This window comes from Lissotriton helveticus, chromosome 5_1, assembly GCF_964261635.1.
Source record: "Lissotriton helveticus chromosome 5_1, aLisHel1.1, whole genome shotgun sequence".
Lineage (NCBI taxonomy): Eukaryota > Metazoa > Chordata > Amphibia > Caudata > Salamandridae > Lissotriton > Lissotriton helveticus.
Genome location: NC_136065.1, coordinates 100,310,057 through 100,598,414, shown reverse-complemented (window position 1 = coordinate 100,598,414; position 288,358 = coordinate 100,310,057). Strand labels below are relative to the sequence as shown.

Sequence of the window (288,358 nt, the reverse complement as noted above, 5' to 3'; positions counted from 1 at the left end):
CCTGCCATTCGGGCAGTTTCTTAGAATCCGCCGAAACTGCACACACAAAAAGGACTATTTGAGAGAAGCAGAGATACTGAGACTCAAGCTGACATCTAGAGGCTATCCAAATAGACTCATAAAAAAATCACTCAAACGAGCATGGCATTGTCCAAGTGAGGAACTCTTAAAAACTAAAGAGAAAAAGACTGTTGACAAAATAGTTTGTGTAACCACCTTCTGCAGTCACACAAATGAAATACGTAAACTGATCACAAAACACTGGGACATCATTAAAAGTATAGATGCTTCCATAGAACTGCCCCTCTTTGCATACAAACGAGTGAAAAATGTCAAAGACCACTTGGTTAGATCAGCCACTGACAATAAAGTATTAAAGTAAAGGCTCCAAACACCCTTACTAGTGCATGGGGTCTACCCAGCATTAAAGGACATCACAAATGCGGCAACTGCGTGTGCTCTGATTTCACCTTCAACACAACTACATTTGAGCACGATAACGTTAAACATACCCTTGAAAGCTTTTCAAACTGTAATACACGTAACGTGGTGTATTGTATCTGGTGCCCGTGCAATCTAGCTTACATAGGCCAGACTCAACAACCTATAAAAGCCAGAATCAGCCAGCATAGGAGTCGCATACGGAGGTCAGTCCCAAATGCACCCCTGGTCACTCATTACACAGAAAAACAGCACACGGCCGACCAAATAAGATGACAAGTAATAGCGATCGCTACCCTCTCGGCAAGAGGTGGAGACATTATCACTACCCTCCAACGCATAGAATGCATGTGGATAGATAGAGCTAATTCTATTGAAGTGGGCCTGAACTCGGCCGATGAATGGGGGGGATTTTTAAAGAAGCTGCACTAATCCAAAAACCGGAACTGGAATAACTCCCTTCTGTATAGAACATAATTAAGAACAAGAATGTGAGCGTGGATACGGTCCATGACCGCTGTAGCCTAAAAAATTGGCAATGGAAATGCTCACCACATGATCTTGTAAATGTTCTCTCTATTACCAGTTTAACATTTATTTTAGTTGCTTTATTGTTACATTTACATTTATAAATGTGCATGTCTGATTCACTATTATCACCATTATAGCGAATGTTCAATTTACTTCATTACTCAATCCTTTCAAAATCACGTATGCATGCATGATGTATTTGGACAAATGTAATCATGCACTACATCCTTCGCATTATTCTTGTAGATAGCCATCCTTGGCACCCCGACATATGCTGCAGGTCAGCCGCTATGACTGCGGGAGGCGTGGCACACACAGATAACACAGGCGCCGACACACCCGACACGGGTTGCTATAGCGACGTGGCACATTACCTGACGTCTCAGCATTCCTTTCATAACACTAAGGCCGGCGAGACTTGGAACAGGAATGCAGAAGTTGGCAGACCTGAGAGAGGTTGTCATAGTAACGCAGCACAGAGCAACAGATTGAGCGATGTCTCAACGCTCGTCAACGGGGCTGACAAACTACTTCTCGTGGGCTGTATACATTTATAAGGAGGACTCAAGACAGGTACAAGCTGTCATCGTACCGGGAAGAGTCTGATCCGGCACCACGCCAATACCTCATTGAAGGAGACTTGATATCCGCCAGTCTGACAGATTGCCCTTAAGGAAGTGCTCACAACGCCTCGGCCTGAATTAGGGGGCCTATTAGGATGGCGGACGGACCTGCGTACGTCCGCCACCCCAGAGGAGGAGGGACCGTCCGCATGGGCAGCGGCGGTCCCTCCGTGTCAATTAGGATGTGACCGCCACCCTGGCGGTCACAGCCTGTATTCTTAACATTGCGGCGGGTGCTGCTTGAAGCAGCACACGCCGCAATGTTAAAATGCATGTTTACCTTTGCATGCACGACGCTGCAGGCACCGCGTGGTGCCTGCCGCTTCGTGCACGCAAAGGCAGGGGGGTACCATAGGCAACCCCCATGTGCACCCCCCACCGCCCTTTCACCCATGGGGGCCTGCAACGGGCCCCCGAAGACAACACCGTATGCCTTTCCACGGTGGAAATGACGCCGTGAAAAGGCATATGACCGCAGCTATCCTAATATGGCTGGCGGTGTCTGATAGACACCACCAGCCATGTTAGTGCCTTTCCGCCGAGGTCGGAAGGCGACCGCGGCGGAATAGCGGCGGGCGGAAAATAGATCCCCCAGCCATCCTAATCTGGCGGGGGGTCTTTTTCCAGTCCGCAGCGGATAATCCGCATCCTCCGGGCCGGCGGTGGATTCCGCCGGCCCGGAGGATGCAGATTATCCGCAATCATAATCGGCCCCTAAGTGCCGACCCTTAATTTAGCATCCCCGCAATCCTCTCCTAACCCACACTCACCACTCATGTAATTTCAGATTACAAGACACAATTGCGTGTCTCCTACCGACTAGCCTGAAAGGCAGAATTCACTAAGGCTGCTCCCTCGTAATTCAGGTACCTCCTTGGACCTAGTCCACAATATAATTACCTTCTTGTTCCTCCAATACTTGCCTGCAACCTAACGCTCATGCGTTCCTGTGCAGATATCCCCAATACCGATCGTCCTGAAGAAACCCCACAGCCAACAGAGGGGTTGAAACGCTGTCGACACGAGTACAGAAAAGACCAAATATAGCTGATGTTATCAGACATTCTTGTTTCTATTGTATTCTACCAATTGGTCTCTTCCTGTACATATGGAAACCTTTTTTCACAAATTCACTGTATATATTTAATCACTGGTTCCATGATTCACTTGTGGATGCACTGCACAAAGTATACAGTCGTTTGAATTTTAAAATGATATATACTTACATACCAATGTCCTTTGTTGCGAATACAAACATTTACCAAGTTTCTACTGTGTAGAGGTCTCCTTGTTTTCCTCTTGCATTATCCCTTTCCTTTACAAATGTATTGCCATTGTGCAGTCTTTCATTATATTATCATTTATTGTGTCTACTAGAACCACTGTCTCCTCATATAATATAATTACCCTGGTTCTTTGTAAGTAGGGTTCCCCTGTATTTAAAGTGCCCCAGAGCTAAATCTGGCATCACCACCATAGAAGAAGGTACCAAGCGTTGCTGAGGCTCAATATCACTGCACAATCGCTCCACGGAGCAGACATATGATGGCTGGAGCAAGGTCTTCGACTGGCGAACGCGGTGCAATACTGTGCCGGGCCGTGAGGCTACATATTATAAGCCATACCAACTGGAGATACCATTGGAGGTAAGGTGCCTGGCGGTTGCGATGCAGGCGCAGCCTCGCATCGCAAATATTGCCTGCGGCCCTGAGTGAGGAGACGTTGATGTAATGCGGGGCCTGAGAGTCGACATAGACACCCTGCATTCATTCCCTGGGCTGCTGAGAATGGGCAGATCGAAGCGGCTGGGACACCGGCTCCAGACGAGGGCGTCTGCTGAAAAGATCAAGGGGCACCAACGAGGAGCTGCGCAGGTCTGCCCGGAGATACCAGCATAGTGCAGTGTGTTGTGGGAATGCCGCCGTACATTGAGATTAGCCGTGACCAGGCGTGCTCGGCATGGCGCCTTGCAGCCTGAAATCTGGCAGTTTTCCTGCGCTCCAAAGTAAGACCGACTAAGCACAAACCCCCCCCCCCTCTCGATGCCAGATCTATTCTAACCCCGTCCCCCGTTACCCTCCCACCAAGACCACTGCATTCTAGCTGGGACCAGAGACATCGTGAAGGGGGCTGATTTTTGAGAGCCACACAGGCCATATCTGTGGGCCCGGCGGGAGGGACCCAGGTACCTAAGGCCCTGAGAGCCCGTCCTGAGAGCCCGTTTGAACACACCGGGAAGGGATCGATATCAAGTCATAAATTAATCAGCTGCAGGTCATAGATCCTAAGGTAAAGTGGCAAATCACAACATACCTGCTGGGCTCAGCTGGCCCACGGCTGGAAATACCGCAACAGTTTCCTTCAGGACACTTGGACATATCACATGGTAACCGCAGCTGCGTATTCGAAGTGCGACCCGCTGGGGAGGCTAACAAGTCAGAGGTCCGGGCTACTTGCAACCTACAGGAGAAACAGCATACGAATATTACAAAGACTGTCACTCCAAGGCCTAGACCAAAGTAGCTACGCCGCAGAGAAAAAAGATGCTTGCAATATCACCCATGTGGCACCTCCTTTCATACGCCCTTTCCCTCCACCATGGGCAAAGACAAGTCGGGAAGTCCTTCCTTCCTTACACTACATCTGCTGGTGGCTCAGGAGGGGATGGGTTGGGAGGCCCTACCCCGGACCATGTGACTCCACTAGCACCAACCACCCAGTCGCGGGAAGCACTCAAAGCAAAGATTGGCTCCGTAGGATCCAAGGTTTAATTCCTGCGCCAAGATATCCACAAGGTGGTAGACCGCATCACAGAAGCTGAAACCAGAGTCTCACTGTTGAGAACATGGTTACGTCCCACCAAAAGAAGGTGACTAAGCTCACGGTGGTGACGCAGGAACAGGCATCTCGTGTTGAAGATGCAGAAGGCAGGGCTTAGCTAAACAATGTGCGCCGGGTCGGCTTTCCAGAGGGCTGTGAAGGCTCATCTATAAACAACTTCCTCACGAAGTGGCTCAAGTCCCTGTTGCCAGAGAATCAATCTCCGCCTGCTTTGTAGTCGAAAGAGCCCACCGGGCATTGACGAAGAAGCCCCCAACCGGCGAATGCCCGCGACCGGTGATTGCCAAGCTACTCAATTATGCAATACTCCAGTTTGCGAGAAACCACAAGGACCAATTGCTCTTCAACTCGCATCCAATCATGATATTCCCGGACTATACCAGGCTCATACAGCAAGAACGACAATCCTTTGTAGCAGCGAAACGTAGACTCAGGTAACTCAATGTTTCTTATATGCTGCTATATCCTGCCCGGATGAGAGTGATATTTAACTCAAATCCCTACTTCTTTGACTCCCCAGAGGTGGTGTTCTCCTGGGCCGATGAAACACCACATCTCAAGCAGCACTCCCCACCGCCATTGGACTCGAACTCCTCCCAGGGCTCGCACGGAGGTGGACAGAATAGAGGTAATTCAAAGAGTCGGCACAGATCCCGCTCTAATTGGCAAGTCCAGGACCAGGAGGAAGTGGCAGAATGATCACAAATTGAAATGGACGCAGGGTCTGGTTGGTCGGCCAGATGCCAATACTCTTGCTCTTAAGTTAATAATTATGGGGTCCACTACACTGGCTTAAGGCCACATACAGAATGACCACGTCCCTAGACAGTTGTAAAGCATGAGGGATTGTTTTATCTCGGAAGTCAAGTGGCAGAGTAGCAGTGGAGAGTGATAGCTATTTCTGTTGATAACTTTTCCAACAGAACAACTTACATTGACTCTAGAAACATTCCACTGTTCAAAGACACCTTTCTGTCCATGTGTGAATAGTTTCATGAGAAGGCCTACTAAGACATTTCAGGCCTAACTTTTCCGATACTAGTTTTATACAACTTGGACAAAGATCCCAGGTCTCCTCCACTCTAGCTCAACTGAGTGTCCAGCAGTGCTTTCTCCAGCACTGAGTGACCAGCAGTGCTGTCTCCCGGCACCGAGTGACTAGCAATGCTTTCTCCAGCACTGAGTGACCAATAGTGCTTTCTTCAGCACTGAGTGACCAGCAGTGCTTTCTCCAGCACTGAGTGACCAGCACTGCTTTCTCCAGCACCGCTTTCTCCAGCACTGAGTGACCAACAATGCTTTCTCCAGCACTGAGTGACCAACAGTGCTTTATCAAAAACTGAGTGACCAACAGTGCTTTCTGTGATTAAACAAAGAGAACTAGCTTAAGTTGACCAAAGTGTTGCAGTACTCTAATTAGTTCTGTCACGGGCACCTTGTTGGTGTATTCATGAAGCCCTCACCCACCAACCTAGTTGGTGGCATGCTTCATCATCAGGCCCACCCAGTGACACCTAGTATGTCCCGGGTGTGCTACGACGCCTGATTACAGCGGAGCTGGTATATTGCTGAGAGTGCAGTGAATGAGGTTGAGTGAGTTGTGATTTAAAACGGCTTGGTGATGGTCCCAGTACCCGAGGGTAAATTAAATTTTAATAACTGGGCCGTCACCAGCGGTTAAAAGTAAGGCTACAGGACGCGTGAGGGTGGCGAGTTACTGCCCCCTGCGTCCTTCAGATGGTCGACATGTTTCAGCCAGTGCCTTAGAGTATTCTGGCTTTCCTCAGGACCGTTTTTTAAAAAGGTGTAGTGAAATAAAACAGACTTAGTGTTGTGGTACAGCCTATGTGATACACTCTCTAAGGCGTTTTTCTATATGTGAGAGGGGGATTCCCTTTTCATGCATACCTGTACAAACAAACATTAAGGACAAGGACAAAACATTTATAGAGAGAGTCAGTAGTCAATTTAGACATATGGTCAACAATGCTTTGGTGGCCGGATCTATAGTGCAGGGTGAGAGGACTATAGTCGGCTAGGTGTGATGGTACTGGTGGTGCCATCAGAGTGAAAATACGCGACTAATTAGGAGCGCGGTGTGGCTAAAACACGAAAATCACACTGAAAGAAGTTGACTTAGTGTGGCAGGGCGCAAGAAAATTGTTCTGACGCTTTCGGTTACTAGCCAAGGCTTCCTGGAGGGAAGCGGTAAGGGGATGACCCTGTGGGAGAAAAAGAGATAGGCTGTAGGGGTTAGGGACCTGTGAGGAAAGAAGCGCTTACCCAGTTTGTTGTTTGGAGGCTTGTCAGGTTTGTCATACTCACAGTCTTTCTGGTCAGTGCCTGCCTTGTACCTGTTGTCCCGCCGTTGTCCTCCTGTAGAATGAGCCTGTCGACATGTGGGCTTTTTATACTATGGTTAACAAGGTAATGATGAGCACCTGTGGGAATAGTCAGGGTGGAAAGACTACCCCTTTGTGTTGTTGCTGCTCATGCTTGTGGTTTGCACACTAGTCTCTCGTGCATGCTCATTATGACAGCGCGATTGCTATGTTACTGCTCATGCTCATGATTTGCACACTAGTTTCTCGCACATGCTCAGTATGATTGCGTGATTATGTTACTGCTCATGCTCATGATTTGCACACTAGTTTCTCGCACATGCTCAGTATGATTGCGTGATTATAATGTTACTGTTCATGCAGATGATTTGTACACTAGTCTTTTGCGTATGCTCAGTATGATTACATTCTGTGTGATAAAGTAATTAAGGTACATGTAGCAACAAAAATATGCCGCCGTTGGTACGGGGCATATTGAGCATGCACGAGAGAATAGTGTGCAAACCACGAGCATGAGCAGCAACAACACAAAGGGGTAGTCTTTCCACCCTGACTATTCCCACAGGTGCTCATCATTACCTTGTTAACCATAGTATAAAAAGCCCACACGTCGACAGGCTCATTCTACCGGAGAACGACGGCGGGTCAACAGGTACAAGGCAGGCACTGACCAGAAAGACTGTGAGTATGACAAACCTGACAAGCCTCCAAACAACAAACTGGGGAAGCGCTTCTTTCCTCACAGGTCCCTAGCCCCTACTGCCTATCTCTTTTTGTCCCACAGGGTCATCCCCTTACCGCTTCCCTCCAGGAAGCCTTGGCTAATAACCCAAAGCGTAAGAACAACTTTCTTGCGCCCTGCCACACTAAGTCAACTTCTTTCAGTGTGATTTTCGTGTTTTAGCCACACCACGCTCCTCATTAGTCGCGTATTTTCACTCTGATGGCACCACCAGTACCATCACACCTAGCCGACTATAGTCCTCTCACCCAGTACTGTTTTGATCACTGGGTGCGTGTTCATGTCTTGGTCTCACTCATGGAGTGCCACACCATTTTGCACAGTCTGAGTCCTCTTGTCCTGATCTACAGCCAGATAAGGCGATTTTGCCAAAGTAGTGATGCCACCAAGATCAAAACTCTACATCACGGAGCGTGGCTTGGTAGCTTAACAAGGTGGACGTGCCCTAGAGAAGCTCTGGCCGCCCAAGCCAATATCTGCAATATATCTTGACCCCAGAGCTAAATCTTTTTATATGAGGAGACAGTGGTTCTAGTAGACCCAATAAATGATAATATAATGAAAGACTGCACAATGGCAATACATTTGTAAGGGAAAGGGATAATGCAAGAGGAAAACAGGGAGACCTCTACACAGTAGAAACTTGGTAAATGTTTGTATTCGCAACAAAGGACATTGGTATGTAAGTATATATCATTTTTAAATTCAAACGACTGTATACTTTGTGCAGTGCATCCCCAAGTGAATCATGGAACCAGTGATTAAATATATACCGTGAATTTGTGAAAAAAGGTTTCCATATGTACAGGAAGAGACCAATTGGTAGAACACAATAGCAGCAAAAATGTCTGATAACATCAGCTATATTCGGTCTTTTCTGTACTCGTGTCGACGGCCTTTCAACCCCTCTTTGGATGTGGGGTTTCATCAGGACGATCGGTATTGGGGATATCTGCACAAGAACGCATGAGCGTTTTGTTGCAGGCAAGTATTGGAGGAACGAGAAGGTAATTATATTGTGGACTAGGTCCAAGGAGGTACCTGAATTACGAGGGAGCAGCCTTAGTGAAGGTGTGGTGTCCCGTGATCGTGAAACAATTAGAAAAGCACTCACGTGAGTAACCGGCCGGGTGCTGCGTGGCGCGTGTAAGAAAAGAAACAGATTAGTGGTAAGTTACATGTATTTAAATAAAAAAATTGCTCATTGCATGTTTAGGTTCAAAAATCATTTCTTAAAAACCTCTTACCTCACAATGATGAGGTGTGGACTGCCTCCTGTGGATGGCGGATAGTAAATTCTGCCTTTAAGGCTAGTCGTAGGAGACACGCAATGGTGTCTTGTGATCTGAAATTACATCAGTGGTGAATGTGGGTTAGGAGAGGATTGCGGTGATGCTGCATTAAGGGTCGGCACTTAATTCAGGCCGAGGAGCTGTGAGTACTTACTTAAGGGCAGTCTGTCAGACTGGCGGATATCAAGTCTCCTTCAATGAGGTATTGGCGTGGTGCCGGATCAGACTCTTCCCGGTACGATGACAGCTTGTACCTGTCCCTTTCTGGATTTAAACATCACTCATCAAAATGTGTCGCTTTACACAACCCTACATAGAAAAACAACTGAAAGGAACACATTACTCTCTTACCGTAGTCAACACCCGCGAGCACTGAGGGACGGCCTGCCATTCGGGCAGTTTCTTAGAATCCGCCGAAACTGCACACACAAAAAGGACTATTTGAGAGAAGCAGAGATACTGAGACTCAAGCTGACATCTAGAGGCTATCCAAATAGACTCATAAAAAAATCACTCAAACGAGCATGGCATTGTCCAAGTGAGGAACTCTTAAAAACTAAAGAGAAAAAGACTGTTGACAAAATAGTTTGTGTAACCACCTTCTGCAGTCACACAAATGAAATACGTAAACTGATCACAAAACACTGGGACATCATTAAAAGTATAGATGCTTCCATAGAACTGCCCCTCTTTGCATACAAACGAGTGAAAAATGTCAAAGACCACTTGGTTAGATCAGCCACTGACAATAAAGTATTAAAGTAAAGGCTCCAAACACCCTTACTAGTGCATGGGGTCTACCCAGCATTAAAGGACATCACAAATGCGGCAACTGCGTGTGCTCTGATTTCACCTTCAACACAACTACATTTGAGCACGATAACGTTAAACATACCCTTGAAAGCTTTTCAAACTGTAATACACGTAACGTGGTGTATTGTATCTGGTGCCCGTGCAATCTAGCTTACATAGGCCAGACTCAACAACCTATAAAAGCCAGAATCAGCCAGCATAGGAGTCGCATACGGAGGTCAGTCCCAAATGCACCCCTGGTCACTCATTACACAGAAAAACAGCACACGGCCGACCAAATAAGATGACAAGTAATAGCGATCGCTACCCTCTCGGCAAGAGGTGGAGACATTATCACTACCCTCCAACGCATAGAATGCATGTGGATAGATAGAGCTAATTCTATTGAAGTGGGCCTGAACTCGGCCGATGAATGGGGGGGATTTTTAAAGAAGCTGCACTAATCCAAAAACCGGAACTGGAATAACTCCCTTCTGTATAGAACATAATTAAGAACAAGAATGTGAGCGTGGATACGGTCCATGACCGCTGTAGCCTAAAAAATTGGCAATGGAAATGCTCACCACATGATCTTGTAAATGTTCTCTCTATTACCAGTTTAACATTTATTTTAGTTGCTTTATTGTTACATTTACATTTATAAATGTGCATGTCTGATTCACTATTATCACCATTATAGCGAATGTTCAATTTACTTCATTACTCAATCCTTTCAAAATCACGTATGCATGCATGATGTATTTGGACAAATGTAATCATGCACTACATCCTTCGCATTATTCTTGTAGATAGCCATCCTTGGCACCCCGACATATGCTGCAGGTCAGCCGCTATGACTGCGGGAGGCGTGGCACACACAGATAACACAGGCGCCGACACACCCGACACGGGTTGCTATAGCGACGTGGCACATTACCTGACGTCTCAGCATTCCTTTCATAACACTAAGGCCGGCGAGACTTGGAACAGGAATGCAGAAGTTGGCAGACCTGAGAGAGGTTGTCATAGTAACGCAGCACAGAGCAACAGATTGAGCGATGTCTCAACGCTCGTCAACGGGGCTGACAAACTACTTCTCGTGGGCTGTATACATTTATAAGGAGGACTCAAGACAGGTACAAGCTGTCATCGTACCGGGAAGAGTCTGATCCGGCACCACGCCAATACCTCATTGAAGGAGACTTGATATCCGCCAGTCTGACAGATTGCCCTTAAGGAAGTGCTCACAACGCCTCGGCCTGAATTAGGGGGCCTATTAGGATGGCGGACGGACCTGCGTACGTCCGCCACCCCAGAGGAGGAGGGACCGTCCGCATGGGCAGCGGCGGTCCCTCCGTGTCAATTAGGATGTGACCGCCACCCTGGCGGTCACAGCCTGTATTCTTAACATTGCGGCGGGTGCTGCTTGAAGCAGCACACGCCGCAATGTTAAAATGCATGTTTACCTTTGCATGCACGACGCTGCAGGCACCGCGTGGTGCCTGCCGCTTCGTGCACGCAAAGGCAGGGGGGTACCATAGGCAACCCCCATGTGCACCCCCCACCGCCCTTTCACCCATGGGGGCCTGCAACGGGCCCCCGAAGACAACACCGTATGCCTTTCCACGGTGGAAATGACGCCGTGAAAAGGCATATGACCGCAGCTATCCTAATATGGCTGGCGGTGTCTGATAGACACCACCAGCCATGTTAGTGCCTTTCCGCCGAGGTCGGAAGGCGACCGCGGCGGAATAGCGGCGGGCGGAAAATAGATCCCCCAGCCATCCTAATCTGGCGGGGGGTCTTTTTCCAGTCCGCAGCGGATAATCCGCATCCTCCGGGCCGGCGGTGGATTCCGCCGGCCCGGAGGATGCAGATTATCCGCAATCATAATCGGCCCCTAAGTGCCGACCCTTAATTTAGCATCCCCGCAATCCTCTCCTAACCCACACTCACCACTCATGTAATTTCAGATTACAAGACACAATTGCGTGTCTCCTACCGACTAGCCTGAAAGGCAGAATTCACTAAGGCTGCTCCCTCGTAATTCAGGTACCTCCTTGGACCTAGTCCACAATATAATTACCTTCTTGTTCCTCCAATACTTGCCTGCAACCTAACGCTCATGCGTTCCTGTGCAGATATCCCCAATACCGATCGTCCTGAAGAAACCCCACAGCCAACAGAGGGGTTGAAACGCTGTCGACACGAGTACAGAAAAGACCAAATATAGCTGATGTTATCAGACATTCTTGTTTCTATTGTATTCTACCAATTGGTCTCTTCCTGTACATATGGAAACCTTTTTTCACAAATTCACTGTATATATTTAATCACTGGTTCCATGATTCACTTGTGGATGCACTGCACAAAGTATACAGTCGTTTGAATTTTAAAATGATATATACTTACATACCAATGTCCTTTGTTGCGAATACAAACATTTACCAAGTTTCTACTGTGTAGAGGTCTCCTTGTTTTCCTCTTGCATTATCCCTTTCCTTTACAAATGTATTGCCATTGTGCAGTCTTTCATTATATTATCATTTATTGTGTCTACTAGAACCACTGTCTCCTCATATAATATAATTACCCTGGTTCTTTGTAAGTAGGGTTCCCCTGTATTTAAAGTGCCCCAGAGCTAAATCTGGCATCACCACCATAGAAGAAGGTACCAAGCGTTGCTGAGGCTCAATATCACTGCACAATCGCTCCACGGAGCAGACATATGATGGCTGGAGCAAGGTCTTCGACTGGCGAACGCGGTGCAATACTGTGCCGGGCCGTGAGGCTACATATTATAAGCCATACCAACTGGAGATACCATTGGAGGTAAGGTGCCTGGCGGTTGCGATGCAGGCGCAGCCTCGCATCGCAAATATTGCCTGCGGCCCTGAGTGAGGAGACGTTGATGTAATGCGGGGCCTGAGAGTCGACATAGACACCCTGCATTCATTCCCTGGGCTGCTGAGAATGGGCAGATCGAAGCGGCTGGGACACCGGCTCCAGACGAGGGCGTCTGCTGAAAAGATCAAGGGGCACCAACGAGGAGCTGCGCAGGTCTGCCCGGAGATACCAGCATAGTGCAGTGTGTTGTGGGAATGCCGCCGTACATTGAGATTAGCCGTGACCAGGCGTGCTCGGCATGGCGCCTTGCAGCCTGAAATCTGGCAGTTTTCCTGCGCTCCAAAGTAAGACCGACTAAGCACAAACCCCCCCCCCTCTCGATGCCAGATCTATTCTAACCCCGTCCCCCGTTACCCTCCCACCAAGACCACTGCATTCTAGCTGGGACCAGAGACATCGTGAAGGGGGCTGATTTTTGAGAGCCACACAGGCCATATCTGTGGGCCCGGCGGGAGGGACCCAGGTACCTAAGGCCCTGAGAGCCCGTCCTGAGAGCCCGTTTGAACACACCGGGAAGGGATCGATATCAAGTCATAAATTAATCAGCTGCAGGTCATAGATCCTAAGGTAAAGTGGCAAATCACAACATACCTGCTGGGCTCAGCTGGCCCACGGCTGGAAATACCGCAACAGTTTCCTTCAGGACACTTGGACATATCACATGGTAACCGCAGCTGCGTATTCGAAGTGCGACCCGCTGGGGAGGCTAACAAGTCAGAGGTCCGGGCTACTTGCAACCTACAGGAGAAACAGCATACGAATATTACAAAGACTGTCACTCCAAGGCCTAGACCAAAGTAGCTACGCCGCAGAGAAAAAAGATGCTTGCAATATCACCCATGTGGCACCTCCTTTCATACGCCCTTTCCCTCCACCATGGGCAAAGACAAGTCGGGAAGTCCTTCCTTCCTTACACTACATCTGCTGGTGGCTCAGGAGGGGATGGGTTGGGAGGCCCTACCCCGGACCATGTGACTCCACTAGCACCAACCACCCAGTCGCGGGAAGCACTCAAAGCAAAGATTGGCTCCGTAGGATCCAAGGTTTAATTCCTGCGCCAAGATATCCACAAGGTGGTAGACCGCATCACAGAAGCTGAAACCAGAGTCTCACTGTTGAGAACATGGTTACGTCCCACCAAAAGAAGGTGACTAAGCTCACGGTGGTGACGCAGGAACAGGCATCTCGTGTTGAAGATGCAGAAGGCAGGGCTTAGCTAAACAATGTGCGCCGGGTCGGCTTTCCAGAGGGCTGTGAAGGCTCATCTATAAACAACTTCCTCACGAAGTGGCTCAAGTCCCTGTTGCCAGAGAATCAATCTCCGCCTGCTTTGTAGTCGAAAGAGCCCACCGGGCATTGACGAAGAAGCCCCCAACCGGCGAATGCCCGCGACCGGTGATTGCCAAGCTACTCAATTATGCAATACTCCAGTTTGCGAGAAACCACAAGGACCAATTGCTCTTCAACTCGCATCCAATCATGATATTCCCGGACTATACCAGGCTCATACAGCAAGAACGACAATCCTTTGTAGCAGCGAAACGTAGACTCAGGTAACTCAATGTTTCTTATATGCTGCTATATCCTGCCCGGATGAGAGTGATATTTAACTCAAATCCCTACTTCTTTGACTCCCCAGAGGTGGTGTTCTCCTGGGCCGATGAAACACCACATCTCAAGCAGCACTCCCCACCGCCATTGGACTCGAACTCCTCCCAGGGCTCGCACGGAGGTGGACAGAATAGAGGTAATTCAAAGAGTCGGCACAGATCCCGCTCTAATTGGCAAGTCCAGGACCAGGAGGAAGTGGCAGAATGATCACAAATTGAAATGGACGCAGGGTCTGGTTGGTCGGCCAGATGCCAATACTCTTGCTCTTAAGTTAATAATTATGGGGTCCACTACACTGGCTTAAGGCCACATACAGAATGACCACGTCCCTAGACAGTTGTAAAGCATGAGGGATTGTTTTATCTCGGAAGTCAAGTGGCAGAGTAGCAGTGGAGAGTGATAGCTATTTCTGTTGATAACTTTTCCAACAGAACAACTTACATTGACTCTAGAAACATTCCACTGTTCAAAGACACCTTTCTGTCCATGTGTGAATAGTTTCATGAGAAGGCCTACTAAGACATTTCAGGCCTAACTTTTCCGATACTAGTTTTATACAACTTGGACAAAGATCCCAGGTCTCCTCCACTCTAGCTCAACTGAGTGTCCAGCAGTGCTTTCTCCAGCACTGAGTGACCAGCAGTGCTGTCTCCCGGCACCGAGTGACTAGCAATGCTTTCTCCAGCACTGAGTGACCAATAGTGCTTTCTTCAGCACTGAGTGACCAGCAGTGCTTTCTCCAGCACTGAGTGACCAGCACTGCTTTCTCCAGCACCGCTTTCTCCAGCACTGAGTGACCAACAATGCTTTCTCCAGCACTGAGTGACCAACAGTGCTTTATCAAAAACTGAGTGACCAACAGTGCTTTCTGTGATTAAACAAAGAGAACTAGCTTAAGTTGACCAAAGTGTTGCAGTACTCTAATTAGTTCTGTCACGGGCACCTTGTTGGTGTATTCATGAAGCCCTCACCCACCAACCTAGTTGGTGGCATGCTTCATCATCAGGCCCACCCAGTGACACCTAGTATGTCCCGGGTGTGCTACGACGCCTGATTACAGCGGAGCTGGTATATTGCTGAGAGTGCAGTGAATGAGGTTGAGTGAGTTGTGATTTAAAACGGCTTGGTGATGGTCCCAGTACCCGAGGGTAAATTAAATTTTAATAACTGGGCCGTCACCAGCGGTTAAAAGTAAGGCTACAGGACGCGTGAGGGTGGCGAGTTACTGCCCCCTGCGTCCTTCAGATGGTCGACATGTTTCAGCCAGTGCCTTAGAGTATTCTGGCTTTCCTCAGGACCGTTTTTTAAAAAGGTGTAGTGAAATAAAACAGACTTAGTGTTGTGGTACAGCCTATGTGATACACTCTCTAAGGCGTTTTTCTATATGTGAGAGGGGGATTCCCTTTTCATGCATACCTGTACAAACAAACATTAAGGACAAGGACAAAACATTTATAGAGAGAGTCAGTAGTCAATTTAGACATATGGTCAACAATGCTTTGGTGGCCGGATCTATAGTGCAGGGTGAGAGGACTATAGTCGGCTAGGTGTGATGGTACTGGTGGTGCCATCAGAGTGAAAATACGCGACTAATTAGGAGCGCGGTGTGGCTAAAACACGAAAATCACACTGAAAGAAGTTGACTTAGTGTGGCAGGGCGCAAGAAAATTGTTCTGACGCTTTCGGTTACTAGCCAAGGCTTCCTGGAGGGAAGCGGTAAGGGGATGACCCTGTGGGAGAAAAAGAGATAGGCTGTAGGGGTTAGGGACCTGTGAGGAAAGAAGCGCTTACCCAGTTTGTTGTTTGGAGGCTTGTCAGGTTTGTCATACTCACAGTCTTTCTGGTCAGTGCCTGCCTTGTACCTGTTGTCCCGCCGTTGTCCTCCTGTAGAATGAGCCTGTCGACATGTGGGCTTTTTATACTATGGTTAACAAGGTAATGATGAGCACCTGTGGGAATAGTCAGGGTGGAAAGACTACCCCTTTGTGTTGTTGCTGCTCATGCTTGTGGTTTGCACACTAGTCTCTCGTGCATGCTCATTATGACAGCGCGATTGCTATGTTACTGCTCATGCTCATGATTTGCACACTAGTTTCTCGCACATGCTCAGTATGATTGCGTGATTATGTTACTGCTCATGCTCATGATTTGCACACTAGTTTCTCGCACATGCTCAGTATGATTGCGTGATTATAATGTTACTGTTCATGCAGATGATTTGTACACTAGTCTTTTGCGTATGCTCAGTATGATTACATTCTGTGTGATAAAGTAATTAAGGTACATGTAGCAACAAAAATATGCCGCCGTTGGTACGGGGCATATTGAGCATGCACGAGAGAATAGTGTGCAAACCACGAGCATGAGCAGCAACAACACAAAGGGGTAGTCTTTCCACCCTGACTATTCCCACAGGTGCTCATCATTACCTTGTTAACCATAGTATAAAAAGCCCACACGTCGACAGGCTCATTCTACCGGAGAACGACGGCGGGTCAACAGGTACAAGGCAGGCACTGACCAGAAAGACTGTGAGTATGACAAACCTGACAAGCCTCCAAACAACAAACTGGGGAAGCGCTTCTTTCCTCACAGGTCCCTAGCCCCTACTGCCTATCTCTTTTTGTCCCACAGGGTCATCCCCTTACCGCTTCCCTCCAGGAAGCCTTGGCTAATAACCCAAAGCGTAAGAACAACTTTCTTGCGCCCTGCCACACTAAGTCAACTTCTTTCAGTGTGATTTTCGTGTTTTAGCCACACCACGCTCCTCATTAGTCGCGTATTTTCACTCTGATGGCACCACCAGTACCATCACACCTAGCCGACTATAGTCCTCTCACCCAGTACTGTTTTGATCACTGGGTGCGTGTTCATGTCTTGGTCTCACTCATGGAGTGCCACACCATTTTGCACAGTCTGAGTCCTCTTGTCCTGATCTACAGCCAGATAAGGCGATTTTGCCAAAGTAGTGATGCCACCAAGATCAAAACTCTACATCACGGAGCGTGGCTTGGTAGCTTAACAAGGTGGACGTGCCCTAGAGAAGCTCTGGCCGCCCAAGCCAATATCTGCAATATATCTTGACCCCAGAGCTAAATCTTTTTATATGAGGAGACAGTGGTTCTAGTAGACCCAATAAATGATAATATAATGAAAGACTGCACAATGGCAATACATTTGTAAGGGAAAGGGATAATGCAAGAGGAAAACAGGGAGACCTCTACACAGTAGAAACTTGGTAAATGTTTGTATTCGCAACAAAGGACATTGGTATGTAAGTATATATCATTTTTAAATTCAAACGACTGTATACTTTGTGCAGTGCATCCCCAAGTGAATCATGGAACCAGTGATTAAATATATACCGTGAATTTGTGAAAAAAGGTTTCCATATGTACAGGAAGAGACCAATTGGTAGAACACAATAGCAGCAAAAATGTCTGATAACATCAGCTATATTCGGTCTTTTCTGTACTCGTGTCGACGGCCTTTCAACCCCTCTTTGGATGTGGGGTTTCATCAGGACGATCGGTATTGGGGATATCTGCACAAGAACGCATGAGCGTTTTGTTGCAGGCAAGTATTGGAGGAACGAGAAGGTAATTATATTGTGGACTAGGTCCAAGGAGGTACCTGAATTACGAGGGAGCAGCCTTAGTGAAGGTGTGGTGTCCCGTGATCGTGAAACAATTAGAAAAGCACTCACGTGAGTAACCGGCCGGGTGCTGCGTGGCGCGTGTAAGAAAAGAAACAGATTAGTGGTAAGTTACATGTATTTAAATAAAAAAATTGCTCATTGCATGTTTAGGTTCAAAAATCATTTCTTAAAAACCTCTTACCTCACAATGATGAGGTGTGGACTGCCTCCTGTGGATGGCGGATAGTAAATTCTGCCTTTAAGGCTAGTCGTAGGAGACACGCAATGGTGTCTTGTGATCTGAAATTACATCAGTGGTGAATGTGGGTTAGGAGAGGATTGCGGTGATGCTGCATTAAGGGTCGGCACTTAATTCAGGCCGAGGAGCTGTGAGTACTTACTTAAGGGCAGTCTGTCAGACTGGCGGATATCAAGTCTCCTTCAATGAGGTATTGGCGTGGTGCCGGATCAGACTCTTCCCGGTACGATGACAGCTTGTACCTGTCCCTTTCTGGATTTAAACATCGCTCATCAAAATGTGTCGCTTTACACAACCCTACATAGAAAAACAACTGAAAGGAACACATTACTCTCTTACCGTAGTCTGCACCCGCGAGCACTGAGAGACGGCCTGCCATTCGGGCAGTTTCTTAGAATCCGCCGAAACTGCACACACAAAAAGGACTATATGAGAGAAGCAGAGATACTGAGACTCAAGCTGACATCTAGAGGCTATCCAAATAGACTCATAAAAAAATCACTCAAACGAGCATGGCATTGTCCAAGTGAGGAACTCTTAAAAACTAAAGAGAAAAAGACTGTTGACAAAATAGTTTGTGTAACCACCTTCTGCAGTCACACAAATGAAATACGTAAACTGATCACAAAACACTGGGACATCATTAAAAGTATAGATGCTTCCATAGAACTGCCCCTCTTTGCATACAAACGAGTGAAAAATGTCAAAGACCACTTGGTTGGATCAGCCACTGACAATAAAGTATTAAAGTAAAGGCTCCAAACACCCTTACTAGTGCATGGGGTCTATCCAGCATTAAAGGGCATCACAAATGCGGCAACTGCGTGTGCTCTGATTTCACCTTCAACACAACTACATTTGAGCACGATAACGTTAAACATACCCTTGAAAGCTTTTCAAACTGTAATACACGTAACGTGGTGTATTGTATCTGGTGCCCGTGCAATCTAGCTTACATAGGCCAGACTCAACAACCTATAAAAGCCAGAATCAGCCAGCATAGGAGTCGCATACGGAGGTCAGTCCCAAATGCACCCCTGGTCACTCATTACATAGAAAAACAGCACACGGCCGACCAAATAAGATGACATGTAATAGCGATCGCTACCCTCTCGGCAAGAGGTGGAGACATTATCACTACCCTCCAACGCATAGAATGCATGTGGATAGATAGAGCTAATTCTATTGAAGTGGGCCTGAACTCGGCCGATGAATGGCGGGGATTTTTAAAGAAGCTGCACTAATCCAAAAACCGGAACTGGAATAACTCCCTTCTGTATAGAACATAATTAAGAACAAGAATGTGAGCGTGGATACGGTCCATGACCGCTGTAGCCTAAAAAATTGGCAATGGAAATGCTCACCACATGATCTTGTAAATGTTCTCTCTATTACCAGTTTAACATTTATTTTAGTTGCTTTGTTACATTTACATTTATAAATGTGCATGTCTGATTCACTATTATCACCAGTATAGCGAATGTTCAATTTACTTCATTACTCAATCCTTTCAAAATCACGTATGCATGCATGATGTATTTGGACAAATGTAATCATGCACTACATCCTTCCCATTATTCTTGTAGATAGCCATCCTTGGCACCCCGACATATGCTGCAGGTCAGCCGCTATGACTGCGGGAGGCGTGGCACACACAGATCACACAGGCGCCGACACACCAGACACGGGTTGCTATAGCGACGTGGCACATTACCTCACGTCTCAGCATTCCTTTCATAACACTAAGGCCGGCGAGACTTGGAACAGGAATGCAGAAGTTGGCTGACCTGAGAGAGGTTGTCATAGTAACGCAGCACAGAGCAACAGATTGAGCGATGTCTCAACGCTCGTCAACGGGGCTGACAAACTACTTCTCGTGGGCTGTATACATTTATAAGGAGGACTCAAGACAGGTACAAGCTGTCATCGTACCGGGAAGAGTCTGATCCGGCACCACGCCAATACCTCATTGAAGGAGACTTGATATCCGCCAGTCTGACAGACTGCCCTTAAGGAAGTGCTCACAACGCCTCGGCCTGAATTAGGGGGCCTATTAGGATGGCGGACGGACCTGCGTACGTCCGCCACCCCAGAGGAGGATGGACCGTCCGCATGGGCAGCGGCGGTCCCTCCGTGTCAATTAGGATGTGACCGCCACCCTGGCGGTCACATCCTGTATTCTTAACATTGCGGCGGGTGCTGCTTGAAGCAGCACACGCCGCAATGTTAAAATGTATGTTTACCTTTGCATGCACGAAGCTGCAGGCACCGCGTGGTGCCTGCCGCTACGTGCACGCAAAGGCAGTGGGGTACCATAGGCACCCCCCATGTGCACCCCCCACCGCCCTTTCACCCATGGGGGCCCGCAATGGGCCCCCGAAGACAACACCGTATGCCTTTCCACGGTGGAAATGCCGCCGTGAAAAGGCATATGACCGCCGCTATCCTAATATGGCTGGCGGTGTCTGATAGACACCGCCAGCCATGTTAGTGCTTTTCCGCCGCGGTTGGAAGGCGACCGCGGCGGAATAGCGGCGGGCAGAAAATAGATCCCCCAGCCATCCTAATCTGGCGGGGGGTCTTTTTCCAGTCCGCAGCGGATAATCCGCATCCTCCGGGCCGGCGGTGGATTCCGCCGGCCCGGAGGATGCAGATTATCCGCAATCATAATCGGCCCCTAAGTGCCGACCCTTAATTCAGCATCCCCGCAATCCTCTCCTAACCCACACTCACCACTCATGTAATTTCAGATTACAAGACACAATTGCGTGTCTCCTACCGACTAGCCTGAAAGGCAGAATTCACTAAGGCTGCTCCCTCGTAATTCAGGTACCTCCTTGGACCTAGTCCACAATATAATTACCTTCTTGTTCCTCCAATACTTGCCTGCAACCTAACGCTCATGCGTTCCTGTGCAGATATCCCCAATACCGATCGTCCTGAAGAAACCCCACAGCCAACAGAGGGGTTGAAACGCTGTCGACACAAGTACAAAAAAGACCGAATATAGCTGATGTTATCTGACATTCTTGCTTCTATTGTATTCTACCAATTGGTCTCTTCCTGTACATATGGAAACCTTTATTCACAAATTCACTGTATATATTTAATCACTGGTTCCATGATTCACTTGCGGATGCACTGCACAAAGTATACAGTCGTTTGAATTTTAAAATGATATATACTTACATACCAATGTCCTTTGTTGCGAATACAAACATTTACCAAGTTTCTACTGTGTAGAGGTCTCCTTGTTTTCCTCTTGCATTATCCCTTTCCTTTACAAATGTATTGCCATTGTGCAGTCTTTCATTATATTATCATTTATTGTGTCTACTAGAACCACTGTCTCCTCATATAATATAATTACCCTGGTTCTTTGTAAGTAGGGTTCCCCTGTATTTAATGTGCCCCAGAGCTAAATCTGGCATCACCACCATAGAAGAAGGTACCAAGCGTTGCTGAGGCTCAATATCACTGCACAATCGCTCCACGGAGCAGACATATGATGGCTGGAGCAAGGGCGTCGACTGGCGAACGCGGTGCAATACTGTGCCGGGCCGTGAGGCTACATATTAAAAGCCATACCAACTGGAGATACCATCGGAGGTAAGGTGCCTGGCGGTTGTGATGCAGGCGCAGCCTCGCATCGCAAATATTGCCTGCGGCCCTGAGTGAGGAGACGTTGATGTAATGCGGGGCCTGAGAGTCGACATAGACACTCTGCATTCATTCCCTGGGCTGCTGAGAATGGGCAGATCGAAGCGGCTGGGACACCGGCTCCGGACGAGGGCGTCTGCTGAAAAGATCAAGGGGCACCAACGAGGAGCTGTGCAGGTCTGCCCGGAGATACCAGCATAGTGCAGTGTGTTGTGGGAATGCCGCCGTACATTGAGATTAGCCGTGACCAGGCGTGCTCGGCATGGCGCCTTGCAGCCTGAAATCTGGCAGTTTTCCTGCGCTCCAAGGTAAAACCGACTAAGCACAAACCCCCCCCCCTCTCGATGCCAGATCTATTCTAACCCCGTCCCCCGTCACCCTCCCACCAAGACCACTGCATTCTAGCTGGGACCAGAGACATCGTGCAGGGGGCTGATTTTTGAGAGCCACACAGGCCATATCTGTGGGCCCGGCGGGAGGGACCCAGGTACCTAAGGCCCTGAGAGCCCGTCCTGAGAGCCCGTTTGAACACACCGGGAAGGGATCGATATCAAGTCATAAATTAATCAGCTGCAGGTCATAGATCCTAAGGTAAAGTGGCAAATCACAACATACCTGCTGGGCTCAGCTGGCCCACGGCTGGAAATACCGCAACAGTTTCCTTCAGGACACTTGGACGTATCACATGGTAACCGCAGCTGCGTATTCGAAGTGCGACCCGCTGGGGAGGCTAACAGGTCAGAGGTCCGGGCTACTTGCAACCTACAGGAGAAACAGCATACGAATATTACAAAGACTGTCACTCCAAGGCCTAGACCAAAGTACCTACGCCGAAGAGAAAAAAGATGCTTGCAATATCACCCATGTGGCACCCCCTTTCATACGCCCTTTCCCTCCACCATGGGCAAAGACAAGTCGGGAAGTCCTTCCTTCCTTACACTACATCTGCTGGTGGCTCAGGAGGGGATGGGTTGGGAGGCCCTACCCCGGACCATGTGACTCCACTAGCAGCAACCACCCAGTCGCGGGAAGCACTCAAAGCAAAGATTGGCTCCGTAGGATCCAAGGTTTAATTCCTGCGCCAAGATATCCACAAGGTGGTAGACCACATCACAGAAGCTGAAACCCGAGTCTCACTGTTGAGAACATGGTTACGTCCCACCAAAAGAAGGTGACTAAGCTCACGGTGGTGACGCAGGAACAGGCATCTCGTGTTGAAGATGCAGAAGGCAGGGCTCAGCTAAACAATGTGCGCCGGGTCGGCTTTCCAGAGGGCTGTGAATGCTCATCTATAAACAACTTCCTCACGAAGTGGCTCAAGTCCCTGTTGCCAGAGAATCAATCTCCGCCTGCTTTGTAGTCGAAAGAGCCCACCGGGCATTGACGAAGAAGCCCCCAACCGGCGAATGCCCGCGACCGGTGATTGCCAAGCTACTCAATTATGCAATACTCCAGTTTGCGAGAAACCACAAGGACCAATTGCTCTTCAACTTGCATCCAATCATGATATTCCCGGACTATACCAGGCTCATACAGCAAGAACGACAATCCTTTGTAGCAGCGAAACGTAGACTCAGGTAACTCAATGTTTCTTATATGCTGCTGTATCCTGCCCGGATGAGAGTGATATTTAACTCAAATCCCTACTTTTTTGACTCCCCAGAGGTGGTGTTCTCCTGGGCCGATGAAACACCACATCTCAAGCAGCACTCCCCACCGCCATTGGACTCGAACTCCTCCCAGGGCTCGCACGGAGGTGGACAGAATAAAGGTAATTCAAAGAGTCGGCACAGATCCCGCTCTAATTGGCAAGTCCAGGACCAGGAGGAAGTGGCAGAATGATCACAAATTGAAATGGACGCAGGGTCTGGTTGGTCGGCCAGATGCCAATACTCTTGCTCTTAAGTTAATAATTATGGGGTCCACTACACTGGCTTAAGGCCACATACAGAATGACCACGTCCCTAGACAGTTGTAAAGCTTGAGGGATTGTTTTATCTCGGAAGTCAAGTGGCAGAGTAGCAGTGGAGAGTGATAGCTATTTCTGTTGATAACTTTTCCAACAGAACAACTTACATTGACTCTAGAAACATTCCACTATTCAAAGACACCTTTCTGTCCATGTGTGAATAGTTTCATGAGAAGGCCTACTAAGACATTTCAGGCCTAACTTTTCCGATACTAGTTTTATACAACTTGGACAAAGATCCCAGGTCTCCTCCACTCTAGCTCAACTGAGTGACCAGCAGTGCTTTCTCCAGCACCGAGTGACCAGCAGTGCTTTCTCCAGCACCGCTTTCTCCAGCACTGAGTGACCAACAATGCTTTCTCCAGCACTGAGTGACCAACAGTGCTTTATCAAAAACTGAGTGACCAACAGTGCTTTCTGTGATTAAACAAAGAGAACTAGCTTAAGTTGACCAAAGTGTTGCAGTACTCTAATTAGTTCTGTCACGGGCACCTTGTTGGTGTATTCATGAAGCCCTCACCCACCAACCTAGTTGGTGGCATGCTTCATCATCGGGCCCACCTAGTGACACCTAGTATGTCCCGGGTGTGCTACGACGCCTGATTACAGCGGAGCTGGTATATTGCTGAGAGTGCAGTGAGTGAGGTTGAGTGAGTTGTGATTTAAAACGGCTTGGTGGTGGTCCCAGTACCCGAGGGTAAATTACATTTTAATAACTGGGCCGTCACCAGCGGTTAAAAATAAGGCTACAGGACGCATGGGGGTGGCGAGTTACTGCCCCCTGCGTCCTTCAGATGGTCGACATGTTTCAGCCAGTGCCTTAGAGTATTCTGGCTTTCCTCAGGACCGTTTTTTAAAAAGGTGTAGTGAAATAAAACAGACTTAGTGTTGTGGTACAGACTATGTGATACACTCTCTAAGGCGTTTTTCTATATGTGAGAGGGGGATTCCCTTTTCATGCATACCTGTACAAACAAACATTAAGGACAAGGACAAAACATTTATAGAGAGAGTCAGTAGTCAATTTAGACATATGGTCAACAATGCTTTGGTGGCCGGATCTATAGTGCAGGGTGAGAGGACTATAGTCGGCTAGGTGTGATGGTGCTGGTGGTGCCATCAGAGTGAAAATACGCGACTAATTAGGAGCGTGGTGTGGCTAAAACACGAAAATCACACTGAAAGAAGTTGACTTAGTGTGGCAGGGCGCATGAAAATTGTTCTTACGCTTTGGGTTATTAGCCAAGGCTTCCTGGAGGGAAGCGGTAAGGGGATGACCCTGTGGGAGAAAAAGAGATAGGCTGTAGGGGTAAGGGACCTGTGAGGAAAGAAGCGCTTGCCCTGTTTGTTGTTTGGAGGCTTGTCAGGTTTGTCATACTCACAGTCTTTCTGGTCAGTGCCTGCCTTGTACCTGTTGTCCCGCCGTCGTCCTCCTGTAGAATGAGCCTGTCGACGTGTGGGCTTTTTATACTATGGTTAACAAGGTAATGATGAGCACCTGTGGGAATAGTCAGGGTGGAAAGACTACCCCTTTGTGTTGTTGCTGCTCATGCTTGTGGTTTGCACACTAGTCTCTCGTGCATGCTCATTATGACAGCGCGATTGCTATGTTACTGCTCATGCTCATGATTTGCACACTAGTTTCTCGCACATGCTCAGTATGATTGCGTGATTATGTTACTGCTCATGCTCATGATTTGCACACTAGTTTCTCGCACATGCTCAGTATGATTGCGGTATTATAATGTTACTGTTCATGCAGATGATTTGTACACTAGTCTTTTGCGTATGCTCAGTATGATTACATTCTGTATGATAAAGTAATTAAGGTACATGTAGCAACCAAAATATGCCACCGTTGGTACGGGGCATATTGAGCATGCACGAGAGACTAGTGTGCAAACCACGAGCATGAGCAGCAACAACACAAAGGGGTAGACTTTCCACCCTGACTATTCCCACAGGTACTCATCATTACCTTGTTAACCATAGTATAAAAAGCCCACACGTCGACAGGCTCATTCTACCGGAGGACGACGGCGGGACAACAGGTACAAGGCAGGCACTGACCAGAAAGACTGTGAGTATGACAAACCTGACAAGCCTCCAAACAACAAACTGGGTAAGCGCTTCTTTCCTCACAGGTCCCTAACCCCTACTGCCTATCTCTTTTTCTCCCACAGGGTCATCCCCTTACCGCTTCCCTCCAGGATGCCTTGGCTAATAACCCAAAGCGTAAGAACAATTTTCTTGCGCCCTGCCACACTAAGTCAACTTCTTTCAGTGTGATTTTCGTGTTTTAGCCACACCACGCTCCTAATTAGTCGTGTATTTTCACTCTGATCGCACCACCAGTACCATCACACCTAGCCGACTATAGTCCTCTCACCCTGCACTATAGATCCGGCCACCAAAGCATTGCTGACCATATGTCTAAATTGACTACTGACTCTCTCTATACATGTTTTGTCCTTGTCCTTAATGTTTGTTTGTACAGGTATGCATGAGAAGGGACTCCCCCTCTCACATATAGAAAAACGCCTTAGTGAGTGTATCACATAGTCTGTACCACAACACTAAGTCTGTTTTATTTCACTACACCTTTTTAAAAAACGGTCCTGAGGAAAGCCAGAATACTCTAAGGCACTGGCTGAAACATGTCGACCATCTGAAGGACGCAGGGGGCAGTAACTCGCCACCCTCACGCGTCCTGTAGCCTTACTTTTAACCGCTGGTGACGGCCCAGTTATTAAAATTTAATTTACCCTCGGGTACTGGGACCACCACCAAGCTGTTTTAAATCACAACTCACTCAACCTCACTCACTGCACTCTCAGCATTAACCAGCTCCGCTGTAATCAGGCGTTGTAGCACACCCGGGACATACTAGGTGTCACTGGGTGGGCCCGATGATGAAGCATGCCACCAACTAGGTTGGTGGGTGAGGGCTTCATGAATACACCAACAAGGTGCCCGTGACAGAACTAATTAGAGTACTGCAACACTTTGGTCAACTTAAGCTAGTCCTCTTTGTTTAATCACATATAAACCCTCGGGGACTCGGACTAGCTATCTAGTCCTCTCTCTCCCTCTTGTTACACGCAACAGTGCTTTCTTCCAGCATTGAGTGACCAGCAATGCTTTCTCCAGCACTGAGTGACCAACAGTGCTTTCTTCCAGCACTGAGTGACCAGCAATGCTTTCTCCAGCACTGAGTGACCAGCAATGCTTTCTCCAGCACTGAGTGACCAGCAATGCTTTCTTCCAGCACTGAGTGACCAGCAATGCTTTCTCCAGCACTGAGTCATCAACAGTGCTTTCTTCCAGAACGGAGTGACCAGCAATGCTTTCTCCAGCACTGAGTGACCAGCAGTGCTTTCTTCAGCACTGAGTGACCAACAGTGCTTTCTTCAGCACTGAGTGACCAGCAGTACTTTCTTCAGCACTGAGCGACCAGCAGTGCTTTCTTCTAGCACTGAGCGACCAGGAGTGCTTTCTTCTAGCACTGAGCGACCAGCAGCGCTTTCTTCTAGCACTGAGTGACCAGCAATGCTTTCTTCTAGCACTGGGTGACCAGCAGTGGGCCCGGATGATTACACTTTGTTGTTGTCTTGGAAGAGTCTTTGTTTGGTAGAGGACTCCTCCCGTGGAGCATAGTGCGCATGGGCATCGACTCCATCTTCAGATTGTTTTTCGCAATTGGGAAAATTAGGAAGTTGTATGAGAACAGAAAAAGATATCCATGTATAGTGTATCTAATTAAGATATTACTGGAACAGATATAGGTAGCCGGGGAGGCGGGTGGGCGTGTGTGACTTTGCAGCCCTACATGCCAAGAACAGATGCATACTGGTAAGTAGCATTTTCCGTTCCAGGCATATGGGCTGCAGATCACACACTAGTGCATTGATTGCATAGCAGTTCTCTCCCTTAGCGGCGACCACCAGTATCTGTTGCAGTAGTTTGAAATAGTGTTTGGAGTACAGTCTGGCCCACACTAGCTTGTTGTTTTGCTTGCACATCTACGCAGTAGTGCAATGTTTAGATTCCATACAGGGGAGAGTGGTACCCTGGGATGAATTATTCTTTTGAGTCCTTCCATGAAGGCTTTAATGGCAGGTACTCTGAATTATGACAGGTGGTCTGTTTTGAAGGTAAGCTGCTATAGCAGAAAGATGTAACCTGATTGAGGAGCATGCCATACTATATCTTTGTAGATGGAGCAGGTAACATATGATGTTGTGGATGGAAACGTGTAGTGGGTTAATGTTATTTGTGCAAAACACAACAAACCTTTTCTACTTGGCCGCATAACATGCCCTAGTGGTGGGATGCCTACCTTCTTTTATAACATTCATGCAATCGTGCGGAAGATTGAGATATCCAAATTCTCAGACCGTAGGAGCCAAATCGCTAGGTTGAGCTGCATGGGGTCGGGATGCATGATCTCTCCATGGTTCTGTGTTAGTAGGTGTGGAGAGAGTTTTAACTTTTGATGTGGTACTACTGAGAGCTCCAGTAGCGTGGTGTGCCATGGTTGTCTTGCCCACATTGCTGCAAAGAGAATTAATGTGAGGGAGTGTTGTTGTAGCTTGCGCACCACTAACGGAAGGAGTGGGAGAGGTGGAAAAGGGTACGCAAATCTGTTTGACCAACTCATCCATATCGCATTGCCTTTGGATAGTGGGTGTGGATACCTGGCGGCGAAGCTTGAACATTTGGAGTTGAGGTGTGTGGCGAACAGATCTATCACTGGTTGGCCCCATTTGTGAAAGAAAGGTTGAAGAAATTGAGGATGAAGTTCCCACTCGTGTATCTGTTGTCTTTGATGACTTGACAGATCCGCAACTTGATTGTCAATTCCTGGTAAATGTTCTGCTAAGAGAAAGATTTTTTGAGGAATGGCCCACCTCCATATGCTCCGCGCCAACCGGGAGAGCTGTAAGGAGTGTGTTCCTCCCTGTTTTTGGATATAGTACAAGGCTGTTTAGTTGTCGGTGCAGACTAATACAGTCTTGCCTGATAGGTAATATTGAAATGACTTTGGAGTTTATGTGGAGTAGCTTTTGTTGTGGTGTCCATGTGCCATGTACTGTGTGCTCTGCTAAATGAGCTCCCCATCCTGTAAGGGATGCGTCTGTGTTTAGTACTACCTGTGGAACTGGCTCTAGAAACGGCCGGCCTTTGGAAAGTTTTTGGTGTTCCACCGCTGCAGAGAGTGATGTGTCCGGTCGTCCACCACCACCAGATCTGTTAATTGTTGTTGAGCCTGGTTCCACTGATTTGCTAAGCACTCTTGCAGGGGGCGCTTTTGGAGTCTTGCCTGTGGCACAATGAAGATGTAAGATGTCATCATTCCAATTAATTGCATGAACACTCGAGCTGGTAGTGAGTGTTGCGGTTGGAAAGTTTGTATAAGAGCTTGCATACTTTGTATCCTTGCTGGGATGCAAGTGCTTTGGAGGTATCTAATGTGGCACCCAGATACTATTGAGACAGGGATGGAGATGTGACTTTGTTTGATTTATTGTGAATCAGAGCTTGTGTAGCAGGTGGATGGTTTGATGCATGTGCTGCACGCACTGGTGGTATGACTTGGCTTTTATTATCCAGTCGTCGAGGTATGGGAAGACATGCATGTTGTCCCTTCGAAAGTGTGCTGCTACTACTGCAAGACATTTTGTGAAAACCTGAGGTGCTGTAGTCACACCGAAAGGGAGTACTTTGAACTGGTAATGTTGACCGTCCAGTACAAACCGAAGGTACTTTCTGTGAGCTTGGTGGATGGGAATGTGGAAGTAGGCATCCTTGAGATCTAGGGTGGCAAGGAAGTCGCCATGTTTTAACAGAGGAAGGACCTGCTGTAAAGTGACCATGTGGAACTGGTCGGATTGTATGTAAAGATTTAGGGGTCTCAAATCTAGTATAGGTCTGAGGGAGCCGTCCTTTTTGGGGTTAAGAAAATATACGGAGTAAACTCCTGTGTTTTGATGGTGTACTGGAACTGGTTCTATTGCATTTCTTTTCAGTAGAGAGGCAACTTCTTGTTTTAGGAGTGTGAAATGCTCCTGTGACATGGGACGCTGTCTGGGTGGTATTGTTGGAGGAGTAGAAGTGAGCTTCAGGCAATAACCTGACTGAACTATTTGTCTCACCCACCTGTCTGTGGTGATGGAGTTCCAGACAGGTAGGAACTGTTGTAATCTTCAACCGACAGGAGTGGAATGGTCTGGGGGGAGGGTAGGGAAGTCACTGTTTGGAAGTGGCGGCATTGCAGTTGTTGTTACCTCTGCCTCTAGTGTGGTTTCCTCTATATCCTCCTCTGTAATACCCTCTATTGGGCAAGGATTGGGTGGGTACCTTGTAAGAAGGTGTTGTCTTTTTGAACATTTTTGGAGGCACCCCTAAAAGAGGAGCAACGAAAGGACGCTCTGGGAGCTTGAGTTTGTAAACCTCCCATGGATTTTGCTGTGTCTGTGTCCTTTTTCATGTTCTCCAGTGCATTATCAACTGTATGACCAAAAAGATGTTGCTGGTCAAAAGGTTGATTAAGGATGATGGTCTGTACTTCTGGTTTGAAACCAGAGATTCACAACCAGGCATGTCTACATAACAGTACGCCTGTATTTACTGCTCATGAGTCTGTGTCAGCAGTATCTAAGGCACAACGTATTGCGGTATTAGTAATGACCCTACCCTCTTGTATTAAATAAGAAGCCCTGGTCTTATATTTGTCTGGCAAATGTTGCATAAGGGTTTCAAGCTCATCGTAGTGAGCTCGATCATACCTTGCTAATAGGGCTTGAATTTTAGCAATTCTCCAAACATTGGTTGCTTGCGAGATGGTGCGTTTGCCTGAAGCATCTAAAAGTTTGGATTCCTTATCAGGGGGTGGAGCATCTCCTGTTGTCTGTGAATTAGCTCTTTTCCTGGCATATGAGACTACTAATGAGTCTAGTGACAACTGTCTTTTGATGTATGCTGGGTCAGTTGGAGCTGCTTTATACTTTTTCTCCGGTCTGGGATTAATTACCCTGGCTCTAACGGGGTCTTTGAATACCTCTGGTGCGTGTTTTACCACTCCTTTAAACACTGGTAATATGTGTGAGGTTTTATGTGATGGCAATAGTGTGTCCATAAGGAAGTCTTCTTCTACTCAATCTGTGTGTAGACCTGCCCTATGAATGAGTTGTGTAAACCGTATATAGTGTCATCTGGAGGAGATGGCCTAGAAGGGTATGCGTCATGTGGCAGATCTGGGGCATCTGGCGCTTTATACTCTTCCCAGGGATCATCTGATGAACCAGGAATATCATATGGGTCATCTATATGTTGCTCATCCTCTATGAATAATCATCCTCATCCCCATCATCATCTGCTGGTGCAGGGCTGTGTGTGGTGGATGGTGAGTGTGGAGGGGAAATGTCTAAATCTGGTAGTTCTAGCAATGGTGAAGGTATTCTTATAGGAGAAGTTTGAGAATGTTTTTTAGGAGGAACTGGAGGTGTATTGGGAGGGTCCAGCTTCCTTTTTTCAGGCCCTGCAATGACATGTCCAGTTTTTGGATTGATAAGAAATGTCTTTTGTTTTGGATCTGGCCTGAAAAGCTCTTCTGTGGAAGCATCCGTCCTTGGCACCGACTTGTCTTGTGGTTTAGAAGGTTTAGCAGTGTCTCTTACAGTCTTTGGAGTGGATTTTGGTTTCGAAGACTTGCAGTCAGAATCTTTCTTGGTGTTGTGTCTTTTGTTCGGATCAGATGTTTACGGATCCAGAATTTTTGGTTCCGAAGCACTTCAGTTCAGTTCAAAGAACTTTATTCGGTTAAAAACAAGTAACCATAAAAGTAACAGACATAAAAGCAAATTACAACGATTACAGCTCATGATGTAAGTTCAATAAGGGGGATCAATATACAGTTATTCAAAATAAAAAGGTTTAAACCGATTCCATTACCATTTGTTTCCGTAATTTAGAGACACTTTTTAAAAAATTTAGAACCACAGTTACAGTTAAAACCGTATCCATTCTCTGGACTTCTAAAAAAGCTGGGCGACATCTGGTTAAATTCATTTCTTTTAAAAAAGGGACGATCATTTTTCTGCGAGAGGCACTATAAAACCTGCAAAAGAAAAGGATATGAATATCCGATTGATGTGAAATGTCATCACACGGGCAAGTGGGCAATATACGTATCCATGAGTTCATGCTAGGAAATGACACCAATCTAAAAAATATACAAAATCTAAAACGAGTTAAAAGAAAGCGATCATAGTTTGTCATGGGCAGGGATAGATATGGCTGTACAGACTTAATCTCACATAGAGTAAGGAGATGAAAATGTACTGTGTGTTTCAAAGTTTCAGCTCTCCTCCTCTTATCCTCAAGATGGGCCAGGCAGAGGGTTTTCAATGTACTCCTTGAGATACTGTCCATTGTAGATGGATCCAAAAAATAAGAATAGCGCCCAATCTCAGTCAGGAAGCGCTTAACGTATCCCAGCCATTTTGATCTCTCCACGTGATCCAGGCTGAGGGTGTCCTGTAGTAGGGCCCGATTCATAACACACTCATTTGTGGTCCATACCCTATGCCAGAGCAGGATAGGTTGAATTTTAATAATGTCTGTTATGTAGGGTTGAGCAAGTTCAGCGTGACAATTAAATGTGGCAACACACTGTGGTAGTGCTAGGTCGTCCCTCATAAATTTGTTTTCCACCACCTGGATTGGATCAACATTTGCATACCCCCACAAGCCTGAGCCATACATAGCCACAGATAAGCATGTTGCTTTGTATATAGTTAATATTTCTTTTATCGGCTTCCTGCCCAGTTTTCTAACAAAATTCTTTAAGGCCATGATCGTTTTCATAAATAAAAGAATTCTGGCCTTAATTGCACTTGTCCAAGAACCTGACTCATGGAATAAAATGCCCAAATAAGAAAAGGTTGGGGTGTTATCTAGTGGAACATTATTTAAAAATATCCGTTTCATCGGTTTACCAGATTTTGGACCACAGTTCATGGTAAAAGTTTTACTACAATTTACAAGCAGGTCTAGATTCAGCATGAAATTCTCAAAACTTACTACTAGTTTTTGCAGGGCCTGAGAAGTACGTGCCATAAGCACGGCATCATCCGCATACATGAGCGCAGGGATTGCCCTCCTCCCCACCCTAGGCATATCCCTGCACTCCTGCAGCAGACGATGCTCAAGCCCATTTATATAAAGAAGGAAAAGAAAAGGTGCTAAAACGCAACCTTGACGCACTCCGCGACCCACACTAAATTGTCTGGAGCACTCGCCCCCCCCTACCGTAACGAACAGAAGCTGTGGCTCCACTATATAGTTCCCTCAGGAAACAGATGATGGTGTTGTCCACTCCCAAACTTTTCATTATTGCCCACAATTTGGTGTGTGACACACAATCGAACGCTGACGAAAGGTCCACAAAGGTAAAATACAAGCGTTCCGACTTAATCCTTATATATTTGTGTTGCAATAACATTAAATTTAGGCCTTGCTCGATTGTGCCAATCCCTTTTTGAAAACCAAATTGCAAGTCGCTCATGACTTCATTTTCCTCCGCCCAGCTTTGGAGTCTTGCCAGCACTATTCGTCCCAAAATTTTTATTGAAGAATCGAGAAGGGAGATTGGCCTGTAACAGGCACAACTGTTTCTGTCCCCCTTCTTGTAAATAGGGACGATGACAGAGGTGAACCAAGAATCTTTTAAGCCTTTCGATAAAGCCGCATTAAAAAGTTGCACCAACATTGGGCCCCAGATTTCAGTGTTTACTTTGAATAGGTCCGCAGGGATCCCGTCAGGCCCAGCTGACTTTCCTCCTTTAGGAGCTCTTAGGGCAAGTAGTACCTCTTCAAGTGTTACAACCAAATTAGTGCCTGGTTGTAAAATCAAGCTGATCTGAGGATCTCCACTACGGTTATCATCCTGAGCCTTGTAAAGGTTGGAGAAATGATCCACCCAACTATCCTCATTTATTGCGATCTCAATTCGTGCCGTATGGGTTTCGTAGGGGAAAGGGGTGTTAATTACTTTCCAAAATGCGGCGGAATTTTTAGTTTTTGAAGCCTCGCAGAGTGAATCTATTACCTCCTTGTTTAGCACAGTTTTCCTTGCGTTAAGGGCCTGGTTATATGCTGACCTACAAGCTCTTATTTCACCTGTATCCCTGGGGCTTCTGTGTACTGCATGTTTTAGATTTTTCAGCGCCCTGGTACATGCGTTGTCGAACCAACTCTTGGATCCCTTACCTCTACGTTTTGATTCCACCCTTAAGCAACTTTTTATATTTTTAGCTATAATACCAAAGTGCTCAATTATTTGATCACTACTAGAATTATCTCCCAAACAGGTCATAAAGCTAGTAGAGCACACCTCCCAAAGTTCCTTGAAGAATGTTGCGGGGATTACTTTGCTCCAATGAAGTGAGTACCCATTTTGTCTCCCGAGAACCACATCAACCGCTGCTTCAACGGAAGGCGCGGCCGCGGATGGGTCTGGAAACAAATCTGCTACCCTAAGGCATTGGGGGAGATGGTCGCTTATAGGCAATGGGATATTTGTAACCCCCACAACTCTATGAGCCAGATTACTAGAGGAGATAATAAAGTCAATGGTTGACACCAGACCTCTACCAAGAAAGGTCGGGACAAATGGTGTGGGTTTTAGCGCTGTTTCATTAGCAAACCCTAGGTCAAACATGAATAGTAATTTGTTCAACAAATCCCCCATCAAGGTGTGATCAAAGTGAGTCAGATGCATATCTCTCTCTGTCATTAGGCCACATAGGCCCTGACTCTCTTTGGTACAGAGTGAACAGTTAAAATCACCCCCCCATAAAATTACAAGTTCTCTATCATTTTTATCCACCTCTGACTGAACTTCCTCCCTGAGCTGCTTCATCGCAATCACAATTTCTTCCCTCGGGACATTATTATAGAAATTAATAATGATCACCTTTGCTCCTTTAAAATCTCTTAAAATTAAGAGCTGAAAGTAATTAGAATTTAAGTGGCACTGAACCTGTTTGATTTTAAGATGATTTGAAACAAACGTAGTCAAACCACCCTTTGCCCTTCCAAAATGGCCTCCAACTGCTGGGGTAAAGAAGGTTCTGTAACCATTTACATGGATTGGGTCCTGGATCCATGTTTCTTGCAGGGCCACTATATCCTGGCCGCTTATTACGGACTCCCAGGCCGGGTTAATAATTTTTTGCCTCAACCCAGCTACGTTCCAGAAAAGCAGTGCACAAAAGTCACTCTTCACCTGAAGCGAGCCAATTCCTGTCTTTTCTCTACTCCCATTATTATCACCTACGATAGATTGCATCTGCTCCAGAAGATCACTGTCACAAGGTGTCAGCCTATCGAGAGTGGGGGTTTTGTTTAATATGGGAGTTTCATGAGGTGACTCAATGGGGGCCTCTATGCTATTAGAGAGAACCCCACCAGTAGTAGGGACTTGAGAAACTTGGAGCGAAGAATTTTTCCCGGCCACAGTTTCTATGGGGATCTGGGCTTGCTGTCAATCTACCCCATCCAGACCAGAAAAGATCTGGAAGCGGTTTTGGATCGGTAAGTTATACATTTGAGGAAACAGTCCTCCATTATTCCAAGATCTACCTTGAGGGAGGTTGGGTCCCAAGTATGGTGGATAATGATTATTGAGAGGGGGGTATTGATAGACCTGATACTCATTTCTAAGATAAAAGTCCTCCGGCCTCTGAGTGTAAAGAGAGGGGCCTAGACCACTTGCGTAACCAGAACTACCCAGCGCTGGCAGTACTCCCCCAGGCCCGACTCTATCCCATGATCTTACATTTCCAAGCCCCCGGCTTTGATGGACTGGCTTCTTAATAAGCTGCCTGTCCCTACCCCAGTTGTTAAAACTTTTTGGTGGTGCATAGGGATAGAAATAGGAAAGAAGATGTGTAGAGCTGGAATCACTGCTTCTAGCATCAAACCAATCCCCAATATGCCTCACAGCCCTATGATCCTTAAAATTGATGATTATAACATCACCATTTCTATCTTTTGGCCTGGCTCCCACCCAGTCGGCACGCCTTAGACTTATAATTTCACCATTTATTGATGCAGGTAACGGTCTATTATCACGAAGCCAAAAAACAACCTTGTTCCGTAATGCTCCATGATCTTCCCATTTTCCTGCAGGCAATTCTGGGACCCCTGCCATTACAATAACATAGGGGGCAGAATAAGGGGTTAGATCTATAACACGACTAGTTTTATCGGGGGCAATGGCCAAAACATTCCCTTTACTTGTGTTGGTTGTTAATAAGTCCTTTCTTCCAACTTGATTTTGGATTCCCCCTGGTTTAGGTGTTTGCTCCTTAGATACAGGAGCCACCAGTTGAGGAATGGCCATTTGTGGGGTTGGAGTTATTAACTTAATCGCAGGGCTAGCCGATCTTACCCCCTCTTGCACAGATTTCTGTTTTTGTGCAGGTACCGGTGTTGTTAATGCTGGTAATTTAGGTACTAGTCTTGGAGGGGGAGCTGTTACTGTGGATTTTACAGGTGGGTTGGCTTTTGGTAGAGAGTTCATCTTAGGTCTTTCTAGCCCCTTTACCAAGTCATGTAAGAGGAGGGAATTCTGTTCGACCTTCTTCTCTATTTGATCTAGATGTGCACACATCATAATAGTCTTATCTAGGAGTGGTTGCGTCACACCCCTGATAAGTTCTACAATTTTGGCCATCATGGCCGCCTCACATGCTAGGGTTTGGCCAATTTCTGATTGGGGAGAGTAAACAACCCCTTTCCTAATTTTATGTGCTCGATTTCCCAATGGCTCACCCCCCCTTTTTTTGCTATTTCTCATAATAGGGGGGATGTAAGAGACTTGGGTGATGGCTCAATAGGGAGTTTTGGAGAGCCCGATAGCCTAACACTATCATTCCCAGTAAGTAAGTCCAATACGGATGAACTAGCAGGGGTACTAGACAAGAGATTCTTGCTTATCATGGTGGGATCATCAGAAATACTTTCAATATTGTCAATATTATCTGTAACCCCAGAATGTGATAAATTAATAAGAAGCAAAGAATCTCTAGGGCGTTTGGGCGAGCTGACAACCTCTATTTCTCCTAATGTAACTAGTCTCGTTTCTGAAGATAGTGATAAAGATCCAAACTCACTCCCCCCCCCTCCTTGTGTAATATTATTGCTGATTTTCCTTTGCTTCCCCCTGCGTCTCACTCGGGCTTTCTTAAATCTTCTAGGGGGTTCCTTTGCTGCAGGCTCGTATATATCAGAAGAGCCTATACCTGACCCCATGAAGGCTTGGACGTTAGGGTCCCCGTCATGCTGACCCGCGTGGACCATGGCAACTACGGTAGTTACTTTGCCTGCAGGGACTGGGGGCTCCTCTGGGAAAGGTGTATCTAAAGCAATAAAGGGAAGTTCCGGTGTAATCGTAGGAGAATGCTCCAACCCCAGAGAGGCCCTTCTGTTGCTATTAATTTGCGCAACCTTTTTAATTAAGAAGTTGTTCATAGTTACCAGTTTAGAGGGCATACTAAAGGATCAATCTAGGTTCACAAAGGGAACTAAAGTAAAATATGAGCAGTAGTTTATAACTCACACGTTTGTTATAGTGATATATGACGAGGCTTAGTGATGGAAAGGGGGTATGGCCCCGGCCCGGCTCCTCGGTCCCCGGAGGGCCACAGAGGGCCCGCCCTTTGCCCGGGCTTAGCCCCGGGCTGCGACCCGCGCGCGTCCCGCGATGCGCGTTAATGGAGTCCCTAAAGTACTTGCTTGGTGAAAGGGGGCGGGGCACTGGGAGGGGGCGCGGCTCACGCGGGAAGAGGACCAGCTGATGGTGTTGATTGCTGGTCCTCGCAGTCCCGGGGCCGCGCCTCTCACCTCCGCTGCGGCCTCGCCGGTCGGCTCCTCTGCACGCTGGGCTCCTGGGGAACAAAAAGGCAAGTTGGCTACTCCTGTAGCAGCAATAAGGGACAACGTTTTGCAGGACCTCTATGCGAGCGGCTCCCGCGAAGCGGGGGCCGCGAGAGGTTAAGAGCGCTTAGATGGGGGCGGGGCACTGGGAGGGGGCGCGGCTCACGCGGGAAGAGGACCAGCTGATGGTGTTGATTGCTGGTCCTCGCAGTCCCGGGGCCGCGCCTCTCACCTCCGCTGCGGCCTCGCCGGTCGGCTCCTCTGCACGCTGGGCTCCTGGGGAACAAAAAGGCAAGTTGGCTACTCCTGTAGCAGCAATCAGGGACAAAGTTTTGCAGGACCTCTATGCGAGCGGCACCCGAAGCACTTTTGGGGTGGACAACTTTAGGTGCCAAAGTGTGTTTCGGTGTCGAAGTGGACTTTAGGTCGACCTTTTCCAGTACCGGATTTGGCTTTGGTTCGATATTTCTCGGTACTGAGCTGTTTTTTGGCTCGACTGATTTCAGTACCAAGGGTTGCTTCGCTGCCGGAGTTAGTTTTGGCTTAAGCACTTTGTTTGTCGGGACCGAGAGGCAGACTTGAGCTGGAGCCGCCTAGATGCTTTTTGGTATTCTTCATTGCCGAGCCTGAAGGTGGGCATCAGATGTTTTTGGTCGGTGTGCACCCAGATCCGGAGGTAGGGGTGGAACCGAAGCCTGTCCCAGTATGGGGGTGTGAACAGGGTCGACGCTTGTGCTCATGACCGGTTGACCAGCTGGTAGAAGATAGTCATCGTCTGATTGTCCTTCGGCTCCGGAAGCTGAATCGTCTGCTTCGGAGACAACGCGTCCTTCTGTTCTTCGGACTCTAGATCGATTGGAGCTTCATCTATGATGGGATCTGGTGTCGATGATGAAGACTACGCCATGACTCTTCGAGCTCAATGGTCTCTGATAGTCTTCTTGGACCGGAACGAAGGACAGGCCTAGCAATCTCGGCTCTCGTGCTCTGGGGACAAGCACAGATTGTACACCTCATGTAGATCAGTGTGGGGAAATTTGTGTCCACACTGAGGGCACTTCTTGAAGGGTGTTCTTTCCATGAGCCAAAGGCCCAGTGGCGCAGTTGGGCCCAACGTCCCCGACGAGCGCCGGAATCGAGAAGCGCAAAGTTGTTCGACGCAAGTTACAGGGAAATCACGATCTAAGATGATACCGACGGTATGATGAAAGACTGGAAGTCGAAAGGAAATTGGTAACGGGACCGAACAATAAGCACATCTGAGCCCAATGGTGGAAAAAACAATCCGAAGATGGAGTCAATGCCAATGCGCACTATGCTCCACGGGAGGAGTCATCTACCAAACAAAGACTCTTCCAAGACAACAACAAAGTGTAATCATCCGGGCCCACCACCAGATGGCGATCTATGCACTAGTGTGTGATCTGCAACCCATATGCCTCAAACAAGTACTTCCGTTTATTCCATTTGAGCTAAGGAAAACATTGGTCATAACGTTAATTGCATTTAGGCTGGACTACTGTAATGCCCTATTTACTAGTGCGAGCAAGCGCAGCATACACAAACTTCAGATGAATCAAAACGCTGCAGCAAGAGTCCTGTTTGGGCTCTCTCGCTATGATTCGGTTTCCAGGGCTCTCACGGAGCTACACTAGTTGCCCATCAACAAACTCATTAAATTCAAAGCATTATGCATAGCGTTTACAGCTAGACATGACCTTGGTCCGTGGTAACTGTCGCAATTTTTCAAATCATAAACTCCAGCCAGACCGCTCAGATCGTCAGATAGTGGTAATTTGATTATCCCTAAGGCACACAAAATAAAATAGGGAGGAAAAAGCTTTGCCTACACCACCACCAAACTCTGGAATTCCCTTCCTGTATCCCTAAAAAATTTATCCAATTTGCTTAAATTCAGTAAGGGTTTAAAAACCTGGCTATACTAGGGCACCTCTAATGTAATAGCTCAGCCTCATTAAGCGCCTAGACACCTCTGGGCATATGCAGCGCTATACGAATTCTTAATTTAATTTCATTCTAGCAGTGAAGGACCAACAGTTCTTTCTTCTAGCACTAAGTGACCAGTAGTACATTCTTCAGCACCGAGTGACCAGCAGTGCTTTTTTTCCAGCACCGAGTGACCAGCAGTGCTTGTTTCTAGCCCTGGGTGACCAGCAGTACTATCTTCAGCACAGAGTGCCCAGAAGTGCTTTCTTAATCACTGGGTGACCAGCAGTGCTTTCTTCCAGCACTGAGTGACTAGCAGTGCTTTCTCTCAGCACTGAGTGATCAGCAGTGCTTTCTTCAGTACTGAGTGACCAGTGGTGATTTCTTTTAGCACTGAGTGACCAACAGTGATTTCTTCAAGCACTAGTGACCAGCTGTACTCTCTACAGCACTGAGTGACCAGCAGTGCTTTCAGCACTTAGTGACCAACAGTGATTTCTTCAAGCACTGAGTGACCAGCTGTACTCTCTTCTGCACTGAGTGACCAGCAGTGCTTCCTTACAGCACTGAGTGACCAGCAGTGCTTCCTTTCAGCACTGTCTGACCAGAAGTTCTTTCTTCCAGCACTGAGTGACCAGTTATATACAAAAGTTTAGTAAGTGAGAGGACGGCTGCTAAGAGCACCTGTATGTATGTATGTATGCAGAATTTATATAGTGCAACTGTCACCCCAAGGGTATCCTGGCACTGCAACTTAGCCTATAGTTTCGGCAGGCAATGAGCCAGATTATCAGTGAGGACACTGTTCTCAATCCTTGGGGAAAAGCCAGGTTTTTAGGCTCTTACTGAAACTTAACAGGGAGGTCGCCTGTCTAATACTCAGACAAAGGTTGTTCCAAAGGCGTGCAGCTGCTACGCCGAAGGCCCTACCTCCTGTCCTGGATTTCTTAAATTTGGCCGTAGTTACCAAAAAGGCACTAGACGAACGGAGATGTCTTGCTGGCTTATACCATGTAAATCTCTCCTGCATAGGGATCGGGCCCGTTCCGTGTACTGCTTTAAACACCATACACAGTGATTTAAAACAGATCCTCTCCCTAACGGGGAGCCAATGTAGATCTCCCAAAGCCCGGCTGGTGGAAGATCTACTTTGCCTGTTTAGTGCCAGCTTTGGCGCTATGTACTGGACCCTCTGCAATCCCTGCAAAATATATTGGGGAGCTCCCAGATACAGGGAATTGCAGTGGTCCAGTCTACATAGGATTATACTCCTGACTACCAGGGGTCTAGTCTCCTCAGGCATCAATGGAAGTATCTGTTGCAGTGCCTTCAACAAGGCAAAGCAGACACTGACCGTTTTATTGGCCCGTGATGCCATTTGAAGGTCATCATCGACCAGAATGCCCAAATTGCGCACGGTCTTAACTGGAACTAGGGGGTCTTCACTTGGAGTAAGTTTAAACTCTAGCGGCAGATGCTGTAACCTTTTGCCACTGAAGCAGTACACCACCTCCGTCTTCCCTCTATTAAACTGTAAAGAATTTTCTTTAAGCCAGCTTGCAGTTTGACACATGCATTCCTGAAAGATCTCCATGGTCACTGCCTGCTCTCCCTCCAAAGAAAACACCAGTTGAGTGTCGTCAGCATAGTTTACCAGGTCAAACTCAAATGAATTTATGATGGGGATCAGCGGGCGTAGATATATATTGAAGAGAATGGAGCTTATTGCAGAGCCCTGTGGCACCCAATGTCGTACCGAGGACTTGGCGGAGGTAAACGGGGTCATAGTTACCACCTGCTGTCTCTCTGACAAGTATGATTGCAACCGCTTCAGGGCTCGGCCTTTCACCCCCATTCGCTCCAACCTGCCCAGCAGCACCTCATGGCTCACAGTGTCGAATGGGGCCGACATGTCTGGTAGCACTAGAACCGATGAGTTGCCACTATCGGCACGCATTTGCAGATTGTCCAATATGGTGGCTGGGGCTTTTTCCATCCCATGACCTGGGTGGAAGCCAAACTGGTCCCTGTCCAATAGATCATTCTCTTCATGGAAACCTGATAGTGACTTGCTGACCACTTTTTCCAGTATTTTTACAGGGTATGTCAGAAGGGATTTAGGCCTAAAGTTTGCTGGGTTAGTAGAGTCTAAAGAGGGTTTCTTGAGTAAGGGGGGGGGGGGGTACCACTGCCTGCTTCCAGGCCTCTGGTACCACCCCATCATCTAGTGTTTGACAGCAGATTTGGTGCATCCAAGGAAGTAGTTCTTGCCCACATTCCTTCCAGATCTTATGAGGAATGGGATCTAAAGGAGATCCAGATGAATCACTTTGAGCACAACTGTAAAACAGCTCCTTAGTGAGAGGTGGAAAGTGCTCCAGAGTTGCTTCTGTCCGGGGTTCCTCAGTCATTATCTGGGGTCGTTCCTCCCGACCACTGACCATGCCCGGATCAAAACCTTTAACAATTTTAGCTCTCTTTTCTTCAAAGTGGGCAGCGATCTCATCGCATAGTTGCTGTGAGGCGACTACTTTATTACCCATGCAGGCAGGGCCAGAGAGATCCCTTATGATGTTAAAAATAGCTTTTGTGCTGTTAGGTGCTTGAAGAATGGTTTTAGCAAAAAAAGTGCTTTGGTCTTGGCAATGGCCTTTTTATATCGAGTCTGTGCTACTTTTAGCACTTTCTTGTCTCCTAAGTAGCACCTTTGCCACCTCCTCTCAACCGGTCTACATGCAATGCGCAAAAGTTTCAACTCCTCATTGTACAATGGGGCAGATGGCTTCCTTTTATTCTCCATCTGTTTAATGGGGGCACATATATTCAACGTATTAATGAAATGTTTACAATAAGATTGATAATTCTTATCCACCGAGTCGTCAGGAGTAAAGAAATGTTCATTCAAGAATATGGGGCCTTGCCTATTTATTTTTTTTTTTTTTTAACTAATCTCGTCCAAGCTCTACCCCTACGATAAATCACTGGGCAGCTATTGTCGTATGCTGCTTCAGGCAGAGCCATTCTAAACTGAATGAGTGAATGATCAGTTCAGCTTTGAGGCAGTACACTGATCAACTCCGTGTCCACCTGATTTGCGAATATTAAATCTAGCACATGCCCTCCTAGGTGAGTGGGATGGCGTACTAACTGACTTAAGCCGAGATTTTCACAGGTTTGCCTAAGATCTCTCAAATGATTTTCTAGTGTCCCGTTATCTCACAGGTTAAAACCTCCTAGGAGCAGCATTCTGGAATGTGTTAGAGTCAGGGTAGTAATGGTATCGGCCAGTTCTAGATACTGTGTATCTTGGTCCGGCGGTCTATAACAGACCATTCCAGTTAGAAGCCTTCCCCTTCTTGTAATGAGAAGCCTAGTAGCTCGATCCGTGCAACCTCTTCGACCTGAAATGGAGCAAAATTCAATCTTTCTTTAAACAGGACCCCACCACCCCCTCCTCTTCCAGAGGACCTAGGCTTATTAAACAGCTTATAACCAACTGGACAGGCAAGGCCTAGCTCTACCAGGGAGTCATTGTTAGACCACATCTCCGTAAGAAACAATACATCCAGATCCAAATCTAACATATTGGACACCTCCTCGAAATGTTTAATCAGGGACCTGCAGTTTAACAATCCACACTGTAGTGCATCACATCCCCGTGACTGAACTACTTGAATTCCCCCCTCCACAGTCCTCTCACCAATACTAACCAGTTCATCCTTGGAGTAGGTAAGTCGGCCGACACGAACAGCATGGCTGGCGCTAGGTGCGGACGAGGTGCGGACGGGGCGCGGACAAGCGCAGACAAGCTTGCCTCTGGCACGCCATTGGCATGCCCATTGCGCGCGCTTGCGGAAGAGGTGTGGCGCCGCGGCTAGGGCGACTGACTCCGGAATCTGGGGATCACGGTTCGATCCCCGGCACCGGCAGCAGATTAGCCCAACACCATGTGACTCTGGGCAATAGCTTGCATAATCTTCCCGATGGCCCCCAGCGCCTAGAGACCCTTACGGGTGATTTTGCGCTTTACAAATGTGGATTATTATTATTATTATTACAAATGTGGATTATTGCATTGCCCCTCCTGAAATAGGCCGGCAGATGCAGTCGTCCGATCACTAGAGCGCTAACCAAAATGACGCTTCCTACAATGGCACTAGGAGAAAAACAGTTCCCTACCTCCTGCAAAACAGCGGGATGAAGTGGCGATTTTTAAAATGCGGGTATGCTTCTGCTAACAATTAAAAAGTATTTCAAAATTTTAAATGCGGCGAGCCCCCCCCTGTCCCTGACCCTGCAGCCAGTGGTAGTACAGGCATCCCACAAGGCTTACTTTTAAAAAGAAAGGCCAGCAAAAACAATAAGTGCAAGGCAAGCACTGTCACCTCTAAGTAGTTTTAGTTCTAGTCGCACACTCTTGCATTGCCCCTCCTGAAATAGGCCAGGAGATGCAGTTGTCCGAGCACTAGAGCGCTAACTAACATGGCGCTTCCTACAATGGCACTAGGAGAAAAACTGTTCCCTACCTCCCGCAAAACAGCGGGATGAAGTGGCGATTTTGAAAATGCGGGTATGCATCTGCTAACAAGTATTATATTTTTATTTCCAACAATTAAAAAGTATTTCCAAATTTAAAATGCGGCGAGCCCCCCCTGTCCATGACCCTGCAGCCAGCGGCAGTACAGGCGTCCCACAGGCTTGCTTTTAAAAAGAAAGGCCAATTGGAGAGAAGGAACACGTGTATACACTAGAGTGCCATAGGAGTAAAAGAGGAACAACAGATGCTGCCTTGTGTCCCCACCTGACCACCTAGTGCTTTGAGAAAACATAGCATTAATGGCAAATTAAACTTTGTTGTTTACCATGAAATTACAATATGTGCATGAAGACTGTGTGTCTTGTTTGCTGCTCTCTGGCACGAGGGCTAGAGAATCGCGTATGGGGCTGAACACCACCGGCAGAGCCCTGAACAGTAGATTACCACCATGAGACCCCCACAGAAGAATGCAGAGAGCAATGAGACCCCCACACATGAGTGCAGACAGCCAAGGGACCCCCACAGATGAGTGAATGCAGACAGCTGTGGCAGCCTCACAAATGAGTGCAGACATCCATGAGACCCCCACAGATGAGAGCAAACAACCATGAGACCTCCACATATGAGTGCAGATAGCCATGAGACACCCACAGATGAGTGAATGCAGATAGCCCTGGCAGCCCCACAGATGAGTGTAGCCAGTTATGGGACCCCTACAGAGAAGTGCAGACAACCATGAGACCCCCACAGATGAATGCAGACAGCAATGAGAACCCCACTGATAAATGTAGACAGCAGTGAGACCCCCACAGAAGAGTGAAGACAGCAATGACAATGAGACCCCCATAGAAGAGTGCAGACAGCCATGAGACGCCCACAGACGAATGCAGACAACCATGAGACCCCCACAGATGAGTGCAGACAGCCATGAGACCCCACAGATGAGTGCCAACAGCTATGAGACTACCACAGATGATTGCAGACACCAATGAGACCCCCACAAATGACTGCAGACAGTCATGAGTTCCCACAGATGAGTGCAGAGGCATGAGACCCCACAGATGAGTGCAGACAGGCAGCCATGAGACCCCCACAGATGAGTGCAGAGTGCAGACAGGCAGCCATGAGACCCCCATTGATGAGTGCAGACAACCATGAGACCCCACACAGAGGAGTGCAGACAGCTATGAGACCACAACAGATGAGTGCAGACAGCCATGAGACCAGGGCCGGACTGGCCATAGCGGGCACCGGGCAATTCCCCGGTGCGCCGCATGGGTGGGGTCTGGTTTTGGGCACCTGGGGGCTGGTTTTGGGCACCTGGGGGCCGTTTTTGCAAAACTGTCCCTGTACCAAAATCGGCCGAAAACTGGCCCCGGCCAAGAGCTCGGCGGCACCTCCAACCCCCCGGGGAGGGGGGGGATCATCCGAGCACTTTGCCGGGGCCGGTTGTGGTTCCCAGTCCGGCCCTGCATGAGACCTCTGCAGATGAGTGCAGACAGCTATGAGACCTCAACAGAAGAATAGAGACAGCCATGTGACCCCGACAGACGACTGCAGACAACCATTCTTTGGAAGCATGATATTGTGATAGATCAAGGCCCCCACGGGTGACATTGACTCCGTTCATTCCATAATCAGGTGCTGCTTGTAGCCGTTTCCTTTTGGTGGAGGACATTGGGATTATTCACTCTTCCCGCACGGAGCCTTATACCGGGGAGGACCGGCTAACTTCTTCATTCACCGCCGTCTTTGCAAGGGGCCGGGACTGCGAGACCCAGAATCCACTGCGCCTATCAACTCAGCGCACCTGGTGTCTCTTCCCACCCCCTGCTACACTTATATCACCACGCCCACCACCGCGACCGCGGGACGCGGGCGGGCGCCGGGCCAAGGGCGGGCCCGTTGTAGCCCGGGAGAGACCGGACCGGGCCACCCCTCTGGCCTGCCATTATTGGAAAATCATACTTAGCGTCCGAGCGCTTCATCTTGCCGGAGATCCAGACTCGCCAGGACTAAGGCAAAATGTCAACAAGGGAGACAAGGAGCAAAGCCACGGCTTCGACCATCATGGCTACAGGTACTTTGGACAGTTTTCTTATCAGAGCTAATACTGCAGTAAATAATGAACTGTCGGCCCTAGAAAGACAGTTAGCAGATGGTATTGAAAGCACTAGTAACCCCACAGGATTAACTGTAAATACCACATCCCCGGAGATACTGGATGTTTCTCATCTCTCCCGTTTGGATAGTATTGACCAAACAATTGAGTCTGTTCTACAACAGCTAAGGTCTTCCTCAAATTCCCAACGTGACTCTCACCAGTCTGCACTTCAAGTCGCTCCACTCTTAACATCTGACCCAGTCCCGATTCGAAGTGAGGGGAGTGAACTAAATTTATCTCATGTACAGGGACTTCGAGAAGGTGCTATTCCCAAAAAAAAAAGAAATAGACAATCCAAGGCAGTAAAAAGGGCGAAATCGGACTATGGCTCCAGCACGGTTATTAACATCCTTGAAATAATGGAACCCTCTTCTCTCATGACTGTTAACGATACTGTGACTTTAATACAGCCTTTCCAATTGACGGTCTAAGGGGAGGCTGCTCCATTAACCTTCGGTGAGGGGCCCTGTGGTGGGGGGGACCAGTCTACATCACTTATTACCAATGTCTTGAAGAAACTCCTAGAACCTCTTTTTGCGCGACTTGATTGTATTGACACTAGACTGCAAGCAATTGAAAATGTCACTAGGGGTATGAAGGAACAAGTAATAACCTTGGGTAGTAGCCTTGGTGCAACAATAATGAATGTGGGGAGTTCTTCTCACTCTAACCCAGGTACTGCCTCAGTCACAAGAATTACTACACCACCTACGACAATAAGTGTACCTATAGTTAGCCCACCAAACCTCGCCCCCCTACCCCTCCCAAGGCGGGTCCCGCCAGTGCCCTTAGTGCGGAAATCAAAGTTACCTGCGACAACAATCCCATCGAGACTAGAAAAAACGCAAACTAGGATTGGCGACCGTCCAGCCCAGAAAAACCCCACCCTAAATCGGTCACATATAGTTAACCTCCCTCCAGGGGCGGCAGATCATACTGTAATCCTGGCCGGCGTTCCGGAACTTTCTAGCTCTGTACCAGAACCCTTTGATTCTCTAAGAAACAAGGTGATTAGCTGGCTAAATATCCATAGGCCTCTGCCACCAAACATGAGAGGTGAAATATTAATGGTTAGGCGGGTCCCTTGGGTTGGACATACAAGAAAGGAGATTAAGGGAGATTGTATTTTGGTAACTTTTAGGGATTCCCAGATTGCTCCTCACATCAGCAACTGGCTGGGCAGTTTGGGAAATACCACTATCCAACTGCTACCATTGTCCTTTTTCTATCCGCCTAGAAACCATAGTTTGCATTCCAGGGTGAATGATGGTTGGACAAGGGTGGGATTTGCCATTGATGGTACTAGGTATAGGCCCATACGGCAGGACACGCCATTGCAAAGTAATTATTTGCATCCCAATAGGTATAGTTGCCTTGAAGAGGTGGATTGACTGCACCGAGATGAATGCAAGGGAGGAAGTGATCGGGTGGTGCTTCCTACAGCTGTACTAGAGACAGCTGTGGATATCGCCGATACTGAAAACTCTCCAGGTGTCCTCTTGTCCAATGGTCAGCTGAGTACTGGTACTTTAGAATCCCCCACACACTCTCCTGAAACCGCTCCCGACTCCCATGTATTAAAAATTCTTTCCTGGAATATAGCGGGTCTATGTAATAAATTGGCATGCCCTGACTGGGGGTCATACATTGACTCAAATGACATCTGCCTATTTCAGGAAACATGGGCACGGGAGGAACAACATCGTTTAGGATCTGCTTCACTTTCAGTTGCTGCCAAATGGGCGGGAAAAGGTCGCCCGTCTGGGGGGCTAACAATTTGGGTGGCAACCCACTTGGGCTGCAGTGTTAAACTATGGACACAGCCACAGATGATGTCCAGTGTGTAATCTTAGAGTGGCCTAATGGGTTCAGATTGGCAGTGGTTAATATCTATTCAAGACCTGTGAGTGCTTCATCTGTGTCTGTAACCATTGAAGAACTATCCTCTGTTCTAACTAACATTCCTGAGGGTGTTATGTTTGTCGTGGGAGGTGATTTTAACTCCCAATTCGAACCACTGGACGGTCTGCTAGATGCCATAAATCAGGAGGAGGATGATGCTTGGGAAATTCCTCAAGTATCCGGTCCCCCGGCAAGAGCTTGGACTCCCCTAGCTGTACAAATCACTTCCCTGACGTTGACCCATTCGATTAGGGCGTGTAATGGGCGTATAAAATCTGAAAACCCACCTGCCTTTACTTTCCACCAGTCAGGGAAGAGTGCACACCTCGATTATATCTTTGTGGAGTGCAGGGTCTGGAATAGAATCCTAGTCTTTAGGGTCATACAGAGGGGGGAGAGTGGCCATAACCCACTAATCCTAGACTTCAAAATCCCAGGTCGTGATAGGGGCACTCTATTGCCCCAACCTGATATTCCTAACACGTCCACCCTTTCAAGTAATAGACGTAGGGTAAAATGGGATAAGTTGGCCAAAAATCTTAACGGGCTAGCCAAATTGTGTACTAAGGTAATCCCTGTACTGGAGGATGTTGCTGTACTTATAGAAGAGCATCCTGTGAATTCCTTTTATGAGAAACTGGGAAAATTACATACTGCATTAATAAGCACCATTAAAGAAATTTTAAATCCCATAGGTCTGAGTAATGGTGGGCTCCATGGGAACCCATCCTGGTACAATAGGACATGTAGACAGGCGAAAGCTGAGCTGCTATAGGCTTTAAAGCAGAACAATAGGGACCTTATAAAAGCCAGGAGACAAGTATACAGGAACCTTATACGCCATGCTAAGGTTGAATGGGAGAACGAGAAATGGGTAAACTTAATATCAGCGCTTGCGGTTAAAGATGCACGGAAGTTCTGGCTAATTGTGAGCACTGGCTCTCTTGAGCCAGATCAGGCAGTAATTCCTAATATTGCTGCTGAAGTATGGGAACAACATTTTGCCGAACTGTACAAGGAAGATATTCATGGCACAAATGCCCCCATGCCTGATACAGCAACCACTTCAGCCTTCTCTCCGCTGGAGCTCAGGTTCACCCTAGCGGAGGTCCGTGCGGCCATAGTTAAGCTCCCTGTAGGAAAAGCCCCAGGGTTGGATAAGGCCAGGGGGGACCTTTACAAACAGGAACCCGAGATATGGGCCCCCTATCTCCAAACATTTTTTAATGCAGTCTTCGGGGGAATGGCACCTCCAAATACTTGGCTGGGAGCCGAGTTGGTCCCAATTTTCAAAAAGGGGTCACCTCTCCTCCCAGCCAACTATAGGCCAATCAGCCTAATAGATGTATCCCAGAAACTTTTTTCAAGGCTAATTTTGGATCGCCTTTTAGACTGGGTTGAGGACTCAGAAATTCTAAGTGATTATCAGACAGGCTTCAGAAGGAATGTATCCACCACTGACCAGATTTTTAGATTAAACATGCTCTTCTGGAAAACGGTCAAAGTCCAGGGCGGTTCGCTTTACACCATTTTCGCTGACCTCCGTGCGGCCTTTGATTTGGTCCCACGGGGGAAACTTTGGAGCGTATTGAGGGATTTAGGTACTCCAACCCCCTCTTAAATATTTTAATTCGCCTCCATTCCCATAATTTCGCGAGGGTCTGGTGTGGGAGACACGGCAATTTGTCATCTAGTTTCTCCGTTGGCAGGGGGGTAAGGCAGGGGGGTAAGGCAGGGTTGCGTTTTGGCACCAACCCTGTTTTGCCTCTATGTCAACGGAGTAATCACCCACCTGAATACGGTCCCTAAAAGAGATGCCCCAAGGCTCGCTGGTTTAGGGATCTCTGCGATTATGTTCGCAGATGATACCCTGTTGCTGGCAATGGGCATACAGTGAGTCTTGGATGCTTTCGTCTCATTTTGCTATGATCGGGGATTAGAAATAAATACATCCAAAACGAAATTCATGATTTTTAATCCACCGAAAACATCCCGCCCTAATCCTGCTATAGGTGGTGTTCGTTTGGAGAGAGTCCAAACGTTTGAATATCTGGGACTAACTCTAAACAAGGATATGACTTCGGTACAACATCAGATTAGAACCCAATTAAAACTCTCGCAAAAAGCAGGAGGGATTCTTAAACTTCTGAAGCAAATTGTCTCTAAACCTATCTCTCCCCCCCCTTGAAATCTACAAAATGCAGGCACGGGGAGCGGTGATCTACGGTGGCGAACTTTGGGGTTACAGCTGCCACCCTGAAATCACTACTATAGAAAACAGGTTTCTTAGGCAGTTGGTATCCCTGCCTGCTAGCACGCCCCTACTTCCCCTTAGGATGGACTTGGGACTCAGACCACTCAAAGAAGAATTGGGACTTAAACCTCTTACTTTTTGGAGACGTCTCTGGGTAACACCTGAACTTGCCAGCTACAGGCGCGAGCTTGCAGAACTCCTAAAAGCCCCAAATGTATGGAATTTCCCTTGGTTTAAAAACATTAGGCAGGCATTCGACAGGCTAGGTTGCCCTTTATTATGGTCCAACCCTGAAGGAGCGTGCAGAGGTTTATCCCGGCGGGAATTGGTTAGCCTATATCATGATAAAAATATGTTTGCTTGTCTAATCAATGCCCAAACTGGGACAATGACGAGATCATTCCTGGGTCATAAGGATCATTACAAACTGGAGTCTGCTTTTGATATCATCAGCCCTAATGGTCATAGGAAGCTGTACCTCCAATGGAGATATGACTCCCTACCGATAAGAGCTTTGACCTCATGCTGGCATCCTAATGCCCCTAGAAATTGTCCTGCGTGTAGTGCTGAAGTAGAGTCTGAGTTACTCATGGTTTTCTTTTGCCCTTCCTATAAGATTCCTAGGAAGAAGTGGATTATTCCCACCTGCAAAAATCTGGGCAGTAGGCAGTGTTTCCACTCCTACCGAATATTAAAAACTGATCTGTCGCCAATAATTGTTTTTGCGGTCACGAAATTCCTGGCTGCCATGTGGAACACTAGAAGAAAATATTTGGAAAAATGAGAAGCAATGCAGTTATTTAATCTGCCTAGCTGTCCTGGGGTTTGTGATGACCTGAGGCGTTTTTCGGGGGATTGGCCTATGACTTGTTGTACGTTAATGTTTTTATCTAGAATGATTTTAATGTCATTGGAACTTATGCTCCTTTTTAACAATTGTATTGATTTATGATGTATTTTATTGTGCATTCTTTAATGACATTCTCTGTGTCGAAATAAAGAAAGAAGAATGAATGTGCCATAATCAGGACATGGAGGCTTGTGTAAACAAGGGTGCCAGACCTGCCCAACCACCTACCGTAACAAACATCTCTCCTGCCGAATGGGAGGCCCACATTGTAGCACTTTACGTAGAGCCCAATAGAAACAACTGACCTAGCCATCACAGCGCTAGCCATATTAACTCCTACATCGGACCAGAGCCCACCATCAAGATCACACCAACACAAGTCGCACTCATTATACGAAAAAAATGCACCCCAGAGGGGCGCCAGGCCCAAATGGCATACCAACAAAGGTGTACAAAGAATCTACTCACAAGTGGGCCACAATCTTGGCCACCCTATTTGAGGCAAGCAGCATGGGTGGGCCTAATCCGGACTCCTGGCGAGGCTCTCTCCTCGTGCCATTCATATAAAAGGCCCAGGCCAGTCCTGATAACTACCGGATGATTGCCCTCCTCGATGTTGAAGGGCAGGCCTATGCAAGTGCTCTACTTCAAGAACTGACTACCTGGGTGGAAGACCGTAAATTAATACCCTTTACTCAAACTGGCTTCCAAAAGGGCTGCCACACTGAAGACAATTTGATCTGTCTAGCCCTCATGATTGAGGGCACGCTCGCTACAAAAGGAAAATCCTTGGTTCACCGATCTCCAAAAAGCTTTTCATTGCGTTGTTCGTCCCAGACTCTGGCAAAAAAATAATTAAATGGGGCATCCCGCAATCCCTACTGAATGCTCTCATCGACCTGTACACTGACACCTGGGTAAAAATAAGAGTCTCCTCTGGATGGTCAACAACCAATAAAATCATGACCAACAGAGGCTTAAAGCAGGGATGCATACTGGCCCCTCTACTCTTTAGTTTGTACCTAGCAGACCTGCCCAAGTGGCTAGCTCTCCCTCTAGCATTTCTGCCCAGAATCGCATATATTAAAATGCAGACAATACGATTCTCCTCAAACAAACCCAGACGGGCCTCCAAAGACTTCAATTCCTTGGAATTGTACTGCAAAACAAACGTTTTAGAGATTAACGCCACCAAAACCAAGGTGATGATAGTCTCGAGACAATGAGCAAGAAAGCGCTCCTGGTATATTGAAAGGAAATCAATAGAGGTAGTTGCCGCATACAAGTCACTGGGAGTCTGGATAGATAACAGAGGATGACCGGCGCCCCACATTGCTGTAATGCAAGGAGAGGCTCGCTGCCTGGAGGGGGCCTTTTTAAGAACCACAAAAGCCCTCTATTCTCCAGATTTCTCGCTGTTAATCAGAGTTATAGGTGCCAAACTTTTACAGACCTTAGCCTTTGGCGCCATAACCTACAAAGATAAAATGTTCACCTGGATAGACAGAGCGCAATAAGCCTGTTTTCGCAGTGTTCCATCTACCCAACTCGACCTCTCAAGCCCAAATCCGTATGGAGTTTAGCTTGTCATCCCAACACTGGATTATGAAAGCAAGATGTATTGCCTACTGCTCAAAAACTAAAAAGGTCTGTGATCTTGCACTAAAGAGTTGTATCTGGTCCATGCTAAACAACCCTAGACCTCCTGGGGTCCATTTTTAACATACTGCTTGGACGCACTAGAAGCTCATGGGCTAGTTCGCTGTCCACAGGGGTGGTCGCAAAAGTACTGACCAAACGAGCGAAGATCTTGTCAGCAGAACATGATGCACGTGCGGTGAAAAATCTCTCTCATGGTAGCTGGGCGTAAAAACTCCATGATCATGAAACTCTACCACACTGTCAACCCCTATGAAACCATCAGTGAAACATCACCTAATGAGATTCCGTTTTGGCCTAATCCCCTGATGGCGTACAAGTATGGCCAGAGTTATAAGGTAGATATGCCCTCTCAATGCTGTTTTTGCGACAACGGGTAAGAAAATGTATTCACGTCTTGTGCATTTGCAAGATCTTACTTCCCTTGCGAACCTTTTGGTTGCGTCCAATTTGGCGGATCCTCAATGTGGAGACATGTCAAGAGGCCCTAGAGGAGTGTATGAAGGGTGATTCAGCTCAGATGGCCTCTCGTTTTGTAAAAAACAAATCTGAGATTAAATCTTTTTTATCAGTAGACGACCGCCATGAATTCAGCCATGCCAGTCATGAACTTTTTTAATATAAACTCCTTTTTTAATATAGAATGGAAATTTCTTTTAAGCTTTTTTGTATGAATTGCAATGATTTTAATTAATTATGCAATAAAACATGGATCTATCACCTAGATGCGGAATTTCTGTCCAGAGGTGAAAGTACAGCTTCTCTTACTACAAATCAATAAAAACAGATACTATTAACATTGAAAATTCCATTAAAATAATTAAAGATAATTACAATTTTAGTCTGGGACAGGGTCGACACACCTGCAAAGGAGAACGCTCGTCAGGCTCCTCTGCGTGGGCCTGTATTGCATTGGCATATGTCTCCCCATGCAGAGTTGGATTTCCCTGCAATTCGCAGCCAGTCAGTCATGGCGCAATTCAAGGCACATGAAGGGAGTAAAGAAATGCTACTGAAATTACAGATGAGTCTGGGGAAGATTCCAGTGACGGTAACCGATTGTGGACCTGGATGGCATGAAGAGCAAGGTGTAACTCGTGAGGTGCAGGTAAATTACAATCACAATTGCCCAACATGAAGAAGTCACATTTGAGGGGCACCTACAAGCGCCCTTGGCAACAAAACAGAGGGGTGTAGAAGGAATGAATCCAAGACAAACATCGGGAAAAGTGCATAGTTGTAAGATCTGCTCTTGGAATGCCAACGCGCTAAGCTCAAAGCTAGAAGAAGATGAATTCATAGAGTTCATTACACAACACAACATACTTCTTTTTCAGGAAACCTGGCAGACAAAAAACACGACACTCGTGGGTTATGAAGAACATTTTATTCCAGCTCAAAAGGAGGCACAGCATGGTAGGGCAAAAGGAGGGCTATCGACCTTTATATCCACTGACTTCCTTTAGAGAGATATTGATATAGACTTAGACTCCACATGTATGCAATGCATTGAAGTCAATAGGTCACTTTCCATGGGCCTATTAATTCTGATATATATGCATCCAGCTGGAAAACAAAAGGGGCAAAGAATTAAGCAACTAATATCAGCAATTACAATGCTGAAAAGCACCTACCCAAGTGACAACATGATAATAACAGGTGACTTCAGTATGAACCTCATCCAAGGACAGGAGGGAAACTTAGCAAGCTTTATACAGCCAATCAAAGCAGACATGATACCACGGGGAAGAAATGCACAACAACATTGGAAGACCTCTTTCTGCACACGTTAAGGGGCAGGAGCCCCTTGGACAGACGAGCAGCTTTTACGAGGGTCACCAGGAATACAGGCTCAACAATAGACTTTATGTTAGCAGACCCCGATCTGTTTCCCCACATAACAGATTTCCACATCCTGGAACGGGTTGAAAGCGATCATTACCCCCAGATCTTCACATTATCTATCACCCCAAAAGAGTCAGAGCAGGCGAATTCTCTAACATTGAACACTCAACTCTTCAACTTACAATGATTAAACTGGAACGAAAAAAACATCACCAATTTAATGGGGACATGCCGCTCATTGCTATCACCGCCAGTAGAAGTTCAAGACACAGAAAAGGCTAGGGAGTCCTTCGTAGACAACATCAACAAAAGATACCAAATCAAGTACAGATGCCACAAAACAACAAGAAAGGGAGGAGGCATGTGGTATATGACAAAAATATGGGCAATAAAAACATGGATTAACACTCACCTAAGGTCAGTTTCGAACAAAGGACCACCAACTGTCACAACAGACTCTCATAACAAAAGAAAATTTTTAAAAGGAGCTAAAACGTGAAATCATGGTGGCCAAGCAAATATATAAGGAAAACCTTTAGACCATCATACTCCATGCTAGTAAGCTGAGAAATTCTAAACAGTTTTGGGCAAAAATAAATCTAAAAGGCAAACATCGGCAGTTTAACTCAGATATGACAGATAAAACCTGGAGTGGCCACATACAACACCACACTGGACCTGTGCACAGATAGTATAACTGACATCACAACAGAGCTTAAACCGACTTTCAGTTGGAGAACAATACCAGAAGCCGGGAGTCCTAGCAAGCAAAACGGATCACCTGCCACCCTCAGTCTGCCTCAGTTTAAGCCTCAGCCGTGGATCCAAAAAAGCCATCCCAAATTAAACCACAACTTACAAACAGAGAAACCTATAAAGAAAGAAGTGATCCAGCGCTCCGAATGAAAAACTGTCTCACCAACGCTACCCAACACCACAATACTCACCATTAATCATGAATCATTAACACAGGCCCATAAACCAACTAGACAATTTTTGAGCGACTGAATCATGTGACCTAATTAATCAGAACTATTCACAAACTATTTACATGTTTATATACAACTGCAGTTTATCATTTCTTACCATGGTTTTTAAACATATATAATTTTAATTAAGTCACTAAGGCGAATGGATCAACTGATGGCAACTAGACCATGAATAAACAAGACCAGCTTGTCTTTTCAAATCTAATTTTTATAATCTTTATTCTTCAAAGAAAGAGCATTTTCAATAGTAAATCTTTATTTTATTTGCAAAAAGTAAATCAGCATTTTTAATAGGAATGATCAATTAGACTGACATTTAAAAAGCATAATCAGAAAACATGAATATTAGTTAATAACAGTTTCCATTTCCTAAATCTATTTCCCTTTCAATTCTCACTTCACTTAGAAAGGAAAAATCAATTAAGTCTGCTGTCCTTACGTGAGCAAGAAGTCCGACAGCATGTCACGTCAATCAGTACCCAGAAAGTGAGGAGCACCCTCCTGCCCATGAGGTCAGGTTTTATACCTTTCTAACTTGCTAATCTTTCTACAATTGTATACTTTCTGAGAATTCCGATCTTCTAATTGGCTGTCTTATGTCAGTCCACATTAGCTCATCTCCGTTTCTTTACCAAATTCAGGCTTTTTCATAAGCCCTATTGTCCTTTGCTTTCGCGTCATTTGGCTTCCTCAAAAGTGTTACTTTTTCTTTCGAGATACAGTCCACGACTTCCTAACCTTGGCAATGTCGCCTACTATCCTGTCCTTGAGCCTTTTTCACCAAGAGAACGTTCAGCACAGTTAATAGATTGTATTTTCTGTCAAAATCAACAACGTGGTAAAGGTTTCCAATTCCGTGCAAATACAAGGCTCCACTCTGGACAAGTTTCACGACCACAGCCATTTCTTTGCAGGCCTTTAGCCTCTCTCGGAAAATATTATTTAAACAAACACAAGACATCAATTAATTAAAGAATTGAGATGTTACCCACCCCCTTTGCTAATTAAAAACCCGTTAATTTATGTTACCTAGCTTAGCACACAAAGCAGCATTTATATCTACCTTCTTCTTTTGGACCGCAAGGATTCTCCACGAGCTTTTGTCACAGAAAAGACATGACATAAGCACATAAATAAGCACATGCCATTAGTTAAACAGCCGCATTTAATACTGACAAAGACTTGACTGTCGTATTATGTACATTTAGCACTTTTTAGTCATGCTATTGATTGTGTTCTCTATTTTTGATAGAGAACCAGACTATCATTGAACATTTGGACTAAGGAAGTAAAGATAGTTTCTTTGAAATCATGGCCGACATATCACTTTGAGCCGGGTGGAACAGAACCCCTATGTTATAGCGTGCTCATTCATATTGAAGGTAATCAGATAACTATAGTCGCAATAGTTAGACTATGTTTCCGATGTTTGGACATGCATTAACATATCATTACAATGACGGATTGCGTTCCCATCTGTGTCTTTAGTTTTAAGAACACATCCGAGAGAAGCAACAAAGCAGGCACTAAAGGTTCTCTGAAACTAAAGTCTGTACCAATCGCTGAAATCGCCTATAAACAGAACCCCACGCTACCGCTTTACCGACAAAAAACTAAGGTAACTGAATATCGGTAGCTGTAACAATGAGTTTACTTTACTTCTTGGCTCCATATCAGTATGCTAACTTGAATATTATATTATATTTTTTTGTGCTGTCTCCCAGTTTTATGACAATATACCAATATATCGAAAAGAGGAGACATTAACGATGCTCCAAGATAAACACAAGGTATTATTTTCTTGCCGTGAAAGTTCTACTATACTGCAGGCATTAATGACCCTACAACTTTATTACAGACATGCTATAATTAAAAATAGTTACCGATTGTTCAAACTAGAGAGTTTATATGCATCTTGCATTGGAAGTTTCGATTTAACAGGGCAATAATATAGTTTATCAGCACCATTTGTGTTACCACGAACCATTGTCGAATAGAATGTGAATGATAATCACCTCCCAGCCGTGTTTTGCCCCATTAAGTTGAGGTTGCAAATAAATCCTGAAAAGTTTTTCTTTTTCTGCAGAATACAAATAGAATCTCGGGTTCTTCCCCTAAGAGTCAACAATGGAGGAACTATAATAGAAGTGTTATCTTGAGATTAATTAATCGCATGAGGCATTTTATAAGTAAGTGATGATGTCTAAACAAGAGTCACCCTTTGATTAATTGGTTGTGCTCTATTTAGGATAGTGATAAAATGAATTACAAATACTAAATTTTATACCCCCTTTTTCTTTTTTTTATCTTTGGTCTTTTTCTATCCCCTTTTTTCTGATCTTCATTTTTGCTAAGGAAATGTTATTTCACTTTATCAACCAACTATTCTTTGTGTATTGAACAAAATGTTGATAATCTAAGTTAGCCTGACTGTCTTTGAAATAACCATGAATTATAATGAATTGTTAAAAAAAATAAAAAAAGATGAAAATTATAAAAGTACAAGCTTTGTTACACCCTAGACTGAATGTAGAATGAATACATGTATGATGAAAATATTGAGTACACAATATACAAGTTACAAGGAACCATAATGAGAGAGAGATATTTTTAAATAACTGGTTATAAAAGCGACTTGATAAATAGACATGAATCGTGAATTACAGTCAGAAATGAGGAAACTAAATATTTACTGCAATGACCTAGCAGGTTACTTTATTCAATATTAAGATATAAACAACATATCATGTGATTACTCATAATAGAGAAAAGTTTAGAAGCTGTTATGGCCTAATAATATAGAAGTCAAACTGACCCTGTCTTTCATGTATAGTAATAGATATAAAATTGACGTCTTCATATATCTGTATAAAGCAATAATCGCTTTCAAACATAGTTATCAAGTGACTGACTTATTTCTCGCTTTTTTACAGATTTGTGTGTATTTCTTTGTTCTGTAAGTATTTGTGTCGTATATGTAGGATGGTCACCTGATGATTTAACAACATATTGCCTACATCTGTAAACACATCGACCAAAATTACGTTATGTAATTGTTTTTTGTGCTCTCTGTCTGTTTATGTAAAATTTATATGTTTTGAAAATTTTATGATATAAGAAAGAAAAATGTAATGATAAAACAATTTTCTAAAAATATCAAAAATAAATTATATTTCAAACTCAAACAGTACCTATCATGTGCTCTATTTTGGATGTCATTTATTATTATATAAAAACGATATGTTGATTATTTCAGGGCAGTAGATATCCTATTGTTTGCTAATTATGTCCTTTACTTACCTGTTTGATTAGTCCCTACCATTAGCAAACTCAACAATACGTAGGGGTCCCCTGTTTACAAAATATCATAAATAAGTACATGCCATTAGTTAAACAGCCGGATTTAATACTGACAAAGACAATAGACAAGGTTAGTTTATTATTCTCTTCGCATTTGCAAAATATAGCACATATGTTAGTCCCACGTGTATTTCAATAGATGCATTTTAAAACTAAGTTGATTAATAATTTCACCACATGCTCGTTAGTTCAGTTATACTTATTATGGAAGTTTAACTTTGCAAGTTTGAACAAAATATTTTCCATCACCTTGCTCCATCAACTCCCTCATCTGGTGATTTAAAAATCACCAAACACCCAAAATTTTTAGAAACATTTTCAACCCTTGAACATGTTTTGGACTTTCTTAATATTAGTTTTTCTAAACTTTTGACTCAGCTGTTTGTCTGCAACTCTCATATTGGGTTCTATGAAACTCTTCTAATTCTATTTCTTTTTCCTGTTCCTTTCTGAGTTTGTAAATTATTTTCTTTTCCCTTACATATTTCTTTCTCCTGTGTATCATGCAACTAATTTTTAACAAAAGTATCACTATGACTATGACTATTAAAGGATAACGTATTTTGCCTATGATTGATCTACCAATCTCTTGAAACCAGTTTCTGATTGTTGCAAATCTTTTGCTCAAACGTTCTGAAAAATCTTCTTCTTCTAAAGGTTCAATTTCAGCATGTAATTCTGTTATATTCTTGATATACAACTCTATATTCTGACTCTTGTCTGGAATATATGTACAGCAATGCTGGACATGTAAAATTCCACAAACTCCTCCTTCTTTTGCAAGCAGAATGTCTAATGCAAGACGGTTCTGCTTTACCAGCGTTCTCATGGCAATAAGTTCTGTATTTACTAATTGAAAACCACTAGCAGTATCAGTTGACAACCTATCAACAATTGTAGACATTTTTCTAATTTTGTTTGCATTCAGGGTTATTCCTACCATAGGTATTAATGCACCAAATATATCACCCAATATTTCTGAAAAGTTTTCCCTTCTGAATCTACTCAGATGATTGCTGATTTCAAATGAGCCTTTTGCATTTCTATCTACATGAAAAAAAATTGGAAAAACTAAACCAATATAGCAAGTCCCATACCAGTGGTCTGGGAGACTGAAATAAGCTATGTTCCCACACACAAAATAAATTCCAGGAAAAATTGGATCTTTGCCTCCTTTAAATCCCCATCCCCCTAAGATACGATAAGTATCTTCACATTGACTAGCACCAACAAAGTAATTATCAAATAACATATTATCTCTTCTTATACAAAGCTTTCCACTAACAGGTTTATCTATGTGAATCGCAACATTCTCATTTCTACCATTGAGCTTTTCATCCTCAATCTGCCAAAACTTAGATTTTGTTTGTTTCAACATTTCATTTCGCTTGTAAATTGCCCTTCTCTCTTCGATCATGTTTAAGAAAGATTTTTCCTCCGTTCTCAATTTACAAGTTAAATTATTTCTAAAAGCATACTCATAAGTAAGTTCATTAGTGACTATGAAAAATTCCCTCATCTGTTTAGCATGTTTCAATTTATTCAGGCTGTTATCAACTTTTAAATTTGCAAAAATTTCATCAAAGTTAGAGTAGTAATACTCTAAACGACATGTTTGATAAAACAAACTAGCTATTACACTACAAGTGATACCATAAGTAAGAGGAAGCATATTGTAGGTAACGCTTTCTGAAACAGAAGTAGGTAATTTCACACAAATGTAGCAATCTTTCACATCCATCACCTTAACATATTCAGATAAAAGTCTTGAAAAGGTATTACTAGAAAAATCTCCTACAGATCTATCTTGGTGAATCACTGGTTTATGCTCAAATATTTTACTAGTCTTACCCACTGAATCATGGTTATCTTGTTTAACCACAACTTTACTAGTCATGTTAGTTTTGTACATTTCTTTATCAATTCCAAAAGGAAAAATGACAGTTAAAATTAACCATACCAAAATTATTAGGACTACACATATTGAAGACAATTTGCAACATCTTCTAAGTATCGAACATCTCGAATTGGTATTAGTAGAAGGCATCTTTACTTTGAAACAAGAGCCTTTAAAAAAAATTTAAATGTAAAAATTACTAAATATACACACCCCTCTTTTTAATTTTAATTTTTCTAAAGAAAACTCTACTTTCTAACAGTTTTTCTTCGACCTTATGTCTTACATCAATGTGTTTAATCCAGCTAACACAATTTCTTCGACCTTGTGTCACCTAACACAGTTTCTTCAACCTTGTGTCAGAGCAAAATCAATCATTATCACTTGTATCATCTAAATCTTCTTGGCTACTACTATTCACTTCCACTACTGGTGGGATAATTATATAAGTCCACTCAGGTGACTTATACTTTTGGTTTGGCCTTATCACTCTTTTTGCTCTACTGCTAATCACTTCTATTTTCTTTCCTGCTTGAGTTTTCTTATCAAAGTCTCCACTCCTTTGACTTGAGCCCTCATTAACCTGTTCTTTTGCTATTTTGAATTTTAGGCCCTCATTTTCATCTGGCCAATTATCTCCTTTTCTTGATAATTTCTTCTTTGGTTCAGTCAGATTACACTCTACTCTCCAAGCTCTTTTCCTTGAACTTTTCACTCTGGATTCATCATCCCTTTCATCTGATTCGCTTTCTGTGATATCAGCTCTAGATTCAGGTATTTCTTTACTCGGCAGTTTCAATCTGTTAGGAACATCATCCTTATAGCTGGTACTTAGAATTTCGTCTTCTTCTTCAATTACTTCCAGACCACCAGTTTCAGAATTTTCGTTCCCTCTTCCAGAGCTTCCAATCTGCTTTTCAATACTCTCCTGATCTTGAATCACTTCTTGTTCAGACTCCTTTTCTGCTTCTTGATTTAACAGATCATCATTTTCAGAGTCTTGTATCAAAATCTCTTCATTTTCTTCATTCAATGCCTCATTCGCATTTGAATTTTCCAGATGTCGACCTTCTTGTCGATCTTCAGGATCTGGATTTCTTTCAGGTTCCTGTTCAGAATCTGAATCATCTGTAGTATCACCTTCGTGAGGATTTTCAGGAGCTGGGACACGAATGGTGTGACTAGCATGAATCCATCTCTTCAATCCTCTACACTTTACTGCATTTGTTGTGACAAGTATTACCTGTCTTGCCTTCTGCCACCTGGGTACTAAGCAATTTCTTCTTCGGTGTACTTTTGTTCTCACCCAGTCTCCTGGTAATAGATCATGAGCCTGTTCTTTCTCTTTGGTTATCACTTCAGTTCCCACCTGATGGAACATAGAAGTCACCACGTCAGATAGATTATTGCAGTATTCCATTATGACGCTATCATTAATGCTCAATAGTTTATCAACTGGAACAAATGCTTGTCTCACGACTCTACCCACGAGGATTTTGTGGGGGCTCAAACCTGTTTTTCTATCTGGAGTACTTCTCAAGGACATTAAAACAAGTGGAAGTGCATCAGTCCACTTCATTCCTGTAGCTAAACACATTTTAGCTATTCTATTTTTTATTGTGCCATTCACTTGCTCAACAACACCTGATGCTTCTGGTCTGTAAGCACAATGCAGCTTTTGTTTTATGTTCAGTGCTTCACAAATCAATTTTAATAATCTGTTTTCAAAATGTGTTCCACGATCAGTCTCGACCGTCACTGGAAATCCATACCTTGGTATGATTTCTCTCAAAAGCACCTTTGCCACAGTAACTGAATCATTGTGACGTGTTGGGAACACTTCCACCCATCTTGAAAACAGACAGATTATCACCAAGACATATTTTAGCTTGTTAAGGGGTGGCATGTCAATGAAATCCATCTGTAATCTAGTAAAAGGACCACCCTACCGTCCTATGGTTCCCATGCTCACAACTGTTTTTCTGTTAGGATTGATCTGCTGGCAGACTAAGCACCTCTGACAAAAAGCAATTATTCTAAATTTTGGATTGGACCATGTCTGTCTAAACAACCTGATCATTGAATCTCTACCTAAATGTCCTGGACCATGATACATTCGAGCCATGTCAGCAATCATGCTATCTGGCATTACTGGTCTGTCATCTTTGTAAACCCAAATCTCATCTTCTTCTCTCTGTCTGCAACCTGCTCTCAACCATGTGTCTTTTTCCTCATCATCTGCCTCATCTTGTAAATCTTTTACTCCTTGCCATGTCTCAACTACAGATGTTAGCATAAGTGAGTTCAAAACATGTTCATTGTCTCTTTCCCGATTAATAGACATATTATTCTTTGCACCAAATTTTGCAATTGTGTCAGCATATGCATTTCCTTTAGTCATGTAATCGTCTCCCTTCCTGTGAGCTGTGCACTTTACAACAGCAATTTTCTCTGGAAGCTGAATTCGATCTATTAACCTCTTGATTAATTTTGCGTTTCTGATTGGAGTTCCCGCAGAAGTTAAATAACCTCTTTGAGACCAGAGCTGGCCATAGTCATGGACGACGCCATATCCATACTGACTATCAGTCATTATGGTAACTTTTTGTTCTCTTCCTCTTTCACATGCACGAATCAAAGCAATCAATTCTTCTACTTGAGCTGAACGAATTCCTTTGAGACAAGAGGCTTCAAATACATCTGCAACTGTGCTTAGAGTATGCTGCATTCAGAACACCTTCATCTGTTCTTAAGCATGAACCATCAACAAATAGGACATAATCTGATTCAGCTAATGGGACATCTTTAATATCCTGCCTAGGTTTTGTGCAATATTCCATTACATCTAAGCATTCATGATCAATATCATTTTCATTTCTGATTTCTGTTACAGTACCATCAGGCAATAATGTGGAAGGATTTAAATTCACACATCTTGCAATCGATACATTGTCTGATCCAAGAATAACCTTTTCATATTTTGTTATCCTATTATTTGTCAAATGCTGTGTTTTGCTTCTAGTGAGAAGAATTTCAACTGAATGTGGTACATGTCCCTTTACAGGGAATCCCATAATTATTCCTTCACTTTGTTCCAAACTTACACTTGTTGCAGCCACTGCTTTTAAGCAACCTGGTAATGCTTTTGCAACAGGATCAAGAACAGCTGAGAAATATGCTATTGGCTTTCTCAGTCTTCCATGTCTTTGAATTAAAACTGATAATGCACATCCTTCCCTTTCACTGCAATATAGCTCAAATTCCTTTTCGTAGTCTGACATTCCTAATGCTGGAGCTTCCCACAAACTTTTCTTTAACTGTTCAAAAGCTTCTAACTCAGTTTCTGTTAGGGTAATCGTGTCTTTTATGTCTGCTTTTGTCAGTCTCTGCAAAGGCTTTGCAATTACTGAGAATCCACGAATCCATTGGCGACAATAACCTACCATCCCTAGAAACATCCTGACCTGTTTTTGTGTCTTTGGAGGTTTTATTGCCTGAATCATTTTTATTCTCTCAGTTGTCACTAGTCTGATTCCTTTTGCAATTCTGTGACCAAGATATTTTACTTCTTGTCTGCAAAACTGTAATTTTGCAGGAGACACTTTATGTCCCTCATCTGCCAAATGATTCAAAAGAGTAATGGTATCTGTTAAACAATTATCTCTTGTTTTTGCAGCCACAAGGAGATCATCAATATGCTGCACTAATGTTGATTTTCCAGGTAAATCTAGATCTTCCAAGGATTTCTTTAGCAACTGATTAAAAATGGATGGACTTTCAGTATACCCTTGAGGGATGCGACACCATGCTAATATGTGCTCTTTGAACCGGAACGCAAACATTTGTTGGCTCTCTGGATGCAATGGAACAGTAAAAAAATGCGTTACATAAGTCTATAACTGTAGAACATTCTGCATCATGCGGAATCTGATATAAAATTACTGCTGGGTTTGTACAACAGGGCAACATGGAACAACTATTTGATTAACCTTTCTCAGGTCTTGAACAATTCTGAAAGTTCTGTTTGGCTTTTTGATTCCCATAATCGGTGAATTACATGGACTGCTCTCAATTTCTTATAGAACACCTTGTTTTATGAATTTGTCAATTACAGGTGTGACACCTTCAATAACTTCTGCTTTCATTTTATACTGAGGAATGTTTGGATAATCTGCTCCTTGTTTTACTGATATTTTAACTGGGTCTACATTTTTCATCAAACCCATTTCATCTCCAGTGAAATCCCAAATGTTAGCATTGACTGTCTCTTTTAATTCTTCAGGTAGATTACTTGTATCAAATACAGGGAATAATTTATTTTCTTCTGCTTCAACCATTAACATTGTTAGCTTGTAAAGCCCATCTTCCTCTTGAGTTTGGAGCTCAATACCATCCGGTGAGCAATATATTTTACAGTTCATCTTGCAAAGGATGGCCCTTCCTAACAAGTTTACAGGACTGCGGTCACAAACTACAAATCTATGCTTGTCCCTAAATTTACCAATTTCAATTTTAACTGGTTCTGTTAAATCTGTTTTAATTTGTTGGTTAGCTACACCTACTACTTGGATAGTGTCCCCAGAGAGAGGTAGGTTTTCTATTTCCACTGATCTAACAGTAGAACGGGTAGCACCTGTATCCACTAGAAAAGTGATTTCTACATCATTCACTTTACCATTTACAAATGGACCAGACTGATCTACCTCAAGAGTGGCTCCAAGCACACACTCTTCCTCCTCTCTCAGGCACCGTCATAAGTAATCCTCAGAATCACTCCCTCCATTTTCTTTCAACCAATACTGTTGAGAAACATTTGACACATTCACTCTTGGTGATCTGTTTACCTGTTCACCTCCGCAGAATCCTGTTTCTGTACTGTATCTCTGCACATTTACACAGTTTGGAAGTGGCGGTTGTGGTATTTGACTTTGCTGATTCACTACCTGTCGCTGTAGCGGTTGCTGCTGATTTATCTCATTCTGCATCTGTGGATTTAATGATGCATTTTTAAAATTTCTGGGCGGATTCTTACATTCGCGCTTCCAGTGTCCAATTTCGCTGCAATTAAAACATGGGAGTTTCTGCTTTAACTCTTCAATATTCCCCATCAATCTTGGCTTATTATATTTACCTTTAAAGTTTCCCTGATTCCGATTAATGTTTTTATTTTCTAGTGTTGCTATTTGTTGTTCAGCCACTTTCACCTGTGCCCACATAGCTTTTTCTTTTAGCTTCTTTTGCTTAGCATCTAATTCATCACTACAGTATTTTGCTTTTCTCAAAATATCATCTACTGTATGCGATTGCCAGCCAACTATTCCAGATCTTATCCTTTCACCAATTTCAGGTCTTAAGCCTTAAACAAATCTGTATATGAAATGGCTCATATCCTTTTAACTCAATTTTTCATAACCATTGTATTGTTTAAATACTAACAATAATCTTTCATAAAATGAATGTACTGATTCTTTAGGCTCTTGGTTTGTTCTATCTATTTTAACCCAATCGACTTCTTTTGGGGGAATCTTGTTTTTCAACCACACAATTACTTTTTCATACAGATTCATAACATCTGCTGAAGGAGCACCTGTTACCTTATCTCGAGCGGGTTCTTCTTTAGGCCAATCTATAGAAATTTTACATTCTGTCCATAGATCTGATGGGACAACTATGTCAAAGAATCCATCGAGATCAACCCACAGAACTTTTGAAACCTTAACAAATCTGTCTACTTGTCGATACCATTCTACAGGTTTTTCTCTCAGCCGAGGGAAATCATTTGTGAACAGTAAAATGTCTTGTCTTGTCCATGGGACATGCACATACCCTCCTCCCGGTATTTCTCTCATTGGAAACTCATTTGCTACTTCTCCTCTTTCTCCTCTGTCTTCCTCTTTTCTTTGTCCATTTTACTCTCCATTTACTTAATTCACCCAGTCTTTTTAGAAACACAATTAAATCTTTTATATGAATAATTCTTCCTGTGGTATTCATGTTTTCAATGTCTTTTTCAGAAAAATCCACCCTATAATGTTTCTATAAATTTTTCTGTCTACTCAAATCTACTTCTAATTCAGCAGCCATTTCCTCCAATTGATCATACTTAGTTTTTGTTTTCCATTGAATACTTTTACAAATAAATAATAATTCATCATCCGGATATAGCTTCAAACTGTCAGTTCCAATTGTACCAATAATTAATTCTTCCAAGTCTGCTTTCAACTTTGCAACATCAAGTAATTTAAATTCTGGGGTTTGTGGGGTATTTGTTAAATCTATTTTATTTATGCTCTTTTCTGGAGTTCCAGAATCAGGTTCTGAACCAGATGGAGTTTTACATGACAAACTTTGATTAAAGGTTAAATCGGGCATCATTGTTTTCTCTCGGTGAATTTCTGATAAATCGGAGTAAAAATTTTCAGCCACTTTTTGAATTTCCGCATTTAATGGAACAGTCAAAGCTGAATGTCTAACTTCACTTTGATCAAATACAGGAAGAACAGGTCCAATCGTTACTGGTAAGGTTACTGCTTCCATGCTTTTAGTTAACTGCTGTATTAATTCATCTTGTGATCGGAAATATTCTGAAGTATTTGGTATTTCCTCACATCTTTCTGTTCTCGATACATTTCTCGGGGTTTCATTTCTCTGTACTGGGGTTTCAGCATCATTTCTATTTTCTCCTGATATGCTGGAATTAGATCTTGTTTCTACTCTTTCAGGTGTTTTTTCATTATTCAGATTTGACCTAGGGGATGTCGCATCAATAATTTCTTTTGGAAGAGCACTTGGGAAAATTCTTGGTGTAACTGGGATTCTTGGGGAAGACCATGAACAAACTGGTTGTTTTATGAATCGTTTTGGCCACTATAGGAGTGGCAGGGTATGCTCAGACATGAGTCCCTTGCTCACTGCACCATCAGGATTCAAGCAAGCCGGGCCGAAGACGGCTGTAATGCCAGAAACCGGTCCCCGGAAGCTTGTTTCCTTTCCAGTAAAGAATTGGCTTGGTAGTTTGGTCTGCCCTGTTCCCATGATGCACTGGGCCAGGGACAGACTAATTTGCATATAGCCGGGTTCTGAGGTGGGATGGTGCAGTGAGCTAAAAAACGGTGATGGGTCAAGCCCTGATCTTTTGACTGGGTATGAGTGTTCTGTTTAATTCAGATGCTCTGTCCATCACCACCCCCCTTTTATGAATGGTTGGTAAGGTGGCGGTTTCGGTTTTGTAATATAAATCTCTTCTAAAACCGGATCTTCTAATTCACTTTCTTCATTATTATTTTTCTTTTGAGCACTCTTTTAACCTGGCACCTCAGTAATCATCATTCTTGCTGGGTATAAACCATCACACATGTCTGCACGTCTCCATCGACGCATTCTATCCTCATGCGTTTCCCTATTAATATCCAGTTTAGTACCTCTTATTACACCTCTGCTTTCTCGTTCTAATTCAAACATTTTATACTCACATTCAGCTAAAGCCTCAAATTGAGTAGGTCTAGGCTTTGGTACAAGAGTCATCATCTTTTCTCTTAAGTTTTTCAAAACCTGAATGTTAAATGATCTGTCTTCCGGCCATGCTAATACACCATCATTTTTGGTATATTCCATCCAATTCTCCATCCAAAGACAAGTATGATAACCATATTCACCTAACATATAAGCTTCAGGTGTTTTGTACTTATGAAGTAACCTTCCACCTCGCGTTTCAATTTTCTTGTCAGGTTTAATTTTATTTTTCAATTTCTGAAACCATGAAAGCTTCTTTTTCTCTTTCATGTAATAATAATCCATGTTTAAAAACAATTCCGCTTACTTCGGAATAGATCGTAACTACTTCACAACAAGAAAGTTGTTATTCCGGAACACTAATCAATCCGTGTGCGAAACTCACCAACAAGCCAATCAGGTAAAGCTTCGTCACTATTTTGCTCAACCAATAGAATTACTGCTTTTCAGGAAGAGCCAATCAGCTGTAAGCCTGTCTAGTCACATGAGCCAATCAGTGCGCGAATACTGTGACGTATGTTAGCCAATCACAGCGCGACACTAATTACGTATACTGCCGCTGCAGCTTCTCTGTTCCTCGCTCCGCTCTGACACTTGCTTTACAAAATATTTTCACAGTGCCATTTTTTACAAATCTTTTCAATGGAATTCAGTTAGTAACTCCACAAAAATAAACCATTTGTCTGTCTCACTAAAATAAAGTGATAGCTTTTACAGTCATTCAAGTATTCTTTTGCGTGAAATAGACGACGCTATTCTCACAGAATAGTTAGATTCGTTGATAAAGTAAGACTACTCTACCCCTCTAACAAGTAATAACGAACTCGTTTCTCTCTGAATGCACATATAGTGACAATTTAAAGTTTGACTCGATCGTAATTACAAAATCATTTACACGCATCTAAACGGAAAAAAATCCCTAACCATACATACATGAATCTAAGTAGGACTTTAACCCACCATAGAAAACCTCACTCGCCAGTAAGATAGACGACGCTTCCTTACCCTTCACTCAAGCTTGGATTAATTCTACTACTCTTTTCACAGTGAGCTTTAGAACAGGACACCTGTCCCTATACTCGAAAGCTAAGATTTCATAGACAATCCTCACTATACATTCTACCTTGTACACCTAAAATCCCTAACTTGTGCTGTACGTCCACAACACTAGTGATATATAATACCACTATTTTGAAACAGAACAAATGCACTGTGCAACTTCACCTGTTACACTACACTTTTGCCGGCAAACCAGGAATTTTCACACTACTGGAAAAAACCTTTCGACAACTACATATAACAACCAAACAAACTTAACATGTTTTAGTCATGAATCCTATGTAATTACCATGCAGCATGTCAGTTACCATAGTAACCGTAACTCTGCTACCAAGTTATTGATCCAGCGCTCCGAATGAAAAACTGTCTCACCAACACTACCCAACACCACAATACTCACCATTAATCATGAATCATTAACACAGGCCCATAAACCAACGAGACAATTTTTGAGCGACTGAATCATATGACCTAATTAATCAGAACTATTCACAAACTATTTACATGTTTATATACAACTGCAGTTTATCATTTCTTACCATGGTTTTTAAACATATATCATTTTAATTAAGTCACTAAGGCAAATGGATCAACTGATGGCAACTAGACCATGAATAAACAAGACCAGCTTTTCTTTTCAAATCTAATATTTATTATCTTTATACTTCAAAGAAAGAGCATTTTCAATAGTAAATCTTTATTTTATTTGCAAAAAGGAAATCAGCATTTTTAATAGGAATGATCAATTAGACTGACATTTAAAAAGCATAATCAGAAAACATGAATATTAGTTAATAACAGTTTCCATTTCCTAAATCTATTTCCCTGTCAATTCTCACGTCACCTAGAAAGGAAAAATCAATTAAGTCTGCTGTCCTTACGTGAGCAAGAAGTCCGATAGCATGTCACGTCAATCAGGACCCGGAAAGTGAGGAGCACCCTCCTGCCCATGAGGTCAGGTTTTATACCTTTCTAACTTGCTAATCTTTCTACAATTGTATACTTTCTGAGAATTCCGATCTTCTAATTGGCTGTCTTATGTCAGTCCACATTAGATCATCTCCGTTTCTTTACCAAATCCAGGCTTTTTCATAAGCCCTATTGTCCTTTGCTTTCGCGTCATTTGGCTTCCTCAAAAGTGTTACTTTTTCTTTCAAGATACAGTCCACGACTTCCTAACCTTGGCAATGTCGCCTAGTATCCTGTCCTTGAGCCTTTTTCTCCAAGAGCACGTTCAGCACAGTTAATAGATTGTATTTTCGGTCAAAATCAACAACGTGGTAAAGGTTTCCACTTCGTGCAAATACAAGGCTCCACTCTGGACAAATTTCACGACCACAGCCATTTCTTTGCAGGCCTTTAGCCTCTCTCGGAAACTATTATTTAAACAAACACAAGACATCAATTAATTAAAGAATTGAGACCCATTCTGATACCCACCCCCTTTGCTAATTAAAAACCCGTTAATTTATGTTACCTAGCTTAGCACACAAAGCAGCATTTATATCTACCTTCTTCTTTTGGACCGCAAGGATTCTCCACGAGCTTTTGTCACAGAAAAGACATGACATAAGCACATAAATAGGCACATGCCATTAGTTAAACAGCCGCATTTAATACTGACAAAGACAATAGACAAGATTAGTTTATTATTCTCTTCGCATTTGCAACATATAGCACATATGTTAGTCCCACGTGTATTTCAATAGATGCATTTTAAAACTAAGTTGATTAATAATTTCACCACATGCTCGTTAGTTCAGTTATACTTATTATGGAAGTTTAACTTTGCAAGTTTGAACAAAATATTGTCCATCACCTTGCTCCATCAGAAGCGAGCTGGCTATTCTGGAGCAAATAGATGAAATACTAGATAACTCCAAAGCAGGTTTTGACCACAATAAACCACTTGAGATCAGACGGGGCTCCCGGACCAAACGGCCTACAGAACGCTTTGTTAAGGCAAATCCCATGTTTTGGTCCAGCTTCTTATCTCCCTTGTTTTGCAACAGCTGAAGGACCGGGAATATCCCTGATTCCTGGAGGGGTAGCATCCTTTAACCAATTCACAAATCAGGGACAAGCTCAGACCCAAACAATTATAGGTTAATAGCCCTAATAGACGTTGAGGCCAAGATCTATGCATCCAACCTACTGGTAGACCTGGGTCAAGAGCAAAACCTTATTCCAAAGACACAAACAGGATTCAGGGCTCACATGGGCACCCTAAAAAATTCATCAGCACTAACTCTTCTGGCTTTTGACAACTCTAACATCCTCTATACATGCTTTCTAGATCTTAAAGGAGCTTTTGATAAGGTGCCAAGTGCCAAACTATGTGCCAAAATTAAAGCTTGGGGTGCCCCCTAACCTATTGGGAGCAATCATTAACTTGTATTCGCATACCTGTGTACAAATTAAAAAAAGGGACGGTCAGCGCCTAACAAAGAAATTTCCAACAATAAATGGGTAACAGCAAGGATGTGTGTTGGCTCCAAGCCTATTCAAATCTATACTGCCGACCTAGAGAGCAACCTACGTATAATCCACGGTGACACACTGAAATTGGGAAAAACATCTATAGCGAGCGCAATATGCGGACCATATCGTGCTTCTTTCTCAAACTCCACTTGGCTTACAACGGCTGATTTCACAACTCGTGCTGTATATCCCAAATGCTCATTTAACAATAAACTTCAAAAAATCCAATGTCCTATGCTTCTCCAGCACTCGTAAAAAACAATCAAAATTTGTTTGGAGGATAAATTCCTGTACTCTAAAACAGGTGGATGAATATAAATACTTGGGTGTTCTACTAGATCGCCATTCAACTACAAACATCATTTAGACCTTGGTAAAGCTAAACCCAAATAACTACAATCGCCTTCAAAACCATACAGAAAAAAAACGAAGTGGAAGCTCAACCAGTCACCTACTAAAGGTGGTAGCAGCAAAATGTCTGCCCTCTATTACATATGGCTCGGAAACGAACACCAAGGATTCTAAAATGCTAAATCTCGCCCAATCAAGATAGTTAAAAAAACTGTTCTTAATTCCGCGTCATATTTCCCAAGTGCAAATACACCTGGAATACGGATTAACAAACCAGATACAGGCCAGAGAAGGTGTCTTGGCCAAATATTACTGGCGAATGAGGGTTGCTGAAGACAACACGCTAGCCCATCACTGTTTGGAGGAGGTCGAAAAACAGGTTAGGCAGACCAATTCCATATGTAAGACTCTTAGGCAAGCGCTTCTATCGCTAAATCTGGAGGAAACTTGGCCTTCACCAATGTCATACCTCGCTTTTAAACAAATTACTAACAAATCCATTAAACAAACATTGTTGCAAACAGATAAAGCATTAGTGGCTGGCAAAAGTCATGCCTGGATTGTGATGCCAACGTACAAACAACTGAAACAACAATCCTATTTACAAGAATGCTTCAGAGATCACTGTAAGAGGAAACTAAGTTTACTGAGAATGAGGTGGTTCCGATCAAAGACCTCACCCCAAAATGGTTACGTACTTGGCCATCTCTGGATTGTCGATACTGTGACAAGGGAGACGAGTCGCTATTACACCTATTATGTATCTGCCAGGCCTTACACAATTTAAGGAAGATCCCCCTGAGGCCAATTTTAAGGGAAACACAAGTCAGGACCTGCAGAGCGGCTGTGATAAAATGCCTCATGGGGTCTTCGATCCAACTTTCCTGCAAAACGACTAAATTCCTGACATTTGCAGCTCAAGAGCTCGAAAAAAAGGCTGCAGCAAAACAGGAACATGGACATTTTGCAGCCGGACCCAGATGTTTCTTGATGCTCCTTGCAGCCTCCTCTCCCTTTTATTCTAAGTCACTTTAAGCACTTTATTTGTGACAGGGGGGACAGACACACTTAATGAAGCACAAGTTCAAACGCGTGCTGCATCCTTGTTATAACAGTCGTTGGTTGGCCCCAATCTTCTAATGTGAGGGCCATCCTTCCCCTTTTTAAAAATGTTTTCTGGTTTTTACTTAGCATGTACACCTGCGTAATGCTGTCCTGCACACGTGGGCATGTCTCGCCTTTTTAAAGTGCTTTTCCTGTTTTTACTCATGTATATTTGTGCAATGCTGCCCAGCACGTGGGAGGCTTGTTTTACTCTACATGTTGTTGTGTACCACATGGTGGTATGTTCCACCAATTTATGATTTTAACAAATCAAATAAAATAATTTCTTCTTTTTCCGAAGTGAAAGAGTACGTTGTTCCAGGAATAGCAGTGAGGGGTTGTAAGGCAGAACAAGCCATGCTTTAGCACCCATGCCATTACTCCGCAGCCTTTACAACAAATGCGTCTTTGCCACACATTCCTTTACCATGCATTTCATTACAGCGGCATACTTAGGGAAAATTCTGGACTTTGGAGCGGTATAATTTACTATTACAACTCCAGTCTGCGCAACAGTAGGGAAAGCGTTGGACTTTACAGTCCAACACCGCTTTCCCTAAGGCATGTCATTTTAACAATATGCGTGGTGTGTGGTAAAGATACATTCATTGTAACGGCTGCATTGTAACTGCAGCGTGTGGTTTGGCAATCAGGGTGAAGGCTGTTTACGGCAGTGAGTTAGGAGAAGGAGCATCCTCCACTGTTGCTTTGGCGGATGCAGGAGGTGTGTGAGAGGGAGAGAGATGGGAGCACAGGTGTCTGGAGGGTGGTGGAAGTTCATGCAGTGGCTGATGTACATTGGTCCTTGGATGTGAAGGTCATTGTGGGTGTGGATCAGCATCTTGAATTAGCATCCCTTCTGAATGGGGAGCCAGTGGAGCTTCTTGACTTTGGGGGGGGGGGGGGGGCAGGGGGGGGGGGCGCGGGAGTGTGGGCCCGTTTGGGGAGATCAAGGATGAGTAATCATTTTGTTTGTTTACCATCTGCCTAGACTTGAACTTTCAGGGGTACACACATGACGCTGTAATGCTATTTAAGTGTCTTAGATAACTAGATAATTTATGGTGTTTTTCTCTGCCAGCATCACAGACTGGAGGAGGGCTGTCATTAACCTACATGGATTTTCAGCTTTGGCTTGACATTTCGGTCTGCTATTACATCTATTTTCCGAATGACTGTACCACAGGCAATTTTGGCTTTGTGTAAACTTTTCAGTTTGCCAACAAATATTTTGCGAAAAGGTGTTTACAATTGGAACCATGAAGACTATCTAATCCTGTGTAATTTTTTCTTCTGGCTACATTGTGTTGATTTTCATTTTCGTACCCTTGATAACCAATGATTTGTAATCAATATAAACAAAAATCAGATTTTTTGAACATACACACCCATGTTTCGCTTATCTGTTCTCTAACTTTTATATCCTTACTCAAATGATCGATTCATTGATTAATTAACAGACTTTCATAGAGCTTACCTGAATGTAATTTTGTAAGCGTCAAAAATATATATTTGAACAAATTCCTTGTAGACACACTTTACCTGCTCACTTGATTGCCCAAGCCTCCAAGGGTCTATTGGGTTTCCCATTTTCTGAGATAGTGTTATGAGAAAGCCAGTAGGACTGACCTACTTATTGTAGAAAGCATCAGTTAAAGACAATAGGCTTTTAAGGATGGATTGTTATTACATTGTGCTCAAGCCTGTAGGCAAGTACTTGTTAAATGTAATTCAGAGGTTACTGTAGTAGGCAAGGGCTTGTGTAAGTGATTTACATGGACAAACGGTGGCGATAGAAGACATGCACTTTAAGAATAATCCTTATCAGGTTCTCTTTGGAGCTTAGGATGTCATTTTATGACTGTACGTCCGATGGTTGCCTGGTGGGAAAGCTTCTGCTCTGAAGGAGGCCTCAGTTGGTTATGGTGATAATTCATTGATAACAGCGATTGGCCTGATTGGTTCACTAGGTAAAAAAAAATTGCCCACCACAGGTATTATCTGTGTATTATGAAAAGTTAAGATTAATGCAGTAGGCCCGACATACTGATTGTACAAAGCATACATTGAATTCAAAAGGCATTTAAGAGTGGATTGCCATTTCTCTGTATTAAAGCTACAGACAGGTATTTTGACAATCAATATGTCAGATTAACTTTACAGGGATGATTTTGCTGCTGGTTACTGCCTCTGACAAACGCTAGGGAGAGAAGATTTGCACTGTAACAATTCTTGCTATAATCTCTTCTTAGATGTCTGACAGGATCTTACAATAAAAAGTCATTAAATAATACATCCATTTATATAAATATATATCCATATGGATACATTAGATCAGCTCTGTTCTGCCGCTGGGCTGTCTGTCATTTAGACTCTGCTTCCATCCATGACAGTGTACTGCATGGGGTAATGGATTGGCAGGTTTCTGTCATTGGCTCTTTTGCCCTGTGACTGATGGTATTTTTTTAATCATGTGTACACATCCGCCTGGAAATGAGTGCCCGTCAGTATCAGGGCTGGTTTCAGTCCTTTAGTTTAGAATTTTCTCCTTTTATGGTTTAACCTTCACTTCTTTGCTTCCTCTCTTTTCATTTCATTGTTTAAGAGGACATTACAGCTCTTCGGGCAGTGCTAACAAGTTGCTTGTTTGCCGCTCATTTTATCTGCAGCGCGCCGCATTCCACGCGGCCACCTTCTCGAAACCAGTTCATTACGGAATGATACCGACTACACTAGATCATTATTTTAACATTCCAATGTGGCCAATGTATCGGTTCTAAATATGACAGCCACGCATAAACTTTAAAACAAGGAAATACTATTTACAATACCTTTGCAAGATGGACACCCGCTGCTATGTTTAGTTTTGCTATTACAAAGATAAGCCACCGTATATAGAAGGCAGTGTTTTCTTTTTTCTACTTGTATTCTTTTAATTTATCTTGTGTATGTTCTTGAGTTTGTGTGTCTTTTTTGTGGTTGTGTAATAGGGTGAATGGAAGGATGAGTCTGTGGATTGATGGATGGATGCTTGAGTGCCAAGAATTGCAGCAGAGTGCATGTATGGTGAATTATTGGGTCTACAGGCATCAGTGACCCATTGCCAGTGCTAATGCTTGCTTAATAAGTCCTTTCACCTTTCTTCTATTCTCCACTTCCTGTGACTTAATTTGGGCTAAGATGCCTCTGCCTGAACTTTGGACTTAATACTTGTATTCATTCAATCACCTCCCTGGTGACAACTTGAGATCTTTTAACAAGTGAATGAGTAATTACATTTATAACGTACACAGTACTACTAGTTCGTCGCTGAGTGATATGGACAGCGCAGTCAAGAGGATTTATGAGCATCACTGAGGATGGGGATGCTGAGAAAGACACAGTGATGATGCAATCAGACTGAGTCTAGGGCCCAGAGTGCCAGGGCTTCCTTTGTCTTCATGTCTTACCTGAATCCTTGCTGTGCTCAGGCCAATCATCACTGCTAGGACTATATCTCTGTGGTAATCAGTATTCTCCTTAGGAAAGCAAAGTGCATTGTGGGACATCTAGTATTCTTTTTTAGGTTTTGCTATTGTCAAAAAATCCTACCATGCAAAGTCCTGGTGAGTAATATGCAGATATGACGTTGGCTGAAGGTGTCACATGACTCGGGTGCACCTATCAGCTGTGAACTTTGCATGCTGGGATTGAAGTTTAACAAAGTCTCAGAATGAGCCTCATTGTTGCCTAAACAGTCAGAGGCGCCTGATGGTGGAGCCCTTGACATGGAGATGCTTGGCAGCTCTGAAAAGGTGACAGTCTGTGCTCAAGGATTATTCTGGCTGTGGTGATTCTGTTGCTTCCATAAACATCGCTGTCTTCATCCGCGGGCACACAGCCCTGCCGCTTGTGGATGAAGATAGTGATGACATGTGTACATTGGATGGTAATTCTTGTACGTCATGTACAGAGGATTAAGATAGGGTTATAAGATGCCTCATGCATAATAAATAGGATTAGTTTCAGAGAAACTAACCGACATTTGCCACACGCGTAACTGTGCAAAAGGTCAGCACTGGAAATGTTATTATGGAAAAGGCAGGACTGTGGAGGCAAGAAGCCACTTTTCTACATGGGCCTAACAGGGAATAGAACAAAAGCAGCGCTAGGATCACATTCAATCAGTTTAAATGTGATGCTGTGTCTCTACCTTCTTTTACAAAGAATGCAATGACTTCTCACTTGTAATGAGGAGGACGTGCAGCATCAAGCACTTTGCGCTCTTGTAATATAGAGATAGCGGTTTTTGGTGCCCCTCCCCCCATGACTGCCTTCTCTAAAGACTGCCTTACTGCCACCTTCCAACACAGCCACTCCTCTCTACACAGCCCCGGTCTCACACGCATTGCTCTTATTTTATAGCGCTCCTCATGCCAACCCTAGGGTGTCCGAGCACTTTACATCACACACACTTCATAGAGACAATCAATCTTATGTGTGTAAATCAGTCTATAGGAAATGTTACACAAACCAATGAGGATTACCGTCCTGTGATCTGCATGTACACGTTCTTTGCAGCCGGCATATTAACCCTCTGCGCTACTTTATGAGGAGTCAAAACTGTGACAAGACAAAACTTCCATCTCTCCAGCAGGAACATTAATCACCTGCCTTTATCTTGGCATTCTTATTGTTGCCTGAAACCTGCTGAGCACAAGGAAACCGCAGGTGCATTTAAAATAAAAAGTTATTTCAGAACACAGCCTCTCCCAAGTCAGCACAGGTGCGGCTGCACCAGTTGCACAGTCCTGAAGCTGCCCTGAATCTGGGTTGCATACAGGGTTCATTTGACAACTGTCTTGTCTCTTAGTTCACCAATAATAGCACTGTCGCAGAAGCGGGGGCTGGAATGGTTTCTAAGGTACTGTATACAAACAATCACTTTTAATAAGTACTTCTCAGTGCAGCGCAATAATGTGACCTATTAATGTAAAAGCTCTGCATGTCAAAGAAATACACATTTTTTGAATTCTGCAGAGACTTTATCATATCTTTCATAACATTTGGTGTGTGATTCACATGGCAAGTTTTTTCTGGGCTTGTAAAAAAAATTGTATAAAGAAGAGATATGCAGGGGTCAGTTTCACATGAGGCTTCTGATTGTCATGGCAACATGTTGGAGCATCATTGTTACAGAAGATGACACATACAGGTATTGGTGATAGGTATTTATTAGGAGCAAGAACTGCCCGCTTACAACTAAATGCAATACAATACTCCTTCTGCTATGCAACCTGCACAGTGATTCCCAACCACACACTTACTTCTACCTAATACCATAGCAGAGCAGAGGAATGAGAGTGTTAATGTTCCCCAATGACTCAAAAAATCAAGTTATTATATGTAATCCAGTTATTCTATGTAATCCAGTTACCATATAACATATACTAAGGTGTGCGAGTCACCATGGATGCGCACTAGCCGTATGCTGGAATCTAAATAGGGCACTGAAATTATGCAGTCATAAGGTGTGCGAATCACTGTGACGCGCACTTTAGCATATGTCTCTCAGCCCCATGGTGTGCGAATCACCAACAAAGTGCACACACTTTTCAAAACGTGCTGGTTGTAGTTCACAAAGTGCGAATCAGTGACGATGCACATTCCTTTACTGGCGATTCAGCTACCGACGCGGCCTCCTCAGCTCCTGGCCTTCCCAAGATCCTGATGCAATAATGGACCGTGCGTGCGCACGCAGCACGTGCATCATTGACTCGCCCGCAGACTGCACTACGGAGGCAGCAGTTCAGCGCCACGTGCACCCAGCACGAGCATGCACCCTTTAGCTGCACAAGCCTTCACACAGGACTTGCACTCCTTCAATGATGCAGACTGAACTTTTCCTGCGTCTAGCCGCCCTGCTACACCACGCCAAGGACGTTCACAATACTGCTTGCTCCCATCGCTCAATGCTGCAGGCATCCAGGGCGTCCAGAATGGGAATGAAATTACAGGCTCCGGGTCGTCGCCAGTTTGTAGAAGGGGACACAAGCAGGTATTGGGGTGATAGGCATTTATTAGGAGCAGTTGCATGGAGTCCTCACACAAACGAACAACCTTCCAACTGTTGCTGCCACACCCCATTCCATTCTAGAACAGGAGACCTCATGTTACCAAGATGCTGGTAACTAAAATACCACAATTGTGAAGAAGATTCTTTGGCATGTTGGAGTTTAAACTGGGGATCATCCGGTGAGGGGAGGGCTCTTCACATCGGGTGGGCTGACATCTATACATGAATAAATCTACATGAAAGAAACCTTTTCTAGACACTTGAATTACTACCCCCTCCTAAGAGACTTATCCCCAAAGGGAGCATTTTATTATTGAAAAGCATCTCTGCTTGTGCTCCTGGTCACATTTTATCACTGCAGGGAAGGGGGGGGGCAGGGCACAAGGATGAGGGGCTGCAGCACTCACACCAGCCTCAGATCCGCTCCTGTCCAGAGATAAAAGTACGGGAAGAGCCTCTGTGTGAAGGGGGCCTGCAGGAAGGAGTAGAGAAGCTCCATGGAGTCAGCATTGTACAGGGACAGCTGCCCCCCCTCGTAGTCCAGATACACCCCCAGCTTATGGGGCTTCTCACGTGGGGACAGAGAGGTCTCTCGAGAGGCGAGAGCCTTGTAGTGACCATTATACACATGCACAGCCCAGACTCCCCCCTCAGGTGACAGTGTGAAGCGTCCCTTCATGTTCACAGACTCTGCTGCGACCCCCACATGCCACCCTGCCCCCTCCTGCAGCAGCTGCACCTCCCAGTAATGTCTGCCGGAGGTGAACCCCTCGCTCCCCAGCACACAGGGGAAGCGGGTGAATCTCTTGGGGGTGTCCGGCAGGGTCTGTGCTGTGAACGTCCCTCTCACTCGTCTCCCCCCCTCAGACAGGAGGAGCTGTGGATGAGCTGTGTCAGGATCCAGAGTCACCGTCACTGCAGAGAAGAGATTCATAATTAGAGTTTTAATGACACAAAGAAAGGCAGTAATTACTGCTTCGGTTTTACAAACGATTAATTTACACCACATCTGGAAGGAGCACGCGGCGCTAGAGTGCAAGGCACTAGACTGATCACTACACTAAAGCACGCAGCACTAGACAGCTCACTACACTAAAGCGCACAGCACTAGACAGCTCACTACACTAAAGCGCACAGCACTAGACTGCTCACTACACTAAAGCACGCAGCACTAGACTGCTCACTACTCTAAAGCACGCATTTATCTAAAGCGCACCCTACACCAAACACCACACTGTACTATATAGACAGGACATTCTCCTATATACTACACTGCACCATGCAGTGTGCAACACTACACAACACAGTGCTAGACTGTACTACACAAACACTACAGCTGATCGGGCACTGTACTATGCAGTACACTGCATCAGATGGCACAGAGAAGCAGATACTAGAACGTATACTGTGCCAATAAGTACACTGCATTAGAAGGTACGGGGTGACCAGGTTAGATGATAAAGAGTGACAGGGCAGGATGATAAGGAGTGATAGTTACTAGAAGGTAGACAGTACGAGTCAGTACACAGCATTAGATGGTACAGAGTGACAGACTTACTATAAGGTATGCAGTACTAGTAAATACACTACCTCCAATGGTACAGAGTGACAGAGCTACTCCAAGGCATGCTGTAATAGTAAGTTCACTGCATTAGATAGTACAGGGTGACAGACCTACTCCAAGTGTAGGAAAGTGCCTCTTTCGGATATAGTTAGCCCCCCCTTTTGGCCTGGAAAATGATGCAATTTCAACTGGAAGTGCACATGGTCCCTGCTAACCAGGTCCCCCGTGCCAATCTCCTTCCCTAAACTGTACCTTTAGTTTCGACAATTGGCACCCCTTTAGCTCACATACAAGTTGTTGTAAAAACGTACCTGTGGTATCAAGGGCTTTGTGGTTACAGAGGGTCCCTAAGGGGTGCAACACGAATTGTGCCATCCTATGGGACCCCTCACCAAGCACACAAGCGTATCTTGGTGCAGACAAAACTGAGGAGTCAACATGGCACACATCCTTGTGTGCCATGCCCATAGACACTGCATGTCATATACGTGAGACCCCCCTCCTCTAGCTGGCCTTAGCCCTGAGGCAGGGTGCACTATATCTCTGAGGGCATATCAGCATGAGCAGGTATGTCCCTGCAATATCCTTGTTGATTCCTGGATCTTGTACGTTACCAGGGAAGCTATAGTAAGTACATGGGCTGAGGACTCTTCCTTACAAGTTCCCCAGCTCCAAGATGGATTCGCTGAAATATGTGATGTTTAGTACCAAACATCTCAGCATAATAAACCTGCAACGATTCCAGTCAGATTCATTAAAGAGTGGACACAGAGGACCTCTTTGAAGGGCCCCCTGTAACCTCCCAATCCTTAGTGTGGTCACCGACTGGCCTGAGCCAGTCTTTTATCACCAGTACAGATTCAAAGAGCTACTAGAAAGAATTCAGTATTAGTTTGGATACACTGCATTAGATGGTAGAGAGACAGAGCTACTCCAAGGTATACCGTACTAGTCAGTACACTGCAGTAGATGGTAAGGGGTGACAGAGCTAATAAAATGTATAGAGTACTAGTCAGTACACTCCTAATATATGGTACAGATTGACAGAGCTATTAGAATGTATCCTGTAATAGTCAGTACACTTTATCAGATTGTACGGAGTCACAGAGCTACTCCAAGGTAGACAGTACTAGTCCGTATACAGCATTCGCTGGTACAAACTAACAGCAACACTATTAGATATACAGAAACTAATCTGTACACTCCATTAGATGGTACATAGTGACAGAGCTATGCAAAGGCGCACTGTACTAGCCAGTAACTAAGTGGTTCTTTATTTGTTCAATTAGTTAAAATCGTTAAAATGTGTTTCATTTTCATGAATTGGGTAAGAAAAATGAAAAAAAGGATAAAATTAAGATTTTAAGTTTGTACCCAATGTGTGTGTTCTAGCTGGGATATCTGGGTTCGCTAAAATCTATGCAATCATAAAAGCAGCAGTCCAGGCTGAATCTAAAGTGCTAGTGCATAGGGAAACTAACCGCATCTATGGACGTAATTTTCCCATACCTTGAGTGGCCCCTTTAACCCAGTAGATTAATGCATTAATTGTGAGTAAAAACAGCGTTTGTGCGGTGTGCCTGCGCCTGCTCCTTATCCAGTTCAAGAACTTTCATCGGGTATATTTCACCAGAGTTCGAGTGTGATAGGCGGGGTTGGTGGCCTCCCCTGAGTGTCGTAGGTGCGTGCAGGAAGAGGGATCTCCAATGCACACAGTTTGGCATTGTTCTGCCCTGGCATGATTTTGGAGAGGGTTTATGGCTTGCCTCTAGGAGGAATTGGGCTGGGACCTTCCCCGCTCCCGAAGCTGGTAATCTTACACATTATAGAAGGGGGGGGAGGTAACATCTACAAACGTCATCTTATGTTACTGGGGTTTACTTTAGCCAAAAGAGACATTGCAAAGTCATGGAAAGCACCGGCGGCGCCCTCTCTGACTGCATGGAAGAATGGCCTAGATTTGTGAATGGGTTTCGAGATCCTCATTTTCACATCTAGGGGGTGCCCGTAAAAACAATATAAAATTTGGAAGAGATGGGCGGACTATCGAGGTCTACAGTTCAAGCCAGTCTCTGTGGCCGGGCTACCTGACTTTGCTTGATTTCCCCCTTTTTTTATTTTTCTTGTGGGAGCAAGATACAACTATGTATAAAAATGTGCTGCATTTCTTGGTGTGGGTGCTTCTTCTATCAATGTGCTGCTCTAGGGAAGATTTTAGTGTGACGGGGGGGTAGTTATGTTCTTTTTTTTGTTGCTTCTTTGCATTGCTTTCCATTTCTCCTTGATGAAGTTTCTGTAAAAGTCCTAATGATGTCAATGTATTATTCAGAAGTGTCTGGGGTACAGAGCTCTGCCTTATATGGGTTATTTAACAAATAAAAGTATATATATATATATTTTTTTTAAAACCGCGTTTGCGGGTATTTTCGGTACAGGATGCGTGAGTTGGCGAGTTTGACGTGCACTGTTGGTCTTCTAGTCTTGGTCGATTGGGTTTCCTTCTTTGCTGTGCAGGCCATTAAATCGTTGTAGCTCTCACTTGGCGGCCAGCTAGTTGCTGCTGGTGGTTTTAGTAGTATTTGTAAGAGCGACCCAAATTAGTTAGTGAATTTCCCTAGTCTGGCCACCGTTTGTGCTGTGTTGTCGGAGAAACACAGGTCTGAGATTTCTATGCAGTGTCTAAGGCCAGGAGTCCTACAAATTGGGATTACCAAGCGATGTCGCTCAATAGCCATTTTTGGACAACAGCACAGTAGGTGAAGCCAGGATAGGCATTGGAAGCTACATAGACGACAAGCGATTGAGTTATCCCACCGGGACAAGGATGGGTTGAGGTCCACGATTGGTAGCACAAGAAGTCTCCTGTATGACATTCTCTTCCGAGCTTGAACTGTCAAGGCTTGATCAAAATAAGGCTGAGGTTTTCCCAGGATATACGAAGTATCCAGTTTAGAGAAATTGGGTTGGCGGCGTAAACTTTCCAGGTCCCTTTCAAATGAAATTTTCTTAACCTGTGCATTCACTGACTTTTTCCAGGCTGTGACCGGGATGTCCTGGTTTTGCAGATTTTGAACTAATATTTCAAGTAGATTTGTGGCCGCTGCCAACTGGGCAGGACATGGGGAGCCTGCCTCTTCGAATATTGTTTTGAGCTTTCAATGAGGGTTCTGAGGCATGCGAAGTGCTGATGTAATATTTTATTGTGTCCCCTAAACATGAGACCTGGACAAGTGAGTCCCAGCTCCAGTCTTACTCTAGCTCTCCTGGCCTGTCGGGGGAGCATTAGAACCTTATTGTAAGCGGAAATATGGAAATAGGTGAGGAACCTGTTGAGTGTGCCGGGAAATGCTAGATGACCACAGTTAAGGGAGGGGACGAGTTTGGCTCTTAAGACTTTCAGGTTGGATTCTGCAGTTGGACTATGTAACAGCTGGTTTAGATGTTTTAAGCTGTAAATGATGCCGGCCCCCTTGCTTCTTAGATGCATTAGATGGGCCACTGGTTTTGCCCAGCCTGATGTCAAGATAGTTGTTAACTTGTGCATGTTTTAATTTGCTGATCACCTAGGCGCCATTGGGCAGTTTTCTTTCAGGGTACTTCCCAAAGATGACTATCTTGGTCTTCTCCTGGTTCACCATGAGATTATTCTTTTGATTGTACCTGTGGAGTGCATTAAGGGTTTTCTGTAGGCCGATCTGCATATGGTCCATTATTGAGATGTCATCAGCATACTGGCGAATTTAGACCTGCACTTTCCCTAACTTTGGTGTTAGTAGACATGCACCTTCCAGGGCTTTGCCCAGGTCTGCTGTATAAAGATTTAAAAGTAGGGGGGGAAGAGGGGCAGCCTTGTTTCAGACCATTGTTGGTTAGCACCTTTGCTGTTGCGGTAGATCGGCTGGTCTTTATGTGGACCCATGTTCCCTGATGTAGTGCTGTTATTGCTTTTAGTAACTGTCGGGAGATTCTACAGGAGTCTAGGTTTTCCCACAGTTTTCCCTCGATCCACCTGGTCAAATGCTGCGCTGCACTCCACAAAACAGCGAAAGAGAGGTGGTTGCGTCAGCTGTCTAGCTCGATGTGCCCGGTAACCCAGTGCTAAGATGTTATCGGTGGTAGAACCTTCGGGCCTAAATCCTGACTGAAAGAGGGAATGAATATGCTACTTACCAGTATGCATCTGTTCTTGGCATGTAGGGCTGCTAACATTCATATCTATTGCATAGATCGCCGCCTAGTGTTGGGTCCGGATGATTGCACATTGTTGTCCTGGAAGAGTTTTCGAAGTATCACGAGATAGGTGGCTCCTCCCCTGGACTACAGTGCGCATGGGCATGGACTCCATCCCCAGATTGTTTTTAGCCATTGTGGCAAAGATGGAGCGCGATAGTGTAAATGATGTCCATGCTAGTGATGAAATGCAAGAAGTAATCTGCAGCTGCTACAGGCGCCGGGGAGGAGGGTGGGCGATATGAATGTTAGCAGCCCTACATGCCAAGAACAGATGCATACTGGTAAGTAGCATATTCAGTTCGAGGCATGTGGGCTGCTAAATTCATATCTATTGCATAGAATACATAGCAGTCCCCTCATTAACGGCGGCCGCCCGTGCCAGCTGCAGAAGTCTGAAAAAGAGTTTTGAGAACAGCCTGTCCTACAGCTGCCTGCTGTTTGGAGTGCACATCTACACAGTAATGTTTGGTAAATGTATGTGGTGTAGTCCACGTGGCTGCTCTACAAATGTCTTCCAAAGGAATGTTACCTAGGAATGCCATGGAGGCCCCCACTTTGCGTGTGGAGTGCGCCCTGGGGGGGACGGTTAAGGTGCGTTTAGCCTTCTGATAACAAATCTGAATGCATTTAACGATCCACCTGGCTATTCCAGCTTTGGAAATAGGGTTGCCTTTGTGCTGTGCGGAGAAGGCAACGAAAAGTTGCTGTGTCTTTCTAAAGGGTTGTGTTCTGTCAATATAGTACATTAATGCCCTTTTAACGTCTAGCGTGTGGAGCATTCTTTCTGCTACTGTTTCTGGATTTGGAAAGAATGCGGGCAGTTCAATTGTTTGATTGACATGAAACTGTGACACCACCTTTGGAAGGAACTTAGGGTTAGTGCGGAGCACTACCCTGTTTGAATGCACTTGTATAAATGGCTCTTGTATTGTGAGCGCTTGTAGCTCACTAACACGTCTCAGAGACGTGATAGCAACGAGGAAAGCCACTTTCCAAGTCAAGAACTGAACCTCACATGAATGTAGAGGCTCAAAAGGCGGGCCCATCAACCTAGTGAGGACCACGTTGAGATTCCATACTGGAGCGGGTGGGGTCCTGGGAGGAATGACCCGCTTCAGCCCTTCAAGAAATGCTTTAATGGCAGGCACCCTGAAAACAGAGAGATGCTGCCTGTTTTGAAGATAAGCCGCTATGGCGGATAAGTGTATCCGAATGGAAGCGTACGCTAGATTGCATTTGTAAAGATGTAACAAATAGCAGATGATGTTAGGAATGGACGCATCTAGCGGGTTAATGTTATGTTCCGTACAATAAATGACAAACCGCTTCCATTTAGCTGCATAGCAAGCTCTGGTGGTGGGCTTCCGTGCCTCCTTAATGATGTCCATGCATTCCGGAGGAAGGTTAAGGTAGCCAAACTCTAAGACTTCAGGAGCCAGATCGCCAGATTGAGCTGTTGCGGATCTGGGTGCTGAATGTCGCCATGGTTCTGCGTCAAGAGCCTGGGCGTGAGGTGCAGCCTTTGATGCGGTACCACGGAGATTTCGAGAAACGTGGTGTACCATGGTTGGCGTGCCCACGTTGGAGCAACCAGGATGAGCGTCATCGAGTGTTGCTTTAGCTTTCTTGCCACCAGCGGTATTAGAGGTGCTGGGGGAAAAGCGTACGCAAATCTGCCTGACCAGTTCATCCATATCGCATTTCCCTGCGACTGTGGGTGAGGGAACCTGGCGGCAAAGCTGTGGCATTTTGCGTTTTCCCTTGTGGCAAACAGGTCTATCTCTGGATGAACCCACTGCTGGAAGTACGGGTGGAGTACTGATGGATGTATCTCCCACTCGTGCATCTGATGGCTGTACCTGCTGAGCAGATCTGCCATCTGATTGTCCGTGCCCGGGAGGTGTTCCGCCATGAGGAAGATGTTCCTCTGAATGGCCCACTTCCACATGCTCTGAGCCAGGTGAGACAGCTGTGGAGAGTGCGTACCTCCATGCTTCTGGATGTAATACATCGCCGCCATGTTGTCCGTCCGGATTAGCACGACTTTGTTGCACAGATGGATCTTGAAGGATTTGAGTGCCATGAAGATTGCCATCAATTCTAGATAGTTGATGTGCATCCTCTTCTGCTGTGTCGTCCATAGTCCCTGCACAGTGTAGTGGAGCACATGAGCTCCCCACCCCTGTAGAGATGCGTCCGTCGTTAGGATAATCTGTGGCACAGGCTCCTGGTACGGTCGGCCCTTGCAAAGGTTGCGTGGATTCCACCAATGCAGAGAGTTGTATGCCCGACTGGTGACCAACACTAGGTCTTTTAACTGTCCCTGAGCCTGAGTCCACTGATGCGCCAAACATTCTTGGAGCGGACGCATATGCAACCGGGCGTGCGGGACTATGAAGATGCAGGAGGCCATCATGCCTATCAACTGCATGAACACTCTCGCAGGGAGTGAGTGTTGCGGTCTGAACCTCCGGATGAGCGACTGGATGTTGTCGATCCTCACCGGGTTCGGCTGAGCCGTAGCTGTCAGAGTATTGATTGTCGCGCCCAGGTACTGCCGCACATGGGCTGGCTGCAGGTGCGACTTTGGATAGTTTAGCGAAAACCCCAGACTGTGAAGAAGGTGAATGGTGTGGGACATGTCCGCTGCGCACCGCTGAGCCGACTTGGCCTGAACGAGCCAGTCGTCTAGGTAAGGGTAGACATGTATGTTCTGTCTCCTGAGGTGCGCTGCCACGGTTGCCAGGCACTTTGTGAACACTCTGGGGGCAGTGGTCACTCCGAAGGGCAGGACCTTGAACTGGTAATGCCTGTTTTGTATGGTGAACCTGAGGTACTTTCTGTGGGATGGGTGGAGTGGTATGTGAAAGTAAGCATCTTTGAGATCCAAAGTTGCGAGGAAATCTCCCTGATTTAACAATGGAAGAACCTGCTGTAGTGTTAACATGTGGAAGTGTTCTGAGAGTATGTACAGGTTGAGAGGGCGTAGGTCCAGAATGGGTCTGAGTGAGCCGTCCTTTTTTGGGATTAAGAAGTACAGGGAATAAACCCCTGTGCCTTCTTCCTCCACTGGCACGAGCTCTATTGCGCCTTTCTGCAGCATCACCAGAACCTCTTGCTGCAATAAGTGCAAGTGCTCTGCTGACATAGGACGTTGTCTTGGGGGTATGTTGGGCAGAGTGGACGTTAACTCCAAACAATAGCCGAACTGGATAAGTTTCCTTACCCACCTGTCTGTGGTGATGGACTTCCAGACTGGCAGGAACTGATGGAGTCTCCCCCCCGACAGGTGTTGGATGGTCGGGGGGCAGTGACAGGGAGTCACTGTTTGTTGGCAGCAGAGGAACGGGAATTATTGTTGCCTCTGCCTCTGGCGCTGTTTCCTCTGTAACCACCTCTATTCTGTTTTGGGTACGAGGCCTGGGCGCCTCCTCTGTTGAAATGCGACTGCTGTGCCAAGTGTCCTCTGGCAACACCAAGTGCACTTGAGCGACGAAAAGTGTTCCCTCTGTATTGCTGAGACTGAAGTGCCCCCATGGACTTAGCCGTCTCAGTATCTTTCTTGATTTTTTCGAGGGTGGTATCAACCTCAGGGCCAAACAGTCTGTCTGGATTGATGGGCTGGTTGAGGATAGTTGTTTGTATCTCTGGCTTGAACCCTGAGATGCGGAGCCATGCCTGACGCCTCAGCATAACACTAGTGTTGATCGCTCTTGCCGCTGTATCTGCAACGTCTAGCGCACATTTAATCGCAGCGTTAGAAATGAGCTTGCCCTCTTGCATCAGCATTTCAGCTCCTTCTTTAAACTGGTCTGGAAGGTGTTGTAAGAGCTGCTCTAAGGTGTCATAGTGCGCCCTATCATACCTGGCTAATAGGGCTTGTGTATTAGAAATGCGCCATATGTTGGCTGCCTGCGCAGCCACCCTTTTGCCCCCTGCCTCTAGCACTTTAGACTCTGTGTCCGGGGGAGGAGCTTCATCCGTTGTCTGTGAATTCGCCCTTTTGCGGGCATTGGAGACTACCAAAGAGTCTAGAGGCAACTGTCCCCGAATATAAGTAGGGTCACCAGGTGCCGGCCTGTATTTCTTTTCAATACGTGGGTTCACCACTCTGGCTCTGGTGGGTTCCTTGAAAATGTCCGTGGCATGCTTGAGAACCCCTTTAAGCATTGGCAGCGTCTTCACCGTTTTTTCTGATGCAGAGAACGTATCAAACAAAAAGTCAACTTCCACTGGGTCGGCATGCATCTCTACTTTGTGGTTGGAAGCCGCCCTTTCAATTAAGGCATTAAATGCCGCAGAGTCTTCAGTTGGAGAAGTTTTAACACCATACAGATGTGGGTCACTGACCACCTGTTGGTCCCCCTGATCACCAGAGTGTATCCATGAGTCTTGCTGCTCATCAGTGTCAGCATTGTCAGGGAAGTTATACTGTTCATCTTGGTCACCCTCATCTCCATTGGAGCCAGTGGGTGAAGGTGTAGGACTCCTCCCAGGCCTTTGAGGAATGGGTTCAACAAGGTCTGGCGTGTCTGGCGCAGGCCTTTTCTTTTTTAGAGGTATGACATAGGATTCCACAGGCTGTGATGTAATTGTCCTTTTGTAGAGCGTTAATCTACCCGTGTCGGCGTCGATAAATTGCTCCGATTGTTCTTCAGGCAAGGGTGGTCGACCAAAACCTCCAGTTAGCTGAGCCACTGAGTCCTCGGTCACCGTACGAGGTGCAAAAGCCTTCGGCGCCACCTTCGGCGGTAGAGTGTAGAGGATCGGCATTGAAGTCTTCTGCAGTGGTACGCTCGGCTTCGGTACCGAGGGTGTTTGCTGCTCCGACGCCTTGTCTTTTAACCGTTTCAGGGAGTCCGTGACTTGCCTTGTAAACGATGCGGACGGCTTCGTCGATCCGACCGAGGAAGAACCATGCGTCGACGATTTGTTTTTGGGTGGCGGAGGCGCGGATGCACCTTCGACAGCTGTGCTCCGGGCCCCTGTCCCAGCCTTAGTCGTCGACGTCGCTGACTTCTGAACAGCAGATTTGCTTGTCGGCGTCGGGGGTCCAGACTTCGGCTCGGTGCCCCCCGGCGACTTCGTTTCGACTGTCCGTGTGCCTGTCGGCAGTCTTAGCTGAAGGTGTCTCAACAGTCTTTTTCGACTTCGACTCAACCACCTTAGACGACACCGGCTCGACGATCTTCTTCGAGCTGGTCTCCTTGGTCCCTTTCGGTACCTTAGCTTGTTCGACAGCCTTCTTCGGCTTCGAGGCCCCCGAAGACGACGGTGTCGATGCAGTCCCAGACGTCTTCGGTGTTGATGGGTTGTCGGCCATCTTTGTATTTTTCGATTCCGAAGGTTTCGGTTTCGATTTGTGTAATGGAGGCTCCGCTGGCGTGTCCGTAGCCGGGCCAGGAGGCGGGGCCGAGGACTGAGGAGTAGGGTCGTGGGTAAGGCCGCGTGGCGATCCCGTGACCTGAGCCTTAGTTATTGTACGTACGGGGCATAGCTCTTCCTCTGAGCTATCTTCCGCGGCCCCATAAACTTCTTCGTCGTCCCCTACCTCCTCGACGTTTTCGTCTAGGTCCAGGCCCTCGACGGGGCCTCCGTAGTTCGCTTCGACCTCCGCCGATGAAGGCGAGATTTGCAGGTGAAGCTCTTGCTCGGCTGCTTCGGGGTCGTCAAAGATGTCGACAGGCGCTGGTGCCGATCGCTGGGCCTCGAGGCGCGCCACGCGCCGAATCTTGAGCGTCTTCTTCGACCTGAATTTGGAACAGGCCATACAGTTGTCCTCGTTGTGGTCCGGCGACAGGCACTTGTTGCATACAGGATGCACGTCGATGTGTGGGTATTTTGAACCGCACATGGGGCAGTACTTGAACGGGCTTCGTTCCATCGTAGCGTCGTCCGTGTCTTGCTGCGTCGAGAAGGCCTCGATAACCGTCGAGAAGGCCTCGATAACCGAAGAGTCACCCGACTCCACAGATATCCGACTCGAAGAGTTGGAGTACACACGAGACTGAACGCGAACAATACCGACGAAGTAAAGAAGGCCTTTTGACCTTAAGGAAATTGTTTTATCGATTCCGAACAGGAGACGTCGAAATCACATCCGAACCCAATGGCGGAAAAAAATAATCTGGGGATGGAGTCCATGCCCATGCGCACTGTAGTCCAGGGGAGGAGCCACTTATCTCGTGATACTTCGAAAACTCTTCCAGGACAACAATGTGCAATCATCCGGACCCAACACTAGGCGGCGATCTATGCAATAGATATGAATTTAGCAGCCCACATTCCTCGAACAGGATGTTATCATTTGCCCAGGCTGCTAGTTCTTTCAGTAGTATTCTTGCATAAGCTTTCGCTTCTAGGTCTGATAATCCGAATTTGGCGCTCAGCTGACGGATCTGATCACGCAAACCGCTCTGGATAGCGACTTCAGAATAATTCTTGGCGACCTCAACATAAGATGGAATGGAACTAAAAACCTGCTCATCCAATCTCTCACCTCCCTTCTACATGACTATGATTTAACCCAGCACTGCACAGAGGAAACCCACCATAGAGGAGCAATCCTTGATGCAATCATCGCGGATAAAAAGACAATCTCGATCGACCACATCATCCCGGTGGACTGATCGGACCATCATGCCATTCTCTTCCATATCAATCATTCGGTTCTGTCCCTCCCACCTACTCAAAACTCCTCCAAGTGGGTCAGAAACTTTGAGAATCCCTCCTGATAAGCTAGAAGAGGGAATTAGCTCACTCCTCTCGAACTCGACGGAACTCCTCTCCACCACGGAACTCACCTCGCTGTACCACGCCAACCTGGAGCTCGTCCTAGATCAGCTGGCACCGCGGAAACTAAAAAAAACAAGAAGCCTCCCCTCCAGATCCTGGTTCTCCACAGAAATCAATGAAGAAAGAAGACACCTACGATTCATGGAAAGATCCTGGAGGACCAACCCCACCTCCCTCAACCGGGACCAACTCAAGGCAGCTCGTAAAATCTACTACAACCATATCAAGAATAAAAAGTCGTCCTTCTTCTGCTCCGCTCTAGACAATGCTAAAAACTGCCCAAAAGAACTCTTCAACATCATCAGGAACCAAACCTCCATTCCTGTGATAGACAACAGGGTGGCATCCAAATCTCAATGTGACGACTTTGCCATCTTTTTCAACGAAAAAACTGCCAAAATCGATCGCTCACTCTGCGCTATGCCCTCCGCCATTCCCTCCGCAACTACCCTCATCAGGCCAGCAACCTCAGCCATTCGCTGGTCCTCCTTCCGGCTTATCCAGGTTGAAGTGATAAGCAAGCTCATAGCCACCACCAATCCCTCATCCCACTCCCTTGATCAGCTTCCCTCGAGAGTAACAAAAGACCTGAAGCTCACTCTAGCCCCAACTTGGGCCAAGATCATCAACAGCTCTTTGAGCGAGGGCTCCATCCCTGACCGCCTTAAAATAGGTCAAGTCACACCACTCCTAAAAAAAACGGCCTGGACCACAAGGACATGAACAACTTCAGACCAGTTTCGAACCTTCCACTCTTATCGAAAATTCTGGAAAAATGCGTGCTGTCTCAGCTTTCCCAGCACCTAGAAATCACGAATCTTCTCGACCCACACCAATCAGGGTTTAGAAAAGGCTGCAGTACAGAAACCGCAATCCTAAATGTCCTGGACGATCTTCACATGTCGCTCGACTCCAACCAATGTAGCCTTCTCATCCTTTTAGACCTTTCGGCGGCATTTGACACTGTGGATCATGCCCTGTTACTCAATGTCCTCCAGGAGAGAGCAGGTCTGGAAAAGACGGTCCTAAAATGGTTCTCCTCCTTTCTCAACAACCGCACTCAAAGAATCAAAATTAAAAGCTGCGAATCAGACCCCCCTCCCCATCACTAGAGGTGTGCCCCAAGGATCAGTACTCTCACCTCAACTTTTCAACATCTACATACAGCCCCTCACGTCAATTCTAATGAACTCCAACATCCCCTTCCACCTCTACGCGGACGACACACAACTCTACCTGGAAACCACTTCGATCGCAGACATCCACAGACTGAACTGCACACTCATTGAAGTTCAACATTGGCTCTCATCCAACAACCTCAAACTCAATGAAGGAAAAACCGAAGTGCTCCTCATCTCGAACAAAGATAAAAAAAAACAAATACTAGAATGGCTCAAAGCCCTAAACGCCCTGAATGTTCCTCTTGTTCCTACAAACTCCGTAAAATCCCTAGGGATCACCCTTGACCCTAAACTGGACATGAAAGAACACATCTCTAAAACTGCCAAAAGTGCTTTCCTGAACCTGAAACTTCTCTACAAACTGAAACCCTTCCTCCCCTCGAAAGACCTGAAACAGGCCACTCAGGCTCTGGTACTCTCCAGAATTGACTATGGCATCGCTACTCTGACTGAGTCAGCCAAATCACACCTGGGTCCTCTGACCTCTACCCTCCACGCCGCAGCAAGAATGGTCACGGGAACTAGGAAATACGAGCACATCTCCCCGGCTCTTAAAGATCTGAAGTGGCTCCCTATTGCCCAACGAGCCAGTTTCCGCACAGCCTGCCTCACTCACAAAGCCCTGCATACAGGCAAACCAGAATATCTGGCCAACAAGCTCAAAAAGGCCGGTCAGTCTAGGAACCTCAGAAGCTCCAACACGCTCCTACTCATTCCTCTGAAATCCCAGAAACACAAAACATCCAGCAAATCCTTTGCTGGAAATGCTCCCAAGATATGGAACGCCATCCGCCAAATATCAGAAAGACCACCTCCTTCCCGAAATTCAAGATGTTACTCAAAGCCCTCTTCCTTGAGCACTCTGGATAGTATTCTGATCTCCACGTTTGACTTTTAAAGCCCATTTTCTCTGCGGCCCAAGAGCCGGATGACTTGCTTTTGACTCTACCCTGTTTTTGCGCTCCTGTTACTATTGTAAAGTCTTTCTCTTCACCCATGTGCTCCCTACACTGTTCTCCGTCCTCACTGCCTTTCTGATGCCTATTTGTACGTGTTGTGAAGCGCTCTGATACCCTCGGGTCCAGCTAGCGCTATACAAAACTTTAATAAATAAATAAATAAATAAAGCAATGAGGCGATAGTTTCCCAATTTCGGGCAGTCTACTTTTTTATGAATTGGGAATAGGATGGAAACTTTCCATGACAATGGAATTCTTGAGGTGGCGTAGGCGTGCTTGAAGAACGGTGTAAGCTGTCCCAACCAGATCATGTAAGGTTTTGAACACGGACCCCTGTTAGGTCCTGGAGCTCCATCGGTCCTCATTTTTTTGTATTTAATCAGTTACCTCTGCAAAGTTAGGTGTTTTGGAGACCTGGCGTGATACTGAAGAAGATTATTGTGGGTTGGTGTATGTTCTGATGGCTAAAGTATAGCGGTTTTGTGTATTTGACCCACTCATCGGCTGCCACTCCAATCTCTTTTGTTTGACCGGTGTTGCTGTATTGATTGATGTATTTCCAAAGTTGAATATGTCCCCTTTCTTTGAGGAGAGAAGATTTTCAGCCATTCTGCCTGGATCTCCTTGGATTTTGTCTGCCAAACTTTCTTTCTGTGCTCTGCACGGAGAGCTAAGATTGTGTGTTTGCAAGTTTTCCTTCCCTTTTTTCATTGCCTTCATGGCATTTGAAAGGCTACGTTTGATTAGGTATAATTCCCTTGGTTTGATATGTAGGTAAGTGGGTGGCCTGCATCTGGATGATCCAGATCCCCCTCATAGGGCTTGTTTTAGGTCCACTAGGAGTGCTTCCCAATGCCCTGGGAGGGGGACTGAACACATATTTGTTGAGTTAAACTCTTTGGATGTAATTCACTCCGTGAGTGTTGGGCCGAGCTTTGTAGACCCTTTTGTTCTACTCAGTACTTTGTGACTCTCTTCCCCGGTTGGAGCCCCTAGAATTTGCAGTTGTGGGGCGACTTTCCCTTCTAATTGGAGGCCCTCAGCGGTCTGTGGTCAATCTCATCCCTGTTGTCCACTTCAAAATAGTTGAGGAAAGATGCCAAGCAATCTGAAATTAAGATGCAATCAATTGTGCATTTGCCCCGTTTTTTTGAAGGTATTTAATTGCTGAGTTGGTACTGAGGAGTTTAAGACCAGCTGCGTTCCAGGTTATGATTGATAGTTGTGAGTTGAGTTCTGGTGCTGATCCAGTTGCAGTCGGCCTTTGTGATTTTAATGTTGCCGTTGTGAGAGCAGGCCTTCAGAGTTCACGGTCCAAGCATTTGCGTCGGCTCACAGGAAGAAACTGTCCTATGATCAAGTGTGCTTGTTATCCTGTATCCATTGTAGGGTGTTCGCTTTGATGTCAAATTGTTCCCTTGATGGCTGCCGGCTGTCCCCCTTAGAACTGAGTAAACTACAGTCGTTGGCAGGAGTACTTTTAACACGCAAGGATATGTCTCTAGTGCGGTGTCTATGCCGCATTTTGCCATGAGATGTCTCTTCTGGTGTTAGCCCTTCTCAGATATTGCGGTACAGTCCGATCGAGGTGGATTCCCCATGAGTATAGCCAGGTAGGGGCAGGAAGCCCGGGCCAAGGTCGTGCCAGTCTGCTCCCACATGAGACCAGAGGAGGCTGGGCTGGGCCTACCCTCTTGGTTCCCTCTACTTCCACCTTTGGGACCTCACCATGACAAGTCTGGTCATCCTTCAGCTCTGGTGGCAGTGGTAGAGAAGCAGGTAGGGAGGCAGCACTCCTTGTAATTGTTGGTATTATTAGTGGTAAATATCTATCTGAGGCCGGTTAGAGGGCCGAGGTGCTCGGGTGTTCATGGCCATTGTGTTTTGGACATGAGGGTCTGCGAGGCTAACAGCCTGTGCACGCAAGTAGAGCCTGAGACTGCTTATATTTGTGCTAAAACATGCTAAGGCATACTGGTCAGAGTTCGCAATGGGAAAACGCAAGGTGACCATGGATCTTGGGAGAGCCACGCTCGGCACAATAGTGACTATGGACTCTTTTCTCCAGCGGGCCGCAGGAATGCTTGACAAGGCGATTGAGCCGGCGATCCGGCGTTTCACCAGGTCCCCTGTGAATGGGGGGGGTGGGTGGGCTGTGAATAGTCCTTTTCCTCCCTTCAGATCTACTGCAGGGCATGCACTGCATTGGTAGTGCATAGGAAACACTGGCACTGCATTGGTACTACAGGTCATGCACTGACTGTCATTTTATCATCAAACCGAATGTACTGTGACCAGATGGCTTTTTAGAAAAATATACTTTAAAACTCATAATTACACCCCATTTGTTAATTTTTCTTAGTGAATGCACCCACTCCAACCTTGAGACTCTACTTTAAAAGATTACCAGTCATCACTGGCTGCAGGAACCTCTGCAAGCGACCCCTCCCCTAAAGTGTTGGCTACTAACAGCCAATGACAGAAGGCACTGCCAGTGCTCTCCATTGAATGTCAGCCCAGCACTGGGGAGCCACTGATGGTGGAAGTAGGTGACAGCAGTGGAAATCTTTGGGCACGATATATATAGGTAGATACAAAAATAATCTACTGGCGCACGTCAGTAGGGAATTATAGTTAGGATACAGTTTCCATAGGAAAAGTGTTTTTCATATGCCTATACCTTTGGCATTGTTTGGTGAATCCTAACGAAATCTTCAAAACTAACATGTCTTTCACTTCAGCTGCTGTTTTGACAGTTTCCGGGGGATCCGTCAAGTGAAGCTGAGAAATAGGGTGGGTCCCAAAATGTGTTTTCCCCATGTTAATTTCCATAGGAACTGTAGGCACAGCTACAGCCCGAACTGCTGCACGGAATTATAACAAATTTGGCAGAAATGTAGCTATTGGTTAGAAAGCGACCTGTTTGTAACTTGGTGTAAATCCGTTCAGTAGTTGCATTTATTTAAAGATTTTTTCAATTGTACATATAGAGAGGGACGCGTCTCTGACGTGGGTGGAGCTAAGCAATCCCAAGCAGCAGGAGGAGTGCTTCAATTGGCAGGCCGCAAGCTGCGGAAAAATGTTGCCGCCACCATTTCATGAAGTGGAGTCGGTCCAGGGAAATGTTTTAAATGTTTGATAGCACAGAAGGGTTCAGGGTTGGAGTACCTTGACCCCATGGGTGCTTTGTAGGGGAGCCTTAGACCTCCCTTATAAGTTTTAGAAAGTCTAGATTTGTTTTTTCCCCACGTATGTGGAGTTGCGACCCATAACAGTATTCAGCGTGTCCGTCGATGTAACGTTACGATGAAGGCGTAAACCCCGCATGAACAAATAAAAACAAATAATTAGGACCCAAAATAAAAAAAAATAAAAATATATATATATATATATATATATATATATATATATATATATATATACACACACACACACACACACACACACACACACACACACACACACACAGATTCAAAGTCTCAGTCATACATTATTTGTATGCACTCACAGACTCACACAGAGCCAATCCCAGACTTATACACCCACTCACAGACCAACTTAGAGAATCACACATCCACTCAAAGAACCACTGAGACAGTCACTAACCCACACAGTGACCCACTCAGACATTCGTGCACCCATTCAAAGACAAACTCAATCACTCACACACAGACCCAGTAAGACTCATGCATTCATTCATACAGCCACTCAGACTCATGCACCCACTCGCAGTCCCACTCAGAGTTTCACACACTCACTCAAAGACCCACTCAGACTCATGCACTCATTGACACACCTACTCAGAGACCCCTGCATTCACTCATAGACCCATCTACTCAGTCTCATGCACTTACTCACAGACCAACTCAGACACTCACACATCTAGTCACAAAGTCACTCACAGATGCGTGCACCCACGCGTGCACCCATTCACACACACACACCCACTCACTCACAGAGCCAGGGTCACCCACCCATTCAGAGATCCACTCAGAGACTGAAGTATCCACTCCTACATCCACTGAAACATTCAAGCATTCACTCACAGACCCACTCAGAGACTCATGAACCCACTCACAGACCCACTAAGACTCATGTACCCACTTACAAATCTACCCCGAGACCGACACTCCCAGACCCATTCAGACTCATGCACCCACTGACAGACCCACTGAGAAACTCATGCACCCACTCAGAGACCTATTCACCCACTCCCAGACACATTTAAGAAGTGATGAACCACTCACAGACCCATTCATACAGTGTTGCACCAAGGCAGAGACACACTCAGAAACACCCTCAAAGACTCCTGCACTCACCGACAGACCTGTCCAAAGACTCATACACCTATACACTCACCCACTCAGATACAGATGCACCTACTTACATACCCACTCAGACACTTATGTACCCAGTCAGAGACCCACGTAGAGACTCACAAGCCCAGTGACAGACCCTCAGACAGAGTCACCCACACACAGACCCACTGACATGCAGCATGCAGGTGGGTCAACTGATGTAGTGTGTGTGTGTGGATGGCAGGAAATGGCCACGCCCAGATGCATTGATGCTGCACTTACCCGAAAATGATTTGTTGCAGTCCACGGGAATCAATTTAAATAATAGAAATTGATTTAGAGACGGTGAAGGAGTCATGGAAAAAGACAACGATAATGTAGACATAGTCATTGCCCAAGAGTGTGTGGAGGGGGGCAATAAAACTGGAAGCCATCAACAAGGTATAGCAGGAGATGAACAGAGCGGTGTCTGGATTTTGTAAGGTGCAGGGCGAAGCAGTAGTGAGGAATGTGGGCATGGTTTAGGAGTACCCACAGTTATTTATACATGTTAGCGTACATTCACCTTTGCTGGGAAATACACTTTAGTTAAAGCGTGTGACAGAGGTGCAGAGAAGGTGTTGGATGTGCAGGCCAGACAACCAATAGGTTGGGGGTGGGCACAAGTAGCATCTCAGGGTTCTTTCTGATGGCGGGCTAAGGATGAGGCTGCACTGCCTTTAAGCTAGGTTTGCAAAATAGAAATACCATATACATGCATACATATAATCATATTAGTAGGTGTGGCAATAAGACAAATGTGTGCCCAGCTTGCTCCTAAATAAAGTGACTTCATGACAACAATCAGGTATCCAGAGTTACTTTTCTCCCCCCATAGGGAACATCTCAGAATACTGCAGTAATTGTGTAACATGAAATTACCAGTCTCTACAGGATCAATATTTCTAAGAGCAAAATTACTGCAGTAGAATTTCTTAAGATCCAAGGAGAGAAGCAAGAATCAAACAGGAAACTGGTCAGTAGACCTATCAATTGTGGAGATGTTCAATGTTGAGAAAAAACCATCATAAGACTTGCAATCCCAAAACGTGTTTTAAAACTTCTGGAAAAGTTAGAAAGTAGAGCTACAAACCAAGCAATTGGACTGTGATTTGAAAACTAGTGCATATTCTCATTAAAAAAATACATATAATTTATTTTGCTTGTACGATTTTGAGTTGAACTGATTAATAGTTGGTCTCGAGCTGTGTGCATGGTTAGATGTGTTGCTCTATTGGCATGTGTGAGCAGTATATCAAGCATATAACTATAACAAACCATGTCACTTTCATCAAATAGTATCAAATATCCATAATAAACCCAAATGTATTTACCTTTATAAATCTTGACTATCGCTGGGCATTGAGGCTTCACATCATTACACCTGAAACGCACATAAATCATGTTAGTCTAACAAAAAAAACACTGTTTACAAGATAACATAAGGAACCCCACTTACACCCAGTTATTAGAAATATAATGCTGTAATCATAGGCAGTCCTATGGACCAGAGCACAGCGTGTGTTACTATTAAACACAACAATTAAAGCACCAGCGATATATGGGAACCCAGTTACAACCTGCTGGGCAGTGACTGGGTGAGGATAACAGGTGCAAAACCAACTAAAAAGTGCAAGACACCATAAACCAGGGCCACGCTGCTTACAATGATGAAGGGCCATAGATTGGTAGCCAATACAGCCTGTCAATGGGTAAAAAGACCATTCAACAACCCTCGATTTAAACTGGTCCAAGGTCATTATTGCCACATGACCGCCTGACTCCACTTAAAATAAACGAAGAGGATACAGGGAGTTCTCTACAATACCCAAGAAGCCATGAAACAGCTGGATTTATGAGTATGAGGTGGTACTGTCCTTCAGAACAAATATACTAGTCTGAGTTAGAGAGAAGGTTGCCTCAGTGCAAATGAAAGGAAAGATGAAAAGAAAGTGCACTCCATTGGGGAATATACTAGTAGTACTTTAAAATGTCTAATTGTGTGTCTTGTTATTAATCTCTAGTTTCCGGCGCCTGGGAATCTCTAAAGCCTTGCTCCTTGGAGTCCCTGGAGTTTTTCCAAAGTCAAGCCCCTTGGAATCCCTCAAGTCCTACACCTTGGAACCTCTGTGGTACTGGACCTTGGAATTTATGTAGTCCTGCACCTGGGAATCTGAATCTGAAGCTTGGAATCTGTGTTTTCCTGCACTTTTGAGTCTCTGAATGCCTGCTGTAACACAGAATATCTGAAGTTCTGCACCTGGAATCCATGAGGTGGTGCTTACTGAAATATCTGCCTTCCTCGGTTCGGATTTCTCTGCAGAGTAATAATTATTTTTTTCTGGTTCTCTCATTACAAGTTTTGTACTTTGCCTTCGATCCATCTGACTTTCTCAATGCTTTGTCCAATACCTCAATCCAGTAATTCCTTGACTTTCTTTCTTGTTTGCAAGCATTCTCACATTAAGCAACAAACTGCTCCCGGACACTGTCCTATGAAGTAATACTGAGTAGGTGCCCCCTCTGCTGTAACCTAAAACTGCTTCCAGATGACTCTCAAACGACATGCAGCTATCCACTAATGGATCTGTTCTTGGCATGTAGAGCTGCAGATTTGTATACTTTTGCATAGATCTCCATCTGGTGTTGGGCTCGGATGTTTGCAGTTTGTTTTTGTCTTGGAAGGAGTCTTTGTAGTCACGACGTAGGTGGCTCCTTCCTAGGACGATAGCGTGCATGGGCATCGGCTCCACCCTTAGATTGTTTTTGCCATGAAGGGTTACGATGGAGTAGTAAGAAGTAGAAAGATGTCCATGTGAATGTACCTAAATAAGAGAGTACTGGAACAGATAGAAGTATCTGGGGAGGCGGGTGGGCGTATACAAATCTGTAGCTCTACATGCCAAGAACAGATGCATACTGGTAAGTAGCATTTTCCGTTCGAGGCATGTGGACTGCAGATTGTATACTTTTGCATAGACTATACAGCAGTTACCTCCTTACTGGTGGCTACCTGTATCCACTATCTTGTTGTTTTGCCTGCACATCTACACAATAGTGTTTTGTGAAGGTGTGGTGCAGCCCAAGTTGCTGCTTTGGAGATGTCATCTAGGGGAATGTTCCCTAAGAATGCCACCATAGAAGCCCCTAGTTGCATGTGTAATGAGCTCTAGGGGAAATGGTTAGCGTGTGTTTGGCTTTGATATATCATATTTGGATGCATTGAACAATTCACCTTGCAATTCCTGCCTTTGAGATGGGATTGCCTTAATGAGGTGGGGAGAAAGCCACAAAGAGTTGTTTGGTCTTTCTAAAGGATCTTTTTCTTTCAATGTAGTAGAGGATCACTCTTTTAATGTCTAACGTGTGAATTGCTTGTTCTGCCACGGAGTCTGGTTGAGGGAAAAATACTGGGAGTTCAACAGACTGGTTGAGATGGAAGGCAGATAGGACTTTGGGTAAAAATGTAGGGTTAGTCCTACGAACCACTTTGTTATGATGGATTTGTAAAAATGGTTCTTGTATGGTTAATGCCTGGAGTTCACCAATTCTCCTGAGAGATGTGATAGCGACCAAAAAGGCTACCTTCCAAGTGAGGAACTGTAGTTCACGTTTGTGGAGAGGTTCAAAAGGGGGACCCATGAGTCTGGTAAGGACGACGTTTAGGTTCCACACTGGAGAGGACGGGACTCTGGGTGGAATTATTCCTTCCATAAAAGCTTTGATAGCGGGTACTCTAAACAAAGACAAATGTCTGTTTTGTGGATAGGCTGCTATGGCAGCTAGATGTAGCCTAATAGGTGTATATGCTAGGTTACATTGTTGTAGATGCAAAAGATAGCAGATAATGTTCTGAATAGTGGCATCTAGTGGATTGACTGTTTGTGCAATAAATGACAAATCGTTTCCATTTTGCTGCATAGCATGCTCTGGTGGTAGGGTGTCTAGCCTCTTTAATGATGTTGATACAGTCTGGCGGAAGATTTCGGTTGCCAAACTGTTAGATTTGGGGGTCTCTAGTTGGCAGAGGTAGGTACCTTTGACCAAATTGGGACCCTTACTTCTAGTCAGGGTAAGGGGGTACACTCCTAAAATAACTCCTGCTCACCCCCTTGGTAGCTTGGCACGAGCAGACAGGCTTATCTCCGAGGCAGTGTGTAAAGCATTTGTGAACACATACAGTAATTCTATCAATACGGAGCTGTAGAGGGAATACAGAAACCAGGTCGCCCTCCTCTCAATTAATCAATAAACACACCAGACCTGTTCCTTAAGGCTTATCAAATAACAAAATGTGGAGGTAGAATTATTTCCTTATTTATCTACATTGAACAATCCTTATTCTTTATAAGGTAGTGTCACACCACTTTCTTTGCCTTCCGAGGTGCCATTTTGCTTTTTTCACAATTTATTAAAAACACATTTATGTGTGTGCTTTTGGGTATATATACCAGGGTTACCCGTCTTTCAAGAATTGATGGGGTATGACTGTCATTTGACAGAAGACACTTTTATATAAAAAGAAGGCAAAGAAAGTGGTGTGACACTACCTTAAAAAGAATAAGGAGTGTTCAATGTAGATAAATAAGGAAATAATTCTACCTCCACATTTTGATATTTGATAAGCCTTAAGGAACAGGTCCGGTGTGTTTATTTAACACATACAGTAACCCAGTGACAACACTACAGATGGACACCACACAAGTTGTAGTATAAAAATAAGTATTTTTATATAGACTTAACACAAGACCACAAACGACAAAAATCCACAATACTGCATTTTAAAAATGGTAGAATTAGCGTAGTTCTCTCAAGAAGTAAAATGCGACAATTCAGGAGTTCAATGTACCTTTGGATGTGTAACGCTATACAACAAAAGTGTTGCAGGGAATGACCTTCCGTTCCACCTGAGAAATGGCACAGACCTCCTGACGTTTAGGAAGAGTCTTAAGACCTGTCTTTTTAACCTGTAACAGCAGTTCACCGTCTATTTACTTTGGAATAATAACCAGCGCCAGGACACCTCCGGGTAATCGTTGCGCTATATAAGTTCCCATAACATAACCTTGTGTACACCTGGGAGGTGTTCTGCAAGGAGATGGAAAATGCTATTTACCAGTATGCATCTGTTCTTGGCATGTAGAGCTGCAGATCCACACACTATGCACAAATCGCCATCTGGTGTTGGGACCAGATGTTTGCACTTGTTTTTGTCTTGGAAAAGTCTTTGGAAGTCACAAGATAGGTGACTCCTCCTTTGGATGATAGTGCGCATGGGCATGGGCTCCATCTTCATAATGTTTTTCGCCAGCAGGGAAATGATGGAGTTTTGTGAGAAACCGAAAAGATGCCCATGTATGCTGTATCTAAATAAGATAATACTGGAACAGATAACGGTAGCCGGGGAGGTGGGTGGGCGTGTGTGGATCTGCAGCTCTACATGCCAAGAACAGATGCATACTGGTAGATGCATACTGGTAAGTAGCATTTTACGTTCGAGGCATATGAGCTGCAGATCACACACTATGCATAGATTGTATAGCAGTACCCGTCCTTGGCGGCGATCACCAGTATCTGTTGCAGTGGTTTGAAATAGTGTTTTGAGTACAGCTTGGCCTATAGTCGCTTGTTGTCTTGTTTGCACATCTATACAAAAGTGCATTGTGAATGTGTGTGGTGTAGACCATGTAGCTGCTTTGCAGATGTCATCTAAGGGAATGTTCCCTAGAAATGCCATTGAAGCCCCTATCTTGCGGGTAGAGTGGGCCTTAGGAGGAATAGATAATGTACGTTTTGCTTTGTGATAGCAAATTTGTATGCATTTACCAATCCACCTTGCAATTCCAGATTTTGATATGGGGTTGCCTTTATGTGGTGGTGAGGACACGAAAAGTTGTTTGGTTTTGTGAAAAGGTTTTGTTCTTTCAACGTAATAAAGGAGTTCTCTTTTTATGTCTAGAGTATGAAGAGCTCTTTTTGCGACTGTTTGTGGTTGCGAGAAGAACACTGGCAACTCCACAGACTGATTGAGATGAAAGGGAAAAATAACCTTAGGGAGGAATTTTGGATTGGTTTTGAGAACCAATGTTATGATGGAGTTGTAAAAATGGTTCTTGAATAGTGAGTGTTTGTAGCTCACAGACTCTTCTAAGGGAAGTAATGGCCACAGGAAAGTGACTTTCCATGTAAGAAATTGTAATTCACATTTATGCAGAGGTTCGAATGGAGGGCCCATTAGTCTTGTGAGAACAATGTTCAAATTCCACACCGGTGAGGGTGGTACCGTGGGAGGAATTATTCTTTTGAGACCTTCCATAAATGCTTTGATGGTAGGTACTCTGAATAGTGATAAGGGCTACCTATTCTGCAAGTAGGCTGCTATGGCAGCGAGGTGTAATTTAATAGATGTGTATGCTAGATTAGACCTTTGAAGATGTAGTAGATAACATGGGGTGCCGCAGCGTGGAGGTTTTTGAGTGATCTTTTGTTTCGTGAGGAAAGGTCTAAGCTTGCCAAACATTTTTGCTAAAAGCGGGCTCTGGTAGAGTGACGTGGGGCCCATACCGTGATCCTGCATTTGTAGAGAGACGCTGGAACATCGAGGCAGACTCCAAGTCCCAGGAACCTTTCCCTGACAACACCTGGGCGGGGAGCAAGCCACGCCCATACGGTTCCTCCCATATAACTCTTATTATCCTCGCGTCGCGGAAACGCGCGGGAGCGTCCCGGGAGAAGCCTGGGACAAGGGCGGAGGCCGTCCGAGGACGGAGAAGGACGGGACGGGCCACCCCCCTTGGCTGAGCATTAGGTGTGTATTTGTATTGACATCGTGGCTAAAAGCATTAGTATCTCGTATGGTCTGTCCTGTATGGTTGTATCTTCCATCGAAAACATGGGCAAACACACCAATGCACACTCGTTCTAGATCGAGACAGAAAACATAAATTTCGTCACCACTTCCCAGCCTGACAGCAATAGATAGGATGTTGCAGAAAACAATAGGGGTTGTTGTGACAGCAATCGAGAACACAGAGACGTCTCTCACTCCCACCAAATATGTGCCTGGCCACACAACAAATAAATACATCTTTAACTTCAGCATACGACTCCATGCTTATGGACTCGTACGCAGACTTTCCAGGGATAGATAGAGGTTGTGATACCGGGTTACAACAAAACCCCACCATTGAGCATTCACTTCCAGCTACTAGACTGTCATTAACACCAAATTTACAACCACTACAATTAAATGAGGATTCCCCCACTCATAATTAATGATTCGGATAATGTGGAGAGGCCGGATCCCTACCCTAACACTAACACTGATACTGAATCCACAAACAAAGGGGATAATGAAAGTTCCTCACAAAGAACAAGAGGTCGCAAACCTAAATGTAGGCAAGTATGCAGTAGAGATAAATAACCTAAAATTGGAGCTAGGGGGAAAAATAAAGGCAATCGAAAAAGAATGGCTCCTACCTCATCTAGACAAAAGGGTTTTATGAGTGAAGATCAACCAATAGAAATTAATACCCAACAAAATGAAGAGAGGAGTACAGCCCAACTCGATATAATATCTTTAAATACTGAGGGTTTTATGAGTCATTTGGAGCAACTAATGAAATACCTTATTTTACCCCTATTGGAAAGAATAAAAGTCCTCACCGACAAAGTAGGCAACCTAGAAAATATGGTTATAGTTAACTTAGATGTATTGAAACAACTTGATTTCCATGGTAAAAATGCTGTTACATCTAATCCAAGCCCGGTCTTAAATACAGCCAGCGGTGCTTTAAAGGCACCCGATAAACCAGCTGCACCAGAGGCAAAGGGCGTTAACTGCCCGGTGCAGCATATTTCGCCCCAAGGGAACAGAGCACAGGCTTTTAAAAACACTGAACGAAAGGGGTTCAAGAGGGAGCCTGGAAATGCATTGACAGGTAGTGAGCGGACCAGGGGCACCACTGACAGATTTAAAAAAGTATAGAAGTAATACTGGGAAGATCAACTACCCACGCATTGACCTTCCACCTCAGTCCCTGCCTTATACCGTGGTCATAACTGGGGTGCCAGAGCTGAATACTGAAAAAGGGGAATCCCACTCTGAACTAAAGAACAAGGTAGTCTTTTGGCTTAATGCCAACAGGCCACTACCAGGGCATGTACAGGCGGAAATTATACATGTTCGTAGGGTAGGCTGGATAGGGCATAGACAAAAAAGTCTCCCCGGGGATTGTATAATCATATATTTTAGAGACAGACGTGCAGTAAGATTTATTTGTGGTTGGAACAATCAGAAAAGGAATGGAGGGATCCAAACTATGGATCTGACCTACTTCTATCCAACTATGATCCCCACAACGAACGCATTTAACTTACGGCAGCAATGGGAATCAAGGGCACAAAACAAAGATGAGTATAATATATCAACATCCAATCAATACCATATACTGCAGGGCTTAGAGGATATTGATTTACTTGCTAGAGATATAAGGGTTTTTGATTTCCCAATGAGTAAGACACCCTGCGGACAAAGGTTAGTCAGTGAGAAGCATGGCATGGACACGACCAATGCTAAGGGCGAGTTTGGTATAGTGGCTTATGAGAGTAAAGAACAGGGACCGAAGAACAAAAGCTCTTCACATGATAAACCACTTATTAGGTTCACTGTGGAACCTATTCGCAATACAAGTGTGCTGGATAAACAACTAAATAAGGAATCATGGTCCTTTTTGAGCTGGAACATCGCAGGGCTAAGATCCAAATTGGATAATGAGAACTGGGCAAACCTTGTAAATAAATATGATGTTGTCAGCTTTCAAGAAACTTGGACCATGGTCCCCGACCACTTAAATGGTTTTAGAACCTACTGTACGCCAGCTATCAGCTCTGCTCGCGGTAGGGCTAAAGGAGGATTATGCATCTACGTTTCTAATATGTTGGCATGCACTAAATTTATTTATTATTTATTTATTAAAAACATTTATAAAGCGCGAACGAAGGCCCTAGGGCATCTCGGCGCTGAGGTCTCTGCAGTGTTTAACCAGCAAGGGGAACTAAAGTTTTTATTGATTAAAAAGCCAGGTCTTAAGTTGTTTACGAAAAGACCATAGAGAGGTACTCGTTTTAATTGCGTGTGGAAGAGTATTCCAGAGTTTCGGTGCAGCTACAAGGAATCTTCTGTCACCCCACGCGACCGATTTGGTGCGTGGTACCAGTAGTTCATGTGAGCTGGATGAACGTAACGTTCTAGCGGGACGGTAGGGAATGAGGTTTTGAATAAAGAAAGCAGGTCCGACATTATGTAAAGCTTTATATACTAAGCAGAGGGACTTGAATTCGATCCTCTTTCTCACCGGCAACCAGTGCAGCTGTCTTATAGTTGCTGACACTGATTGGTATTTTGGAATGCGCCCAAGTAGCCTGGCGGCAGCATTCTGAATGATTTGCATTTTTTGTAGCACCTTCTCTTGAGCACCCAGAAACAAAGCGTTGCAATAGTCTAAAGTAGACAAAACCAGGGAACTAACCAAGGTTTTTCCGGCGTTCTCAGGTAAGAAAGGCAGGATTTTTTTTATGAGCCGTAATTTGTGAAAGGCTGAGGAGGAGATCTGATTTGCATGAGGTAGGAAATTCAGGCGGTTATCAAACACAACCCCCAAGTTCCTCACTTTGCCAATCGGATCTGGGGGCTGACCCATAGATGAAGGCCACCAGAGGGAGGGCCATTCCGGAGATAAGTTGCCGAAAATGACAACTTCCGATTTGTCGGAATTCAATTTCAGGCAATTGGAGGCCATGCAGCTCCCAATTGCCAACATGCCTTGATTAAAATTGCTGGCAATCTTAGGCCCATCATTCTTGACGGCGAGGACCAGCTGGGTGTCATCTGCGTAGGAAGTAAGACTCATCCCATGTGCCTTGATGACTTTGGCAAGGTCCGACACATAAATGTTAAATAGTGTCGGACTCAGGGATGAGCCTTGAGGAACTCCGCATGGCAGTGACAAGGGAGATGATTTGAAAGGTCCGATAGTAACAACCTGGGATCTGTTTGCAAGAAATGAGGCCAGAAGTTCCTTGGCATTACCTAGGATGCCCATGCTTTCGACACGATCGACCAGAGTGACATGGTCGACCGTGTCGAAGGCTGCCGATAAGTCCAGCAGAATAAGAAGAACTATCGTTACTTACCTGTAAACAGGTGGTTCTCCAGTATTGGTGTCTTTCATAGATTCACATGCTTGAATATTCCCCGTCGTCGAAGTGGGAGTCCCACGGTACATAAAAATAGCAATATTGCTAATATAACATAAATGATAATATCATAGAATAATAAAAATAGAGATAATACACTGTAAAACCTCTAAATGGTAACTTCCATAGGAAGACATTACAAGAGAAAAAACTCATTTGTAACATATCAGTGTCATTATGTTGGTCCAAACTGCAGCCAATCAGGCTCAAGCACCCTCTAGAACCTTCTCCTCAGAAGCTCAAGCCCTCAGATTTTCGTAGCACTAGTAATAATAGCGTATGAGGAGAAGAGAGCCTCTGAGGGGAGGAAGGGTGGGTCGCATGTGAATCTATGAAAGACACCAATACTGGAGAACCACCTGTTTACAGGTAAGTAACGATAGTTCTTCTCCAGTATTAGGGGTGTCTTTCATAGATTCACATGCTTGAATAGAATAGATAGCAGTAACTCCTTAGCACTGGGATTGCAAGCATCTTCACAAGAAGTAAACACATAGCTTAAAAGCATATAGCAATCACAGAAGAAAAAGGAGGAGGGAACAGAGGCTCACCTTATTTAAAGAGATGGCGAAGCACTGCTTGCCCCACTGCGGTATCCGCCTCATTGATGGAATCCAAACAGTAATGTCTGGTAAAGGTGTGCCTATTCGACCACGTTGCCGCCCGGCAAATCTGGTGTAGAGGCACTCCGGCAAACAAGGCGGTGGAAGACGCCATCGCTCTCGTCGAATGTGCCTTCACAGGACACTGTAAAGGCTTGCCAGCTTGTTGGTGACAGTAGGATATGGCTGCTGAGAGCCATCTTGCAAGTGTTTGTTTTGTCACTGAATGTCCCCTTCGCATTCTTCCATATGCTACAAAAAGTTGATCTGATTTGCGGAAAGGGGCAGTTCTTGAAATGTAAAACTTTAGACAACGGCTGATGTCTAAGGAATGAAGGCGTTGTTCTGCCGGTGACTGTGGATTCGGGAAGAAAGTCTTCAAGAAGACAGGCTCGTTCAGATGGAAATCTGTAGGCACTTTTGGCAAAAAAGAGGGATTGGTACGAAGAGATACTCCATCGGTTTTGAATTGCAAATAAGGAGGCTTGATTGTGAAAGCATGAAGATCGCTCACACGGCGAGAAGATGTTAGGGCCAAAAGCAAAACGACCTTCCAGGTAAGAAATTTGTTGTCTGCTCTGTGGATTGGCTCAAAAGGAGGCTTCATGAGCTGTGACAATACCACGTTGAGCTGCCATGCCGGAGGCGGGCGTCTGATAGGAGGAAACTTCCTGAAGAGACCTTTAAAGAATTGTCGGATAATTCTGGATGAGCAGAGAGAGGTTGAGCCATCATGCCTGAAACGTGAAATAGCTGCCAGAAAGACCCTCAAGGTGGCATGAGAGAGGCCAGACTGAGCAAGGCTTAGAAAGAAAGGCAACAGCTGTTCCGGGGCAGAAGTGAGTGGATGGACATTTGCTTCTGCGCACCAATGGCAAAACCGTTTCCACTTTAGTTTGTACGTTTGAACAGTTGAGGAAGCTCTAGCAGAAGCTAGAATCTCTCTGCATTCTTGGGGCATCTCTAAGTTCGCGAATTCGAGGTATTCAGGTTCCATGCCCATAACTGAAGAGTGGTCGGGTCTGGATGGCAGACTTGGCCCTCGTCCATGGACAGAAGGTCTGGACGTGGATGTAGACGAATGGGTGTGCATTGGGACAACAGAAGAAGTTCTGAGAACCAAGCCTGTCTGGGCCAACGAGGTGCGATCAGTATCAAGTGGCAGGGTTGCCTGCGCATCTTCCACAACGTCCTCGGCACCAATGGTATGGGAGGAAATGCATAGGCGAACAGGCCGCTCCAGTCCATGAGAAGGGCGTTGCCGCTGGACCCCGGATGAGGATGCCAGCTCGCAAAGGCGGGGCACTTCCGATTCAGTGGAGTGGCAAAAAGGTCCATCAGGGGACGACCCCATCGGCGGAACACCATGTCCAGAGTTTCTTGATGAAGCTCCCACTCGTGGGTCGATGATGTGGACCTGCTCAACGAATCCGCTAGTATGTTTGAAACCCCCGGCAGATGGACCGCCGTCAGGGAGATTCGATGGCGAAGAGCCCAGTTCCAGATCTTCTGAGCTAGCCGAGACAAGGGCTGAGATCTTGTGCCGCCCTGTTTGTTCATGTAGTGCATGCTGGTTGTGTTGTCCGTTTGAACCAGCACGGACTCTCCTTGCACTACTGGCAGAAAAGATCTGAGAGCAAGGAAGATCGCCAGCAGCTCCAATCTGTTGATATGCCATGTTCGTTGTGACGGAGTCCACTTTCCTTTGATTGAAAGGTCTAGGAGATGAGCTCCCCAACCCTCCATGGATGCATCTGTGGTCAGTGTTAGATCCGGAGGAAGGGCCAGAAAGGAAACTCCTTCGTTTAGGTTGGATGGTTCTCTCCACCAAAGGAGACTGTCTTTCATGCGAGACGAGACTCTCACTAGATCGTTGAAGGATCCTGACACTTGGCGCCATTGCAGGTCTAGTTCCTCCTGAATAGGGCGAGTGCGGAGCCTGCAGTTCGGGAGTAGAGCGATGCAGGACGACGCCATCCCCAGAAAGGACTTCAACATGCGCACAGAAACTGACTGTTTTGAACGGATGAGGGTGACCAGACGTACTATTTTCACCTGTCGTTCTTGGGAAACGAAGGCTTTTGATAATTCCGTGTCGAGAATAGCACCCAGGAAGTTCCTCCTTTGTGATGGTGTTAAGTGTGACTTGTCCACGTTGATGGTCAACCCCAGTGACTCGAAAGTCCGCAGGCAGAGACTTGTGTCGTGAGCCAGCTGAAGAGGAGACGGAGATTTCAGGAGGCAATCGTCCAGATAAGGAAAAATCTGCACTCCTTGAAGACGTAGATAAGCCATGACTGGGGCCAGGACCTTCGTGAAAACACGAGGCGCCGAACGCAGGCCGAAAGGCAGCACCTTGAATTGGTAATGGACAGTGCCCACCTTGAACCTCAGAAATTGGCGATGTTGTTGCAGAATCGGCACATGAAAATAGGCGTCTTGCAGATCTATCGTGGACAGAAAATCTCCGCTGCAGAGAAGCCGCAAGACTTCTGACAATGTGAGCATGCGGAAAGACTGCTGTTTCAGAAAGAAATTGAGCGCCCTCAAATCCAGTATAGGCCGCCACTCTCCCGTCTTCTTGGCAATGAGGAAAAAACGTGAGTAGAAACCTGTCCCTTGTTGTGATATAGGAACCACTTCGACTGCACCTTTTAGTATGAGAAGACGAACTTGATGTTGCAATTCTAGAAAATGGGGAGGTGGCGGGCCTGATGGCGGAGAATGAGGAGGAATCTCTGTGAACTCCAAGGCATGACCCTTGCGAACAATGTCCAATACCCATTGGTCCGATGTTATCAGAGACCATTGGGAATAAAACTGCGAGATTCTCCCTCCAACTCCTTGTGTGACATGAGAGTCACTGGCGTTTGTTGTTGGCACCCCTATAAGTAGGTTTACCTTTATAGGGTCTTGACTGATTTTGGCGAGTAGACTGCTGGGAGGAGTAACGTTGATTGCCTTGGTTGAATTGGCGGTACTGAGTGTGTCCTCCTCGAAAAGTTGTGGAAGACGAACCTCTTCCACGGGCGCCACGAAAGGGCTGCTTCTTAAATTGTAAAGAGACTAGTGATTTTGCTGTATCGGTGTCCTTTTTAATTGACTCAAGCGCCTCGTCAATGTGAGCGCCAAAAAGAGATTCACCGTCATAGGGCATGTCGAGTATCTTCGACTGGACTTCTTGCCGGAAAGAAGTGGATTTAAGCCAGCCCTGGCGGTGGAGAGCCGCAGCACTGGCGAGGATGCGAAATCCCGTACTCGCCACATCAATGGCACAGTCAATCATTTCCTCTGACGCCCTCATGCCATCCTGGAGAACTTGCTGGGCTTCCGCTCTGGACGCTTCTGGAATTAGTGAAACGAATGCGGAAATGTCAGACCACATTTGCCTGTCGAAACGACCTAGAATGGCCAATGCATTTCCAGCGCGTACAGACGTAGAGGACATGGTGGAAAATGTCTTCCCAATGGCGTCCAAACGTCGACCCTCTCTATCAGGTGGAGTAGTGAGAGGAGTCGCCGGATTACGGGATCGTCGCTGTGCCGCCTGTGTGACAACCGAGTCTGGTTTGGGATGCGACAGCAAACAAGCAGGTGAACCTGCAGGAGCCTTGTACTTCCTTTCCAGGCGAGGGACTTGTGCCGGCAAGGAGTTAGGAGAATGCATAATCCTCATCCCTTCTTTCCATACAAATTCTATGATTGGTATGGTGTGAATTTGTTTGTATGGTTTGTTTTTGAAATCGTAGAGAAAGCAATCTTCTTGCCGCTGTTCTCTCGGCAATTTAAAGCGGTCCGCCGCTTTATTCATCAGCACATGGAAGCTTGCTGTGTCAATGGAAGGCGAATCACCTGCCTCTGGCTGTTGCGGAGAAGGTGTCTGTATCCGATAGTCGTCGTAATCCACCATATCTGGATCCTGCTCATCGTCAGTATCCTGGTGTAATTCTCCTTCTTCACTGTCCGACTCATCCACCCCGTGCGCACCAGGTTGCGGAATAAGAGGGGGGTGAGGGCGGGGAAGCTCTGGCAAAGCAGGCTGCTCCAAAGACTGCGGATGGGTGGCAGGGCCGGAGTCCTCCGCAGGAGCGTGGCTTGGAGTACCCTGAGGGGTAGGCGGAAACCTTCGGTTGTAGTCATCCAGCATATGCTGGAGGTTTGAAAACAAAGAAACTGGGAAAGATGCCATAGGAAACTGGACAAATTGGTCATCCGGTTGGACCACTTCCTCCACCTCCTCCTGGTCAGAACTGGAGTTTTGACATTTTATGATTAACTCCGATGGACTGTGAGCTTCATCGTCATCATCGTCCCCCATAGATCCAGTCTCGTGATCAGTTGCCATCAAAGGTGAGGGTAATTGGAGATCAGGAGGTGGCAACTGCAGAGAAGAATCCCTGCCAGAGGTCAAGGAAGGCAGTGGTACCAGAGGCATGGTGGCAAAAGAACCCAATCCTGACGAGGATCCTGAACATGCCGCTGAGGAAATCGCCATCGTCGACGAGGTAGGGCCCACTGAGGGATTCGTCGTCGACGGTATCGTCGTCGACGGAACGTGCGTCGACGGAGTCTTCTTTGCTGGGATCTGAGGAGACGGCAGCCTCGTCGACGGTGTCTTCGTCGACGGTATCTTCGTCGACGATACTTTCGTCGACGGCATCGTCGTCGACGGTACCTTCGTAGACGGTACCTTCGTCGATGGAACCGGTGTCGCCTTCTTCGACGACGACGCCGTCGTCGTGGAGCTGGTCGACGGAGCACTCGACGTCGACGGGGCTCTCGTCGTCGGAACCATCGTTGCCTTCTTCGTCGACGATGCCGACGTCGACGAGGTGGTCGACGGAGAGGCTGACGTCGACGGGACCTTCGTCGACGATGAATCCTTCGACGTCGAAGAGGTTTTCTTCGTCGACGACGAGACAATAGGGATCGTCGACGGGATCGTAGGAGCTCTCGTCGACGTTGAGGACGTCGACATCACCGTCGTCGACGACGAGGAAGCAGACGTCGTCGTCACAGAGGTAGTCGACGAAGACAGCAAAGCCAATCTTGTGGACGGAACGGTCGTCGACGAGCCCGTCGACGACCTGGGAGTCAAGACTGTCAGAATACTGATAGAGCCTGGACAAGACGCCTGAGAGCCAGGTCTCGTGGGCGTTGACACAGAAGGCATAGAACTTGAAGATTGTGCCACAGGCAAAGCCAGCTTTTTCTTTTTCTGAAGAAAAGGAGAAAGCAAGTCTTGAACACTCCCACGCTTGGAAGGGACAGTGGAACAGCCTGACTGAAGACTTACTGCGTCTGACAGAACATCTTCTTTATCTTGGAGGCGCTTCAACCATATAAGAAGACGACCTTCCCTGTCTCCGAGAGTCTTAGAAGGAAGAGCTCTACAGAATTTACATTCATCCACCTTGTGGTCAGGGTACAGGCAGTAAATACACTTTTGGTGGGGGTCCTTCTCAAACAATCTTAGTTTCCCACATGAAGAGCAAGCTCGAAACAAAGACTTCTTACTTGACATTCTGGAAAAAATAAGTTGAAGAGACAAACTCTGAAGAAAACTGAGCAGAGCTCAGGGAGACTCCCTTCACACGACGTGCGGTAGAAAATCTGAGGGCTTGAGCTTCTGAGGAGAAGGTTCTAGAGGGTGCTTGAGCCTGATTGGCTGCAGTTTGGACCAACATAATGACACTGATATGTTACAAATGAGTTTTTTCTCTTGTAATGTCTTCCTATGGAAGTTACCATTTAGAGGTTTTACAGTGTATTATCTCTATTTTTATTATTCTATGATATTATTATTTATGTTATATTAGCAATATTGCAATTTTTATGTACCGTGGGACTCCCACTTCGACGACGGGGAATATTCAAGCATGTGAATCTATGAAAGACACCCCTAATACTGGAGAACTGCTGTTCCTCCTGCATCCCGGATGGATCTAATGTCGTCCGCCGCCTTAACCAAGGCAGTCTCCGTTCCGTGGAATTGGCGGAAGCCGAACTGTGATTCATCCAGTAGCTTATGTTCCTCGATAAAGGATGATAGTTGAAGATTCATGATTTTTTCAACTACTTTAGCCAGGAGTGGAAGACTAGCGATTGGACGGTAGCTTTTAAGTTCATCCTTATCGAGGTTGGGTTTTTTAAGGAGAGGTTTTATGAGGGTCTTTTTTAAAAACTTTGGGTAAATGCCCGTGCGGAACATAGAGTTGCAGATAGCAGTCATGGATGGAAGAACCGTTTCAATAATTGGGCGTAGGACTTTCAAAGGACATGGGTCTGTAGCAGAGCCGGATTTAATAGACGATAGGATGTTCCGTACCTGAGGGTAGTGTGCTTCTGTGAACTGCAGGAAGGTGGGGCCTTGATGGGAAGTGGGAGGATTCGGCAAGTTGGTTGCATTGTTTGCGAAGGCCCGATAGATGTCCTCGACTTTACTAAAAAAAAAGTTCGATAGGTCGTCGCAAAGAGATTGGGAGGGGGGAGGGGTCAAGTCGGTGGAAAAACCAGCTAGCTGTTTGGTGGTTTCGTATAACAATTTATTAGAATTTTTTGCTGATTCTATTCTTTCACAATAGTATTTTTTCTTTGCCTCACCGATTAAAGTTTTGTATTTAGCCACTGCATCTTTGTACTTGGATTTGGCTTCGTCTGTATAATCTTTCCACCAATGCCTCTCTCTGTTCCTACACTCTGTTGCTTAAGGGTACGTAGCTCCTCTGAGTACCATCGGGCCGACGGGGCGGATCTATTGCGGGACCGTTGTTTGATCTGAACCAGTTCTGTGGCCGCGGAACTTACCCAGTCGTAAAATTGGGAGATAGCAATATTGGGATCAGTGGATAGCAGCGGGGTGGAATCGGTAAGAGTTGTCTCCAGCCTAGAAGTATCTATATCGTCCCATGCCAGGTAGGGTTGGCGGGGGTTGGGGCATGATTTGCCAACAAGAGAATCCTGCACTGACAAAGATGCCAGAATAAGATGGTGATCAGACCAGGTAAGGGGAAGTATTTGAGTGACTTGCAGGCCCGCTGCATTAGTGAAGATGCCATCCAAGGTATGGCCTCCTTCATGTGTGGGGGAATTAACCAGGGAGTGAAGACCAAAAGTGGTCATGTCTGCTAGGAAAATAGCAGTGTCGGGATTATCTGGTATGTCAAAATGAAAGTTAAAATCACCCAAAATCGTGAGAGAATTATCAAGGGCGGATGCTTCCAATGTGGATCTAAGATCCGAAATGAAATTATTCCTGGGCCCCGGAGGGCGATATAGGAGGATCCCTTTAAATGTGTAGGATGGGGACAGTTTAATGGCGAATTCTAGAGCTTCACACGAAGATCGAGTGATGGTTTTAGTCCTAACAGAGAAGGGATCACGTGCAATAATCGCAATGCCGCCACCTTTTTTCTTGAGTTGTCTATCCAATCTGTATATAGCGAACCCGCTTGGTACAGCGATCACTAGATCAGGGTCGGACGCATCGTCCATCCAAGTTTCAGTCATGAAAAGTAGATCTATTTTGTGATCATTGATCAGCTCGTGGATGTCCTGACGATGTTTACCTAATGAACGGACATTGGTAAGTGCGACAGTATAAGATGTCATAGAATTGTGCTTATTACAGGGGGGCGGTTTATGGATAGAGGGTATAAAGGCTTTGCAGCCCAAGCATTGTGCAACCGGGCTAGTGAGCAAGGAATAAGGGTTTGATATGATACAAGCCTGAACGGTTGGGGGACGTAGCTGCCGAAGCTGGGAGGCGGAATAAAAGCCTCCTGGTGGCAAAGAATAGGAGCCAGGGGGGGTGGCCCTAGGCCCGGTGCGGACGGGCGCAGACGGGCTTGCCTTTGGCGCGCCGCCGGCGCGCCCGCTGCGCGGTCGGGCGAGTCTGTTGTTTATATCCATGATTAGTGGGGGCGGGAGGAGGGTGGGAGGGGCGCAGAGCTATCCGGCCAGCTTCCCTGTCCAAAATGGCGCCTAAAGTTGTGCTGAGGGGTTCCCAGCGCCTCGTAATAGCGGCGTGGTGGGAGTCCGTGTAAATGAGCCTCGGCGATGTAATCTCGACTCGAGGTAGGGGCGGGTATTAAAAGCGCACTAGTAAAATATTATACACAATTTTAAAAACACGATTATTACATCAATCACATTCAGAATATGAGGAAAGTGCAAGGGAGCGCAAAGAACCTCCGGCTTTCCGCCTCAGAGGGAAAACAACAACAGAATCTCGGGAGAATGAGAGGCCTCGCCCTTAAGTGGAAATGGTTTGTAACAATATGTATTATCAAGTTATAAGGTTTACAATTGATCTTGTTTTTTCTTTAGTTTTGGTGAATTTTTATAATAATGTCCCGGATGAGGACATAGATAATGTTTTTAAATCCATGGGAGGTAACATTAAATCCATAATGGAAGAAAATAATAGAGAAGTCTGTGTCATATGGGCAGGGGACTTTCACTGTCCTCTATGTGTAAGAGCAGAGAGAGGAACTTGCGGAGTAATGTTGGATAAGGATACTAGTTTTAGCCACTTCGAGCACACTAAAGGTGGGGAATATTTAAATGAAGTCATTTTTGGGTGTGACATGGGTTTTGCAAATAGGTTGATTGGCCCGAGATGCCATTTCTCCCCACGTTTAATGGTAATGGGGCAAATGCAACGATTGATTACATAATTATGACTGCCAGACATGGGGACATGATTCAGAAATTTAACACACTTGGTAACTCACTGAGTGACCACTTTCCCCTTAGCCTAGTCTTAAAAGGTAGAGTGAAGGCAACACATGGAAAAACCACATCTAGAATACGAGTAGACAACATTTCCATGGTTAGGAAAAACGGCTACTCCTTAAAGTGTCAACAACAATTGTAACCTAGACCACCGGCACGTTTTTCTCATCTATTTTTTAGGAATATTAACCTTCTTGTAATCAATTACAACAGCCTCCCCTCTTTTAATGATTGTGGGGTAGGGGTTATATCGCTATAGTGCCAAACTTAAAAAAGCCCATCCCTTGGAAATATACAGCTGTGTGACCAACACCAACAGTGAAAAAAGTGTGAGAGCGAGATGGCACCTCACGGGCGCACCACCAACGGGGAACCTGGCAGGTACTCACCAGGATAGCCCTGTTCTCATAATTGGTGCCATCAAGCTCAAAGAAAAGGTGGAAGTGTCCAAGTGAAAGCAAAGTGTTTGCAAAGAAAGAGTGCAGTGGAACAACTAACAGGACAAACAATTAATGTCACATAAAAATGCACACCAACACAAATACACACATTTTATTCTTATTTATTGTGCTGATTGCATAGATAAAAAATTGTGAATATGCCTGCTATTTATACAGCCATATTTTACTTGCCGACATGTTTCATTGCCATAGAGTTCATCAGGCAATTTCTTCCGTCGGTCGAGGTAAAGACGGAAGACATCTATCTACCGTGAAAATTACGGAGGTGATGTCTGACAACTCACAGAAGGAGTTAGTCAATACAACCTTGTAGTGCCTCTCAGCTGGTAGGAGAGACTGTGGCTTGGAGAGGCTGTGTTTCCTTGATGTCCAAAGCAGTGGCAAAAAACTATATGCCCTGAAGAAATTGCCTGATGAACTCTATGGCAATGAAACATGTCGGCAAGTAGAATATGGCTGTATAAATAGCAGGCATATTCACTATTTTTTATCTATGCAATCAGCACAATACATAAGAATAAAATTTGTGTTATTTGTGTTGGTGTGCATTTTTATGTGACATTAATTGTTTGTCCTGTTCGTTGTTCCACTGCACTCTTTCTTTGCAAATACTTTGCTTTCACTTGGACACTTCCACCTTTTCTTTGAGCTTGATGGGACCAATGATGAGAGCAGGGCTATCCTGTTGAGTACCTGCCAGGTTCCCCGTTGGTGGTGCACCTGTGAGGTGCCATCTCGCTCTCACACTTTTTTCACTGTTGGTGTTGGTCACACAGCTGTATATTTCCAAGGGATGGGCTTTTTTAAGTTTGGCATTATAGCGATATAACCCCTACCCCACAATCATTAAAAGAGGGGAGGCTGTTGTAATTGATTACAATAAGGTTAATATTCCTAAAAAATAGATGAGAAAACGTGCCGGTGGTCTCGGTTACAATTGTTGTTGAGACTTGATGAGTGGAGGGCAACCTAGGTCCCATAAAACCCTCTTTGCTCCTTATTGTTGTTGGTACTCCTTAAAGTGGACAAAAATCGTTCCGGATGATTTTTTGCAAAAACTAATAAAGAGTATTGCTCCTCAAATCTATTCCTGCACAGATATAAATACCCCCGACCCTGATATCATTAAAAATGTCTTAACAATCATTGTACAAATTAAGAAAGTGTTATGGGTTGAAACTAAAGGTGGTAAAACAGTTCAAAAGGGGTGGTTTGATACGGCCTGCACTAAGGCCTATTTGCAACTGAAATGTGCCTTACATGCTGCAGTTAAGGATAGTTCCCTAATCCGAGACTGCAGAAATACCTATAAGCAGACGCTAATAAAGGAGACAAGATATTTAAAAAAAGGAAGCATGGGACTCTCTATGCGAAGCATCATTAAGCAGAGACTCCTCACCTTTCTGGAAAGTTGTCAATGCCCCGTTTCTGCAACATAACACCGCAGCAAAAACTGAAATAGCGATCCCTGAGAAGGAGTGGGTGAAACATTTTTCACATTTATATTCTGCTGAGATGCAAGGGGAAGACAGTTTAATAGCGACAGATCCAGTTGCAGAGCACCGATCAATAATAGAAATGAAGAAAGTGACAGTGGTAGCCCACGAACAGATTGTAATTTTAAGAAAAATGCAGCCATATATCAGACTGCAAATGAGTGACCATGAAAGGTTTTTATTAACTCGTTTCAGATTAAATTTGTTGTTTAGGTTGCTCAGTTTTCCTGTATTGAATGATTGGTCTAAAAACTTGTCTATGTGCCCCTGTGATAACTTGTCCGAACAATCGGATGTGCATATTCCTTTCTTCTGCAAATTTTATACCATGACACGACGTAGATGGGCTGTTCCACTATTGAAAATTAGTCGCTGCACCCTGCCTTTTTAGCTGTACAGAAATTGGATAACATTTTAACTATTGTATTTATTTCTTCATTTTAAAAAAATGTTTACAAATCACGTAAATCAATTGTATCCTGAACTGAGTTGAACAGACCTTTAGTGCATTGGATGAATTAATTATATTTTATAATTGTGTTTTTATTTGTACTTTTATGGTTATTTTGTCTTAATAACCAAATAAAGGATTTTTGATTTGATTTAGTAGATAACATATGATGTGTTGAATAGACACATCTAGTGGATTGATGTTGTTGTTGTTACAATATATCACAAATCTTTTCCACTTGCCTGCATAGCAGGCTCTAGAGGTGGGGCGTCTAGCCTCTCTGATAACGTTTATACAGTCAGGGGGAAGGTTAAGGTAACCAAACTCTAAGACTTCAGGAGCCAGATCGCTAGATTGAGCTGTGCTGGGTGCAGGTGTCTGATCTCTCCATGGTTCTGTGTTAAGAGGCGTGGGGAGAAGTGTAGTTTTTGGTGCGGGACTACTGATAGTTCCAGCAATGTTGTGTACCATGGTTGTCTTGCCCATGTTTGAGCATTTAGGATAAGTGTCAGTGAGTGTCGCTGCAGTTTGCGCACCACCAGTGGATTGAGTGGGAGAGGCGGAAAAGCGTACGCTTATCTGCCTGACCAATTCATCCATATCGCATTGCCTTTGGACAGTGGGTGTGGATATCTGGCGGCGAAGCTTGGGCATTTGGCGTTTTCATGTGTGGCGAAGAGATCTATCTCCGATTGTCCCCACATGTGGAAAAATGGTTGAAGAACTTGCGGATGAAGTTCCCACTCGTGAATCTGTTGCGTTTGACGACTTAACAGATCAATCAATCAACATTTGTAGAGCGCACTAAATACCCGTGAGGGTCTCAAGGCGCTGGGTGGGTTACTGATCGAACAGCCAGGTCTAGAGTAACCTCCTGAAGGTCAGCAGGTCTTCGGTCTGTCGTAGGTTCAGTGGGAGGGTGTTCCAGGTCTTGGCGGCGAGGTGGGAGAAGGACCTCCTGCTGGTGGTTTTCTTTTGGAAGCGCGGGATGGTGGTGGTTTTCTTTTGGAAGCGCGGGATGGTGGCGAGAGCGAGGTCAGCGGAGCAGAGCTGGCGGTTGGCGGTGTAGAAGGAAAGTAGTTTGTTGAGGTAGGTTGGGCCGGTCTTGTGGAGTGCCTTGTGTGCGTGGAAGAGGAGCTTGAAGGATATCCTCTTGTTGACGGGTAGCCAGTGCTGGTTTCTCTGGGGGGGTGATGTGGCTGTGGCACGTCGAGGATCAGTCGTGCCGAGGCATTTTGAATGCGTTGTAGTTGTTTGATGAGCTTGGTCGGGGCTCCTGCGTAGGGGGTGTTTCCGTAGTCCAGTCTGCTACTGACAAGGGCCTGGGTGACTGTTCTTCTTGTTTCTGTCGGGATCCACCTGTAGATTTTGCAGAGCAAGCGGAGGGTGATGAAACAGGAGGAGGAGATGGGGTTGACTTGCTTGGTCATGGAGAGCGTTGAGTAGAGGATGATTCCTAGGTTGCGTGCGTGGTCGGTGGGTCCCAGGCTGAGGGGTTGGAGCAGAGGATGAGGACTTCCGTTTTGTCCGTGTTCAGTTTTAGTCGGCTGGTCTTCATCCAGTCGGCAACGGCCTTCATTCCTTTGTGGAGGTTGGCTTTGGCGGTGATGGGGTCCTTGGTGAGGGAGAGAATCAGTTGAGTGTCGTCAGCAGATTATGTTGATGTCGTGCTGTCGGGAGACATGTGCGAGCGGGGCATGTAAATGTTGAACAGTTTCGGGCTGAGGGAGGAGCCCTGGGGTACGCTGCAGATGATCTCGAAAGCTTCGGATCGGAAAAGGGGAGGCGGACGCTCTGGGTTCTGCCGGAGAGGAAGGAGGTGGTCCATTCCAGGGCTGTGTCTGATCCCTGCGGCGTAGTGTGCGGTTGCAGACTGTGTTGAAAGTGGCGGAGAGGTCCAGGAGGATGACGGCTGCGTTCTCACCGTTGTCCAGCAGTATCCTGATGTCGTCGGTGGAAGCGATGAGGTCAGTCTCGGTGCTGTGGTTGCTGCGGAATCCTGACTGGGAAGGGTCCAGGATTCGGTTTTCTTCGAGGTATCGGGTTAGCTGTCTGTTGACGATCTTCTCGATGACCTTGACCGGGAACGGGAGCAGAGAGATGGACCAGAAGATTTTGAGGCCTTTAGGGTCAGCTGTGGGTTTTTTGAGTAGGGCGTTGATCTCGGCGTGTTTCCAGCTTTCTGGGAAGGTTGCAGTCTCGAGGGAGAGATTGAGGACATTGGCCAGGTGGGTGCGATGGAGCTGCTGGCTTTGTTGAAGATGTGGTGCGGAAATAGATCTGATGGGGAGCCGGAGTGAATTGTGCTCATGGTCTTGATGGTGTCATCGATGCTCACGCTGGTCCAGGCTAGCAGGGGGTCGTGGTCAATGGTGTGCGGTGAGTCTGTTGTGTTGCTGTCTGTTGGGGCTGTCTGGGTGTTGAAGCGGTTGTGGATGTCTGCTATCTTGCGGGGGAAGAAAGTGGCGAGGGAGTCGCACAGGGCTTGCGATGGCAAGATGTCGTTGGAGCTGGGGTTGGAGAGTTCCTTCACGATGTTAAAGAGCTCCTTGCTATTGTATGCGTTGTTGTCGAGGCGGTCCTTGAAGGAGGTCCTCTTGGCCGTCCTGATGAGGTGGTGGTGGTGGTGGATCTGTTGGGTGCGGTGGTGTATGGTGGGTTTCCGGAAGGAGAAGTGGATGCAGCAGTGGTCGGTCCAGAGGAGTTCGGTGGTGTGGCTGAAGGCGACGTGGGGGCTTGCGGAGAAGATGGGGTCGAGCGTGTGGCCTGCGGAGTGGGTGGGCGTTGCGACGAGTTGTCTCAGTCCGAGGTTGGCGATGTTATCGATCAGGGTTGTCGAGTTGCTGTCGTTCTGCAGGTGAAAGATCAGGTCTCCGAGGAGGAAGTAGTCGGTGGAGGTCAGGGCGTGCGTGCTGATGAAGTCTGCTATGGAGTCGCTGAACGGGGGTCGGGTCCGGGGGGTCTGTAGACGAGGGTGCCTCTGCTATGTTGTTCTGGACTCTTGGAACGTGTTGGGCTAGGAGAAAAATGTTCTGGGGAATAGCTCATCTCCATATGCTTTGTGCTAGTTGGGAGAGCTGTAGGGAGTGTGTACCGCCTTGTTTCTGTATGTAGTACATTGCGGTCATGTTGTCAGTGCGGACTAGGACAGTTTTGCCTGATATTTGTTTATGGAATTACTTTAATGCTAGAAATATAGCTAGTATCTCCAGGTGATTGATGTGTAGTAACCTTTATTGAGGCGTCCACTTGCCCTGTATGGTGTGATGTAATAGATGAGCTTCCCACCCAGAGAACGATGCGTCCGCTGTTTGTTCATCGAGCCCGTTCCACAGATTGTACTGTCGCCCCATGGAAAGTTTTGGGTGTTCCACCATTGCAGAGAACGATGTGTGCGGCCGTCCACCAACACCAGATCTGTAAGATGACCTTGAGCCTGGTTCCGCTGACGCGCTACACATTCCTGTGGAGGACGCATCTGGAGTCTTGCGTGAGGTACTATAAATATGCATATGCAAGAGGCCATCCTCCCTATTAACTGCATGAATACTGGAGTTGGAAGAGAGTGTTGCAGTTGAAATTTTGTTACGAGGGTTTGCATGCTTGCTATCCTGTGAGGACTGGGATATGCAAGTGCTTTTGAAGTGTTGATTGTGGCACCCAGGTACTGTTGTGTGTGGGAAGGTTGTAGGTGAGACTTTTCAAGGTTTATGGAAAACCCCAAGTCGTGTAGTAGTTGGATTGTAGCGTAATTGTGATGTACACACTGGCTGTACGAGTTGGCTTTTAGGAGCCAGTCGTATAGGTATGGGAAGACGTGAATTTGCTGTCTTCTTAGGTGAGCTGTAACCTCCGCCAGACATTTGGTGAACACTCTGGGCGCTGTGGTGACTCCGAATGGGAGTACCTTGAATTGGTAATGCTGACCATCCACTACAAACCGGAGATATTTCCTGTGAGAGGTGTGAATGGAAATAGGGAAGTAGGCGTCCTTGAGATCTAAAGTGGGAAGGACGTCGCCTTGTGAGAGAAGAGGAAGGACGTGTATGTATAGATTTAGGGGACTGAGGTCTAGGATAGGTCTTAGAGATCCGTCCTTTTTTTTTTAGGATAAGGAAATACAGGGAGTAAACCCGTGTGTTTTGCTGATGAAGGGGGACTGGTTCTATTGCATGTTTAGGAGGGAGATTACCTTCTGTTTTAGTAGTGATAAATGTTTTAGTGACATTGGGCGCTGCCTGGGTGGTATGTTTGGGGGGGGTTAGAGTTGAGTTCTAGACCATGGGTACTCACAAACTTTCTCTTGGGGCCAAATTTACTGTGTGGTTTGTGTCCGAGGGCCGCACCGGTGGGGGCGGGGTCAGTTGGGGTGGGGGCGGGCCTAGAGTAACAAAAGAAACTGTGACTATGAGGTTGAACACAGTTTCCTGCAGCTGACGTCTTCATCCACTGAGACACAAGACCTGCATAGACACATCTCTCTCTTGGTCTCCCTCCATCCCTCCATCCATCCATCCGTCCATCCGTCTCTCCGACTCCCTCTCTCCGACTCCCTCTCTCTCTCTCTCTCTCTCTCTCTCTCTCTCTCTCTCCCTCCCTCCCTCTCTCTCTCCCTCCCTCTCTCTCTCCCTCCCTCTCTCTCTCTCTCTCTCTCTCTCCCTCCCTCCCTCGGTCTCTCTCGCTCTCCCTTGGTCTGTCTCTCCCTCTCTCCCTCCCTCTCTCTCTGTCTCCCTCCCTCTCTCTCTCTGTCTCCCTCCCTCTCTCTGTCTCCCTCCCTCGATCTCTCTCTCTCTCCCTCCCTCCATCCCTCTCCCTCGGTCTCACTCACTTTGCCTCACTCTCCCTCTCTCTGACTGTCTCACTCCCTCCCTCTCCCTCCCTCCCTCCCCCTCCCTCTCCTTCCCTCTCCTTTCCTTACCCTCCCTCTCCTCCCCTCCCCTCTCTCCCTCACTCCCCTACCCTCACCCTCACTCCCTACCCTCACCCTCCCCTCACCCTCACTCCCCTACCCTCACTCCCCTACAGTCACCCTCCTACCCTCACCCTCCTACCCTCACTCCCCTCACCCTCACCCTCACTCCCCTACCCTCACCCTCCCTCTCGCTCACTCCCCAACCCTCACCCTCACTCCCCTACCCTCACCCTCACTCCCCTACCCTCACCCTCACTCCCCTACCCTCACTCCCCTACCCTCACCCTCACTCCCCTACCCTCACCCTTCCTCCTCTGTCCCCCACCCCCTTCCCTTTCTCCCTCCCCTATCCCCTTCCCTTTCCCCCTTCCCTCACTCCCCCTCCCTCACTCCCCCTCCCTCACTCCCCCTCCCTCACTCCCCCTCCCTCACTCCCCCTCCCTCACTCCCCTTCCCTCACCCTCACTCCCCTACCCTCACCCTCCCTCACTCCCCTACCCTCACCCTCCCTCACTCCCCTACCCTCACCCTCACTCCCCTACCCTCACCCTCACTCCCCTACCCTCACCCTCACTCCCCTACCCTCACCCTCACTCCCCTACCCTCACCCTCACTCCCCTACCCTCACCCTCACTCCCCTACCCTCACCCTCACTCCCCTTCCCTCACCCTCACTCCCCTTCCCTCACCCTCACCCCCCTTCCCTCACCCTCACCCCCCTACCCCCACTCCCCTTCCCTCACCCTCACTCCCCTTCCCTCACTCCCCTTCCCTCACTCCCCTTCCCTCACCCTCACTCCCCTTCCCTCACTCCCTCACTGCCGCTTTCCTCCCCGCCTCCCTCACTCCCTTCATCCCTCACTTCCGCTTCCCTCACTTCCGCTTCCCTCACTTCCGCTTCCCTCACTCCCCCCTTCCCTCACTCCCCCCTTCCCTCACTCCCCCCTTCCCTCACTCCCCCCTTCCCTCACTTCTGCCTCCCTCCCTCTGCCTCCCTCACTCCCTTCCCTCACTCACTCACTCCCCTTCCCTCACTTCTGCCTCCCTCCCTCTGCCGCCCTCCCTCTGCCTCCCTCCCTCTGCCTCCCTCACTCCCTTCCCTCACTCCCTTTCCCTCACTCCCGCTTCCCTCCTCGCCTCCCTCACTTCCCTTCCTCCCTCACTTCTGCTTCCCTCACTCCCTCACTCCCGTTCCCTCACTCCCCTTCCCTCACTCCCTCACTTCTGCCTCCATCCCTCTGCCTCCCTCACTCCCTTCCCTCACTCCCTCCCCTGCCCTCACTCCCTCCCTCTGCCTCCCTCACTCCCCTTCCCTCACTCCCTCACTTCCGCGTCCCTCCCCCGCCTCCTTCACTTCGCCCTCCTCCTTCACTTCACCCTCCTCCCTCTGTCGCCCTCCTCCCTCTGTCGCCCTCCTCCCTCTGTCTCCCTCCTTCGGTCTGTCTCCCTCCTTCTGTCTGTCTCCCTCCTTCTGTCTGTCTCCCTCCTTCTGTCTGTCTCCCTCCTTCTGTCTGTCTCCCTCCTTCTGTCTGTCTCCCTCCTTCTGTCTGTCTCCCTCCTTCTGTCTGTCTCCCTCCTCCTTCTGTCTCCCTCCTTCTGTCTGTCTCCCTCCTCCTTCTGTCTGTCTCCCTCCTCCTTCTGTCTGTCTCCCTCCTCCTTCTGTCTGTCTCCCTCCTCCTTCTGTCTGTCTCCCTTTCTCGGTCTCCATTTCTTGGTCGCACTCTCCCTCCCTTCTCTCCCTTTCCCTCCCTCCCTCTTCCTCCCATTCCCTCCCTCTTCCTCTGTCTCCCTCCCTCCTTGGATGAGGTTATATCAAGTCTGCTCACCCTGGCACCGACAATTAAATCTTTTACCCATTGTCGCGTTATTGCATTCTGGTGAGGGCATGAACTACTGTTAATTGCCTGCCTGAAGTTACCCTAAACTGAAGGCCCCTAATGAGGGGAAGGGCAATTCGCACCACGTAGCACCAGCCAAGCTGTGCTCAGTTAAGCTATGCGCACCTGTTATTTTGACCTCACCCTCATCAGAGAACAATCTTGTCCACTGACCCGATTTTGTGCATCATGCCTCAGCTTCAACCACACATGGAAAATATGCCAAAGTAGTTAATAGAAGATTTCAAAGCTTGGATTAGCTGAATCCAATTCCAAAAATTCTTTATTTCGGCCACATGGGCCATAAAAGATGCAGTAAAATACAATACATATATTTAAAACACAGTACATATAAAAGATTCTCCTGGACCTGCAAGGGGTAAGGGATACAAATGATACGAGATCAAGATGACATTTTCTTCCTTATTATCCAGGCTGCCATTAAAAATTTTGAGACAGCAAAGACAATATGGCCCTGAGTGTTGGTTTTCATGACCCTGTAGGCCTGTGGGTATTTCCTGAAGCCCAGGTTCCGACACAAAGGGGCTATCCAACGCCTCCTCGGGCTCTGGTAAGCGTAGCAACCAAACATTATGTGCAAATCATCTTCATCATGGGCTTTACAACATGGGCAGAGTTTGTCACCCCCTGTGGACCATTTATGAGTGAATACTTTGGTGGGGAGTGTACCAAACCTCCATTGCAGGAACAATTTCCTCGCCAAAAGAGGAAAAATAAAATCCATAAAAGGTTCAAACACATAAGAATTTTTGGATTCCAAAAAACGTCCCGTCAAGGTGCCACTATTATGAGCATTATCCATGTCAGCGAGGTTTTTGTTCTTGTACAGCTGGGCAAGAGTTTTACGCGAAATCCTTTGACAGCCCTGAGCTGGGTCATCCCATAAGTCTGGCAAATTCAGGCTAAACAGTTCCGACTTGATAAAAGCCAGCCAGGGAATTTTGCAGTTGGCATTCAACCTCATTACATGAATAAGGTCCTGTCTATAATGATACAGTTCCTCGGTGGTCCATATCCGATGCCAAAACTTCACGGGTTTCGACAAAAGGTCCTCAGCAATAGAGGGAAGGCCCAAGTCTAATCTTAAGGGGAGGAGTGACGAACCTTGCGGGAGAGCAAGTAGGCGTCTCAGAAAACTATTTTCCACACCTGCCATAGCCTTCCCTGCTTTATGTCCCCACAACTCACTGCCATACATGGCTGCAGCCTTCGCTTGGGACCTGTATGTTTCCAGGGCCGAGCTTACAGGCTTAAAGGTGGATTTGTTAGCCACCTTCAAGAGTGCGCCCGATAGCTGGGAAAGTTTCAGCCTAGATCTCGCTACCTGGCAGTACCATGATAAATTTTCTTGGAGTGTTACCCCCAAATATATAAAGGTCGAGACCCTCTCAAGACTAGTCTCCCCCAGTTTAGGATTGGGTCTAGTTTTGGTAGGGGGGTTGAAGATCATGAACTTAGTTTTTTCCGTGTTCACCTCCAACCCATGTTGGCGACAGAAAAGGCCAAAACCATTCACAATCCTCTGAATCCCCATGGGGGATTTGGAAAGCAGGAGGGTATCGTCAGCAAACATTATTGCCGGTACCCTCCTGCCTGCCAAAAGCGGGGCATCATTGTCCTTAACAGCGTCAAGATGTTGAATGACGCTGTTGATGTAAAGACAGAACAGGGTCGGGGCCAGGACACAGCCCTGTCTGACGCCTCGGCGGACCGGGAATTTGCCCGAGAGCTTACCATCCCTCCCACACCTTACTTGTGCATAGTTGTTCTCATGCAACCTGATGATGATGCTAAGAAGGTGGGGGGGTACTCCTAGCTTTTGCAGAACCTCCCATAGTTTCCCTCTGGGGACTAGGTCAAAGGCTGACCTCAGGTCCACGAAGAACATTTACAGTCGTCCTCCCTCTAACGTTACCGTCTTCCAATATAGGAGAAGGAGGCGGAAGATTTGGTCCATGGTCGACGTGTTCTTCCTGAAGCCAGCCTGGAGGGGGCTCATGATGTCATTGTCCTCCACCCAGTCTAGGAGATGGTTAAGGATAAGGCGCGCAAAGAGCTTTTGGGGTACATCTATTAGGCTAATAGGCCTGTAATTGGCGGGGAGCAGAGTAGATCCCTTCTTGTGGATTGGGACAATCTCTGCCCCCAGCCAGGACCCGGGGATCGCCATACCTCCTAGAATGGCATTGAAAAGGATGAGAAGGTATGGACCCCAGATATCCGGGTGATGCCTGAAAAGATCCCCGGGTAACCTATCCAGACCTGGCGCCTTCCCCAACGATAGATGTTCCAGGGCCGCCTCCACTTCCCCCAGGGACAGTTCCATGCCAAAGACCTGGGAGTCCAGGGGCGGTAACAGGGCTGTATCAGGGCATGAATTAATGTCTTGGTAAAGTACCCCAAAGTGGGCCTCCCAAACCATGGGGGCAATGTTGGGTTCAATTGCTTTTTTGAGTTCCCCTATCCCATTATTTACAAGAGCCCAAAATTTCCGGGAGTCCCTAACTTTTAGGGCATCATGAAGGTCCTGCCAGTGGTTCCAGTCCCACTCGGTCCTGGCGATCGCCATCACTGATTTATAATGCTTCCTAAGGTTACGTACCTTGGCCTTATTTGACCGCTCTTTTATTGCAGCAATGAGCTCAGATTTTGCTGCCCTACAAGAGGAGGTATACCAGGTGGGAACATGGGTCTTTTTGTTTTGGATTGGCACCTCCGGGTGAAATACCTCAGCCAAATCCCTCACTAAGTCCTGATGTATATTACCCAGTTTCTCATGGTATTCTTGGGTTCTTGGTTCATTCAGAAGTGCATCCACCTCCATAAACCTTGGGAGTGCCAACTCATATAGCTTAATAATGGCCTCCTCTGAACTCACTAGCTTTCCCCACTTAACCCGGCGCCTATTTGTTGTGAGGAGCAGTTCCCCCGTGGCTTCCCCTCGACTTACTAAGGATGTGCCCGGTGAAGGCAGAGGGCACTGGATGTTTAAACAAAGGGCATTATGGTCACTATCTGACCTATTTATTACCCTAAAGTCGAGGACTTTTGGCCAGAGTGTAATGTCCAGCATGATATAGTCTAGCCTCGACTCATGGCCCCTTCTATTGAAAGTACACACTGAGGGGGTATCGGAAGGAGTACGACCATTACAGGCCCTCAGTGCGTAGTTCAGGGTAAGGGACATGAGTTGTGTTGCTAGGGGGGACCAGGCTTTGGGGTGAGGGGAAGACGAGGGTGGAACCCCCCAGTAGTCATCCTCGGCCGTAAGGGCACCATCCAGTAGGCCTTCCAGGGGTTCAAAGTGGCAGTTGAAGTCTCCTCCAAGCACCACCTTGAAATCTCCCGGAAGTTGACCCAAGAAGGAGAACAGATCGTTTAGGGTCGGTGATTCATTTGGCGTGGCAACTGGTCGCGAGTAGACATTGACAATAGCCCACGGTGGTTTGCCAGGCCAAGTGAGCCGAACGCACTGAATGTCCTGCGAGAACGTATGTACCTGTTCCGCCTGGCACCCAGTGTGACTCGCAATCCAGATTGCCAAGCCACCTGATGGCCTCCCCCTCCCACTCCATTTGGCAGGAATTTCGAATATTTCAAACCCTCTCCTAGTTTGGGTGCCCCTCGCCCATGTTTCTTGAAAGAGGAGGATGTCACTGCCACCTACTAGGTGATCCCACTCCGGTGTGCCTTCCTTATTTGCAATTCCTGCCACGTTCCAGGAGAGAATTCTCAACCCCGGCTCTAGTGGTAGAATACCTTGGCCACCAGTAGGAGGTTGCGGAATGACTATGGATGGGTAAGAGTCTGGCGAAACAATATCGCAAACCGCGATGGCGGGTAGCCCAACCGTCTCCGCCATCCCAGGTTGCAAGATATGGTCAGACCCGGTGTTAGGTGGAGGTCCCTGTAGACCCAGACTATCATCCGTGATATCCGTTCGATCTTTAGCGGTCTCCTGCAGACCGTATTCAGTTACAGGGGCTGTACTCAATTCCACCTGACTTTGCACCTCAACCACCATCTTCCGAGAATCAAGAGAAGTCTCCCCGGTTTGTGGTCAGTCGACCTGATCCAGACAGGAAAATCTATTATGATGTATAAAATTGGCCTGGGCAGGAGGTGTGTAATGCCTTGGTCTATAACGTGAACCATCTACAGCAAAGCCTACTCTGGTCCACCCCTTCTCCCTCCCTACCACCGTGTTGCTAACCATTGGATAGAAGTGTGAAAGGGGTACTAGATCAATGTTAGACTTGTCAGGCCTTACAAGCCAATTGCAGATGTAGTTGGCGACGTGTGGGCTTTTGAAACTTATAATGATACAATCCCCTACCCTATTCTTTGGAGTAGGGCCAATCCATGGGATCCTCCTAACCATCAAAACCTCGCCTTTCAGGTTTGGGGGCAACGGCCTATTAATACTAAGCCAGCTTATAACCTTATTGCGTAGAGAGTCTTGGGGCTCCCTTAAATCACCAGTTAACACAGGTACTCCCACCATAATTGCCGTATATGGAACAGCTTCTGGGGGCAGATTAACCACCCTGCGTCTAACAGGCGGGGGAGTGATACCACCAGTGGGGCCATTGGTGGAACTCACTACCCCCCCCAATTGTGGCGCAGGAGGTGGCTTAGATCTCCTGGGGGCCGGGACAGGGGGCCTAGACGCTAAAGGTAGCAAAGGGCGCGTCTGGGAAGCAGACGCACCATTTGTGCTCAGCGGTACCCTATTAGAGACCTGGGACGATGCAGAAGTCACTGGTCTATTCCCAGATGGATCCCGGGAAGCTACAGGAACATTTGAAGCTGACCCAGGGCTTTCCCTTATGTGGCTGACTTCCAAGGCCTGGAGTCTACTCTCTATGGCGTCCAATTTAGCTGAGATGGGGATTAACAGATTCTTAATAATGGCTGTGAATGAATTGATTATTGTGTCAGTATTATTGGAAATTGCCCCACCAAAGATAAATGGGCCCGAGGGCAATGGTAGGGACGCAGGAACTGGAGAGCCCATGTGATCCGAACTAGACCCTGATAAGATGAGCTCAGGGGAGACCGAAATGTCTGTACTATCATCATGGGTTAATTCAGCTATATCCACTTTGGCCCTTTTTGCCTTCTTGGTTTCCCTAGACCTTTTCCTTTTTGGAGGATGTTCTACTCCGCTGCCTGCAGGCTCTGTAAGCAGGACAGCCTGACCCGCTTCATGCGAGTCTAATCCCATATTATCCGGCATGGCAGAATGGTCAGGACTCCCAGATGGCCGGGAAGAGTTCCTATCCCTCTGCGTTAGAGGAGTTCTTAACTGCTGAAGGACCGACTCGATAGTCTGATCGATACTGTCCAATAGTGACATATGGGTGGCGTCCAAAGGAATGGGTGTACTAGCGTCCGTTGAAAAAGTTTCCCCATGGTCCAGAAACACACTTTCGGGACCCAGCTCGAGGGGGGTTTCTGTGACTGAGTGGCATTTGCTAGTTTGAGTACTCGCCTTTGGGAAAAACTTTGAGAGTACTCAAACCTTGTTGGGCAGACTTACTCCGTGTAGATCTAGTCGCCATTTTGGAGTGAGTGGAAAGGGGCTGCAGAGCGGGAAGCGTCAGAGGGGTAGCCCGGTCCGGTCTCTGCCGGCCTCTAACGGCCTAGAACGGCCCGCTCTTTGCCCGGTCTTCGCCCCGGGGATCGCCCAGCGCGCGTCCCGCGATACGCGAACCCAAGTGCTCCTAAGTATAGCAGGGGGCGTGGCACTGGGAGGGGGCGCGGCGCGGCGGGAAGAGGAACCAGCTAGCGGTGTTGTAAGGAATGCTGGTCCTCGCAGTCCCGCTCGCCGCGCCTCTCACCTCCACTGCGGCCGGGTTCAGCAAAGAAAATGCCCCCAAATAGCGCGTTGGCTCCCAGCTACACCAGTAGCGAGCTTGGCTTCACAAGGGACAGAGTTTGTATCTCGAGCGGCCCAGTCGAGCGGCCCAGCCTAGCTGAATCAATATCGGAAATCTTTTCTCTGTGCTGATTTCAATACAAACATTGGAACAATCAATGATTCACTGAAGACAATGAAGTAGTAAAGGGTCAATAAGTATTTTTATTGGCCATCTGCGCCAACATTCAAATTATTGCCTTTCTGTTTCTCTGTCTTTAATTTAGAGCATTCTGCCCTGTCATCTCACCCAGCCTGTGTGTGTCTGGGCTGAGACAGCTTCAGGGAACACACACAGCCGCACCCGTCAACTTCACGGGTCTTTAAAAGAACATTTGCATGTTAATGGGGCTTTGTAGTATTTCACCTCTTCGTAGGCCCCTGCAGCTCCACTCGGACTATGGAAATGAATCACCCGGCCCCCACAGAGCAGCAGTCTCTCGGAGTCGCGCTCCGGTTGCAGACACTCTTTAGAAATGTTTCTATAAAACACGGGTACTGCAAGGTCCGCGGGCTGCCAGGGAAGGCTTGCCGGGCCGCTAGCGGCCCGCGGGCCGTACTAGGAGTACCCGTGTTCTAGACAGAAACCTGTTTGAACAATTTGCCTCTCCCACCTGTCTGTGGTGATGTTGTTCCAGACAGGAAGGAACTGTAGCAATCTTCCCCGACCGGAGTGGAATGGTCCAAGGGGAGGGAAGTCATTGGGTAGGAGTGGAGGCAGAGTGGGTGTTGTTGGTCTTGCCTCTACCTTTGTTATTGCCTCTAACCTCCTCTTTGATAACCTATGGTAAATGTGGTCTGGGTGGGAGTCTTGTAAGAGGTGGAGGGGTTGTCAGAGGAGTAGCAACGACGAAAAGAACATCTGGGAGCTTGCGATTGCAAGGCTCCCATTGATTTAGCCGTGTCTGTGTCTTTTTTCAGCTTCAGAGATTAATCCACTGTAGGTCCGAATAAGTATTTTTCGTCAAATGGCTGGAAGTTTGTACTTCAGGTTTAAAACCTGAAATGCGTAGTCAAGCATGTCTATACAGAAGGACACTTGCGTTGATAGCTCTGGAGGTGGTGTCTGCTACGTCTAGAGCGCAACAGATGGAGGTGTTAGTAATAAGCTTACCCTCCTGTATGAGGTCATTGGCCTTGGTTTTATATTTATCCGGAAGGTGTTGCAATAGTCTCTAGCTCATCGTAGTGTGCTCTATCATACCTAGCTAACAGAGCTTGAGTGTTGGCAATACGCCATATGTTAGCTGCTTGTGACGCTGTGCGTTTACCAGAAGCGACCAAGAGAGTTTGGACTCTTTGTCGGGAAGTGGAGCGTCCCAGATGTTTGCGAGTTAGCACTTTTTCAGGCGTTGGAGTCTACTAAGGAGTCCAACGGTATGTGGCCCTTAATGTCTGCTGGGTCGGCTTTATATTTCTTCTCTATCCTGGGGTTAATAACCCTAGCCCTAACTGGATCTTTAAACAATTCCGCTGCATGTTTAATTACTCCTTTGAGCATAGGTAGAATGGAGGTGTACTTTGGTGAAATATCAAAAGTGTCCATTAAAAAATCCTCTTCCACAGAGTATGTGTGTAAGTCAACCCCGTGGTATTGTTCAGCTCTGAACGAACTGGTTGAAACCCATAGTATCCTCTGGAAAGGAAGGTCTAGAGGGGTAGATGTCGTCTTGTGGTACGTTAGGTACATCTGGTGTGTTGTAATCGTCCCAGGGGTCTGGGGTAGAAGGTGGATTAGGATGCCCTAGTGGCTCATCATCTGCACCCTTCCCTGTGTCAGAGGTGTCATCATCGTTCACTGGTGGAGGAGATGGTGTAGGAGAGTGGTGTGGTGGAGAAGGAGGTGGAGTAGGAGGTGGGGGAGAAGGAGGAGGTGGAGAAGGGATCCTGAGAGAAGATGTAGCAATGTCTCTCTTTTTGGGTGGTTGAGCTGGTATAGGCGTGTCCAGTGGTCTCTTTTTAGAACTGAGAGTCAGCTGACCAGTCTTTGTGTCTTTTAGAAGAGTTTTTTGGGTGGGATCTGGTTTGAAAAGCTTTTCTGCTGGAAGTTGGTCTTTCAGTGCCGATTTTTTCGGTTCCGAATGCTTGTGCGACACAGACTCTGGAGCGGTTTTGTGCGCTTTATGCTTGGAACCGTGATGTTTTACAGTCTCTGCAGGAGTCTGCGGAACTGGTTATTTTTTCGGCTCTGAGGTCGTTATCGGCTCCGGAGGTTGAGAGTCTGTAGTCTTGGGTAGCGTTTTTTTGCTCAGTTCCGATGTTTTTTCAGAGTCGAGGGATTGGTGTTGATAGGCTTTGGTGCAGAGTGCGGAGCAGAGGCAGTAGTCGGCACGGAGGAAGACAATGGCTTATTTTTGGGTGTCGGGGCTTCGGCACCAACGGCAGGCTGACTGGAGCTTGAGTGGCCTGAAGGCTTAGTTGTTGACTTCTTTGCCGGGCCCGGAGGCGGGCCGTGAGAAGTACTGTCTTGGTGTTGGTGTGCACCTGGGCCCGAAGGTGAAGTTGTGACCAAAGCCCTTTTCGGTGCTGGGGGAGGGGGTCGGCGTCAGTACTTACGACCCGCTGCCCAGGAGTGATATCTTCGACGTCGGAGTCATCAGCTTCGTAGGCGCGGACGAGGCCTTCTTCGTACCGCTCCTGTTCCAGTACATCGACACCCTGCTGGAAGATGTCGTCGGGAATGGATGGCGACAAGCGAGGAATGCTTCTCGAGCTCGACGATCTTGAATAGTCTGCTTGGAGCGGAAGGAGGCACAAGCTGGACAGTCTCTGGCCTTTGTGCTCCGGTGAAAGGCAGAGGTTACACACCTCATGAAGATCTGTGTGTGGGAACTTCGACCCACATTGAGGACACTTTTTAAATGGAGTCCTTTCCATGAGCCAGACGTAATGGCCTAGGTAGGCCCAAAGGTCTTCGTCGATGACCTGAATCGAGGACTTTGAACTTGGAGAGATATGCGTCGAGTAGGGATCACGATCGAAACAATCGATAACAGCACCGAACTGGAGCGCGATAAACACATCCGAGCCCGATGGCAGAAAAAAACAATGTGAAGATGGAGCCGATGCCTATGCGCACTATCATCCAAAGGAGGAGTCACCTATCTCGTGACTTCCAAAGACTTTTCCAAGACAAAAACAAAGTGCAAACATCCGGGCCCAATACCAGATGGCAATCTATGCATCGTGTGTGATCTGCAGCTCATATGCCTCTAACATATATTTTGCGGAATGGCCCATCTCCAAATGCTCTGAGCTAGGTGTGAAAGCTGCAGCAAGTGTATTCCCCCTTGTTTCTGTATGTAGTACATTGCTGTCATGTTGTCTGCGCGGACCAGGACAGCTTTGCCTAGGAGATGGTGTTGGCTCCCCAGCCGGTGAGCGATGCGTCTGCTGTTAGCATGGTCTGTGGAACCAGGTCGAGGAACGGCAGCCCTTTGGAAATACTTTGTGTGTTCCACCACTGCAGAAAGCGATGAGTGCGATCGTCCACCAACACCAGATCTGTCAGCTTTCCTTGAGACTGGTTAAACTGACGTGCCAAACATTCCTGTAAGGGATGCATTTCGAGTCTTGTATAAGGTACTAGGAGAATGCATGAGGTCATCATCCCGATTAACTTCATGAACACTCGCGCTGGCAGTGAGTGTTCAGGCTGAAATTTTTGGATTAGAGCCTGTATGGTGCTTATCCTGACTGGATTGGCGAGGTTTACTGTGAATCCCAAACTGTGAAGCAGCTGAATTGTCTTGTGTGTGTTGCACGCAAATGCTGTGTGATTTGGCTTTTATGAGCCAGTTGTCTCCTTAAGTGGGCTGCAACTACTGCGAGGCACTTGGTGAAAACACTGGGTGCTGTAGTGACCTAGAATGGGAGTACTTTAAATTGGTAGTGTTGACCATCTACCACAAACCTGAGATATTTCCTGTGAGCTGGGTGAATAGGAATATGGAAGTAGGCTCCTTTGAATCCAGCTTGGAGAGAAAGTCACCCTGTTGAAGTAGTGGAAGTACCTGTTGAAGAGTGACCATGTGGAAGTGGTCTGACTGAACGTAGATGTTTAGTGGCCTGAGGTCCAGTATGGGCCTGGGAGAGCCGTCCTTTTTTGGTATTAGGAAGTAGAGGGAATAAACCCCTGTGCCTTGATGGGGCTAGGGGACTGGTTCTATTGCATGTTTTTGTAATAGAGAGAACACCTCCTGTTTGAGAAGTGTTAGATGTTCTAAGGACATTGGGCGCTGTCTGGGAGGGATGTTTGGGGGGGGGGTAGAAGTGAGTTCCAGGCAATAACCATACGGTCATGACTTCCTCCCCCTCGTCATGCCACCGCTGTATAGCGCGACGGTGTCGGATTGGACTACGAATCCCAGAAAGCCTAGCGCGGCGGAATTGCGCAACACCCGATTCGCGGGTTGCATAACCACTTAAGGACCGCCTATATAGGCGGAAAGGGAATGGACGCCGTGTCGGATATTCAGACACCAACGCCGACGTATCTTGTGGCTGAGCGCTCCGTGACCCGTGTCAGGTGGGACCGCCGTGGACCTTCGTGAACGGAGGTAGGAAGAGCTCCGCTCTTTGTCCAGTGTCTCTGTTCGTATCCCTGCCGGTGTTTGCTGCGCGCACCCAACCTCGGACTCAGACGAGTCAGCGAGGCTCGGCTCAGGACCCTGCATAGCGGCTGGTAGGAGCGGCTGCTCCCAGCCCGGACCAAAGGTCAAAGACTCGAAAAACGGAGGTTGGTGTGAGCCGCTGCTCCCAGCCCCCGTTCTTGAGACAATACAGGCTGAGCGTAGAGACGCACTCCAGGAGGAGTTTGCGGCGTCTCCGCTATTCTAGTGATATAGGGGTAGGTTAGATCGAGCGGCTGCTCTCGACCACCCCTCTCCTTGTGAGTACTTGTTGAGCACCATAGACGCACACCGGGAGGTGCAGTAGCATCACAGTCCCCTAGAGGCTGAGCAGCGAGTACCGCTGTTAGGGATACCGGTAGAGCGGCTGCTCCCCGTATTGCCTAAGGAAGGACCGGTAGAGACCCCGGCTGGGCGACTCCCACCTTCCCCACACCTGCTGCCTTCGGCCAGAGAGGAAAGACCCCTCACAGCTATCGGACGGCATTGTCGGCCGCCATTAGCACAGTGCCCTCCGTTGGCGTGCAACGGGACCGTTGTAGTTGCGGAGGACGGTACTACCCGACAGAGCTGGGATAGGGGTAACGTATAGATCTGGGGACCACCGAAGTACTCACTGTGTGGTTACTTTTCTTTATCCTATAATTCCCTGTTCCCTAACATTAAATCCTTAAACACTCATATCTTGGTACTGTGTTCTGTGGGTGTCTGTCCCCGATCCCGGGAACGCCAGGAACACATACTGGATAATTTGTCTTACCCACTTGTCTGTTGTGATGGAATTCCAGACAGCTAAGAACCGTGAAAGACGTCCACAGAAAGGAGTGGTATGATCGGGTGGGAAGTGGTGGGAAGTCACTGTTTAGTGGTAGGGGAGGTGCGGTTGTTGTTGCAGCGACTTTTTCCTTTATTATTGTTGCCTCTTTATCCTCCGTGAAAATATCCCTTAGGGGCTGTTTGTGTGGGGCTCTTGTAGGAGGAAGAGGGCTGTTCTGAGCCCATTGTTTTTGAGCCGGCTCTGTAGAAAGAGCGGTGAAAAGAACCTCTCGGGAAAGGGAACTATAAGACCCCATAGACTTAGCAGTGTTGGTGTCTTTCTTCATCTTTTCTAGGGATGTGTCAACTGTGGGCCCGAAAAGATGTTACAGTTTGAACTTCTTGCTTGAATCCAGAAATCCGGAGCTAGGTGTGTCTCCGCAACAAGACACAAGTATTAATTGCACGAGATGCTGTATTATCCCTATCTAACGCACATTTTATTGATGTGTTGATAATCAACTTGCCCTCTTGAATAAGATAGTTGGCCTTTTGTTTGTACTGGTCAGGGAGGTGTTCCATGAGCTTTTCAAGCTCGTCCTAGAGAGCTCGGTCGTACCTGGCCTATAAGGCTTTGGCTTTGGCGATTCGCCAATGGTTTGCAGTCTGTGACGTGATACGTTTTCCTGATGTGTCAATTAATTTGGATTCCTTATCAAGAGTGGGAGTGTCGCCTGTACCCTGCGAGTTTGCCCGCTTGCGTGCCTCAGTCACCACAAGGGAATCCAGGGGGTTCTGACCTTTACTATAAATTGGTGTCATTAGGAGCTGCCTTGTATTTTTTATCCATCCTTGGGTTGAGAACCCTGGCTCTGACTGGGCCTTTAAACACTTCCGTGTTAACAAGCCTTTTAATATTGGCAGGGTGTATGCTGTTTTTTGCGAGGGTGCAAAGAAATACTCCTCTAAGGGGTCGGAGTGTAAGGGGACCTCATGGTATTGGGCAGCTCTGGTGATAAGTTGCGCAAACCCAGTGTTTTAATCTGGCAGGGTGGGCTTAGATGGATAGATATTCGGGTCATTATTTAGGTTGGGCCTGTATTGTAGTCCTCCCAAGGGTCTATGTTACGTGGGATGGTATGTGAGTTAACATTATCATCCCCCTGTGGATCTGTATCCCCACCCTGGTCATCATCAGTGTCTGATGTCTGAGGTGAAAGTATAGGCTGTGGGGAGGGTGGAGGGGAAATCAATAGGTTTGGATTAACTGGAGAAGGAGGTGGGGAAGTGTTAGTACCCAGGTCCTGCTTCTTGGGAGGTATTGGAGGCTCCTCTGAGGTGTCCAGTTTAATCTTTTTTGGAGGTTTGGCGACTACTTTGCCCGTGGATGGATCAATGAACAGAGATTTCTGTTTTGGGTCAGAAAATTCCAGTCTAGGCTTTGTGGGCAAAATTTCTTTGTTCGGTGCCGAAGATTTCGGGTCCGAGCTTTCTTTGTAGTGAGTCTGTGATGATTTCCGTAGGGTCTTAGGCTCTTTAGGGCTTTTCTGTTGCGAAGCTTTTTTCGGCTCCGACGACTTTTCGGAGTCTGAAGACTTTTTCGGCTCCGAAGATTTCTTCGGCTCCGAGTCTTATCTTTGGTGAGTTTCGATGCCGACAGCTTATACGTCGAGGCGGTCTTTGGCACCGAGGAAGGATCTTTCCTTTGTGGCATCTGTGCTGGGGAGGACTTCCCGGTGCCGGAATGGGAGTGACTCGAGCCTGAGTCGGAAGGCTTTTGTTTTGGCTTCATAGCCAGGCCCGGAGGCAGAACGTCATAAGTATGCTGTCAGTGTCGACCTGAGCCGGACAGCGAGGGTGTTACCGGGGCCTTTGGTTTGTTTTTGGGTAGAGGGGTTTCGGTACTCATGGACCGCTGAGCCGAGGTGACTGTCTCCTCTTCGGCTTCGGAGATGGAGAAGTCTTCTTCATCGCCTGATTCTTCCGGCTGGATTGCGGGATCTGTTCCGAAGACGTCTGGAATCGAGCTGGTTCCGCAAGACATTTTGTGTCATCGAGCCCGACGATCACAGATGTTTTTCTTTCGACCTGAATGATGCACAGGCCTTGCAATGCTTATCTTCGTGCTCCGGGGAGAGGCAGAGATTGCACACCTCATGCAAGTCTGTGTGTGGAACTTAGCACTACACCTGGGGCATTTCTTGAAAGGAGTCCTTTCCATTGTCTGCAGAAATGGTCGGCGCGGAGAGGCCCAAAGGCCTGCGTCGAAGATGGGCAAGAAGTTTGTTGTGAAGATGTGCGTCGGGAAGGAGTAACGCAATAGAGTCAATACCGTCAAGTGGAGAGATTGCGCGTCGAAGGGGGATTCGAAACAGATATCGACTCGGAGCGCAGCAATGTACATCCGAACCCGATGGCGGAGGACAAAGAATCCAAGGATGGAGCCGATACCCATGCGCACCATCGTCCTAGGGAGAAGTCACCTACCTCGTGACTACAAAGATTTCTTCCAAGACAAAAACAAACTGCAAACATCCGAGCCCAAAACCGAATGGCGATCTATGCAAAAGTATACAATCTGCAGCTCACATGCCTCAAACAAGGGAGTATCTTATTCTCTTCTCTGTATCTCGCTCTCTCAAACTTACTCTTGATATCTCTTTACATCTTTCATTGTCTCACTTGCTGCATCTTCTCCCTCTCTTGATCACTCGGTCTCCCTTTTTCCTTCCATCCCTCACTCTCATCTTTTACCCGGTCTCTCTCTTTCTCTCTCTTGTTCCCTCCAAATCACCCTCCCTATTTCCTGCTCCCTTTACTTCTGCTCACCCTTTCCTTCTCTCTTTTTCCCCTCACTCTGTCTCTCCCTAAATTCTCTTCCCTCTCTTTGGCCATGTACTTTACCTATACCTCTCTCCACTTCTCTCACTCACCTTTAACCCCCTGCTCTATCTACCCCCGTTTGTCTCTACTCCACACATCCACCCTCTTATTCTTCCACTCAGCTCTCCCTTCCTCTCATTCTCTCTGTCCCTTTGTGTCTACTTCTGTTTCTCTCCACTCTCACTTTTTGTATTCCTCTCAATCACAGTCCCTCCGTCTCCTTATGGCTAAGTCCCTCCCTTTCTGTCTGTATTCTGGTACTTCCATCACCCTCTCTCTCACTCTCAGTCTCTCTCTCCTTTCGTAGTATTAGACTGGTTTAAAATGACCGCCGTAGGTCATCTTTATTTTCACATGTTTGGTCAACATTTGGTTAAGAATCGACCACCAAACTCGATACTTTATATTGTTTTTAATAATCAGGGTAAAATGAGTTCTCAAATCTATTCCCAAAACAAGTGCAATTAATTTGTTTGGTCTGTCGCCACCTTGGATTATTTTGTTAAGTGATCCGGCATAACCGTTAAGGCTTTGAGGAGATAGCATTCTTACCTTTACAACAGAAGACATCATTGAGAAGTATCATGTCTAATGAAACTCTATTAATATTAACTTAATCAGAAACAACTTGCCAGAAACAACTTGCCTAGGAGCTTTTGAATGTTGTGGAAGTTCTTGCTTGCAGACTAGCCCATGCCTGGCTGTGCTCGCTCTCATGTTAGATTTTCATTTAGTTTCCTTTGTTTTATTTAGTTTTTATGCCTGTTCACATATTATCCTTTCTGTACAGCAAAGGGTTCGAGGGTTCTATCCCTGTCGCCTTTGGGCTCAAGATCGCCTTCTGTGTGGATAAGCAGCTACAGTCTAAAAACTGGATCATTTATACATTGAAGCGGGAAGCTGACCTGGAGTTAATTGTGTGATCAGGTACATGTCACCGTACTCTGTCTGCAGTGTGATTACTTTCTGATCTAGGAGTCTGCGCCATGACCATTCATCAGACATCCGTGGCTGTGACACTCACCCCATGTGCGGATCTTTAGCTCTCCACCCTATCTCTTCTTTCGCCTTTTGAGAATATCCTTGGAAACAGTTTTTAATAGATATTTTGAGCTATTAGTTAGGAGAAGCTTAAGATTGGCATCGAAGACCAGCTGTGCACGCCCCTAAACCTGACAGAAAACGTGGATGCAAGTGAGTTTTTTCCTGACTCAAGGATGCTTTTCAGGGGACCTCGAGATTTCTGAGATCTCAATTAAGTTTTATGAGGATCTGAAGATGTCTTAAAACAAAATGAGCAGTTTGAAAGAACTTGTGAATATATTGTGGATTTTGAAACCAAGGAGAATAGTGTCAGTATAGTTTGGACTTGTCAAAGTACTAGACATAAGTTTATGGGGGCCACAGGTGGGTTGTATATATTACAGTATAAGATCCTTTGACATATTTCTTTTACAGGATGGGGACTTGTGTGAACTCAGCAGTTGCCTTTACACACTGCAGCAGCAAGACCTGCTCCTTACACACCGAGAGGAGGATAGTAAACCAGCCTTACCTGCTCAGGGTGCTTCTGACATCCTGCAAAACAGAGAAACAAACACAGTGAAATCAGATTCCACAAAACGATATAATTATTTTTTTTTTATAAACAACTTTATCGTTTTACAAAGTACAAGCACCAACTGCACAACCATGAAGAGCACCAAAACTGACATAGTACAATGAAAAAGACATAAGTAACGCTTATCCAGTAGCAAGCCCTGGCGGTAGATACAAACGCCTCGTATACAGAGGTTGTCACCCCCATGGCTCCCAGCCACTTGCCCCCAACCCTCCGGTATTTCTTCGGACACCCTCGTGCCTCGTACATAACTTTTTCTTGTGCCACACACCAATCCATCCCCTTTTGTCACCTCCCCAAACCTGGCGGTGTGGGAAGTTTCCAGGAGGCGGCAACAACCATGGCCGTGTTGTAGAATTGCTTCCCATTCCTGGTCCCATTGAGTCCGTCCGTGATCCCGAGAAGAGAATGACGTGGATCATTGGGAACCTCCCACCCTAGGACCTCAGATAATTCACTCTCGATCTCTCCCCAGAACTGAGTCAGACGGGGGCACACCCACACCATGTGATAGAAATCGGCCGGTTCTTGACCGCATCTCGTACATGCGGCAGATTGGTCAAACCGGCCCGATGTAGGCGCTGCAGGGTTAGGTAAGCCATGTGTATGTAGTATAATTGGATCAGGCGGAGCTTAGCGGACGTGTTGACCAACTTATGCGACATGAGGGCGTCACGCCAATCTTCTTCGTCCAGAGGACCCCACCCACACCTCCCATTGGCCCCTGAGTCGGTCGAGTGAGGTTGGGGTGTTGTTAACCAGCTTCTTGTAGATGCGAGATATGCCCCCCTTCCCCAAGTTGCCCAGCATGGCCTGAGCCTCGGGGGACTGTATTCAGGGATCCTGGTGCCGTCATGTATGTGTACGTGAAGGGCATGTCGTACTTGTAAGTATTTATAAAATTGCGATGGGTGCAAGGAGTATCTGGGCTGGGAGGTCTTTAAAGGAGCGCATGTGGCCACTCGCCCACATGTAGCCAAGTTGAGAGATCCCAATAAGATCCATGTTCTGAACCCCTGCAGTCCACTGACCACCCCGAGCCACGCCCCGTGCCATCTGTGGAGATCCTCCTTAGCTTTCTTTACGAGCGGGGTAACATTAAGGGACCAACCCAATTCCGGGAGGAGAGCTACCCAGATCCCAAGATACTTAAAGGACTGACGCCGAAGCGGTATCATGGACTGCCAGTCGTAACATTCTCTGTATAGGTGGAGCGGAACCAAGACCGACTTGTTAGGGTTAATTTGAAGGCCGGAAGCCTATCCAAAGGAACTCAGGATCTGGAGACAACAGGGACCTGACTGGGCGGGATCCGTTAGGAAGAGCAAGAAATCGTCTGCGTAAAGAGCGATCTTGTCCACTTCCGAATTGGGCCATTCCCATCCCCGCACAAGGCTCGCGGACCGGATCAAAGTCGCTAGGGGCTCCATCGCCAAGGCGAAGAGAAGGGGCGAGAGGGGGCATCCCTGTCTCGTCCCCCTTTGAATTGGGAAGGCGTCAGAAAGAGCCCCATTAACCAAGACTCGCACTTGAGGCCAGGTGTAGAGAACACCAACTAGCCAACAGAAATGGGGGCTGAAGCCCATTGCCACCAGTACCTCACCCAAGTACATTCAGTCCACGGAATCAAACGCCTTCTCAAAGTCTATCAGAAGGAGCGCCAAGTAAGGGGAAAGCACCTGGCAGTGAGCCAGGGCCAGGTGAAGCCGCCGGAGACAGTGTCTGGTGCCTTGCTGGGGCATGAAACCACACTGGTCCGGGTGGATCAATGTGGTAAGATGAGGCTTCAGCCATTGAGCGAGAATTGCTGCAAAGAGCTTAACGTCCATGTTAATAAGAGAGATGGGACGATAGTCTGCACAGTGAGGAGATGGTGGTTGTGACTTCGAGAGGACCACATTGGTAGCCATATCAGTCTCGGGCGGAAAGGACCCTTTCTCCAAGGCCTCAGCATTCCGCTCTGCCAAGCGAGGCACGAGGGCATCGCTGTATGCTGCGTAATATTCCTGGGAAAGGCCGTCTGGGCCAGGAGTCTTGCCGAGGAGGTGTGGGCGATAACCTCATTGATCTCATCGTGTGAGATTGGACGGTCAAGGTCGGCCAGAGCAGTAGGGTCCAGTTGAGGGAGGTGGGCACCCGCCGATCACAGCAGCCCGTGGAGAGACCGCGTCGGCGTCTGCTCGGCATAGAGCAGACGGTAGAAGGTGGCAAATGTGCCTGCCATAGCCACCGGGGATCTTTGTGTCGACCCCTCTTGGTCCAGTATCTCTGGAATAATAAGGTTCATTCTGGGATAGGTGGCGAGCCTATGCAGAATTGTGCCGTTCTTGTCCTCCCAACCATAGACTCTGGCCACAGCCAACCTGACAAGAGTTTGGCGGCCTTCAGGGAGAGATGCTTGATTTCATTCCGAATATGCATGAGGCGCCGATCACGATCAACATCGTCGCCCGCGGAGGGAGAGTGCTCGAGACGTAGAGCCTGCGCCCCCAAGGAGGTGATCTGTGATAGCTGGGCCCGCCATTGCTGTTGGACGTGGCCTTTGGCAAACCCACGAATGGTGGCCTTACCTGCCTCCCACAGGGTACCCGAAGAGGGAACCGACCCCACATTAGCGTCAAAGTAATTCTGCAGCTCCTGTCCCACCGCTTTTTTGAAGCCTTTGTCTTGAAGAAACCAGGCGTTCAGCAGCCACATTGGGCGTGAGTAGGGGGGAGTATGCAGACGTCTTGAGTGGAGGAGCAGTCTGTGGACGGAAGAAAAACGGCATCTATACGCACCTGCGTGTGGTGAGCGGCAGAGGTGTGTCTGAATTAAGTTTGTGGGTGCCAGATTCGCCAAGCATCACAAAGGCCAAGGGATGCAGCCCAGCTCGTCAACTGTTTCGCTTGCGTCAGTCTAGAGGGGGATGGAGGGCCTGTCGCGTCGAGGAGCTGGGTAGAGACCGCGTTAAAGTCACCCTCAATAACGGTGAATCCCATAGGGAGGGCAGGCAACAGGGCAGTGGACTGTGTTAAGATCATGGCGAGCATCGAGAGGGGCGAGTACAAGGACAGCAGGTTAAGAGGAGTACCCCCATGTGTATCGCAAACGATTACGAACGTGCCTTGTGTGTCATGAATAACTTGTGTAAGCACAAAGGGAAGGGTGCGTTTCAGTAGTACAGCAACACCACAATCTATCATAGCCATAGCGCGCAAGAAAGGGGCAGTGGTTACCGAGCAGGTGCGTCTCTTGAAGCAGGAGTATGTCTACATTGAGGCTTTATGCGTAGCGCAGTACAGCTGTTAGTTTGTGGCGGTCTAAAAGGCCATGAACGTTCCAGGATAAGATATGAAGGGCAGCCTTTGGAGTTGGAGCGTCAATCTGGGGGAAGGAAGCCACTATTGCAGCCCATCGGACCCTGAAGAGTCGACGGCAGATGCGGGGCCCGGTGTAAGCATGACAGCACGCTGGTGGGAAGAACCATGTGTATTGGCGCCCCAGAAGGGCGGGCTGAGTGTCGTGTGTGTGTGGTGGTGCAACAAAACCATAATGAACCGTAGTAAACCTCGGGAGCAAACAACCTCAGCCCCCGTCAACAAAGAAAGCCCCCCCAGTCCCAGACCCACCACCCTCCCCTGCCCCCACCCTATACCTCGAGAACAGAAGCATCTGTTGACCCCCCATTGGACTGAACCAAACTAAAACGCTTGGGTTGGTTGCGCGGAGTACCCCTACAGAAGAAAGGATATGCATGCATCGGCGTTGAACAGTGTGAGTGCACAAGTGGACATACCCATAGTCATATGCCCCCCCGCCCCCGGCGAGGCACTCTCCCCCCGATGATGAACATACATCAGAGTCTGACTACATTATCTTTAAAGGGTGGGGGTGCGGGAGAGATCTGAGTCTTCCTGGGCCAATGGTAGGGACGAGCCCGCCAAGTTCTCAACAGAGCAGTGCCTGTGGAGCGGCGGGGACTCCGAGTAGTTGGAATAGTCATGGGGATCTGGGGCTGCCGCACTCAAGGACCTGGGCGCTGTTGCCTGTAGTTGGCCCCCTTTGCGCAACCATGTACGGTGCTGGAGCCGGCGTCCCGGCAACCTCTGCCCCCTAGGCTGTGACTCCGTATGATCCGGGGACGTATCACGCCGCTGGCGGAGGGGGCGCTCCTCCGTTAGCCATGTCCAAGCCGCCTGGGGCGATTCAAAGAACTGTGTCTTGTTTTGAAAAATGACCCAAAGGCGTGCTGGGAATTGGAGCTGGTATTGTAGTCCCAGGGAGCGGAGCTTCTTCTTTACTTCAGTGTAGGAGCGCCAGAGGTCCTGGACCTCTCTGGTGTAGTCCGGGAGTTCTGAAACTTGAGTGGACCAGCCGCCCGTAAGATGGCGTCACAGTCCTTGAAGTTGAGAACTTTCAGGATAATGGGACGGGGCGCGGCACCGGGAGGAGGTCTGGGCGCCAGGGATCTGTGGGCCCTCTCCACCACAAACCACGTTGACAGGGCATCACCAGGCATCCATGACCGGAACCAGTCTTCAACGAAGGTGGCGGCTTGGCCTGCCTCCACCCCCTCAGGGAACCCCACCAGGCGGAGGTTGTTGCTACGGGCCCGGTTTTCCGTGTCTTCGGCGTGCCTGTGGAGGTCCTTGGTGAGAGTGCTGAGATGAGCCTGCTGTTCTTTGAGTTGTGTAACGTCGCCCTCGGCCGTGGATATACAGGATTCGGCTTCTGATATCCGCGCGGTGGCGTTGCGAAGATCTTGCCTGAGGAGAGACACGTCTATCTTAATTCCTCCAATCTTCCCCTCCACAGATGCCTGGGAGGCCCTGATAGCCTGGAGGATAGTGTTGTGGTCGTTAACCCAAGGGGGCGGGGGGGGGGGGGAGGGGAGGCGCCCCCCACATCCCACCCGGGGGTCTCCTGCTCGGAGGTAGTGAACCGGTCAATCTTGGTTTGCGTGGAGGCCGGTGTGGGCTTGGAGCACCGGTCTTTCCCCATGGCAGGTGGTAGCTCCTGGCATCACTGCAGCAGTAGGGAGCCCGGGGGGGACGGGAGGCCGGTGTGGGACCCACAGAGGCGAAGGCCACCCCCAAGCCAGACAGGAGCCGCCCAGTCTGAACAGCCGATCAGCCTCAGGGGCCCAGCAGGAGGAGATCAATCCTCTGGGACCTGCGTGCCGGGAACGCCCTCCGCCACCCGAGACGATGGTCGACGCTGTCCGGTGGGGTCAGGCCTCCCCTGCTTCTCCAATTGCTGTCAGTACCCCAGGGAACTAGATTCGCCAAAGCAAGGACGGGTGGGCACAGCAAAAGTCCCCAAGACGAAATGCATAGGATTGAGGGGGGGGTGGGGGCACAACCCAACAGCGCAGCCAGTCCTCTCCCCAGAGAGAGAGCGAGTGGGGGCGCAGCAAGAGGCGGGAGAGAGGGTGGGGCCACCCGCACCGCTGCCCGAATTGACAGCCGTACCCCCCCATTCACCACAATTTATTTTATTTTATTTATGCGATTTTATATAGCGCAAACTTTACCCGAAGGTGTCAGAGCGCTTTACATAAGGACCAGTTGAAAAACATTAGGATTATGCGTTACATAAAGGATACAAACAGAAAAAAAAATTGAAAATGTACAAGATGTAAAGTCACACAAGGAGATACAAATGGATATACTCTAAGAGTCACATAGGAATGGTAGAGAGCACAACGGTCTACTGCATATACTAGTGATTAGAGTTATCTCTATATACAGAAAAGCAGAGTTCCATAAGTGGGGTCCGAGGGGGGATGCAGTCACAGCACAAAGGGAGGGTGGGAGGGATGCAAGGGTATGGAGAAAAGGCAAAGCAGAAAAGGGAAGAAACATTTGAGGATCATCAACGGGGAAAAGGGTTAAAGGACGAGGGAATGGATGGAGGGTCAGAGTCCATAGAAAAGTGTCCGAAATCAGCAGCAAAATGGCGGCCAGGACAAAACAAAAAGTAAAGAAGTCCAGGAGAGAAGGTGGTGGTGTGGTACGGCTGCCCGTCACCCACCAGCAGTACAAAAGGGGGTGGTGATGGACGGAGCATCTGAATCAATCAAACACTCACACCCAGTCAAAAGATCTGGGTTGAATCCATCACCGTTCTTTAGCCCACTCTGCCACCCCAGTTCAGAAATGGCTATATGCAAATCAGTCTGACCCTGTGCCTCATGGGAACAGTCCAGCCCGAACTGCCAAGCCATGTCTTCCCTGGACCGGAAACAAGCTTCCGAGGACCGGTTTCTGGCATTCCAGCCGTCTTCAGCCCGGCTTGCTTGAATCCAGTGGCAAAGTGAGCAAGGGACTCACGTCTGAGCATACCCTGCCACACTTATGGCGGCCAAAAGCAGTACAAAAGGGGGTGGTGATGGACGGAGCATCTGAATCAATCAAACACTCACCCCAAGTCAAAAGATCTGGGTTGAATCCATCACCGTTCTTTAGCCCACTCTGCCACCCCAGTTCAGACATGGCTATATGCAAATCAGTCTGACCCTGTGCCTCATGGGAACAGTCCAGCCCGAACTGCCAAACCATGTCTTCCCTGGACCGGAAACAAGCTTCCGAGGACCAGTTTCTGGCATTCCAGCAGTCTTTAGCCCGGCTTGCTTGAATCCAGTGGCAAAGTGAGCAAGGGACTCATGTCTGAGCATACCCTGCCACACTTATAGCGGCCAAAAGCGGTACACCAGCAGCATGTTGCCCAGGTGGGAGATGAGAAGAAAGACCACAGGCGCCATGGCATGGTGGGTTGTTGTCGTCGGGTGGGCACCTCACATTAAGGCACTGCAAATGTCAGGCAGATCATGGTAGCAGTGTGACATCAGTGTGGTAGTCTCCTCGCTGACACCACGTTTGTCACGGATCTCGTGGCGCTCCTCGCCACTCTCGCCTCGCAATCTCGCTGGCTGGTTCCTCAACCGCCACCATTGTTGAGTCAGGCTGGCCGGTACAAACCTGGGGCTTGTTGGGGCATGGTGTGACGCTGGGGTGTAGGCGAGGGGGAGAAGCAGAGCACTCCGCACAAGTCACCGCCAAGGATCCTTGAAGAGGGCTTACCCCCGCAGGCATGAGACACAGATGGAGCTTGCGGCGTCGCTTATAGCGACGCCGCCGCGCCGCCATATCGTGGCTACAGATGTAGCTTTTGTTATCGGAGAGGCAGTTAGCGCTGGGGCCAGATGGTCAAGTAGAGGCGCCGATCGGTAGTTGCGGGTCACACCGGCCGCCATTTTAAGGTCAGGCAGGCGTGGGAAGGCAGATTGTGACGGGGGCCGCCCCCAGTGTCTTGCCGCTACAGAGGCCCCCAAGATTATCCTCAACTAGAGGCAGCCACTGCGTCCCTTAAATTTCGCCCGTTAAGCGTACATCCCACTGAGGGTTGAAGTCATCGGCGCTCACGTCAGGGCTCCGCCCGCCATTTTGTCCGCTGCCGTCCTCTCCTCGCAGGAGAGGACGGCATCCAAGTCCGCCAGGCCGTGGAGCGCGGGTCGCGCGCCGATTCAGAGCCGCAGGAGCGGCCCACTCCGCAAGTGTCACAGCGCTCCCGGCCCACACCAGTTTCGACGCTCAGCGGAACCACAATCTTGCTGACAGAGGGGCCACGGCCACAAATACAGGCAGGCCGCGGCCGAAGGTCCCGCTCGCAAAGGGGAGCCACAGCCGTGGGGGCAGGTAGGCCGCAGCCGGCAGCCCCGCTGATGACGATGGCCGCGACAACAGGTAGGCCGTGGCCGACCGCAGCAGAACGCGACACCCAGGAGGCCGTAGGCACCCCGAGCCGGCACCAAAACACCAAGGGGTGAGCACCATCGGTAGAAGAACAGACTGCGGTCAGGTAGGGCTGCGGATGGGCGCCTATGGTCGTGGGATTGTGGTAAATAAATAAATAATACCTCTCTTTTTGACTAGATATATATCATAACAGATAGCTCAATAAATAAGAGTCAAGATTCGAGGTAGTAGGAGTTTTGCAGGTTTAATACAGCATAAGGACAGGAACAGGTCAACCTGCATAGGAATAGGATGGCAGGGCCCAGCAGCTGCTGGGGCTGGATCTGGGATGAGCGCGCTGACTTTTAATAACAATACATGAGCATATATACATAACGCAAACACATAGCATTACATTGCAGTAGGCGTAGCAGTGGGTGGAGCAGTAGGTGTGACGCGTAGCAGTCGCGAAAGATAAGGGTAAAAAGAGGTGTAACAGGGCGTATACATAGACATGTGATGCAAACGTAACAGAATATGTCATGAATGGGGCGGAAACCATGGAGGGGGCTACCTAAGGAGCCGGGACCTCTAACCTGATGGTGCGCGCAAACTAGCAATGACGTATCACTAGGAGAAGCTGGGGGCTATGAACTCTGTGCTAGGAGCAGAGACTGAAGTCTGGAGGGTCAGGGCGACATGTACCTAAACAGTATCTAGTATCTGATGTTTAGAGAACATGTTGATATAAACTAGAAGTTAGGAGGGGAAAGGCTAACTTGATTCTAAGACTGGACCATGCATTATTCTACATGTAGTACGAGATGAAGAATACTAAATGACCATTAAATGCAGTATTTCTCTAACGTGGAGACGTGAAGGCTAGACAATGACGGAAACTATTGATGCAGTTCAGTAGCTTAGGAATGCAGAGAAGGAGGACTGAACTGATAACTGGACTCATAACATACTCTTGGCAGACTCAGAGGCAGAGCCAGCTGAACCGGGCACTGCGAGGCAGGAAGTAAGTGAAAGGTCGAGGATACAGGTGGGGGCTGTATCGCTCCTCAGCGAGGCTTCAGGAGACAGGAGCTGAATCTGGTGTCCGGGCCCTTTTGAGGCCTAAAAACGGGGACTTTATAATGGAATAACGTGCACACTGAGAAACGTGGCAACGTAGCTTTACATAGGCCTGATATTCGTAGTATTCACGAGGACTGGAAACTGGCATACTAGAGGTGGACACAACTGTAATTGCGTCATTAATCAGACATGGGGAATGCATATGCATATTTAATCATGCACACATAACATATGATGGATGACACGTAGGGACACAGAACATGGCAAAATTTACTTTTCCACAGGATCCAAGGCGGATGACGGAGTGGCCTGGAGCACTCTTAGAGTGCGACCTCCATCTTGACGCCTTCGGCCACGCCCCAAACAATATTAAATTTTAGGAGTTCAATGCGTTCGAAAATCTAAGCTTCTTTGAACACTTCTGATTATCTCTAGTTAGAAAGCATTGGGGCGGGCGCTGCCCCCACTTCCTCCTACAAAGACTGATATTCTGTCAACACAGGTTGTGATATCCTGAACGGAAATCGCATGACAGCACAATACACAGTGATATCCTGAATGGGGTCACATGGCACAGCAGACACGGTGATATTCTGAATGGGAAGCATGACATGGCACATTATGATATTCTGAAGGGGCTCACATAACACTGTTTGATTCTGAACAAGGTCTCCCGACTCAGCAGTCCGTGATGCTATGAATCAGTTCATATTACACAGTCTGATATTCTGAAACTGTCACATGACTGCAATACTCTGAGTCGTAATATATGAACCAGGACAGTCTGATATTCTGATTGAAGTCACCTGATCGAAACATCTGTAATATTTTGAAATGGGTCTCATAACACTGCATTGTTTGTTATATTCTAGTTCTGTCACATGACTCAGCACATGGTGACTTTCACATAATATTACAAATTATAAATAACCTCCTCCCATAAATGTGCCATTTTACAAGACCTCATTGGTGATAACACAAAAACTAAGAGCGCAGCTCCAGGAGTTATTTAAGAAGGGTCTCTACCCCTGAAAACCGTAAGGTTTGACTTTTTCACCACTGGTATTGGGACCTCTCCTGTGATGTAAGGGTTCCAAAAGAAGTCTCACCCACTGTAATCACTGTTACAATGGAATTATGAGCTGCTAACTATAGAGCTGCTTTTTTTATATATGGCCAGCCACACTTGAGTAGTTGGAGTAAGGGTCTGAGTTGGTTGCAGAAGACCTGGATAAAGACTGTGTGCACTATGCGTTTTGCATGTCTGGGTGAGGGTGGAACGTGTCTGTTGTGCTTTAACCTAAGAGGACAGAATTTTGTGTCTTCGGAGTGTCAATGCAACCCAAGATGGAAGACGGAGAGAATCTGCCAAACAAGGAGGTAAGTTATGGGTACATTAAAGTCCTTTGAAGCTGGTCAGGCGCCTCTGAAAGGAAGGAGGGAGAAAGGTGCCACTTAGAAGTGCTGGGACAGTTTAGGACCCCTTCCTGCTTCATTCTTCTCCAGACGAGCTGCTGTGGACAGGTTTGTGCAGCAGCTGAGTTGTAAGGCCTCCTTCTTTTGTGCCTTTGTCTCAGATTCCATCAAAGCACATCCACCTCCACTCCCACTTACTGCCACATTTGAGCAAACAAAACTTTGGCCGGACCTTCTGGGCAAATAAATACATTATCAGGACATGACTGAAACTCGCTCCAGAGATGGATCTCTGGAGCCCACATCTATGTCTGCACAGTTTGGTTAAATATTGTCTGGAAACCCAGATAAGAGTGCCAGGAATTTCTTCAACCATTGTTAGGACCATAGAGAAATGGTGCGCATTACTTCAGCTCCAGAGCCAGGACGCCTGATGCGGACATCCTGGGTAGGGCCCCTACAAGCAGAGCTGTACACTGCCCAGAGAAAGCAGGAACTACCTGCTGGACATAGGGGGTCCGTGGACTGCACACCCACAGAAACCTGCTTGTGAAGCCAATCACCAGCAGAGCTGCCTGGTGACTAAGGAGCTGTGCAAGGCACTTTAAATGTAAAATGTAAATTGATACATGTATAGCGCACTACTCACCCGCAAGGGTCTCAAGGCGCTTGTACGAATACCGCTGTGGAACCCATCAGGCTTTCCCTGTGAGGCGTCCACTCCTGGGCACCCCCAAGGTGGAGGCCAGGCATCCTTAGCGTTGTGGGGGCCGTTGTGGAGATTAAGCAAGCTATTGCCCAGAGTTACAGAGTGGGACTCCATGATTGGAATAGGCACCGAGGCGAGAATTATCAGGTCCGTGGAATTTTGAGCCCAAGACCCGCCGAGGCGGGGAATTGAACCCCGGTCCCGGGCTAGACCTCTGCATCAGGGTCTGCCGCTCTAACCATTGAGCCACACTTCTCCACTTTGGGACCAACCCGGAGGGAGCTGCTGCATCTACCGTGAGGGTAGAGTCTAACTCAGTAAGCAGACTGGGTACGAGAGCAGTGCTCTGCAAGAGGTACAAGGAGAGTGGGTACGAGAGGAGTGCCCTGCATGAGGAGGTACAAGCAGATGGAGTACAAGAGGAGTGCTATGCAAGAGGAGTGCTATGCAAGAGGAGGTACAAGCAGATGGGGTACGAGAGGAGTGCTCTGCAAGAGGAGGTACAAGGAGATGGGGTACGAGAGGAGTGCTCTAGATGAGGAGGTACAAGCAGATGGGGTACAAGAGCAGTGCTCTGCAAGAGGAGGTACAAGCAGATGGGGTACAATAGGAGTGCTCTGCAAGAGGAGGTACAAGCAGAAGGGGTACGAGAGGAGTGCCCTGCATGAGGAGGTAAGAGGAGATGGGGTACGAGAGGAGTACCCTTCATGAGGAGGTACAAGCAGATGTGGTATGAGAAGGGTGGCGGGCATGAGGAGGTAAAAGAAAAGTGCTCTGCACGAGGAGGTACAAGCAGAAGGGGTACGAGAAGAGTGCTCTGCATGAGGAGGTACAAGCAGAAGGGGTACGAGAAGAGTGCCCTGCATGAGGAGGTACAAGCAGAAGGGGTACGAGAAGAGTGCCCTGCTTGAGGAGGTACAAGCAGAAGGGTTTACGAGAAGAGTGCCCGGAAGGAGGAGGTACAAGCAGAAGGGGTAGGAGAAGAGCACCCTGCATAAGGCAGTACGAGCAGAAGGCGCATTAGGAGAGAATTTAGTTTCTTGCTAAATTTCCTGACAGAGATCAGAACTCCTGCAACAGTCACTTAGAGCAGAGGCAAAGCGGCAGCCGAATGCTCGAAACCGGCCATGTCAGGGAGAGGTTCCTTCAAAAGCGTATCCAAGAAGGGAAAAGACAGATGCCCAGGAGGAGCAGGTATTTGTGTAAAACCATCCTTGTGGGTCTAACGTTTGTTAAGGCACTGCGGGAAGGTGACCCATGTGTGGAGGGTCAAAAAGGGTTTCCAGACAACCCTATAAGCAAAGAGAGAGTTGCTCAGGGAACATGACTACCATAGCAAGTTATCTTGCATCGGGCTACAGTTTTGGTGTATGGTGTACGAGCATGTACCCCTGCCGTGAGTGTCCAACTGCATGTGGAACTGGTATCCTAGCATTCTGTGTGCAGAGGATCCTAGGCCTTTCCACGACAAAGTGAGGTTAGTCACAAGAGGTGGTGGCCCCGTTCTGAGATTTGTGAACCATTAGGCTTCAAAATACATTTTTTCTATGTCTGAGTAGAGTACAGTCCACTGACCCCACTCATTTAAAGTTCGGCTTTAGTGTGAAACCCAGCATACATTGTGGATGGACAAAGCTTCCTCCGGCAGTGGACAGTGGAGGGGCATTGACTATATTTCTGTGGCTGGAGGGTGGAGATCCAGATTCTAACACAAAGGAGGATGGAGACTGGGCTACCTTTACAAATTGAATGAGGTTCTTGTTAGGAAACAGCAGCTGATTCATTCTTCCCGAGCACTCCCGTTCCGCAGATTGCAGGGGTGAATGGAGGGAAAGCAGTTTCTGTTAATCAACATGTGGAAGTTTCAAGGCAGGCCTGCCCGCGGTCCAACTGCGGGTGAAACTGGTATCCTGGCATTCTGTGTGCACCAAAGCCTAGGCCTTTCCATGACAATCATAGGTTAGTTATAGAAAGAGGCGGTGGTACCGTTCTGGGATTTCTGAATCATTCGGCTTCAAAAGTAACTTTTTCTATGCCAGAAGATTACAGTCACTTGGCCCCACTCACTGGGGGGGGCTGAAGGAGGGGATGGGGGTGGAGGCAAAGGGGGCCGAGTGTACACATGTATATGTATGTTTGTCCAGTGGACAAACTTTAAGTCTTCTGAACCTCAATACTTGGACCAGTGGGATCCAATCTGGATGGTCCCTGGTTTAGCACGGCAAAAGGTGGAGGATGGATAAATCTTCCTCAGGCAGTGGACAGTGGTAGTGGATTGACTACGTTTCTGTGGCTGGAGGGTGGAGACCCAGATACTAACATGAAGGAGGATGTAGACTGGGCTACCTGTAAAAAATTCAACAAAGTTCTCGTTAGCAAACAGTGGCCGATTAATTCGTCCTGTGTTGGGTTGGGCCAGCAGTTTCGGTTAATCAACATGAGGAAGTTTCAAGACAGGGTTTGCCCTTTTGTATGTCGACTGCTACCTTAGGAAGGCTGATGACAGCCAAGTGTAGTGATCCACCCTTCATTGCGTCTTTGTTTTGGATACAATGGCTTGGAACCAGCATCATTGCTACATTCTGTGAGATAATCACCTTGCACACAAGCTGTGTCTGCCAAATATCCAGAAAATGAAATTCGAAAGGGAACCACTGGACGTAAAATGATACTTACCCAGTATGCAGCTGTTCTTGGCATATAGAGCTGTAGAGTCATATGCTCGGCATAGTCTGCCATCTAGTGATGGGTCCGGATGTTTGCACTTTTTTCCGAAGAAGTCTTTCCAGTTACGAGGTAGGTGACTCCTCCTTTCGGTGTTAGTGCGCATGGGCATCGACTCCATTGTTAGATTGTTTTCCCACAGAGGGTGATAATGGTGTTAGTAAAAGTAGTAAAAGGAGAGGTCCATGAATGCATGCATCTAAGTAAGATGTTACTGCAACAGGTATAGGTACCCGGGGAGGCGGGTGGGCGCATATGACTACAGCGCTATATGCCAAGAACAGATGCATACTGGGTAAGTAGCATTTTCCCTTCAAGACAATGAGCTGTAGCTCATATGCTGTGCATTGATTATATAGCATTTATCTCCCAAAGCGGTGGCTAACCTGTATCTATTGCAGTGGTTTTAAATACCGTACGTAAAACTGCCTGGCCAACTCTAGCTTGTTGTCTTGCTAACACATCTTCACAATAGTGTTTCGTGTATGTGTGAGGTGTAGACCATGTTGCAGCTCGGCATATGTCACCTATGAGTATATTTCCTCAGAATGCAATAGAAGCCCCCAGTTTGCGTGTAGAGTGTGCTCTAGGGGAACTGTTAACGTTAGTTTTGCTTTTGCATTGCATATTTGAATGCACTTGATTATCTACTTTACAATACCTGATTTTGAGATGGGATTGCCATTGTGTGGTGGAGCAAAAGCGACAAAAAGTCAATTTGTGTTACTGAAAGGTTTTGTCCTTTCTATGTAATAAAGCAATGCTCTCTTCACATCTAATGTGTTTAGGGCACGTTCTGTCACTGAATCTGGTTGAGGGAAAAACACAGGTAACTCAACAGATTGATTGATATGAAAAGAAGAAATTACTTAAGGAAGGAATTTAGGATTAGTCCGAAGAACCACTTTATTTTGGTGCTATGATAACAGGCACTCTAAAAAGAGATCGATGTGGTCTATTCTGGAGGTATGCAGCTATTGCAGCCAGATGCAAACGTATGGATGTGTATGCTAAATTGGAGCATTGTAGATGTAACAAATAACATATAATGCGGGTTGATGTCATTATTACAGTATATCCACTTTACTGCATAGCAAGCTCTTGTGGTAGGACGTCTAGCCTCTTTGATACTATACCAAGCAGTCTGGCGGTAGATTAAGATAGCCAAACTCTAAGACTTCAGGAGCCAGATTGCCAGATTGAGTTGACTGGGGTCTGGATGTCTTATGTTTCCATGGCTTTGTGTGAGGAGACTGGGTGTAAGATGTAGTTTTTAGTGAGGAACTACTGAGAGTTTCAATAGGGTTGTGAACCAAGGTTGACATGCCCCTGTGGGAGCAACTAAGATTAGAGTCAGGGACACTTGTTTGAGTTTCTGAATCACTAGTGGAATGAGTGGAGAGGCGGAAAAGCATAAGCAAATATCCCTGACCAATTCATCCATACTGCATTGCCTTTGGATAATGGGTGTGGATACCTGGATGCAAAGTTTGGCCATTTTGCATTTAGATGTGTGGCGAACAAGTCTATGTGTGGGAATCCCCATATTTGGAAGAATGGGAGTAGAACATGAGGGTGTATTCCCCATTCGTGGATTTGCTGTGTCTGACGAGCAAATCTGCCATCAGATTGTTTACTCCTGGATGGTGTTCTGCTAGGAGATATATTTGGTGATGTATGGCCCATTTCCAGATGGTCTCTGCTAGCTGTGACAGCTGGAGAGGGTGTGTCCCTCCCTGTTTTTGTATGTGGTACATGGCTGTCATGTTTGTACGAATTAGGACAGTCTTGCGTACTAGCTGAACTTTAAAGGCTTTCAGTGCCAGAAAAATCACTAGCAGCTCTAGATAATTTATATGAAGCTGTTTCTGCTGCAAGCTCCATATGCCTTGAATTGTGTGAGTTTGGAGATGCGCTCCCCAACCTGTCAGTGATGTGTCTGCTGTCAGTACTATCTGTGGAACCAGGTCGCTGAAGGGCCGAACTTTTAAAAGGTTTTGTGTGTTCCACCACTGCAGCGAGCGATGGGTGCGGCCGTCTACCAACACCAGATCTGATAACTGACTGTGATCTTAGTTCCACTGACGTGCTAAGCATTCCTGAAGGGGACGCATTTGAAGTCTTGCATAGGGGAACTATAAAAATGGCAGGCTCCATCATTCCCAGTAATTGCATGAACACTCGAGCTGGTAAGGAGTGTTGAGGCTGAAACTGAGACATCAGGGTTTGTATATTCCCGACTCTGGCTGGAGTTTGGTATGCTAAAGCTTTTTGTGTGTTTGTAGTAGCTCCTAGATATACTTGAGACGATGGCTGGAGATCGGATTTGGACAGATTTACGGTGAATTCTAGCTCGTGGAGCAATTGCACGGGTTTTTGTGTGTGGCGTAGATAGCTTTTGTGCAAGCTGGCCTTTATGAACCAGTCATCGAAGTATGGAAAGACATGAATATGTTGCCTTCTTAGATGGGCTGCGACTACTGCCAAGCATTTTGTGAAAACCCTGAGTGCAGTTGTTACTCCGAATTGATGCTCATATGCCTTGAGCAGACAGTTACATAACCTTTAACACTGAAACAACGTCCTCTGCCTGGAGTATTCAAAAGACACCCAAACCACCCCACTTTGTTCAAATCTCAAGTTCTTCTTGGGGAGTTCTTCTCAGGAGTGCTCCGCAGAGTACTGAAAAAGCTGCTCTGTGACCAGATCTATTGTCTGAATAACAGCCTTTCTCCCAGACAGAAGGAGACATCGCCTGCTGGAGAAGAGGAGGGTCTGTCTAGTACCTAGAAACCGGTCTGTACGCTCAGAAAGGAAATTAGAGTGCCCGGCCCTGCAGGAGGAGGGATTGTTCAGGAGGAGAAGCCAAGTGTGTTTTCTGGGGTGAGGAACACTCAATAGAAAATAAACAGCAAACCATCGCGACTCCATCTTTTCCCCCGGGGTGACCTGCTGTGGTGGGGGGTTAGCTCCCGCTCGGTGAAGCGGAGGAGCAGGCAGCACGTTTGGGGCGCCCCACCACCCGGTTGCTCGCTCTCCGCCCGCTCGGGCCTCCCTCCTCCCGGGGGCACAAATGTGAGTCCTCGCCGTATTGGGTGCAGGGAGCTCGTCAGGGAATATCAGCACCCAGGGCTTCAGGCGGCCATACGCGGCGGTGCCCGCAGTTGAGCTTGGCCCGCGTGGGCTGGCACAAGGGTGGGCTGCAGGGTCGTGTAGGCGCATGTAGTGTAAAGTTTAACCGGAGGTCCGAGTTTAAATCATGGTGGCAGATGCAGCAGGAGCCTAGAGTCAACGCCCGCAGTACCTGGTGGCACTGTGCCCCCACTGTTTAGAGATGGTTGGGGACACTTTCTGTGTGGTCTCCGGTCACAGCAGGTCAGTCACCACCCCCCCACACGCCAGCCTGTTTTTCGATGGGAGCCCGCGCGTGTTGATTGTAGTTCCCCGTGCAAAGGGAGCTGCTCATGGGATATTAGTGGCATTATGTGGGGGAGGCCTTGCACGGTCTCGGTTCGGGCCTCCTAGTGCACTCGCTGCATGGGGCAGGCCGGGCGGCTGTGCAGCTGTGCAGTGTGCCGCTGCAAGGAGGAGATTACACCGGGTTTGGGAGGCCGCAGGCCTGCCTCACACTGGGGCCTAGGGGATTCTCGTTGGCCTAGGGATGGAGAAGCACATTGACAGAAGGGCCCCGGGGCTAGAATGATGTGCGCTATCCTGATCGACTGCCGGCAGCAGGGGGAAGGGCCTAGTGTGGGCAATGATTGACAAGGGTAATTGTTCTTTATTCAAAAATCCTGCCAGCCCGCCAGGCAATATTGCCAACGGGAAAGTGCAGTTATGGCCTCACATCTTGCCTGGACCGGGTCTCGCGCAGGACAGTGAGGTCCCGGAGTTCACTAAACGTGTTGCAGTAGTAAGCAAAGGGTGAACCCCTCATCTATGGAACTAAGAGTACAAGAGTTTATCGTGTGGGCCAGACATAGTGGGAAAACCCACCTGTGGATCCTGGGTCACCTGTCGGCCATCAGCCACCACGCCAGGTTAAGAGGACAGGCCGACCACATGAAATCCTTTTTGATCAGGGCGGCACACAAAGGGTGGGCTAGGAGCGAGCCGCGGGCCCCGGATAATACGTCCCCTATTGGCTTCTCCATCGTGCAGGGGATGCTGGACTGCCTACCCAAGGGCACCGCACCGTGTTTGAAGCATCCCTATTTTCAGCAACTTTTGCCCTGGCCTTCTTTGGGGCCTTTAGGATTGGTGAACTGTGGCTAGGTCCAAGACGGACACTTCTCGGGCAGCACTGGACATAAAGGATGCTACAATATTCAGGACTTGCCTCAGGATTGTGGTGAGGCGGTAGAAAACGGACCAGGCAGGGGAAGGGAGAGTGGTCCTGTTACAGAGGCTGGGCGAGGCAGTGGATGGCCCAGTGGTCGTGGTCTCCGCCAATTTAGCACTTCGCCCTGGGGTTGAAGGGTACCTCCTTATGCATGAGGACAGGTTTCCGGTCACGAAGTTCCAAGTAGGCCACATCATGCAGTCTTGTTTACAACTGTCAGGCCACACAAGGGTGGGCAAGAGGTTCTGTCGCCATTCCTTCAGGATCTTGCCGGCCACCACTGCCTTTCTTGCAGGTTTGCCGGCCGAGCGCATCAAGCAGGTGGGGCGCTGGGACTCTCAATGCTTCAAGAGATACATAAGGCCTTGATCACGGGCAAGGGTATGGAGGATTACAATGGGGTACCACAGGGGGCCCCTGAGGCCAGTGGATTTGCAGTGTTTTGATGTGCAATGTAGTGAAGTAGAGTGTGTCGAATATTAATAAAACTTTGCAAACACAACATCTTTTTATTTGCCAGGAACCAAGGTCTGGGTGATTGGCGATTCGGGCATCGCTAGAGTGTCACGGTGGGCTGCGAGCAGGAAGTGGCGACATGGCTTTTCCGGCACTGAGATAACGTGGCTAGGTTACCCAGGGATGTGTTGGAAAGGTTTGATGAGGAAGCTGCAGCAGAGACTCGGGGTGGGGGGGGTATCGCTCCATCACACATTCTGGTAATACACTTGGGTGGGAATTACCTGACTTCACTGGGGACGAAGGTACTGCTGCAAAAGATGAGGGACACCATGTGTCATTTGAGCAACGAGTTGGTGTCAAGTGAACTGTGGTGGTCTAAAATAACACTGCGCCTAGTTTGGCAAGGACCACGGTCAGGGGAGGCCATGGAGATATCTCGCAGGAGGGTGAACAGAGACATGCGTAAATTCACAGAGCAAAGGGGATTTGGCTTTATCAGACATGGCTACTGCACGCCAAGTCAACGTGATGCTTGGATGTTGATGGGTTGCACCTTTCAAGGGTGTGCATGGACATATTCTTGCTGGACCTGGGGGAGGCTCTGGAAGCAGCAGGATGTAAGAAGGAATGCGGCCTTGGTGGGGGGCCCTGGTGTGACAGTGGCCACACCCAGAGCTGTGGAGAAGTTACAGGGCGATCCAGAGGCTGGAAGGTACAGAAGGGTACTCTATGCAGGAGCACAACAAGGGGGCAAAGCCAAGTGGCCCCAGGGATGTCCTCGAGTTGGCCCCTGGAAGAGCCACGGCGCTCCGTTAGTCCTGTGGCCGGTTGTGGGCCTGCGCAACCGGGGGCTGCCTGGAACGGTCCGCTCCTTTGGGGGCTTGAGTAAGGGCGGTCCACCACTGGGAGGGGTGGCCCCTCCTAAAATTGGTAACCACCAATTGGCGACGGCTACAGTGGCATTTGGCTCATCAGGCGGGCAGCCGAAATAGGGGCTGGCCTGCCCTTGGATCGCCCGTAAGATAACCCACCATGTTGACATATTTGTTATGCAAACAAACCTGCAGCAATTTCCTCCAGAAACAAGGGGTCGTGTGATTTATTTATGTATTTTGCTGTATGGGAATTGGGAGTGTTGCCATAATTGGAACTATGTGCCCTGAGCTGCACTGTTCTGCAGGCCCCACCTCGGCGAGGTGAATCACTCTCATTCACACCCAGCACATTCTGCCCCCGTCACCCTCCACCCCCCCAGCTTGGGCTCTGCTCTCCCTGTCTCTCAGACACACCAGGGGTGGACGGGGGGCAAGGGGAGGAGCTTCAGGTAGAAGAAACCTAATTGTTAAATTTTCAGCCTGGGCTGCGCTGGAAGGCAGGGCTCAGTGACACACAGGTACACATAGTGCTTAACACAGTGCTTCACAGTGAGTAGTACTCCTCTCACAGCCTCAACGGAGTTCCACCGTGACATACACGCAATACGAGAGGGACATTCACCGGCCTGACAATCCCTCGTGACTATGCCTCTATCTGGTGAGGCGTGATTGGAGGTTGTGACCAGCTCAGCCCAGCCTAAGGTCCAACGCGTGAGTCCGGAACCAATGTATACGCTAATCACTTGCTGTTAAACAGCGCAAGAGAGCAGCATGAGGATTGGCTCAGTCAGGCGCTGCCCCCGCTCCTTAGGAAACCTGAAGGCTGTACCTGTAACCTCCCGGGCTCCTACATTGCACAGGTAGGCGAGAGTTCAAGTGGGCATGTCGGATGGTCAGAGTACTGCACCCGTTCAACCTGACATGCGCACTGCAGGCCGGCAGCTGAACCAGTCTGTCAAAAGCTCTCCGCCGACATCTGCGGGTCAGGCTGTAAAGGCAAACTTTACAGAGCAATGCCGCAAGCACTGCGGCAAAACATAAAATAAAAATCAACGCTCTGAACTGCTGTGATAGGAATCATTTATTGCGGGGCCCGGGGATATCAAAATAGAAAGCGGGGCAATGGCCCCACACCCCAGTAAAGGAACTGCTGCTGGACTAAAGTACTTTTTTTTCCTAAACATATTAACTGGGTTGAACAATAAGTTAGTGTGTCTGTATGTTGATCCACACTACCTCCCTGAGAAGCCTTGGAGTGCTCGCTCTCGTCACCCTCAAGAGAAGGTGCGGAAAGGGTGGACTTGGTCCAGTTTGCAGAATAACAGAAAGGTTCCAAGGACAACGGCAGCAAATGACCTCAACCACTACAGTTGTGGCCCAGTCGCCCCAGTCTGCCTCTAAGCCTACACACAGGGTATGATACCGGGGAAAGACTTTTGGCCACCGATTTATGCCTGCCTGCAAATCTCATTGGTCTCTTAGGCAGAGACCTAATGTTAATGACAAAGCACGTTGGCTTAGATTAAATGATTGTCACATTCTTGTCAAGGACAATAGTCCTTTCTTGTACTTAGTGAATATCCTGGACATGCCTGCAGGCATATTATGAATCCAACACTAGCACACAAGGAAATCTCAGCAGCACTAGTGAGTATATTATGAATCCATCATTAGCACACAATGGCAGTCTCAGCAGTTCAAGTTCAAGTTCGGGCATTTGTATAGCGCACTACTCACCCAGAGGGTCTCAAGGCGCTTGAGGAAGGGGTTCATTATTTGTCGAATAGCCACGTTTTAAGTTCTTTTCTGAAGGAGATGTGGTTTTGAGTAAGGCGGAGGTGAGTGGGGAGTGAGTTCCAGGTCTTGGCAGCAAGGAAGGAGAATGATCTGCCACCCATGGTGGATTTTCGGATGCGCGGGACTGCGGCGAGGGCTTGATTGGACGATCTTAGTTGGCGGGTGGGTTTGTAGAAGGACAGTCGAGTGTTGAGGCATTCGGGTCCTAGATTGTAGAGGGCTTTGTGTGCGTGGGTGAGGAGGCGGAAAGTAATTCTTTTGTTGACGGGAAGCCAGTGGAGGTCTTTTAAGTGTCCGGTGATGTGGTCTTGGCGAGGGATGTCTAATATGAGTCTCGCTGATGCGTTTTGGATGCGTTGAAGTTTTTTCTGTAGTTTTGTTGTGATTCCGGCGTAGAGGGTGTTTCCATAATCCAGACGACTCGTGACTAGTGCGTGGGTGACAGTCTTTCTTGTCTCGAGGGGGATCCAGCGAAAGATCTTTTTGAGAATGCGAAGTACGTTGAAGCAGGAGGATGAAACTGCGTTGACTTGTCTGGACATCGAGAGAGAAGAGTCTAGGATGAAGCCAAGGTTGCGTGCATGGTCTGTGGGAGTGGGTGCTGTGCCCAAAGCGGAGGGCCACCAAGAGTTGTCCCAGGCGGAGGGGGAAGATCCTAGGATGAGCACCTCGGTTTTGTCTGAGTTGAGTTTTAGGCGGCTATGTTTCATCCATTTGGCTACTTCTTTCATGCCTTCGTGAAGATTGGTTTTGGCGGTGTTGGGGTCTTTGGTGAGGGAAAGGATTAACTGGGTGTCGTCGGCGTAAGAGATGATGTTGAGGTTGTGTTGACGCGCGATGGAGGCGAGAGGACTCATGTAAACGTTGAAGAGGGTGGGACTGAGTGAAGATCCTTGTGGTAAGCCACAGATGACTTCAGTGGCCTCTGAGTTGAATGGGGGAAGACGAACTCTGAGTTCTCCCAGCGAGGAATGAGATGATCCAGTCCAAGGCTTTTCCTTGTATGCCGATGTTGCTGAGGCGTTGTATAAGGGTGCTGTGGCAGACTGTGTCGAAAGCGGCGGAGAGGTCGAGTAGAATGAGGGCCACAGTTTGTCCTTTGTCTAGTAGTGTTCGGATGTCGTAAGTCGCAGCGATGAGGGCGGTTTCGGTGCTGTGTTTGGCTCGAAACCCGGATTGAGATGGATCGAGGGAGTTGTTGGATTCAAGGAAGGCGGCGAGTTGGCTATTGACGGCTTTCTCAATGACTTTGGCCGGGAATGGGAGGAGGGATATGGGTCAGTAGTTTTTAAGTTCCGAGGGGTCTGCTGTGGGTTTCTTCAGAAGGGCGCTGAGTTCGGCGTGTTTCCAGCTATCTGGAAAGGTGGCAGAGTTGAACGAGCAGTTGATGACGTCACGGAGATGGGGTGCGATGATGGAGTCAGCTTTGTTGAAGATGTAGTGGGGCAGGGGTCGGTTGGCGAGCCAGAGTGGATTGAGTTCATTAGGCGGGAGGTGTCTTCAGTGGTGATTGGGTTCCAGTTGCTAAGGTTGTTAGTAGACGGAGTGGGAACAGAGGGGGATGGGGGGGCTGGGGGCATTCACGAAGCTGTTGTGGATGTCGGCAATTTTGTTGTAGAAGAAGGAGGATAGCGCATCACAGAGGTCTTGGGAGGGAGTGATGTCGTTAGATGCTGCGGTGGGGTGGTGAATTCTTTGACGATGTTGAAGAGTTCCTTGCTGTTGTGAGAGTTGTTGTCGAGTCGATCCTTGAATGCTGATTTCTTTGCGGATCGAATCAGTTGATGGTGTTTGCAGGTGGCAGCCTTGAGGGTGGCCATGTTGTCGGGGGTTGGGTTTTTTCTCCATGTTTTCTCCAGGGTGCGGCATAGCTTCTTGGATTTTTTAAGGTCATCGTTGAACCAGGGAGCCTTTTTGCTGGCTGATTTGATCTGGTGCTTTTTCAGGGGTGCTAGTTCGTCAGCACTGTGGGTGATCCATAGCTTGAGATTGGTGGCCGCTTGGTTTGGGTCCAGTGAGAGGGTGGGAGGGTTTTGGTTTAGCGATGTGAGGAGTTGGTCGGAGGTGATTTTGTTCCAGTTTCTCCGAGGAATGGGTTGTGGGCGGATGTGGTTCAGGGTGGTTTTGTAGCTGAAGTGAACACAGCTGTGGTCCGTCCAGTGGAGAGCTGTGATGCGGTCGAAGGAGATATGCTTGCTGGAAGTGAAGATAGGGTTGAGTGTGTGTCCGGCTGCATGGGTGGGGGTATCAACAAGTTGTTTGAGTCCGAGGTTGGCCAGGTTGTCCAGAAGGGTGGTGGTGTTGCTGTCATGTTTGTTTTCAAGGTGGTAGTTGAGGTCTCCTAAAAGAATGTAGTTCTCGGAGGCGAGGGCATGTGGGCTGACGAAGTCCGTGATGTCATCGCTGATTTGAGTGCGGGTACCAGGAGGCCTGTAGATGAGGGTGCCTCTAAGTGTGGTCCTGGGGTCGGTGTGGATCTGGAAGTGGAGATGTTTGGCGGTTGCAAGATTATCGTCGGAGCTGGTCGTGATTTTGATGGTGTTTCTGTGGATGATGGCGATGCCTCCTCCTGTTTGATTGATGCGGTCTTTTCGGATAATCTTGTAAGCGTCCGGTATGGCTATGGCGATGTCGGGTGCTGATGATGTGTTCATCCATGTTTCTGTGAGGAAGGCGATGTCCGGTGACGCAGTGTCGAGTAGGTCCCAGAGTTCAATTGCGTGTCTGTGGACCGCCCGGGTGTTAAGCAGGATGCACTTCAGGTGGTTAGAGACGGAGCTGTGTGTGGAGGGAGTGGGTTTGGTGAGGGTCCTGAAGCAGTTGAGCTTGCAGGAGAGGCAGGCGAATGGGCCGTGAGTACGTCCTGGGGTGGCTTCGTAGCATTGTGGTGCGCGTCCGGGGTTGAGGGCGAGGAGAGTTGCGGCATCATATGTGACTCTAGTGGGTTGGGAACGGCGGGGACCAGGGGGACAGGCGCTGGGCGCGGTCCAGGCGCGGACGGGCGCAGACGGGCTTACCTTTGGCGCACCTTCGGCGCGACCGATGCGCGTGGACGCTGCGCGTTGATTCATCTGGCATAAATGGATAGTGGAGGGGCGGAGCGTGGGAGGGTCAGCTGGGAGGCGGGATCGGGGAGGGGACACGGGCAAAAGTAAATACACACTAAAATGGCCGCCCGGTAATAAATCGAAACTGGGGCACAGCCGGAGTTCGAGATAATGTAAGGTTGCTACAAAGTATCCCAAAACGCTTCGCATGCAATTATATCAGCCGCTATGCAATTCGTAGATATACTAGAAATATAATACAGGCAAAACAATACCAAGCACTTGCTGGTATATTACGACTCCATTATTAGCACACATAGGGCAGTCTCAGCAGCACAGAATATTATGAATCCATCACTAGAACACATAGGGAGGTCTCAGCAGCACTGGTCAGTATATTATGAATCCATCATTAGAAAGGAGAGCTACTGTTGAACTAACCTGAACTAACCTGTATATTTATATGGGTTACTGACATGCATGAATGCATCACAATACGTTGAACTGACTTTTATATTGGGATGAGTTCCTGGTGTGCATGTAACACCATAGGCCAAACGTACCTTTATACTGGCATATGTGCAATACCGTAGCCTGAACTGACCTTTATATTGGGATGGGCCACTGACATGCATGCATCACCGCAGGCTAAACTGACCTTTATACTGGGATCGGTTATTGACACGCATGCATCACCGCAGGCTGAACTGACCTTTATACCGGGATGGGTCACTGACATGCATGTAACACTGCAGGAAGAACCAACCTGTATATTGGGATGGGTGAGTGGCATCTCTGTGACACTGTAAGCAGAATACACCAGGATATTGTGAAAGTGCCATTAGCCTGAAGGAGTCCTGTAGGCAAAACCAACCTGCAAGGATGCGCCAAACTGAACTTGGAGATAAAACTTCCACTTTTGGCCAGGAGTGGCATTTGTGTATTATTATTAAAGCAATTACAACTAAGCTGGAAGTTATGGTCTACAAATCTGCTACTAAAATCTTTGCTTTTTATGGGTGTTAATGTTTTGGTCCTGCATCCAGACACAAACTTTATCTTAAATTCAGATTCAAAATTAAAGATATAAAAGAGGCTGCGAGGTCCCTTCGGAACATCCAGGCGGCTGGGCCAGGTGGCCTTCTGGGAAAGCGGTGCAAGGAACTCCCAGTGCGTTTGGTCCATTACCTGTAAATGTCATGAAAGGTCAGAACAACAGGTCAGGAGCCATCACCATAGAATGACACAAGAAGGCCTCTTCTGTAAGAAGCAAAAACCTCTTGAATTATAGGTCTTTCTGCCCCATTTTGTCCTGTAAATCTTTTTAATGAAACAACATTTTACATTTTTATCTGCATGGGTGGTGGCTTGAGCCCCAAACTTGGACCCGAGGCAACATGGATTCATTGTGTGGGAAGGGCTGCACAAACACTTATCTATCATTTTCCTAGAAACAGAAATGGCATCTGAAAATGTGTTTAGGGTAAACTTGTTAAGTGAAATAGCTTTCTGTACAAACATTGACAGGCCATGGTCATGATCAACAAATTCAATTTAGATTCTTTCAGAATTGGCGATGGAACCAGACAGGGATGCTCCCCATCATCGCCACCTAAAACCCCTTGCATGGAGCTATTTCTCAGGAAGCTACTTGGCTGTGAACTAATCAACCTATCTGAGGAGATCATCACTGTTAAGGTGACAATGCATGACCATGATAAGGGGGTTTATATCAGGACTCATGCTACGCAATATTGGTGAGGAATTTGGTTACAGTTAAGGGTATTAAGAAAATCCAGTTATAAATTAAATTTGTCTTGCTATGGGCAGCAATTTAGGGAAATTAGTTTCACACATTCAGTGATATAACAGAGGGCAACTCGTAGTCATGGGTAGTCAATGCCCTTCACTTAAGGCCATATGTAGGCTACCATGATCTTGCGGTTTCATTAATTTTGTGGTCCCACATGGCAAATATTAGGTCTTTGTGCAAATGTATACACACCTTTTAGTTACTTGCCCATTTTTGTGCCCACTTTGTTTTTTATGCAGCAATATCTGCCTTAATCTGGGGGCAGAAAACTCCAGTGAGCTTACCGTTACCCATTCTAAACGCCCAATTATGTGGCTCACTGTTCACCCTAACAAGAGGTTTGTGTAAGTGAAAATATAGGACCACCTTCATTAGGAGAAATTTAAGCGCTGAAGAGCAGAAATGTTTTAAAACTTCTGAAACAAGGGAGAAAGGTGGTTTCCCTCCCAGTCTCTCAGATTTTGCTTCTCGTAATGTTATCTATTTTTATCTTGTTTTATCACATTTTGCTCCTTGGTCTCCATATGTAAAAATAACTAGTCTTTATATTGAGATGGGTGTGTTAAAAGTCACTGGAATCTCCCGTCATCAACTAGGTTAATGCTTCACCAACACCAAAGCTCTCCACTAGACAGGAACATAAGCCGGCAATGATCCACCCAACGGGCGTTAGGCACCTAAGGCTCGGTGTTCCAAAGTCAGGGAGGAACCACTGGAATAGAGCGGGGGGTTGGGGGGAGGTTACGGCTCTGTCCAAGGGTGAAATAACCCATTAAACATGGAAAGTGAATGTAACAATGGGTTATAGAAACGTATGTGATACTGTAGGAAGTCACATTAAATTCCCCAGTCTGTATATTGTATTCGGCTCACAAACAAAAGGGGGCAGTGTAAATAACCCTCCATCTGTATGTTTTGGGCGGCTGTCATAGTGCATGGGGTCCCTGTGCATTGAACCCGTCAGGAAATCGTATATTACATTCACGCATTTAACCCTGCATGCAAAGTATGAATATATCTACTCATCCTTGAATTCATCAAACTATATCTCACCTTCAGGAGTTCCCACACTGGCTCCTCACACTTCTTTTCGATCTCTGTTATCAGGGCATTGAGAGAGGTGATTTGATTGGAGAGTCTAGTGATATTTGCATTTTCCACCATGGTGATTTTCTTCTCCATCTCCTCCAGTCTTCTGTGTAGTGTTTGCTCATTTTCTTTCAGCAGCTGCCGCAGTTTCTCATACTGAGATTCCATTTTCTGCTTCTCAGTTCTTAACTTCTCCTGTCGGGAGCAAAGAAATGCTGGTTAGATATTAAGAAGCTTCATACAGGCCCTGCCATCCTTAGGTTGGGAGTGTTGAGGGGGAGGGTCAGGTTCTTTCAAACGTCAGAACACTAACATGCTTTTCCTCATTTCTGAACGGCAGTCTCTCCAAGTACCTTCACTTCTACCATCTTACATCCTTCTCACACTCTTTCCCTCTCCCCACAGACACCTCACGGACCTCAGAGAGGTCAGAATTTTTAAAGCTGCAGAGAAGCTCGATCCATGGAGAGGGCGCAAGGAAGAGAACCCACCTCAGGCAGAGACAGTCGAAGACCAGGGCCGGACTGGAACAGAAACCGGCCCTGGCAAACTGCTCAGCCGCTCCCCCCTCCCCCGGTGAGGGGGAGGGCAGTGCTGCAGAGCAGTTTGCGAAGGCCGGTTTCGGCCGATTTTGTGCAGGGGCCAATATTAATGTAAATGTAAATGTTTGTATTTTATATAGCGCACTTCTACCCGGAGGCCTCGTAGCGCTGTATTCATACCGCTGCGGAACCCATCCTGGCTTTCCTGTGAAATGTCCACTCCTGGGCACCCCCAAGGCTGAAGCCAGGCATCCACAGCGCTGCTGGGGCCGTTGTGGAGATTAAGCAAGCTATTGCCCAGAGTCACAGAGTGGGACCCATGATTAGACTAGGCACCGAGGCGAGAATTATCAGGTCCGGGGAAATTGAGCCCAAGACCCGCCGAGGCGGGAATCGAACCCTGGTCCCGGGCCAGACCTCTGCATCAGGGTCTGCCGCTCTAACCATTGAGCCACACTTCTCCACCCTTGGTAACAAAAACGGCCGCCCACAGGCCAAAAACCGGCCCCCACCCTAGCAGCCCACCGGGGACATGCCCGGCGCCTGCTATGGCCAGTCCGGCCCTGTCAAAGACCCAGAGACAGGCTGAGCAGAGAGACTGGCTGAAGACAAGCGTGACTGACACGTGAACATGTAAATGAGGTGGAGCCCGGAACATTCAGCACTTGGGATGGAGACAGGTGATTTGAGAATGTGAAGAATAACCCCATGTTGCCGGGACACTGAATATGCAGAAGACATTGTGGCATTAACCTACTATGTCCCTCATTTAGAGGGATGAGGTGGGTAATTTCACACTCAAAATTATACCAGTATCAAGTATTCCGATGTGCATTTGAGAATTACCAGATGTATCAAAGTTACCGCACCAGTTTCTGTAGGTATATCACAATTTCCTATAGATGATGGGCGAGGAGGTAGGTTAGACATCTCATCCTATCCTAGGATAGGAGGATGTGAGTTTTCAGGTGAGGTGCATTCACCTCAGCAGGAATAGGAGGGTTTCAGCACTGGAGAGAGGTAGGTCTCTCTGGTGTCACCATGAAATACTGTAGAGTAAGATATGTCTCCAGTCCTGGTAGAGGCTTATGTCCTCTATGTGTCACTAGCAAATTGTGCTCCTCTGATGTGTCAGTATTATATAGGGATTGTCCTCTTGAGCTGTGTCACTATTATACAGGAAGAGGGTGGTGCTCCTATGATGTGTCAGTAGTATACAGGTAAAGGGATGTGCTCCTGTGCTCTGTCTAGTATGCTGGTAGAGGGTTTGTATGATAAGGCCCTTTTTGTACGGTCACCCTCACACTTTTTCCTCGAATGCTGATGGTTTGGACTCCCGACAGTCCACTGGAACCTGCTAACCAGGCCCCAGTGCCAGTGTTCTCTCTCTAAAACATGATGCATGTGAATTGGTAACCCCGATTAGCAAGAACTTTAACCCCCTTATAAGTCCTTGATAAGTGGTACCCCAAGTACACTGGACATGGGAATTAAAGGGATCACCAGGGCTTGAAGCACTGATTGTGCTACCCAGAGTGGCCCAAGTAAACAGATGACAGGAGTCTTGGCATTGCAGACTGCATGAGCAGAGTCAACTTCTCCACCTTGACTTTGCCCTCATCGTGAGTGGCAAGGTCACACCACTATTTTTAATATATGCCAGTCACCCCTAACGTAGGCCACCTAAGCCCAGGAGGAAGAGTGCATTATATTAAAGGTGTGAATATGTAAGTGCAAGCTTATATGTCCCTAAAGTAGCCTCCTTCCATTAGGAGCTACTATAAGATTTAGGATAACATGGGCTGGCACTTGGGCATTCCAAGGACGTCAGCTCCATTATAGTCCCACTGAAAAGCGTCATGTTTGGTATCAAACAACTTGTCTCATCAAACCCGACTTTTTCCTAATGTAGGATTTAATGTAACATGCACTCTGGTGGCTACCTTAGAGGTTGCCCTCCTGGTTGCTCCATCCTCTCCTGTGCCCTGGCTGACAGACTACGTTTACTACTACCGAAGACAGGAAACTGACCCCCTGCCAAGAGGTGTGAATGTTCCCAAGAGTCAGAAACGAAGACCTGCCTGGGCGGGAGGTGTCACCCCCCAAACCTAGTGCCCAGACATGTGCCTGCCGCTACCTAACATCAGAACTGCCCCAGGAAGAACCTCCATCAACGTTGCTGTGAAAGCACTGATCCGACCTGTAAGACCACAACTGTCACAGATGAGCTGTGCAGGCCTCCTGAACTGATTATCACCAGCAGTCCTTGGCCTGAGTAAAGCTGCCGCTACAGCTCCACACAACTGGAGCTGCTACCAAACAGGTCAGTCGAGCCTGTGTGCCAATGCCATCAAAGCCATAACCCCATCAAAGAGGCAGGGACAAATCTACAATCTGATCAATTTGTCCCCTTAAACTCGTTGAGGCAAAAGCGATTGAACTGATCTACACATGATCCGGTTCGGTGAGCTAGAGCAAACTGCACCTGTGCTTGAATAAGGCCCATGCCTATGTGGCATCCCGTGGACCGTAGACATTAAAACTCAGAGAGGGAAGAGGGCACCAGAGGGCGTGTATTGCCTTATTGGAGATTGTACAATGCCACTATGTAATTGTGGCTTTATTGAACTGTTTGATATTTCGTGTTTCTGTGAACTCAAAGGTTTTTCTTTCAAACTAAAATCTAGCAATGGGCCAGACATAAAATTATCGTGCCTGTTGGTCGACTGTTGAGTTCTGAGTACTTGCCCCGCACTCTATCTTTATGAGAAGCTTTTGACTGCTCGATCTCACTATCCTGAGAGTCCATTTCAGAAAGAGAAGTCTCTCGCCCACCCTCCAAAGCCATAAGGACAGCCCCCTGGACACAAGAAGCAAATAGCCTCAACCGCCATGATTGGGGATCACTAACCTGTTCACCGCCCCTCCCCCCAATGCGGTCTGACTGTGCAAAAGGAGTGCAGAGCTGTGATCTGGTGCAGTGCTTTGCAGCAATAAATGGGCACTCAGGTGAGAATACAATCAGGCAGCATAGCGACAAGTGAGGTACTAACTACTACAGAACGAAGAGTGTACTTTAGGAAAAGCACTTCACAAAAATTGTGGAAGAGCTTAGCAAATACCATGAGATGTGTATGACAATGACACCTTATTTAACTTTAATCACCACAGACACACCTGATGAACTCTTGGGGTAATTCCCCCACGGCGCGGGGTGGGGTCGCGGTGCTGCTGTGCTTGTGACGAGCCCAGCTCGTTATGAGTCACAGTAGAGCTCTGCTCAGGACGAACTGGGCTCGTCACGACTCCGCCCACTGATTAATTCTCCCGCACAGGCGAGGAATCAATCGCCCGTGGGCGGACCGTGGCAGTTATGACGAGCCCAGCTCGTCATGAGCACAGCTCTAATTGACTCATGACAAGCTGGGCTCGTCATGAGCATGGATGGGGTTAAATATCACAACCGTGGAGTCTGAGTGGTGATAAATGTGCGCTATTGCCGGTCCATTTCAGGATAGTCCTTTCTTCCAGTTTGAGGCAGAGCAATGTGTCTTAGTTCTCTTGGGGTGCTATGTTTGGCTATGAGCCATCTTGAAACAGCAGTTTAATGAAGGCATAAAATAGGACACATGGAACTGTGGCCTATATATATATATAATATAATACAGTTTCAGAAAAACCTTGGAACAAGGATTGAGCTGAACAGATAAGTCTGAGGTCAGTGACCAAAGCAGAGTTGTGCCCATGTTTTCAGAGTTAGAAAGGCCTAAGCCCTGAAGAAGGGAAATGTCTTAGCCACAAAACATGTAAAAACTTAAAAGGCATTTGATTTAAAACGAATGAACTATTTGTAGGTAAGATTCACTATAGAAATGCCTTTACTTTGAAACAGAAGATTCCGTGGAACTTGTGCACTCTACAAGGTAAAATATTTCCATGACCTGTCAGTTTCTCAGTACCCACAGGTTTGTCGGAAGTGGTGGCGTTGGATATACCATTCATATGACTAGGTCAAGGGTCACCAGCTCCACACCCTAGAAAGAAACTCATCAACACAATGTTGGAGATTCCGTGATCAATTTAGTATCTAGATCAGTGGCTCTTAACATATGGACTTCTGTGTACCCCCCAATTAACCATTACTGTACAGATGCACACACACACACACACACACACACGTATAGATGCTTGTACAAAATTGCAGATTGAGGTCTCCAGAAGTACACAATACTTCACATGCACACCTAGATGCAAATCAATAACCTCAGAGATTTACAACTCCAGACCCATGCAAACACAAACGTACAGAGGCGCGCACACACACAGATGCACTCATGTATTTGTACACTTACAAATAACACCAGACCTTGTGACATGCAAACTTACCAGACATTCACATATGGAAGTACAAACTCGCAGCCAAAAAATTCAGACTAAAGCATATACATCCTCCAAACACACATGCACACAAAAGTGCACAAGCATTGGCAGCTTATGTGGCTCAAAAAACATACATACACACACAAACTCCCCATGCCCACGAAAATACACAACTATAGAGATACACAGGCATGCATGCACTCCCACAGACTACTCCAGAACCATCCATACGTAAAACGCATACTTTACCACGTAAGTATGAACATGTACACACAGACTGGTATATACTCGCTGCCAGATAATGCCACACATGTACATACATATACTAATGTACACTATTTAAGTCTGTAAGTATTATGTTCTAGTGAGCATAGTAATTTTTATTTGTGTTTATTAAGACACACCCTTGGCTGACGATTTCAGCCCCAGTGTCCAACAGCAGTGGCTCTGTTTACCTAGTGTGTAACACGACCCGGTCTGTAGGGGGTCTCATCGACGTTTGTGTGTCTTGAACTTTAAGAGGTGCACAGAAGTACATGGACAAATACAGACATGTATATCCAGAGCATTCACTGCAGCCACTCACCCTCAGGGTTCTACATTGTTCCTCATCCTTGACTTTAGACTCCAGAATATATTCTTCCTCTTTCTTCAGAAGACGCAGCCACTCTTGAAGTTTTACCTGCAGGGGTGAGAGTGCAAGGGGTGAGAGAGTGCAAGGACCCAGGACCACCTCGCCTTCAGGAAGCAGCTCAAGACCTGGCTATTCGAGCAGTAGCGGACCCCCCCCCCCCCCCTCCCCTAGCGCCTTGAGACCCCCCGGGTGAGTAGTGCGCTATACAAATGCTTTGTTTGATTGATTGATTGATAGATAGATCGGTAGAGTGTGGTCTAACTTACGAAACAAAATCATTACAGTACCAAACATACCTGTCCAGACTGTAAGTACCAGCGCCACAAATCCAGACTAAGTACCAGCCCCACATAGCAAGGCTGTACTCACCAGCCACACATACAGACTGTATACATCAGTTGTACATATCCAGACTGTAAGTACCAGCCCTTAGTATGACAGTCAAGGACACAGACCAGGGGTGTCATCTAGTTGGACCTTTTCTGATCTGGAAGGACTAGGCCAGAATTCCTGCTCCAGGTAAACTAGCTTCATCACTGGAACTTACTCCTACTTGATAAAGACCTTAGTCTTTAACCCATAATAACATTAAGACGTGCACTACTTTAAACAATTTTCAAAGCACTAAGTAAAAGTATCTATCACTATAGGCTTGGCAGTGGTCAGCCCAATATAAACTGGGAAACACTCACTTTGCCATATGACGAAGGGGTTTAGCAGCATCAGACTCGGAGCTGTAATACTACTGTGCACAGGCACAGCATAAGCACTTCTGGATACACCCCCTGCCATATATGGCCCACTTAGCAATTAAGTGAGACATAGCATATCAATACCCTTGAGTGCCCTGACTGGGAGGGCGCCTCAATTGGGCCGGAATGAATTGAACTCAGTCAAGAATGCACGACTGGGGGAGGAGCTACGCTACGAATCAAGATGGCCGCGTAAGCTCCCGGCTCCGCCGACCTCCACCAGCAACTCGATTATCCTGTCTTTAATCCTGACCTTACACCTGATTTCCTGGTTTATGAAGGTCTACTGCGTCCAAGGGTGCAATCCCGAGATTTCTACCTCATCGGCTGACGAAGATACGCCGTGTTTCCATTCTCGGCCTAACATCGTGTGGAAGCCGGGGCCTCGATTTCTAGACTACCCGAGTCAGAGTTGAACAACATCGGCCGTGAGACCTGGACTGAGCCCGGTCTCCCGAAGAGTGCCTGAATTGTTGACTTTTTGTGACGATCCTTTCGACGATCTACACCCGGGACACACTATCGTGCCACGCCGGCTGCTGTGGTGGGGGCCCGGTGCCCGGAGACCTTGCTGCCCCCTCGGGGTCGACGGGCTGGGGTCCTCTCCGACGGCCAAGGTGTGTTCTGTAAGACGAGGAGCGCCCATTATTTGTTATCAGATTTGCGTGGCCTGCGACTCCGGAGCAGCCGGCCTCCGGGGTTCAAGTCCGGCTCTGTCGCCTATTGAGAGGGGATGGAGCGGACGGAGGGCACGCCATCGCTACAGGCCGTTGTGGCCGCCATTGGGGCGCTCCATTCGCACACAGTCGCTGTGTTCCGGACACTGATGGTGAAAGTGGACAGTATCCTGAAACCTGAGGACGACACCTCGTTTAGTTTCCAGCTAGAGATGGTACCAGCGGTGCATTGCATATCAGAGGTCGAGGTCCCCGTGCATAACCTGGAATTCATGAACCTTGACGGTCCCCTATTACCGGCAAGCCAGCCCGTGCTTCTCGCTAGCGTCTTTTGCCTGACCCTGCTGCCGCCTAACACATCTGCAGACGGTCTACCATGTGGCTACGAGTTCCTTGGTGATGGTTTTGGGTACTCGCTGTTTGTCAGGCTTTAACAAAAGGATACACGAAGAACTGCACGGGAACTGAGATGCTAGCTTCCCAATCCCACCATAAGCAACGACCCAGAGCTTACATTAAATAAGTCTCCAAACCATTACTCCTGGGGGAAGGGGAAAAATGGATAAAAGAAAAAATAAACAAACAAGAAGAGATCCTCTTGAATGGCTCCGCCGACAGTCCGACCTGCAGACCTTCTCTGACTTGAAACCTGTGGGGAAATTACAACAACCTTAACTATATACCTATTGCCTTCTCTATACCCTGTTCTATAACTTCCTTAACTCCTACCTACCATTAGCTGTCAAGAGTTTTGCCCTCTCTTCTATTAGGTAAGGTTCAGTAAACTTCTGTATTTCTTTTCAGTTTGCTTCCTTCCTGCAAATTACAAGACACAATATTATTTTATCTTTTCTCATCCTAGTCCTAACCTTAATCTTCTCTCCTTATACTCTTTCTACTCACTTCCTATTTACTTTCCTGGTCTGCAATTCTGGTGTCTCGCTCTCTCAGTCTTCTTATGCTTTTCCCAGCAACCTTTGTGGGCTAAATCTCAGATCTCCAATACTGTATTCTCCTATATTTCACTAAAGTCCTCTACCACATATTATTTCAATTTTCAGCATATGCAGTCGAGCTGTGATATCTCCACTTGAATTACGTAAGTATTCCTTTGATTCAATTGATACTTTTATCGAGTTTCAACAGGTAAGATAAATGTCACTTAACTCCGTTCTGTTTACTTTCCTCACAGAACCAAGTCTGACTAGATTCAGCTGACGTCGGGAAACTGCTGTCTGACTCTTTTCCTCTCAGCTGACTGAAACCATCGACTCCTCTCCTCAGAACCGGAATTCACAGTTGATTTTCTACTCCGGTCAGAACTCACGGAAGGCTTCTTTCCTCGAAAAGCCGCTGCGTAACTAAGATTACCAAAACACGTGCCTTAGTAATGCGCGAGACTCAGGAAACAGAAACTGTTAACTAAACTATTTTCTCTGCTCCGTTAAACTTCTAAACACATTTCTCGCTCCGAAACTCTAATGCGCTTCCGCTTGGGGCAACGCCGCTGGTGAAGTGCGCAGTTCTGAATAATCACGCGCATCACCTGGCCTCGGCTTCTAAGGATCTTAAAAGCTAGACTGCTGACCGTGGTTTAAGCCAGCGGCCATCTTGAGGTTCCGATTTCTCACCTTTTCGGACCAAGTCAGTGTCTTTATCTTCAACCTAGCCAGGCGATGTTGTGCCTGAGAGATTATCGCAATTTGCGGATCATGGGTTCTGACAGTACCCCCCAACAATGTAGATTCTCTCTCCCTTGGTTTAGTGGGGAAGCGTCGATGAAATGAACTTACTAGTCTAGGAGCATGTACATTCTCTGCTTGTTCCCAAGATCGCTCCTCCGGACCGTATCCCTTCCAATCAATGAGATAGAACAATGTTCCTTTCACACTTTTGGAATCCAGAATTTCCTTAACCTCATACTCAGTTCCTGTTTCTAGATGGATGGGTCTTGGTGGTAGAGTTTTCCGCAAATCGATTGGGGCCTTCTTCAATAATGAGACATGGAAAACTGGGTGAATCTTTAGTTTGGGCGGTAAGATCAATCTATAGGATACCCGATTTATCTGTTCCTCTACTGGGTAAGGACCAATAAAACGAGGCCGAAACTTTCGGTTCCCTTTCAACCTCAAATTCTTGGTGCTTAACCACACGTGATCTCCCTTCTCTAGTTTTGGACCCTCTCGTCTCTTCCGATCAGCATAGTCTTTATATTTTTCTTTTGCTTTCTGTAGACTATCTATGGCCTCCTGATGAATCTGCTCTAAATGGGATGTCATATCCTGAACTGCTGGAACTAACAAATCTACCTGTCTAAGAGTTGAATTTGGGTTCCTTCCATAATTCATATAGAAGGAGAAATCTGTAGACACATTTTTAGCATTATTGTGGGCGAACTCTGCTGCCCACAAGTAATCTACCCAGTCCCCTTCCTGCTTCAGAAGAAACAGTCGTGGTACTGCTCTAATTCTTGATTCACTCTTTCCGTTTGACCATCGTTCTCGGGATGATAGCTAGTGGAGTATCTTACTTCAGTTCCTAAACTCAACATAAATGATTTCCAAAAATGAGAAATGAACTGGGTACCTCTGTCTGTGACTATAATTTTAGGGATGCCATGTATCTTTACTATGTTTGTGCAAAAATGTGAAGCTAGCTGCTTAGCTGATGGAATTCCCTTCAGGGCTGTGATATGTGTCATTTTTGAAAAAGAATCTACCACTACCAAGATAGTATCGTAGCCCTTGCTAAGTGGTAACTCAGTGATAAGGTCCATAGTAACTGTGTGCCAAGGGTAGGGTGGTGTAGGCAAAGGTTGTAGTAAACCTTTTGGGGCTTGCCGTTCAGATTTCCCCTGCGCACAAATCTCACAGGTCTTAACATAGTTCTCAATATCCTTGTTCATCTCTGGCCACCAGTAATGTCGCCTTATTAACTCCTTGGTCTTTGCTTCTCCCTTATGCCCTGCCAATCTTGCATCAGGATTTTCTTGCATGACCTGTAATTGCAGTTCCTTGGTAGGGATATACAAACTTTCCTGAAAATAAGGGAGTTGGCTAACAATTTTTCTTCCTTCTTTTTCTCTTGCCCAAGCTTCCATTTCTTCTGGTGTCATTGTCTCTGAAATACTGGTTTCCAGACCTATAGAAGTTGTTGTACCAATGATTTTCTCTCTAGGGATGATGGATTGATTTTCCGAGGGCATTTTTTGATTCTCCGTGCTAATTCTGGACAAGGCGTCCGCCTTTCCGTTCGGAGCTCCGGGCCGGAAGGTAATTACAAAGTCATAGTCGGCGAAATACAACGACCACCTTAACTGCCGGGGAGTCAAGGTCCGAGCAGTCTTTAAAAATTTCAAATTTCGGTGGTCTGTAAAGACGGTCACTTGATGTTGGGCTCCCATGAGATAGTGTCTCCACTCCTTAAAAGCGTCTTTTATCGCTAACAATTCCTTTTCCGTGATGGTGTAGTTGTACTCTGCCGGAGATAATTTCCTTGACCTGTAGGCCACCGGGTGCAATTGTCCAGTCACCTTATCACGCTGAGATAGGATTCCACCTACAGCTTGGTCTGAGGCGTCGGTTTCCACATAAAAGGGTTCAGTTGGATCTGCATGTTGAAGAACCGGAGCTGTAGTGAAATCTTGCTTCAACGCAGTAAAAGCCTCCTCTGCTTCTTGGTTCCAATTGAATTGAGTACCCTTCCTCAGAAGTTTGGTAAGTGGCAATATCTTGTGAGAAAATTATTTGATAAACCTGCGGTAGAAGTTTGCGAATCCTATGAAGCTTTGGACCTCTTTTACACTCTTTGGCGACTTCCAATTTACCACTGCTTCGATCTTCCGCTGATCCATGAGGATTCCGGTTGGCGAAATGATGAAACCCAAGAATTCTACTTGAGTCACGTTAAAAGCGCATTTCTCCAGCTTTACAAACAATCTGTTTTCTTTTAACCTTCTCAAGACACCCTTGACCTGTTCCGTGTGGTTTTTCTCGTCTGCAGAATAAATTAAAATGTCGTCAATGTAGACAATGACACATTGGTCTATGAAGTCTTTCAGCACATCATTAATGAAATGTTGAAATGCCGCTGGGGCATTACATAACCCATAGGGCATAACTTGGTATTCGAACAGTCCAAAACGGGTTCGAAAGGCCGTCTTCCACTCGTCACCCTCTCTCATCCTGACCAAGTGGTAAGCTCCCCTCAAATCGAGCTTCGTATATATGCGAGCACCTTTTACCTGATCAAGCAATACCGATATCAGGGGTAACGGATACCGGTTCTTCTTTGTGATCTTATTAATGGATCTATAGTCTATACAGGTTCTCCGGTCTCCCTCCTTCTTCGGCACAAAGAATAAGGGCGATGAAACCGGAGATTGAGAAGGTCTAATAAATCCATTAGCTAGGTATTTGTCCAGGTATTCTTTGAGATGACGATGTTCTTTCTCAGTCAACGCATACAACCGACTACAAGGTAGATTGGATCCGGGTTCGATTTCTATCTTGCAGTCATAGTCTCTGTGTGGGGGCAATTGTTCGGCTTCCATTTCGTTGAACACCTCATGGAACTCTACATACTCTTTTGGGACTTCTTGAGCGTTAATTACACATATTGAATTTTCCAACTGACATAGGGAATGAGATGGACTGGCCTTAACCTCCAATTCTCCTTCCGTTTGACCAAAACAGTTATCCAAACAGTATTTCGAATCCATCTTAATCGTTCGATTGCTCCAATTTATCGTAGGATTGTGCTCGGTGAGCCAGGGGAGACCTAAAATCAATTCAAACTGGGGAGCATCTATCAAGTTGAACTGAATCCTTTCATCGTGTCCACAATCTAAAACTAGATGGATTATTTCCGTGTGACTAATTATGGGACCGGATGACAGGTTCGTTCCATCCACAGCTCGGACTGGTTCACTCTTGCTTTTCATTATTGCCTGGATTCCTACTTTACGTGCAAACCTCAAATCGCAAAAGTTCCCTGTTGCGCCAGAGTCTATCATCACCGACACCCTTGGTAAGGTTTCATTCCTGAACTTCACTTCCATTGATAGAATTAGATGAGGAGCTGCTGATTGAAGGGTATTGGCCACTCGATGTTCATCTGGAGTCTTTTCTAGAATCGCACCCACCTGTTCGACCCCTCTAACAGGCAGTGCAGCTAGTTTTCCTTCGGCTTATAATAATTTTTTGGCTTCTTTGGACAGTTCCTGACAAAATGGCCCCCTCCTCCGCAGTATATACACAGATTACCTGACCTTCTCCTTTCCTTCTCATTTTTGGACAGAGGTCCTCGGATTGTTCCAATCTGCATTGGTTCTACTCCTGGGGGAACTTTGTTATTTCGACTAGTCTCAGATCGGGCCCGATCAAACCTTGGAACTGTCGATCGGTATTCCCTTCTTCTTTCACCTTTTCTTTCCCCTTGTCGGAAGTCTAGTTCTAATACAAGATCTATCAACGCAGATATCTCGGTAGGTCTATTGGGAATTCCTGCCAGGGCGTCTTTTAATTCGTCTTTTAAGCCGCAATAGAACATTGCTGTTCGCTTGCTCTCAGGCCAGTTCGTCTCTACTACCAGCTTGTTGAACTGGGCAATGTAACCAACCAGATCTCGATTTCCTTGCTTTAAATCAAGCAGTTCGTTGTCAACTACTTGTGAAATTCTTCTTCTGTCGAATATTCTCAAAAACTCTTCCTTGAATTCCTCATAATTTCTTAGTATCGAGTCATTTCTGGTGATGAGTGGCAAAGACCAGGCTGCTGCATCCCCGCTCAAATATGACAAGGCGAATGAGACCTTGGATTGTGCGTCAGGGAAAATTGAAGGGCGACACATGTAATGTAGGGAACACTGAGTTATAAAAACCTGCGCCTTTTGTGGGTCCCCACTAAATCGCTCTGGAGTTGCCAAGGGTATAACGGGGGACAAAGAATGGATCACCTGAGTGGTCATCTTACTTGTACTATCTGACAAGGGGTTCTGGGTTTCCTGTCCTGAGCTAAAGGGCTGCCTAAGTCTGTGTGCAAGTTCAGCTGTCTCTTTTCTTGAACTCACAACTTCCAATCTTAAGTTTTGATTTTCCTCTCTGACTGCACTCAACTCCTTCTGTATTGTACCTAAGATCACTCCTAAACTCTGTAGGTCTATTCCTTCTGCCATCTCAGTTCAGGTGCAAGGTGCAACTTGGGCACTTCACTCTGTCAGGCTTTAACAAAAGGATACACGAAGAACTGCACGGGAACTGAGATGCTAGCTTCCCAATACCACCATAAGCAACGACCCAGAGCTTACATTAAATAAGTCTCCAAACCATTACTCCTGGGGGAAGGGGAAAAATGGATAAAAGAAAAAATAAACAAACAAGAAGAGATCCTCTTGAATGGCTCCGCCGTCAGTCCGACCTGCAGACCTTCTCTGACTTGAAACCTGTGGGGAAATTACAACAACCTTAACTATATACCTATTGCCTTCTCTATACCCTGTTCTATAACTTCCTTAACTCCTACCTACCATTAGCTGTCAAGAGTTTTGCCCTCTCTTCTATTAGGTAAGGTTCAGTAAACTTCTGTATTTCTTTTCAGTTGGCTTCCTTCCTGCAAATTACAAGACACAATATTATTTTATCTTTTCTCATCCTAGTCCTAACCTTAATCTTCTCTCCTTATACTCTTTCTACTCACTTCCTATTTACTTTCCTGGTCTGTAATTCTGGTGTCTCGCTCTCAGTCTTCTTATGCTTTTCCCAGCAACCTTTGTGGGCTAAATCTCAGATCTCCAATACTGTATTCTCCTATATTTCACTAAAGTCCTCTACCACATATTATTTCAATTTTCAGCATATGCAGTCGAGCTGTGATATCTCCACTTGAATTACTTAAGTATTCCTTTGATTCAATTGATACTTTTATCGAGTTTCAACAGGTAAGATAAATGTCACTTATCTCCGTTCTGTTTACTTTCCTCACAGAACCAAGTCTGACTAGATTCAGCTGACGTCGGGAAACAGCTGACCGAAACCATCGACTCCTCTCCTCAGAACCGGAATTCACAGTTGATTTTCTACTCCGGTCAGAACTCACGGAAGGCTTCTTTCCTCGAAAAGCCGCTGCGTAACTAAGATTACCAAAACACGCGCCTTAGTAATGCGCGAGACTCAGGAAACAGAAACTGTTAACTAAACTATTTTCTCTGCTCCGTTAAACTTCTAAACACATTTCTCGCTCCGAAACTCTAATGCGCTTCCGCTTGGGGCAACGCCGCTGGTGAAGTGCGCAGTTCTGAATAATCACGCGCATCACCTGGCCTCGGCTTCTAAGGATCTTAAAAGCTAGACTGCTGACCGTGGTTTAAGCCAGCGGCCATCTTGAGGTTCCGATTTCTCACCTTTTCGGACCAAGTCAGTGTCTTTATCTTCAACCTAGCCAGGCGATGTTGTGCCTGAGAGATTATCGCAATTTGCGGATCATGGGTTCTGACACTGTTCTTAGACGCCTTCCCTCGTTCGAGCCGTGAACTTTTATCCTGTCTTCGATCCTCCTCTGCTGAAAATAGTTTTTATGGACGCTTTGCCTTTTCCATCAAAATGGCGGCTCGAGTGGCAAAGACTCTTCTGACGGACCGTACTGGCCAGGGCTGAACTTTATCGCTGGGATCCGATATAATAGCTTTTCGCAATGCCGGGGTTGTGCCTATATTGTGATGGGAATTGGGTGGTTGTTGTTTATCCTCCCCTGACTGGTTTGTCTACTTGGTGAATATTGATTTTACCATGTCTCCGGGTGGTCGCTGTTGGCGGGGGATATGGGAGACCGGGAGTGTGTTTGCTTTCTCCTCCTCCGCTTTCTCTTTTTCCTTCCTTTAGGGTAGTTCTTGGGCGACAGGCACGCTGCTAGTGGAGTTAGGCCGTAGCCATTGCAGGGGTGCAGGGTGGGGGGTTAGGGGTTGGGTTTTTTATTTTGCCTTTCTTTTGTTCTATGGCCCCTTTTGTCTTTTCTTTTCCTTCTACGAGAGATGGGCTGTTTATCTTTCACAAATCCTTTATTGTCCGCGTGTCTTCGCTGGCTTAATTATCCTGTAACATTGTGGACGAGGTCGCGCGGGTGGGATTGATTCATAGATTGCTTATTTCCTTTTTCCGTTATGTATACCCGTGATGGGCCTTACTTCCTACAGTGATTATTGTTTATATATTTCCCCCGCCTAGCCCATATTCTTTATTTCACTGCGAAACACCTGATGTTTGTATTGCCTACTCTGGTCTTACTGTTAAAATAAAAAAAAAAAAAAAAAGAATGCACAACTGGCCGATCGGTGCTTGTCACGATGAGGAGGAGCAGCAAGATGGCAGACTGACGCCACCAGGGAACACAGGCAGTCTGACCGGTCCTCGCAAACTCCTCGCACTCGCTAAGGATATTGATCAGAATGTTGCACTGACGAGGTGAAAACTCCGCCGCATGGAAGCAGAGCATAAAAGTTTTGAAAACTAATTAAAACAAATGGAACAATACAGCTGAGTACCTGGATACATAGTGGACATCTTTACATTGGCTTTCTCGTCTCCTGACTGGGAGGAGATCAGCAATTGTTTGGGAATCATTGGCTTGTGATACCAGTGCTAGAATTGCAATGGCTCCACCGAGGGTATCAGTGAGATTGACTCGCGCATGCAGGCAACCACCTCTTCTGCAGTGTTTAACCGGACTAACTCCCGCTGCCACTGAGGAGGATAATGCCGCTGAAGAAACATCAGAGGCAGCGGCGCCACCGAGATCCCGTGGGGACAATGCCTCGAAAGTCTGTAAGCCTATACTTCGACTATTACAATCAGGGAGAGCAGCCGAGCTCCTGGCAACAAACAGCTCTACTGAGAACGCCAGTAGTAATGAAATTGCTGGCATTTTATCGGAGGCTATCCCTGGGCAAGAAATTTGCATGGCTAAAACTTCTACTGTGCTAGAAAATGGCGCAACTGCCTCAGAGCACACGCTAGAGTCCGGTGTTCAACAATCAAAGGTTGCTGGCTGCCCTGAAAGCGATCTAGTGTTGTCAGATAATACGATTGCACAGATAGCAGTGAATGAGAAACACAGAGCAGAGCTAGTGAATTGGGCAAGAAAAATGTACAGGGAGGGCTGTACGCTTGCAGTATTGCTAACACGGTTAACACTGTTAACAATGTCAATATGCCCAGCAATGAGGGCTCAGCTACAGAGGACTCAGCGTATGAGCAGGTGATCGGGTTGGCTGATCGTAACCTTATACTTCAATCTCACCTCTTAATTTGGCACTCTCCTTCCCCCCCCCCCCTCGCCCCGAACGATCGTTTTGATAAAGAAACGGGCTAGGAGTCACAATCCTCTCCATATTTATCGACGGATGAAAGTGAGATACCCTGAGAACTGTCATAGTGTGCTACAAACGCCTTCACCTCCCTCTAATAAAACCAAGGTAAAAAAGAACATGGAAACAACGTCTAAAAACACCTAAGACTGTTCCTAAAAAGGGAAATACAAAAACAACATATCTCAAAGGCAATAAGAAAACGCCAATTAGGTCTGATCAACAATATACAGCTACTTTACGAAATAAAGATGTATTAACGAACACCTCCCTACGTCGCTGGGTTCAAACGAAAGGTGGGGTCAAGTCAATAATTTCTCGTCTATTGGGGGACAGTCCAACAGAGACAGTCCAGAGCAAAGAAATTGTGTCGGAAGACTTGGATAAAGGTATTTCTACTGTGTCTGCTGTGTCTGGAATGACGGGAATCTCTGGACCTGTTCTCTCAGGACCAGCCATCTAATTCTGACTCAATAAACTCATCAATTGAGCAGTTATCTGATCACGTAGAACCATTACTTGCTTTGAATCTAAAAGATCAAAGGCAAGAAGTTCAGGAGCACTATGCCCAGCTTAGAACTGACAATCATGGCATTCTACAGGCATTGCCGGCAGTGACACTCAAGGTTGGCACACTTGTTAGTGATATTGCAGAACTTCAGCCGCGGGTGGTGGATACTGAGGAGGCTACAGCACAGACGGTGGATTTGACTCAATCCCATGATACTTCTATTACAGCACTACAACTTAAGGTCGAGGGCTTAGAGAACCACCAACGTCGGTGTTGGACCCGGCCTTGCGGCGTGTTTCGCCCCTGCTCCTCCTCACCCTGTTTAGCGTAGCCCTGCACCCTGAGTTCCCTGCGCAGCACCCTGTCAGTGTAGCCTGCACCACGAGCCCTGGTCGTCCTGCTCCACGTACGGCCAGACCCCGTAACCGACGACCAGCCCCCCTTATCCCGTCCCACTCCCGGCTCCGAGCTCCTAACCTTGCATGCCCCACAAGGCCTGGCAGCAATTTTCCCTTCCCGAGATCCCTGACTCCCTGGGCCTAGCGTGACCCCAGCCCCAGCGAAACCCAGACTCCAAAGGCGCGCCAGTCCCGGCTGGGGGGTAAGCGCTCCCCGAGTGAGATAAGCCAGGGAGTTTCGATGGCACCTCCGGCCTCCCCTGAGAAACTGGTCTCTTTCACACCTTTGGCCTCCCCTGGTGGGCCAGTTTCGATTGCACCTCTGGCCTCCCCGAGTGCTGGCTCCAGGCCTGCTGGGCATCTGGGAATTCCCGGACGCATCTTCCAAAGAGATCAAAGAGCAACCCGCCGGACCTCGCCAACGACCCGCCCCCAAGGCATGAGACCTCCGCCTGCGAGGGTCCGGACATCAAAGGGCCCATGGACTATATCAAGGGCCGCCCCACAACTAGCGGGCAGTTGTATCTTGGACTTGAAGCCCTGCTGATCTGATCGGGGCTGACCCTGAAAAGAACTCAACCTTGCATCGCTGAGCCCTGCTGACGCTGTCGCGGCTCCTTCTTCGCAACAAGGAACTGAACCACCTGAGCCCTTCAGACGCTGTCGCGGCTCGAGCTGAACCCATAACCATCGGAGCCCTGCTGACGCTGTCGCGGCTCGTCCTCTCTAAGACCTCGGAGCCCTGCTGACGCGGGCGCGGCCCAAGCTGAACTTGTAACCATCGGAGCCCTGCTGACGCTGTTGCGGCTCGTCCTCTCTAAGACCTCGGAGCGGCTCGAGCTTGAACTTGTGCCCACCTGAGCCCTGCTGACGCTGTCGCGGCTCCTCACGAACTTCTCCGGATCGAGCCCTGCTGACCTCGACGCGGCTCGGAGTACTCTGGTCCGGCTGGACCAGCGAGACCACCATCACGACCCGAGCCGACTCGACGTGAGTGAAGCAACCAGTACGACCATCATCTCCCGTATCCCCCGAGGATTGAGAGCTGTGCGTAGGGTACGCCTTGTACTGTGTGGTTCTGAAAATTCGGAATTCATATAATCGTTCTGAACTCGACAATTAAAACTTCATCGAAGTTTCACGAATTTGGTATCAAAAGACCGAGAATGACGAGCACAACATGTACATGTATTTTCAGCACATTTAGGTAACGAGTTCGCCTCGAAATCGTCATTTGCGTTCTGAACCCTTGGCTTCCATTTATGTGTTGCCCTTTACATAGGCCTTAATCCAGCTAAATTGTATTCCACAAGGACACATACTCCTTAACTGACTTTTCTTTGACCTATACAAGTTAGAACCATTGCCCCAGGCCGAACTCGTTAAGTCAGTTCCCCGCCCAGTGGCCGAACAAGATATCATCAGGGCTCAACAAGCCATAAAACCATTCCAGCGCGCAAACCTGCCCTATCTCGCTCACATCTTTCTCTGCTCCTTTGCTTCACTTACTTTATGATGGGGAGGTGCCCGTTTTTATTGGGGGTCCAGCGATATCTGATGAAATGTTGGGCCTTGCGAATGATTTGTTATGGGCAAGCACGACGTGAAATATGTACATGTCATCATGACTCTGCTTTTCTTTTGTAACCAAAACCTGTAAATGATAAATTGCAAATTCGAAGAATGTTTGCCTAAAGCCGAATATTCTGTATAAAGAGAGAAGCCTGACTTTGTAAATTGCGGCAGTCTCCTGAGAACATACTTCCTGTGTGTTGTACTTCTAGGACACTTGTTACCTTGGTTGCAACCAATAAAGCGATCTTTGAATTCACCTAGAAGACTCTGAGTTTCTGTAGGTCTGAATCAGGAAGGACTCGAGGTCTCCGGGTGTGTCCCCTGGCACCGCTGGGTTACCGGTTCTTATGAGAACCCAGTACCTCAGTTGGCGCCCAACGTGGGGCGATTCCAGTGGTACCAGTCAGCCAGAAGATCGTGAGGAGCTTCGTGTGAAAATTCCGGAGGACGGCCAACCACTTCATCGACCCCTGCATGTCGACGTGGTCCGAAGGTCTTTGTTGCGAGGTTCCCCGCTTCCCGACGGCTACTAGGACTGCTGCCCTGGCTATCGCCCTGATTTGGACCCTTGAAGTTTGGTATAGCGAAACACTAAGACGAGTCTTCTGGTGACGTCAACGATATTTCAGTTAAGTATAAGTGGAGCGTCTCCCAGTCTTTAGTTGGTCTTAGTTTTTGGGTATCCTTTGGGATAGTTTTGTTGGTACTTGCAAGCACTAAAACCGAAGGACTTGTGTATTCACGAGAAATATCGTAATCGATAATCCTTTCGAAGTTTGGAACTAGACTAGAGAGCGAAGATGCCTAGTCTTAGACTTGGAGATTTGTTTTGTCTTGGTGGTAATAATAGGGACTCCCGATTGGAGGACTCCTGTCCGGTTCCTCCAGTTAGAACTCCGACTTACGAGCTATATGTGAAGCATGGGGTAGGCCCCATCACTTACAACAAAGTATGGATTAAATACACCAGAAAAGATGGTGTTCTAAAATGGCCCCAATACGGTAGCTTTGATACCGAAATCTTAGACAACCTTGAAGTAAAACTGTTTAAAAAGAAAGCCCGGCCGGCGATGTTTGACTCTTTCCGCCTATGGCGTAAAGAAGCCAAACAAAAGGAAATCAAATTAGCTAAGAAAATAAGAGAGAAGGGGGACTTTCAGTAATGCAAGCTGCTATGCAGTTTAAAGACAATGAAGAAGAGCAGATGAACGAGCAGTTGCACAGGCAACGGAAAATGGCAGTAGATAAATGCTATCCAGTTTTTCCGTCTCTTCAGCAAGAGGCAGCAAAAGAGCGAGAAAAAGACCCATTGATGTCACATTTGCTAAATTCACCACCCCCCTATGCGCAGAATGCCACGGCACCCCCGCAACCTTTAGTTGCCCAAACTCCACCTCCTGCTCCTCCACAGCACCCACCAGCTGTTCTTCAGCTGGCTCCTACTCCTTTGGTGCAGCCTCCTCCAGGCCCACCGACCACCTCTGTTTCACCTGTATTTTCTACAATTTTACCTACTGTACTTTTCACGTCTCCTAATGCTCCCTCTACAATCTTGCCTAGTGCCCCCTCTATTTCCGCTGATACCTCGTCTGCTATCTTTGCTCCTGCCTTATCTCACCCCGTTTTTCCATCCGTTCTTCCTTCAGTTTCACCTTCCATTCGGCAGAAAATGGCCAGCACTGTTACTAACCTTCTTTTACCTCTTTTCGGGTCGCCTACTACGACCCCTAACACGGGAGGAAGACAGTTGCGAAGTCAACTGCCTGATTATCAAGAGAGAGATTCACTGAATAGTTTAGCACGGAAATGGGTCATGGACACTGTAAAATATGATGTACAGTCTGTCATGGAAGTCTTCCACCAATGGGAAGCAGCTACACAGAGATATGTTTTCGAACAGATGTGTGTTTTCCTTTGCGAGGATTTAGAAGACAATGATCAGGATTGCCTCCCACAAGAGATGCGTCGTGTGCGGTTTAAGTTTGGACAGGGTATGATTGTAGGTCCAGATGTGGAGAAAGCAGTTGAACTATTGTTATCATATCGGAGTAAGGGGAGCAGTTCTGAGTCACAATCTGAGCCTAGTACATCTAGTAGGAAAAAGGCGCGACAATACCCTATGAGAGAAGTTCCCCCACAATGGAGAGAGGGCGACACAACTGTCAACCCCCCTATTCTGCCACACTTTCAGCGTGTATGGGTACATGTCCCATGGAAGCGAGCTGAAGTTTTAGCACTCAAACAAACATTACCTGATCCGCGTAAAAATCCTGCAGGGTACTATAAAGAGTTGTCGCAAACTGCTGGGTCATGTATAATGAATTTAGCCGAAATAGATATGCTATTTGGGAATGTTGTTCCACAGCCTTTATGGGGTAAAATTCGTCATATAGATCATGACCAGGAATTAGGTGACTCATGGGCTAATATCACTGCTGCAGATGCCCGACAAGTTGGTGGTGCCAAACCTGAGCCTTTGATAGCAGAGCTCCCTGGTAAAATAGTAGAGTACATGAAAACGATAATGCCTGCAATACGCGTAAATTGGGATAAGTTGTCTGCATGCAAGCAGAAGAAAGAAGAAACAGTCTCGGATTTCTTCACCAGATTTGAAGAAACATTCGTTGACCACAGCGGTCAAGATATGACCACAGAAGGTGGTCAGAGATTGTTTGTCGATAAATTCGTGCACAATCAGCTTCCAGAATTGTGTAAAAAATTAAAAGATTCGGAAAGTTCTTGGGCAGTCTCATCTTCAGCCCAGATATTGGCTACTGCACAATATTACGAGAATAGAGACAAGGATGAGAAAGATAGAGTAGAAAAGAAAACTAGAGAACTAAAAACGAAGGTTTTGCTACAGCAAGCATACCCGCCACGTGGTGGTGGTAATCAGAATAATAACGGCCAGAATAACTATCAGAGTAACTTTCAGCACCCTCAACAGTATCAAAGGAACTCACAAAGGGTCGAGTATATTCAGCCACGTGTCACTGTGGGCCCCAATCAGTGTTTATATTGCAAAGAAGAAGGTCATTTTAAGAATAATTGTCCAATTCTGTTACAGCGTGCAAATGGTGGTTCAAACACAAGAGGTCGAGGCGTTCAACAAACCTTTAGAGGTAGAGGACGTGGAAACGTTCCCCAAAACGCAAGTCCACTTCCACCGCAAAATTCTATGAATAGGTTTGATCAGCAGAACAACACATCTGACAGAACAGCTCAATACTATGTTGATGATTACTATACAGAAAGTGAGAATTGGGAAACTAATGATTGCTAGGACAGCCATAGACAAAGAGAGGGAGTTGTTTCAGTTCCAGTAGATCAGAGTGGACCATACGTTGAGGTGATTACATCAGGTGTGCCAAAACCTTTTCTTTTGGATACTGGTGCTATGAAGAGTTCTATTAAGCACTCCAAACTCCCTGGCGCACCTTTGTCTGGCGAAATGAACGTTTCCGTAGGTTTTTCTGGCGCCCCAGTTAGAAATCCAATTTCTGACTCTTTGTCTCTTTCTGTTGGTCCCCGCGATTTCGAAGCACCCCTCTTTCTGACAACAGGTTGTGGTGAAAATTTGCTAGGATTGGATTTGTTAAAAAGATTGTATGCGACTTTGTACTGTTCTCCTTCAGGAGTACAACTTACTTTAGGTAAGAAAGTAGTTTCTCCCATGTATTTGTCGAGAGATGCACTTCCAGCAGAATTGTCACTTCTCCCAGATATTCTTTGGGCCACTGGTCCTAATGATGTAGGTCTTTTAGAGATTCCACCATATGTTGTAACATTGAAAGCCAACGTGAAAATGCCACGAATTCCCCAATACCGAATTTCTAGTAAAGGTGAAAAAGCGTTGCTAGCGATCGTTTATGAATTGATTGAAAAGGATGTGATTGAAGAAACGAGGCAACGTTTGCAATAGTCCGGTTTTGCCTGTTTTGAAACGAAATGACCCTTCTCAGCCACCCGTGTACAGATTCGTGATTGATCTTAGGGAAGTAAATAAGATAGTTGTGCCACAATTCCCAGTTGTCCCCGACATTACCACATTATTGACTATGATTCCAGCTTCTGCTTCGTGGTTCTCGGTGATTGACCTGAAGAATGCTTTCTTCAGCATCCCAATTGCTGAGGAGAGCAGGGATATTTTTTCCTTCAGTTTAGGAGGTCGTAGCTTCCGCTTTAAACGCGCTCCTCAGGGCTACTGTGAAAGTCCATCCATATACAGTCAAGCTCTGAAAACCCAGCTTGATACGATTGTTTTGCCTACAGGTGCTACTCTTGTACAGTATGTGGACGATTTGCTCATTGCTGCAGACACTGAGAAAATTTGTAAAAAGGCCACGCTGGTATTATTGCGTCATCTGTGTGCTTTACATCACAAGGTGTCACTTTCCAAGCTCCAATAGTTCTGACAAGAAGTGACCTACTTAGGTCACCTCTTATCGAAGGAGGGAAGGAAACTGACCCCAGAGAGAACTCAGGCAATAGCGAAGTTGAATGTGCCAAGAACACAGAGAGAAGTGCGTGCTTTCTTGGGAATTACATCATACTGTAGACAGTGGATTCCTAATTTTTCGTTATTGGCCAAACCCCTGGTGGCATTAACGTGTAAAAATACACCCAATCCCATTCCTTGGTCTGAAGAGTGTCAGAAAAGTTCTCTTGAATTACGCACAGCATTATGTTCGGCTCCTGTGTTGGGTACCCCCGACTACAGTAAGCCTTTCACATTGTATGTCCACGAGAAGGAGGGCTGTGCATTGTCTGTGTTGACTCAGTCATTTGGAGGGAGACAGCGGCCATGCGCCTATTTTTCGTCGACTTTGGATCTGGTAGCTAAAGCATTGCCAAGTTGTTTAAGGGCCACAGCAGCAGCAGCTGTTTCCATTCGACAGTCTGCTGGTCTAGTAATGGATAATATACTAATCGTGATGGTCCCGCATGCAGTGGACACCTTGTTAAATAAGACCAAGACACAGCACTTAACTAGTGCTCGACTGTCCAGTTACGAATTGACACTGCTAGCGAGCCATGTGCACATAAAAAGGTGCAGTACCTTAAATCTAGCCACATTGTTACCAATTGCAGAGGAATCAGATGCTTTAGAACAGCACGATTGTTTTCTCACAACAGAGGAAGAAACAAAAGGGAGAATAGATTTACTTGACACTCCTCTTGCTGAATGTGATGGTACATTATGGGTGGATGGTTCATGCTTCAAGCTCCCAAATGGCAACGTGACTGCAGCATATGCTGTCACGACTTTGCACACAGTTGTTGAAACTGCACGAATACCACATGGTTCAGCTCAAGCTGCAGAATTAATTGCGCTCACGAGAGCATGTGTGTTGTCTAAAGGAATGAAAGTGACTGTCTATACCGACAGCCAGTATGCATTTGGAGTGGCTCATAGTTTTGGACGATTGTGGAGAGAACGTGGATTCCTGACTTCGCATGGAGCTAAGATTCATCATGGTCAGTTGGTGAATGAGCTTCTTGAATCACTGACCTTACCCCTGCAAATGGCGATTGTGAAATGTAGTGCTCACAAGAAGGTGACCGATGATGTTGGTCGTGGAAATGCATTTGCGGATGAAATCGCGAAGGAAACGGCAAAGAATGTGATGAGCCGAATGTATGTTGTAGGTCCTGCAAGATGGGCTGGTGATGTTGGATTGTGCGAAGACACGATGGAAAGTGTGAAATACATCCAAGCTGAGGCTACAGAGAAAGAGTTGAGCGTGTGGAAAGAAAGTACGGGTAGAATGGATGCAAATGGTTGTTGGGTTGAATTGTCTGAGCATCGGAGATGGTTGTTACCCGATGCATACGTGCTTGCAGTGGTTACAATGGCTCATGGAATGGCTCATATCAGCGTGAAAGGGATTTGCGAGTTGTTGGCTTCAGTATGGAAGAATTCAGGGATTCCCAAGTGTGCAGAGAATGTTGTCAAGAATTGCATGGTATGTTTGAAACACAATCCTGGTAGGGGAACCCCAACTCCAGCTGGTCACTTTGCACCTCCTACGTATCCGTTCGAGGTTTTGCAGCTAGATTTCATCCACATGGAAAGGTGCAACAATTTAAAATACGTGCTAGTTGTTGTTTGTGCCTTCTCAAAATGGGTAGAAGCATATCCCCTAAAAGACAATACTGCCTTGTCCACAGCGAAAGCCCTTGGGAAAGAGTACTTCCCTAGATTTGGAATGCCTAGAATGGTCTGGTCTGATAATGGAAGTGAATTTGTGGGTCGTGTGATGAAAAGAGTGTGTGAAGGGCTAGGCATTAGGCAGAAGTTTCACGCTGCAAATCACCCCCAATCAGCTGGATTAGTAGAATGTTACAATGGCACTTTAAAACTTAAATTGGCCAAAATCCAAGCGAGCACAGGTCTTAAATGGCCTGACGCTCTACCCTTAGCACTCCTATCCACCAGAATGACTGTGCATTCGCGAGTGAAACTCAGCCCTTATGAAATTTTCTTTGGCCGGCCAGCCAATATATGGGGAGTGCCTAGACTCAGAAAATTCAGTGAGCTGGAACACCCTGTTTTGCTCGATTATTTGTATGAATTGACGGCTAAATTGCGTGTTTTGCATCAACAGGTTCACAACACCCTGCCTCCGGTCTCTGAGACTCCCGGTCACTCCATTGACCCCGGTTCCTGGGTTCTCGTTAAAAACTTTCAAAGAACAAACAACGACCAGCCCAGGTGGACTGGGCCTCACCTCGTCCTTCTATCCACAAGATCTGCAGTTCGGGTGGAGGGGAAGGCCAACTGGGTCCACGGGATCCATTGTAAGAAAGTAACATTTCTTCCGCCCCATGACCAATGGGTCCAGAAGGGTGTCACTGATCCAGAACCTAACATATTGTCACATACCGCCCCTTTTAAAGATTTGCACGTAAAAAGAACTGACTCTGAACCAGAAAATGAGAACATTTCGCACAAGGCTGTGCCACCGTCCAAGCTATTGAACTTTGCAGAATCCGACCTGTTGTTTCCGGACCAGACAATACCTGGGAAGCAACGGTCCAACCTGAGACCGAGAAAAACTGACTAATAAAAGTGATTCCTTTTTGCAATTTGAGACCAAAAACCTATGGACTATTTTTGAAAAGCGCAGCTCTCCCATCTAAGAAACTTGCTCATTTTTGTTTTTCGAACCGCCATCCGGGTTCCGCTGCTAGGGCCGCGGTTGCCCAAAAAGTCTTTTGGGTGCAGCTAACGACGTTAGGTCGGTAGTTCTGGTTGGTCTAAGGGAGTTGCCCTGGATTGACAGAAGCATCCTTTAGCAGAATCAACCTACCACCGCGGGCAGCACTCTAGAGAGGATGGAGTTTCCCGATGTGGAGAGACCTGCCAAACGAACGAATGTTAAGAACCAAATGTGCACCATAATGACAAAGAAAAGTTTTATAATATTGTGCATTTGTGTTGTTGAGTATGATGACATTTTTAATAAGTTACGCTTTATTCTCTTTTCGTGTAACATTTGCACCCACTGCATCACCTCCCCCTACTGTTCCCTCATTCTTTTCACCCCCTTCCCGACCATGAGTCCAATAGACGGTTAGAGTTCATTAATAACTCCTTTGTTCAGCTTTTACACCAACACCAACTGGTAATGAACACAACTAACTGTTGGGTTTGTGGCCTCATGCCTCACACGACGGATAAAGGTATTCCCTATTTGGTCCTGCCATTTAGTCACAATGGTTCTATGGGCATACAGGACCATGTTCATATATGCGCGAGAAGTCCAACCCCTACGTTCTGTAAAAGACAACCTCTAGACTAGCGCCCTAGTAAAAGGTATAGTCGACATGATCAAGGAAGTAATTTCTTATGAAGATACTTCGGATGATGAGATACTGGCATATGTAGGTTGGAACATGACCGGATATGGAGCTACCTTAAGTGAGAAACAGCAAGCAAAAAGGTCTTCTACGATCTGGATCGTACCCCATCAGGGTAGCCTGTGTATGCAAGGTATTGGCCAGAATCCCGGAGCACAGTTAGGGAAAAGTGTCTGTACAAAAACGTATGTTTTTGGGTCTCAGACTTCCCCTGCATTTTTAGCAGCTAAGGGTACCTATTTCATCTGCCATGATAGAGCCTATACATGGTTGCCCCCTGACTTCTCGGGCTCATGTTTTGTTTCATTCCTGTTGCCTCCCACCTACACAGCAGCGGCAGACTACCACCGGACAAGGATAGTTAGAGGTGTTTTGAGTAAAGAAGACACTGCAAGTCAAGAATTTGGGGACTTTGCAAAGGGTTTTCTGCCGTTCTGGGGATCTATGGCTAACAGTAGGAACACAAGGCAATTGACAAGGGTAGTTGAGTCCACCGTGACCGAAACTGCTGGTGCCCTTAGTAACCTGACTGCTGAGCTCCAGTCGGATCGACTTATGACCCTTCAGAACCGGGTCGCTTTAGATGTTGTACTCGCAGACCGAGGTGGGGTATGCAGATTGATCCAATCTAGCTGCTGCATTTTCATCCCAGATAACGCTCCAACGGTGTACCAGGCCATCTCCAAACTACATAAGATTTCCGAATCTATTCATGTGGATAAAGGAGATTGGTCGTTAATGTGATGGTTCTGGGAACTGATATCTGCCTGGGGATGGAAAATTCTAATGGTCATTGGGATGGTCTTAGCCATTCTTTTCCTGTTCTGTCTGTGCATACAGTGCGCTCCTGCAATATGTGGCCTCTGTGCTACATCATGTGTGAGGAAGCCTGTGTCAAGAGATGAACTAAGTACTAGAATGATGTTACAGCAACATCTCAATGACTTCAGGAATATAGATCTGGACTCAGACTAACATGAGGATAGATTAATTGCCTATGTAAGGGCAAAAGGAGGGTTTGTGGTTCTGAAAATTCGGAATTCATATAATCGTTCTGAACTCGACAATTAAAACTTCATCGAAGTTTTACGAATTTGGTATCAAAAGACCGAGAATGACGAGCACAACATGTACATGTATTTTCAGCACATTTGGGTAACGATTTCGCCTCGAAATCGTCATTTGCGTTCTGAACCCTTGGCTTCCATTTATGTGTTGCCCTTTACATAGGCCTTAATCCAGCTGAATTGTATTCCACAAGGACACATACTCCTTAACTGACTTTTCTTTGACCTATACAAGTTAGAACCATTGCCCCAGGCCGAACTCGTTAGGTCAGTTCCCCGCCCAGTGGCCGAACAAGATATCATCAGGGCTCAACAAGCCATAAAACCATTCCAGCGCGCACACCTGCCCTATCTCGCTCACATCTTTCTCTGCTCCTTTGCTTCACTTACTTTATGATGGGGAGGTACCCGTTTTTATTGGGGGTCCAGCGATATCTGATGAAATGTTGGGCCTTGCGAATGATTTGTTATGGGCAAGCACGACGTGAAATATGTACATGTCATCATGACTCTGCTTTTCTTTTGTAACCAAAACCTGTAAATGATATATTGCAAATTCGAAGAATGTTTGCCTAAAGCCGAATATTCTGTATAAAGAGAGAAGCCTGACTTTGTAAATTGCGGCAGTCTCCTGAGAACATACTTCCTGTGTGTTGTACTTCTAGGACACTTGTTACCTTGGTTGCAACCAATAAAGCGATCTTTGACTTCACCTAGAAGACTCTGAGTTTCTGTAGGTCTGAATCAGGAAGAACTCGAGGTCTCCGGGTGTGTCCCCTGGCACCGCTGGTTTACCGGTTCTTTACCGGTTCTTATGAGAACCCAGTACCTCAACTGGCCCAAAGGCTAAAGACTGTCCCGCTTCCCTCCTTCCGAATCCTCAAAGACTTTGTGATCCCTCGATCATTTGTACATAAGAGTGCTACTTCCTTTTTACTGTTTATAAAGAACTTGTTACTGAAAACCTACGGTGTGGTGTCCGTTCGTAAGTGTGGTGTGAGCTCAGTGTGTACGATCCTAGACTCGAAGTCCACCCCGGTGAGGACCTCACGATAAGACTCGGCAAGATCTGTGGGAGAGGTGGATCCTGGCGTGGTCGGATGAGCACACCCTGGCCCTCTGAGATCGCCCCTTCTAACATTGGTGGCAGCGGTGGGATAAGAACCTACGTCTAGGGATCGTACAGTACTGACACACTACCCGAACGAAGAACAACCATGAGCCTCACGAACGACGAGACCACCTTCCAGATGGAGCTTCTGGGAGACTATTCGCACCGAGAGCTCAAGCAATTCTGCAAAGATCGTCATGTCCCGACAACGGGACTAAGCACCAAAGAAGACTTTCAACAAGCCCTGAGAGCCTGGGTGGAGGCCGGAACACAACCTCCAGCGCCGACGGACGTCGGTGGAGAGGGAGCACCCCTGACCGAAACCCATGCCCCAGAGCATGAGAGAGCAGAGTCCCCGACGCGGAGTCCCTGCACGGAGAGAGGTCTGTCACCAGAGGAGATGACAGACCGAGAACGCAACCGAAACCACGAGCTAGAACTAGCGCGTCTAAAGATAGACGGAGAACTCAAGCTGGCTGAGAAGAAGCTAGCCATCGAGCAGTTGCGGCTGCAAGGAGAACTGGAGGAGAAGAAACTCCAGAGAGAGCACGAAGGGAAAAGACTCCAGCTGGAGCACGAACGCGGCCTGAAGGAGTTCGAACTGAAGGCCCGGAGTGAAGACAACAGAACATCAGGGACCCGAGAGGCCGCTCCCCCGGTAGAACCCAAGGTCCACAACCCCAAGGATGTGGTCAAAGAATATTATAAAAACAATTATATCCAGCAATGGTTCAAGGCCTACGAAGTCGCCATGGCCTCCCACCGAGTTCCGCGGACGGATTGGGGAGCCGGGCTGTGGGGGCGATTCCTGAGCGAGGGGAGAGACACCCTGCTCGATCTACCGTCCTCCGAACAGACCTCCTACAGCCACATGAAGGAGGCCCTCCTCACAAGGTACGGGCTCACCCCGGAAATGTACCGACAAAGGTTTAGAGACTGCAAGAAGATCCCCGGCACCACGTGGGTAGAATATGTGAACTTCTACAGCCGGGCCCTGGATGGGTGGATCAAGGGCAGCAAAGTATCCACCTTCGAGGGGCTCATCGACCTCATTGCTTATGAACATTTGTCCCTGAATTGCTTTGTGGAACTCCGACAGCACCTCCTGGACAGCAAGTTGGCCGACCCCTGGAAACTGGCCGTCGAGGCCGATCGCTGGGTGAGCACCAGAGTCCCCCTAGAGCCCGGGGTAGACTCTGGCCGAAATGAACAGGGATCTTCCCGCCAGAGGCAAGGGGGGAGTCAGAGTAGACAGAGGGGATCCCAGGTAGGGTCCCCGCGCAGTCCCCCCAGAAACCAGCCCGGCACCTCACTTCTCACAGCGCGTGCAGGGTTCCCCCCAGCCAAGCCAGGGCCCCGAGTCAGCCAAGCCTGCTTCCATTGCCAGCAACCAGGGCACTATGCCAATGACCCCCGATGCCCACTGTTCAAGAAACCCGCCGCTGCGGGGCCCCCAGCGCGCCAGATAGCCTCTGTAGCCCTAGAAGAAGAAGGGGAAGAGGAGTTCGAGGGGGCTGACCCCGCCGCAATGATGTTAGTCTCCCTGGGTGATAGGGAAATGGTACCCGGAGCCCCCTTGCCAGACAACACGGAGAAGTACAGACAACAGCTGACCGTCAATGGCCACTGCATAGGGGGCGCTTCGAGACACCGGGGCCAGTATCACCGCAGTAAAATGTCACTTGGTCACCGAAGCCCAGATGGTTCCCCACATTTCCTGCAGGGTGATCGCAGCGGACAACTCCGTCCGCACCTGCCGGATCGCTCAGGTCCCGTTTGAGTGGGGGGGCGTCTCCGGAGAGTTGAGAGTAGCGGTCCGCACCGACATGCCCGTGGACTGCCTGCTCGGTAACGATCTAGAGAGTTCCCCATGGAAGCGGGTCGAACGAAGGACCCACCTGGAGATGGTGGGCCTGCCCGAATGGGCCTGTGTGAGCACCCGGTCCATAACCGCCCAGGTGGCCACCTCCGAGAGGGCGAACCCGGAGAACGCACAACCAGCCCCCGAGGACCCCGAGGTCCCAGAGTCTTCTGGAACCCCCGAGCGATCCCCCGGAGAGAGCGCTCCCCCCGACGCAGGTCCCCTCGGCCCTGACGTCGAACAAACCCCGAACCTAGACAACCTTCCTGAGCTGGCCCAGTGGCGCCAGGAAGGAGGACCGTCCCGAGAAGAGTTTTGCCTCGAACAGACCTCCTGTCCGTCCTTGGTTGGGCCGCTCCTACTTTGTGTATTGGGAAAACGGCCTCCTCTACAGCGAACAAAAGACTGCTGAGCTAGGGTCAGCCCGGGTGCTGGTGGTACCCCTACGCTTCCGCGGCTTTCTCCTGAACCTGGCCCATGATGTACCCTTGGCGGGACACTTAGGACAAGACAAGACGTATCACCGCCTAGTTACACACTTCTACTGGCCGGGCATGTGCTCCGATGTAGAGGCCCACTTTAAGTCCTGCCCCACGTGTCAGTCCAGCGGAAAGAGCGGAGGAAAGCGCAAGGCCCCCCTCCAGCCCTTCCCCGTGGTCAGTACCCCCTTTGAGCGGGTGGGAATAGATATCGTGGGGCCTCTCGACCCGCGGACCTCCTTGGGTCACCGATTTATCCTCGTCTTGGTGGACCATGCCACCCGCTACCCCGAAGCCATTCCCCTCCAAACGGTGACGGCCCCCGTAGTGGGGCGGGCCCTCATGGGGATCTTCTCTCGGGTGGGATTCCCCCGAGAAGTCGTAAGCGACCGAGGGACCAACTTCATCTCAAAATACATGAAGTCCCTCTGGCAACAATGTGGGGTGACGTACAAATTCACCACCCCATACCACCCCCAAGGTAACGGTCTGGTGGAGCGATTCAACCGGACCCTCAAGGGAATGAACATGGGTCTCGAAGAGCCCCTGAGGCGTAAGTGGGACGTCCTCCTTCCCTGTCTCCTCTTCGCGCACCGCGAAGTGCCCCAGAAATCCTTGGGGTTCAGCCCCTTCGAGCTGCTATACGGGCACCCCGTCAGGGGGCCCCTTAGCCTGGTCAAGGAAGGATGAGAGACTGCGGCCCCAGAGCCCCCTCCGGATGTGTTTCGATACATCCTGGTCCTCAGGAACCAGACTCGGAAGTTCCGAGAACTGGCCGAAGCCAACCTCGAGGCCAGTCAAGAAGAAATGAAACGGTGGTATGACTAGAATGCCACTCTGGTCGAGTTTCAGCCCGCACAGCAGATCTGGGTGATGGCCCCCGTAGAACCCTGTGCCCTGCAAGACAAGTGGACAGGGCTCTTCAAAGTGGTGGAGCACAAGAGCCCGGTGACCTATCTCATCGATGTGCAGTCCCCCAGGAACCCCTTGAGGGTCCTCCATGTGAACCGCCTCAAACCCCACTTCGCCCAGTCCGAGTTGAGCTTGCTCCTCGCCACGGACGATGGAGAGGAAGAGGAAATGGAGCCTCTCCCCGATCTCCTGTGCGCCAAAGACCAAGATGGCTCCGTAGAGGGAGTGAGTCTCTCCTCCCCCCTATCTCCCGAGCAGCGCGAGGACTGTCGCCAGTTACTGGAAAAATTCTCGGACCTTTTCTCCCTCACCCCCGGCGTCACCAGCTGGTGCGTCCAGACGTGGACACTGGGGACAGTCCACCGGTACGGCACAGAGCCTACCACGTCCCCGACTGAGTCCGGGCCTGCATCAAGGCCGAGGTATCAAAGATGCTAGCTCTAGGAGTGGTCGAAGCCTCTGACAGCCCATGGGCTAGCCCCGTGGTCCTGGTTCCGAAGGCAGCCGCCCCCGGGGCTATACCCGGGCGGAGGTTCTGCGTTGACTACCGCGGGCTCAACGCAGTCACCCGAACCGATGCGCATCCCATCCCCCGAGCAGACAAACTTATTGATCGCCTAGGGGCTGCCCGCTTCCTTATCACGTTCGACCTGACCAGCGGATACTGGCAGATCGCCCTCACCGAAGGGGCTAGGGAGAGATCCGCTTTTTCCACCCCAGATGGTCACTACCATTTGCGGGTGATGCCCTTCGGGATGAAAAACGCCCCCACCACCTTCCAGAGACTGGTTAACCAGGTACTGGCTGTGTTGGAAGAGTTCAGCGCTGCGTATCTGGACGATATCGCAGTTTACCGTTCACACTGGCCCGAGCACCTCCAGCACCTCTGGGCGGTGCTGACGGCCCAGAGGAGGGACGGCCTCACCATTAAAGCGAGCAAGTGCCAGATTGGACAAGGGTCCGTAATCTACCTCGGGCACCAGGTCGGCAGCGGCCTCGTAGCCCCCCTACAGCCCAAGAACGATGCGATCGTGGCCTGGGATGCCCCCACGACCCAGACGGAAGTGCGGGCGTTCCTAGGGCTCACGGGATATTACCGAAGGTTCATAAAAGGGTATGGCAGCATCGTAGTCCCCCTCACGGAGTTAACCTCCAAAAGCCAGCCGAAGAAAGTCAGCTGGACCCCCGCCTGCCAAGAGGCGTTCGAAACCTTGAAAGACGCCATGTGTACTGCCCCAGTCCTACAGGCCCCCGACTACTCCCGAGAGTTTGTAGTCCAGACGGACGCGTCCGAGCATGGCATCGGAGCAGTTCTGTCCCAGGTGAACGAGAGCGGCCTAGACAAACCAGTGGCATTCATTAGCCGGAGGCTACTCCCTCGAGAACAAAGATGGAGCACCATCGAGCGGGAGGCCTTCGCGGTGGTTTGGGCCCTGATGAAGCTGAGGCCCTACCTGTTCGGTACTCACTTCCGGGTCCAGACCGACCACCGACCCCTCCGGTGGCTAATGCAGATGAGGGGAGAACCCCAAATTGTTGCGCTGGTCCATCTCCCTCCAGGGGATGGACTTCACTGTTGAGCACCGGCCTGGTGTTGACCACGCCAACGCAGACGGCCTGTCCCGATTCTTCCGCCTCAGACAAGAGAACCCCCAAGAGGATGGGTAGTTCTCCCCGCCTTCAGCGGGGGGGAGACGCGTGTTGGACCCGGCCTCGTGGCGTGGTTCGCCCCTGCTCCTCCTCACCCTGTTTAGCGTAGCCCTGCACCCCGAGTTCCCTGCACAGCACCCTGTCAGTGTAGCCTGCACCATGAGCCCTGGTCGTCCTGCTCCCCGTACGCCCAGACCCCGTAACCGACGACCAGCCCCGCTTATCCCGTCCCACTCCCGGCTCCGAGCGCCTAACCTTGCATGCCCCACAAGGCCCGGCAGCCATTTTCCCTTCCCGAGATCCCTGACTCCCTGGGCCTAGCGTGACCCCGGCCCCAGCGAAACCCAGACTCCAAAGGCGCGCCAGTCCCGGCTGGGGGGTAAGCGCTCTCCGAGTGAGATAAGCCAGGGAGTTTCGATGGCACCTCCGGCCTCCCCTGAGAAACTGGTCTCTGTCACACCTTTGGCCTCCCCCGGTGGGCCAGTTTCGATTGCACCTCTGGCCTCCCAGAGTGCTGGCTCCAGGCCTGCTGGGCGTCTGGGAATTCCCGGACACATCTTCCAAAGAGATCAAAGAGCAACCCGCCGGACCTCGCCAACGACCCGCCCCCAAGGCATGAGACCTCCGCCTGCGAGGGTCCGGACATCAAAGGGCCCATGGACTATATCAAGGGCCGCCCCACAACTAGCGGGCAGTTGTATCTTGGACCTGAAGCCCTGCTGATCTGATCGCGGCTGACCCTGAGAAGAACTCAACCTTGCATCGCTGAGCCCTGCTGACGCTGTCGCGGCTCCTTCTTCGCAACAAGGAACTGAACCACCTGAGCCCTGCTGACGCTGTCGCGGCTCGAGCTGAACCCGTAACCATCGGAGCCCTGCTGACGCTGTCGCGGCTCGAGCTTGAACTTGTGCCCACCTGAGCCCTGCTGACGCCGTTGCGGCTCCTCACGAACTTCTCCGGATCGAGCCCTACTGACCTCGTCGCGGCTCGAGGAGTACTCTGGTCCGGCTGGACCAGCGAGACCACCATCACGACCCGAGCCGACTCGACGTGAGTGAAGCAACCAGTACGACCATCATCTCCCGTATCCCCCGGCTCGAGGATTGAGAGCTGTGCGTAGGGTACGCCTCGTACTGGCCCAAAGGCTAAAGACTGTCTCGCTTCCCTCTTTCCGAATCCTCAAAGACTTTGTGATCCCTCGATCATTTGTACATAAGAGTGCTAATTCCTTTTTACTGTTTATAAAGAACTTGTTACTGAAAACCTACGGTGTGGTGTCCGTTCGTAAGTGTGGTGTGAGCTCAGTGTGTACGATCCTAGACTCGAAGACCTCACGATAAGACTCGGCAAGATCTGTGGGAGAGGTGGGTCCTGGGGTGGTCGGGTGAGCACAACCTGGCCCTCTGAGATCGCCCCTTCTAACAGACGGCATAAACTCAGACTGTTTGGTGTTCCATAGGGGAAGGAAGGGGCAGATCCTCTGCGTTTGTGGTACTTTTTTTAAGAAAGCCTTCCCGGATTTAGGCGACTGGGGTTGGGATTGTCAGATCCAAAGGGCGCACAGACTCCCTCTAGGGCAGCAAAAACAGGGATCCCGCTTTCAAAGGCCAATGCGAATATATTTCGTCAACTTTTTGTTGCGACAGATTGTATATTAAAAAGCCCGCCCGAGCTCCCATATAACAACTGCTCTATTAGTTTTTTTGTACTATGAGATCTCTGTAAAGTATCAATGGATAGGCAGTGGCAAATGCGACAATTAATTGAACCCATAAAATCTCTGGATGCACAAGTGTTTCTACAGGAACCAGCACGTTTGAAAGTTCTGAGAACTTATTTTTTTCAATCGTTAATGATGCAAAAGCGGCTATCAGTAGATGGCAAACTGAGAAGGGGGGAGAGGCTGAAATATACTTTTATTCTGTTGAGTCTCATTGCTCTCCTTCCTACTTGTGTATTCACTTTTTCTAGTTTTCATAAGTTGTGGGTGCGGGTTTCTGTTTGAGGGCTGTTCCGGTTGACCGGTCTTCCTTTAGCTGCTACAGTAGCAGCTCTTCAAAGGGTTGATTCCTCCTTCACGATACGGGGTGGGTTGGGGCGGGTGGTTTGGGAGGGGGCAATTGGAAAATAAAATCAACAAGATTAGAATATGTAGCTATAACCTTGTCTTTAATAAAAAGAGAATAAGTATTAAGAGGATAAAACTATTTGTAATATTTGTAATAAATGGCAATAGCGCATATGAGGCGAATAAGAAAATTGGGTAATGGATCAGATTAAATGTATAGCTCGGAATGTCACTGGTCTCAACAGCAAACTCAAAAGGCAGCTGGTACGGGAAGAGCTAAAAATGTATAGCCCTCAGTTCGTTCTGTTAAAAGAAACATCTTTCTTACAAGGATCGTAATCTTTTGTCACACCTGGACTATGAAACAATTGCTTGCACGTCTCAGTCATGTTCTATCAGAGGAGTGGCAATATTAAAACAGACTTGCCGAAGCCCAGAGCAGAGCAGACCCCGCTGGCGCAGCCCCGCCTTCCTGACGCGCTGAGAACGAGATGCTGCTTTCTCCTGCCGAGAAATCCAGCTCCGGCGCTTCCGAGCAGCCCTCGCAGGCAGCTTGGAATATCGAGACCAGAGACGAGAGATACCATCCCTCATTCATCCTAGATTCAAGGTACGGAACTGAATAACCCCTCGCAGAGAATTCTTGAGTCAGTCACTTGGCAAAACAAACTTAACTTAAACTGCTACTTTCTATTCCCGCCCACGTATTAGGCTTAGGTCAGGTACACCGGGGTAGGCGTAGTTAGAAACACCAGTTGAGTACGATTAGTCAAATGTATATGTGTATGTATCTATTTTATCCATTTTAAACCACCTTATGGCTTAGAAACCATATAAATGTTTTTACAGTATTATTTTATACTTCTGCTTTTATTGTATGCACTTTACTTAACCATAAGTATTGCGATAATATCGATCCATTTCTCTTGTATGAGAAAAGAGACTGATCAATACCACTTACTACCTTAATATCGCCTTGTATTGGCCTTACTTCGCCTAGAAATCTGAGCCCAATTCCAGACCCTAATGATATTCTGGGTAAGTCTAGGCCAGAGGAGTCGGGCCTGGTACTTACTCCCCGAGCCAATGGTACGGATCATCCATTGAGGGTGGCATCCTGGAACATTGCAGGGCTACGGGGACGCCTGGACAATGTCGATTGGACCAACTTTATTGACCTATATGACATCATTATTCTCCAGGAAACGTGGGCAACAGTCCCCTTATACAGGGTGGGTTATCTTAATTTCTCAAAACCCGCCACCCCGAGTCTTAAGGGTAGGGTCTCAGGTGGCTTAACCATCTGGATTAAAAATAATCTGGGCTTTCATGGCAAGGAAATACTGGTAGAGAGTGTGGATCTTTTGTGCATTATCCTGAGTAAAGCCAATGCCACCGATCTTTTTTTGGTTGATGTCTATGCTCGTGGCTGCCAGGGTGGGAGAAAGCAAACCGTCTTGAATGACCTTGATCGAGTACTGAAGAATTTCACAGCCGACCAGATTGTTATCGTAGCGGGCGATATGAATACATCCTTTGAGCCCATACTTACCTTGGCAGAGGACGTGGGAGCGGAGGAGGATACAGCATGGAACATTCCCCCGCTAACCATCTCTAGGGGAGTTAGGGGTACTGAGGCAGCTTTACATTGGCTGGGTTTTTGTTTAGAATGGGGCTTTCGGGCTGTTAACGGGCGTACACGCTCCGACAGATTAGGGACAAATACCTTTGACAATGGTCTAAGCTCCAGCCGCATTGACTACATACTGATTAAGATTGAATGTTGGTCTATTGTGCGAGATATGGTGGTAGAGCCCCGACCAGAGAGCGATCATAATCCTCTTTCACTCGAGATTTTGGTTTCCGGCCTGGGCGCCCCAGTTAGGGGAACTAACTGCTTGACGTCAGATGTAGTTTTGTGCGACAATAGACGTCGTGTAAAATGGTCCAGGGTCCTAGCTGATCTAGCGCTTATCGCCAAGATTGAGGAGAAGGTTCGGAGCGTGAGGAGTAGGATGCCACCACTATCCCCCTCTGGTGTCGCTGATTCAATAATCACCAATCTCCACGAGGAGTGTTTTTCGAGTCTTAAAAACCTCCTTACCAAGCCCTCAAAGCCTGTCACCACTAAGGTGTACAAAAAATGGTACAACAAGAGCTGCAGAGATGCTCACAGCAGCTTAGTAGCTGCAGTTAAGGCCAGGAATCTTGTTGCCATCAGGGTTGCTAGGCAGTGTTACAAACATACTCTCTGGGCGGCCAAGCGGGATTGGGATGACTCCTATTGGCTCGCCCTCCTTAGAGCCTGTGAGTCCTCCAATCTAACTGAATTTTGGCTGATCGTCAGGAGGGGAAGGGCTTCAGTTGCCCAAACACCCGACAATCACTGGACCAAACAATAGCTACCCTGCTACCGAGTTCCCTCCCACTAATAGAAGATAGACTTACCTTTCTGGAAACTGACACTATACAAGCTCTTGAGTCAGTCCAGTCGGGTAAAGCTCCTGGCCTAGATGCTATCCCTGCGGACCTCTTCAAGCTTAATCCTGCCTTATGGGTTCCTTATATCACGCTATTGGCAAACAATATACCTGCGGGGGCAGAAATTCCGAAATCTTGGAAAGGTGCGGAAATCCTGCCTGTATATAAGAAGGGTGACCGCTCCGTCCCAAACAATTATCGGCCAATTAGTCTGATCGATGCGATCCAGAAAATTGTGTCTAGGATGATTTTAGTAAAAATCCAGGGCTGGATCGATACTAATAACATACTTTCCCCCATGCAGGCAGGGTTTAGGTTTGGCACCAGTACTATTGACCAGGTTCTCCGGTTTTCACTACTGTTTTGGAAGGTGGTCTTTTTGGGCGGCGGCGTAATATACGCCGCGTTTGTCGACCTTAAGTCGGCTTTTGATTTAGTCCCAAGGAAGAAGCTATGGGAAGTTCTTAGATTAATGGGCCTTCCTTTAGAGCTTTTGAACCTTGTCCAGCGCTTACATGAGGATAATTTCGCTCAGGTAAGATGGGGTAGTCAGGGGCAGGTGACCAAATGCTTCCCTGTACAGCGTGGGGTGCGTCAAGGCTGTGTCCTGGCCCCCACTTTGTTTCTTTTGTTTATTAATCAGGTGGCCCAATATTTTAATAATACACAGTCCGATGCACCTATGCTGGGTGGTCGTAAATATCCTATGCTTATTTTCGCAGATGATACCCTCCTCCTTTCAAAAACAAGAGGTGGGCTCCAGGTTGCCCTGAATAGATTTTCTGAGTTTTGTAAAACAAACGACTTACAAATAAATGTTGAAAAGACCAAATTTATGGTTTTTTGTAAGAAAACCCCTCCGATTTGCTCTGTGTCTCTAAATGGGGTTCCACTTGAGCAGGTCAAGGTCATGACATATCTTGGTGTGACTCTTGATCACCATCTCGACTGGAACTCCCAATTGGAGACGTCTAAACTGAAGTTTAATAGGTTGGGTGGTTGTTTGGTTCTTGAGCAAAAGAACTCCTTTACAAAACGTATTACTCCAGCCCTTAAGATCTATGAGGCTAAGGTCCTTTCTGCAACCCTATATGGAGCCGAAGTCTGGGGCCATAAAGATCTCTCATGCTTGGCTGTGGCACAAAATAGGTTCCTACGGAAGCTGGTAGGTCTCCCGCAGTCTGCACCTATAAAACCTTTGTTACTCGATCTAGGTTGTAGACCAATTAATGAATTGGCCCAGTATCGCCTTGTGGCATTCTGGCGTCGCCTTTGGTCCACTCCAGAGCTTAGTCTCTTTGCCCGGGAACTAGACGAGGTAAAATCACTATGGGGTGCACAAAAAATACCCTGGTTTAGGGAAGTTAGAAACATCCTACATATGATGGGCCTTCCAGAGCTTTGGTCAAACCCAGGGGGGACTATTTTTCCATCAAAACCTGAGTTTAAGGCGCTCTTCTGGGCATGGAAAAAAACTATTTTGGTAACCCAATCTCTGGATACTAATTTAACAGGATTATTTTTACAGCACAAGGTTACTCCCTCTCTTGAGCAGTATTGGGACTTGATATCCAAGGTGTTAGATCGTAAACTTTATCATCAGTTCCGTACCGGCACCTTGCCTGTCAATTCCTTTACTGCTAAATGGGATGTGAAGACAGGAAGCAAATGCCCCTGGTGTCCTGACCAGGAAGAAAGTATTGGTCATCTTTTCTTTGGTTGTCCTGTCTATCGAGCACCTAGAAACAAATGGCTAAAACCCATATGTGCATCCCTGAATTGTAGTGGTTATCGTGAGGCACTCACAAAATTACAAGTTGTAAGATCTGAAACAGTGGTGGTTTGTGTTGCTAAATTTCTGGGATGGTCCTGGCTGATTCGAACCAAGAGCCTGAGTACACCTGTGCACTGATCGTCCTATTTAGATGTATTTTATGTATACCTGTTTGTGTACTGTGCTTTTAGTCCTAGGGACATCCAGTGGATTTTTATACTGTATATGGTTGTATATTGTCTTTTATGAATTCTTATTATTCGAAATAAAGACTAATTGACTGACTGACTGATCAATAAATAACATCTTTTATTGAACACGCCCGTCGCTTCCTTTTCTCTACAATCTGGTGAGACTAAGAATGCACATACTGACTGAGTAAAATAAGTTGTCTTTTGTTTTCACACGACTCTAGAGATACACTCTTGATTAGGGGAGAGCAAAGTTGTCATGTTCTATGGTTGTCAGAAACTAAATCCCTTCTTGTCTATCCAGGGAGGTTCAACTCCTCCTTGCCTATTCGAGAAAGTTTCTAGTGAACTCTGAGCTAGCTGGCAAACCCAAAACTTTAAGTCTAATATCGACAGTAGTAGACCTAGTTAACGTCTGGTCTAGGCCTATACTATTAAAAGGTATTATTCCAATGCGCAGAGCCTATTGGGATAATAGGAACTACACTACAGTTGCAAACGGCCAAGTTCCACTATTGCAGCCCTAGTTTTACACATTCTATGGGTGGCCCGGTGTCTAGTTGTGTCAATGCTGTAATCCATAATACAATTAATATCACCCCTTATCACCCTTTCTCCCTCCCAATTTAACAATTCCATATTTAATACATCAAAAATTGATGGGTCGTCCACATTAGAACCCTATAAAGCAGATAGGATATATTTTTTACCCCGCATTTCCACCTGGGCAATTGCTCATCTACCAGCCTGACCTGTCAAGGTTCTCTGTATTACACATGAAAAACCTGTCTGGCTGCTCCGATCTCGTCACCACCGCGTGTGTTTGCTTAAGGCAATACCGGTAATATTTATACCTGTAAGGTGCCGAGATTGACGTAAGGATGGACATAGATACGTCAATAAGGATGTCATACGGCTTGGTCGTTAGCACATTCTTTTGCTGAAGTTCTCGATGAAATCAAAACAATGGCCGCAGGGTTTTTCCCAGGTTGTCATAGGTTTGATTTGTTTTGAGAACTCCGTATGCCTTATCAGGGGCTGGAGGAATATCGCTTGTCTAATTAGATGGCAAGCGTTATGACCTAATCAGATAACACGTTCCTGTGCCGTAGTGTGGCTTAATCAGATAACGGTTTCTGCATCATGGGATGGCTGCTAGTTAACTTGTTAACCAGAACAGGGTCAGGAATAGGGGGATCGATACAGAACCTATAAGAATACATCACACCCAATCCACGCTAACTATGGCCATGTTTACGAATCTAGGCATAGTAAAACATACTGTAGAGTATCGTGTATACCTTACCACCCCAAAATACATATAATACATTTCGAATAATGTAATATACGGAAATAATATTCACATGTACTATATGCACTCAAGCTGTAGAATAATGCTAAAGTAATCACGCATATGTATACATTATTTCTAAATGGTATATGAGAATTTACACATGAAATGACTCTTAATACAGAAGAAAAAAGGTTCGAGACCATTTCATCACAGAATAAAAATAATTGTGAACATACCAGCGGGCAGCTAATGTCTATAAAGTTTCTAAAAATAGAAAATTTTAGTTCTCTAAGAATAGTTTTTACTTTAAGCAGAAGATAAGTGTCCCGAAAAATCGTAAAAATATTTTGGGGCTGCTGAAAAAAAAAAAAATATATAAAAATAAAAATAAAAATTTTTTAAAAATCGCTGTCCGTGAACTGGAGGGAAAATTGTTCATGTCATTTTATCATTAAAGTTGAAGGCCAAATTCAGGGTGTTTGTAACGCCGTGTTCTAGCTTGCTCAAAAGTCTCTATTTCTGCTCTGGTGAGAACATCATATCATTTAGACTGTCGAAAAAGCGGTCAACAGCTTCCTGGGAGAGTTCCACTAACTCGGAAAAAGGTGTAACCATGCATTCGTGCGCATGATTGTCTCCATTGACGTTTTGATTAGTATTGCTGACAGAAGGTCGTACCTGATCGATGCTGCTTTCATCTTGAACTCCACTACCCCTTAATCGTAGTGGTGAAGTTTCCACGAATGCCGTCATCAGGATTGGCAGCCGTTGAGGGCAGCACAAAGCATGAGCCTTTATCGGACCCAACAATGTTTCTGCATCCATAGGCGCATCCGATTGTAGCGTCAGACAGGTGTCCAACACGCATTCTTCTCCGCACAGCAAGCACCTTAATACAGGTAAAACACATCGATGCCACATTGGTCGAAATGAAAGAAACCAAGTCATGTTCAGGTCTCTAAGCCGGGATAGTCCCAGGATTTTTGATATCCGGTCCCGGTATCCAATGGCTCGGATTGTTTCTTCCCTTGTCGCAGGTGTTTTGTCTGCGACATGGTTTGCCATAACGAAATATTAGGACCAAGAATAGGATTCCTGCAATTAGTCCCAAAATGAGGGGAAGTCCGCCAAAAATCGAATGGACGAAGTCTGGAAAAATACCCAGTATGGCTTTGAATGGTGTTAATGCCATTGAAAATACTGTCTTAAATACTTTTGAGACTCCACTGGTATCAGAAATATTTAAGATTTCATTCAGGATTTCCGCGAAATGTATGGGGGAATTAGTTGATAACAATGAGTGAATCTCTGCAGTCGTCCTTGCGACTAGGAGATCATACGTTTCTTTTGATGACGTGAGTCTGGTCGGCGTCTGAAGAAGCACTGTTTTCATTCTGCTTAAAGTATCTATTCGAATAGAAGTAATTTTTAAGTTAGGCCATGCCCTTGCCTCCCTGTCTGGAAAGGAGCTGGGGAACAATGAGTGTCCACAGCACATGACCTTCGCAGTCGTAGTTACGAGATAAGGAGTCCCGGGCATAAGACTACAACATCTGCGATCCACAATTAGAATGTAACTCCCGTTATAGAGTCTTTTAAGGAATGGTTCTATCTCTGTTGCAGGTGCGCCTAGCTGGTGACATGAAAGGTTATTTGAGTTCCCTTCACAGGCTCCATGCAAACTAATTCCATTACACAGAAGTGTACCGCTTAGTGACATCGCACAATTATTGCCACTAAGAAACACTTTCTGTCCTTTATTACTGACACATGTATGTGAATAGGGCAAGTTCCATGTTGTCTTAATGTACCCTTTTCCCAATTTTTCGTACATGCCAGCCTGTATATATTTTTGGCAGTATTGAAACCTGAAGGTTGATATTGGAATATTAATTATCCCATGTATTATCCATTCACTGACAGGTCGTTCTGACATTGTCACTGGTAATCTCTCGAGTTTCTCAATGCTCAGGATTGTATAATCAGCACCCTTTTGTGCCATACTGATTTGTTTATCAGTAAGGTTAAAGATATTGAATAGTGACGTTGTGTTGATTAAACGCCAAGGCACATAGCCTGAACGCAGATTTTGTAACGTCCAGCCAAGCTGTACAATAGAACGCAATTGAGACTGACCGTGTTGTAACAACAGTAAGTCTTGCGATATTATGTCGATTGCTGAAGACACAATGCTGTCCAAAGAAAAAATTCTGGAGGACAGAGTCATTAACCCATTGTCCACTACAGAAAGTGATTTTTCCGAATTAATACGGTCAATTTCCCGTATACTTTCTGCTGTCTCAATTTGAGTCACCTTCCAGGCCTCGTTGTAAGCTGCATATACAGAGGCTGCTATGAAGCGTTTTTGACGCTGTTTGCGCGGTCCCATAATGAAATCACGCAAGTCAGCACCATCAGTAAGTAAAGTTAGGTGTTGCTTAATTTCTGTCAGTGTGGAAGTTTGTAGCCATTGAAGGCATAATTTGCCCACACTGTAGGTGGTTATTATCCCTGGGTGTTGTCTTTGGGAATATCTAGGGTCTGGCCTGGTCAATTTGAACCCCTGTTTTTTGTTCAGGAATCTGTCTTGACAGTTATTAGTATCTGTGGGCCAGATCAACCACTGTTTCCAATCAGGATGTGTTCTGTTTTGGTTTAATATATAGTTTACGTCTATCTCTTAATCTGTAGAGCTATTGCTGTCCATTGTTGGCTTTGGAATAGACGGTTTATTTAAGTCTTTGATTTTGGCTAAGCCAAGACAGGTGGTTTGTTGAACAGTGTCATTTAAAAATATAATTTGCTCTGGGATCATGCAGTCTCTAAACAATGATTCTATACCTTGTACTTGCCATTCTTTTGTACCCCAAACACTTTTAACTTCAACATTTTTGTCCCAATAATCAAAACCAAAAGTATTCATTTGTTCAAAAAATGAGTCTGAATATATCAATTTCGTGTTTGTTAGCATGGTCTTTGTCCCTGTCGTATTTGACAATTTGAAATAAAATGTTTCAGCATTACTTGTGTTAAACCCTGAAAAGTATGAATATTTGTCGTAAAAGGTTCTTGAGCTTCCTTTTGGAGAGTTGCACAATGTTCCCATTGATTATAATTTAAAACATTTCTAGGTTGTGCAGATTTATGTAGAAAATGGTTACCATAGTGGTTGTAACAGTACATACTATCATAATTAGTCGAACCCTGCAAATAATCATGTTTGGTAAATTTAGCAGACATCACTAAGTCAGACATCATATTATTTATACTTTCAAAGTCCCAATCATCAGCAAATGAGCTTGTTATTACAAAGTCACTCAACGAGATCTTAATTTGGTGTGGATATTTCAGGATCTCAACCGGACCATACATTTCATAGTCAGTATTGTCCCATGCTACCCCACCCGGTATAGGATTGGCTGTGAAGTTGACTGAAGAAAGTTCTCTTTTCTCGACGTGTGAAGATGTGTGTGGCTTGAGGATCAAGTTGATTTTCTGACTTGCTGTGTCCATTTTAGCATATTTTCCCTCAATGAAGCGTCCCAAAGTTAGTACCATGATGAGCCAAAGTATGAGGATAAATGCACCAAAGCCCACCCAAAATTCAATCCATGGAGAAATCAGATATGTTTCTTTCAGCTGTTTCAAAAGTTCTTTAGCTTCATCTTTAAAGGTTTTTGTTGATGGCTGTGTTTTTGATTCACTTAGGTCTTCAGAGGAATCATCGAATTTTATGAAGTAGCCGGATGCAGTTCTGTCAATTGTTCCAATTGCTTCAGGATTACTGTTTCTTGCATATTCGTTTGTTACTTCATTGTAGGTTGGTGTGTCTCTACTAAATGTTTTTATTTGGGTTTTCAGAGGTTTAAGTTCCAATGCATTGTTGCATAGTCCTTGTTGTTCTTCTGTAGGCGTTTCGAATGTGATTAGCCTCTTAGTTTGGACCACTGTATTGGTAGCAAATCTTGGTGTTCTACTACTTATCGGGAGTCCAATTGGCCTACTGTTTGTTATCGGCCACATGTTTGTGGTTTTACCAGGTCGATGGATACAACTCGGTTCTCCTTTTTACCAGCAAGCGGCGGTAGTACAACTGATCTTGTCCCGTTAATAGACAAGACAGGAACTGCTTTTCTGTAAGAAGGCCCAAATTCCTTCTTTACCGCGATCTTTTCTCTGACTAGATTCCCGACTTTTGGAATCCAGACAGGTCTTGCTGGGACAGGTGGTGGTTCTTCAGTGGTTGTTGGCTGCGGTTTCAACTTTATGTTGCTCAGGTCTTTTCTTGTTTTGTTTAAGTCCTGCAAAATAGCCAAACGATCTTTGATATCAAAGCTTTTTTCCTTTACCACTGAAGTCTGACTGTCAAGATCTAAGACTAACATCCTAGTTCCAAACAATAATTCGTACGGACTGAATCCCTTCAGAGAATTTCTTCGCAGGTTATTTAGACTACGTTGGACACTTATTAGATGTTTGACCCACCCAGCTCCCGAACCTAATACCTTTGCTGTTATAGATTGCTTTATGTCAATTTTTTTTTCTTTCTACAATTCCGTTCCCCTCAGGGTGAAATGGACAAGAGTACCGCAATGCAATGCCCATGCTGGTCATGGCCTCCTTATAAGCTCGAGAGCTAAAAGCAGGACCCTGGTCAGAATGCAGCATGCCAATTGCGTATGTGCCGATAAAGACCCGCAAATCTTTTATAACAGTTCTGGCGTCAGCCGAGCGCTGGGGCCACATCCATATGAATCTCGTGCATGAATCCACTGCGACCAGGATATATTTTTAGTTACCATCCCTTTGTAAGGGACCACAGTGGTCCAGATAGACACAGGCTAATGGTTTATCTGAGATTAGAAGGGGCGTCTGCGCTGGTCGTCTCACCGTTGATACTTTCATTCTTTGACATATTTCACATTCTAAAACATAGTTCCTTGTTTGTCTTCTCATTTGTGGCCACCAGTATCTCTGTTTTAACAATGATACTGTGGCTGAGACGCCAGCATGTACAGAAGCGAGCCCTTCGTGTGCCGCTATTATTAGTCCTAACGTATGTTCCATGTTTGGAATTGCCCTATCCCCCACTCCAGGGATTCGAGCAAAAGGAACATTGTTTGCATCAGTTATGTATGAGTATTTTACTGGAAAGCCTTTCGGGAGTGTTTCTATCGAATCCTTTTCTGTAGCGCTGACAGCCTGTAATATTTCGCTGTCTATTTTTGTTTTTGACCGTGTGATGGCAGCTACGGAAGCCGTTTGCACAGCTGCCTTCGCGGCCTCATCAGCCAATGAATTCCCTGCAACGTGAACGCCATCACGTTGATGACTCAGTGTATGTATCACGTGAGTCTTTGGTAGTTCTTTCTGTAAAAGAACTACTTGTTCCCAGAGCATTTTATGCTTGATTGTGCCTCCTTTTGCATCCTTAAAACCATTCTGAAGCCAGATCTGCAAGTATTCGTTGTAAGACTGAACGCAATAATACAAATCGCACACTATGAGTGTGGGGAATTCTCGATCGGTATTTTCAAGCGCCATCTTGAATGCTATCAGTTCAGCTCGCTGAGCTGTACAGTCTCCCAGAGATTGTGTTTTGGTGATAGCTGGTTTAAATTTTCCTTCGTGCCAGCGACCTTTAACAATCGCGCACGCAGCACTGTAAGCTTGTTTACCCCCCACTGCGGGTTGTGCTGATCCGTCTGTATATATTATACAGCCGTATTGATCTAGAGGCAGAATTTCGGTCGGCGGAGGACATTCGAATTTGTATTGGAGAAATTCTTGTGTTTTTAAATTGGGATCAAATTCGTATACCACGTCTGTTGCAGCAAGAGAATTAACCCACTGTATCCACCTTGGATGTAGTGCTTTAGCATTCGGAATGCTTGCCTTTGTTACCGCCTCCAAGGCTGGTATCGGTGTCACGATTATTATTCGTTTACCTTGTGCCAGGGCTCGTTCTTTTGCTATAGCTGTCTGTGTTGCAGTAAGAATTTTTTCCGTTGGGCTAAATTTCATTTCAGCTTTAGTGTATAAGTGTGATTTGAATGCAATTGGTACCTTTTCTCCCTCGTTAGAGGTCAGGTATGTGAATCCGCATCTTCCTGGGATGACTCGAATCACAAGATTGCATGTGTTATCACGTGTTTCTAATTTTGTTTTAATTAACATGTCTGTTTGTAAGGATCTCAAAATTTCTGTGTGTGTTTGAGTCCAATTGGTTCTTTTAAAATCTGGTTTTATTAGATCATAAAGGGGTTTGACCCTTTCTGCGTAATTTGCAATGTATGTTCTTGCGAAATTTAGGAAGCCTAGAATTGACTGTAGGTTTTTTAGTGTTCTAGGTGCTTGGAGTACGGCACATTTCTCTAGGAAATTGTCAGCCAGGCTTTTGCCTTCACTTGATAATTCATATCCTAAGAACAGGACTGTTAGATGGGCAATTCTAGATTTTTTAAAGTTGAATTTGTAACCCTCTGCTGCGAACCCAAGTATTATGGTGTTCACTCTCTTCAAGTGAGTATCCAAGTCATCATCTGTTAGGTATATGTCGTCGACATAAGATAATGCTTCGTCATCATATGTTTGTAGTAACTCTGTTACTCTCGCTGAGAATAATCCTGGGCTGTTCTTGAACCCTTGGGGTAACCGACAGAATTGTTTTTGAGCGCCATTTATTGAGAACGCAGACAAATATCTGCTCTCTGGTGCGATATTTTGACAAAAGAATCCATTAGAGATGTCTAATGTTGTTTTGTATTTTTTGCGCACTATGTTATTCATTAGCGCTGCACTATGCGAGTTTTGCACTGCAAAAGTTTTGCAACATGAGTTAAGGTGTCTGTAATCCAAAACTAGACGATATGAATTGTCTGGTTTGGAGACAGGAAACAAAGGGTTGTTCATTTGTGAGGTGCAAGTTTCAATCACCCCTTGGTATTCTAGTTGATCTAGGATTTCTTTTACCTGTTTTTTAGCTTCTTGCTTAATTGGGTACTGTCTTTGTGCAGTAGGTTGTGATTTTAACTGGATTTTGTGAGGAGGAGAGTCCTCATCCCATCCCACGTGATTTTTATATAAAGCAGGAGCTTGAGCTACTGCCCACTTTCTAGCAAGTGTGTATTTTTTATGAATTGGGATATGATTTGAGAAGGCAGGCATAATTATTTCTTCGCCATGAGGGCAGTCCCTGACAAACTCTGGTGGCCAGTCTTTTTCAGCTAGAAGGATGTCATAGCCCTTGGAGAGATTATCCCAAAATAGTCCCCTTATTCTTCTAGTCTTATCCCCTTCTATACGTAAAGTTATTTCATATATTTTGTGAGGTTTGCCAACTCTGGTGTCTGCAGTTTCCACTTGAAGGTATTCATTCGTGTCCACTGTCTCCAGATGATTCATAAGGACTTTGCGAGCTATGCTCACTTCTGCTGCGCTGTCTAGCATTGTCTGAGCCCATTCTCCGTTTTTCAGTTGTGTCCTCAGTATTCTCGGCATTGTTAACTACTTTAATACTGGCTACCTTCTTTTTTGGAAATTGTAATTTCTTATTTGGATGAGCAGGTTCCTTGTCTTTGGACTTGACGTGCCCTTCACTGGGGTCCGATCGTCCTCTTCTTTCCGATTTCTGCGAGGAAGTCTGAAAAGATTGAGAGGGACGTGTATCAAAATCTTGATATCTATCCGGTTTCTTTATATGATCCCTATTTCTAAGGTTGTATTTTTTCACAGAGGGCTCACTTTGGGGAGACGTAGGTCCTTGGTCCGGAGATCTTTCTCTCCGCCGAGGAGACCTTACTCTGGACTGGAATTTCTTTTCTTTTGGATAGGATTGTTTGTTTCCATCCCAGTTCTTCTTTTGACTGTTTAGATTATTTTTAATAAATATTTTTTCAGGACTTTCAATCAGTTGGGGTTTTACTGGTATTCCACCTAAACTATCTCTACCTAGTTCCTCATAGGATTTTTCTATAATTCTGGCAATTTCAGCTGGTTGGTCTGCTATATCTGTTTCTTTTAACCTTTGGCGGATCGCCACGTTTGCTGTTTCTCCCTTTATATTGGCTAGTAATATAGCCGAGACCTGCTTGAAGTCTTTCAGTAATTTCATACCAAGAGTTAAAGCGGGTTCTGGACCGTATTCGTCTTGAATTTGTTTTAGCACATCTGGTATTACCGAGATGGATGGAACACCATACGTTTTTGTGTAAATGGAAGCAAAGACTGTACCCCAAGTGTCACAGTCCTCCACGTGTGGTGCGATTCCTATTGGAAGACAGATAGTCAGAATCCTGTGTTTATCCACAGGAGTGGTGTCTGGAAACACCGCCTCTATTTGGGTGATTTTTTGTGCTAACCAGAATGGTATTTGTTCCCTTTTAGCTGGTACTTTACCTAGGCAGGACTGTATGTTCTGTGGTGTAATTTTATTTGTGTTCCCCTGATGAGGGGTCAGCTGTGGAATTTTAATTGCTGGTTGGATTGTTGAAGTCCGCATTACATATTGGACTAATTGTCTATGTACTTTTATTAATTGTTTTAGTTGTATTAGAAGATCTGCTGCAGACATTCTTTCGATGTCTGGATGTGGTGTGTATCCGGCTAGGACCGGCCACGTTGCTCCTGGTCTACCTAATGGACCGAGCCTGGTGATGCGATTGTTGTGTTTTAGGGCGCCATTAAACAAGAGCAGGTGCTCTTGAAATTTAAGTGGTACTTCCACCTCCTCGAAAGGAGTGTATTCTTCAGGAGGTTCCTCTGTTTTGTAATGGTGGAAGTGCTTGGTTACAGCGTTTGCTGCTGAAAAGTTTATCCATGAATAGAATACCTCTGTCTGCCGATATTCGTGTGCCTCTATCACGAATATGACTGTGCCACCTCTAGGTGTCAGTCCATTTTCTATAAGTTTTAAAGTTATAGATTTTCTTATGTTGACCGGGATGAGTATTAAATCCGGGTCTGCTTCTTGCATAGTATTATCAGCTGCTACGAGTTCAGCTGCTACTCTAGCTATCTCTCTTTCTTCTTCAGTGTCTGACATTCTACTGTCAGGAAGGTTATTTTGTTTGTTTGCAGATCAGGTTTCTTTGGAAACAAAGATTAGATGCACAATATTTTGGAACAGTGTATCCTTCAACGTTGACTAAACCAAGAACCATACATAGGAGTTTCCTCCTGCGAGGTTTGGCGGATATGACCTTTCACCCACTCCAGACGTCTTTGGAGTATTATGGGTAAAAAGGGGTCTGAGTGAAAAAGCACGACTGAGTTACTCTAATGTCTTGCGTTAGTTTTATCGCCTTTCCAAACGTTTGGGCGCCATGTAGTGTAGTTCCTATTATCCCAATAGGCTCTGCGCATTGGAATAATACCTTCAATAGTATAGGCCTAGACCAGACGTTAACTAGGTCTACTACTGTCGATATTAGACTTAAAGTTTTGGGTTTGCCAGCTAGCTCAGAGTTCACTAGAAACTTTCTCGAATAGGCAAGGAGGAGTTGAACCTCCCTGGATAGACAAGAAGGGATTTAGTTTCTGACAACCATAGAACATGACAACTTTGCTCTCCCCTAATCAAGAGTGTATCTCTAGAGTCGTGTGAAAACAAAAGACAACTTATTTTACTCAGTTAGTACGTGCATTCTTAGTCTCACCAGATTGTAGAGAAAAGGAAGAGACGGGCGTGTTCAATAAAAGATGTTATTTATTGATCAGTCTCTTTTCTCATACAAGAGAAATGGATCGATATTATCGCAATACTTATGGTTAAGTAAAGTGCATACAATAAAAGCAGAAGTATAAAATAATACTGTAAAAACATTTATATGGTTTCTAAGCCATAAGGTGGTTTAAAATGGATAAAATAGATATACACATATACATTTGACTAATCGTACTCAACTGGTGTTTCTAACTACGCCTACCCCGGTGTACCTGACCTAAGCCTAATACGTGGGCGGGAATAGAAAGAAGCAGTTTAAGTTAAGTTTGTTTTGCCAAGTGACTGACTCAAGAATTCTCTGCGAGGGGTTATTCAGTTCCGTACCTTGAATCTAGGATGAATGAGGGATGGTATCTCTCGTCTCTGGTCTCGATATTCCAAGCTGCCTGCGAGGGCTGCTCGGAAGCGCCGGAGCTGGATTTCTCGGCAGGAGAAAGCAGCGTCTCGTTCTCAGCGCGTCAGGAAGGCGGGGCTGCGCCAGCGAGGTCTGCTCTGCTCTGGGCTTCGGCAAGTCTGGCTGCTCCGATCTCGTCACCACCGCGTGTGTTTGCTTAAGGCAATACCGGTAATATTTATACCTGTAAGGTGCCGAGATTGACGTAAGGATGGACATAGATACGTCAATAAGGATGTCATACTACTTGGTCGTTAGCACATTCTTTTGCTGAAGTTCTCGATGAAATCAAAACAATGGCCGCAGGGTTTTTCCCAGGTTGTCATAGGTTTGATTTGTTTTGAGAACTCCGTATGGCTTATCAGGGGCTGGAGGAATATCGCTTGTCTAATTAGATGGCAAGCGTTATGACCTAATCAGATAACACGTTCCTGTGCCGTAGTGTGGCTTAATCAGATAACGGTTTCTGCATCATGGGATGGCTGCTAGTTAACTTGTTAACCAGAACAGGGTCAGGAATAGGGGGGATCGATACAGAACCTATAAGAATACATCACACAACTAATCAAGGATGTATGGAGATATTTGTATCCAAATACTCCAGGATACACGTATCATTCCTCACCACATCGCTTGTACTTAAGAATTGATATGGCATAGGTGTCAGAAGGAATACTTTTGACATCAGATTTAGCAAAATGCCCACGCATTACATCAGACCTTAACCCCTTAATGTTAACTTTCCAAATCTTACCAGGAGACAAAACACATAGACCTTTTACTTTCCCAAGATTGAAAACTTGCGATCAGATAAAACGTATATAGATACTGTTAGGAAACAATTAGAAACATTTTTTCATGAAAATATAGGGTCAGCTTCTCCAGCGATAGTCTGGGATACCAGGAAAGCAGTTATCCCAGGAACTACGCAACAATATATATTACTATATAACAAAAAAAGGCAAGCTACAACCCAAGAAGATATCCTAGCTATAAGAAGGGTTGAAATAGAACATATGGAGGCAGTCCTGTCTGGAACGCATTATCAGTATAAACTGTTATTTAATCTGATAGACCTCAGAGTGGCTTTCAAAAAAGTATTTAGAGAAAGAATAGCAGTTAGTTACAAGTATCGCCTCTCACAATATGAATTTGGTGAGCAAATAGGGAGAGTTCTTGCTTATAAAGTAGCTGACGATCGGGTTACAACTTATATAAAAGGGAGTAAAAGTAGCAAATGGTATACTGCATACAGAACTGAAAGATTTTAAAACAATTTTCAATCTATCATCAAGAACTATACACCTCTGATATAATGACAAAAGAGGAAGCTATACAGCAAAACTTATGGCATATACGCTTGTCCAAACTAAATGAGGAGGTCAATAGTGCAATAGGAAAGGACATTAACAGAGAAGAGATATGTCTAGCAAGATCTACGCTCCCTTCGGGTAAGGCGACGGGGAAAGATTCTTTACCTCTGGAATTTTATAAAATATTTAAAGATCTGTTAATAGAACCATTCAGATTGGTTATACAATATATCGAAACCAGTGGTACAGTACCCGACTCCTGGAACATACCGTGAATAGTGTTCTTTCTTCAAAAAAAAAAACACCAAAAAAACACCCTGATGAGTGCAGCTCATATAGGCCAATTTCACTTATCAATGCAGATGCAAAATCTTTGCAAAAATACTCCCAACCCGTTTGGCTCCAGTTATGTCAGATTTGGTATCTGTCCACCAACATGGTTTCATTCAAGGTAGAGATACCACTGCCCACATTAATACTGCCATCTGCGCTTTTGATCGTGTGGAAAAAACAAATATTCCCCTTCGTATGGTACTTTTAGACGCAGAAAAAGCGTTCAACAGGGTAAATTGGGATTTCTTATGGGCTATACTAAAAAACATATGGGTCAAGGGCATTTACAAACGGTGGATACAGGCCCTATACGACAAACCACAACCTAAAATAATGTATTTAGGGTCACAATCAACTGCTTTTCCAATTTTTCGAGGCACACGACAAGGCTGTCCACTTTCTCCCCTTTTATTTGCCCTTTATATCAAACCATTTATTTATGCACTGCAATCCAATCCAATCTACAAATTAGACCACTGTTATATGGTGCAGCCTCGCTTAAAGTCATCGCCTATGCTGACGATATAGCGTTTTTTACGACTGAGCCAGCTAGAGAGATGAAATTAAATCGAGGATGAAGCAGCTGGGTTTGGTGCTATATCAGGGTATAAACTTAATACCAATAAAACTCAAATAATCCTTAATCTTAAACCTAGGGAATTTATATATGGTGTCTGCTCTGTTGCTACATACCTAGGGTTCAAACTATCTTCACGGATTGACTTGATATTTGCTTTGAATTATGAACTTTTAATTAAAGATACAGCTATACTGTTGAAAACAATGGCATAAACTATCTATTGGCATCATCGGTCGCTCAAATATTATCAAAATGAAAATATTACCGAAAATTTTGTATCTCTTTCGATTAATCCTTTTGCGGGTGCCCAATATTTTTTTTAAAAGATCAGAGGGTTCTTTTAGTAGTTTTATCTGGGGTTACAAAAAAGCACAGCGATGCTGCTCCCTTTCAAACAGGGTGGAATAGATTTTCCAGACTTTAAAATGTACTTTTGGTCTGCAGTTGCTGGTCGCTTTCATAGTCTTTTAAATCCCTTATGCACTACTTTCTTCTATCAACTTATGCTGGCAGAGAATAGTACTATGTAGCTATATAGAATCAATGATCCGAATTATTTTAAACAGGTTAAATTTAAGACCTTGCAAGATACTACCTTTATATGGAAGGCTATCCTATCTAGATGAGACTTATCATGTTATCACAATAGACTCCCTTTATGGGGTAATCCAATGTTCCCAGAGACTTTTCAAGATATTACTAGTAAACGCTGGCTAACTATGGCATTACATCTCTTGGCGATCTGAATGACTATAATGGTTTTGCGTCCTTTGAGAATTTACAACTATTGTTTAAACTACCAGGACATATGTTTTTCAAATATTTACAAATCAGGGACTACTTCTTGAAACATCTAATATTGACAAAAATAACTAAATCAGAGATCTGGGATAATTTAGATCAGGAAAAATTCAAGCCTCTTATAAGTCATATGTATAAATGCTTTACTAGCTATAGAAAAGGGGATGGTAATAAATTAGCTGAACGGTGGAGTAAGATACTGGGAGTAGGGGTTACGGTAAACAATATAGAACAAAGCTTAAGTGTAATTAAGAACTCTGTACACTCTACCATTATACGATTACAACTATTTTGTACTATCTGCCTTCTCTCTTACAGAGAGAATTGCTAAGTGGGCTCTTCTGGGCTCTTTTAGCACTCGAGTAAAATAGTCCAATTGTGACCTCTTTGCAGCGGATATCACACACATGTTTGTATCTTGTCCTAAACTAGATAGTTACTGGCAGCAGGTGGGCCAAATATGTTTTCAGAAGATGGGGCTAGATCCTTCTTTTACGATCAGGGAAATTATGATTGGTCCTGAAAATACGAATCATAGACAGGCCCGTTTACTTTCGATACTGCTTGTAATAGCTAGGTTGGTATTCGCTCGAGTATGGATCAGTCAGAACTCTCCACTTATAAGTGATTGGTGGATGTTGGTTAGGGAAACATATGAGATGGAATATGCACTGCCAAATGTAAGGGGTGTTCAATCTATGACCAAACTAAATGCTATATGGGGGCTTATATTTTAATTTATAATATATATATGAACTAAGATTTATTGTAACTGAGATAAAAGTTGAACTTGATTTTAGTTCTATGTACATATATGTGTTCTAATGTTTTTTTGTATGAGTGCACGACTGGCCTAGGAGGGCCTCAGAAGACGCTCAGACTACCCTGAGCAATACGCCCTGGAAAAGTCTCTGACCCACCACCCTCTTTACTCACTCACAGCCACCAGGCAGACCCTCAAGAAAAAGAGTGTGGGGGAAACTAAGATAGGAGACTATTCCATGCTGGTGCTTTTATAGACTAGGACACCATCTGTGGACGGACAAAACCTACTCTTGTGGATAGATTCCCCTACATACGTGTGCACTATTTGTAAAGCAACTACTCATCATTCTGCAGGAACCATGAGCTTGTAAAACACTCTTGTTTCTCTTAATGCACAACCCAAATCTCACTTGACCAGGAACTTATACACTACACAGGATTGTCCCAACCGTTAAAGCTAAATGGTTAACAGCCCTAGACCACACATTTACGGAGTAATAATGGCTCTGTTGCTGCAAACAAATGGGCATATTAGCTTCATAAGGCGGACTAAGACTCCTTCTTCAAAGTTTTGAATGAAGCCTACAGCACCACCCTTAAACAAGCCAAACATAGTGCAGCAGCTACAACCAACTGTGTGCGCTGCTCTGCACCAAATGCAGATTCCCTCCACCTTACCTGGCACTGTTCCTAAATTGCAGCATACTGGGTGCAGATATTTGAGCGTTTATTTGCAATGACAAAGATACAAGTATCCCTAATCCCTAAAATAGCCCTTTCAGGACACAACAGGTGATGATTACCTGCAACAATCAGATTTGGCCCGCTAGCCCTACTTCTGGCGAAGACTGGCACTATCAAACGCACTGTAATGACGTCAGACGCCGAGCGAATGGTGAAGAAATAGGAAGAAATAAACTGCCCGAGCTACGAGGAAAGAAACGAACATTCAGAAGAGAGCCTGCAACAACTTTAAATAGTTGAAAAGCACACTAAACCTCTCCATATAAAGAAGAAGTAATCAGCCCGAACATAAACGACTGGTTAGAAATCCTGCTTAACCTGGAAAACAAGAGACCATCACATCTAAAGAATAACTTCCCTCCCTTTACAATCAACGAAAAACTGTCCTATGCAACATACACTACGCCCTGATGAAGACCATCTATTAAACAAGAGGTCCACAACTACTAAGGTCAAAAAGCATTGGCATTCATAATAGAGGATTAGAGTACACTATACTAGGATGATAAGATCCATAGTAATTTATAGGAGCCGGACTGTATGAGCTCTCCAGTATATTGCCTTAAATAATAGACTCTGAACTCCAATAGGACCAATTAATAAGAAGTGCTAAGAAAAAAATAACGCTACTCTAGCAAACGAGTAGGACTTGATTTTGAGTATATAAAATGTATATATAAATGTGTTTTGTAAATGTTTTGATTTAGTATTTATGAGTTCAAAGGATTAATTTGTTTTCACATTTTGTAATTAGTATTAGATGTATATATCATGTGCTACAATGGATGTATGAGAATTCGAGGAATCACTGTATAGATTGTGAGTACAGCTAACCTTTTCAAAAAAGTGAACAAAAAAATTGAAAAAAAACAATAAGATTTACAAAGTCAATTAAAAGGACTTCTGATTTAAAAATAACGCCGTTTGATCTATGGTGTCGGAGGTAAAACTTTTGATATAACCAATATGATAGCCTTAAAAGCTCCTTAGTCTTTGAAATTCCCAGATGGCCATCATGCGCTAAAGAAACAAGTTCTTCTCTAAGGACAGATGGGGGAATGAGCCTTATGCCCCTGACCAATAGACCATCTTGATCTGACAATTGTTCCCTGACATGCCAAAATGTATCTACTTCATCATCTTTGGTTTTAGCATTCCATCCTTTTTTTATACACTCTTGTACCTTTAACAAAACTTCATCTTCAACCGCAGCCTTTAACAACCTTTCTTTATCAAAGACTCCCCATTCAACTATGCATACCATTTCTCGATCCTGTTCATATTCTTCATCAGTACAAGTACCATCATCTACAACTAACCGAGACAAAGCATCTGCCACCTTGTTTTCTAAACCCGGTATATACTTTACCTCAAAATCATAATCCTGCAGCGCCACCACCCATTTTGTGATCCTGCTGGAAACAGCATCAATTCCTTTTTTCTTAAAAATTTCACACAAGGGTTTGTGATCAAAAAATTATTTTTCACAGTTTTTAGGTCTCGCCTGTCGATGCGCATGCGCATCGAGCTTGCGAGCCTATTGCGGCTTAAACAACTTTTAACTAAGCAGCAAGGAATCGTGGCGATTCCTTGCAGTGCCCGTGACTTTTAAGCTCAATGCGCATGTGCATTGAGCTTAAAAGCGCGTGCACAGCCGCAATCACCGTCAGCCGCATTCCTCCGACATCTTTTGAAGTGAAGCTTAGCTTCACTTCAAAGGCCCGGCTTCTTAACACCCACATGCCGCTCTCCCCGCTCCGCCCCCTCCCCTGCCCGCCTTGTGCATTTCTCCTACACCCCCTCCCCACAGCAATGCCCTCCGTCTGTTGTACAATCCACATGCCGCTCTCCCCGCTCCGCCCCCTCCCCTGAGTCATCCTGCCTGCCCAGACTTCTCCTCCCCCCTAATTACATCCCGCTTCATCAGAACAGACTTCTAACTTCTTTGGCAAACGGCCATTCTACCTCTCTTAACCGTAGTTGCATGATCCATAAATGAGAAATTTGTACCCAACAATAAAACAAACTTACTGCAAAAGGAGTCCCCATACCAATGCGCATGCATCACAGACCACAGTAGGCGTCATGGCTCGTTTGCGTCTAGGTCCACAAACTATTCTAAGACATCGAGTCTAATGGAAAATAAGAATGCAAACCTCCTTTAGTAATTCATATATAGCAGTAATATGTTTACTTTCCACTCTTCCGGGATATTGCGTGGTTCTAGCATCTAGTGCAACGTAATGTACTCGAAGCCTACTTGTATGGTCTCTGAGCTCTCATATACAATGAATACATGTATATATTTAGAAAGAAGTAAACGAGCTTGGTTTGTCAGGAGACCTGGGAACGCTGGCTCCTCCGGATCAGCAGAAAGCTGCCTGGTCTCACATTACAAACAGCTCAGGCCTGGAGCCGCACTCGCTGGAGGAAGCGTTGCCATGGAAACCCACAGCAATCTGTAATGCGGCGAGCCTGTACTCAAGGCATTTACATCTGCAACTCCTCAATGGCAAAATCTTCCAATTTCATGCCTTTCACAAAAATATCAAAACACGCCGTTTGTAGCGATCAAAACACGCATAACGGCGTCTATGTATGAACGCGTATACACAGCGGGTCCTCGGCGCAATTCGTAAACCCGGCAGCAGATGATTTCAATTTTTAAGAAAAGTCATTTTTCTCTCGCAAGAACCTAAATCACAGCGCGTTTTCAGGCACCAGCAGCCTTGGCCGTACTACCGGTCTGAATATTACACCTCAAGTGCTGCTCGTAACCAACAAAGTCCATCAAGGACAGCGCATGCGCTGAGTGGACTGTCAAGGACGAATCAAAAGTGACCCCCCTTACAAGAGCAGCTGGAGGACGTCTCAATTAAGATTTGATTTAATGAAAATCGACCACCACATTCGATTGTTTTGCCACGGTTTTCATTGTTTTAAAGTTAACCATATACAATGGCTGAGCCCACCATCAATGGAAATGCACTTTAAAACATAGCATAATGGTATAAAGTCTTTCCTTCTTCACTACAGAACGCCCTTAGCTCAGCAGACAGCAATTACTACCACACACACACACCTAGAGCCACACACACACACACACCCACCCAGAGACACAAACGCCCACCCAGAGGCCCCCCCACACACCCAGAGCCCCACACACACCCACCCAGAGCCCCACACACACTCACCCACGCAACGCCACGCCACTCACACACGCAACGCCACTCACCCACGCAACGCCACTCACCCACGCAACGCCACTCACCCACGCAACGCCACTCAAACACGCTCAAGCACTGGCGTTGCCAATAGGTCTCGCATTAGGAAAGTTGGAGCTATTACAATTGCAAATAACAATGCCTTTTATTTTTCTTTTCATTTAAAAAACATAAAGGGCTTTGTCATTTACAAAACCAATAGCTCCAACTTTCCTACTGCGAGACCTATTGGCAACGCCAGTGCTTGTTATTCCATACAAACTCTTGTCCTTTATGTAACAATTCTCTCATGGAAACACAGAGAGGCAAAATAGTTTTACAATTTTACTATAGAATTCAGCCATTCCTAAACAAAACAACAATTCTTCTTTGTTATTTGAAGAAGGCATTTTTTTGTATTGCAGTGACTAAGTTTTCCTTTGGCAAAACTCCATCTTCTCCGATCGTATGACCCATATAATCTATTGAGCTTCTCTTCAACTTGCATTTCACCATCTTGACAGTAAGCTCATATTCATCCAACCTACTTAAGACACCCAACACTCTCAAATCATGTTTCTTGTAATTCAAGCCAAACACCAAGATATCATCTTGGTATACTCTCACGCCGGGAAGCCCTTTTAAAACCATCTCTAAGGCCCTCTGAAAAACTGAGGCCGCCGAGACCAACACAAATGGCAGTCTGAGGGAGCAAAAAGTGCCTTAAGGGGTAACAAAAGCCGTTAAGTTTCTAGAACTTTCATCCAACCTGATCTGGTGGTATGCAGACTTTAGGTTAATAGTGCTGAATACTTAACCCCTTTTAACAACATTAACAAGTCTGCAATCTTGGGTAATGGATATTTATCTATTACAACATTTTTGTTTAACTCCCTAAGGTCCACACATAGACGAAGCGAGCCGTCAGATTTTTTTCGCTGCAACAACTGGCGCAAGCCATTGGGTCGTCTCTACTTCTTCAATGATTCCATCCTTTTTTAAGCGCTCCAGATCAGCCTGTACTTGTACCCTAACAGCAATAGGAATACCTCGTACCATACAACACACAGGTATAGCATTATTTGCTAAGCGGATGTGATGAACATAATTTTTTAGACACCCTAACGTTTCACCAAATACATTGAGAAACCTTTCTTTTAATATTAGGGTGAAATGATTCTCAGGCTTGAGTGTTGCTATCAATGGCAGCTGCAGATTTAGAAATAAAGTTTTCTTGGAGTAGAATGGGAGAAGCATTTGCATCTAAAATCACACCAAGATCTCTCTGGTGGAACCAACTTAATATACTATCACCTTTTTGTGAAATATACATTTTAGCACTGGTTAGCCTGTTCTTGTAATCAATTAGACCCCAGAAATAGCCAAATAACTTAATAGGCTCACCCCCAAACACAAAAGATCTAATATTAGAGGAATAAACCTTTGCTTTCTCTGTGAGAAAATGTAAAACGCTTTAACAGAGTGCTGAAAGAGACAATTGAGATGGCAAAATCAGCAGGCCTGGATTGGCGCACAGAAGTCTTAAACAAGCATTTACAATGCAATGGTCTCTGCTTTATTAAAGTTAGAGCTATTGGCATTGCAAATGGCATTTTTTTCATTTTTTGTGGCATGCGATGCAACCATGCATCGTTGTAACAACTTGCATTGTAAACGCATGCATTGTAAAGGTTTCTTCCCGCTGCTTCCATGGTTTTTGTACTGCATTCACATTAATTTGATTAACATTTTTGTATTTTTCCATGCTGCTATGTCCTTTCCATTAAAGGACCAAGAAACGGATGGTGCAATGTTTTAGTTAGTCTAAGGGCATACTGGGAATTAATGTGAAATGTGCACTCTCTTCGGTTTAATGCTGCTTTAAAGGAGATGATTGACCTGGACATAGCTGGATTAAGTCAAGAATAATTAGACAAATGTGTTTAACATGTCAATGCTTACTGTTGCACTTTACTATGCTATGTCGTTTTATGTATTAATGCTACAAGAAAAATGTGTAATGTTTTCTTGATCACTTGAAAGTATCTTCTCAATGGAAAAAAATTCAACATTTAAAAAAAAAAAACCTTAACACTTTTGTGTCAGCTCCCTTCAAATCACTGGCTTGCTTGGCATGAGGCATTGCCAATTACGCCTTGAATCAGCACCGTTTAGTCTCACGGTCATGCTACAGAAGAGCATGGTTGGAATGCATGAAGGAATATTTTACATCTACATCCCTGATTAAAAGTTCAAGGTTAAATTCCAATCCTTTGGCAAACAGGAGTTTGCAGAGGAATCCGAATTACCAGTTGTGTGATAATTAGCACAGTTTCACAGTTTTCCCCCCAATAAACTCCGGCAGCTCAAACCTGTTAAATATAGCAGAGAAAAGGCCAAAACATGTAGGGCACGATTCCCAAAGGTAAAGTGAGACGAAAGTCTAACTTTACGACTTTCGGTATTCACGAAGGGCATTGGCTACTCGTAAATGCCCTTTGTGAAAACTTAAAGTTGAACTTTACGCCTTTCGGTGTTCACAAAGGGCATTTACGAGTAGTAAATGCCCTTTCTGAATACCGAAGTCGTAAAGTTACACTTTCGTCTCGCTTTACTTTGGTGAATCGGGCACGTAGAGTTTGGTGTGTTGCCTTCTGCTTCTGTGTACTGTGCTTCGTTTCAGTGTTGAAAAGTTAGCTTTACCATATCTGGTAAATACGTCACACCAACATGCCAGGTGTGGTATATACCCCACTCTATTCCATACAACTTAAAAATCTGCGCCTAAAAGTACATTCAGTCATCACACCTTTTGTCACATTCAGTTCTTTATCTCATACATCTAACGTATACAAAATGCAACCCCCTGTGCTATTTTTTACTGCAAGACGCATTGCTTCACTTTCAAGCAAAACAAAGGAGTTGCTATGGATGCTAAAGAGTTGTTGATCTAATGGTTGGCGTCCCTTGCAACCACATTCAGACCCTGGGCTCTTGGTGAGCTGCAGCGCGCTCAGCAGCAATCCTGCTAGTGCTGCTGGACTGCTGGTGCTCAAATAAAAATGTATTGCTTTCAGCAGTTTTTCTAAAGCCAATAAGTGTGGCCTGTAATTGGAAATGCAAGCCAGTTCTATTCGCTATACCATTGCAGATTGTTTGAGGGGTGTTTATTGACAACTCATCTGTGATGTGTGTGGTTGGCACTGCACCTGCGGTGTGTGTGGCTTGTAAGTCACCCGTGGTTTGTGCTTTGTTGGGTTTGCCAGGTCGTTCCATGTAGATAGGCCACGCTTCCCTCCCTGTAATATGTGATAAATCAGTGAATTCTGGGAGTTATAGTGTCGATGTCCTCCCACACTCGATTAACTGACATGCCTGGTTAGTGAGGTATTCCAACCGGACGACCAGCCTGTGAAATGCGCCGCCTTACCCCTGGCACCAGCGCTATCTGGCATAGCCAGACACACCTGTGGTGTGTGGGCGGTGGCAGCGTGCCTGGGCGCAGAGGGCCCCAAGATAACAGTATCACGTGGGCACAGCACGCGAGTCTGTGAGATTTATGAATGACGTCAGGCGCTGGTGGTGTAACCTTTGTTCACTTCCTTGAGGTGCCGGGGCCCACTTCCTTGTAAATAGAAAATCGAGAATGGGCACCTGGAAATGCTCAAGTGTGAAGAGGCATCTGCTGGCCCTGCAGAGGGGCGGGGCTAACAGGTGGGGGAGGGTTGGTGTTGAAAGGAGGAGCATTCCAGGCGTAGAATTTCAGTTCTGCTTAGGGAACACTCCTCGAAATCTCAGCGGGTCTTGGGGTTCAGGAAGGTAACTCCCAAAATGGCTTCATCAAATGTCCCCCGAAGTCTTCTCACCGCATATGAGCAGGTAATATACCTCCGTGGGTTTAGGCACTTGCTTCAGCGTTGTGTGCATCCTGAAGATCAGTGCCCGTGATGGTGTCCTCATTTCATCCTTATGACGTCGATGAAAGGAGGAGCATATCTTTAGTTAAGAGTAGCATCAGCCTGCCAGTGTGAGCAGTACACCCATTCCAGATGTCTTTTGCCGGGGCCGATACTTGTGGCGACAGTACTAGCAAGACACAGATTCTACATAGCGGGGTGGCGCTGGACAGATCGGGAGCGCCGTTAGGAGCTATTATTGGTCTCACATTTTAACATTTTATCGAAAGTCCACCCCTGTCCCACTGAACCGGGAGTGAGAACAATTCATTATAATGCTGTAATATTTATATGTTGTTTGATGCCGCTGTTAAAGGGAGTATCATTGCTTACTTTTAATATAGCGCTTACTGTGGCGGTCTATGGCTTCAAAGCAGCAGCCATAATAGCCGATGCAATAACACCATCCAGACACTACTAGCAGGATGATTTCATCTTCAAGGCGCTAAGTGCTGCACGGATTTTTCACTTCTGGAATCTGACTCTACTGGGCTCCAAGAGTTCCTGTAGCAGTGCGTTTATCAACAGAATTTGCAGAAGGCGCACTTTGTGTCTCCCGTGCCCTCGGGACAGTCATTGGGCTGGTGAATACTCTATTAATATTGCACGTATGTCAGGCGGGTCACATGACGTATCTGATGACAAACAGCACCCGGCGCTCTTTTCACAGAGTTCACAAACCGAAGTGCACTGTCAGTTTAAAATAAACTTTAAAAACAAGAGCCCACTCCCTGGTGAATTGGTGCAGTTTTATGTTTTTAATGATGTGTCGCTTCACGTCTTTGTTAAGCACGGATGCCAGGGCCAGAATCACGCAGTGTATTCCAAATCTAGTTATTCACTGTTATGACGTGGCAACAGTGATAAACAAAGTGACATGATTGCTCCAGAGAGCAGAACGTAGGGCGAGGAGAAAGAGAGGGCACAGAGGAGGGTACGGGAGGGTGGAAAAGGTCAGATTTGTTTTTTACATTTTGATCAGGGCGGAGAGGCCATGTTATGTATGGCTCACCCTATTATTCCTCTGTCCCGGAGGATCAGTTAAAAACAAGGGCCGGTGACTTTGAGGGGCCATACATTACATAAAAAAGAACAAATAAATCGCAGAAAGGGCATGGCGAAAAGACTACGAGGAAAATAAAAACGTATTATATCGAGAGAAGGTAAGGATATATCATATGGAAATTCAGCAAGCCCAGAACTTCTTCTATGAGACAAAGCTCATCAAACGTGCTGTGAATTCTCCAAGAGAGATGTTCAGAATTACAGACTCAGGGGAGGGCGTCCGGAAGGGGTGGAAGTTCACTGATCTCCCTGGCTCGTGGGTTCCGGGCCCCTTCGCCTGGCCTGCCGCTCACAGCTGCTCGTCGGTGGGCGGGGGGATGCAGAGTCCTCTGAACCAGTAAGGGGGCTCTTCACACTCCACAGGGAGGTGACGTCTCTGGAGCAAGAGTCGTTTCTCCCCTCTACCCCTGGGGTGAGGGCCCGCCTCTGTCACCACCATCAGGACAATGTCCCCTTATCCTCCCCTTGGAGAGGGGCTGATTGTAAACGCCCACACCCAGGCCATTGTTGGCAGAATGTCTGACTCCGCCTCACATTCAGGCGCCTCAACACAACAACAAGGCGCTGCTCTGCTCTTTATTTGTTTAGTCGCGGTTTTATAATATTATATAAATAATATAATAAAGTGTAGCCTCTGACCTTGCCAAGAGAAAGACATTGGAAAGTTTACGTTAAATATACGATAGTTTTAAAATAAAAAAGTCGTCGTGCTCTGTAATGTGTATCACTTTACAATACTATCTTCTGGCTGGAGTGAGGCCCCCGCCCCCCCCCTTGCTCTCTGGAAGTCTTTAGGTGTAAGATGGCTCTGTGCTCTCCCGGTGCTGGCGACTCACCTCCACACGTCCCTGCTCTGGCCTGGAGCACGAGAGCAGAGCAGACAGCGTAGGCACACTAAACCACACACAGCTCGAAGCCTGAGCGCCTAGAAGAGGATCCGCTCCCTGCGTGCGCTACACGAAAGGTGTACTCTGGTGTGTGCCCTTCATGCGGGGCTGAGTAGTGCACCCATGGCTAATGAATGAAATGAAAAAGAATTTCTAAAGCGCATGGCTGCCCTTGAGCGTCCCAGCGCTACGTGTACACACAGACAGACCTCCTCTGAACCGCATCCAGAGATGTTAGTCATTCTGGGGGAAAAGGAACGTTTTCAGGGATTTTCGGAATCTGGTCAAGCTAGGTTCTTTCCTCATTGATGTTGGGAGGGAATTCCATAGCTGACCCGCGTTTATTGAAAAGCGGCGACCTCCGGTCCTTGCTCTTTTTGCTCTCGGGATAGCTACCAGGTTTTCCTCGCCAGAGCGGAGCGTTCGTGATGATTTGTAAGGGCGGATCAGATCTCTGAGGATCGGAGGGCCTGTGCCTTGGAGGACTCTGAACACTGTACAGAGCGCTTTGAATTTCACTCTCGCTCTTATGGGCAGCCAATGGAGCGCTTTCAAGGCTGGTTTCGCTGACGTTCTTCTGGATGTATTCGTCAGCAGTCTTGCAGCTGCATTCTGTGCCCTCTGGAGCACGTTCAGGGTGTATTCCGGTGCAGCCAAGAAAAGGGCGTTGTTATAATCAAGTCTTGACAAAATAAGGCCCTGTACCAGCAGTTTCCTGGAGTCTAGTGGGAGTAAGGGCATAACTTTCCGTATTGAGCGGAGCAGCCCATAGCAGCACCCTGCAGTTTTTTTCGCCTGAGTGTGCATCGACAGCTCCGGTTCAAGCCAGACGCCGAGACTTTTTATGGATCCCTTCGGGGTCGGAGGATCTCCTAAACAAGCCGGCCACATACATTTGGGGAGGGAGGTGCAGAGATTTCCCAGCAACATCACCTCGGTTTTGGAGGCATTAAGCTGGAGTCTTGAGTCGGCCATCCATGCCATGATGTTGGTAAGGCAGGCGGCAAACTTCTCACCATGGCTTTCTGCGAGCGAGAGCGAAACAATCAATTGGGTGTCGTCCACGTACGTTGCGAGTTTCACTCCAAAGGGTGCGACCTCCCCCTCCTGTGGGGCCATGTAGACGTTAAAAAGCGTAGGGCTCAATGATGAGCCCTGCGGGACACCACACTGAAGGGGGGTGGGCACTGATCTATTGTTGCCCTCGCACACTTGATATGTTCGATCACTCAAGAATGACGTTAGCCAGGTGAGCGCCAGGCCTCCTACTCCCAGCTCCTCCAACCGGTGGATCAAGATCTTGTGATCCACCGTGTCAAATGCCGTGCTCAGATCCAGGAGGACCAGGGCAGCTGATCCTCCTGAATCTAAGATGCACCTACCCTCTTCTACCATGGTGATCAGCGCCGAGTCAGTACCCTGACCGGGCCGAAAGCCAGTCTGGGTGTGCCGTAACAACTCGTTGGATTCCAAAAAGGACGCGAGTTGCTGGTTAACCCATTTCTCAGCAATCTTTCCCATCCCTGGCAGTAGGGAGATTGGCCGAAAGTTGGACAACTCAGCGGGGTCAAGCCCCGCTTTTTTTAGCAGGGCTTTTACTATAGCCTGCTTCCAGCTGGGGGGGGACCTTGGCGGCGGCAAAGGAAGCGTTGAGAAGATCTACTGCCGGTCCCGCTATGACATCCATAAACTGCTTTAGGATGTACATAGGCATGGGATCCGTCGGAGAGCCACTTTTTTGCGCGGCCAGCTCTTTACAGAAAGCTTCCCTGGTGATCGGGGCAAACTTGTCCAGCACGGCTCTGTCAGTGGCCAGACAGCTCTCCCCTGAGGACGGGCTCTGACGGGGCAAGGGGAGGCCGGCTATGATGTTTTGAATTTTCTGGTTAAAGTACTGGGCCAGAAGGTTACAGCGGTCCGTACTCCCCTCTAAGGGTTCTGGAGATACTGGAACTTTGAGCAGCTCTTTGAGAATTTTATAGGTTTCCCTTGAAGAATTGGCTGATGATTTTATCCTATTTTCAAGGTAGGCCGCTTTGGTGGCATTGCGTGCCACTTTATAAGTTCTCATGGCTGCCCTGTACTCTTCTTTGGAGTTTCCTGCCCAGTTTTTCCGCCAGTCCCGTTCTTTCTTTTTACAAATTTTTCTCAGAAGAGCCAGCTCTGGGGTGAACCATAAGGATTTGGGCCCCCCCGTCTTCCTGTTGGCTATTTTCAGGGGGAGTACCGCATCTAAGGCTGTTCTGAGCCATTCGCAGAAAGCCTTGTCTGCCTCTATAGGATCCCTATTAGGCACTGGGATGGTATGTGTCAGCTTGCGTGTAAGATCGCTGACCGGGAGTTTCGACCATTCCCTTACTGGTACTTGTGCTGTGGCTGCCGGGGGAGGTGGGGGAGCTGTAACAAAACCCAGTTGAAAGGGGATCAGGAAATGACCGGTCCAAGGGAGAGGCAGGGACGGTGACATGGAAAGAAGGGGAAGATTAGAAAACACCGTATCCAATAGATGGCCCTTAACGTGGGTGGGCTCCTGATTATGGAGGGTGATATTCCCCAACCTAAGTTCGGATCTTAGGTCGTTTGCAGCTTTATCCTCCGCTGAGTTGAAATGTAGGTTGAAATCTCCAAGCAGGAGAAAATTGGGTGCCGACGCTATTAGCATTTGGGCCTCTTTAAGCAGAGAGTTCGCAAACTGCTTGATGTTGCCCGGAGGCCGGTAAATCAGCAGCCCCGACAGTGAGTCGTTGGGGGACAGTTGAATCTTAAAGCTACAACTTTCCGCATCCAGGATAGACCCTTCAGCGGCCCTACATATCAAAGTGTCTCTATATATAATGGCCAGCCCGCCCCCTCTGCCTCGCGGTCTGTGCTGGCAGAAGATACAAAATCCGGGGGGGAAGAGCGTTCGCCATGTCGAAATCCGAACTGTCAGATGTCCACGTTTCTGACAAAAATAACACATCAAGCTTGTGATCCAGAATCAGATGGTGGATGTGTAAGGAGTTCCTAGGTAAAGATCTACAGTTCAGGAGGGCGAATCGAAGTAGCTCCCTAGGGGGGGGCGCATTCTGGGCCTCTTTACTTTCCGTAGTACATAGATCTCAGACTTTGAAAAGCACATCCATCCTCAAACCCCTCGGACAGAGGCAGGAGGCTTTGGGGCAGAGAGACAAAAGTTGTTCTTGCGAGTATGTGAGAGGCCCTCGCTTTACTTTGAGCAGCATGTCTGGCCCTAGGTCCGTACGGGTCCAGACGGGCTTGCCTCTAACGCGCCATCGGCGCGCCCGCTGCGCCCGCCGCGCGGACGAGTAAGTGCGGCCATTTATGAAGCTCGAGGTCCTGTGTTCGCCCTCGCACTAGAGCGCAAAATGCCCTCTTTCCAATCCAAGATGGCGGGACCTTCCGATTTAGACTTTGGTTACCAGAGGTCATTCAGAGCCCAGAAACGGCTCAAAAATGCCCCCAACAGCTAATATGAACAGGCGCTATGACAGGGAGTGAATTAAAAAGTAAAACTATTTTTTCTAACCAACTTCGAAAATAACTTTTTTTAAAAGCAATTTCGGCTCTGTGATGCCGTGTAGTGCCCGGCTAAGCTCCCTGTGAGTGTCAGGGGAGCCGCCTTTGTGTACAGGCTGCGCGCGAGGCTCCTGCCTTAATTTATAGCACGAGGGCCTGTGTTCGCCCTCGCACTAGAGCGCAAAATGCCCTCTTCCCAATCCAAGATGGCGGGACCTTCCGGTTTAGACTTTGGTTACCAGAGGTCATTCAGAGCCCAGAAACGGCTCAAAAGACAGAAAAGAACGAGAGCGGCTGAATACAGGCCCCCCAGAGAAGCGCTGTATAGCATTTAGTCTCCCCAATCCCCCTACACTCGCACGCGCAGCAGCAGCTTAATACACCTCTCCGAAGGCCAGTGTCTTCGTAGAGACCTAACCTAACACCACCTCTGCTTCACTGGAACTCTTCACCACATCGGCACTTATGACTGCCACAGGCTCAGGACTCGGCTACTTCTTGCAGCAGCGGTCGGAGGGAAATGGCCTAACAAAAGCACCACCATTTCCGCGATTCGGGGGCGTGTTTTTGAGCAGTTGAGTGACGGATGACGTCACTGATTAAAAAATGCAAATAAAAACACGCCCCCGAATCGCGTCAAGGCGGGCCTGAACTGAGTGACGCTCCTCTCCTCCAATGGCTGGCCAGCATTTACGAGGCCAGCCAATGGAGAAGAGGGGCGTGTTCAAGCCCCCATACTAGACAACATAAAGTCTCGGACTCCGCCCACTCCGTGGGACGCTAGTCCGAGACCTAAAAAGTGAAAGTCTATAGGTTATCTCCACATGCTGTCACAAAATGAACCCCTTTTGAATTGTTATGGGGAAGGTGTGCCAACTCTTTGGTGACATCCAGTTAGGTTAATGACTTACAGCCAGACCGCTTTGGAGAAAGTGAAAAATGTGACTGGAGGTTAGCCGAATCTAAAAGAATGGATGCAAGAAAAAAACAATTATGTCAGAAAAAGTGTAAGGAAAACAGTTGTGAAAGTTGGTGACTGGGTTGTAATTAAAATGCTTGTAAAAGTAAATCTAATAGAGCATTTTTGAAACCTATTCGAATCATCAAGATTTTCAACAATGCCATCAAAACTGCTGATCAGCGCCGATCATCGCATTTGACATTTGAACAGGATGGTGGTAGTTAGGGAGGATTTCGTTTATGGATCTAAAAGAACATCTGAAAATACGGATAAGGATTCTCTAACTTATAAAAACAACTGGTTCGTACTAATGATACTCCAACTGCTTTACGCAAGTCATCAAGGATTGTTTCTTCTCCAACTTATTTAAGAGACTATGGGCCAGATGTAGGTGGCCAATTACCGGTCGGTAACGGCCGAATTCGGCCGTTACCGACCGGTAATTGGATTTTCAGATGTAGGGCCCTTAAATTTTACAGAATCGGTAAATTTACCGATTCTGTAAAATACCGAATCGGTAATCTTACCGATTCGGTTAATCTCAGATGTAGGTGGGACTCTTCAGAGTCCCAAAGGCCCTACAAATTCGGTATTTTACCACACAATCCTATTGTGTGGTAAAATACCGAATTCAGGTGTGCATGCACATGTGTGCATGCACACCTAGCCAGAGGGTGTCAAAGTGACACCCCCTGCGCCCTTCCAAAATTCGGTATTTACCGATTCTGTATATACAGAATCGGTATTTCCCATTGATTCCTATGGGCTTCAAAGCCCATAGGAATCAATGGGAAATACAGATTCTGTATTTACAGAATCGGTAAATACCGAATGTTACAGATTCGGTATTTCCACATCTGGAAATACCTACATCTCCCCCCTTCATATTTACCACTTCTTAAATACCGAATTGGTAAAATTCGGTATTTAAGAAGTGGTAAATAAGAATTACCTACATCGGGCCCTATGTTAAGTAGTATTTTCTTTTGTACATACATTTGTTATTTATTCATCCTATTTCAATTATTTGATAGAGAATGTTTTTCTCTGACAAGGATGTAGCTTCAGTTGGAGCCAGGATGTTAAACTGAAGATAGGCTATTGCTGGATGGGATCCTTATTTCTGGAATAAACCTTAATCTACATTTATATTTATGTGTGGATTGGATTCTTACACTTAACCTTGGCCCATTTGCACGCAGAAATCGCTCGTAGTCTCTTAACCGATTTTTTACTCATTTTAAATCATTTTTACTCACTGTTGGAAGTCTGTAGTATTGCATTGGATGAATTTGTTGTGTTAACTTGCTCAGAGGGCCTGAAACTTCCTGGTTTCCCGGTCGACACCTAGAGACGCCATTTTGGTCAGTGCGACCTCTAGTTGTCAGAGGGACATCCCCATAAATATGCGCGCTGAGCAGACGTGCCGCTGGCATGCCAAAGGTGCACCCAAGGCAAGCGCGTCCGTGCCCGTCAGCCTCCCAGATGCGTTCATCGCCCGCCACGCTGCCCGTTTCCTTCCCCATCCTGAGACATTACGAACCTACAGCCGCAATGAACGGCTTCTGCTCCGTCTGTGCCCCTGGTTTCTTTTTACCAGATGGGAGGTCTCTGCTCACCCCTCCACTATATGCCCTACGGACTGGGCTTAGGCCTTGATGGTCCCTCCCAGCCTGATTCCAATCGGAGCCTCAGTAAGAAGGGGCCCTGGATTCACGCAGCTATGATTAATACCCGCTCAATTAGGAGATATTATAAGGATATCTTTGATCTTCTCTCCAATAAGCCGGTGGATCTTTTCTTTATTACCGAAACCCGGCTAAATGAGTCTTCTAATCCTACAGGTGCAATGGCCATACCGGAGGGATATAGGATCTCTTGTCTGGACTGCAAAACGGGCAGAGGGGGAGGTGTTCTGGTCATCTATAACTGGCATCCCCCCACACTCCTCGTTGGGGGGAACTTATAAGCCCCCCTGGATGTCGGCAATCAATCAATACACTTGTAAAGCGCGCTACATACCCGTGAGGGTCTCAAGGCGCTGGGGGGGGGGGGGTCTCTGCTACTGATCGAAGAACCAGGTCTTGAGCAGTCTTCTGAAGGCCAGTAGGTCTTGAGTCTGCCGTAGGTTGGTGGGGAGGGTGTTCCAGGTCTTGGCGGCGTGGTGGGAGAAGGATCTGCCGCCGCTGGTCATTCTTCGGATGCGGGGGACTGTGGTGAGGGAGAGGCCTGTGGAGCGGAGCTGGCGGGTGGGGGTGTAGAAGGTGAGTCGTCTGTTGAGGTATGCTGGGCCGGTGTTGTGGAGAGCCTTATGTGCGTGGGTGAGGAGCTTGAAGTTTATCCTCTTGTTGTTGGGGAGCCAGCGCAGGTCTCTCAGGTTGCGTGAGATATGGCTGTGGCGGGGGATACCAAGGATAAGCCGCGCCGAGGCGTTCTGAAGGCGTTGCAGTCGTCTCAGGAGTTTGGCCAAAGTTTCTGTGCAGAGGGCGTTTCCACAGACCAACCTGCTGGTGACGAGGGCCTGGGTGACTATTCTTTTTATTTCGGTGGGGATCCACTTGAGGATCCTGTGGAGCATTCGGAGGGTGTTGAAGCAGGATGCGAAGACGGCGGTGACCTACTTAGTCATGGAGAGGGTGGAGTCATGGGTGACCCCTAGGTTGCTTGCGTGGTCGATGGGTGTCGGGCTGTTACTAGTTTTGTCGGCCACCAGGAGTCGTCCCAGGCTGAGGGGGCAGAGCCGAGGATGAGGACCTCCGTCTTGTCCGAGTTCAGCTTCAGTCGGCTGTTCCTCATCCATACGGCGACGTCCGTCATTCCTTTGTGAAGGATGGTTTTGGCGGTGTAGGGTCTTTGGTGAAGGAGAGGATCAGCTGGGTGTCGTCGGCATAGGAGATGATGTTGAGGTCATGCTGTCGAGCTACGCGGGCGAGAGGTGCCATGTAGATGTTGAACAGTGTCGGGCTGAGGGACGAGCCCTGGGGTACGCCGCAGATGATCTCGGTGGCTTCGGAGTGGAAGTGTGGGGGGGGGGGGGGGGGGTCTGAGTTCTGCCGGAGAGGAAGGATGGGGTCCAGTCTAGGGCCTTCTCTTGGATTCCAGTGACGTGTAGGTGTGTTCATAGTGTGCGGTGGCAGACTGTGTCGAGGTCGGCTGACAGGTTGAGGGCAGCTGTTTCTCTGTTGTCAAGCAGGGTCCTGATGTCATCGGTTGTGGCAATGAGGGGGGTTTCGGTGCTGTGGTTGCTGCGGAACCCGGACTGGGACGGGTTCAGGATGCGGTTTTCCTTGCGGTAGTGGGTCAGTTGTTTGTTGACGATTTTCACTGGGACCTTCGCCGGGAATGGGAGCAGGGAGATGGGTCGGAAGTTCTTGAGGTCCTTGGGTTCCACCTTGGGTTTCTTGAATAAGGCGTTGATCTCGGCGTGCTTCCAGCTGTCCGCGAAGGTTGCTGTCTCCAAGGAGATGTTGATTACTTTCCGGAGATGGGGTACGATGGCTGTGCAGGCTTAGTTGAAGATGTGGTTAGGGCATGGGTCCAACGGAGATCCGATTGGATGGTATTCATGACGTAGCTGGTGTCCTCGTCATTGATCCTGGTCCAGGAGAGTAGGTGGTTGGTGCAGGTGGTGGTCATGGGGGGTGGTAGTTGTCGGGGTGGTTGTGGCGTTGAAGCTGTCGTGAATGTCAGTGATCTTGCGGTGGAAGAAGGTGGCCAGCGAGCCGCACAGATCTTGCGAGGGCAGGATGTCGTTGGCGTTAAGAGCTGGGGTTGGAGAGTTCCATCACGATGTTGAAAAGCTCTTTGCTGTTGTGTGCGTGGTTCCATCACGATGTTGAAAAGCTCTTTGCTGTTGTGTGCGTGGTTATCTAGGCGGTCTTTGAATGAGGCCCTCTTGGCGGCTCTGATGAGTTGATGATGTCTGCGGGTGGCATTCTTGTGAATTTCGTAGCTGTCCGGTGTTCGTTCGCGGAGCCAGTTCTTCTCCAGTTTTTGGCATGTCTGTTTGGAGGCCTGGAGGTCTTCAGTAAACTAGGTGTCTTTCTTGCTGGTGTGGCTGTTGGAGGGTGTCTTGAGTGGGTAAAGGGTGTGTCACGGGGCTGTTGGACAGGAACCGGACCTTAATGCCTCTTTGTTTCCGCCCCGTGGACAGGATTCCTGCGGCCCCTTTAACCTGGCCTGGACAGTCCCGGAGGAGGACTCGAGGGACGTGACGTCACCGGTTTGTGCCCAATCAGGAAGCGGGGCAGAGGTGAAAGCCTGCCTACAGGAAGAGGAAGGCGCGAAAGCCGGGCGGAGGTCGAGCGAGGAGACGCCGAGCAGTGAGGAGGCGAACCTGCACCACGAAGGGGAAGCCGAAGACGGACAGCCCAGCCGAGAAGGAACGCCAGGAGGCCAACGGTTCCACGAGCCGCCCCGCCGCACTTCTGGAGAAGTGTGGCTAACCAAGGTACGGGGCCGGCTAAAGGGGCTGTTTCTTTCACGGGCGGATACGGGGTAGGGGAGGACTGAGGGAGGTCACGGGCTGATTTCTGTGCTTGCACCTTCACTTCCCGAGTGCACCTTGTTTTCAAACCAACAGTTGCCTGCTAAAAAGCTACACCCGGTGCTGGTTCCTGGTGATACCCTCACTCCCCTCTCACAATACAGAGTCTTCCAGAACTGACAGTAATCGTGGGCATTTCTTACTCTTTATTTTCATGTCGGAATAACTCCTGCCGTGCCACTGGAGCCTCCGCACCTATACAGAGGACTTCACCCTCTGCTGAAAGACTACGTCCTGATATGAAGAACTATTGTTTATTGTCCTGAACAAAGGAGTGTACAAAGGAGTGTATTTACTTTGGAACGAAATAGCTATCCATTAAAACGCTTGTTGAACTCCCTAATATCAGTCTGCTGCGTCCTTCCTAAGCCATTCCGTACCTGCATATACGACAGGGTGTTGGCGCAGTTGTCAATCCATTGTCTGAGGTTGCGGGCGGCGGTGTCGGCGGGTGGGCTCTGGGCGAGGGTGGTGGTTAGCTGGCCTTTGGTGACTTTGCTCCAGCAGCGTCGAGGGATCTGTTGGGAGCGGTGGTGGTCGGTCCAGTGGGGTTTGGTGGTGTGGTTGAAGGAGACGTGGGGGCTTGCGGTGAAGATGGGGTCGAGCGTGTGGCCAGCGGCGTAGGTGGGTGTTGTCACGAGCTGTCTGAGTCAGAGGGTGGTGAGGTTGTCGATCAGAGTGGCAGAGTTGGTGTTGTTCTCGAGGTGGAAGTTCAGGTCCCGAGGAGGATGTATTCCGTGGAGGCGAGGGCGCGTGTCCTGATGAAGTCTGAGATGGAGTCGCTGAACTGTGGTCGGGGTCCTGGGGGTCTGTAGATGAGGGTTCCTCTGAGGGTGGTGTTGGGGTCGGTGTGGATCTGGAAGTGCAGGTGTTCGGCGGTGCTGTGGGTGTTGTCTGTGTTGGTCGAGACTCTGAGGGTATTCCTGTGGATGATGGCGATTCCTCCTACTACACCGTTGGTGCAGCCCTTGCGGGTGATCTTGTAGCCATCTGGGATGGCTATGGCGATGTCGGGAGCTGAGGCAGGGTTCAGCTAGGTCTTCGTCAGGAAGGCGACGTCTGGGAAGGTTGAGTCGAGGAGGTCCCAGAGTTCAACGGCGTGTTCTGGAGGAGGCTATTGTCCCCCGTGCACTACAATATTCCAACTATCTCCTGCTTGGGGATCTTAACATTCAGCTAGACCTGGCTGGTGCCGGGTACACTAGGGATTTTTGGGATCTATTGAACCTTGCACGGCTCACTCAATGGGTTAAGCTACCTACCCATCAAGGTGGTCATTTTCTGGACCCCATTTACTCCAACTATCCCATCTCGGTTGAATATCCTTTGCCGGTGCCTTCATCCGACCATTTCCTGTCTTACTTCTCTTGGTTGTCGGATCTCAATATTTTACCTAATCAGCCGGTTTCTAAAATTGACCCCCTAATTTTTAGCTGTGTTCTGGCAGAGTCAAGACCTGCTTGCTCTAATGACGTAGAGGGAGAGCTTGCCAGCTTCTCCAGGTGGATCACACAAGCAGTGTTTCTCCTTTCCCCCACGCCCCTTCATAGGCGTTCAAGGGACTCTCCCTCTAAACCTTGGTTTACACCGGAACCTAAAGGACTGAAGCAGCAATGCAAAAAATTAGAGTGCTATTGGCGGAAGGACTTCTGTCCTTTGGTGAAGCGGACTCTTAGGATAGCCCAGAAAGTTTATTGCACCACGATCGCCTGTGCCAAAAGTCTTTAGTTTACGGCTCATATTGATCTTGCCAGAAATAACTACAAGGAGATTTTCTCCATTGTTCAGAGCTTTCGGCCCCCAAAAGTTGAATCGTCTACACTGCTTTCCTCAAACGCATGGTGTGCCCTGCCAGGATCCCACCTTTAGTGGATCCGGCTGTTCCATCTCCTTCTTTGGTGGCCTTTGCCTCTATCAATTTGGAGGACTCACTCAGGGTCCTCAAGGCACTGAGATCAGGCTCTCCTTCTGACCCTTGTGCTGCCCGACTTCTGGCTTCGGTCGCTGATACAATTAACCCAGAAGTTAACAGGCTCATCAATCTGTCCCTTCAAGAAGCCCTTGCCCCGGCAGTGTGAAAACAGGCTAAGATCCTACCCCTTCTAAAAAAGCTGTCGTTAGACCCATTGATCCCGGCGAGCTACCGTGCCATCTCCCTCTTACCTAGCATGGCCAAAGTCTGCGAAAAAGTAGTCAATAAACAATTTACTGACCTTATCGAATGCTCTGGATTACTTCACCCAGCCCAATCTGGATTTGGAACCTCCTACAGCATCGAATTAGCTGTTGTGGAAATCTCGGAGGTCATTCGGGAGTGTCTGGATGCTGGCAGAAGGGCAGCTTTGATCTTGCTGGACCTTTCGGCAGCATTCAATACCGTTCCCCACTACCTGTTGCTCGCTCAACTTACGGACATGGAAATAACGGGCACTTCCTGGTGCTGGCTGGAATCATTTTTTTAGAGGGTCGTTCACAGCAGATATGGTCCTCCCCACTCACTTAATCAGCGCAGAGGGTGGCCACTGTGGTGCCTCAGGGGTCCTCTCTGAGTCCCTTCTTTTTAACATTTATGTGACTCCTCTAATTCAGCTTGCGGAGAACTTTGGTGCCAAAATCACTGCTTATGCTGATGACACGCAGCTCCTGTTTACTTGGAAAAAAGCTGAGTGCTCTACTTCATCTGCTAAAAACTGTCTGTCAGCTGTCTTCCATTGGCTCTCCTCTGCACAACTCAAATGCAATGAGGACAAATCAGAAATCCTCCTCTACGGCAGCTTCCAGCCTCAGTTTAAGGAAGCACTTTGGCTGGTTGGCTATCCTTTGCCGGCCTCAACAGGGCAACCCGCCAAGAATCTTGGTGTCTGGTTTGAAGAGAATTTGTCTTTCTCTACCCAGATTAAGAAACTTGCTGGGTGCTGTTTTGGGGTCCTTAAATCCCTCAGGAAATGTCTTCCGCTTCTCCCTTGGGATGCAAAGGAAACGGTCACTCGAGCTTTGATACTTTCACGTATGGATTATGGCAATGCCCTGTATGTTGGCCTACTAGACTACCTGCTTAATAGACTACAGGTAGTCCAGAATGAGGCAGCAAGGCTTCTTCTCAACAACCCTATTAGAAGCAGTGTAAGGCAACATCTGCGCACTTTCCATTTGTTGCCTGTGGCCGAACGAGTTAAGTTCAAAGCCCTAGTCTTGGCACATCGTGCTCTGCTGGATTTCAGCCCAATCTATTTAAGGAAGCGCTTTATGTTCTACACGCCAGCTAGACAGCTTCGTTCAGCCTCCCAGCTTCTAGCACACATTCCTCAATTTCGTTTGCAGAGGTTAGGTTGCAGCTTTCTTGCTTTTAGGGCTGTGTCTGCATGGAATCTGCTCCCATTTGCTCTGCTCAGCATCCAGGACCCCAATCTTTTAAAAAAAAGATTGAAAACATTCCTTTTCACTTAATTTTTTTCTTTCACTCCTTAAGGTTCGCACCGGGACACTCCTTGGAGTATCCTTGCGCGTTATAAGCTTGAATAACATAACATACACCACCAACAAATTTCTGTCAGTTCATTCTGTGTTTTTATCATAACCTCATACTCGACTGATGCTAATCAATGCACACTGTGCAGTTACACACGCTTCAGACATCACTGGTGTCTTCACCCAACACAACCTAATTTCACTCTCCATCACTGAAACATGGTTCACTCCCTTGTCCAAAGACCACACACTAGAAGCATTCTATCAGCATCTCCTCATATCTGCTGCTAGACTCCTACAGACCTCGACTGGACCAACCACCTTGCCAACCCCTTCACCATCAAATATTCGATACCATCACCATCAAATATTCTACACCTCAGCATCAAATACAACTGAAAATAACCTTCATGTCATCAAAGACAACTACCTGAAAAAAAAAAACACTTCAGCCCACCAAAGATGTCAACTAATGTACAAAAAGCCAAACCGCACAAAGACTGAATTCTTCCTGTACGCCAACAGCTCAAAACAATCCCGTTGCAGAGTTGGCTCTCCAACTTAAAAATGTCAGGCTTTACCCCTACCCTCGACACATAGCTCTCATTCAAGGTACACTTTGAAAAGACCAAGGAAGCTAGGCTTCAACTCGCGATTGAATAACGTGAAGGTTTTTTTCATGATAAATGAATTCCAAACAACCATATAAGTCCTCTCAGATGGAGGCAGAGGCAAGGCTTTGTTCTTGTTCAACGATCTCCCTAGTATCACCCAATCACCTATTAAAGGTAGCATACACGAAGTGGCACAGCTCATCAAGGTCTGAAAGAAATTTGATCAAATCATCTCCAAATTAAAAGACCTACACTGGCTCCTACTTCTAGTCCAAATTCATCCTTAAGACCAACTGCATCAGTTGTAAAGCGCTCAACAAGAGGACACCACCTTACCTGTCAAACAAACTAACCAAATATAGAGAACAATGTCAGACCAGGAAGACAGATCACCAGACTGGAGACAAAGCACATATGAATAAAAAACCCAGGAGGCCAGCCTTCTCTATTCATGGTCCCATAATCTGGCACCACATCCCTATCGATATAACATCAGCTAAAACTCTCCACATTTTTTCTGAATTGCAAAAGACACAGATCAAGGATTACTACCCCTGACTTGACAGCCCACCCATGACCTTCCACCAACAATTGTATCTTCCCTGGGGCAAGGCGGGAGGACAAAACCAGAGTAGAACAAGCCATTAGAGACTATATCACAGATAATGAATCGCCAGACATAGACCCCAAAACACTGTGGGATGCACTAAAGGCGACAATTAGAGGGACGCTAATAGAAATCAAAGCAAGACGGGACAGGGAAGCTAGATCAACTGGAAAGAGACATCATGCAATTAGAAAAAAAACACATCGGCGATACTAGTTACACAAACACCCTAAAAGAACTCACCAGGAAAAAGTACAAACAGAATTCTGAGCGAACGGGCTGGCCTGTGGATAAAAAAATACAAACAAATTAACCTATGCGAGGCAAACAAGGCAGGGAAAATCCTAGCATCATACCTTAGCACAAACATAGGCAGCACTCCATCTCTTCAATCACAGACGCAAAAAACATCACACATACCCAACATAAGGACATCCTGCGCACATTCAAGGACTTTTACCAAGACCTATACAAAAGAGATGAAAAGCTGGACCAGAAGGGCTGCAAGGTCTACTTGGACAGACTGAACCTACCCAAGATATCGAAAGAGGAGGCACAGACACTAGGGCAGGACATAAAAGCTAACAAGATCGCATTGGCAATCAAGTCACTGAAGGAAACAAAGCCCCAGGGCCAGATGGCTACACGGCCGCCTTCTACAAGACGTTCCAAGACCAGTTACTCCCAATCATGAAAAGATTATTTAACCACTGCGAGAACATGGGGGAAGTCACCAAATCCATGACAGAGACGAACATAATAGTCCTACCGAAGGAAGGCAAAGACCCTCTGCAACCAAAAAACTACCGGCCCATCTCACTTATAAACTTTGACTGCAAGATCTATGCCAAAATCCTTGCTACAAGGCTTAACACCCTGCTCCCTCAGCTGATTAAGAACACACAAGTGGGCTTCATGAAAACACGGATGTCACATGACAACACCAGACTCCTCTGCCATGTTATAGAACACTTCTCCAAAACTGACATACCGGCGGTAGCAATCACGCTGGATGCAGAGAAAGCCTTTGACAGAGTGTCCTGGCAATTTCTAGAACAGAGCATGCGAGCGTACAACCTTGGAGATAACTACATAAGGAAGGTTATGGATCTATACAAATCCCCCAAGGCACAGATGGCCCTCAATGGGTCGACATCAACCCAACTCAATCTCCAACGGGGAACAAGACCAGGCTGCCCACGTTCCCCTGCGCTGTTCCTACTTGCACTCAAACCCCTTATCAGGGACATCTTGTACAATAGTAATATGAAGGGTGTAACCATCAATAACACGACAGCCAAACTTGCAGCTTATGCAGATGACATACTAATAATAACAGAGGAACCAGAAACCTCCATCACAGCACTGTTAGACACCATAGAAGCGTACTCTAACCATTTCGGGTACAAGTTAAACAGGGACAAATCGTAGTGCATGCCTCTCAAAGTACACACATCCAGCGAGGTAATAGGCACCGCAGGGTTAACCTGGCAAAATAGGTCAGTGAAATACCTAGGGATCCAGTTTGGACCTGAAGTCCACACTCGAAAACAACGAGAAAATAACCAGAGGTAAGATCAAAGGACTCTTAGAATCATGGTCGCCAAAATTCATCACTTGGTGGGGTAGAATAAACACCATAAAAATGATGATCACACCAGTAGTAAACTATCTGGCAGGAATGCTTCCCTCACACTCTCGGACGATATCCATCGCATGGTAGACCAAATGATAAACAAATTCATATGGCGAGACAAGAAGCCTAGAATTAGCCTCCCAAAACTAAGACTAGAAAAGAGACTTGGAGGACTAAACGTGACTGATTTCAGGCCATTCCAGACGGCCTTCATAGTCAGACAGTGATTGTACTGGATAATACCAAACCAGAAATACACGCCAACATGGCTAGCCATCGAGAAGGTCATCCTAAACAATACAGAACCGATGACACTCCTTACCGCTAATAAACAGGCTCAAAAGAATAACACAATACTTAGAAACACTAGAATGGCACTCCTCAGGGTAGACCAGAGGCTTGAACAGAGCATCAAATATTTGAATTGGGGAGCCCTCTGGGCAAACCCCAAAGTACAATACAGGGGGAAGAACCTGTAGATAAACTCATGGCAGAGGTTAGGGTTCTCATTCCCGGCACATTTAGAAGAAGAGGGTAAGCCTCTCACGTTCAACAACCTCAAAGCACGACACAACCTCCCAGACATTGAACTATACAACTACCTCATAATCAAAACAGCCCTAACAAAATCAAAAATAACAAAACACAAACCCTCAATCATTCAATATATAGAGAACCTAAACGAAGTGGGCCACCATGTGTCCCACCTATACAAACTCCTCTGTCCTGGCTCCTCAATATTCAATATCAAGTTTTGGAGTGTGTTTCAAAGTCTTCGTTGGATTCGGTGCTTGGGAAGATGCAAGGTGAGGCTCCTGTGTGTGGTGATGGTGCCACGGTATATCTGGATCCCCTTGCTTTGTTGTGTTTCAGATTCTTTGTTGTAGCCTGTGCTTGGGAACATGCGACAACTACACTGAAGCCTTCTCCCTTAAACTGGATATAGGCTAAACCCCTGTGCATATCTAGTGCTTCCCTTTTAACTAAAAGGAGCTCTGCACACCACTAAAGAGAAGGCAAAGGCCAGAGATGCGAATCTCGGCTGTCTCACTTCTACAGGTAAGCACTAGATCCCAGGACAGAAGAATAAACATTGTCCTGCTGCTAAAGGACCCATGAGCTGGACTGCCTGTCACGAGAGGACTTTCTCACAGAGCTCAAGTCCAGTGTACAGCAACTGGAGGTAAGAAGGCCAGAGACTCCGAGCTTCTAGAGCCTGTAATCACTGCCCAACCCAACGTTCATTCCTCCTGTGAACGAGTCCCCAAAGGTCAGCGTAATTTATGTAGAAAATGCTACAGGAGAACTTTACTCTGTGCAGCCGCCTCTGTGGATCATAGTATACGCATGTGGTCTCGACGCTCTGAAAGACACACTTTGTGCTCTTTTGCACCTTTGTATATAGTTCACAGTCTTCACTTACGCTCCCTAAACACCCCAAACATTCCTCGTGCTTTAGGTCAGCCTTCTCTCAGAGATCCACATACTTCGTTGTGATCCCTGAATACCAACAGACACATTTTGTGCTCCTCTGCGGCTTCTTCTATGAGACTCATAGTGAACAAAATGTGATCCCTGAAAATTTACATACAAGTGTTGTTTGCCTCTGAGGCTCAGTGTCTAAACTTCTGAACCCTAACCACACACACACTGTGTGCTCTTAGGCACCCTTCTCTATGGGACCCGTGGGTGAAACTTAAATCCCATATTACCGGGCATTCCCGGTATTCTCTTACAGACTTAGCAAGTGACTTTACGTGTAAACCCTGAACTCCCACACATATACCTTCTGCTCCTCTGCAGCTTTCTCCTCTGTAGAATACACAAACATTTTACAGCCTTCTCTTTGGGGCCCTCAGGGTGCACTATGATCCGGAAACATCGACACATTCATAATACCCTTCAGCAGACCTGCTATATGAACCTAAAGGGTGCCTTGTGACCCCTTGAAAATCACAAACATTCCTTGTGCTCTTCTGCAGTCTCTTCTTTGAGACGCACAGGGTGACGTGGGGCCTCTGAGAATCACCACACGCTGCTTTTGCTCTCCGGCTGCCCCTTGATGTGGCTCACCAAGTGACTTAGCAATCTTTAATTTCCACAGATACACCTTGTGCTCTTCACTTGTGGTTACAGGAGAACACACACACAAAACTTGTGCTTCTCTGTAGCCTCCTCTATTGGACTTGCTGGATGTGTTTTATGCTCCTTGACTCCCGTACTTGACTACCTCTATCTCAGGTTCTAGCTTGCATACCCGCATTCACCTGTCGGCTTTTCTCTTAAAAGACCTCTGTAAAAGTGACCCTTTGATTAGGTGTCCCGTCGGGCATTGCAGAGCATGCCCGACGAGGAGCATAAGCCCAGTGATGAAACATGACTCCCTTCGGGAAGTATGAGGGCTAACAAAAGAGGCAAGACCTGACCCTCCCCTTCGGGACTAGTTCCTCGAGACTGGGGATGAACATATGCCTCTCTCTCTCTTCCTTCTCTCTTTTTACATCTCTCCTTCCCACTCTGTCTCTCTCTCTCCTTGATGAGTAGGTGATAACTCACACCTGACTCTTGGAACAGTGCCCCCTTTTTTTATATACGTGACTTGTTGGAGCACGGACACTGGACCAGAATAGGCTCCTGGTCTCCCCTTTCTGCTTTTTTTGACTTAGTAGTATGGCACAGCCCACAGCCTAGGTCAGTCACCTGTTTCCATGCGAGGCTGCAGAGAAACAATATATTAAACCGAGATTTCAATAATCTGAACTGTCTCACTTGCTGGCGAGAGAAATGGGGGCGATGGGTGCTGCAAGCTGCAGTGGACTCCTGGTTCGGGCCCGGGCGCTTATTTTACATATTAAGCACCGCCCTGCCTCATTTAAAGTAGGTGGGACCAAAACCAGTTTCACAGCCGAAAACCCTGTCCCGCTCAGCATTACCACAACACCTTCACATCTACGGGAGAGGAACTATATGGAAGGCAAATTGGCCCACTTAGGGAAAGTGTTCCAACGTTGCTCTTCCTGCCCATGATCGCCATGAATGACCTGATGGTTGAAGGCAGGTAAAAACACAAATAATGCATTCTATGCACTTGGAGACAACCTCTCAGTGCATCAGGTGCAATGACTCAAACAACAAAATGCTGAACAGGTCGGAAATACAGTTCAGTGGTCTTGAAGAGAAGCCTCTTCATACACAGTGAACAGCAGGTATGATGGCGTACGTACGTGGAGCCATTGCTTGAGATATATATATATATATATATATATATATGTATATATTATATATATATATATATATATATATATACACACACACACACACACACACACACACATATTCTTTTTGCCATTTAATATATCAAAAACTAGCCCCGGGGGTATTTGAGGGCTTTGCTTGAACACTAGTAACAATACTCAAGGGCACATTTAATTATTTATTTCATGCACTGGGCGATTACGTTATTTGCTGAGATTCACAGCATGTTGAGCCAACGCCGAGGCTGGCACCTGGTTCCCCAGTTATAAGCCAGCAGGTCTGGTGTATTTTAAGCAATTTTGACACACAAAATTGGAAATATAACAACCTAATATTTATTTACATTTGCTTGGTTACCCTTCTCCACCTGTACAACTGTCTAACAAACTGATGGATATATAGATCAATGACTTAAAAAAGCATGACTTTCCTGCATGACAAATTGCAGGTTTGAGTAACTACGCAAGTTGAGAATTTTAAATGGTGTCATAGTGAGATGCTCTATCTGCCGCCCTGTGTAAGAAAGTTTATCACTGTTAAACTTGCACTGTTCTTACAAGCTTCTGAAAATGCAGATGAGCAAAAGAGGCAGGATAGTTGAGATGCGTCTGTGTAAATGTGTGTGACAAAACTGCACTTTTCAAGTGGTTTGGTCACACTTATTATAGGGAAGCGCAGAGCTCACAGTCTGCGCAGGCATATTGTAATTTTATTTATATAGCGCTTACTACCACTAACGAGGCGTCAAAGTGCTTTTCAGAAAGTAGCACACTACTCCTGAACCCAAAAAGGATTAGTGTAGGGAAATATGAGAGGTGGACATGTGAGTCTGTTATTTGGATTGAAAAGGATATTAGAGGGATAGAAGAGGGAAGGGTCTAGAAGGTGTTATTTGGGAGAGCATAGTAGTATGGTGAGGTTTCAGATGAGCAGAAGGAGGGATGGAAGAGGGAAGAGTCTCTAGAGATCATAGTAGTAAAATGAGGTTCGGGTACATACGAGTTCGATGAGTCCAGGTCAACCGGGCTAGATGTAATCTTGTGCTCAAGGCTATTGCTAAAGATTCTTCTCACACCACATTAAAATACTTTCTAAAACTATGGGTAGGTGTAGTGAGCGATACAAAAGGGGATGATGGACGGAGCGCTTGAACAAATCAAACACTCACCCCCAGTCAACTGATCTGGGTTTAATCCATCACCATTCTTTAGTTCACTCAGCCACCCCAGTTCAGACATGGCTATATGCAAATCAGTCTGACCCTGTGCCTCATGGGAACAGTCCAGCCCGAACTGCCAAGCCATGTCTTCCCTGGACCGGAAACAAGCATCCTGGGACCGGTTTCGTATTCATAATCCTCATCAGCCAGGCTATCTTGAATCCAGTGGCCAAGTGAACAAGGGACTCACGTCTGAGCATACCCTGCCACACTTAGGGCGAACAAAGCGATACAAAAGGGGATGATGGACGGACGGTGTAGTGGGAACAGGCCAATACGCTCCCAGGAACAGATCCAAGGTTTTTATTGGTCTAGTTACTGCCACGTGTTGCAGCTGCAGCTTAAATTGTACCAGTGCTTGTAAGTGTTGGTCATCGATATATTATTTCGGGAGAGTAGAACTTATTTTTTATCTGCATACTTCGAACAAGACCCAAGAAATGCAAAAGGAGAAATGGGGTAGGAGCAGAAAGATATGAAACAAATGACAAATGGTGAAAAATACCCTGCAAGAATAAGAGAAAGGATTTGAAGGTGATAGAGGAAGAGGCGTGACGATCAACATTAGGTTTTGGAATACCCAGCATTTGGCATCACAGGTGGCACGCTTTTAAGATAAATCCTGGACTACAGCACCTACTTTTTAGGTCTCGCCTGTCGATGCGCATGCGCATCGAGCAAGCGAGACTATAGGGGCTCATCCAGACTTTATCTAACTTGCAAGGAATCGTGGCGATTCCTTGCAGTGCCCGTGACTTTTAAGCTCAATGCGCATGTGCATTGAGCTTAAAAGCGCGTGCACATGCCCCCAGCCGCCTGCCTTGCCTACTCTCTCTCACAGCCTCCCCCAGCTCCGCCCCCTCACTACTTGATTGCACGGCCGCTAGGCCGTGCCTCCCCTACTCTCCTCCCCCCTCCTCCTCTCCTCCCCTGCCTGCCTGCCGCTAGGCCGTGCCTCCCCTACTCTCCTCCCCCCTCCTCCTCCTACTGCCGTGTCGCACCTCTCCCCTCTCCGCCCCCTTCCCTGCCAGCCGTGTTACGGTGAAAGGCTTGTTTTTTTACTTAGCAAAGAGAAAGAATTCATGCACTGGGATTTTTGGGGGCGCACTTGTACAACTACCTGAAAAGCGAGCAGTGAAAACACGTTAACTCCGCGTGCTTTTGGAGCAGTATGAAAACTTAACTCGAAATACATTCTAAATGCCAGCAGTAGCCTTGCAACCCTAACCCCTCCCGCAAACATAGAGCTAGCAAGGAATCTACAATGGCAGAGTAAAAAGGGCCCAACCCGACCCGACTCAGCCGCTAGAAATAATAAAGAGCGAACATGAGATACATTGTGGAGCTGTAATACTGCAAGGACGTGAATGACCGCACGTAAACCCGGCGGCCATTTTGAATCTACAGCTACGTCAATTTCCTAGGGAAGCCGCCCGCAAGCCCCTCCCCTGCCCCAGTCACAAGCCCTGCACGCCTACTCCTCGTGTATCGGTTGCTGTTGTCGGCGATCTTCATGAGCCTTTCAGCCAATCGCACAGCAGTTCACGCCTGCTTCTCGTGAGCCAGCAGGGCCTTTTTGGCTTCCCATTGGCTGCGATACTCACACCGTCTCCCAGTGCACGGACCTAGTCGTCTCTCATTGGTTGTCTTCACTCTCACTGCTGTAGCATTTACGAATCACGCATGCCCCTCGTGCACAGTTTACCAGCTCCCCGACTTCACCATGTATTGTAAACAGCAAAACTTGGCACAGACTGTACATCCTTTGACTCCAAAAAATATTAATACGCAACCCAGCCTGTTAAAACTGGTTTGTTGAAATAAATGTGTTGATGATACTTAAGAGGCAACTCTGTTTTCGACCCATTTCTTAAGGTATTTTCCAGGACATACATAAACTACTCACCCAAATAAAATGTCAAGCTGTGTTTACATGGGAAGCTTTTTATTTTGCTCTAGGCTAACTTCAAAGTGTCAGCGTTTATAGGAAAGAGGAATGCAGTATACTTGCTCCAAAGAGCCTGCTTGTGCCTTTAAAAAAAAAAAAAAACCTCACTCACCCTCAACCCCTCACCCTCACTCACCCTCACTCACCCTCAACCCCTCACCCTCAACCCCTCACCCTCAACCCCTCACCCTCAACCCCTCACCCTCACCCTCACTCACCCTCAACCCCTCACAATAGGTCTCGGAGCATTTGAGTTAGAGCTTTTAGAAATGTTTATGGCTTTTTTTTTTTTTAATTCTTTAGCATTGGCTACAGGAAACAAAAATGCTTAAGATTTACAAAAAAAACCATAAACAATTCTAAAAGCACTAACTCTAATGCTGCGAGACCTATTGCATTTCCAATGCTTGTTTAATGGAGCAACTGTGATTGTCTCAGAGGAGTGTCCTTTAGATTAATCTGTGCATCTGTTGTTCTCCCCTCCCACCATCTCCCCCCAGTACTCTGGATCAGTTGGGCATACAGGGAGAGGGTGGAGGCCTCGGGTAAACATGCAACCATCAGTTTATAATTTTCATTATCTGCACCTTTCTCCCAGTGCACCTTCCATGAGCGGTGCTTTGAAACGTGAACGATGCAACAAGGTCATTCAGAAATCGGTCATTGATTTCTTTAGAAACTGTTTAGCCATTTTCAACACAGACATTTAGTAAGTATTAAAGCTTCTTTTCTCAGATAAAAGTGGACTAGCTTGTGCAAAAGTTCTCCCTTTTTGCAGATAACAGAAACTGAGCACCACTGTTACAAATGCCTCTATTTAGAAAGGTGAACGATTTTCTCTAAGAACGTTTGACAGGAATTGTTCATTTGGATGTCAAAAGATTCATGCCCAGCAGCTTAATTATCTGGCTGGTTTAGTCTAGTGGTTCGCTGATTGTGCAGACAATTTACATAGGTAATGAAAAGGGTCACAGAGGGCGAGGGCGACCACGCCCCCACCTCCCCAAACCAATTCCCATATTAGGGCGAAGCCATGATTGTGCGTGATCTAGCACAATCTGGCAACACTGCCGCTAGGTGGGCGGGGGGATTTACACCTCTCGCCCTCCGGGCCCCCAGGGGTCTCGCAACGCTGGGCTGTCCTTGTGCCATCATTTGGCACTAAAGGGGCCGCCCTCTTAGGAGGGTCCCCTTCGTGGGCGTTGGGCGGGCCCCACATTCATAATGCCGACCGTTGAGCAGTCTCCTGTATGGACCTACAGGGTGCCTTGTGAACCTTGGAAATCCACAAATATTGCATGTGCGTTTCGGCAGCCTCCTCCATGGGACGCACAGGATGATGTGATTTCTGAGCATCTGCACAGAAAGCTGGTGCTCTCCGGCTGCACATTGATGTGGAGCACCAGGTGACTTAGTGTCCGATGAATTTCCACAGACACACCTTGTGCTCTTCACTGGTTATAGAAAAAAAAAACACACACCTTGTACTCCTCTACAGATTACTCATAGTGCGACTGTGTAATCCCTGAAATCCCAGACGTACCTTGTGCTCCTCTGCAGCCTCCTCTACTGGACTTGCTGCGTGAGTTTTGTGCTCCTTGGACTCCCGGCAGACCCAGCATATCATCCTCTGATCCTCTGCACAGAACAGCCTCAGTTTCTCTTCGTGTTTCTCACACAGATTGTCTCCCAGTGGCCTCTCTGGGGGCAGATGAAGCTGTTTTGCAATTTCTACCACGTTCCCCAGTTGTCCATTGGGTCGGAATTTTTTCCTAGGAGATATTTCGCTGCACTGTGGACAGGGGAAGTTTTCATCTCTTCCCTCCCAGCTCTGGGTGATGCAGGAGCGGCAGAAGTTGTGGCCACACTCAATAATCATCACCGGGTCAGTGAAATATTCCAAACAGATGGAACAAGTGGTTTCTCCCTTGAGGTTCACCAGTTGAGCTGCGCCTACTACCTCCATGATTCAGAAATCCCGGAAGTAAAACTACGTTTCGTTTCTCTTCCTCTTAAGCTCAGCCCAGGCTCGGGTTGGTTGAAAGCCTTCTTGTTTTCATTGGTTGCTGTGGAGAACAGCGCAGTCTCGGATTGGTTGATAGCCTGCGTGTTTCCATTGGTTGCTCGTGAGGACAGCACAGGCTCTGATTAGCTGACAGCCTGCTGATTCCCATTGGTTGATACTGAATATGTGGAAAGCCTCTCGAACCTCTCTACGTCTAAGAATGAAAGAAGAAAATTCAGACCCCAGGAAGAAGAAACAAGCATTGGCATAGCCAATAGGCTTCGCCTTTGGGACCTATAAGTGTTGAGTTTCCAGCACATTATCCTTGGTGCAACAACATCAAGTATTGCATGGCTAAACACTTATAAGGTCCCAAAGGCGAGACCTATTGGCTATGCCAATGCTTGTTTATTTTGGCTATTTGTAGGCCCTTCTTATGGTCTGGTGGGCGGGTTTCATCCATGCAGTCTCCCATATCTCGCAAAAACAAATTCAAAACCGCCCCAATTTGCAAACGTGGACCACTTGTTTTGCTATCTAAATCATTCATGGGGCCAATTTTATTTTGGTGCTTAGGCCTATTTTCTTTCCCAGTCCGACTCTGACAACACACTAGTAAAAATATGATCTACCTTAATTTTCCGCATCTGTTCTGCTGAATCAGTCCTTTCAGTTTCTACATAATGTACGGTTCAATATGCTGAGCATTCTACAAATGTTTGCACACACTCACTGCCATATTACCTCCACAGATGCTGCAACACACACGATATGAAATTATAAAGGCTTCTGTACTCATTGGCACAGTAAAGGAATCAATGAAACCACACAGAGAGGCTCTTCTGTGTTTATATCCATCACTTTTGTGGTAAGCAACAATGCTTTCAGTGGTAAAGTGGACATTGTTATCTGACACTGGCTCAGGGGGTTGGGGAGGACTCCACGAGATAAATCTTCAGAAAAAAGTAAATTTAAATTTTGGTGTTTGCTGTTAAAAGTCGGACCTCTACGCATTTAGAAAAGTAATCCAGTGAAACAGGGCGTAGGACAGCTGTTAGCACAGAGCAAAAGGTTCTAGGAAGTCAGTTGCAAGTTTGCACCCGGTTAATCTGGCAGTGCCACAGGGCGTGGGGCGGAGTGCGTGTTTTATAATGCTCACTCCTCAGCAATCAATGAACACTGTGCTTAACTCTCAGGTTGATCCCTCGATCCATTGACGGCCAAAAATACAGCTCTCTAACCCTGCTCCTGGTGAGTATGGAACCCAGATGCCCTGCATGAGAGAGGACGATGATCTTTCCTCTAATAGGACTTGGTGGCACAATCAAATCCACTTTAGTGACCACGTTGCCAATGACAGACAAGACGTTTCTATTGGGCCATCCATCCAAACAATGTTTCATCACAAGATCTTGAAGGAAAACCAATCCTCACATTTCTCACACCTGGTAATACTCTACTTTAAATCCAAATGTCAAAACTTTTGTAGAAAACTTCGAAATTCTGGCGAAGGTTTGCCTCAACCCCACACATTGAAGATGTTAACCAAAGTTCCATGAGCCCCACGAAGGACCATCACACTTCACCTTACAAACGAGCGGGATTTGATAACTGCCCGCAAGCGTGCTCTTCACAAAGGGGTACAATATCTCTGTCTCCCTGAGAACTCACAATCCAAAGCCCAGAGTAACATCATCCTCACCATACACCATACAACTGAGACTGAACGGCTCCCAAACTGTTGCACTAGTATGCACCATTAGGTAAGATATTGGGTAGCTCGGACAAGATTTTTTTATTTGTATTTATTTTTTTAAGAATCACTGGTTATCTATGACGTTTTGCACCTTGTCTTCATATCCCACTCATGTTGCGACATTTATGTGGTAACTGGAGGTAAAAAATGGAATCAAAGATGAAAGGAGGTGGGGGCTCTTTATTACCAATCCAGCCCCCCACCCCCAGCAGATCTCACCACAAAATGGCATCAAAGATGAAAGGAGGTGGGGGCTCTTTATTACCAATCCAGCCACCAGCAGACAGATCTCACCACAAAATGGCATCGTGAGTGAGTGTGTAGCACCAGTGCATAATACAATAATGATCCTCCTCGCCAGGACAAACAAGGTGGCATTTAACCCTTCCTTTGTGTATTTTGGCAGAGGAGAGGCTACTTCATCATGGTAAGCTCTATGTCCCGTCAACTTTCCGTGTCCCTCCCCTCCCCTGACTTTTTAGACTCTAAGAGACTCAAGAGCTTCACCCCTCTCCCGTGGCAGACCACCTCTCTCACATCCAGATGTTTTCTTTTTTGAGGTTGGCAGGTCTGCATCCTCCAAGAGCAATTCTGTTGCTGCCAGAGCTCCTTGCCCCCTATCCCATTTGATTCAGACTGCTTCACTTGAATCCCATCGCTGAGGGGACAGGAGATACTGACATCCCGTGACCAGCTGTGAAAGATGGCTTCCCAGTACAGCAGTACCCATCGGGTCCTCTCTCAGGGAGCAGGGTGCACAGATCACAGGAAAGCTGCTCGCCTTTCACTGGCACGGTATGCCAGATGCACCCCTTATTTCACTAAGAGACAACCTCAGCCCGCACGACCCCAGAAAACTTCAGAATAAAGAAAAAATATGCATCATTTTTCCCACTGCTCTGAAACATTTGGCTGGGTCACAGCTTCTTCATCCAGGCAACAGAGTAAATGTCCTGTTTTCGTTATTAGGTCTGGCTTAAGGACAGCTACAGTTTTCTTGAGGACTTCATGTTTCCAAAAAATCGGTAATAAAAGTACCAACATATAAAACTATATAGAGGTGCTTTAGGCAAGGGGTCAGGGCTCTTCATCCCTTGGCTTTTCTTTACTGTGAGAGATGACATTTTTGTCTGATCGCATAGCCACAACTGCCTGAAAAGGAGTGCAACTCAGTGCCGGGGTTGGTTCACTACTCTTTTCTGGTTATAGTTTCTGCAGGTTTGACACTTTTTGTATATATTTGCAAATAAATCAATCAAAACCATGGCTCTCTTGCCAAGGCCGAATTTCTTTGCCAATACTTTTTCTAAGTGGAATGGATACAGTGCACCAGTGGCATGAGTTTAGTGGTTCAGGTTACTAATACTGTTCAACAAAAATTGTAATATTTCCTTGAAAAATATATCCAAAAGAACTCTGAAAAAAGTAAATAAGGACAAGACTAAGAGTCAACTGTAAAAACCTGAATGGCTTTGAATCCATTAGCAACTGCTTTGCTTACATACACAAAATGACACAACAAGCGTGTTAAATTGCCATCACTCTGGATTTAAGCATATTGTGTAAAATTCTCCTTGTGGAGATGTGAAAGAAAAAAAAATTTAACGATATCACACAGAATGAATCAAAAGGTTCTCCGTTATTATTTGAAAGTAATCACTTGGTCTATTTGAAAAAACACCATTCCTGTTATTATTGCTAAAACAAAAGGATGGAGTGACGATATTGTACAATTCAATCTTTTATTGGCATGACTTAAAGTACATTAACATTTTACATCATCTCCTCCTCAGTGCCCACGCATGGTTTTAGCGGGCATGTTCAAGTAAACATCCTAAGCCCTGTCACACTTCTCCTTGACCTCCCCTCAAGCCCTCACCAGACAAACAGGCTCCTCAGTTCATCCAGCCTCACCAGGACACCCTAAATCTTTATCACTGCACAGTGCTCACACTGATGAACAGTTTATCAGCCGTGCATTCTAATCTGTAGGCACAATATAGGGCTTACATCAGAGTAAGCAGGATAGTGCGTTGAAAGGAGAATGGCACCACAATGACCAACACTAACTAGCAACGGCAAAGCCAACAAGTCTCTGATCTAAATGGTCGACATATTGGCTTTGCTTGGGATTTTTCAGACTGCATTTACATGCAGATGTATGTGTTGTGAGGTGTGGGCAAGCATGGATTGCAATCTTGCAACAGGTTTTCTGTCAAAGAAAACCCAACGCAGGATGGCTGCTGATGCTCCACCAGGCAGCGGGAAGCATGAGTGCATTGTGATGCCCTACGGCCATTATTGTACCTAAATGTACTGTTCTGACATGGCGCAATGCTAATAAATAACTGAGGGAAGGGATGTAAAATAAGAAAGTGCGCGTATGATAGCAGAGAAACAAGCGGGATGACAACAAATGCACACATGCACTGGGGTGCTGAATTAAAAAGAAAAACAAGCCTGGCCTATACAAATCACTCTCTGCCCTCGCTCTCGCCCTCTTACTCTGTAAGCCATCATCTATGCAGTCGAACTCCCAGTCCGGTGAGAGTGTCTCCACTACCGCCATGACTCCAAAGCAGCCTCTGCCTCTGACGCTATCAAGGGGCATGTACATGTTAACGTCGCGCAGCACCAGCCACTATTCATTCCGCTATCATTTCAGGAGCTAAAAGGGAAAGCCGTTTGGCTGCACTTTCTTTTGTGCGCATCAGAGCAGGGGAGGGGGCATGCGCGATTTCCTTTCGGGAGCGTGTAGCCATATTGCGCCACCATATGGCGCCGCGCGCACCCGAAAGGAAATCTCCAGACGTGCACACGTTGCCATTGCAAGCAATGCAACGCGTGCTCGTCTTTGCTGAGAAAGCTATGCCGATGGCATTAGGTCTCCTCCTAAGTAGCGCATGCGCGCTGTGTAGGCGAGACCTAAAAATAATAAATAACACTATAATGCGGGTAACTGGGTAAGCAGTGACAATGAGGACGTGAAAGGAAAAGGGGAAGGAAAAGAGCAGGAGAAAGGAACCGTCCTGTTTTTTTAAGAAACAAAACGTTTTAATGAGTCCATTTGCACCCTGCACATTGTAAGGATTGTTACAGGGCAAGTTCACCTTAACGCAGTGGGCGGGATCGGAAGGGCACGGCGTGCCCCTACTTCTTTTTTTAAAAAGATTCCATTCACCTATTTTTTCTTTTCAAAACTGTCTCCCAGGATGGAAGAAATAGCAAAGGCATTCAGATAAGGCTCTGCTTTGGTGACCGTTCGGGGACGGGCAGAGAAGGAAAAGGGCTCTGTCTCTTCCTTACTGCCCAGAGAAGACACGGAAAATGTCCTCTTCTTTTCTGTGCTGGCAGCCCTCTTCCCCCATCTCTTCCTATTATTCCCTCTCTTTCTGTCTTGCTACTCACTTACTGAAAACCGTGACTTGAAGAAAGGTTCACAATCTCTCTTTCCTTCTTTCATTTAGTTGCTTCCCTGTGAAATGGATCCAAAAAAGACAAGCATTGGCATAGCCAATAGATCTTTGCTTTGGGACATTATAAGTGTTTAGCCATACAACAGTTGATGTTCCACCAAGCATATTGTGTTGTATAATTAAATACTTATAAGGTCCCAAAGGCAAGACCTACTGGCTATGCCAATGCTTGTTTAGTATTTGGTTGGCATTTCAATAACAAGTTACAGCTTATTATGGTATATTTTAAATAAACCAATGGATACACCTTTACTTAAGGTTTAATATAAGCTATTGATACAGGGCCGTAACACAGGCCCGCAGCCCCCGTGGTGCGGGGGGGCCCCCAGCTGCAGGGGGCCCCCTCAGCACAGTACTTTCGCCCGAGAGTTTCTGATAAAATTCGGAGCGGGGGCCCCTCCATGCATCTTGCAGGGGGGCCTCCTCAAATTTCGTTACGCCACTGTTTGTCGGTGGTGGACCACCACTGGTGGTTGAGCAACAGCGCTCAGAAATGTCTCTCTTTGCCACCAAATAACCAACATGCAGCAATTTCTCATCACTTCCGGTACCAGCCCATGCGAATGATATCCCGGCAAGATAGTTCTCGGGTCCCACACAGAGGGAGCCCGGATCAAGGTTGGGTGAGTGAGAGAGATGGGGGCATTGGAGACTTGCTCAGTGCCCTCCTTAAGGTCGCTAGGGCTGTTATCTGGGGAGCTGGGCGCCTGATTCTTCTTTTGCGTTAGTAAAACATGGGGTATGCTGGATCTACATTAGAAGACACCCGTGTCCCCCCGTTTTTAAAGGTCGCAGTGACCCCGATCAGAAGGTGCAGAGGGTGACCAGGTCACCTTGGTGGTCTTGTTAGTTCGTCCTGGTTTAGGAGACAGGAATTCAACTGAGACAATATCAGCCATGGTCGGATTCACTGCTTTTGGGATTTGGCAAAATAAAAAAAGGATGTTTCCATGAATGAAAGGTTGAAATACCCCTTTGATTGATAGTCAGGATTATATTAAACAGTTTTTCATATATAATAGACAAAGTAAACAAATGCCCTTATTATTGTGCAATGTGAAAGTAGAAAAGAAAAGGGAAAAATATATGAAAAACGGTATAATATAATACAGTATACAAACAGTGTGTAAATATGTTTTTGCAGCCTTGAGAAAGCCCAGGGGGGGGTACGTCGGCTGCTGCTGAAAACTATATGTTAAGACAAGGAATAAACCAAACAAAAGGGCCTGACAACAATTGTGGTGGAATTCTTCTAAAGGACATTCACTGTGACTGGTTGATTCATAGAATTTTGAACTTGGATGATGGTAACAATCAGTTGGTGTGCTTTGGCGTTTTTTGTTGGATACTGTTCTAGGCTGTCTCCAGTCCTAGTTGATGTATACCCTGGTGGGTGGGTATTATGACACCACAAGAGCACCCTAAAATATTGTAGCAACAAGGACACGGTTGAGACAAATTACTGTTGTATATAGATGTGTAGATCACAGAGCACACCCACAGTCTTTGGAAATAGGATACATTCATTTTACGTGGCTGCTTGTTGCACTGGAAGATATGATCCCAGAGTCAGTGATGTTTTTTCCAGTGGTGCCCCGCTGCTGAGCCTCAAGTTTGGGAGGCGGTGCCCTAATTGCTGATGGATTTGTGAACATGTCTACGATAGGTATTGTAGTGTGTTTATCTAGGTACCTGTATCGATACTCCTATTTCTGACCCTTGTCCGGTTATAATTCACTAATATCCATACAACGGCACAGAAACCTGTTTCATAAATAAGTCATAGCGCATGCTGTCACATTGAGCAAGCACTATTCCTCCAGCCCCCTAGAAAGCACACCGAGTTCTCTAAACAAACCAAGGCTCCAGCAAACCTGGGAAATCCCCGCTGCTATTGTTTTGATTTCGTTCGAGAACTCCTGTAAAGAATGTAAGAACGTACAGTTCTTAATGACATCTCTTATTGACGTCTTATGTCCATCCTTACGTCAAACCCGGCATGTTTCAGGTATAAATATACCGACGCTGCCCTAAGCAGAGACACGGTGGTGATGAGCTTGGAGCAGTGACTACTTGCCGGAGAGCCCAGCTGATGCAGGAAGCCCACGGACGCTGCCCCTCCCTTTTGACACGCTGAGAGAGAAGCTGCCTTTTCTCCTGCCGAGAAATCCAGCCTCTGGCGTTTCCAGCTTGCCCTCGCGGGTAACTGGGATACCGAGTACTGAGACAGAGATACCAGCCCTCATGCCTTCTAAATCCCAGGTACTGAACTGACTAACCCCTTACAGAGAATTCTTGAGTCAGATTCTTGGCAAAACAAACTTAACTTAAACTGCTACTTACTTACTCCCTCCCACGTATTAGGCTTAGGTCAGGTACACCGGGGTAGGCGTAGTTAGAAGCACAAGTTGAGTACGATTAGTCAATGTATATATGTATGTATATCTTTTATCCATTTTAAAGTATCATATGGCTAAGAAACCATATCAATGCTTTTACAGTATTATTTTATAATCCTGCTTTTACTGTATGCACTTTACTTAACCTTAAGTATTGCAATTGTAGCGCGATTCATTTCTCTTGTATGAGAAAAGAGACTGATCAATAAATAACACCTTTTATTGAACACGCCCATCTCTTCTTTCTCTACAATCTGTTGAAACTAAGTATGCACGTACTGACTGAGTAAAATAGCTGTCTTTTGTTTTCACACGACTCTGGAGATATACTCTTGATTAGGGAGAGCAAAGTTGTCATGTTCTATGGTTGTCAGAAACTAAATCCCTTCTTGTCTATCCAGGGAGGTTAAACTCCTCCTTGCCTATTCGAGAAAGTTTCTAGTGAACTCTGAGCTAGCTGGCACACAAAACTTAAGTCTAATATCGTCAGTAGAAGACCTAGTTAACCTCTGTCCTACGTCTATAATATTGAAGATATTATTCCAATGCGCAGAGCCTATTGGGATAATAGGAACTACACTACATGGCGCCCAGCGGTTTGGTAAGGCGATAAATCTAACGCAAGACATTAGAGTAACTCAGTCGTGCTTTTCACACAGACCCTTTCTCCCATAAATACTCCAAAGACGTCTGGAGTGGGTCAAAGGTTAAAATCCTCCAAACTTAGTAGGAGGAAACTCCTATGTACGGTTTTTGGTTTATTCAACGTTGAAGGATACAGTGTTCCAAAATATTGTGCACCTAATCTTTGTTTCCGTGGAAACCTGATCTGCAACAAAAACAAAAAACCTTGCTGTCAGTAAAATGTCAGACAGCGAGGGAGAAAGGGAGGCAGCTAGAATAGCAGCTCAACTCCTAGCGGACGACACAAGTCTCCTACATCAAGACCCGGGTGCAATACTCATGCCGGTCAGCATAAGAAAAACTATAACTCTTAAGCTAATAGAAAATGGACTGACATCGAGAGGTGGTACAGTCATATTCATAATTGAGGCACATGAATATCGACAGACAGAGGTATTCTATTCATGGATAAACTTTCCAGCAGCAAACGCTGTAACAAAGGAATTTCACTATTACAAGATAGAGGAACCTCCAGATGAGTACACTCCTTTCGAGGAGGTGGAAATACCATTAAAATACCAAGAGCACCTGCTCTGGTTTAAAGGCGCCCCAAAACATAATGATCACATCACCAGGCTCGGTCCACTAGGTAGACCAGGAGCAACGTGGCCGGTTCTAGCCGGATACACACCACATCCAGACATTGAAAAAATGTCAATACCAGATCTTTTAGCACAGCTAAAACAACTGATTAAAATACACAGACAATTAGTCCAATATGTAATGCGGACTTCAACAGTCCAAACAGCTATTAAAATTCCACAGCTAACCCCTCATCAGGGGAACACAAATAAGATCACACCACAGAACATACAGTCCTGTCTAGGTAAAGTACCCATTAAAAGGGAACAAATTCCATTCTGGTTAGCACAAAAAATCACTCAAATAGAGGCAGTATTTCCGGATACCACCCGGGTTGAGAAACACAGAATTCTGACTATCTGTCTTCCAATGGGGATCGCACCACATGTGGAGGACTGTGACACTTGGGGTACAGTCTTTTCTTCCATTTACACAAAAACACATGGTGTTCCGTCCATGGCGGTAATACCAGAGGTGCTAAAACAGATTCAAAATGAATACGGTCCAGAACCTGCTTTAACTCTGGGTATGAAATTACTGAAAGACTTCAAGCAGGTCTCGGCAATATTACTAGCAAACATAAAGGGGGAAGCAGCAACTGTGGCGATCCGCCAAAGACTGAAAGAAACAGATATAGCAGACCAACCATTTGAACTTGCCAGAATCATAGAAAAATCCTATGAAGAACTAGGAAGAGATAGTTTGGGTGGGAAACCAGTAAAACCCCAACTAACTGAAAATCCTGAAAAGGTATTTATTAAAAATAATCTTAACACTCCAAAAAAGAGCTGGGATGGAAACAAACAATCCACTCCCAAAGAAAAAAGATTCCAGTCCAGAGGAAGGTCTCCTCGACGGAGAGAAAAATCTCCGGACCAAGGACACAAGTCTCCCCAGAGGGAGTCCTCTGAGAAAAGATACAACCTTAGAAATAGGGATAATTTAAAGAAGCCTCATAGATATCAAGATATTGATACACGTCCCTCTCGATCTTTTCAGACTTCCTCGCAGAAATCGGAAAGAAGAGGACGGTCAGAACACAGGGAAGAGCACGTCAAGTCCAAAGACAAGGAACCTGCTCATCAAAATAAAAAATTACAATTTCCAAAGAAGAAGGTAGCCAGTATTAAAGTAATCAAACATGCAGAGGATACTGAGGACACAGCTGAAAAACGGAGAGTGGGCTCAGACAATGCTAGACAGCGCAGCAGAAGTGAGCATAGCTCGCAAGATCCTGATGAATCATCTGGAGACAGTGGACACGAATGAATACATTCAAGTGGAAACTGCAGACACCAGAGTTAGCAAACCTCATAAAATATACGAAATAACATTACGTATAGAGGGAGATAAGACTAGGAAAATAAGGGGTCTATTTTGGGATAATCTCTCCAAAGGCTATGATATCCTCCTAGCTGAAAAAGACTGGCCACCGGAGTTTGTCAGGGAGTGCCCTCATGGCGAAGAAATGATTATGCCTGCCTTCTCATATCACATTCCAATACATAAAAAATATACACTTGCAAGAAAGTGGGCAGTAGCCCAAGCTCCTGCATTATATAAAAATCATGTGCGATGGGATGAGGACTCACCTCCTCACAAAATCCAGTTAAAATCACAACCAACTGCACAGAGGCAGTACCCAATTAAGCAAGAAGCTAAAAAACAGGTCAAGGAGATCTTAGATCAACTTGAATACCAGGGGGTGATTGAAACTTGCACCTCACAAATGAACAATCCTTTGTTTCCAGTCTCCAAGCCAGACGATTCATATCGTCTAGTTTTGGACTACAGACATTTAAACTCATGTTGCAAAACGTTTGCAGTACAAAACTCACACAGTGCAGCACTAATGAATAGCATAGTGCGCAAAAAATACAAAACAACATTACACATTTCTAATGGATTCTTTTGTCAAAATATAGCACCTGAAAGCAGATATTTGACCGCTTTTTCAATAAATGGCTCGCTGAAAAATTTCTGTCGTTTGCCACAAGGGTTCAAGAATAGCCCAGGATTATTCTCAGCGAGAGTAACAGAGTTACTACAAATATATGATGATGAGGCATTATCTTATGTCGATGACATCTATCTAACAGATGATGACTTGGATACTCACTTGAAAAGAGTGAACACCATAATACTTGGGTTCGCAGCAGAGGGTTACAAATTCAACTTCAAAAAGTCAAGAATTGCCCATCTAACTGTGCTGTTTCTAGGATATGAATTATCAAGTAAAGGCAAGAGCCTGGCTGACAATTTCCTAGAGAAATGTGCCGTAATCCAAGCACCAAGAACGCTGAAAAACTTACAATCAATTCTAGGATTCCTGAATTTCGGAAGAACTTACATTATAAATTACGCAGAGAGGGTTAAACCTCTCTACGACTTAATAAGACCAGATTTTAAAAGAATCAATTGGACTCAAAAACACACAGAAATTTTGAGATCTTTACAAACAGACATGTGTCACGGTTAACGGCCGAGAGGCAAACCCCCGAAGAGAACAAGCCACTAACCTGAGGTGTCTAGCCAGCGGGGACCACAGCTTGTAGAAAGTCCTCCCAGTTCCTATAAGCACTACCCCCTCCCGTGTGAGAGTATACACACCAGGGACAGGTAGTGCTCCAGAAAAAGGGAAGGCAAAAGCAAGGCAGGGTGGTTGTTGGGAAGACGCCCCTTCAAGTCTGATCAAGGGTCTGGGAGGTCTTCTGATTCACAACTGGTCTAGGAAACACAAAACACCTTGTTTAGATGCTATGCGCAGCTAACTCGCTACAAATGGAAGGGGAGGTTTGGGGAACACTTACTGCATGCCCCCTGGATGACAGCGTGCAAGAAGAACTGGGTCAGATGCTGTTCTCAACGTTCCACCTCTTCCCATACACAGTTTGTCATAGGGTTTTTGTCGAGGGTCCTAACAGGGCAGTCTCCGTTACTTCACGGCTCACCCCACCGACAATGGCAGGATTGGGATTCACGCACTCAGGCAGTTAGCGTCACTCCTGAATATGCGGCGCTATCTCGTTCCCAACACTGAACGCCCCCAACTTGAAATTGCGCAATGTCAAAGCGTCTCAAAAAGTACACGGGTACTCAAGCACAGCCGTGCTGAAGGTGCGAGGTCCTACCTCTACTACGGAGATGAAGTCCCTCGGCGGGAAGGCAAGCGTCCGCTCCCTCCTGGCTCGAAGTCCGTTGCGGGAAGGCAAGCGTCCGCTCCTTCTGGCTTCGGCGTCCTCTGCGGGAAGGCAAGCGTCCGCTCCCTTCTGACACGACGTCCTACGCGGGAAGGCAAGCGTCCGCTCCCTTCTGACACGACGTCCTACGCGGGAAGGCAAGCGTCCGCTCTCTTCCGAAATCGGCGTCTGTACTCACCCACTAGCAAGTGAACTCATACAACGCCTGAGCAACTCAACCGGTAAGATTGACAAGCACCCGGTTGTTCCTGGGAAGTAATTTTATGGCTGTTCGGGAGGTTACTTCCGGTTCATCCGGCCCCAGGGCGTTCTGGGGGTTGTAGTTTTGCAGCTGTCTCGACCTTTACGAGCCCTGTGCTGGCATCGTCGGGTAATCGCTACAGAGCCCCCTCTCAAGGACCGCCGACCCGGCGGTCGCCCCGGCTTTCCAGGATGCCTCAGATGAAACTGCGCTACCAATTCGGGGCAATGAAGGTTCCGTTCAGGTTCCCAGGTCCTCTCCTCCACCCCAAAGCCTTTCCAACTCACTAAGTATTGGACCCTTCCCCGGTAAAGCCTGGAATCCAACAGTTTGTCAACCTCGTATTCCTCTAACCCCTCCACCAGTATCGGAGGAGGTTGAACGGGTAATCTGGTGTCAATGCGACAGGGTAGGAGTAGGGAAACGTGGAAAACTGGGTGTATACGCCATGAACGGGGGATGGCCAATCTAAGTGCGACAGGGTTGATGACTTCCTCAATACTGTAGGGACCAATATACTTGGGCTTCAGTTTGTTTATCCCCCTGAGGTGAATGTGTTTTGTGGAGAGCCATACCTTGTCCCCCACCTGATAGGCCGGTTCAGGACAGCGTTTCCTGTCGGCAAAACGTTTTTGTGTGGCTTGAGCATCAGACAAGTGTTGTATCGCATCAATCCGAACAGCCTGGAGATGCGCATGATGTTCCTGTATGCTGGGCAACTTGGAAGATACCGGCCAGTCAAAGGGGAGGATATTAGGGTGATATCCCAAAAGACAGAAGAACGGGAAACAACCCAGGGTGGAATGTTCGGAGTTGTTGTAGGTGAATTCCGCTAACCACAGGGGGGTTACCCAATCCGTTGTGTTTTGCAGGGAAAAACATCGCAGGTATTGCTCTATGGTCTGGTTGAGCCGTTCAGTCTTGCCATCCGTTTGCGGATGGTAACTCGTTGAGAGCCGGGCATCAATAGCTAAAGACTTGCAGAGGGCCTTCCAAAATCGGGGCGTGAATTGTGACCCCCTGTCCGTAATAAAAACGCTAGGAATCCCATGAGCTCTGACTAAATGTTGAAGAATCACCATTGCCAGTTCAGCCGAAGTCGGCATGCCCTCCAATGGTATTAAGTGGCCCATTTTGGTTAAATGATCGATGAGTACCAGGATCGTCGTTTTCCCTTGACACACGGGCATTTCAACAATGAAGTCCATGGAGACAGTGTGCCAAGGTTTAGGGGGGATCGGAATAGGCAGGAGTAACCCTGTGGGTTTGGTATGTTGTGCTTTGCTCTGAGTACACACCGAACAGTTCCTGACGTATTTTTTGACGTCGTTTCGCAAGGTTGGCCACCAGAACGACCGCTCTATGGTGGCTATGGTTTTGTACACCCCCCAGTGTCCCCCTAACACAGAATCATGGGCCCAATGGAGCACCTGCATATGTAGGCCCGGGTCAGATATGTATAAGGCATGGCGGTAATACAGAAGATCGTCGTTTAGTGACCGCCATTGGGGCTCTTCTTGTAGCCAGGCCTGGGCATCGATCTCGGTTAACACCACCCTGAGGTCCTCCATGAAGTCAGTGGACGTAAGCAAGGCAATGGTGCCTTCAGGAAAGGACCCCTCAGGTAAAATGGAAGGAGGATCCACTTGGTCGGTCGTCTGCAGTTCTTGGGAGTCTTGATTCCTGGAGAGAGCATCGGCCTTTCCGTTTTGGGGTCCGGGACGGTATTTAATGACAAAGTCATAGTCCGAGAAAAACAGGGTCCATCTGAGTTGTCGAGGTGTGAGGGCTTTAGCCGTTTTCAAGAACAACAAGTTCCGATGGTCCGTGTAAATCTCGATGGTGTGCCGGGCTCCCAGTAGGTGGTGGCGCCATTCCTCGCATCCTCTTTTAATGGCTAGCAGCTCTTTATCGGTGATTGAATAATTTACCTCACTCGGACTGAGTTTTTTGGAGTAGAAAGCGACAGGGTGAATCTGCCCTGTCGTAGGGTGGCGTTGTGATAACACCCCTCCTAAGGCGCATTGAGACGCATCGGTTTCCAGAATGAAAGGAAGATGGGCGTCCGGATGGCGCAAGATAGGTGCTTGGGTGAACCGTTCTTTGAGTGTCCGAAATGACTGTTCTGCTTCCTCACCCCACACAAACGGTGCGTTTTTCCGTAGCAGACGGGAAATGGGGTGGATAATCCTGGAGAACTCTTTAATGAAGCGCCTGTAATAATTCGCAAAGCCCAAAAAACTTTGCACTGATTTGACGTTCTGCGGAGTTTTCCAGTTCGTGATGGCCTCTACCTTCCCGTCCTCCATTTGAAAACCGTTGGCATTTATCACGTACCCGAGAAAGGACACCTCAGTAGCATGGAAAAGGCATTTCTCCAACTTGGCGTACAAGTCGTGTTGCTGCAAGCGATGTAAGATGTCTTTTACGTGTTTCTCGTGTTCTTGGAGAGTACGAGAGTAGACGAGAATGTCGTCGATGTAGACCATGCAGATGGTATGCAGTAGGCCCCTGAGCACTTCGTCCATAAAATATTGGAAGGCCGCAGGGGCGTTGCAGAGGCCAAAGGGCATCACCTTGTATTCGAAGAGACCGAATTTGGTACGGAACGCAGTCTTCCACTCGTCACCTTTTTTGACCCGTACCAAATGGTAAGCCCCGCGAAGGTCCAACTTCGTGAAGTAACGGGCTCCTTTGATTTGATCCATTATCACTGAAATCAAAGGGAGGGGACAGCGATTTTTGACAGTGATGTTGTTCAATGCCCTGTAATCGATACATGGCCTCAACTCGGCACAGTCCTTCTTCGGAATAAAAACAGGGGAGACGAAGCTGGGGACGTGGAATGCCTAATGAACCCGGATGCCAGGTTTTCCTCTATGTAGTTCTGGAGATAGGTGTTCTCATGTTCGGTAAGGGCGTAAACGCGACTGCATGGAATAGACGCCCCAGGGATTAGGTCGATGCAACAATCGTATACCCTATGCGGGGGTAACCGAGTAGCCTTCTGTTTGTCAAAGAGGGAACTATTCCCCCTATAGACCTCGGGTAGGCTGGTGGCGCTACATCTATGTTCCACGGTACAAGACAAGGCCAAGTGACGAGCACTGGGAATCATGTGGTCGTCTGTTGCCAGGGCGGGAAGACTTTGACAATGTTCCTTGCAGTAGTTCGAGTTCAGGGACACAGTACGAGCGGACCAGCTGACATCAGGGTCGTGTAGAGTGAGCCAGGGCATCCCTAGTATGAGGCGAAACTGAGGTGCCGCAATCAAATCGAATTGGATATACTCCGCGTGTTCTTCATGCTGCATACGCAAAGGCAGAGTATGCCGTGTGACCGGTCCGGAGGTCAAAGCGGAACCGTCCACAGCCTTCACATGTTCGGGCTCATCTTTCTTCTCCCAGGCGATTCCGAGAGAGTTTGCATAGTCTATGTCCATGTAGTTGCCAGTAGCCCCGGAATCCAACAGAGCGTCCATATGCGTGATCGTGTCCTTCGAGGACCACAAAGAGACCGGCATGCTAATATGGGCCACTGCGGGCATCATGGTATTCGCGAGGAGCGAGGAGATCGATGACAGTCGCTCGTCCACCCCAGAGATCTCCACCTGGTGTGGATTTGTTAGTTTTCCGACGTCTCTTTGGTTCCCATGATGGCGGGTTTACGTGGAGTCAGGCTTCTTTCTGGTTGTTGGGCCCTCGCCTTGCATTCTCATATGAAATGCCCTCCTTTACCACAGTAAAGGCATCGTTTCATTTTGCGTCGTCTATCTCGTTCCTTGGAAGACAGGGGGCCTCGTATTCCTCCGATTTGCATCGGTTCTGTCCCGTCGGTGACCTTGGTGCTATCTTCGGCCGGGGGTTTTGGTTTGGGATACCATCCTCTTCCTTCACCCCTGTTCCGATCCCCTCTTCTTTCCAATAGACGATGGTCCAATTGCACAGTGAGATCGATTAGTTCCTCGCAAGTAGCCGGCATCTGGACTACCTGCGATAGGACGTCCTTCAGTTCACTTCTCAACCCTTGATAAAACAAGGAGGTCCGTTTCTCTTGGGGCCAATCCGTCTCTGCCACTAGTCGGTTGAAGGACGTGATGTACGACAAGAGGTCTTGTGACCCCTGGCGCAGCGTAAGGAGTTCCTTGTCAAGGGACAACATGTGTGTCTTTCGATCGAATAGTTTCCTTAATGCAGTACAGAAATCTGGAAACAGATGCAAGACGGGATCGTTCCTTTCCATTAAGGGTATCGTCCAGCTTGCGGCATTCCCTCCCATATATGACATCATGAACGATGTCTTTGCTGCGTCATCCTGGAACACTGCCGGTTTACACAGAAAGTGGAGACGGCACTGGTTCAAGAACGTTTCGAATTTCCGGGGGTCCCCATAAAAACGCTCAGGAGGGGCCAAAGGTATTCCTGTGTTCTGTATCACGTGCACCGTTGGGGATTGATCGGAGGAGGACGAAGGCATGGCTGTAGGGGTAAAGAACCCACCCCCTATTACAGACGGGGGAGATGGCTGGGATACTGTATGCCCCGGGGGGGGGAGCGTGGCCTCCCGAATGTAGGACCCTGCTCCGGGACCCCTTCGTGATAAGCCAGCGACTTCCCTACGCATGGTATTCAGTTCCTTTCTCAGGTCCTGGTTCTCCATTCGAGAAGCATGGACTTCCTGCTGAAGTGCGCCGAAGCCCTCGAGTAGAGAGGCTAAAGCCGCACTCGTATCCATGGTCCAGGCTAGGCTTCTTTACTTGGGCTTGTCAATCTGTCACGGTTAGCGGCCGACAGGCAAACCCCCGAAGAGAACAAGCCACTAACCTGAGGTGTCTAGCCAGCGGGGACCACAGCTTGTAGAAAGTCCTCACAGTTCCTATAAGCACTACCCCCTCCCGTGTGAGAGTATACACACCAGGGACAGGTAGTGCTCCAGAAAAAGGGAAGGGAAAAGCAAGGCAGGGTGGTTGTTGGGAAGACGCCCCTTCAAGTCTGATCAAGGGTCTGGGAGGTCTTCTGATTCACAACTGGTCTAGGAAACACAAAACACCTTGTTTAGATGCTATGCGCAGCTAACGCGCTACAAATGGAAGGGGAGGTTTGGGGAACACTTACTGCATGCCCCCTGGATGACAGCGTGCAAGAAGAACTGGGTCAGATGCTGTTCTCAACGTTCCACCTCTTCCCATACACAGTTTGTCATAGGGTTTTTGTCGAGGGTCCTAACAGGGCAGTCTCCGTTACTTCACGGCTCACTCCACCGACAATGGCAGGATTGGGATTCACGCACTCAGGCAGTTAGCGTCACTCCTGAATATGCGGCGCTATCTCGTTCCCAACACTGAACGCCCCCAACTTGAAATTTCGCAATGTCAAAGCGTCTCAAAAAGTACACGGGTCCTCAAGCACAGCCGTGCTGAAGGTGCGAGGTCCTACCTCTACTACGGAGATGAAGTCCCTCGGCGGGAAGGCAAGCGTCCGCTCCCTCCTGGCTCGAAGTCCGTTGCGGGAAGGCAAGCGTCCGCTCCTTCTGGCTTCGGCGTCCTCTGCGGGAAGGCAAGCGTCCGCTCCCTTCTGACACGACGTCCTACGCGGGAAGGCAAGCGTCCGCTCCCTTCTGACGCGACGTCCTACGCGGGAAGGCAAGCGTCCGCTCTCTTCCGAAATCGGCGTCTGTACTCACCCACTAGCAAGTGAACTCATACAACGCCTGAGCAACTCAACCGGTAAGATTGACAAGCACCCGGTTGTTCCTGGGAAGTAATTTTATGGCTGTTCGGGAGGTTACTTCCGGTTCATCCGGCCCCAGGGCGTTCTGGGGGTTGTAGTTTTGCAGCTGTCTCAACCTTTACGAGCCCTGTGCTGGCATTGTCGGGTAATCGCTACAACATGTTAGTTAAAACAAAACTACAAACACGCGATAACACACGCAACCTTGTAATCCGAGTCATCCCAGGAAGATGCGGATACACATACCTAACCTCTAATGAGGGAGAAACGGTACCAATAGCATACAAATCTCATTTGTACACAGAAGCTGAAAAAACGTTCAGCGTCAGAGAAAACATTATTCATGCGGTTCAAACAGCTGTAGCAAGAGAAATAGACCAAGCTGAAGGCAGAAGGATTACAGTCAGAACAGCAGAATCAGCTTTTGAGGCATTAACAAGCCCATGTAATTTACCTACTATGGCACTAAATCCAAAATGGATACAATGGGAAAATTCTCTTGCTACAGACAAAGTAAAATACTATTTTGATCCGGAAATTAAAAAATTAAAAAATCTAGAATATGAAAGAGAATATCCTCTGCCAATCGACATTCTGCCCATACGACAGTATGCCTGTGTAATATATACAGACGGACATGCTCAACCCTCAGTTTGGGGAGAACAAGCCTACAACGCCACATGCGAGATTGTAAAAGACGTGTGGCGCGGAGGTAAATTGAGACCTCTGTTTACGAAAACACACAAAGTGGAAAATAATTCAGAACAACAAACTGAAATAATAGCGTTAAAAAATGGCGCTAGATAATGCCGATCGCGAATTCCCGACACTAATAGTGTGCGATTCGTATTACTGCGTCAAATCATACAATAACGATTTACAGAAATGGATTCAAAACGGTTACAAAGATGACAAAGGTGCCACAATCAAGCAGAAATCGCTTTGGGAACAAGTAGTTCTTTTAAAGAAAGAACTACCAAAGACTCACGTGATACATTCACTGAGTCATCAGCGTGATGGCGTTCACGTTGCAGGGAATTCATTGGCTGAGACAGCCACAGCGGAAACAACTAAATCGGCTTCCGTAGCTACAAAAAAGCGTTCAGAAAAATACATTGACGGGGAAACAATGCTGTCGGTGAAAACGTCATCAAAAGGCGACTGCTCAGCGCTACCCATCAATTATCCACTCAATTATACATACATAATTGATGCAAACTCCGTTACTTTTGCTGAAATCCCTGGAGTGGGGATAGAGTAATTCCAAGCACGAACAGGAGAGTCATGTTAATAGCAGACGCACATATGGGTGAGGGTCTTAGACACCTTAGGCTTAAGGATTCTCTGGAAGAATTACAATCAATATACTGGTGGCCAGGAATGAGCCTGGAACTTCACATATTTGTAAAAAACTGCCCAGACTGCAACAGAGATCGCAACAATAAAAAATAAATAAAAAAAACAGTATGAATAATGCGTCATATTAACATGTAGAGACTATTTTCACTTATAGATGTAGACCCCAGCACTCGGCTGACGTCTGAACTGTTATAAAAGATTTGCGAGTCTATAATGGCATATACGCTAGGAGCATGCTACATTCTGACCAATATCCTGACTTTTAGCTCTCGAGCTTATGAAGGGGGGGCATCGCCAGCATGGGCATTACATTGCGGGACTCTTCTCACTTCCTTCCTGAGGGAAACGGGATGGTGTAAAGAAAAAACCAAGGCATAGAGCAATCTATAACGGCAAAGGTATTAGGTTCGGGAGCTGGGTGGGTCAAACATTTAATAAGTGTCCAACGTAGTCTTAATAATCTGCCAAGAAATTATCTGAGAGGTCTCAGTCCGTACGAACTATTGTTTGGGACTAGAATGTTAATCCAGGACCTCGATAGTCAAACTTCAGTGGTGAAAGAAAAATGCTTTGATATCAAAGATCGTTTGGCTATTTTACAGGAGTTAAATGAAAAAAGAAAAGACCTGAGCAACATAAAGCTGAAACAACAGCCAACAGCCACTGAAGAGAAACCACCTGTCCCAGCAAGGCCTGTCTGGATTCCAAAAATCGGGGATCTGGTCAGAGAGAAGATCGCGGTAAAGAAGGAATTTGGGCCTTCTTACAGAAAAGCAGTACCTGTCTTGTCTGTCAACGGGACAAGATCAGTAGTATTACCGCCCCTTGCTGGTAAAAAGGAGAACCGAGTTGTATCCATCGACCTGGTTAAACCACAATCATGTGGCCGATAGCAAGTAGTAGGCCAAGTGGACTCCCAAGAAGTAGTAGAACACCAAAGTTTGCTACAAATACAGAGGTTCAAACTGAGAGACTAATCACATTTGACAAACCTACAGTGAATCCACAAGGACTATGCAACAAAGCCATGGAACTTAAACCTCTTGAAACCCAAATCAAAATCTTACATCAAGAAACTGTGGAAAATAACAATGTATATGTACATAAGCGGCGTTCATTTGTGTTCACCATACCCCTCGCTGTAAGCAGAACGAATACCGCGAAGCATTGACCGCATCATCCCGCTAGCATAGGCCCACGTACGCACGTGCACGACAGCCATTTTAAGCACCAAAGCCTCTCTGCCCGTTTGTTAAAATCCCCAGCACCCCCCTCCCGTTGGACACCCCCGCTCTCCCATGCATAGGCCATAAAACCCTCTCCCTCCGCGCGACCCTGCTCTAAAAATGACACCCCTGCCTGACCGACACCCCCTGCATTCCTCCCAGGAACACCCTTCCCCTCTTCTGATGACCCCCCCCCGGCTACACCTGGCTTCTCGACCCGGTCCCAAGTCATAAACCAAAGCCTCATGGATGTACCCCCTCCTGGCCCGCATAGCAAAGCGTGATACACCAACTGAAGTGCCCGATCTTATCGCCTGCCCAACCTTAGATCTGACCACCCCCCTTGCCCTCGTGTCCTGTTGGAATGTCCGGCTGCTAGATTACAATCACATGTTACATTTGGGAGGGGAAACGACATCCGAGCTACGGGTGTGGGAATAGGCCTGAAGCTGGGATTCCAAACGTGCCTTTTCGTACTTCAAAGTTTCTTAATTGCAATAAGGAATGTTTGTGCACCATAAACCTGTGTATAAAAGACGGAGCCTCAGAGAAACTTGTTAGAGCACCTCTTGAAGACATTGTGCGTATGTCCGAAATGTCAGGCTCTCCTCATGAGAAATAAAACTCTGTTCTTGCACTCCCGCTTCCAGCGCCCGTCTCTTTATTTGGTAACTGATCAACATGGGAACTAAGAGGCGTCTTGTGCCAGCAGCCTGGGCATCGGTTGTAATCTGGGCTGTTTTTCCACAATTGGCGCCCAACATGGGGCCCATCAGCGACATAAGGTCCGGTAAGAGAGGTCCAGACGATGGGGTGAACATCTGAACGATTGGAGTATACCTGCCTTGAGAGGGCCTTCGTCCGGCTGCCGATTGAATGAACTTCACCGATTCCGAACGGACCTCTCTCAAGTGACCTACTGTCCTGACTGGGATCCCACAGGAAAGCTGTGGTAAAAACATGGAGTAAGAGAACGATCGGGCGCTGGAGAGGGAAGGCGAAGAACTGTCCACATGGTCCGGTCCGGGTAAGGTTAAGTAGGACGTCTTTACATCTGATTGGTAGGATGGTTTTATCCAACTGATTGATTGATTGTTTATATTGGAATCGGTATTTAAATACTGGTATTGTTCATTGATTGGTTCATTTAGCCTTGGGTGCTACTTGAAGTATTGGTTCTCTTTGAGACATTCTCTGTTTTGCAAACAGCGACGAATAGGAACGTTCCTCTCTCTTTGCAAATAGTGAAGGGTAGGTAATGCAGACTTTTGTCCCCGTTGTAATCCGTCATGCCTATTTTTCTCCCCATTGATTGATTGGTTGCTCTGTTGCTCTTTGAGACATTCGCTGTCTACAAACGGGGAAGAATAGGAATATTCTGTCTCCCTTTGCAGATAGTGAAGGATAGGTAATGCAGACTTTTGTCCCCATTGTAATCCGTCATGCCTATCTTTCTCCCCACTGATTGTTTGTTATCGATTTTTATCGATTATCGCTCTTTTGAGATATTCCCTGTCTACAAACAGAGAAGAATAGGAATATTCTGTCTCCCTTTGCAGATAGCGAAGGATAGGTAATGCAGACTTTTGTCCCCATTGTAATCCGTCATGCCTGTTTTTCTCCCCACTGATTGATTGATTGTCTGGACATTTATTGTTCAAGGAATAGTTCTTTTGAGGTATTCTCTGTTTGCAAATAACGTGGAATAGAAATATTCTGTCTAGTCTTTGCAAGTAGTGAAGGGTAGGTAATGCGGACCTTTGTCCCCCGTTGTAATCTGTCATGCCTATCCACTCCCCACTGATTGATAAACCAGTTCCACCCGGACCATTTATTAGAGGTAGATCATCTGGCTCAACCGGAGGGCGCCCCTAATAAAAAGGACATACTTAAAATACGAAGTGATCACCGTATCCTGTTAACAGAAACTTTAGCACGAAACGCACTCGAAAAGGAAGGAAAAAGAAATCGAGCAAAATCAGTAGGCCACTGATGAGTTTTTTTTTTTACTTCGCTAGAAACAAGAAACGTTAGAAATAGCCCGCAATAAGAAACATGAAAGTGGTGAGAGAAGCCAAGCTTGACATCACGGCAGCCACGAGGTGGCTAGGCTCCACCGCCCCTCACTGCTCCAAACATGTCTGTCCCACCGCCCGCCACGCCCAATAACGGTAACATAAGATAGATACAAGTCAGCAGATACCTACCCCCATTCCGGAAGCTCCCGAAGTGCAACAGGTCCACGGTTACGCCCATCCGGAAGACGAAGCCTCGACACGTGCAGGGCAGGCCCCCCGGCTGGATGCCATCGGCCGGAGAGGTCGTGGGGTGGATGGCCCGGGATGTAATGGTCCTCCCATCCTCTCCTTCTGGTGCCTTGCAGGCCACGGGGGGGGATGTCTTGCTTATGCCTCCGACCCCCCCCCCTCTCTCATCGCCTGGTCCGGCCATCACGAATGTCAGCGCCAGGAGAAGGCGTGGGGTGCACTGGGAGGGAGAGGCGGCGCGGACGAGCCTCTCCCACCTCCCCAGGTGGAGGCCCCTCGGCTGCACCCCCAACGCTCCACTCACTCGACAAGGGTTGGTCCACTCTTGCGGTGCAGCAACGCTCCACTCACCCGACAAGGGTTCGTCCACTGTTGCGGTGCAACACCACGCCCGACAGGCTGGAGTCCATCTGCCCTTGCGATCCAACGACTGCCGGTTGCCGCAGAACTCGTAAAATGACGGTCGACTCTGCAAAGATGGCCTGGTCGCTAGTCAACTAGAAAATGAGCCCCCCGTCCAGAAGCGTTCTCCTCAGCTTTGAAGATTCTACGAGAACCGCAGGGGCCCCCGATTGGGAAGGACTGCCATGATTGCCCGCGGAACGACCAAGACGTAGCCACGAGACGTCGGCGCTCTCATGCTGGCGCCAGCCTCAGTTTGGATGACCAAAATCCTGCAGACTACCAATTTGATCAGTTCCGGTGGAACCCCAGTATGACCCGGTAGGAAAGATTGTTGCCTCCCTCCCCCCTTTGACTGATGGTTCATATCGCCGGTCCCTTCTGTTGCCCTTTAACGAAACTTTTGGACTGCCGAACGAGACTCGGGTCCAACCACTAGTTGGTGGAGACATTTTGACTATACTTGGACCTGCCTGACCTCACCCAAAATGGCGCCGGTACAAATGAAACTCGCAACTCCCTGTTGTGTTCCGGTTGCTCAGCCTTGAGATCATGAGATATGTATGCAGTTTTTGAAGCGCATGGAGGGAGGGGATGGGTACTGATTGAACACTTGGACGATGAATAGATATTAAGTTCTGACGCGTCATTGATTACCGTATTATTGAAAGTTCGAAGTTTTCGACACTTATGGTACTTACCCACAATGAATTTTCGATATGATTTTATTGCACTTGTCGCACCGTTATGAAATCAACGGTCACCGACTCCGTTCAAATAAATATCCCCTCATGTACAGTTCCAGTCTGCTCCGTGGCTGGCCCACGTGGTTGTAGACCCGTATTTGTGCACCAACATTTTTAAATAAAGGTTTTGTGAAAAGCAAACATAGTTGCAGCGCTTAAATTGGTAAGTTTCGAATAAATGGCCACTGTTTCCGAGATAAGTAAAATACAGGTAAAATGAAGCAACTCGATTACTTAAAGATTCAAAAGCAAAGTACACAGAAATATCGCAAATGTGAATGGTCCAGGTTTGTTGTGTATATGTTTTTTTATTATTATATTTTTATTTTTGTGCAACGTAAAGCAATCGATAAAAGTCCCGGTATTTAGCCTTTTACTTTATGTGCCACATGTATCAGGAAAGTTGTTTCAGATGCCCCTAAGCCACTCCGAAGGAATGCCACCTAGCCCCTCTAGTCTCCATGCCTAGTGAACAAAAACGACCCTGTACCACTGTAGACCTCCCCTCCTCCTCGAAGGAGAGCACGAGTTCGCCCCACTTTACACTGACTGTCCTTTGTTTTGACCCTTCCCTACACACGATCCGTAATACCACACTTGGGCGATCTATGCAATACCCAGTCCATCAATGATTATCTCTCCCGCACTACCGGTTCCCCTGGGCTTAAACGCCGAGATGAAAGGGACTGCATCCTGCGGAAATAGGTCGAGTATGTGGTAAGTAAAAGTATTTTCGGGTTTATGAGCGCTGATGTGTTTTAAAACGTTGCCCCCACCCCTTCTTTTTCCCTTCTTTTCTGCAGGTCACATCGGAACGTCGACTAAAGTATGGAGAAGACCTAAGCAACACTCCATGGTTCCGCACGGAAAAATTGGATATTGTCGATGGGGACTGCCCCTGAGAATGTGACGAATTTGTGTGATATGAATGCACGCGTGTATGCCCTGATGTGTATAGCTCGACTGAATATACGTCGCACACGTTTGGATTGATGAGAGAAATGTTTTATGTGTGACTTGAGTGATGATCGAACGGCCGATGGAATGGGAAAAGGGGTCTGAACATGGAGCCTATACACGACGAACAAACAAAGATATAGCACTCCCTTACTTAGAAACGACTGTCTCTCTCTCCAGCGACTGGGAGGGTGGCCTGAAGCAGAAACTTGACGGGTTATTGCAGTATGACAAAATATGACTCCAACCGGCATCCCAAATAATGCAACCAAGAATGACGTGCACCCATGAGTAAATTCATACGATAACTAAATAGAGAAAGGTTCAGGAATATTCCGGGGTGAGGTTTACCCAAGTACCCTCCTCCTGGAAGACTAGGAATATTGTCGATGTTTAAGATTTACCACCTCCTGCCTGCACCCTCATAGACATGAAACTCAAACGCTGCCCCATTGTTCTCCCGACTGACACCCTCCGTTGCCTCAACTTGGATACCCATTCGCTAAAAATTATTCGAAGATCCCACCGTGAGTATTAGCCCAACTAGGTTAGTTCCCGAACAATTGACAAAGGTGTACGTTTTTGCAACCGAGGCCACCAGCAAAGGCAGCCATATGAATTAAGTAGGATACTAAGGATGCGCAGCATGCAGGAAGAAATCTTTTTTGGCCAAGTACTGTTCTATGTTTGTCTTGGATTTTTGTATATAATATATGGGATCCCCCCCTGCCTGAATTCATGTGTACGTAATGTATGGATCTACGTCGCCCCTCAGCCTGTGTTTCTATATAACTTGATCCCTACTGTTCTGTTGTAGTGTAGTTCCTATTATCCCAATAGGCTCTGTGCATTGGAATAATACCTTCAATAGTATAGGCCTAGACCAGACGTTAACTAGGTCTTCTATTGTCGATATTAGACTTAAAGTTTTGGGTTTGCCAGCTAGCTCAGAGTTCACTAGAAACTTTCTCGAATAGGCAAGGAGGAGTTGAACCTCCCTGGATAGACAAGAAGGGATTTAGTTTCTGACAACCATAGAACATGACAACTTTGCTCTCCCCTAATCAAGAGTGTATCTCTAGAGTCGTGTGAAAACAAAAGACAACTTATTTTACTCAGTCAGTACGTGCATTCTTAGTCTCACCAGATTGTAGAGAAAAGGAAGAGACGGGCGTGTTCAATAAAAGATGGTATTTATTGATCAGTCTCTTTTCTCATACATGAGAAATGGATTGATATTATCGCAATACTTATGGTTAAGTAAAGTGCATACAATAAAAGCAGAAGTATAAAATAATACTGTAAAAACATTTATATGGTTTCTAAGCCATATGCAGGTTTAAAATGGATAAAATAGATATATACATACACATTTGACTAATCATACTCAACTGGTGTTTCTAACTACGCCTACCCCGGTGTACCTGACCTAAGCCTAATACGTGGGCGGGAATAGAAAGTAACAGTTTAAGTTAAGTTTGTTTTGCCAAGTGACTGACTCAAGAATTCTCTGCGAGGGGTTATTCAGTTCTGTACCTGGAATTTAGGATGAATGAGGGATGGTATCTCTCGTCTCTGGTCTCGATATTCCAGGCTGCCTGCGAGGGCTACCCGGAAGCGCCGGAGCTGGATTTCTCGGCAGGAGAAAGCAGCGTCTCGTTCTCAGCGCGTCAGGAAGGCGGGGCTGCGCCAGCGGGGTCTGCTCTGCTCTGGGCTTCGGCAAGTCTGGCTGCTCCGATCTCGTCACCACCGCGTGTGTTTGCATAGGGCAATATCGGTAATATTTATACCTGTAAGGTGCCGAGATTGACGTAAGGATGGACATAGATACGTCAATAAGGATGTCATACGACTTGGTCGTTAGCACATTCGTTTGCTGAAGTTCTCGGTGAAATCAAAACAATGGCCGCAGGGTTTTTCCCAGGTTGTCATAGGTTTGATTTGTTTTGAGAACTCCGTATGCCTTATCAGGGGCTGGAGGAATATCGCTTGTCTAATTAGATGGCAAGCGTTATGACCTAATCAGATAACACGTTCCTGTGCCGTAGTGTGGCTTAATCAGATAACGGTTTCTGCATCATGGGGGTTTTCTGCATCATGGGATGGCTGCTAGTTAACTTGTTAACCAGAATAGGGTCAGGAATAGGGGGATCGATACAGAACCTATAGGAATACATCACACCCACTCCACGCTAACTATGGACATATTTACGAATCTAGGCATAGTAAAACATACTGTAGAGTATCTTGTATACCTTACCACCCCAAAATACATAAATGCATTTTGAAATTATCTAATATACGAAAAAAAAATAGTCACATGTACTATATGCACTCAAGCTGTAGAATAATGCCGAAGTAATCAAGCATATGTACACATTATTACTAATCGAATATGAGAATTACACATGAAATGGCTCTTAATACAGAAGAAAAAGTTCGAGACCATTCCATCACAGAATAAAATAATTATGAACATACCAGCGGGCAGCTAATGTCTATAAAGTATCTAAAAATAGAAATTTTAGTTCTCTAAGAATAGTTCTTACTTTAAGCAGAAGACAAGTGTCCCGAAAAATATGCAAAAATATTTTGGGGCTGCTGAAAAAATTGCTGTCCGTGAACTGGAGGGAAAATTGTTCATGGTATTTTGCTATTCTATTTGAAGGCCAAATTCAGGGAACGCCGTGTGCGAGCTTGCTCAAAAGTCTCTATTTCTGCTCTGGTGAGAACATCATATCATTTAGACTGTCGAAAAAGCTGTCAACAGCTTCCTGGGAGAGTTCCACTAACTCGGAAAAAGATGTAACCATGCATTCATGTGCATGATTGTCTCCATTGACGTTTTGATTAGTATTGCTGACAGAAGGTCGTACCTGATCGATGCTGCTTTCATCTTGAACTCAACTACCCCTTAATCGTAGCGGTGAAGTCTCCACGAATGCCGTCATCAGGATTGGCAGCCGTTGAGGGCAGCACAAAGCATGAGCCTTTATTGGACTCAACAATGTTTCTGCATCCATTGGCGCATCCGATTGTAGCGTCAGACTGGTGTCCAACACGCATTCTTCTCCGCACAGCATGCACCTTAATACAGGTAAAACACATCGATGCCACATTGGTCGAAACGAAAGAAACCAAGTCATGTTCAGGTCTCTAAGCCGGGTCAGTCCCAGGATTTTTGATATCCGGTCCCGGTATCCAATGGCTCGGATTGTTTCTTCCCTTGTCGCAGGTGTTTTGTCTGTGACACGGTTTGCCATAACGAAATATAAGGACTAAGAATAGAATTCCTGCAATTAGTCCCAAAATGAGGGGAAGTCCGCCAAAAATCGAATGGACGAAATCTGGAAAAATACCCAGTATGGCTTTGAATGGTGTTAATGCCATCGAAAATACTGTCTCAAATACTTTTGAGACTCCACTGGTATCAGAAATATTTAAGATTTCATTCAGGATTTCTGCGAAATGTATGGGGGAATTAGTTGATAATAAGGAGTGAATCTCTGCAGTCGTCCTTGCGACTAGGAGATCATACGTTTCTTTTGATGACGTGAGCCTGGTCGGCGTCTGAAGAAGCACTGTTTTCATTCTGCTTAAAGTATCTATTCGAATAGAAGTAATTTTCAAGTTGGGCCATGCCCTTGCCTCCCTGTCTGGAAAGGAGCTGGGGAACAATAAGCGTCCACAGCACTTGACCTTCGCAGTCGTAGTTACGAGATAAGGAGTCCCGGGCATAAGACTACAACATCTACGGTCCACAATTAGAACGTAACTCCCATTATAGAGTCTTTGAAAGAATGGTTCTATCTCTGTTGCAGGTGTGCCTAGCTGGTGACATGAAAGGTTATTTGAATTCCCTTCACAGGCTCCATGCAAACTAATTCCGTTAC

General features: G+C 46.7%; 1 protein-coding gene across 1 annotated transcript; it reads right to left on the bottom strand.

Moving 5' to 3' along the window:
* Positions 1–78,699: 78,699 nt before the first annotated feature.
* LOC144754219 (E3 ubiquitin-protein ligase TRIM39-like) lies at positions 78,700–259,431 on the bottom strand. The gene is made up of 6 exons (XM_078641806.1): positions 258,980–259,431; positions 175,830–175,925; positions 170,286–170,516; positions 143,184–143,206; positions 99,961–100,010; positions 78,700–80,472 (listed from the first exon to the last, which is right to left on the bottom strand). Exons 1-6 carry the CDS (start codon positions 259,400–259,402, stop codon positions 79,961–79,963), a joined length of 1,335 nt encoding a protein of 444 aa, XP_078497932.1. The 5' UTR covers positions 259,403–259,431; the 3' UTR covers positions 78,700–79,960.
* Positions 259,432–288,358: the final 28,927 nt, after the last annotated feature.

What these genes read in the sequence shown, in the direction of transcription:
- LOC144754219 (XM_078641806.1), bottom strand. Translation starts at nt 259,402, where the DNA reads ATGGAGGTAGTAGGCGCAGCTCAACTGGTGAACCTCAAGGGAGAAACC. An exon ending in AGGCTGCAGAGGAGCACAAG is followed by an intron (nt 175,926 to 258,979) that starts GTACGTCTGGGA and finishes TCACCCCTGCAG; the next exon opens with GTAAAACTTCAAGAGTGGCT. An exon ending in CAGTGTGGGAACTCCTGAAG is followed by an intron (nt 143,207 to 170,285) that starts GTGAGATATAGT and finishes TCTGTTTTGCAG; the next exon opens with GATGTCAGAAGCACCCTGAG.